The sequence below is a fragment of the Lonchura striata genome, chromosome 3 (genome assembly GCF_050655825.1).
Source record: "Lonchura striata isolate lonStrDom1 chromosome 3, ASM5065582v1, whole genome shotgun sequence".
Lineage (NCBI taxonomy): Eukaryota > Metazoa > Chordata > Aves > Passeriformes > Estrildidae > Lonchura > Lonchura striata.
In genome coordinates this window covers 63,915,007-64,146,478 of record NC_140705.1, presented here as the reverse complement: position 1 = coordinate 64,146,478, position 231,472 = coordinate 63,915,007, and the positions used below count along the sequence as shown (strand labels likewise).

At 38.6% G+C, this 231,472-nt stretch overlaps 3 protein-coding genes across 60 annotated transcripts; 1 reads left to right on the top strand and 2 right to left on the bottom strand.

The window, feature by feature from the left end:
- The first annotated feature begins 10,444 nt into the window (after window positions 1–10,444).
- Window positions 10,445–178,199, top strand: PDE7B (phosphodiesterase 7B). Of its 8 annotated transcripts, none has more exons than XM_077782134.2 (14): window positions 10,496–10,657; window positions 10,792–10,906; window positions 63,412–63,472; window positions 140,870–140,953; window positions 153,490–153,641; window positions 154,667–154,730; window positions 156,371–156,466; window positions 158,147–158,247; window positions 159,689–159,820; window positions 165,981–166,072; window positions 167,098–167,242; window positions 169,201–169,297; window positions 173,171–173,251; window positions 173,781–178,199. In XM_077782134.2, exons 2-14 carry the CDS (start codon window positions 10,886–10,888, stop codon window positions 173,996–173,998), a joined length of 1,344 nt encoding a protein of 447 aa, XP_077638260.1. In that variant the 5' UTR covers window positions 10,496–10,657; window positions 10,792–10,885; the 3' UTR covers window positions 173,999–178,199. The 8 variants fall into 8 exon arrangements, with proteins under 8 accessions (XP_085432858.1, XP_085432857.1, XP_085432859.1 ...); XM_077782133.2 differs by having other exon boundaries at window positions 10,515–10,657; window positions 63,412–63,478; XM_085576732.1 differs by lacking the exon at window positions 10,792–10,906 and having other exon boundaries at window positions 10,445–10,657.
- A 1,129-nt stretch (window positions 178,200–179,328) lies between these two features.
- MTFR2 (mitochondrial fission regulator 2) lies at window positions 179,329–201,912 on the bottom strand. Of its 2 annotated transcripts, none has more exons than XM_021553068.3 (8): window positions 201,804–201,912; window positions 201,172–201,303; window positions 200,721–200,825; window positions 200,356–200,480; window positions 198,237–198,451; window positions 196,974–197,274; window positions 194,796–194,982; window positions 179,329–193,277 (listed from the first exon to the last, which is right to left on the bottom strand). In XM_021553068.3, the coding sequence occupies exons 1-8, from the start codon at window positions 201,867–201,869 to the stop codon at window positions 193,179–193,181; spliced, it is 1,230 nt and encodes a 409-aa protein (XP_021408743.2). In that variant the 5' UTR covers window positions 201,870–201,912; the 3' UTR covers window positions 179,329–193,178. The 2 variants fall into 2 exon arrangements, with proteins under 2 accessions (XP_021408743.2, XP_077638261.1); XM_077782135.2 differs by having other exon boundaries at window positions 194,805–194,982.
- Window positions 201,913–205,508: 3,596 nt separating this feature from the next.
- BCLAF1 (BCL2 associated transcription factor 1) lies at window positions 205,509–230,855 on the bottom strand. 50 transcript variants are annotated; one of them, XR_014954276.1, is made up of 16 exons: window positions 229,764–230,181; window positions 224,859–224,997; window positions 223,753–223,826; window positions 222,674–222,766; window positions 221,675–221,798; window positions 219,918–220,823; window positions 217,821–218,483; window positions 217,541–217,710; window positions 214,831–214,936; window positions 213,850–213,934; window positions 213,009–213,184; window positions 212,710–212,875; window positions 211,688–211,868; window positions 207,812–207,958; window positions 206,016–206,225; window positions 205,509–205,876 (listed from the first exon to the last, which is right to left on the bottom strand). XR_014954276.1 is itself a non-coding variant. In XM_085576712.1 (16 exons), the coding sequence occupies exons 5-16, from the start codon at window positions 221,776–221,778 to the stop codon at window positions 205,871–205,873; spliced, it is 2,139 nt and encodes a 712-aa protein (XP_085432838.1). In that variant the 5' UTR covers window positions 221,779–221,798; window positions 222,674–222,766; window positions 223,753–223,826; window positions 224,859–224,997; window positions 229,764–230,181; the 3' UTR covers window positions 205,509–205,870. The 50 variants fall into 50 exon arrangements, 46 of the variants coding, with proteins under 46 accessions (XP_085432838.1, XP_085432840.1, XP_021408802.1 ...); XR_014954277.1 differs by having other exon boundaries at window positions 212,749–212,875; XM_085576712.1 differs by lacking the exon at window positions 212,710–212,875 and having other exon boundaries at window positions 217,821–217,967; window positions 219,918–220,475; window positions 220,575–220,823.
- Between the last annotated feature and the right edge of the window lie 617 nt (window positions 230,856–231,472).

Genomic DNA, 231,472 nt, shown 5'->3' with positions numbered 1-231,472 from the left:
AGAAATATTTTCTCACACAAGTGTAACAGCATCTTGTGTTAAAGAATTGTTCCTTCATTTGATTTCCAATGTTTTTAAAGATAGATTAATTTCGAACAACTCCTCTATAAACCTTTAATAACATTGCAAGAAATTATCCTTCAAGATCCTCTGATCTTGAAATCCCAGGGATGGGAAGTGTAGCTGACTGAAAGAAAATCACAAAGTTCACAAAACTCTCCTTGCAAAAGGAGATTTTCAGAAAACAATGTTTCCACAGAGTGACTAACCAATGTAAAAAGGAGTAGGTACTTTCATCAACATTTAAAATATTGACTTTTAAATATTATACAGATCATTTGAGCTTTATAATGGTAAATAATGACTTTGTGTTGAAGAGTAAGAAATACTTGGTTGTATGTCTTTGTGTGTCTGTGAGAATACAGAGCTGCAGTCCAATGAGGAGTTTGTATAGGCAGGGAAGTCTAAATTGGAATTTCAGAAATAAAAATAATTTTTTGTGTTAAGAGATCAAACAGGCTGATCAGAGCAATGTATGTTTCATAGTCCTGATCAGACAGCTGGGATCTCAGTTTGTGAGAGTGGTCTGCAGGGCTGCTGTTTTAACAAGGCATTGGCTGTCAAATCTCTCCTATCCTCAATGTGTAGCTGAATTAATCTCTAAACATCACTGAGCTCATCTTCTGTGTCAGTGCAGGCCCATGTTTGCTTTTGTCCTTAAGCTGGTCATGTTCAGGCTGTTTACGTATCTCATCGGTGTGACGGGTGTGACATTTTGCTTTTAGGATTAAAAGCTAAGCACATTGGAAAAATTTAGGACCAGGTATAATTACGTTTTCCTCCTCAGAAGCCTTGTTGTTGATAATATTTTCTCTCTTTTTTGCTCATTTTTGTTCTTTAATAATTTCAATTTGTCATGTTTACCCTTATTAGAGATTGGTTTGTCTCATGATACATGGTGGGTTTAGTTATCACAATAAAATATCTTAGATAGAGGGCAATTGAACTTCAGTGTGAATGGCTGGGCTTCTTTGAGTATTACAGCTACAATTCCTAGTATTTTGATTCTGTGCTATCTCTTTACTACACAATAACCTGGAGCTTCAGGTATGAACTAAACTGTAAAAGAATGCAATACGTTGCCATACCTGACAACTGCATAGAAAATAAAGTAATTTTGGTAGTCCTTACCTAGCTATTATTTTAATATTTATTGTGTATTGGAAGATAGTTTGGCTTGACCTTGATTCCTAATAGTTACTGCTGGGTAATAATTATAAAAACATATTTCCATGAGTTTAGCAAAACTTGTGACTCTGAAGGTGACGTTCAGACAGAAGGACCATGAAAGACATTTACACTTTATGTACCTTGGCATTGCAAGTATCTGGGAATGGGATTGCATATTTTAAGAGTGCAAAGCAGGGACAGCAAGTGCCTGGTTTACAGGCTAAGTCTAAAGAGCTTACAAGGAAAGAGTCTCGCTCATAAAACAAGTGTGTGTGCAGGAAGAGGGTGGGTCAGATACAGCAACAGGGGCCATTAATTGATGCCATTAAAAAGTAATCTTAAATTGCTCTAAAGGAGAAACCTGGACTCCAAAATCTAGGAGACCTTGGTAGCTATGTCCTATCTTTAATGTAGTCAAATGGCTGAATGCCAGAACAACTTTGTAATTAGTGTTGTGTAAATGCAGACCTCTGATGCAAGTAAACAAATATTCATATTGTCAGCTGCATGTGTTACTGCTGTAATTGTTATTCTCCCCATCTGGACCACATTTTTGTCCTCAAAAGTTTTTTCTGAATACATAATGAGTCCTCAAAAACATATATTTGTAATTTCTTACATTTAATGTCACTGCAGGTTACTTTTCCAGTATCCTACAAGAACTACCAACTGAAAACATTTCTAGATTAAAAAAAATTTGAAAGATCATAAGATTTACAGCAGTTCATAGGAAAGGAGTCATCTTTTCAAAATATCATTTACATTTTTTTGCAAGTCTGGAGTATATGTATAAATAGAATAACATAAAACAAAATTAAAATCTAAGATTAAGGTAAAATAATCTGTCCCTTCAAAGGACACATTGAAACAAGTAACCTAGGTTGACACATTTTCAGTAACCTAGGTCTTTACACACCCTGAATTTTAAACCAATACAACATATTGGTGGGTGAAGTAGGCAAAGTCAGATTGACAGAGGAGATGTTCCTCCTGGAAGCCACTGTCCTCAAAAGAGATGCTGAATTGTACATGAAGAAGCTCCAGAAAGCACAACAGTGCAGAGAAGGCATTTTTCAAGTGATACATAGGCTGAGGAATGTAGGGAATACTGATTCCATTACCCAGGTTCATCTATTTACTAGAAACCCAGTGGAAAGCCATGGTCTTGGTTAAGGTCTGTGAAGATGTGGATTGGAGATGTTTGGAATTAGAGAACTTAAAAAGTAGGAAGTAAGCAGCTGACAGAAAATCAATGGTTTGTTGTCCGTCAATGTCGCTGCCAAGGCAAGTTGTCTCAAAATGTTACTGCATTCTGTAATTTAAAAAATTACAGATGTTTGGCAGGACATCAAAGCAACCGGTATTTGTCCTTAATGAGTCTGCCTTCACAACAGGAGCTGAGCATTTACATGCTTTGTGTCTTACTTAACTATTTAGCCCATTCATCCAGATTCTGAATATACATGAAGATGTGAAGATTAGACGATTAGCATCTTGAGGCATCACTACACTGCTAATACTGAATATATTCTTAGTATATAATTTTAAAGTATAGCAGGTGTAATCCATTGAAGTAAATGGTGAAATCCTACTGACTTCAAAGATTTTATCCATTATGTAACTTCAATAGATTTCCACTATTTTCCTGACTCACTTACCTTATCTAGAGTTTACATCTTTAGTATTTGAGGGGATTCATACTAATTTTAACTTCCTCTTTTAAAAAGTTTACAATTATTCATTTCAAGTCTCAAACTGCATGGAAAAACATTGCAAATCTTCACTGTTCTTTGAAAGCAATGGCTCTATTGCTGCATAAATGGCACTGATTGTACGCTGCCACATATGCTTTAACTTTGTGGACTGTTTGACATGTATGTGATGATAATTAGGGGTATTTTTGTATGAAATGCTAAGAAAATTAACTTTTGACCCCAGAAATGTCCTTCTTCTGGGGCACTTATACTTTGGCTTGAATTTCAGACAACAAAGCACTGAGGATATTTTAATAAGAGATTACAAAAGATGCAAAAAATTAAGACTCAAACCTTGCAGTCTGGAGGAGATCAGCATTGAGGTCTACTGAGAATTTGACTCTTGTTTATAAGAGAACTTGACCCTTTTGTTTGGCTTGGGAATGTTTTTCTCTCCCTTCTGATTATACTGGTTTTATCACTAGTTTTATCATTGACCAACATCATGTAATGAAATAAAATTATTAAATTCTTCAGGGACTTACAGTTACTGCTCAATCTGTGCAGTTACCATTACTCAGTGCCAGGGAGGGCACCAGCCAGGGCACTGTACACTTACACTTCTTTCCTTCTTTCTGATAAGGACATAAACCAGAACACTAATTTGGGCTCAGTTCTGTCTATTAAAGACAAAACTCAGCATGAATTAAGTACAAGTTTGTGGACTACACAGAATGTTTTAAGATATCTCATTTAATGCCTGTAGACTCTATGGGACTCTCAAAACACAGGAGTGTTGCACACTGTGGAATGAGGAGGTAAGGGAGGAAAGAAATACATGGACTGGCCAAAGCATCATTCATGTGCAAATGATGGGCAAAATCAAATTATTTTCACTTGTATATCTCAATATGCTTTTCACCCTCAAGGCCTGTACTTGCTGGATCACACTACCATGTTTCAATTCAATAGGATAAGAAAGCTACTCATTATTAGCTTTCTGTGAAAGCTAAAATTGTCTTTGATAGTCTAAACAATCCATTTTAAATTATGTTGGCCTAAGCTTCCTTTCATGTAATGCCTATTTCACAGAAAACACAATGGAAATAAGAAAAAGATCTTAAAGTTCTGAAAACTTAGTAAAATGCCTAAGTAGTGAAACTAATTGAAAGTTGTAAAAATAGGTCTCCTTCACCTAAAATTTTATAGGTGTCAGAAAAAAAACCAAAACAGAAAAAGCAAGAATGAAGCTTTTTGTTGTTCATATATGTTGAAATGAAAACCTAGGAGTTGTGTATTATATTCCTCAGTATTTTTAAAGAAATCATCTACCTGTGTGTTTATCGGTCTAAAATATTGACCCAGTACAAATTCTTAAATAATATAATGAGGCTTTGAATTGGAAACTACCTTATGATTATTTTTCTTTTTTTTTCTTATTTATTGATTATAGAATTTAAGATATTCAACTGAACAAAAAAGGTTTTTTTCTTGCAGTACCTTTTTATTTTTGGTCACAGTGGTTGATATACTAACCTTTCTGACACTGCTTGTAACCCTTTGATGCAGAATTGCATCTGGTTTGGTTTCTCTATTGTTTCAACTACCTCTGTGTTATGTAAAAACATTAGTTTATTTCTTCTTTTTCAACTGTTTTAAACACCAAGATCCTCATAAAAACAACCCACTGACTAAAAAGGAGATACACAAAAAATTACTTGCACAGATTAGAGCTGGATGAACTTGGAGAATTAACAGTAACAGTGGTATTAAAAACATAAAGTTTTGGATTTACTGATCTTGCTGCTCTTTACGACTTCAATTTTTTTCTGAGCATGTTTGTTTTTTAGGCGGAAGTTTTGCCACCCACCTATGAGTGATACAGCAAAGACAAAAGTACTCAGCATTGGCCAAAATAAAAGCTTGCTCTCTTTTAGGCAAGGAAAAATATTTGAAATTTTCATCTGTGTGTTCTCAGTTTTCCTGGATTTGAAATCAAATGTCAAATATTATTGCATTGGGTCTGACAAAACAAAATGGTTTTGCATATGGTCTGATCACTAAAACAAATACAAGTCATTGACAGCAATGTTTTCTCAATGCTTGGGAACTGTGTGTCAGCTCCTTTGTCCCATGTGATGAAGTCCTTTGTGCCTGTGCACAGCATTTGTGGGAGCTGTGTGACCTGCACCTTTGCTGGGATGGCTTAGGCTGACTCTGGGACTTTGCACTGCTCTGAGGCCAGGAGATCTCACTCCGAGGGCAGGCTGTGCTGTGGTCCTCTTCACCAGTAAGCCAACTGACACCCTTTGGAAATCATTTAAATGCTGCAAAACAGAAACCAGACTATGACTGGACCTAAAATAAGTTCATAATATTCATGTATCCACTTATTTTTTTTATTAATTCAAGGGGCCCATCTGCTGAATATAGAGGTCCACACAATATTCTAGATCACTGCCTCAAGGTAATGGGCATTTGAAATTCTCTTCCTGATGTGTTCATCAGCCTGGTTGTTGGTTGAGCTCATCCAGTGCTATTTGCATGACGAATCTAGGCCATAGATGAGAAATTATTTGTATTCTCTTTTGATAAAAAAGTGTCCATTTTATTTGGGATATTTCCAATCACTTAAATCTATGAACAAGTGTATAGAAGTAAAAAGGAAAAGTAAAAAGAAAACTAAAAGGAACAGAATTACATAAAGACAGACTCTTTTTTTTCTAAATTCAGCAGTTCATGGGCAGAAGATTGGGAACTCTGATAGGACATAGAGTACAGTTGGATGGAAATTTTTGCCAGAAAAAGCTGAATTTCTAGCTCATATTTGAAAAGATTTCTAACAAGAGGTAGGTGGCATCAAGGCTGGAAAGCCAGAAAAAATATTGCATGGATAGATTTGAGAAAGCTGGAGAGAATTCCCTTTTGGAGACACCTTTCTTGGGAGCAGTGTAATCTTATGACAGCACTTGGAAGCCCAGAAGTACCATGTAGCAACATAGCAGCTTTTAGGTCAAATAAATGAGGACAAAAGTCATGTCAGCAATCTGTGTCCTCCTGTGGGGACCAGCTCACTCTGAACAACACCGTGAACTTACCAACCTCCATTCTTGTCTGACCCACATGGCCCCAGGTAATTTCAAACAGCCCTGAACCTCAGCTGTATCAGCCAACAGCAGCTTCTGACAGGCTCTCTGTAAACACACCAAAAACATCACACAGATCCCAGGAGAAGAAAAGGGAGTCTGCTCTGCACGCTGTGCACCAAGGGTCATTCCAGCCATTCATTGCAACTGTAACAAGATTAATCTGAGGGCATAGATTTGTAAATAAACAGGCACAGAACCTTCACATCTAGTCACTATGGGCAATTTCACATAATTCAGCCTGGAGAAATTTGCCTGTAGAAGTTTCCCAACAGCAATTAAAGTGTAAGATATGAACTCATCTCCAACAGTAGTGTGTCTGCATTTATGGGGTGGGATGAGCATAAACTTCCTTGAAACTATACTTTGACTGGGATTTTTACCTTTTCCTTCCTTTGTTTTCATGAATGCAGGCCACTGTCACTCTGCACTTGTCCACCTTTATTGTGTCCTGACAAAGAAAGCTGCAGCTGGCTTGGCAAAGAGCTACTTTGGTCACAGAGTTTTCAGCATCTTCAGATTTACATGTTTATGCCCTAAGGAACAGCAGAAATACTTTGGGGAATCACTGTAACAAGTACAACTTGGCAATTCAGAGCACTTTTGGGGGGAGAGGTGGAAAGTGGAAAGGAAGAGTCAGGCATGAAGTCATTCATCTATGGTAGCAGCTTGAACAAGATGCCTCATTTTCCATTCCATTGTCCCAGCTCTCATTCAGAGGTCTTTGAGAACAATAAGAAGAGCAATATTTGGTCCAGTTCTGCAGCTCATCCTAAAGATGGTCATGGTAGAAATAAAGCAGTGGAAAGAAAGTGGAAGGTATCCTATGAAGGAGCCATGTTTTTTCCTCTCCATGCACGGTGCCTGCCATTCTATCATGTGCAAACAAATTTTACTGGCACTGAGATGAATTTATCTTTAAGTTTCAGGGATTATATCTGGTTATAAGGAGTGTTGTTTGGATGAGGCCAATTAAGCAGCCTCTCTAATATCCAGCTTCCTTTTCAAAGACCACAATGGAAGATTGCAGATTTGCAAAGAGGAGTACCATTCCATGGTAAGAGAAAACATTTCTTGGTGTGCCACCTGTATCAAGAAAGGAGAATAACTAAAAATAATTAAATAAATTAGAGCACCTCCAGTGCTGAACCAGGACTGTTAAAAGAAGTCAAATAAATTATTTAATCAAGTAGGATTGCTCAAAAAGACAGGCTCATAAATTTGAGGGGTTCCCATATCTACTCTGTTGCTTATTCTGGAGATAAGGAACCATGGTGTCTGAGGCAAGTTTAGCTCATTTTTCAAGAGCTACATGGCTAAAATCTCCCCTTTTGACCAAGTTCTATGCTTTGGACATTCCTGCTAATTGCTAACAAAAAGAGTTATCTACTCCATCTGCCTGGATCTGCAGCAGATTCCCCAACAATGCCTATATTCTTGTCCTTTGTACTATTGCTAAAACTTTCAATATATGTTTCCTGCTGCATTCTGAACTTCTCAGTGAGATTTGAGGCATAATCTCCTTTACCTTTTTTTCCTCTTCTGTTTCTTCCTCTTGCTCCTGAACAAGCTTTGGCATTAGTATTCCAGGCACATACTCACATGACTCTACCCTACCAAGTTTCTGTTATGTCAATTAAGTTGTAATTTTGATCTTGCTTTAAGTGTTTTGGCTCCATTGTATTTATTTGGATACAGTTTGTATCAGTCTAGGCTGAGCATCAGTCATTTTGTTTTCTTTTTTCCTCCTTCAGTGACTTTTTTTCAAAAATCACTTTTCTTTTTTTCAGCTTTTTTTGTTAGCCCAGTGTTGGTCACATTTATCTGGACATGCATGTCACCAGCCTGACAGGATATTTTAGCATATATCAAATCACATTAGCAAATCTATGCTGAAGTTTTTTCTTTGCTAGGTGAAGCCCATTTTTTCTCATCAGTCCCTCCCACCCCATCATGGAAATGCACAGCTATGCAAAGGTAACAAAGATATTCCCTCTCATTCCCACCCTTGCTTGCATCTCCTCATGCAGGCATTAAGATTCTTTGTCCAAGTAGAAACTGCAATCAAAAGTGCTTCCAGACCTCTCTTCACCAAAGAAACCTCTACCTCACAAAACCCACAGTGACCACTCACTGTCAAAGGGCCACTTGGCTGCAGGAGGCTGATGTAACCTCTAGTTTATTTAGGAGAGAGACAAGACCTAAGACTTTGTGCAAAACTGGAATGTACCTGGACCCTAATTAATGAAATGCAATGTAATGTTGTTAATGAGATTGATCCTAAAATGCAAAACCAAGAAAATAATTGGACTGAAATAGACATTTGAAAATCTCCTATTCTTACATCTATACTCCACAGTAGGATCACCTGTATCAAAACGTCTCATGAATTATAGTTGACTAACCATACTTATAAAAATAGCCAGTAACAAGACACTTCAGACTATCACAGCCCACCTGTTTCAATACTTCATTCTCCTACCTTTAGTTTTACCTAAATCAAACAACTTTCCTCTGCTGCAATTTAGTTGTCCTAACCACAATTCATATGGAGAAAAATTTCATCCCTCCTTCTTTGCAAATTGTCTGGTGCTATTATAGTTAAGTATACAGAGCCAGAACTCATCTCAAAACAGTGGACCTTGATTACCTACTATGTCTTGTTTCTAGAACAGACTTTCACACATTTTGGACACTGCCCTGATTGCTTTCCAAACACACTCAGACCTATCATCAGCTTAGGTGAAGCTATGTTGCCATAAAGGGTGAAGAAGTTTAAAGGCCAGATAACGTCTCCAGGACAAAGAATAAACTCTAGTATTGTTTATTTTCTTTCAGAGAAATATACCCTTTGTACACTTAAGAATATTTATCAACTCTCCTTTCTTTGACTAAATAATGTCAATCTCAGTCTTTCTTCATAGACTCCAGATCACTCCCACTGAAATCCATTTAATTTTCAGCTGACATTCCCAGGACTGGTTCCTGAAGTGCAATTCCCAAAGTGCACTATTCGGTTGCCTGCTCCCCAAAGCTGAGTAAAGATAAACACAATGATTTTCTGTGCACCACAATAATATTTCTCTTTGTGCATTTCAAATTTCTTCATACAGCTCTCTAAGTACAGTCATTGAACTTAACCTGCTCTAATTGATTTTGTAAATCTCTAAATTATTTAATACTTTTTAATATGTTATTCTAGCATTTACATCCCCATAACCATTACATTTGTTTGTGAAGATGACTGCATTAGCAGCAATAGCACAGACAGACTTTTTGGTAAGCAAAAATCACTAAATATTTTGACAACTCTGGAGCTCCATTTTGGTAGAATCAATTGGTGGTCCTGGGGAAGTTCCTATGACTTCTAATGTATTTGTACATGTTCCATGAAATACTGAGAAATTTTGTTCTCAGGAGCTTTCTGCCTACCCATTTATAAAAGCACTTCTCTGTGTTTTAAAATTAAATGCAAGACTGTTAAGACTTTTTAGAAATTAATTGTGCCTCAGAGACTAAGATTTTTGAAAGGATTCCCTAGAAGAACAAATTGGTAAAATTAGAATGATGCAAGTAACACAACACTTTACTGTTGTCAACTGACCTCCTATCAATTATCTTGTGGTCTTTTGGCCTTTTTTGCCCCTGCTAATTGATCTTGATGAATGTTATTTGTTTCTTGAAGCTTCAGCAACGTGGTTTCTCCACTGCCAATGGTGTGGTTATACTGAAAGCCAAAGTCTACCTGCCTCTTGCCTTTTGATGTGGACTTTGGTACTAAATAAAACACTGTATGGTGGCCCACAGCAGAGCTCACAGGCAAGCACAGCTGGACTGCGATCTGCTGGTGGAAGGAGCAATTGTTTGCCCAGATCTGCCCTCAAGGGTGACTGTATCTGAGACTCCAATGGGGTAGAAAAGCAGTTTGCTAATCTGCAGTGTAGCTCCTGCTGACTGATAAAAGGATGTGTACAGTAGTCTCAGTCTTATCTCTTTAGCCAGGTTTACACTGGTGTGACACTGCTGAACTTAGACAAGCAGTTCCTGATTTACTCTAGGGCGAGGGCAGAATCAGGTCTGATTTTGCACCACAACCCATAGAGATTACCCAGCTCACCCTGGAAAACATTTTGTGTATATTTAAGAATACTTCAATATATGTAAGCATATTTATAGCCTTTCCCCATGTCGTGAGGGCATTTTGGATCTTTCTAGTACCTCTGGATATAAAATCTTTTTGAGCTGAATCCAGGGCAGATAAATCATGACTCCGGCTTCTTTCGCCTAGGGTAGCCCGCCTCAATCACTGCCACATTCCTCCCATAGTAGTCGTTTAAAATTAATAGCACATGCAGAGGAAAAACTAAACCCTTTGACGTCACTCCCGAAATGAGGAAACATAAACAGAAAAGGCTTCTCGGCGGCGCTGGCAGCAGGGCTGGGATTGGTCTGCGCTCCGCGCCCGGCGCTGCCAGCGCCTCCCAGCCCGGCCGGCCGCGCTGCCTGGCAGGGCAGCCACACTGCCGCAGCCCCAGCCCGCACCCCGCGCTCGCCGCGCTCTCTTCCCGAGCCTTTTCGCTTCTTAAGGTGGTTTTACTGGCTGGGTTGGGGGACTTGGGGAGGTTTTCCTTTCCTTTTTCTTTCCTTTTCTTTTTTTTTTTTAATTATTATTATTTTTGTTTGCTGTCGTTACTTCTTTCCGTTCCCAATCCTGGATGCAGTTACTGGATTCTGCAGTACAAGTCTTCATGAACAAGCTGCACCGCTTAGAGATTTCACGGCATTCAAAGGTCACAGAACTGCCACTATGGTTAAATGTCTTGTTTAATGGTTGAGGTACGTACGGCAAATCTAAAAGAGGCAGCATGATTATTTTTTGAAGGGGAACTAAAATTGTGAGGGGGAGAGGCAGATAAAACTATTATTTAGTGGAAAAGATTTTTACTGGTGATTGTTACTACAGCAACCGTTTTTTGAATTTCCTACCTTTTTCTCTTTATTCAAACTAGATGAAAATGTTAACTTATGTTGATTTAACCATTTGATGGTTACAGAAGATTGCTAAAAGAATCTCTTGTAATAGTCCTTTCTGACTCTGCTGGGAAAAGTGTGGTTGATTTTTCTATGTGTTTTCCTATTGCTCTGCGGCAGGAGAGGAGATCTGAGACTTGTCTGGCTTAGATGAAGGATGGAGAAAACAGAAACTTGTTCCTATCCTGAGGGGGCTGTGAGTTTTTCTGAGAGTCAGAGCAGAGAGAGGAAGAGTTGGAAATAAACAGGTCAAGCAGAAAAGAATATCGTCTTCATTTTTAGGAGTACATGTACTGCTCTTTTTTTTTTTTTTTTTTTTTTTTTTTTTTAATACATTTAGATTACTTTACTTGGTTTGGGTTCAGAAGTTCAAAATTAAGAAGGAGCCTGAGCTCTGACTAAGAAACAGATCCCCACTGGGAGGGGAGAGAGCTGGTTGTCTTATATCAACACCAGTTTTCATACAGCTTTTGCTACCTAACCAGAGAAAAGTGGGAATTTGTTCAGGAGTTGAAGTGATGTAACTTGGCATCTGTTTGGTAGCAGATAGCTTCAATTCATATTTGAGCCAGCAATCTGCCTTGAATGAGTATTGCAGCATCACAGTGGGCAGTGTGTGCTGCAGTAAATGAAAGCAACTGCTACCATCAAACTAACATTGTTTCCAAGAGTGTGATTCTAAATTATAAGAGTAAGAGTCACTTGTCAGAGCTTGTGTGTGTGTGTACAAGTGGTCTTAAAAATAACTCCAGCCAAGACAGAAGATTTCTGTTGTTAATTGAATTAATATATAGATACGGTCAAGGACCAGCAGTCTTCATATTTTTCTGATTTGTGGAAAGAGAATTTTCATAGGTCTGTTTGAAATGTTGCTGTAGATATAAATCCTCTTCAATTTGAAAATATTTTGGTTTAACTTTAAAAATTATACCTAAAAAAACAATTCCTCTAACAAGAAACAGAACAGGAGCACACCTATCTCCTGCAGTGTACTCCATAGGGTTAAAAACATTAACTACACTAGGCTAAAGCATGCTAGCTTAAGGACTGCAAAAATATTAGCTCTGAAATGCAGAGGATGTGCTATGTGCTGTGAATGGACAATTGCTATTCTGCAGTGCCTAGTGGGAAAACAAGGACTTTGTGTATTGCAAATGCATAACTGCAGCTCCTCCATTTCCTTTGCTGTATCTTCACTGATGACTGCAGAAACAAAGAGGTTTGCCATAGATAAGCTCTGTAGTGCCCCATCTCTTTGAAGATGCAAGAAAATATTTTCTCATATCCAACAACCCAAAGTCAAGCTTAGTTGGGTGAACTGTAATTCTGTAATCTCTGTCATTCTCTCTAACTCAGCCCTCCCCAAATTCTTACTATGTGAACTGCCGGCTGTTTTCAAAAACTAAAGTAATACTTCTCTAGGCTCAAATTCAGAAAGGCTAGCTAACAGAGTGTTGGTTAGATGATTAATTTGTAAATTTAACTGAGTGTGTCTCAGCCTATAGAGACTATAACCTGTTTTGTAAGGAAAACCCCTGTAACTACATGAATATATTCAAGTTTCCAAAAGACAACCTGTAAGATATGTATTTCTAATAATTTCAGAGAATTATTCAATTATTTTGATAAACAATTTTTAGAGAAGCTTTGGTTTTAAGCTCTCTGTCTACATGTTGGTGCATCCGTGTTCCATAGCAACTACTAGTGGTGGTACTGATAGAAAATATGGTAAGTGGACTTCAGCTGAGGAAATGAGTTATACTGATTTAGTAAGAAAAGTTTATTTGCAGTGTTTCCTCTGAACAATCTCAGTTCAGCATCTAGAAAAAATACAATTTAAGGTTGCCCTCTCTGCAGTGGACAAAACACTTATTAACATTTGCACTCATATTGTCTCCAAAAATTGTGTATTGCAGAAGTTTCATGGGCTATGAATGGCTGCTTCTTCTGAGTTAATTTCCATAGGGTGGACACCAGTGTCACCAGTGAAGTTCCCGTGATTCCATCAGACCAAGGCACAGTCTGCTGAGCCTAATCCAATATACTACAGATCACTTTTTAAAATTCTAATATGTTTAATTAGTATATAAATATATCATTATATCATTATAACAGCAGCTCCCCTTTCTCCCTGTTTATGTCCTTTTCCCTTCTGAAAATGAGCTCTCTGCTTGCCCTTACCAGACTTCTAGGTAAGTCATGGTAGCAGACTGATTTTCCAGTGTCTTCTTTGCAAGTATGATGTATGTTTGAGACATTTGATCATATGTAATTCCTTTTCACTCATCATGTGGTTCTTCTACCAATAGCTAAAGCATATTCTAAAGAGAAATGGTCTGAAAATTGGTCTTCTATGACAGATATATGATTTTCTTGTAATTTTTCAATCTTAGGCAAAAAACTGCTCTTGTACTGCTAGTTTCATTTATAGGAGCTGTATGAAGCAAAAATGCCAGCTACTAACCAAGCCATTACTGTAAATAGAGCAAAATGTGACACATCTCTATTTAATAATAAGAAATATTTGAGACTTAATCTCTCCTCAAATTAAGGTAGATATATGCTCTTGATGAGATTGGCTCTGGTTTCTGAGTTAACAGAAAAACAAGAAATTTGCTGCAGCCCAGAAGATATCCCATGTAAGTAGGAATTCTTAGCTACTCCGTGTTGTTCATCATCACATTGTTACTTCATTTTCATGCTTGAAATTATTACAACATTCCATGTGCTTGTCACAGGGTGAAAGTGAAAGGGACGGCTGCGATCCTACTAGCTGCCAGAATAAAATTAAGTCTTTTGTAATCAAATGATGGTTCAGTGTTCCTCCTCTCTCATCCATATAGGGTAGAAGGTGTCGGAAGTATGAAATTCATCTTTCTTGTTCCTCAGCCAGCAATCTGGCTTACCCTTGCAGGGACATCAGTTCTTACATTTCCAATTAAACACTAGCTTTACTTCTAGTGTGAAATTTGCACTTTTCAGTCACAAGCTTCAGGGTGTAGAATTGATGCTATTTGGAGTTTATACCCTAACGACACTGGGACACAGATAAAGCCTAAGTGTACAAAAGTAGTTCAGAAGTTCTGATGTTTTTTTCTTTCTCTGGCCACCACAAGGTGCATCAATTTTGACATCTAAAGATGAATAATTCTCAGAAGATGGCTCACAGTGCCAGGTACCACATATGCAATCAGATAAGGATTGCTAGCAACGTTTTGTGCTTCACAGTAAATGAGTGGAATAAAATGCCTTTTGACAGTAGTAGCAGTTTTTCAGATCTGAAGTATTAGTTTTGTATAAATACTAGAGAGATAGAATGCATTTGTTCTATTTAAGACAATTTGCTTAAATAATTAATAGAATTTGAAAATGAAAAGACAACTTCTGCAAGGATTTTTCTACAAAAAGAATTCTGTATCATCCTAGAAACTGTGGAGAACTCTGAAATTTAATTTTTACTATTATTCTTACTACAGTGACATTCCAAAAAAATTGCATTGGAAAACAGTATTTGAAGCTTTGAACCCTGTCATTTCTGTTATCCTGGAATAGAGTGTGGGATTCAGAAGATGTATTGCAAGGGTTCACAGTGCTCAGGTAGTGATAGCTATCTGTTTTAAAGTAGAAAATTAACAAATCAGAGCCAGATCAGATAGAAGAGTGTATTTCCAGAGGCCAGGCTTCAGCAGCAAAACTGTGAGTGAAAAGTTTGTGACAGAGACAATTCTCAAAAACCACCAGTCGAGTGAATTAAGCATTTCTTTTGCATGCATTGAATGGTATGATATCATCAGTCCATTGATGCAGTAATTTTGATATGCATTTGGCCCTTGTTCTGTTCTTTAAAAAGTGAAAAGTCTAGGGCTATCATTTAAGCATGTAAACAGTGTCAAATTAGAGAAACTAAACTTATGAAAGGGTTCTATTGAGTTTCATTTTTTTTATTCTGTTCTTTCTCCCAGTAGGAGCTATGAGTGAGAATGGATAAGAACTCCGATCAGCTACTTATTTAAGTCACATAGGCTTGTGGTGGCATATGATATTCTTCTGACAGCTTGCTGTCCAGCCAAATAAGACACTCGGGTTGCCTGGATGGATAAACATAGCAGATGACCTCTTCCTCTTAATAGGTGGGCATGAACAGTCAGGATTCTTCCAGTCACACAGAGATAAATTTGTTACATTTTAGCTAAAGAAGAATTGCCCTCAGACACAAGCAGCAAGATTTACTTCCCTTGGAGTAGGTTATATTTTAAAAAGTAGAAAAAAAGTAGAAAAAATATTTTAAAGCAAACAGTAGCAGAGGCTTTTTTTTCTGCTTTTTTTTTTTTTCTTTTTTCTTTTTTTTTTTTTTTTGTGGCTGGTAGGTTTATACTAGTTACCCACAAAAATTTCTGGTATGAGAAACCTCACCAACTAATATCTCACTATGGTGTGTGTGTGTTAATGCTGGCAGTGTAAAGTTTTGAACACAAGAGTAGTGAATCTGCTGTCAAATAAAGTTTAGGTAATTGTTGCAGTGGCATAAAAACACACTTGCAGGGCAACTGCTGTCAGGACCTGTATACAATTTTCTTCATGGCTGTTCACAGCAGAGTCTACGATACTAACCCCTCTGAATGTAGGCAAGGTGTTTTGAAAAGGATGGTCATTAGGTTTCAAAGAATAAAGCAGGAGGTAGACATGTTTTGACTAAATATGCAGCAACTCAGAGAAATATACATCTGTATAAATGAAATTAAGAAACATCAGCTTAACTAGAGAGCTCCCAGAGGATGGTATTGATCTACTGTGTGATCAATTCTGCTCCCATTGCAAATTGCCCTTTATTACTTCTGAAAGAAAGGATACGTATGCTCTTGTTCTTATTCCTTCTCTTTTCCCCTGCACAACTTAATACACTTCCTACAGGGCATGTAAAGACTGGCTAGGTTCTGGGGCTTGTCTTAACACGAGCTGGCAGAGTTAACATCAAGTGTGCAAGGATTCATCCCTTGGTAAAAGAGGTGTGAATCCCCATGTGGTTGCTGTGCAAACAAACACGTATTGACATGAAACACCTCAGTATTTTCTCAAAAATTCCGCTGTCATCCAAAGGGTGCAGCTATTTTCCCCCTTTATGTACAGTGATTTGGGTAGAGAGTGACAACTGGGACCTCTGCTTGCACAGTCCCAGAGGACATAATCTGCTTCGTATTTCTGTAGAGGAACATGTATTCAGCTGCACAAAAGACGGGCAACACCTGATATTTGGTTTTGCCTTTTCCTTAACTTACCACTTGGCTTTGAACTTCGGAGAAGGTTAGACAGAATGAGGGCTTGGTGCATGCCATGCTGCTGGGATGGAGGAGAAGACCTCACATTGACACCCAGAGAGATGAAAACAGATTCATGGAGAAGGAACACTTCTGGCTTTGTGTTGATTGAAAACCATGTTGAAACACACTATTTTCTGGAGCTCTTTCTGTTTCAAATGTTGGAATATGACTTAGCTCTGTCTGATGTATGCAGAGTCATTCTTGTTTTACACACTGCCACAGCATCTGAGTATCTATTAATAACAATGTTCAAGTAGTATCAGAATGGCCATCATAAGTGCAGTTAGGCAGTGTATCTCCATTTAATCATTATGGTCCTTAGAACAGCCAGGAAAATAATAATTATTCCTTATTAATAAAGAACTTGCACAGATCAGTGAAGGTAAGAGAGGAACTCTCCATGTTCAGGACTTGGGAGGAGAGCAAGTTGCTTTCTGCTTCAGCAGATCTGAGAATACTTATTAAAATTGTTTGAAAATGCTCTTACAATACTAAATAAAATTCTCTCATTAAAAAATAATTTTCTTGAGCAAAGTGTAAGTATCAGCTAGACAGATATAACTGGAATGTATTTCTTCACAAGCAAATTCCTCCAGCTCAAGTTGGTTTGATTTACCAGGACTGCTTTGAAAAGCAGAACAACTAAAGGACAAAAACAAGACTTGAACTGGAGTGCTGTGGAGTGCATGTAAAATGTCATGATTCCACCACGTTTAGTAGGACTCCTTCAATTTATACCTGTGAAAGATCAGACTACACTGAGCTTTCAGGCCTAAAATGCATTCCTTCTCTGCAATGGTTAGATCAAATTTTAGGCTCATTAACCTTGCATCATACCTGCTTCATACCAGTTTTCCACAACCTCCTCAGCACTATGGTACCACAGGGCTGCTTTTTTGGTTCCACAGAAGCTGTGATGCACTCTTTTCCTTCCATGGCACTCTAACCCCATGCTTCTCTCCTTTCCTTTCTCACAGAAAATAAATGTTTACCAGATTTTATTTGAAATCAGATACCTACATTTAATGTTTAGCTTATGTTCTAGCATCTGCAAAATTTTAGATATTTGTAATACAGAAGGGGCTGATGTTGCTCATTTTCAGAACAGACCATGATCTGTTTTAAGGACATAGCTATGTAAGTAATATTTTTAAAAGCTGAGGAATAACAGGAAAACAGTAATTTTGTTTAGGAACCAATATGCACTGTGCTGTATCACAAGAAAATTTTATGCAGTAGGATTTTAACATCCTGTCTCTTTGAACCATGAAACTATAACTATAGCAATCCTATCCACTATGAAAGTGTAACCTCTGTAATAGTATGGTAACAAATACTAGTGCAACATGAGAACATTGAATAAAGTTCATCCTATATATCATCATCAAAGCTGTTAGAAATGGCCAGGCTTTCTAAAAAGCTAAAATTCATTTTAGTCTCTAAATGAAATGGCTGGATCTGAAAAATTGCTATGTGTTAGAGGCTACCTGGGAAATGTTTTCCCTTTCTACCTTAGACAGACAGAAGTAGCCAGTAGCCTGCTGCTAGTGCTTTCAAGAAGGCATGGAAGAAAAGATACAAGTTCCTTCTCTACTTCCGTCAGGCTTTCCTGAGGTGGATTTCCACTGTAGTGTCCCCTAAGGATTGAGCTGGGTCTTCATGGGGCCTTGTAGAGGCAACCACAGTCCACTGCCCCAGCTTTAGCCCCAGCATGGAACTGGAGCTTTTACACTGCTGAAGGGGCACATTAAGGTGGTTTCAGACATTTACCTGCAGCTCCAGTGTTGTCCTGAACCCAAGAAACTTTTCTGATGGTTGTTTTCTCCAACTGAGCACCTCCTTCTGAACAACTTTTGTACCAATGAATAGTTGTTTTTAAGAAGAAAGCTCAGATGTATTTTACAGAGTGGGGAAAAAAACATCTCACCACTTCTGAAGAATGTCGATCTTGCTTGTGAGGACTGAAGAGTACAGGGACATTGTTTGGTTTGGGTGCCTGCTCACAGGCAGAGGTGAGTGATAGATGGTTGGACTACATGACTGACAAGGTCTCTTCCCCTCTGAAGATTCTGTGAAATTCTGGTGATGATCCAGTGACCACTCTGAAGTGTCTGCTTAGTTTTTATTTTATAGACCTGAATTGAAAGTCTAGAGATCACTGAAACCTTTAATTTTTAAATGTTTCAGCAATCCTCTTACTCTCCTACCAACAGACTTAGTTATACTTCTGCTTCTTATATTCAAAATAAGTGGGGGGGAAATGATCAATCCACACTTTATTTGTAGCTTCCCTATAGTGCTGAATAGATTATTTCTGCATGAAGACCTGCATGTAGAGTGCTCTTTTTTTTTTAACTGTGAAACACGTTTGCTTTAAAAAGAGGTTTTCATATGCACTACAGGTATATTATTGTTCTCATACATCACAGTTATCTGGACCACCTAATATGCCACTACAGCTTGGTCTTGCTACCTTAGAATTTTTAAATTGTTGTTCATGGTTTCAAAGCATCACTTGGATAATAATTTAAAAAAAAATTAATCATGTTTACTACTAATGTGAATAAACTGGTGCTGACTTCTGCTATTTTCTAATTATTATTGAAGACTCTTTCACATTTCACAAAAAAATAAGGCTAAAATCATTCAGTGCCAATTTGTGCTTGGCATTGCACCTTTTTATAACAGCTGATGAAAATTAGTTTGCCAATAAGCAAACCAACTTCTAAAATGTCTCAAAAGGTCCTGATGTTTATGATGTAGAAAATAATTAGCAGACAAGTCTCAGTGCTTTCTAGACACACTTTAATTGTCATCTGTTGACAATACTTTGACAGTTGAACTTCTTCAGTTCTGACTTCAGGAGAATTTTACAAGTCTCTGAGCTATTTCCTTCATTTATAGAGACATTTTCTGAAATATTATATTAAAAGGGCACTTCTCCTTTTTGAATCTGCAACCCTTATTTTCTCCTGAGAACACTTCTCTTAAAAGGATATTTTCACCACACTGATTTATAGGTTCTGGCATGGAAAATAATGCTTTTTCTCCTAGCAGCAGAAAGAAAATTAGTCACAATCTGATGTTAAGATAATCTTCATTACCTAAAGAGTTTTACACTTTTTAAAGTTCTACACAGGAAAATCTATTTCCTTTGAACCAGGGAGTTCTTGCCCATGTTGCAAGTATGCAAGACATTAATTAATTTATAACGTAACAATAGGAAGTCAGTCTCTGTAGCAAACTGGGATCCAAACTGTGATACTACTGAGTTCTGCAGAGAAGTACCACTTGAGTGCAGCAGAGAGAAAAAAAATTGGTTTAGCTAATTTACATTAAAATATCAAATATGAATAATGCTGTCAATCTAATTGCTTTTGTGGTTCTTCTTGGGACATGAGATTCAACATATTTTACCCTGATATTTGACACATTACATATTTGTCTGCACTGGCAACAAATAAAGCACAATGTAGAGAATGATAGGGTGTTTCTGAAATACAGGATACTGTAGATTTCAGTGACAAGCAGAACAGAAAAGCTTTTATGAAGAGTCAGCCCACCATCAGATGTTTCTACTAAGTCACCAGTGGTGCTATAATTTTGGTCCCTTAAATTGCCCTCACTGCTTTTCAGATTCAAGTACTTACTGAGCACACAGGTTTTTTACTAATTAATGTCCCTCTGCATCTTGCCTGTGAACCTCAGGCAGCTCCTGCAGTTCTTTGCAGCTGGAAGAGGAGCTCATGGAGTCACAGAATGGGTCAGGTTGGAAGGGACCCCAGTGGGTCATCTGGTCCAGCCTCCTGGCTCAAGCAGGATCATTCTAGAGCGCGTGGCAGAGGATTGCATCCGGACAGTTCTGGAATATCTCTGGTGTGGGTGACTCCACAATCTCTTTGGGCAGTATGCTCTGGTGTGCATTGGAAAGCCAGTTATGTGAAGGAAATGGCCTTAGTTTTAGCCCAGGCATATATGAAATGGTATCAGCATAAGTTCTGATATTACCATATAGGGTATAAGAAATTATAAGGCATTTTTCATGTTTCATGCATGCAATGGCATTCACTCTTCTCAGTCTAGTGTAAAAAGCTGTGTTAATGAAAACCCTCATATAGAGAGAAGATGTTTCTGAACACACTGATGAATAAAGCAAAAATTGTTTTGTTTTGTTTTTTTTTTTAAGAGAGGTTTTGCCTCTATTAGTTTTCCAAATAGAGGCATAGAAAGAGTTTTAGCTTGTCTTGGTCACCTCAACACTTTTACTTTAAATGAAGATTCTTTTAAGGGCAAGAGTCAGAATTTTCAAACTTACCCTCTTCTTTAAAATGTTTTGGGGAGTTAATTTTGAAAAGTGTAACCTTTCCATCCGTATTTTATATTACATTCATAGCAGCTGCTTACTACTTCTAAAAATTATCTTCTTACTTCATTTAGGGATAAAGAATCTTTTATCTAACTGATTTTTAAAAAGTGAAATATCAAAGGAAAAATAATTTTTTTTTCCTCTGATTGCGAACCATTGCAAGTACAGTCTTTCTGATCTGTGAACAGAGTTATAGGCAACTGCCTGTAACTCTGTTCACAGATCAGAAAGACTGTACTGCACTGCACTGCAGGCAGGCTTCAGAAAAAGGTCTGGCCTCATCTATCAGAAGATGTCAGAAGCATTTCTGATTGTGACTGATAAGAGAGTGAAAGAGAGAAAGGCAAGCAGATATGGTCTTAGAGACTCTGTATCCCAAATGGGAACACGATATCATGTTCAGACTCATACCAAATGAAATGCTAGCCTAGGAAAAATTGTATTGAGCTAAGAGATTATTTAAGGCTCTTGCTCTATGTTGCAAAGTGTGTTGCAGTAGCAGCAGAGTATGAAAATACTGTATGTAAAATGTAAATCAGATCAGTAACAGTCGTTTAAGTAAGACATGTGTATTCCCCACAGGTAGAAATGCAGATATATTAAAGGCTGTTTTCTGGAAATGGCTTCCCTCTCTGTGCATAAATCTTTTAAAAGTTTGGAGGTTCAAGTTTTGTCATTCCATATTTTCAAACTCAGGAATTAATTTTCTTTATTAACTAAGAGATCATTTAGTTTTTAAATACAATACTTATGCTTTCTATTCTTTGTGAATCTAGTTATTTGACTGCAGAACAATCAAACATTTGTTTAAGCAGTTTATGTTGACACAGTTTTCTACTATGGAAATTTGCCATTTCATAAAAGAAATAATTTGTTACAGCAAATTGCTCTGTGTAGTAGGGATTTGGAACCCTTGAACTGACGGTAGAATGAATTAATGTATCTATTTGATTTTTACTTTTTAAAAAAATAAAAATGAGGTGTTTAGTTCACCTACCATATGCACCCTGAGTACAAACTGTACCCATCTCCCTCTGAACCCAGAGCACAGACTTGTTCCAGCAGGCAAGTGGAAACCTCACATACCCTGGAGCTTTGTTTCCTCTAGGCACCCCTGCAGCAGAGGATGAGTGATCCCATAGCTCTGCTAAGAGTGCAGCTTTCCTCAGCATCACTGGGCACAGCTCAGGCTGCGAGCAGAATCTCCCACAGAGAATTTGTCATTGCTAACCCAAAAGCCCTGGCTCTGCTTCCCATTGTGCAAGCAGGGTGGGCGCAGATAGGGAGTGAAAGAGTAGAGGAGGAAGAAATGGGAAAGGATGGATGCAGAGAATGGGGGGGGGGGAATTGCACTGTATCTTGCTATCTTAAACATCTCTAATAATGCACCTTTCTCTATCTGATATTGATACTAAAATTGCCAGTATTAAGTCTGTATCAGCACTCTTTCTCCTTGTTTCCATCAAGTCTTGATCTTTTGACTCTCCAGTATTTTTACACAAGTTGTTCATAAAAAATCTTGCTCTGTTAAACATTAGCGTTCTCAGGGGCTTGGGTCCAGCTTTACACAGATTTCTTTACCATGGTGGGCTGCATGTCTGTGGTGACATAAAGGCTGTCTCCAGCATCAGGATAAAGATTTTATAGGAGACATCTCTGAAATTTCAAAATGAGCTGCTAAGAAACTGAGGATTATCATATTCCTCAACACTTCCCTTTCCAAGTACAATAAATATTTCTCCCAATTTTTCTAAGAAATTATCACATGTTTAAAAGAGAGTAATTGAGACTACAAATGAAATGTAACAGATACCACAGTCGTAGTTTATTGAGTACTGGAAAGTACTCACCCTTGAGGATGAGGGACAAAACAGAACAAAACCTAAGAAGACTGTTGGAAATGTAAAAATTTGTCCTTTAGGAAAAAGCAACAATGAAAATCAGTATTTTTTTTACTCCAGAATGCTTTTTTACTGCAGTGGTTCACCCTGTGAGATCCCATTGCATGCAATTATCTGGACTGTTCACACAGTCTTTGAGAATTTGTTGTGGCAATTTTATTTGATGTGTGAAATAAAAGTAATTGTGGCATTACCTGCAAATAATGTTTCACAACAGCACGTATATGCTCATTCTTTTTTTTTTTTTTTTCATATGGAGAACTGTGATTTTAAATACTTTGAATGTTTTAGGTCTTTAACAATGTATTTAATTAGGTGAATAGCTTTGCATCTAGGAGTGTTTAAATACTGAGGAAGTGCCAGGGTCTCTGCAAGATAATACCACTGCACAGTACCAACAATTGACTTCTCAATTACTAAATACTTTTTAGAAAGTCTGTATGATATTTAGGCAATTGTTGCTTAGGAAAATTGGCGAACTAGATCTATGGATTTTAAGTGTTTCTAGATCCTTCTATATTTTATATCACTATGAAAGATTTCACCTATTAATTGTTAATAAATACAGATATGAACAAGAAATTAGGATCTAACACAAACTCCTAAGGTGACTGTATACTTAAAATGTCAGGATATCCTGAAAAACTGCATGTACAGAAAACTTGGTAGACATAAATAAAATTCTCTTTATATACATGAAAGGAGAAGACTGCTTGGCTTCATGGTAATCTTCCATGTATGGAAGAGGGTTATGTTAATAAAGAAATTAATATTGTTTCCAATTTTAGGATTCAGCATATATATGAGTCTAATAATAAGAAAAATCCTGCTCTCCTGATTTATCAACCATGCCTTGCTGGTTTACATGCTTTAAGTAAGTTCTGTGTTAATGTGCTGCCAAATAATCTCTATTGCATTTTACTTTGAAGAGCCAAATATCAAACAGTTTATGTGATTAAAATGTCTTTGCCATATCTCCAAACAAGTATTTGTGCATAAATAAATGAATTTGGCAGAACTGTGAATTTGGCAGACATCTTCTTGTCACTAGCACATCAGCAAATCAGGCTATGCCTTTGTCTAAATTCCAGATTCCTAATCATTCTGAAGAAATCAGTACAAATTTAAAATAAGCTTGCCTACAGGCACCTGAAATTATTGTAACTAATGAAATAAGCCCTAGGAACTGTAGTAGTTGTTCTGAAATTGTCATTTGTTTCTTACTTTAAAGACATATATTCTGTTCTCTGTTCTGTATATTCCTCTCTCTCTGCTGTAGTCGTTTTGTGCTTAATCCCCTGATGGCATCTTTCCCTTTAAGCGATTACCCTTTGCATCTTCTTGGCACCAGGTTTATTTTCAGCAAGCTGTACTCAGAGTGCTGGCAGCCATCCCAGGGAAGCTGCTCTGCCTCAGTGGCATTTGGTACATGGGAATTCCAGAGTGAGGAATGGGCAAAGGTTACCACGTGTTTTACATCACTCTGAGAAACATCAAACTAGACTATTAGTGTTTGACAACAAACAATGCGCGAGGCCTTTAGGCATTGCGGTCTGTCTAATTCTTTATTTTCCCTTTCCTTGTAGCTCCACTCATACCAGCCACACTGGAATATTACCTCTGCATTTTTCTTGTAATATAACCCCATGATGTAGGAAGTCCTAATAAAATATGCAGTTTGACACAGAATAATTTAAATGCTAGGAAATAGTTTAACTCCTATGAAACAAACCAGTTGCTTAATAAGATTTGGATAGTTGTACTCTCAGACTTTTCCTGGACTTTGCTGTTTTAATATTTTAAGAGTCTGATTTCATCCTGGAAGTTACTTTCACTGTATGTTCCAAATGCAGACAAGCAGCAGCTTTCTTTGCACAGCAAAGCTTGTTGTTCGTCATAATCAGAAATATCCTATCAAGAAGCAAAAAATGCACAGATTTAATAGATATATACATATATATATATCTGTTGCTGAAAAGAAATGGCAGATCACTTTCCACAGCTCTGTTTCGTAGTGAAATTCTAGCGTAGTTCTGCCTGATGGAAGTTTAGCCCACAGATCTGTTTAGCTGTCTTCTACATGCTCCTGCAAGCTGATGGTGTATCAGGTGTGCTGCCTGGTTTGCCTGCCTCCAGACCATTTCTTCTGCATGGTCTGCCTGGCTGTGCCTCAGGGTGTGGGTGGCAAGTCACCAAGATCACCAAATGGTGCCATTGGCGACCTTTGCCCGTGCTGGCAGCTCCTGGGAACTGCTCTGCCCGTCACACGGGTGCCAGGGTATGTCACTGCTCTTTATCAGCTGTGTCTGCCTAGTGTGTCTGAGAGGTTTTTTGGGCTTTTCCTGATATGACAGGTCCTGTACTAGTGAGTTACAGTGGTCAGGTGAAGAACGTTGTTTGCTGAGTAATGTCAGAGATTAACATTCACTAAAATAAGGATGGAAAAATGAATAAATAAATTAAATGGTGTGGATGAACACAGAAAAAACTGAAGTGGGCTATTAATTCTGACTGTACTGGTGATTGATCTTAGATCAAACTCACTAGAAGTTGATTCATACTTGATCCTTCGGTACTGATCCTTAATGTAGAAAATCACAGACCACAATCTTATTTTTCTTTTTTTTTAAATAAGGAAAAAAATTATATGCTCCTTTCATTTCATTATTTCACTTTGAAACCATTTTCTTCCCTAAAATAAAAAGGTTTTCTTAAAATGTTATGAAGCTCTCTGTAGGAAGATTTATAGTAATATAAAACCACCATAAATTAAAATGTATATTTATTCAAGTCAATGTTATGAATAATTAGGCTAGCCTTCCAGACCTACTTAGGGATCTCCTTATTAAATCTTCATAAATAGATTTGTTACTAACAGTAGAAGATAATTTAGAATGCAAATGGGAATTTTTACATTAATGAACTGAGAATAACTCTTGTAAAAACAAACATAACTAGGCACAGGTTCAATACTACGAAATAAAAAGTTACAAATCCATAATATCTTTTTCTAGTACAACATGTAGGAAGTCTAAAGTGCTGATTTTCAAGAACAGACTATAAACAACTTTTAAAAATCACATGTAATAATAACATAACTTCTTGCTACTTCTGATTTTCTGTATGCACCATAGCCATGTCAAATTGGCATTTCTGTAGCTATTTAGGAACACTCTCTCAATTTGAATTTAAGTGTCAAATGACCACATGACAGTTTGTTAAAAGACCAACCCACAGGAGCCATCTTTGCAAAGCCACAGGGCTTCCCTGTGCTATTCAGGTTCTGCATAGAGTATTTTCTTGCTTCATTTGATTCATTATTTTAAAGCTGTGGAAGTTGTTCTTACCGTGAGAAAATTTTTGAGTTTTTGTTTGGTTTTGTTTTTGGTTTTTTTTAATAAAAGTGAAGGGTGGACTTGAGAACTAGAAGAAGAGAGTATAAATTCCAAGTAATTAGTATCTGAAGGCATGTTTGCTACTGGAAAGGAGTGAGAAGGAAATTGTAATACATATGTGATGTTTGGAGAAGTCAAGGGTAGTACATCCATATTTGAGGGTATGAATTTGTATTCTGTGAGATCAGAAAGAAGTTTTGACCACCAACACCAAGATGTATGGTATCAAGGTGTAAATAGACATTTTCTATCTTCATGTGAATAAATCAATATTGCTCATTCCTAGAAATCTGTTATCTGATTAAACACTGGACTGCTTAATTCTGATATACAGAATGATTTGACAGCTAAACTGACTCTATTCCTATTTCAATATGTGAAATAAAATAACAGATCAATGCCTTTTTAGACCAGTGAATTTTTCTATTGTGACAAGGCAGATTTTTTTTACACTAAATTTTGTCAAAGATTTCTAAATTACTTCATGATATCACAACAAAGTTTAACTTTCATTTAAAATGCAAAGCCAAAGATAGACCTGAATGAAAAGAAGGGAATATTGGTTTTCACTTTTCCTATATTTTTGTTCCTGACGTATTTACTTGCATTGCAGCTATCCTCTCTCCCTCTGCCATCTCCATTGCTCTAGATGCTGTGCAACCAAGGTGGCACAGGGAGAAAGGCACTACTTTGGTCATATAATTGGAAGCAAAAGCCAAGTGTTGCAAATGAAAGGGAAGAAGCAATACAAGCATATAAAAGTAAGATTTGATATTTGCATAGTTGAATTGTTGCATAAACTGGTATCTAAGTTTTTGTATGTTAAAATGACCTAATGAAGTACAGAACATTTTTTTTCAGTGACGTAGATGTTATCCTTTATATTTACTTCAGAGCAAAAGCATTTTTTTTCTTTTTGGGGAATTCAAACGATAGTTTCACTAGAAGTTATTATTTTTGCTGCATGCTGGCTAAGTTAAATGGTTGGCCCACCTTTAAGTCAGTCTTGATTTAATCTAAAAAAACTTTGTAAGCCTTCTTAATTCGTAGTCCTTAATGACAAGTTTTATTGCTGTGAACACATATCAGCATCCAGTTCTGGGCTCCCCAGTGTAAGAAAGACGTGAAGTTACTGGAGTGAGGTCAGTGAAGCACCAAAAAGATGGATAAGGACTGGGAGGATCTGTCATGCATGCAGAGGATGAGAGAGCTAGGAGACTGTTCAGCCTGGAGAAGAGAAGAGAAGGCTTGGAACAGACCTTGTCACTGTGTATAGATAGCTGTGTCACTGTGCATGATGGGGTGTGTTAGAGAGAGACAGGCTGCGGGCCAGACAATCGCCAAAGGTCCCTTCCAACCCAGCTGTTTGGGGACTCCAAGAGTGACACACATAAGGCCAGCAGAGTACCAAGCCCCACTGCTGTGGCACTGCCAGCAGGCATCAGCTGGAAGAGTAAATGCCAGTAATATCATTTAGGGAGAAGATAGAAGGAACATCCCTCTATTTACAAGTTTTCTGTGACAGGGAGGTCCAAGCCAACGAATGATTTCAAGTGTTGAAATTAGTACCTTTGCTTCTTTACCAAAACAATGCAGATAATTTATGTTTCTGTTATCTTTCAGAATATTTTGAGGATATTCTGGATTATATTTGTTCCTGGTTTTATTAATCACATCAAATTATCTTTCAGAACATTTTATCCATTAATTCACATTCAAAACATAGCCTTTTGCCACTGGGCATTCTAGGTCATCTATGCTTTGATATTTTTCTGGCACATCCATTAGTATACTATTAGAGTTCAAAAGGAACACGATAGTAAATGTTTCAAATGTAACATATGCTTTCAGTCAGTATTTATGCTCTCAGAAGATGATTAAGAGTCCCATTTCTTATGATGTTCCAAATAATTGCTACTACAGGTAATTTGAAGGCTTGATTTTGTTTATGTGTATGTATGTGTGTGTACATGCCCAGGCATTGGTACTTGTATCTCTTCCAAAAACTGTGAAATCCACAGGGAAGCCACATTGTAATTTGCACATAATTTACCTTTACAACTTCTAATTTTTTGAGCATATCTGCTGCCTGTGTTTTCTAGATTTATTCAGAAGGGAAAATATTTCTGATCCCACTGATTAATAGCTTGTATTAGAGGGACAAGGTTATGTAAAAGCATCAGCTGCATGCTCTCTGCTCTAAAAGCCTACTACCGCAAAGGTTTTTAATTTATAATTCAGATATTTACATCCCTGAAAATTCCTGGGACTCTCAATCAAAACAAATGGAAATTTACTACAAGCAAAGCATAAATCCCAAACAGCTCTCAGTTTAAGAATGACCTTGAAAAACCTAGTATGTTGTCCCTATCATCAGCAGGTAAACTAGGAAGCCTGCTTCTGTGTGGCAGCCCTGCTTAAGAGTCTACATTTGAAGATGAGAAGCAACATGTCATTCCATGAATCTGATCTCACACAATATATCCCAGGTCCCTTGTTACGGTTATCTTTAATTAATATTTTAATTAAAGTGTATCAAATGAATGTAATGAGCTCTGTAATAAATCTCTTGTGAACTACAGCAGAGCCAGAATATCAAAATAACCATGAGGAACTAGCGCAACAGTAGGAAGCAAAACTCTGCAGAACTTATTAAAGCTCCTGACATGTCCCAGTCTGCCCTCTTTGATTAATACAATCATCCATGTGGTACATCTTGATCAAGAAATGGCAAAGAATCTTTCAACAAAATTATTTTTCACTCCATTAATGTGGGGCTCTGTATCTATTATCTCAATGTAACTGAGCTGGGTTTGTTCTATTCTCAAGTAAGAATTATTTCTCTTTTAAAACGGTCTCTTTCTAAAGCTGATTGCTACACTGTGCTTATTCCATTGTTAGGAATGTCTTTAACTTCAACTAGTTAACTAGTTGTAACTAGTAACTAGTGTTACTAGCTACAAGAAACTAGTAACTAGTCAGCCAAGAAACTTCTTACCAGCTAAGGAATTGAGGATCTGAATGCAGAACAAATAGGCCTGTGGAATTTTTCAGAAGGTGGCATTTCAACACTGTGGTCATTAGTCATTTTGGCAACAATAGAAATATACCTACCTGAAACCTCTGAAAGAAATCACACCTAGGGGATGGGTTGACTGCTTAACTTACTTCTTAAACTTCATTGCAAGGTATGGATAAATTGCATTTCCCAATTCTTGGCCACCAGCTGGCAATAATGATCTTGATTTTTGTGTTGAATTTCAGGAGTATCTTCTTTGTAATGCTGTTAGAGGACACAGCCAATTGGAATGTGTAAACATGGCTCTTCCTTGCTTAGCAATTAAAATTGCATTCAATACAGTAGAATTGAATGTGTTTCGATTTGTACGGTGTCTGTATGCAGAGTTTGCTGAAATTTTAATTTCACATGGGCATAGATTGCAACCTCATACATTGAAACCTGATGATGTAATTATCAGCATCAATCGAGATTTTATTAAAACGTTACATGGCTTGCTTACATTTCAAGTTGTTACAGTGTGTTTTTAGCAATAGACTACTTGAACCTTCCAAGTGCAACCACATATTCTAGTTACAGAATAATTAATAAATCAAAAAGCCATGTTGTTTGTACATAGTTCTATGTAAAGAGGGTTTTCTGAAACAGTCAGCATATTAGCTGGATACTAGTTTTGTGAAGACTTTGTTTGACAAACATAATATTCTAAATGTGTTTTTTGATCAGTGCTCTTCACATGTATATATGACAGAATTTGCTTTTCTTCATTTTTCTACTGCAAATATAAGTTGTAATAGCTAGGTAGCAGCAGGCCTGGAGTTACAATAGGTTGGGAAAGGTGAATTCAGTGAATATTTGGTGTAATACTTGACAAAAAGAGTAAGAGGCTTACTAGTTCTTAATGAGCCAGACTTTTAACACTAGAGCTGTAAAAAGCTTTTAAGTCCTACATACCATATTTGTGGTCCTTGCATAGCTGTGTTTGTCATATTGAAGAATTTTTAATTATAATACATTTGTAAACTCCTGCTTGTCTCCTGGTTAGTTATTGACATGTGAATTCTCTTTCTGTATGACACATACTTATACAAAGTAATCAGTACATGTTAGCTGCTCATGCCTCCATCTCCTTGGTGTCTTTAGTAGTTATACATTCAATAATTTATCCTCTTTTTGCACTGTATGAAAGCATTCTCCAACATTTAAAAGTCAAATTTATTGTTCAGTATTTTTATCTTCATGTTTTGTTTGTTTGGCAAAATTCCTTTTTTATTGTGAAATTTTCATTCTTCTACCTCCTCTTCCATTTAGTAACTATGTAAGTAGTCAATTTTTACCTGCCTAACCTGGCTTGTTGCTACATGAGACATGTTATGTTCAAGGGTTCTATCACTAGTATAAATTCGCAAAATATGAATCAAAGCTGAATACTTCTAAAGTTATAGGGGCATAATCTTCACAGATGACAAATAACCCTGTTCCCCAAATCTGAGCACACTCTTGTCTGATTTTCCCAATTTTTAATGCCTGAAATTTGTATTTCCAAATTACACGTATTATTTTGATATTTATATGTTAAAACACAATTCCCATTGAGTTCATACTTGGACCCTGAGAAAGTAACAAGTAGAAATTCATAACTTGCTTTAAAAAATATGCTTGAGCTATTTGTAAAGCTGATGTTTCTCATCTTGAAATCCCTATTGGCACATATTTGAGTCTTTATGAAGCAAAGTAACAATCTATCCCTTAATTAGGAGGCATAACCCAGGAACTCCATGTGAGCAGCAGGAACCAAATGATGGTTAATCCTCAGCACTGTCACTGACAAGGCAGACGTTCAGTGGGAGAAAATCAGCAGGTTGTGAAGTTAGATTTTTTTCCTCAAATACAGACTCAGAAGAGAGTGTGGGGATTTTTTGTTTTAACTGAAGTAAATTGACGATTGGGGTTCTTTCCTTTTAAATGCTCTGTAGAGTCTTAGTTGTTTTAAGCAGATAAAGGAGGAGAGGTTCCTGAATTTTTAAAGGAAATAACCAAAACTTAAGAGAAGTGTTTCTATCTGTTATGGATGTGATACAGCAAGGTAACAGGATCAAGGTTTCCACTGTAGCCAACAGAGTAACTCCTCACCTTCCACAGAAATGACCTTCAGACAAAGCCAAAAGTAATTTTCAGAAGGCTGCAAAGATATTTGTTAATAGCAGGATCAAAAATGTACAGGGGCCTCATAATGCCACAAGGGGAACCTGAAAGTGGACACCTTCAGCTCATAATTCTAGTTTTACTAGCTGCAGCTCACAAAGAAACAGCTGCATCTACATTGCAAAATACCTCCCACACATACATACACACACAGTGTTTGCACACAATACTTATTTTTTTTCCTTTAATGTGTGGGAATAAATTAGAATCTAAGGTCTTACTGAAAGAAAGTGTATGCTGTTTAGTTTAGAGGGCTAAAGATAATACAGCTCCCATACTTTGATCATGCATGCTGCAAATGGAAGAGGGGGTCCTGCAAAAAGAGCTATTCCAGCAAATCCAGGTAGAGTTTACTGAAATCTTCCATCTTCATGATTCTTTTTGTAAAATTATCTTTTTCCTATATTGCCTAGTTGTATGCATTAATTAGGAAAAAGACTGCATAATCAGAATTGTGTGCTTTGAATGAGTACTAATGTTTGCATATTATCTTTTAAAAATTTTACCAAGAAAAAAATCTGAAAATTCTTGCACCCAAGCTTTGTTCTGAACTTGAAAGTCACAACAATGGGGGTCTTGTTTGCTGTCTTTGCCCTGTGAAGATCTGGTCTAGAAATTTCTCAAGGGAATAGGATTTTATATTACTACCTTATTGTATAATCTGGCAACACTTTGAAAATGAATGTTGACATTTTCTTTTCAAAGTCATTAGCCAAGTATTTTTCCAAGAAGGGCTCCAGTCTAATTCACTTTTATTTAATTAGTTCATCCATTGCTGCAGCCTAAGCACCTAATGACTCTAGGGAATGGTTGGACTTTTCACCCTTTCTAGCTATTATACTCAGTGTGTACTGTACTTATAAGTCAAGTGCAGAATCACATCTCACAGGCTACTGTGCTTTTATTGCAACTGAAGAAATTGGTCTTTTCCTCAAATCTGACAGGTTTATTTATTAAAGAAATGTAGCAAGAGGACAAAGTACATGTGGTTTGTAATAATTGGTAATATTAATACATTATTAAAATGTTTTCAATGCTAGTAGGATGTTCCGTCAAGTTCTTCCAGTTTGATATTTCTGAAGAAGTAAAGAAATCCTTTAGAAAGAGTGGCAAGCAATGTTTCTTCAGATGCCAAGGAAAATGTCTTCTTCTTGATTTTATTAATGGTGTGTGGCTGGTTAAAGTAACCTCCAAACAGTATCTATTGTGGATTTGGACTGAGTACAGCTTTATGAACTCACCCAGCTCAAAGCAGCAGATAACAGAAGGTTACCATTGATTTGCAAGGTCCTGACAAGCATAAAGCACTCATGTTCTGTGGTACTTACTCCACTAAAGATTAAACAAACAGAATAAATGTACACCTTTTGACGTGTAAGTTAATGCTTCTGGCAGCCCACTGTGTCAATCAATGCAACTGGCAACCTTAAATATACATTAAAGGTACTTTGCTCTTCTCAATTGAAGGAAATGTCAACTTCATTGTTTGTGGCAGAGAAAAGAGACTCAGGAACAGAAAGTCAGCTACTGCACATCTCTAAGTGACACAGAGACTTAGTAATGAGGTAGACATAGCTCTGTGGAAACAAGAAAAGTTCTTGCACTTTTACACAAGGGAAAGAAATAACACAGAAAAAGGTGCAATAATATGGAAATGTGTTTGGTTCACAAAGACATCTTTTCTGCTAAAAATCAAGCAGAGAGTTGGAAACAAATTCCGCTGAAAAGGATTTTTGTTATATATCACCACATTCTTGATTGGAAGGTAAATTTAATTGGAAGAGTTGTTGCAGAATTTGTTTCTTTCTGGGTATCTCAGGATATAACACATACTGTAGCCAAGGGCAACTCTTTCCTGCCAGCCCATCCTTAGCCATGCTGTTTGCCATTAACTGTGCAGGAGTGTCTGCTGAACTACAGAGCATCTGTACTGCCCTTCATGGTGTCCTCAGCAGCCTGTGCCAACTCAACATATTTTGGCCAAAAGCTTGGAGCTGTTCACAACTTCAAAGAATCATTTAAGTTGGTAAAGACCTTTAGGATTGAGTCCAGCCATTTACCCAGCACTGCCAAGTCCACTACTAAACCATGTCCCTAAGCATCACATTAGAAAGGATTAGTAGCAATAACAAATTATTTCATTGCCCTGCTCTTCTCCAATTATCCACTGAGATCCTAATGCACTATTTCAGAACAGTCAATCAATCTATAACTAAGAGGAAACAGTGTCTTACAAGCCATTCAGTCAATTCAAAATAGAATTATAATATGGCATTATCCTTACTTTAAGACTTAAATAACATGGTGGGAAATAGAGTAGCATGAAGGTTTTGAAGAGCCCATTTGTTCAATTTAATTTTCCATCTCCATCATTTAGAAATGATCTGTCATTGAATGAGGCAGAAAAGATGATAGCAAGTAAATAAGTAGCTGAAACATTAACTTCTTGCAGCATACAGAGGTTTTGCGCTCATATTTGGAACTGTAACAGCATTGCTCACATTGGCAGGTAAGCTTCTCCTAGAAATAATGAAAACTGAGTCCCATTTCCTAAACTGAATTTGCTGAAATTTTAATTGTCTTTTGTCATGACCAGTTTCTCTGTCAGAGATGGAATGTTTTCTCCTGCTGACATACCTTCTGCAGAGGGATGAGGTCCATCTTGTCATCCTTTCTGTTCAGCAGACGCTGGGATCTTTAAGGGACCTGTTTGAAAGTAGTGTAAAGTGTGAGTGATACCCAGCACTGCAGCCCCGTTTGCACCTTGATTGCCCAGCCTAGTGCTCAAGGTCTCCTTGAGAAGCAGCTGATGGAACAACAGCTGAGTGAAGTGCTGGAAGGGATGTTGGTGCATTACACAGGGAACAATGCAGGTGATAGGATGAAGCATTTTATGACTCAGGCAGTGCATTTAGTTCTTACATGTTCAAAAAGCAGGGGTCCCAAGTCCTCATTTACTGATGTGGGTTGAAAGAAATCTTTTTGCCATCTGTGTATGACCATATATTTCTGACTTCACTCTTGATGTGTTGATCTGATTCCTATGAATGCTATTTTGGCCACAATCCAAGGCAAATTTAAGTGGAGAAAGTAGCATAGAAGGGTGTGAATTTATGCTTTGCCATATATGTTTGTTTTGAAGTTGATGAAACTTCAAATTATTTTAACATATTGAATTCCTAGTCTTTGTTTTTTATATTTTTTCATATAAAGATTGTCTCCACTGTCTACAGAATTTAAATGTGAAAACAACACTAATTTACACTAAGGAAATATTTTTATTCTGCATAGGTAGGTATTTCTATGGCTGCACTGAAGATTGCCTTTGGTTTGTTGTGCTTCTTCCATGATTCATCATGATCTTGTACTTTCAGCTACAGTGACTGCCAATCAGATTTTCAGAGAAATGCAGGATGTTCCTCTTTTCTGATTTCTCTTTTCCAATTCCTTTCTAAGAACTACCTCCCCTTTTACTTCCATTCTTGTAGAATTTATGATGATTCTGCAGCACCCTCAAACTTACCCACATCCCTGTTTCCCATTTTCTGTGTCAAATATCAACCTCATCCTTTATTATAGTCAGTACATATTCTTGCTACAGCATTGGGTTTTTCCTCTTTGTTATATTGGTATTCTCAAATTCATTCAGCCAGTTTCCACAGATACTTTTCCTAAGCTTCTGGTACAGCAGCATTTTCCATTCACACTTGTTCACATTCCATATCTCTGCTTCTTGTGCTAAATTGTTTTCATGATCTCCGTATCTCCTCCTTTCTCTTCTTTTTCTGCATTCTGCATCAGTGAGATGTCATATCCATGTATTTAGCAGTGAAATAAGCTGCTGCTGCTGCTGTTCCAGGTTTCTCCATTTTTAGTATCACAGTAGAAAGTTCCTAAAACTTGGTTTATGACAGCCTGTCTCTGAGTAGTGCTACAATTAGTTCCAGGAGCACAGTTAGTTTCTGCATCCATACTTAAGTGCAGCTTTCTTTAAAGCTGATGATAGACACAGTTGATAATTACTCAGCCCAGGCTTTTTTGCAACCAGAAAGAAATTGCTTCAAGATTTGTACTTGTTGACAATTTCACCCTTTTTCCCAAGAGCACATTTCAGAGGCGTCAGTAGTATAAGTGAAAGATGGTTGGTAGTAGAGAAAGTGGTTAAGAAGTCAGTTTTACCTTTTCTCATCGGGCTAAGTGATTAATGCATTTCTCTCAAAAGCCCACAAACAGTCTGTATTTGTCTGCCTTGTGTTCCATTCCAGCTGTGTGTTGACAGGGAGGTTGAAAGTTCTGGAAATAAATGAGTTTTATGGTGCAATTGTGAAACTGATGCCAGAAATGTCATGTAAATTCAGAGACAAATACTTCTTATAGAAAATTGTTTCGAGCCTAAATAAATGAACTGTGATGATAATTCCAAACAGTCAAAGCTAAAATAGTGATTTACCAGGAACACTTACCCAGAATAAAAAGAGAAGAATCTCCCTCTCCCCCAGACACTAAATTAGGCACTGACTGGGAGTTTGTAATTTTGTACACATCAAAAAGATATTATTTAAGTACAACTGAGAATGGAATTTTCCCCTGTTTTTTTAGAGGTTGTCTTCCTTATATTAGAATTTGGTAACACATTAAAGAAATGAGGTAAATGTTATGCTCAGTTTTCCCCCAAACTGTAGCATGAAGTCAAAGGTGAAGCCATTTCCACAGACCGAAGTGCACTCTATTACTGAAATGTAAAATACCACCTAAATGAACCCTCCTTTCATGGAGAGAAATTGTGATAGACCATGGCATTTTAGATTCTCAGAGAAAAGCTCACTAAATAATGCATCCATTCTAGCCATGTTCCGTATTGCCATGACAAGGTCAGGCTGCCAGTTCAGCCAGAATGCCACTGTCTTGCCCTGGTTGAAGCAGGGTTTGTTGAGCATTACTACCTAAATGGATTTGGCTTCCAGGTGGAAGGAAAGTGATGGAGTGAAAGAAGTGTGATCACCAAAAAAGGGAAGGATTTAACAGAGGTCTAGAAGTTTTGCAAGGCTTGGAATTTCACTATTTTTTGTATGGCAGGAATAAGGAAACACTTAATGAGAATGTGGGAGAGCAGAGTTGGTGAAAAGGAAGTACTTTTTCACACAATGCATAATTAAATCATGGAACACCTTTCCACAGGATGTTGAAGAGGCCAAAAATACAAATAAATTCAAAGATGAAAGATGCCAATCTATGGAATAGATCCATTAAATGCAGCTAAACAAAATGGCCCAGTTGCAACCTGCTCAGGAAATCATAGTCTTGCCAAATTCTAGACAGAGGACAGCTACTGTCCTGGTTCCTGCCAGGACAGGGTTAATTCTTTTCAGTATCCAGGAGGCAGCATGGCCAGGACACTGAGGTTATCCTATAACACTTGTGTACTCTCTTCTGAGGAGAAGGGGTTCTGGTCTGGCTGAGCAGAGGCACCAGAGAGAACCAGCTGGTATTGCCTGGGGGAGTGGGGGGAGTTTGTATTTCTTTCTTCTACCCTCTGTCATTAGTATTGTTGCTATTGCTGTTCATTTTCTTATCTCATTGCTGTTTCCAGTAAGTTGTTCTTATCTCAGCCTGTGATATTTGCCTTTTTTGCCTCCAATTCCCCCACTAGAGTGCTGCAGGGGGTGGGGAAGTGGGGAGTGGGCAGCACACGGTTTTATTGGGAGTGCTAATTTGGAGAACACCATCCCCAGACCATGACAACTACTTACCAGGGGAGCTTTAAAAACCCAGTTCTATTTCTTATGGTCTTTGCCTCAATATCTCTTCCTTGTCTTTAATAAAATACATATACATTATTTACAAAGCAGAAGGATCTCTAACATGACCCAATTTTTTTTTTTTTTTTTTTTTTTTTTTTTTTTTTTTTTTTTTTTGCTAATTGTGAACAGAATCAGAACAATTGTAAACTTCAGGGACCCCAACCACAGCAGCCCTGAACAGCTGTCCGCAGCAGTCCTTGGTAGTGTCATGTTCTGCCCTAAGCTAAGCACTCCCTGGCTGAGGGAATATGTCAGAAAAAACTCAATTTTCTTTCTTAAAGCTTTTTCTGGCTTTAATTTTTTAGAGCCAACCCAGAAGTATATGATCCTATGACTATTTACATATCTGCTTGGGTTGATGTTTTACCTATGTCATTATTTCAAGAATTTTCCATTTTTTTCTTTTAAGAAAAGCCAAAGTCTTTAAAAAAATCACCTTCTTGTTATTTTTTTTGTGTGGTTTATATGAGGAGGGTGGACAGAAGTAAAAAAAGTCAATGGATCCTATCTGAGATATCTTCATAGGATGGAAATCAATCAGAGAAATATACAATTTTCACACAGAACAACTACTCAGTGCTATATTTTGGTAAAAGCTTTTACTGGAAAGGGTCTGTTTTCTTTGAACATACTTTTTTCTTAATCAGAAAACTGAAAAAAAAACATTTTCTGTCACAGGTGGGGACCAGACTAGTTTTGGCTCTTCTCAAGGAGAGCTCGGAGGAATTCTGTAATTAAACTTTCCAAATACAAAAATCATTACAAGCCCCTACCTTTGTTTGAAGTAGGATTATTTTAGTTAATAGAAACTCTTCAGATGCAGATATATTTAGATCTGGCGTAAGTGGTTGCAATTCCTTGGAACTCCATGAAGCCCCAGCTGCTGGGGCAGTTTGAGCTGGTCAGTGCCCTTCATCACCGCTCACCACCATGCCTTCCCAAAATCTGTAAACTCTTTTGTCACCAGATTTACAAAGAAAAGATCAGCTAAATTATACATCTGCAATAAATTATGTATAGTCATTATTTCAAAATAAGAAATTGAGAGATTTTTACTAAGAGTGGATGATGTTTTGTAAAATATTCCTTTCAAAATCACATTTTAGCCAATGATTTTTTTACCCAATTATTGCTCTTGGAAAAAAAAAAAAAATCTTCATTTTGTAAAAATCTCCTACATTTCTCGTAAAGGTGTTTTTAAATCTTCAGTTTTGTGGGCTTTTTTTCTTAATATCTCTCATTAATCAATTTGTCATCTGTAAAGGACAGGAGAGTAAAAAAGCAAATAGGACAAACCAAGGAATTCATCTAATAATGGTCTCACATGCATTGTTCTGTTTCAAATATGTAAAAAATTAGTTTTTCTGCTTGTTTAAATTTGTGAAAGAAATACCAATATTGCTTCTTGAAAAAAAATAATTATTAATAAAAAACCATGAAACAAATTAGGTCATAGATTAAAAAAAATATTTTCCTCAAGAAAATAATTTCAAAACTTTTGCCTGAGATATTTTGTTTGGCAAGAATTGCATGTTAAGTTGCTAAGACAGCTTGTTTTCCCATTCCTAACTTAACTTGGAAATACTACATTTTATTTAATCATTTTGTGTTTTAATAATTCTACAGGTTTGTACAGTAATGAAACCAGGCAAAACACTTTGTGCTTCAGGAGCAGAACCAGAAATTCAAAGATGCAATATAGAATTCAGTATCATTTTATTATACTTGTTTAACTATAAAAACTCATTGTGGCACTTTCTGATAATATTTCTGTGAATGTCACAAAAAAAACCCCTGGAGGTTGAAGTAATTCCAGTTATTTACATATTAAACTGAAGAGCAATGTTGATTGGGTTTTTATTCAGTTATATCACTTAAATATATACTTTTTTTGTAAGGATTTGCCATGTATTATTACACTCAAACTCACAATGGTGCATCTGTCTATCTGTGATGCTGTCTATCTCTACAAAAAACTCAGTGTTTATGTGTAATATGGACATAGGCAAACAGATGGCTGTATAACATAGCAAATGTGACCATAACAACTAGATTCCTTTGTTTAGAGGCCTGACTAGATAGGTGTCAGCTCAATGGTGTTTCCACCCTTTTCTGGAGTGAAGTTAAGTGGGGTCACTTTGCTATTTTCCTGATTAACAAAGGAATAGCGACACCAAAGAATACTGCTGTGTCGCACAAGGGCTCCAATTGTTTCTTTTTGTTTGTTTGTTTTTTCCCTATATTGTATTTTATAGATTTTATTTTGCATTGGTTTTTCTGCCACTGGCCTGGAGCCTATAAACTCCAATGTTTTTAATTAGAAAGTTCTCCATGTATAGATAAATGCGGCAGAATTATTTTCACACAGACTTATAAACAACTAGTTATATGAAAGCTCTTGGGTCACTTGGCCTTTTACAATCTGGATGATTTTATTTTCTTGCATTCCTACTTAACCTGTCCTTGCATGTCTGGTAACAGGACCTACAGCTCCCTTCCTGGAAATTCTGCATGACAGACAGGACTTCTACTCAGAGCACTTCTGCTTTTACCCTGCTTTTCTCAGTTGCTGTGAACAGTGGGTTTCTCCTGGGATCCAGTTTCCCCTGCCTTCAGGGATTCAGCAGAGATATGGTGCTGTGAAGTGTTTCTCCTGTTGTACATTATCATTTCTTTACTCCTTTATCCATCACACCAAGTAAATGTCAGAAAAACAGGACAAGGACTACTTTGTGCCTCTGATAAATACCTATACTCTGGAGCATTATTTCGGTACACCCAAAAAAATATTTTACTGAAATTTTCATGTTGGGGAGGCACACAGTTTTGGATACTTCACTTCCAAGAAATATTTCACACAGATCTACTTCCATCCAACATGTCTGTTTTGGAATAGTGAGAAAAACAGGCAGTCATACTTGGCTAAAAAATACTAACATCAGAAATATCTAAAATATATATTATTTTGTTGACACCAATTCGTTGTCAGAACACTCTTCACTAAGAAGGATAGTCTATTGCATCAGACATTTTAAATGGGAAATGAGCATATCTTGTAGAAAACAATGTAAAGTGGAAAATAAACAGGTTTTCACTATTTCTCAATTAATATATTTCAAAACGAGCCACATAGGTCACTTTTTTTTTTTTCCCACCACACCAGTTATACTAAAGGATTAGAGGACTTCTGCTATATGTTGACATTTGTTTATTAAGGTTCCATAAAGAAATGCTTAATAACTCTTTACCAAAGTTTAATACTTAGTGGTTGTCTTCTGCATGGACAGTGCTCTTTTTGCTTGAAGTTTTACAAGTTTTCATTTAATCTGTCTTTGTACAAGTTAAGAAGATTCTTCATCAACATTCTATTTTTCTATTAAGACTGCTTCATGGTAACAATCAGTTTCCATGTGTAAAATGTATGTATTACACTCTTATCGAGTGGTCCCAGTTTTCTCTATAACATGGAAACACTGGCTCTCTAGCATCCTGTTTCTGCTATTAGAAGGAGAAAATCATAAAATAAAATAATTTAGGTTGGAAAATATTTTTAAATCTATGTCAAGGTTCACAGTCAAGAAAAAATGACAAATCAGATTTGAAATTGTATGCTATGATTGCTTCTTCCCAAAACTAGATGGAGTATGTCCAGGCTGTACTATACTCAGGTGGGAAGTGGATATGTTGAAATGTTGAATAATTTTTCTGGCAGACTTTATACTTTTTTCTCCAAATATTTACTATAGAAATTTCTTAGAGCTGAAAAATCAGCACCAGCCAATTAATAAAAAAATGGAAGTGTTCCTCTGAAAGCAGGGCAAAACTAGAATTAGAAATCATTAGGGATGGGCTTCTGTGGAGGCAGTCCTTGTAAGGCCAGACTGGGAAGAGTACTTTCTGTAAAGTTCTTGGAAACTACTTTGTAGGAAAAGTCTTCTAAAAAGGTTGGGGTGGAGGGCTTTAGATCACCCTTCAGTCCATGTCATATTTTAGCTATCCCATATCTTCATTTTAAGGAGCAGAAGAATTATGTGTTCTTTTACCAAAAATGAAACTGTGGCAGATAATGGGGTAACCTCATACTCATAATATCCCACTTACAAGTTGGCCCTATTTGTTTTACTGTTAGGCTCTAGAAACTTTTGAGATTATCTAAATTTAGAAAAAAAAAATTGTACTAGATATGTCTATTCACATTAAAAATGTATACAAGTCATGCAGGTTGTTTCTGTTAAGGCACAGTGTTGCAGACTGGATTAGTTTGCGAATGCCATGTGAACAAAATCTTGACATTTTTATGTACTGAATATTCAGGTTCTCAGGTATCAATGTTGTTTGTAATTTGATGATGAGGACTTTCTTTGTATTTGATTGACAGTTTTCAATACCTCCTTCTACACAAAGCAAAGAGAGCTTTATTAAGGACCATGAGGAAGGTATAATTATAGCACCACAAGTCAAGATTAGAACTGCTATTTTAAAGAGAAGGTGTGCCAGATAAGGCATGCTGTGGTAATTAAGTCCACAACCACATGCTGTGCAATATCCTGATGATTCTTTTACACAGCATCACTCTGGCATCTTGGCCAGCCAGATAAGGAAATCACTGGTTCTCCCAGAGGAGTGATCTCTAGCAAGAAGGAATCTGGAGGCTCTGCTCGAGATAGAACACAAGTATCAGATGTACAGGGCATATTACTTTATCTGGTACAGCTTGTTTAAAGATAACACCTGCTTTTTTACCTTCACTGTGATAAAGTAAATTAGTTGTTTATCTTATAGCTTTGACTAATAATCAGTGTGGTCATGATATGAAGCTGTTACACCACAGTACAATTTGTTCTGACAAGTTATAAACAAGGCAGAGAAATATACAGCCTAGACATATTTCGAAGTGGTGTCGTGGGCCTCATACTGCAGTATAAAACCCAATTTGGAGAATGGTGATGACACTATCACAGCTGAGGAGATCAGTTAATTTTAGAAGATGATAACAAGTACCTCACTGAGGTGCATTTTGGAGGACAGGGGTGAATAGTTTGTGACTTACCATAATCATGCCTTCTTGGTGTCTGCACTGTCTAGTCTCAAGGAAAAATTCTTTCTGATTAAGTTGTTTTAGCAGATCAATAGCAAAGTAAAACACAAGCCAAAAATGTTTTCAGAAATCCAGGTGTGATTTCAAGGAATTGCCACACTTTTTTTTCTTCCTAGATTTCCATTTTGATTTTGGATCTTCAATTCCATTTTTGCTACCCTTTAGACAGAAAAAAAAAAGGTAGAAGACCTGATGTCTTCTATCTGGTTTTGGATTTTTCTTCTTTTTTTTTTTTTTTTTTTTTTTTTTTCATCTATAAGTAAAAGACAGATATGTGCTAGCAGGTGTAATCCCACATGCAGATGATTCTTTGATTCTACGAAGCACTGGTCCTATCTAGGTCTTTTTTTTGTGAAAGCTCAGTGGTGACCAAATGCAGCTGCTTTTTTTCCCTACATCCTTCTTGGAACTCCACAGCTTTAATGTGGACTTTACTTACTCGTTCTTATTTCTTTTATTGATAAATCAGGTCAACTATTTTGGTAAGAATGAGCAAACACCACTACTGTGGAAACTAAATTGTTAACTAGAATTGCAGAAAAATTGCATAGCAGAAGCTTACAAAGTCTTTTTGGTGTATCTCAACAACATAACTGCCTCATGATTATTGGCATATCTCCCAGCTTCCAAGATGTTGTTAGTGGCAAACAAAAGTACAGCACAGCTTTATTTTGTGGATCATCTGCCATGCAAACATACTCTCACAGGCTTTACACAGTAACACATATGCAGTATTGGAATGCAAGTAAAACAAGGTTTTAGCAGTAACATTTTAGTTTTGGTGAAGAGAGCTTTTTACAGCAACTTTTCAGACAACTACAGCTTTGATTTGAACAGTCAGCTGCTGAATACTTCAGAATATCAGTATTCACCTTTACTTCTCAGTGGGTTTTACAAAATCTATTTTCATGGGGATTTTGTTGCTTATATTAACTGAATGCCTGTGTACTGTGTAACCTTTCTTTCCCATTATCAGTAAACAAACATTCAGGGATTTTATATTCTAGTGAGCCCTAATTTTTTTTTTAAATTATGTATCTCTGCCTGACCAAACTCAAACCATTTCCATAAATGCAGCTCTTAAAAGTTGCTAAGGATCTGTTCAAATGGCTCTGTTGCCTACAGCTCCAAGGATACTTTTGCCTTCCTTTTATGCTGTACTATTGTTTTGCATCTGAATCTTCCCGAAGCATGGATTTCTAGCAGAAAAATATCTGAAAGCATTACAATATACTGGTAAAAAGGGCTGATTTTCTTCAAATCGTTTTCTTTTTGAGACTTACCAAATCAAGCCAATTATAAACTGAGCCAACTGTGACAACAGCATTTTCAGATAGCAAAAAGGATAAGTAACAATAAAAGCATCTCTTGAACAGCATTGTTTCCACAGGCTTGTGTTCATACCTCTGTCCAAGGCACATAGAGAAACTCCTTTCACTTCTTAGTTCATCCTGCCTCTGCTGAGACACAGAAAAAGTGTATGTTTCTATAAGCAGGCCACTGACAATAAAACATAGCATCACTGCTATATTGAAGCCAGTTCTATATGATCCTGTGCTAAGAGCAGTGATTTGGTCTGTGACAGACTGACATCTCCTACCTTCCCAACCACCAGACCACGAGCAGTCTGGGGTATGGATATGCTCCATATGACCGTGAATGTGCTCTTCTTTGCCTGGTGCCTTTAAAGACTGACTGGACCAGGGCCAGGAGTGAGAGCAAGCACAGATCTCATTCTTTATGATTTGGACAATGGTGTTAGGAGGCAAAGGGATCTGTAGTCTTTGTTTTCTGGATTGCTTATACTTATTGGTCAATATCTATCTAATGCAAAATGCAGAGCAGAGTCAGGAATCTGAGTCCCAGCCTTTCCTTTGGACAGTACCCTTAGTGACAAATGCAGTAAATATCTTCTTTCTCCATTGCAAACCAGTCCTTGACTTGTTACTTCAAAATCAGTACACTCCAGTTGATTAACAGTGTTTGATGTCCTAAGCTGGCCACTAGCTGCAGTAAAAGGGGGGCACTTGCTATTTTCATACCTTTTGTGGCACATTAGGCAGCCACATTGCTTTTGGATGATATATTTATGCATATTATTAAACTATCTTTATTATGTCAGTGCCTTAAGCACAGACCTTTAGGGCATGTCAGCCCCAAGGCACATTTCAGTTCTCAAATCAGATATTCCCACATGAGACAGGCAGGGATTTTCTGGAGATAATCCATATGTAATCAATATAGTCCAGTAAGACCAGCTGTTAAAATCACAGTAATGAACAAAGCTCTAAAAAGTCAATTTCATCAAGTTTTGTATCTTATTGCCACTGTCATCTCTCAGGAATACCTCTGTTCAAAGCTGGCCCAGCAGATAACTCCCCTTTGCCTTCCCTTCCATGTTCAGACCTAGAAATTTCTTATTCTTTGAGGATGATCCAAGTTCATATCAGGTTGATGTGCACTTGTCAGCACACCCTTGAAGACAGGCACCAAACTGCTTAGTGATGATAAATATACCCCCAGAAGTGTATCTTTAAGGAGAGGGGAAAAGGTGCTGTCAAAAACTTATGCAGCAGGGATTTTGATGATGGCATATTCAAATATCTGAATTTCAGATGTCCTACCTTAGAACCTTCTTTACATCTGTGGTCTGCTGCAATTTCATTAAACTGTAAACTAGAAGACATAAGTTTCTGGAGCAATTTGTGTTAGTTTATGTCCATGTTCATAAAAGATAAATATGAGAATCAGGTAGAGGAGATAGAATTAAACATTTAGGAATGGATAGAGGATGACAGTATTGGAAGAAAGTATAGCAGTCTATAGAAAAGGGAAACTAAAGGGAAATAATTCAACAGAAAGAGCTGGGAAAAAGAGAAAGAGCTGCAAAGCTGTGGAAGAAGAAATACGGCCTATCCAAGATTGAATGTATAACATTATACCAAATAGCAGCAATATTTTGGAAAACTCCAACCAAACCATTAAATTCCTAGATAAATATTTTAAAAATGAAGGACCTGATTGGCCTCTTTTGGATATTAAATTTAATGGGCCTTTAAAATCAAAGGCAAATGGCAAATTTGGTCTAAGGAAGAAAATAATAACAGAAGAGAAATACTAAAAATTAAAATGTTTGGGGAGAACAGTCTGGACATTTTTCTCTTATACATTTATATGTGTTTTTAAATACATTTATATGTATTAAAATAACTTATATGTATTTTAAAATACATATGCACTTATATGTAATAAAATACACTTGTATGTATTTTCATTTTTAAGAGTTTATGTTTCCTAGGTACAAGATAGTCTTTCATGATTTCAAACTTTCCACAAGTATTTTGTCTTTATTTATATTCTTTTTGCCTTCCTTTCACATCATGTTCATTTGATCATGTCAATAGCTTCACCTTCATTACTGGACAGATCATTCCAACTGTAAATATGAAATAGCAACAGATGTCTTTAGAGATTTCAGTAACTGCATTAAAACAAAGCTTTTCTGAGTATTTCACCATCTTAACTTTAGAAACTGTGATGCCCATGACTAGTAAAAATAATGTTAATTTTAGCAGCACTGATGTTTCTTCAGGGTAGAAGGATAATGTAAATGCCAAGAGTAATAGTTAACACTATAAGAACAGATATGGAGAAAGCAAGTTGGGTAAATTAAATTATTTCATTTTTTAGACTATGGATCAAATTTTACAGGCTCTGTTCAGAGCAAGTCAAACTAAATTCATATTTCTGCAATTCTGTTAATTCTGCAGTGTTAAATCCAGTGTAAATTAACCTCTCTTATGTGCCATATTAGCTACTATCAATAGCTGGCATTGTCCTAAACTCTCAGAGGAGTAATAAATACTTCTCCCAAGCACTTGGCCATCTTGTTCCTTGCTTGTCTATGAGGTACCAATGTCCCACCAGCTGAAATCACTTGGGTTCTCATGAGTCCCTACCCCATGGGAATGGTACATTGGATTTAAATGCCAAGATTTCATCTCCTGGAGAGTAACCTGGCTGTGCTTACTGGTTTTAAAGCACAGGAGTTGTACATAACGACATCTGTAACAAGAAATAACAGAGAAGGCTGCCTAGTGTGAGTAGTAATGAAACCAGCTCACACCTTCTGCACTGCATACTTTCAAATTGGGTTTGGAGCAGTCTTTGCTTCTGTGCTGAGAGCATTTTGCAAGTGCATGGACCCCAGCAACAGGTGATCTTATTCTGAGAATGATTGAGCCAAATGGCCTGAACAGGAGATACATGGAGATTACAGCTACGTGTCTGCCTACTTAGACTCTGAGGATTCAAAAACCACAGGCTAGCTTTCTGCAATTTCAGCCCTTTTAATGCATTTGAGCCAATATAGGCAAGGTAAAACGGAACTTTAAATTGTAGGATATTTTTGTTTTCTGGAGAGAATGGTTAAGGCAACTGAATTTTTGTCTCCTGGCTCTCATGATTCCCCAGGGAGGAGCAGGGTATGCCACTGTTTAATAGGCAGAGATTTTTCTTGCTGGTCTCTGAAAGCTGTCAGACAGAAGTGTGCAGTCAGTGGGCTATGATGCCTCTCTAGGACTTCCTCCCAGCTGTCTGCAACAGTGGCAATATTGTGTCCTGCTTGAACAGCCACCATTCACACTAGATGGGTCTGGCTTTCCCCGATTGCTGGGAGCCTGCAGCGAATTCCCCCGAAAACGAGCATAAATATCACTGTAGTAATCACTGGCAAGGACTGTTACAATTCAGTAACAATATTTCCCTTAACAATGCTGCTTTCACATATATTTCCTAAGCAGTTTCCTTAGGAGCTAAAACTGTCCAAGGTCAGGTAACTACATGGAAAATCCATGCCACTCCGTGTATAAGGGCAGTAGCCATCCCAGGATGTAACATGAAGCAGAAAACAGCAGCCACTTGTAAGCTGTCTGTAAATTGTAGTCTTAAACAGGGGTCCTTAATACACTTTATACCAAGGAAATAATTAATTAATTGTGAGGCTGTGCTACCTAAACATCTGCAGTGCAAAAGCTCCCAGCAGAGTGAACAGAAGCACAGGGACCCAGAGCTCTATCTCCTGTTCCATCTCCACCTCAGTGCCTGGCTCGCTTCCCTACTTTTCATGTGCCATACACTGCTCTGCAAACATTACTTTGCAAACATTATGTAGGTGGGCCTCACAACATCTCTGTGTGGTAATTAAACAGAGAAACCTCACACTGCAAACAGGGAAAGGGAGGCTCTGAGCTTGCCTTTCTTACCAGGTCGAATGGGATAAGAAGTTTCACAGTAATACAGTTTCAAGGCATTGCTATATTCTAGCAATTGTGAGGACTGTGCTAATCTATGGGGTTTGATTTGATTCACAGAAATTTCATCCTCCCAGGGTGGACTTGGTCTCACTCCATTTGTCACTGTGGGCTGCTTTGGACACTACACCAAATTTAATATGATTGAAGTCAACTTCTTTGTGCCAGTAGGCAATAAAGAGCTGCCCCTGGTTTCATAGTTTGCTAATGTCCAAACTGTGAAGTTCAGAAAACTGTGAAGTTCATAAAACTTCACAGTTTTATTGTCCAAATTCCAAACTATGAAGTTCAGAAAACAATTATGTTTTACTAAATCTGTAAAGATAACTATTTTCCAGACAATATTTTGTCTTAAATGGAAGCACTGATCAGATCCAAAAAATGGATGTAAAAGGACTATATAGCAAAGTATTAATTTGTGATTATATTTGAAAGTACTTTTCACAAAAACATGAATTTAAATTCTTTATTCAGGTCCTTATTCTAAATTCTGTCCCAAGACTGGTCTGATCTGCTGGTCTCCACCTCTTCTGCAATCTGGAGCTGTTGCTTTCAGTCACTTCGTTTACTCTTCAGACAGCTAGGTAAACACTGTGAACTGAAGAGCTGTGGCTGTAGCTTGTTCATGTTTTCGCATGTAAATTCACATTTGTTCATGTACATACTCTGTTCTTGGCAAAACATTTTCCTCTCCTTTTTAATAAGCTGTAAAGAGGTTTAAAAATATGTTAACATCTTCTAGTTTAGAAGGAGGTCAAGATATCTGGTAATTTTAGTGTTCTGGAAGCAGAGATAACTGATGTCACTGGCCAACAACATGTGTTTCTTCAAAGGCTTGATGATGCTCTCTCTTTGGGAGTAAAGCTACTTTATTGTGATGATGCATGGAATAAAGAGTGTTTCTGGCAGTCTTTGAATGTATCAGTGTTTTGGTATAAAGGCTATTGGTGTTTTTTGTTAGTAATCTCTGCAGGAGACAAGGTAAGATAGTTTGTTCCTTTTTGCTGAGTGATAGATATCAGGTCTCCCAGAGGTAAGATGAGTTGCCAGGATTTGAAACAATGGTTGGACAAAATTTTCAAACACGGTTAGAAAAAGCCGTGGAGATATACTTTTGTGGTTACTGTGCTGTGCTTGATCTAGCTATGGAGAGCTGAGCACTTTTTAAAAGAAGCCTTGAGTTTTCACTGTGCCTTGTGGTTTTGGCAAAGATTGGTGAAGAACCCTCTAACAGCATACTTTCCCTATTATCTCTTCTCAAGCAGTCCCTGCATGGTCCAAATTTTCCCTTTTAAAATACCATATTAATCCTTTATGTAGCTGACTGGTGGGTGGAGATACTCATGTCCTGGACACTTGTGGTGAAGGCCAACAGAGGAGAAAAGGTTGCCCTGTCTTGTGTTTATTTTGTGAAAATGTTCAGGAACAAAATCATAAAATATTTATTTTATGTATTGTTTCAAGTATTATGCAAAACCAATAAAAGTAAGTTTAAAGAAAACATCAGCATTTCTGATTTTAAATATCAAAGGACAGGAAATTCTCCATCCTTGATTTTCCATTGGGATTATAGCAATTTACTGTTTTGAAATTCCCTGCTTTAGTATGATATAATGTGTAAAGGATAAGCAGGATCAGGATGACATTGAATTTCATCTTTGTTTAGTTTCAGGCAGACTACATCATGGCTATCACACCATTGTAAGGTGACATCCGTAAGCTTCCAAAGATATCACAACCTAAACACTTTTTGATATTGGATTAACATCCTTTCCATGAGAATGACATATTTTTAATCTTATTCCAGGCTTCTGTGTTATTACAATAGGCTTTTTTAATCCCTTCTATACAGTCAACAGATAAAAATAAATATGTGTTTAAACAAGGTCGAATCTCCATGTCGAGAAGGGAGGTGAACTTAGGACAGAGCTTTCTCTCATAAAGCAATATAACAGTGGGAAAACCACCATACTTCAAAATGCTAACCACACTGGCCTATGTCATATTTGGAGATGTTGCTGTTAGTGAGCACCAACAAAAGAGCTCAGCAGCAGCTAAGCATAGACAGTTTAAACAGAGGTGAGCAGTCAGCCTTGAATGAGGGGCTACGTTATCACAGTAATGTCCAGAAAGCCACGGATGTGTTATGGCTTTGATTTTTGGTGGACATTCGGTGATGAACAGGATCTGTTATTTAACTCATATGTGCTTAAAACAATAGAAGACAGTAGTTTTGTTTAATGATGGTGGTTTAAGAGTTAGGCTTAGAGAGGAAAGCTGCCTTTCTGCTCATCAGAAAAGTAGGGTTGAGTCTTGCTTGGGATCTGAGTTGATGGCTGCTGTCTCTTTTGGCAGCTGTCTCTTCTGTCTGCACAATGGGGGATTGCTGAGTGTTTTCTGCATCAGTCCCTCTGTGTGAGAACTGGAATTTCTAAGCAGCATTAGTCCAGGTGTCAGTAGACCTTTTAATTTGGCCGGAGCATGATTTCCAATGGCCAAAGAGGGCTGACTGTCATCTGTAGATCAATTTGTCAATGGCTGAAAACTGAGCTACTCAAGTAGCCAACTTCCTCTGTTAGAGAAATCTAACATTTCTGGCAAACAACCTCTTTTTTTTTTTCATTTACAGAATCTAATATTGCAATGGATGTTTCCCAATGCACTGAGGAAGGAGGCCCCGGACAGTTGTGAAATATCACACTAAATACAAGAAAAACATTGAAAAACCCACACAATAACTTTCTTATTCTCCTCTTGGATTACTGTGCATCCAGATGGGAAGATTATTTTGACTTAGAGGTTTTTTTCAACTTAAGGAGTTTCTGCTTGATGATTGTTTTCAAAATTAGAATCTCTTTGGTTTCAGTTTTAGATCTTGTTACAAAATCTGATTTTTCTGGAAACAGAAATTTCATCAGGATAAACCCCTCTGTGTTTCCCCTTGAAGGAAAATCCTCATACACATTTTTGTCCAAATCAAAATAGTTTCATGCAAAACGAATGTGTCAATACAAAATACAACACAGACCACCTGATCTGCAGTGCTGGAAGTTCTCACCCCCTCCCCACAGTTCCTTTTGCTGTCAATATGTGATTCTGGCTGATACTCCAGGGACTTATCCAGTGGCTTTCAGATGGGGAGGGAGGAGTGTGGGGGTTGGTGTGTGTGGTCATCTTTAGATAAACAAGCACTGTTGTACCAGCCAGGGTCTTTACTCCCTCTGCAGATCAGAGTCAAACAGAGCCTCTCATGCTGACCGAGATGGTACCTGTATGTGCTGGATTTACTTGCTACAGGTTCATAAGGAAGAAAATGCCCGACAAGCACAGGACTATTTTAATAACCGTGCTCTTAAGTCACCCAGGTGCCTTTCAAGAATAAAATCTTCAGAGTTTCTGATCTGATGTGATATTTGTTTTCAAAATATCTCCCCTCAAATCTGATTTTTCTGGCCTAAGTTGCTTAGTTGTCTTTATGGGGTGAGAGTGCTCATCACTATTAATTCCTGTATTTAGTCATCCATTACTCAACAAGATAAATGTAATCATACTGTTCATGTAAGAAATAGCACACAGAATCACAGGCAACAGGAATGTTACTCCCTGCTCTCTGAGTGGGCTGGTGACCTTTAGCAAGTTTGTGTAAGCAGTGCTTTCCTCCTTTTCCCATCTGTACAGTACCTAACTGTAAAGTCTTGCCTGCCTCAAGGATAATGTTAAATAATATTGTAAAGAAAAAATGAACAAAAAATTGAAAGAACAACAAGAAAACAATTACAAAAATCACAAGAGTTACCAAATGTTTTTCAATAGCAGAGACATGTTAAAAACTCATTATATTGTTTCTGTCAGGCTCAGCATGACAACTGCTGCAGTCACTTTAGTCAGTAGGTCAGCATTTCATTGCCAGCATTCAAATAGGAGAAGTGTCTCAGCATCCATAACAAAGATTTACCTGAGCAACAAGAGTTTGCATCCAAATGCAAATTTCATATATTTAAATATCAATAGGGACCTCCTTTAATTGGAATCTGGCTCATTTCCACTCAAAAAGTTTTTTGAACTGGGCAGAATTTTCACCCGAGTTATTAATTAAGATCATGTAGAATAAAATGAACAGCACCTTAAGATTTCAAAATAAAGTCAGCAAAGATAATTAGATAAACTTTATTACTTATGTATTATGTAAAATCTATTTTGAAATAATTTTTTTAAATGCTAGGAAAGTAAGGTTAAACAAAGTTTCTAAAAGCTGTAAAGAAAAGTCATTGCTCCTCGTAAAAATTATGTGGATGTACCACTTGTAATATGTGCGATTTTATCAGTCACGTGGCTCAGGAATATTGCAATATATGGGGAACCATGACTCATTTGTAAATAATGACAAAGGCCTGCCATATGTAAATACTAAAGATACCATAATAACGTATAAATGTTTTCAAAAGAGAATTCTTAAAAAGAAGTGCTTGCCAATTCTGGCAAGCAAAGTGCTTCTTCTCCTTGCTCTCAATCACTGCACTGCACAACTTCTAAATGTACCACTGCTTCCCACAAAGTACAATTTACTCAGCAAACCTTACCTCCATGAAATTATAACTGTATTTTTATGCTTCATTATAAGAGTTGTATTTTATATATAAAGGTATATAACAACATAATATAGGAAAATGGGAAACATTATTTTACTTACTGCTTTAGCATTTTTTAAACCTGAGAGGAAATAACAGGATTTACCCCTAGCTTCAGAAAAGGTTTTCTTCTTACTGTGAAGAAAATGGCATATTTTCCTTCGGCTGTTAGTGAGCCTTGCAGTTGTATTCTGCTATTCACCTCATACTCTTCCCAAGTGATTAATTAGTCCTAATAATGGTGGCCATAGCAGTATTAAAAACATCTTTTTAATTCCTTTACAAAAGCACAATGAATTTAGAGCTATTAAACAGTCCATGCTGCCCTCCCTTTATGACCAAATATGTGGATATCCCACATCCCAGTGAGACCATTAGCAACTCCCTTAGCTCTGCTTCCCTGACAGCCACCTTACTGGAAAATATTTTTCCAGCTGTGCAGATCCAACTTCTAACATTCAGGATTAAAGCTGATTTTAGGGTCCAAATGTGCAGCCAGCGTTTACACTGAGAGTCAGCTAAATCTTTCTAACTGCATTTGATGACGAGTTAGGCATCCAGGCTTTTCTCTGTAATCAGGTGGGCTAAATAAGTCTCTAGAAATTTCTCTCTCTCTTTCTTTATGCACATCTAGAAAACATCTAGAGCTCAGTTCCCTCAAGTGAGAGTCAAAAAAGCCCAGCATAGTTTTAAATATTATGTTCATCCTGCGAATTTTATAAAACAGACTTCTACAAATAGACTTCATTTAAAGAAATAGCTTAGTAAGACATTCAGTATCTTAGCAATTGTTTGAAAATATATAGAGAGAATTATTTTTCCTGAAGCCTATCATATAAAAATTGGGAATTAAATGAAAAAAAATCAAAACCAATTGGTTTTAAATCCCATCTTTAACATAAATACATAATAGCAGTAACACTTAAATAGCACAAGACAAAACCTAACAGATCTGAGAATAAAATCTTCTGAGAACAAAATTATAGATAATGAAGCCAGTTTTCCCTTTGGAGGACCAGTTAAAGAATAAACTATGTATGCAGGTATTAGTCACATTGTTTGATATGCCCACTGCAAGAAACTCAGCTGTGTGGTGATAAGAGTGGTAACAGACACTGAAGAGAGATGATGCCATGTGTATTAGTCAGAATCAAATTGATTAATACTAAAAATGAAATGGATTGTCTGGTTTTGTACAAACAGGTAGGAGATATGTGATAGAAACTCCACCAGTGAAATGTTCACCATGTTGACTTTGGCAGGTAAGAGTGGAAGGTATGAGCAAGGGCAGGCCAAAAGGCAATCTAAGATTATTCCCATGACAACAGAGGTTAACAGGTTAACATTTCTCGATTCTACAGATGAAGTGCAGTTCTCAGTTTTCCCCCCAAAAAGCAGTATCCAGTTAGATAGGGAGTTACACCAGACGTCTTTGCCTTTTTTGCAAAATTCTTGAGGTTTACTAGTTATAGCAGGAAGACATCTCTTCAAGAGAACAAATCCAGATGAAAGGAGGGAACCACACTCAACTGAGTCCTTCTTTAACCTTTATTTAGATCACATAAATAGTAGGTGGTGTTGCCTATTAGCAAAGTCTGAAAGAATAGTAACGACTTCCTTTTTCCTGTTTCTGTTGCAAAGAAAGCCAGTTTAATAAAGAGGTATTCTATGAAATTAATTTGTATCCTGCCTATTTTAATAAATATTACCTTTCTTATATAATGTACTTTACTGTATGTTGTAGTTAAAATGTGAGGTACATTTTTCTACTTTTCTACTTCTTATTTCTACTGGAAAATGCAGTTGTTCATAATCAAGTGTAAAATATTTTAGTGTTTTTTATTTATGAAAACTTACTAAGAAAACAAAGACTGGCAGGTAAAACACTTGCAGTAGAGTGTCTGCAGAGGTCTCTTACCCTCCAATATGATCAGGATATTGTTTGAATTACATATGGAAATGAATTCTGTAATAAAATTTCTGACGTGTTTTAATATCTGCTCTCAAAACAGGATTATGGCAGCAATTGCAGATAGCTATGAAGCCATGATGGCTTTATTTGCTCTAGATTAGAGATTGATGGCTCAAAAATACCTTGAGTGCACACCAGGGAACATTTTGTTCCCATTAAGTGTTTTTGCTGGTTTTTATTCCAGTTGTTTCTGCAGTCTAAAATAAGACTCTTTAGAATGAAAAGCTTGTACAATTTTTGTAAAGAGACTCAACAGGCAAATCACTTGGGAAGGCCTTGGGACTGCCAGAGAAGAAGGAAGATACCTGGGCAATTAATTCCTTGTATAAACTCCTGGGTATTTGATTCCTTGTGTGAACTCCTATGATGAGTTTTACCACAGTAAAAGAAACATATGTAGGTACTTTGTCCTTTTCTTTTACCTTCTCAAGGGTAAGCATGGATGTAGTCTTGGCGAAGAGATTATAATCAGAATATATTCAGAAGTGAAAGAAAAGAGCAGTTTTGTGTAATACTTGCCATCAATAGACCTATTTAATGCTGATGGTTCCACACATAAAACAAAACACTCTGCTTCTGGGAATTATTTTCAGGGAGAAAATTAGTCTTCTTAGTATTACTCCAAAAGACTGCAACCTTGGAAACAGTAGCTAATGTGTCAAAATAATGTGGATATTTTGTATCTGAAATATGTTCATAAGGATTACTGCAGTAGTATCTAAGTATATAATGGCATTTGTATGGCTCCAGATGTTATGAATCCCACTTTGAAAGTTGAAAAAGAGACATTAGTACCAATAACACTTTAATGCAGAAGATGTTCTTCCACAATGTCTAATATGACAATTTTTGAAATGCAAATTTTTCCTGTCAAAACAACACTTGCTGTTTTTTAGCTCCATATGTTCTGCACATAGAAACATGATGTATGCTGGCTGTACTTGAGTTTATAAAAGCCGTGTTTTCGGTGTTGAGGTCACTCAGTTTTTTGGTTTGATTTCCTCTTCTAAGCTGCAGTGGTATAAGAGTATCACTGAACCACAGAATGGCTCAGGTTGGAAGGGACCACAGTGGGTCATCTGGTCCAACCTCCCTGCTCGAGCATATCCTAAAGCACATGGCACAGGATTGAATCAAAAAAGTTCTTGAATCTCCCAGTGAGGGAGATACTCAATGAGTATTACATATAAGTTCAGTAAGTACTTCTAATGAATAGCTATGACTGTAGAAGCATGTGTTAACAAGCTAAATAGATGCCCATTTTTACAATATGTGTTTGGTAACATGGCTGGGCATGTGCCCACAAAATTTTGTTACTGGGTCCATTTTGCAGAACTATGGAAGGTAGCACTTATATATTAATACTGCTTGTAGTGGCAAAAGAGCTTTAAAATAAGTACAGTGCAGGAGAACTCAAAATGTAATGTTTGAAAAGTATAACCAGGATCAAATTTGGGTAAGTGGCTGGCAATAAACCCAGGAGATACTGTGTGACACGAGCTATTCGTGTCGTGACGCATTGAAATCATCTAAGCAGCTAATCAAAGGAGGGCCTGTGGCCATCCTTTGGTAGTGTCCTCTTTTCACAGAAATTGGGCCTGGAACTCCTTAGGGCATCGCAGAGCCTCAAAGTGTTGCAGAACGGACTTTGTTCATGCAAAGATTTCTTGCCCAGTTCCGTATGGATTTTACAAGATGGCAAATTCTGCACTCCTTTAGCAGCTGTCCTTGAGACCCTACTGCCTTCAGACCTAGGCACTGTGTGGTGCACAAGCAAAGAACTAGGGAAAAGCATTTTCCTGCCTTCTGCCTCTAAGTGCTCTGTTTTCACTTCTGCTGAAGCTGTCAACTTGACAAGATCTTCCACATGTGTTTTCAGGTTTGTTTGATGATTTCTAACTCTCTCCTATGTGGTTTGTTTGGTCCAGTGCCAGTTCTGTTACCTAAGTATGCCAGAAAGTGAGTGAAAATGGTGGGCTCATGGGCACATTACTTAATTGTTGGTATGCTTTTGGCATGGGTTGTTCTCACCAACTTCTATTCCTTAAAAATTAAGCTCTAGAAAGGATGAAACAAGACTGCCCCAGTACATTCTAATGTTTTAGGGAACCAGGAGTGCCCAGCTCTTGAGAAGCAGGTGGCCACTGGTTCTTGGTACTGCTCAGGAAGTGGTCAGGGAGACGGTCTTGTTAGACAGATGCCTGTGTCAACTCACTGGCACTCAGTCTTCCTGTCCTTCCTGACACTGCACTTTTGTTTGCAATCCATATGGTATGTAGTGGGCACACACAAACAAGCAGGTGCCAAAATTCATCCCACATTGCTCTGAACAGCCTGAGGAGACTTTTCAGGAGGTTTATTCTCCCACAGACCTTTGATTTGCTTATTGGAGAGAGTGGTGAGTCAGCTGGTGCTTCCAAGGCTTCGATCCAGTAGATAGGTGGGAATTATGTGACAAAAACCTGTGGTTGAAGTTGAGACCTAAATTTTCACAAATTAATCCCATATTTTCCTCCCATTACATATTCCAATAGAAAGTGAAAGTTAAAATGGCTGTGACCATGGAAAGCAACCAGGAGAACAGCCCAGCTCTACAATTCAGAGGAGGAAAGATAATTATGTGGTTCAGGAAATGTTTTAAATACAAAGAACTTTGATGTTTCACATCAGAGCAACAATAAATAGAGAGAACATATTTGCCTTTTCCCTAATACTGATATTTCCCTCCCATCTTCCCTCCTACTTAGAACTGTTTCTGTGGTGGGAGGACCTATTAGGTAATCTACAGATGTTTTACATTCTTAAATGTAAACTAGAAAATTAATTGTAATACAGGTTCATCCCATGAGGGTTACAAACTAGTCTGCTCTTTAATGTTTCTTGGATGTTGGCACCCCTTCAGAACATGCCTGAAAGTTGTGCCTCACCCGTTAATGCACACTTGACTGTAACTTACTGCTTAATAAAACCCAACATTTTTATTGCTTAGTAATTCTGTATTTGGCTCCCAGTGTCCCTGTTATAAACACTTAAAAGTAAGGATGCCATATTGAAACACTGACAGATTCTCATGGGGGTCAGGGCTGCTGGCGCCTCCCTAATGAACTCACACGCTGTTAAATTTTTTTTTTCCTTGACTCAAGAAGAAAACAAAGCAGTTAAACTGCTATATCCATTTTCCAGCAACATTAATCCATTTAAAACCACTCTTAACCATATTAAATCACAGGTTTGTGATAAAATGAACTGCCTAAAGGTTCACCTCAGGCTATTTAGCCCACAAACAAGATGCTGACTACTGGCAGCAATGGGCAGTTGGCAATTATTGCTCAATTTAGTTGCAATTACTTAGTTTGCTGTGTCTTCTGTTCAGACTAGCTGAGGGTCTACAGCATGGTAGATTCCAGAGTGAAATGCAGTGCCAGGGTTCTGCTGGAGATTGACAGTGACAGTGTTGAAATGTTACTTGAGCAACATTTTAATTTCTTGGAGGGAAGAGAAACCTTCCCTTTCAGTGGGAAAACTTGGAAAGGGATGAACTCTCTGAACAAGTCTGCCCAGATATAGCTATTCTACTCTACAGAAAATCATCCAGGTGTTAATAGAACCTGAATTTTCAGTTTAAGTATGCCTCAATGCTGATACTAAATAGGGAAGTTGGAAACTTTACCCATGAAATGCAGTACAACTGCAACATAATAGTTGCAATGAAATAGCAGTAATTTTAATAGTAAAAAATGTAGCATTCTAGCTTCTAATAGTATTTTAAAGGCAGTCATCAGCATGCTGCGATTACAGCATAGTTGTAAGTGGATGGACATAGACGTAATACATGCCAGTTCAAAAGAAGTGTAGTGATTTTCAGCCCAGTTTAGTGAAACCCTTAACTTGCCTAAAGTAGGTCTAAATTTTCATGTAAGTATTACATTTTATCTATAATTATTATGGGAACTGTTACTAAGTCCTTGGGAAATAGTACATAAAACCAATCACAATTTTTTATAGATCTTGGACAATTTATTAGCTGAAAGATTCTGGTAATGTTTGCTACCAATGGGAAAATTTATACATGTAATTCTCAAGCTGTATTCATTATACACATGCTTTTATGTAAGAAAGGCTAAGTAAAATTCTTGAAGAATGCAGAGTCATCAATTCAAGATCACATGAATAGGGCAAGCTTTTGCAATTACCATCTTCAGAGAAAATTAATCAAATAGGACCTGTTAAAATATAGTGTGATATAGAGAAAAGGAACTTTTGTCTCTAAACAAATAAAAACAATGGTTTTATTTCCTTTGCTAAGGCCAACAAAGACCATGGATAGGGATTCAGCAAAACTGAGAAGTATCTGACATTTAAGTGCATCTCAAAATTACAGAGTATCAGTAGGGAACTTCCTTGTTTTGCATAAAATTGATTTAATAACTACTCAGCTTTTATTTTTGGGGAGGTGATAGCAGAAAGGCTTCAGGTAAGAGACATTAGACATCTGTCTGCTTTTGTAGTGTCTGTACTTCCTTTTGTCCCTGTCAGAGAGGAGAGGCAGAAAGGGAAGCACAATATCTTGGATACCCTACAGTTCCTACACTCTGATAGTTTATCAAGTGAATTAACCTTAAAAGTACTCCCATGCAACCTGAAGATGAAAGGCATGTGGCCTGACTCTGAAATACTGCCTCTAGATTTCAGCTATTTATGAGTGGCCTGTTGTTTTATGGAAGCTTGCTAAGACTTACAAAGCAGCATTGTTTTCCACACTAGCAGATTTTACATCAATAATCCTTAGGCAAAAAGAATGATATTTTTACATGCTAGAGAAAATTATTCATGTAATTTTTACAGGTAATGGGGAAAGGAATGTAACAGGAAAACAGAAATAGGAATAACACTAGCTTTTTTTTGCCTCTGAGATTATCCATTTATTCATAAAAGCATAGAAGCTTTTTGCTCTGCCTTGAATTCTTTTAATCAGTTGTTTATGAGTACATCTCTTAACTTTTCTAAAGGAATAACAAATTATATGTAGTATTCTAGTAAAAAAGAAAGAAAGAAAGAGCTCTTTCACCCCACTATATTGTTATGTGGAATCTACGTCCATCTACTATTGATAAGAGCAAAGCATACTAACTGAAGGTTACTTTTAAAACAGAAATCAATAGATCCTTAAAAAATATTTGGCATGCAATCAATATGCAGTTAACACATCTCCTCTGTTTGGCGGTACAATAATCCCTGTCACCTCCTGCAAAAAGAAAGTGATGCAATATTCATTGCCATGTTTGGCTGATAATGTACATCAAGTACCTCCCTGATTTTCGCCATGTTGGAAGAGACATGTGTTGAACACCATACTCAGGACATGCAGAACAAAACAAATTAGAGTGAAGAAGTGTAAAAATATGGTTCCTATTCCAATAACCTTTTAAACTGGCTTTAAAAACTTGATTATCTGCAGCTTAAAAAGGTCAAATTTCATACCAGAAAAATTCCTACTGTATTTTTAAAACACTATACAATCTAACAAGATTAAAATAGTTAAATGCTAGATCAGTGTTAATTATATGCCTTTAATAAGTAGAAAATTAACATGCCACTTATTGCAATTTTCATGAAAAACACTTTCAGACATTTAATTGCTGAATTTTGTCATAGAAAAGAGTTTAGACCCACGTATTTCAATTACTTGATTTGCATCTTCCTCCTTAAAATGAGTAATGCATTACTTTATCATACAGATAGGAGTTGAATAGGATGACTTCAAAGCCAGTTTTTCCATTTGTAAAATTTTCTCCACAACATTAAAAAAGAAAACAACCCCCCCCCAACAAACTAAGAGCATATTCTGGCTGGGGTATGTACACCCTGTTTATTGCTACATATCTCAAATCCCCAAATGCAGCTGGTGTGAGTCCAGGCATGCTGAAAATGGAAATCTAACCTATGAATGATCACGTAATACCAGAGGAGTAACATGAGACACATTACTGCATTAGTACACAGAGAAGATTTTCCATCCATTCTCTGCATGAACCTTTTTCCTGCTAGTTATGCCCTGCTGTGTTGCAGTTTTACTTACACTGTTTCTGTACAGGGCTTCTTGTAGATGGCTGCCCATTTTCCCGTGTACTCCTCATAGTATCTCGCTAAATGGTCATCTTGCCTGAGAGCACCCTTCTCCAACAGAGCCTCTCTCTGTGGAAGATGATGCCTGTGCCTTTCGGTGTTTCCCTCTTCTGACAAGTGGTACTGGGCCATCAGAGTCATCCAGGCTGGTTTCAAGCTCTCCAATTCACTTACCTTACTGAGTTTGTGACATATTTCTTCTGAATTCCATGTCCTTTTGTTCCTATTCTCATTTTTCACTTTGTTTTATTTTAAGCTCCACTTTCAGCTGCTCCATGATTCAGTCTCTTTTCCATGGGGACGTGTAAGTTCCATTCCAGTTAGTGTTTCCATTGCAGCTTTTGTAAAAGGCTTAATATCATGTCATGCATCTGATCTCAAAAAAGGGAGTAGAGAGTAGGTAATGTATTAATTCATTTTCTTATATAAATATAAAAAATTTTCACATATGTGAAAATTGCAGGCTGCAATTCTATGTGAAAAAGCATCTCTATTACTGAAAATATTATTAACTGAAAGCACCTATGCTTCCCTTTTCTCCAGAAAGAAAAAAAACCCCAGTCTAGTCCAGAGTCCAGTTATTCAAAATATATGAATGTACAATGACAACTTGGAGGGTTGAATTTTACTTGTATTTACCCATTTCTTTGTTAAGTCTGACCAATTCAAAACACAACAGTTCTTTTAAGATTTTCAACAACAAAGGCTCTCACAATTCAGGGACATGGAACACTGGTGGTATTATTTTCAGCAGCGCTGTCTCTGTGAACTCACCAGCCTGACACTGCATATGGCAGAGCCAGTCCAACCAATACTATACTAGGCCCAGCCATGAAGCCCAAACTGAGATTTAAAGTATCCCATACTCAGGTATGTCCCAGGTCATTCCTCCTTCTCTCTCTGTAGAGAATAAGTAGAATAACCAGCATCTAATGCCAAATTCCTATTTCTTCTCCCTGACTGTTTCTTTACTGACTCTATAACCAACTTAGATGTTTTCAGGAGGGAATAAGCAGCTGCTGTAAGATTAGTTTGGAAATTGATTGGGTCTGGAGAGACTTTTGGCCACATCTCATAGTACCAACCACGATGTACAAGCAGGCAGAACAAACCTAAATGGGAAAAAGAAGTAAGCCAGGAAAAGGGCAGAGGAAACTTATCCAGTCCTGGAAGGAATTCATAGCACTTGTGGTAAAGTCCCAGATTAATCCTAAAGATTAAATCTTAAAATCATTCCTCGCTTCTTGTTAATGGAAAACATTTGCTAACAGCAAAAGTGCTCAAACAGCCCTATTCTGTGGATGAGAAAAAGTGAGTTCCTGCTGTATTTCTGTGCCATTTTACTCATCCAGGATTCAACTAAGTCCTTTTCAATGCTCTGAGCACTTTGTTAACAGTTTATTTTTCACCCTACTGATATGTACCTATGAACATTTACCAACGACAGAAGTTAAATTGCTGCAGAAAATCTTTTTCCTGGTATTTCCAGCTGCAGTGGTAGTGGTGAAAAATCTCCTAGGCTGACTGATGTAAAATGATTTTCAACCACTTCTGTGGACTGTAGGCATAAAAGGAATTCAGATAAGGCTATGAACTTGTATACAGTTATCTGAATCTTACTTGCAAAGTTTTCGAAGTTCATCCATCATCACAATGCATCCCATGGGATGTTAGCTGGCCCTGGGCAACGTTAGCCATTTTCCCAATTTCATAATGCTAGGACTGGTGAGTATTGCTAGATATTGTAAGATACCATTTGCCAGCCTGAAATGTGAAGTTTGTGTAAATATGTCTGGAACATACAGTACCTTTGAGGGACTGAATCAAAAACAACCAAAGGTTTTTAGAGAGCACCATAATTCCAGGGGTAAGGTGGGCAGTGAATTTTGACATGCTTTTTACCATCTGTGTTTGTCTAAGTAGGCTTGCTTGAGAAGAAGCAGCTGGGAGACTTCTGTGAAAAGAAGCCCACATTTTAGCATTCTTCTCAGAAGAATAAATATCAAGTTTCTGTTTCTCCTGACAAGGAGCTGGTATAAGAGCATTCATAAAATTAACTTTGAAATGCAAGGTGTTGTTTTTCTTTTTCATTGTTTCTGTAGTACGTGCTCCCACCTAGGAAGGTTAATACAGGCATCTGTTTGCTCTTTTTAGATGTAATGATGTATAAAAAGACTGTGTGGGACTTTTGTTTGTTTATTTGTGTTTATTTCAGTGTGAGGGAGGTGAAAAGTTTTTAACAATAGTGAGTTCCAAATGTGTTGTTCATTTATGAAACTGCTGCTGTGTTTCATCTTCTTTGATGCTCTGAGGATTTTTACTTACCTGGTTTGTAGGTTTTAATATTTGCTGCAATGTCATCTTTATTAATTAAAAGAAAGCAAAACAAACCCCCAATTCTAATAATTTCACCATAGGTGCTGAAAAGAAAAAAGTACATAAGAGAGAGAAAGAAAGAGGAAGGGAAATGGACAGCTCTCAGTTATTCTTTCAAACTTTACTCACTCTGCTTTTATTCCCATTTGGTCATGGATACCAAAACCATAAGTATGTAGATAAGGAAGTATAAACCACTTTTACCTAGAAAATATGAGGCTGTCCTTAAGACCCTCTCATGAGCTTTGAGTGTAGTGATACAAAACTGTATCTTTTATGTAGCACCTGAAAAAACCACCACTGAAGTTAGTGGATCTGCCCACTGATTGTCTTTAATTGAAGCTGGATCAGACCCATAAACCACACCAATTATGTTTCTCCTGGCAGCTAAACTGACAGGTCTGTCTGCATAAACTCAAAAATGATATCTTTATTTCAAAAACAAGGTAACACTTCTGTATTCTCATCATAACTCTAATGATGTTCCTTTACTGGGAATATACAGGGAGAAAATCATCCTCAATAACAGGGGCAGACATCAGTCTTAGCTTAAGACAGATCCAAAGGCACCAAGACATTACCTAGTTTTCCTCAGTAAACACCCTGGAGTACAGTGTTGCAACAACTATTTATTTTTCTCGAACTTTGGCTACTTGCAAAAGCTTTTATTTTGACATTTTTACAATGTGTCTTGAACATCTCTGGTTCCAAAATGTAAAGAGAGGTATCAGAGGATGAGGACAGGGGTGCTATCACAGAGACTTTAATGAAATATATCTTTTTTTTCCCCCAGAGGTGCGGAGAAATCTCATTTGATAGTCCTGACCAGAATGCCAAATGTGTTCGCATGCTAGGTAAGGGTAAGAATCTCTTCCATTTTTTATTCAAGTGTATGGATATGAAAATATGTTTAATTGGGAATTTCTTTTTAAAAGTACATTGTAATGACCATGATGGCCCACAATGGCATTTACATAGCTCATCCACATGTGATTCTCATGAAAATATTCTTTGCAATGAACTTTCAATTATTTAAACAAAGTACATATATTCCAGTAGTGTCCATGTGCATAGATGAAAACATAGCAGTACCAACACTGTAATTGGAAGCTCTGATGAGCTGAAGTCCCTAACTCATATTCAAAAGCTGAAAATATGTACTTCCAAAGACAGTATTAATTCAACAGGCATGTATAAAAAGTCTCTAAAGCAGACTTTCAGCTGCATCAGTCAGGGAAATATTAGTCAATGTGGTTTTACATATTTGCACTGGTGTAGCTTTGTAGAAATTCATATTAAGTAGAAGTGCCTATTCTTTAGAAACAATGCAAAAATATTCTACTATTCAATAATTTCTGTGACCAATTTCATTGTGGTTGTTTGTTTTGCCTGTAATGCTGGTATTGAAACATTAATAGCATGGCTAGTTCACAGTGAAAGGCGGGAAGTATGTGTCTAAAAACCTAAGAGATAATGTTTACTCAGAAAAGAAAATGAAATCACAGAACACTTGCAGGACTAAGCCTTAAATTCTGACCTGCCAGGGAAGAGATAAATATATGCTGTAAATTAGAGCATTGCATCTAATAACATGAAGACTGAAATAGACACAATTTTTAAAACTTCAACTGGCAGTGTCTAGGAAATGTATTCCCATCTGGGTGCATATCTGTGCTCTGTAATAACAGATTATGTGTTTGTTGTTTAGATTCATTAAATCCTATTGTCACAACAGACTATAATTGCTGCAGAGGAAATCTGTCATGCCTGTAGTGCACAGATCCTAACTGATGAACTGGCACAATGGGCCATAATGATCTGTTACATCAATGATCCATGGTTAGAAATGGAACAAGATGACAAAAAAGGATCCTTTATCATGCCAATTATAATCTACAATGTAAATACAATTGAGTTGCTAATACTCTAATTCTAAGGAAGTTATATCCATGAAAATTTTATTATGCATTAGGGGGAAGAATGGAGGGTGGAAGAGAGGAGAACAAAAAAAAACTCCTTCTGCACAACTTGGTTCATAATTTCATTTGGCATTTTTAGAACAAGTGAGTCCAAAACTGGGAGCTTGACATCCCTCTTAGTGCAAACAATTCTTTAGGAGAAGTGAGAAGAACAAGATCTTGTTTCCATTACATATGTTCTTATCTATGTCTTCTAGTATATACATGCACAAGAATGAGAACATATGCTGTGCTGTGTAAAGAAGATGCTAGGAATGTAGAAATGACTCCAAGAGCACATGCCAAAGCTGTAACTGATTCTCAGAGCTTGTTTTAATTTTTCTGTATATATTTTGCTTGCTATTGTTATTTTTCAATGCTGCTAACAAATTAAGGACTGTAGTGTCATATATAACACAGAATTTTTATTTCACCCCAAGGTATTCCAAAGTACAAACACAGCAGAAGCTATGGTTTCTCTGAGAGTGACAGCTGGAGACAAGCTCCATTGTCTCAATTTATCACAGAAATCTCTGCGGTTCTGGTAGTGCTGTGAAGCCAGAGGGTGTCTATTCTGGACACCTCTCCTCTGATACTGAACTATTAGGGAAGAGCAGAAACTTCTGGGAAGCCAGAAAGGCCCAAGACTTTGTGTTGAATGTGTCATGCAGTGCCCAGTCTCATATTTTACAAGGAAATTGAATTTCCAAGAGAATGTAACACAGTTTGCCACTGATCAATGCAAAGCTGACATTATTAATGTCTGTGGGTGTAGCCAGCGAACAAAGCACAGTGTGCCCTCAGAGAGGGACGTCTTTCTTGGCTGCTCTGTCTTTGAAATAGGCTGAAACTGTCATGCTGTCATTTAATGTAACAGTGACACAGTGGTGACAGAAATCTAGAGGGCAAGTCCCAGCAACTTCAAGAGGATAATTACCCTACTAAGAGAAGAAACACAGGAGCCTGGAATACTGTCTGTATTTCTTCATGGATTTTTGATGCAAGATCAGTCCATATTTGAAACTGTACATTATCAAGCTGTACTCTAAAATGGCAGTAGCTGGTTTTGTTCAGAAAATGTCTATATCTGCTTTATTCTACTGGTTCTGGGCTAGCTTCAAATTTAGTTTTTTAGAAGTAATACCAGGCTTGCCACTGAGTCCACATTTCTTGAGGTAACATGGACTATGTGTATGAAATTCTGTAATGGCTGAGGAAGAGGGGTTTGCAGTAAAAATCCTGTCTTCTGCTGGAAAACAGTAAATAATAGATTTAAAAATGATAAAATGTTTATATGCCTAGAGTGAAGTTAGATAACTTTTCAAGGCACTGACTAGATACTACTCAACCTGAGATTAAGGGCATAGTATCAGCTTAATGCCTCATCTTTCTGCATCAGTGATGGATATTTATAATTCAAGTGTAAAAAAATAACAAAATTAAATGGTCACTTAGCAGTGTTTCCTGAGGATATAAAAGATAATAGCTATGTGCTCTGACCAGAATATGTTTAGTGTTAGTGTAATTATCTGCACTATAGTCATTACAGAAAATTCTGTTCTTCCTCTTATTTTTTATATTATGCTTGTCTCTTTACACTTTTATCTGTGTCATGATTTAATCCCAGCTGGCAACTAAGCAACATGCAGCCACTCACTCACTTTCCCCCCTGCAGTGGGAGCTGAATTAGAAAAAAGTAAAAACTTGTGGGTTGAGACAGGAACAGCTGAATAATAGAAACAAAATAAAATATAATAATAACAATAATAATGGTGGTAATGAAAAAGACAGAGAGGAATAAAACCCAAAAGAAACAAGTGATGCACAATACAACTGCTCACCACCTGCTGACCAAAGTGATCAGCAGCTCCCAGCCAACACCCTCCCACACACACACACACACAGAAACACAAGTTTATTTTCTGATCACGATGCTGTATGATATGGAATATCCCTTTGGCAAGTTCAGTGCACCTGCTCACAGTCAGAGTTTAGAAAACCAAAAAGTCATTCACTTAGACCAAGCTCTATTGAAAAAAAACTATAACATCAGTGTGTTATCAACAACTTTCTCATAGTAAATTAAAAACACAGCACTGTATCAGTTACAAAGAATAAAATTAACTCCATCCCAGTCAAACCAGGACAATGAGTTATACCAGTTAAAGCAACACAACTTTGATAACTGTCACAGAAGAATGTTGGTCAGTGGCCTACCTTAGCCCATTGAAAACCTGAAGTGTTCAGATCCTAAATATATCACAGCTTTCTCAAGTATTGCATTGGATAATATTTCAAACCCTGAACATCCATTGTCCTTCAAAAAATGGGAAGATAAGTGCTTCTTCACTTAGGAAAAAGAAGAATAAATTTATAAGTACAATGGGGCTGAAGTTCTGCAGTAACACAAGTAATGAAAATATTACACTGTCAATGGAAGTGTGTTATCAGAGGTTTCCCTTGAGTCTCCAAGTCTGTCAGGAGACAATGGCAGATCATCAGCAAGATCTTCCAGGGCAAGGAAGAAAATCTGAACTGTTCTACTTAAATTGGAACTGTTATCAAGTTAGTGAGGGCACTTGGCCATGAAAACTTGTCTGATAATGCTGAACAGGGTGTCAAAAAACATTTGCTTTATGCTGCATTCTGCAAGTTAGAGACCTGGGCTCCTCATGCTCTTTACCTTTAATGACTTTGACTTAAAAAATTATAGCTAGCACAAAAATTGATATTCTAGAAATGTATTCACTACATAGTTATCAGTCTAGAGATTGGTATTATGAAAGGCAGAAGGGAACTTTCCCTCTCCCTAGAGCACCCATTGCTATTTTCAATGGCACAACCTGAGGTTAATTTTTCCCATATGCAGAGACATATTCTGGGCTCAGACATAGCACAGTATCATATCATGCAGAGATAATTGGGTTAGTTTGCTGTGAAAATTGCTGGTTGGATGCCTAAGCTAATTAACTCTGCTGGGAAGGACTGTATACAAGCTAGTAAGAGTCCAAAGTTAAGGCAACTTAACTGGTTCTCACTTCCTTAACTAGCTTAGTTAACAAAGTTGACTCAGTAACCTCTACATGGCAGAGCACTGAATTTTAAGAATCTGTCTGGGAAAAAATTAGTTCCCATAGCTGGCTCTAGGACTAGCACAGAAGCAAAGAGGTCTGCCAACTATAAGAGAAACTTCAATTTTATATATATATATATATATATATATATATATATATATATATATGTATGTATGTATGCAATTTTGTTTATATAAATAATTACCTGTTTATACAGAATAGATATGGTTATAAGATGTATAGAAAGTAGGCAGTAGAACCTACAACAACACATAGAAAATTAAATAATCCCTTCAGTTTTAATCTGTTCAACCTGATTGATGATAGTGTAGTAGGGAGAAATGGATGATAAGTGCAAATTATTTAGTTTGTTACTCCAGCAAGCAGTTTTTCACCACCAGATTTAGTCTTTATTCCTTAATGAAATGCTGGGCAGATTTTGAAGAGATCACATCTCTTGTTGGCCAACTCTGCTGTCTGCAGAAATTCTTCCAGGGGAAATGTGAATGGCCCTCCTCAAGGAGCTGGTTAGTATGATTAAAACACAAGCCTTCCAGACGCCCCATGGCAAAAGGCTCAGGTGCTTTCTTTTCATTACTGTAAATTCCATGCAGACAGGAATGATGTGGCTGAGTTTTGCTTCCCATTTGGTGCAGACTTAATCCTCGCAAAAGCAGACAGATGAATCTTGCTTGGAATAAAAGTAGTTTCCTCACAAGTAGCTGTTTGAAATTAATTAAAAACAACAACAACAAAAAAAGCAATTATTAAAAAAATTGACATAGTGCCACTTTTTTTTAATTCTCCAGTTTGTTGCTTTGAGGCAACAAACTTTTTCATATTCCAGCACAGAGAGGTGTCTAGCTCCCTCATCTCCCCAAAAAAGTTTTTTGTTTTTTTTGCATACTTCCACCATTTATTGTCTATGAAGAGTTATGGGTAAATGAATCATCATTTAGCCATGAAATTAGTTCCGTGGATCCAGCTTCAGTCTTGGTGGCTCTTTGCCCACAGCAGGAAACCACCACACATTTGAACAGAGTTGGCAGCCACAGCTTGAGAGAGAGAGACATTACTGGAATAACAACTGTGTTGAAAGCCAGGAGAGAGGGGTACTGGCAAGGCTCTGGCTGGCTGGTCCCTGCCTTATATAACCATTGAAGGCACCTTCACTTGTGGCAGAAAAAAAATCTATTACAACTTTGCAAAACTTGATCAGGTAAATAACCAAATAACTTAATGGGTAAAAAATCCTGAAGAGTAATTAAATGTGTCAACTTGCCCTGCATCAAAGGGAGAAAAAGAAATGAGGCATCAAGTCCAATGGTTCTGCACTGCTGAAGAACCTGTGAGCTATTCCCGGAGTTCTCTCTGACATCATTTGAAATGTGACCTTATACCTCTTGCACATGCAAAACTTCTGCTGTAACTGATAGTCATGCATGAGCAATAGTGTTCTAAATAGCCAAATATATGGACTATTTATATCCCAGTCACTTGAAGACTTACACCTGTACTTGATCTTATGCAGACATAGTATTCTATCTGTGCAAATGAGACACAAATAAATACGTTAATTATTTTTTGTAAAATTAAGCAACATATATATATTGGGAAAAGGCCTAAAATCTACAGTGACTAGGAAGAAATCCATGCTTGTTGCTACACTGCCCATCAGGTTTACTCAGAAATTCATAGCTGTCGGAAGGGAGAGGCTTAGGATGTCTGCTACAAAAAGATAGACTTCTATTCATGAACGGCTTGCAACACAGGATGAAGAGAAGCAGGTTTTTTCCATTTAGAAAGAAATGGTGTGAATGCATACAGAAAGATAAACACCATGTGTCCTTTTGCTATCCTGTTAATGTAGCTAAATTCAAATTTTAACATATAAGTCAATGCTTCAGGTATTTCACTTACATTTCATATTTCAACTACCACTCTCTACAAACAATTTGTTCTGATGAGAATATTTATTTTGATGAAAACAGGATTGTGTAGACAGCATCTATGGAACTGTAGTTCTTCTACCCAACTGAGTAGAGATTTTCAAATAACTTCTAACATCTTTTCCCTTTTTCCTCTGAAATAGCATTCCAGTATATTAACACTATTTAAAAATAAGATTTAACTCCTGTCACAGCAACTATGCTTGTAAATTAATTTTAAAAAGTGGGTTCTCTGTGTCCTTACCACTACTGAAACAGGGGATTATTGCTCCTTCATGTCAGTTAAGACCTCGCTGAGTTGACTGTATCTTCCTGAAAAACATTTTCTGAATCTCACATGTTTTCTCCAAGAACTCTCGTGACTTGTTGGCCATAGTGTCTCAGAGCAGGCTCCAGACTTGGGGTACCACCTATGCTTGATGTGGAAGGCCAAGATGCCAGGCTGCCACTCCAATGGGAGTGGGCATGAGGCCACAACAGCAACCCCTTTGTCAAGGACTTTACGGTGTACACATACCATCATCGTGCCACTTCATCACCATGTTACGGTCTCAGGCTAAACAAGTAGAAACTCTTTGTCTTTTCTATGACAAGATTTTTGTCTAAAACCACAAAGAATGTAAATATCAAATCCAACTTTTACTTCCATGACTGATTACTTTGGGTAAGAAATAATAAAAAAAAATTAAAAATCTGATGCCCTAAGAATATTTTTAAGAGCAGTTTTCTAATAACATCTTATTATTCAAGTAATTTTGATCTAATTACTATTTTAGGTAATTATATAGGCTGGTAGTTGAATGACAGTGACCACTTATTTATCCTGTTCTGTCCTGTAAATCAGGTCAGACTGAAACTACTTCTCTTGCAGTATTCTACCTTTTAGAAGGGTGCTGAAGAAGACAAAAACTGGCCTTGTCCATGCTTGTCAGAGCATGAGTATAAAAAACTTTTCTAAATTTAATTTAGGATTCTTGGTTTTCTATCATATAAACATTAACTTGAATCATATATAGTTTTATCCTATGTCTGACCCTGGTACAGAAAGAGATGGGAGTGTCAGGGCACTTGTAGAGAATGCAGTAATCAAGATTTGGCAGTATTTTTATAAGGTATGCACAGCACATGCTTTCTGGAGAAGAGAGTGTTACTCTGTTGCCCATGTCTGCAAAAGCCATTAATTTGGATCAGGAGATCCAGCTGAGATTCAAAACCTCAAGAGATGATTAAAAAAAAAACCTTCCAGTCACCCACCTAGAGACCCCAAACCCCTGACTCTATCAAAAAGATATTTTTGACTTGTCTGAGAATTTAGGAAAAAGCTACACGTTTCCAAGTCCTATCCAGAAACTGCACTCAAAGCATGTCTACAAATACTTACAAATTCTACCAGACTGCAAAACCAAGTGTCTCTCTTTTTGTCCAAAGCATGTTGCAAACAGAAGGGTTGCATTCTGCTGCCCATTTATGTAATAATCTAGTGAGAGATTAACCTTTTAATTCTGAACTTTCATCATCCTAAAATAGTTAAACCTCAGAGCACTCACTTTTTTCTTACCTATCAAAATAAAGGTAACCTAGGTTGGGATTAAGTGTACGCTGTTCCATCTACTGACCCTGCACAAGGACAAATGCTGACTATGGCTGCAAGAGGATAAGAAATAGCCCCTGCATCTGGGGGGCATACACACATAAGACAAGAAGAATCTGGAATTTTGTTCCACAGACATTTCCTTTTTCTTTTTTTTTTTTTTTAACTAAGCACTTCTTAGAAAAGCAGAGGAACAGTGGCTTGATTGATTTACTTAGGATGATCTCATATGTTGTTTCATGGTATTTGTCACATGAGTTATTGCTGATCCCCTGTTGGAAAATAGACTTCAAGTGCCTATTCACTCTGCTTCCTCACAGTTTGATTTTTCCTCATGCCTAACCTCGTGCCCAAACACGGACTGCATTCATGTAGTTTCCCATCTTCTGTGTCCAAAGTGTTATGAGTGGGTCGCGTTCACCCAAAGTACTTACTGTACAGAAAATTGCTGTGACTAACCATGCTGCTATAATAACGTTCTCTTAAAAGATGGGGAGGGGGAAAGGTTCTTCAAATTTGGAACCAAATTGAAGAAGAAAACACTTACTCATAGTTTTACATCAGCCATCCCTTCATGATATCATACATATAATGAAGTCTCCAGAGCTAAACTTTTCAAAATTATATTTAAAAGGTTCAGATTTATAATTTGTCATTTGAGCTCATCTCCAGCAATTAAACTTTGCTTCTTTAATTATTACTTGGTGATACCTTGGAATTTCACAGTCTCTGCAAGACAGAGTCCTACAGATTATTGTCCTACAGATTATTGTGTATCTACCCTTAGTAAGAGTGATTTATGCCTGAGAAAGCTATGGATTCCTGTGCTTTCAAGCACTCACTTTCTGACTGTATATGCTCATAAAATTCTCAGGTTAAGAAGGCATTTTCCTATATTCTTCTCTGCTCTGTGTTATAAGGATTCTCATCTTCTGGAGCTAAAAATTTTTGCTGCTCTGAAATAATTAATAATTTTAATAATTTTCTCATTCTTACTGAGAACTGGCAGTGTAATATTTGTAGGAATTTTTTTCACCTCTAGTATAAAAAAGGAAAGCTACCAAATCAAAATCCTGATGTTCTTTTTCCTGGTTATTTGGGTAACTGTTTTTCCTCGATGGCTTCAGATTCCTTTTCCTTTTAAATTTTTTAATATTAAAATATAATTTCTATTATAATCTGTTGTCTTCTTGTACATCTCATACTTCTTAAAGTATAAAGTTGTTCTCTTAGATCATCTGTTGATCATCAAACTATTTAAGCATGTATTTGCATACTCTCACTGGAGCCAAAACATGAGTAGATTGAAATAAGTTTGCATGCCAGGGTCAGTCACAGTGTCTAGCACTGATCTGATCCAAACACTTGAGGCTCTGGGCTTATAAAATCATTGAGTGTAACTGTGAATATTGGTAGTAAATGATGGAAATTCTATTTAGCAACAAGAAATGGAACTTCTGAATCGCAGCTGGCTATGCCAAGAAATTAATGTATTTCTTACAGAAAAGTTCTGAGAGTTTTCTCCTAGTGGAATTCCCTCACAGGGCATTCTTCTCACTCTGCAGAGGAAGTAATGCTGAAGACAGCTGGGATACAATTAATCTAGCAGAATGTCTGTAAACATCTGTAAAAAAACCTTCAATTTTAAAGTCTACAGCCATCATATAATAATCCTTTCGTAACAGAAAAGAACAAGAAAGAGGTGTTTTCTTCAGACTTAGGTGTCTAAAACTGGTCTGAGGAATCTGACTCTCCCCATTGACTCCTCAAGAAACTGAAGTGTAGATGAGAGTAGTTGGAGGAGAATAGTCTTACTCCTGGATTACACTGCTTTTCATGGTGTTCAAAGCTCTCAGGTTTAAAGTGGAGGGAATAATAGAAAAATAGGCTAATCAACTTCATCTGCAAGATCATTTTTTTTAACATAAAATCAAGTCTCAAGTTTTCAGGACATTTGTAGAAAAGTATTTGTGGGAAATTGTTTTTATTAACTGAATTCTTTTCCTCATTGCTTTTGGGAAGTCTTAATTTCTCTCTCTCTCCCTTTGACATAGCTGCAGGACCTTTTCTGACATCTGAATAGCTCCTGAATTTGAGTTGAATAAAGTAAATTGAAAACATGACAAAGAATTGTTTAAATGCTTAAGGGATTCAGCACACTGTCCCATGGGAAGAAACTTTGACTGTATGGTGAAATCTTTAGATATGAAGACTAAATTCTGCCATTACTGTGTCAAATATGGTTTTGATTTTCACAACATTGTGAATATCAATCCACAGTAAAATTTTTATGGAGGGTACTCTAGAGCTGATTTTTGTAAGGAAAGAGTACACATTAGTGTTTTAGATCATCTCAGCAGTGTGTTCTTGAAATCCTATCCCAACGTCTGCAAATTCTGGTCTGCCTTATGAAGCAGTCCCGTAATAGATAAACTGGACAACTTTCACATGTAATAGAGCAAGCCCTGTGCTCTGGGAGCACTTCTAGTGTATTCTAGCTGCTCCTGGACATCTAATCCATGGACATAGATTAGAAGTAATCCAAACAAAATCCTCCAAAGCATACACAGTGCAGACCTGGAGGCCTCCACTGCAGCTGTGTAACTTGGCCAATTTGCTCTTCTTGTGCTTCTGCTTCTCTGAACCTTGACAGAGAGGCAACACCCATTGGGGCTTCAACCCAACATGCTCTAACATGCAGATTTCTGTAGCCACAAATTACCTTCAGGACCATTCAGCACAGTTAAGATTCAGCCAAGAATGTTTATGATGTATATAATTCATAATTTATGATGAGTTGTAAGCGTGTGTTTATTGTTTGCCTACTTCGAGTACACAATCCATCAATTAGTGCATGCAACCTAAAACTTTATCAGGTTTATCTTTATCTTTATCTTATACACTCATATGAGGAGAGGTTTATGGGGAATGGTAAATGTAATTCAGCCCAATGAGAAAATTGTCCTTTTTGATACATAAGGTGAAATGATTTTTAAGTCTAGATCAGGATTTCACACTGAGCTTATAGATTAATACAGAGCAAATTTAATTTAACACTTAATTCAAAGGAATTATTCATATTGCAGAGCTTTGTTTATTAACATACAATAATAAGATCCTTGATTTTATTCATGCATATCTAGGACAAATTATAATTGAGGTATCTTTTCATTTTATAACAGAAAGTGCTAATGAAAGGACTCAGAAATACAGGGATCATACACTTTATTAGTAGACTAGAAGAAAGCAAGGATTAGTGGACTAGAATTGATTTCTCCATCTGAAAACAGTGCAATAAACTAACAGCAGAAATGTGTAACGTTCATATCAAGAAGCATATCATCCTGCAGACAGAAGAAGGGACAGTTACTTCCAGTGTCTTTTCAGACAGTTAGATAACCATATGTAAAGATAGCCCATACATATATATAGATATGTATATACGTTTGTCCTGTTATAGCTTTTGTTAATAAATAATGTATGAACATACTCTTAAAAAGAAGCCTGTGCATTTCCACTCCACAAGTTAAATTTCAGGTTTCTCCAAAAGTAGGAAGACAAATTTATAGTTAAGATACATGACTGTTAAGTCCCAGAATGCTCTGGAACCTTGATGGTTGAGACAGGCATTTGTCAAGAGAAGGGTCATTGTCTAAGAAAGAGACAGAAATTTTACTTTCCTCAGCTCTAACTGCCCTGTGAAGATTTTCTTATGGAACTTAATTTCTTTAAATATTGAAATCCACAGTTTTTATGCTTACAAACTTGGTGCAGTATCTGCAATAAAGAAAAAAAAAAATTGTTAAGCTGGTATTATTTGGCTTTGCTTTGTAAACCTCAAACAGAGTTGCCAAAACACTCAGCCACTCTGAAAACATTCAATGAAAATCACCATGGAACTTCTCCTATGGAAGGAGTTGTGAAGATGTGAATGAAGGTTAAGGGGCAGCATAAATTATTTGAGTCCCCAACTAGCAGCTACATGAAGTAACAACAATGGCAGTCACTGAGAGTTCTGCTGGAAAGGGAAGATGAACGGCAGATGCCTCATTGTAATTTCTTGTTATCAGCAGGTAGTGTAACAACGGACATTAATCCACTGGTTTATCACAGGTAATAATATGACCAGGAAGCTACCAGATTAAAGGCAAAAGTGCAATTGCTGCCATTGTACATTTGTCCTGGAGATCTCTTGAGGCAATTTCATGTCATAATACTTAAGAAGCCAGAATAATCAAAATTTGCATTACTTTAATTATTAACATACTACATTTTTCATTAAAAAAAAAAAGGAATAGAAGCATCATAAATCATGATATCAAGTCTGATTTATTTTCTGTTGTTTGAGAGCAAGATTCAGGGCTTTTGATGTCTGTGTATTATTTGTTTCATGGGGGAAAATGACATTATAATAGCCCTAAGAAGAGATTACAGAGAAAATGCTGTTGGTTTTGGATATTTTTATTTTAATCCAAACCAGTTTCTCTGTGCCATGAAGGAATCTGTGTTTTGTTTAGGCAGAACCATCTTAGATACCACAGTTGCTTCAAATTGTGCAGCTCTTTGAGACAAAACAAAGTCTCTTGATAATTGATGACTGAATAAACAAAGAGGAAACTGGAGGCAGATGTTTGCTGGAAAGCTTTCTGAAATCCTAGAATGGGATGGGGGAGAGTTTGATTTTGATTTTAATCATAAGCACCACAATTCTCTCTTCACCCTGAACATTTCCTACTTGGCATTTTTTGTTCCTAATCTTTGTTGTGGGAGGGTGTTGCTGATGTTTAAGAGAATTTCCAGTAGTAGATCTAGAAAGGTTTTAGGCTGGCAGCTGTGCAGCCTCAAGCCCTCCCTCTGCAAAACAGCATAAATCCCTCTAACACTGTCCTGCCAGAAATCATCTTCCTTGCAATGGAAAGATCATCTGCAGGAATTTTAAGCTACCAGCACATTTATTTTGTATTCTTGCTGAAGCTACCTCGAGAGTAACAATATGTGATGCAGGATCTCGTACTACGGACATATTTAACTCCCTTGATGTGAGCTACACCAGAAGTTTAGGTTCACATAGGCAGGGCCCATCATTCAGTTCCTGTCCTTATTTTTGCTGTCGCTATGCCTGCTTCTTTTCCACTAAAAAACTTGCCTGCTTTTGATAGCAAGTGTACACCTAAGCTGGCTGGAAGGAGAATTTCTTCAGAAATGTTTGACAAAAATCATCTTTCTGAAATTAGATTTTATAATTACATTTCAGATGAAAACTTGTGACCCAAATCCAATAGCTTTTAGTGAAGTCCTTTGGCTAGTAACAAGCTTTAGATTCAGAAAAGCTGATGTGGTGTTTAAAAGGCAGGTTGTTAAAGGTCTGTGTGCTTCAATCTTTTATGTGGGAGGTGCATCACTGTGTGTCTCACTGAGTTACTCCAGCATATGACTGGAGTCCCTGGTAAAAGCTCACAGCAGGTTCAGCTTGCCTGAGTAACCTCAGTCACAGAAGAAAGTGGGATAAAGAGACTAAGGTTCACCTGCTAAGGTGAACCTGAGGAATTCTTATAGCACCTGTGAATCCAGAATTTACAGATGAAAACTGAAATTTCATTTGTGGAAGAAAATGAGCAATAGACCACTCTAACAAACAGGAAAAATTCCCTCTGGAATTCAGGATTTTTTTTGATAAAAATAATTTATAGCCAACATTTCAGTTTCTACCACGTTTCCTAATTGAGTTCACTTAGAGCTAACAAGTAAGATCTCTAGTGAGCCAGCTTTGTGGTAGCAAACTTATCTGACTGGTAGTAAATCTTTGTGGTAGTAAACTTAAGGAAGATGAGTTGGATTAACACAGTGACATGGGTGATGTAACAGGAGAGATGGAGCTGCTCTAGTGCCTGTGTCAGCTGTAGATCAGTGCTGTTTGTGAGTGTCCTGCTCATGGAGGAGCTATCTGCTTGAAAAGATATAAAATTCTGCTCCTAATGCCCTTTGCTCACTGATCCTGTGGCATCTCTTTTGTAAGACCAGTTGTTATGGTACTATAAAACAGGACTTCTTCAGTTTTAAAATAAATAAGTCAGGAGTTTTATCCTCTTTAATTGTTGGTGCAATATATAGCAACACATTGCTCTAAATTGGATTTAATTTGGCAAGAGATGAGAATGAAGGAGGGTTTTAGTCATCTTCTCTCTGTTTCAAGTTGGCCAATGCAACACCTGCTCCCACGTTCCAGGCTGTTTTCTCCCATGAGTGCTGGTGCTCAAACATTTGCCAGTTACCCTTTGACTAAAACAAAAACAAACAAACAAAGGAGCTGTTTTCAATCAAGTTTCTGAAGCCAGACCACCAGAATGAATGCATCTTTCTTGGTAAAACAGCTCTTTGTCTATATTTTCCTTGTCATTATAAAGCTACCCTAAAGTGCTGGCTGGTGTGTAATGCAAGACTTTGTGGCAAGTTATTTGTAATTTTTCCGAGGCAAAACATGACAGCAATTGGAGTCTGAGTCTGCCTCAGAAGTGCAAATGTTGATTCAAATGGGGAACTCAAACCTGTATCCACGAAAGAAAGCAGCAACACTGGAACAGGAAAACTGCAGGTTCAGTCTTTTAAAGTTATTAAGTATTGAAATAGTCACTCCTGTCCCAGAGGGACTTTGAAAGCATCTGTGTATAGCTTATCAGCCAGTTAGAAAAAGAATATGAACAAACTCATTGCAAACAGTCCCTGTTCACTTGAGGACTCTCAGTCATTTCATTTGGCTCACAAGCACCTGACCAATTTTTTAACCATAAAGAGCTATTGTAAAGCTACTTTAAATCTAAAATTTAAAAGATCTTAAATAAAAAAGGCTGACTTTAAAAGCCAAAAATAAATTAAATTTTAAAATTACAGCTTAATCTGCTCCAGTTAAAAATCACACACTACTGAAGAAGCACTCCTAAAGTGTGGTCTCTGGAGTAGATGTTCCCCATAGAAATCATGTAATAAAGTCCAAGAAGACTGTAAGTTCAGACAAGACTTCCATTCTCACTCATCCTAGGTGCATGGCATAGCCATTACACTACATACCCATTTCACTCTTGCACACACATACACAACTAACCTTTAATTCTTTATTGCATAGATAGGCTGCTCCTGCTCAATACACCTAATGCTGCAGGCAAGGTGTTTTGTTAGGAGCTACAAGTTGTGGAAGAAGCCTTCCCCTGGCAGACAGTGAAATTTAACCTTCTCTTCCAAGCTATGGATTACCCTTATAAATGATAAAATGATATATAAATCCATGCTCAGATTTTTTTTTTTTTATATATAAAGAAAAGGCATCTCTTTTCTTCTTGGTCTTATTCTGTAGTGGTCACACTACAGAATAAGAGCTAGAGCTTGTGATGAGGTGTACCTGGCAGGTACTGAGAACATCAACTGGAGTGAACCCAAGGGAACTCCAGAAGAAGTGTTCTTTTCTGGAGGAAAAAAAAAAAAAAAAGAAATCTGGATGCAAATAAGATGGAAACATGAAAGTAGCAGTGGCTTCTGAGCTCTATCTCAATCTGAGGTTATTTTGAGTATGCTCTCACTCAAATGCTTCAGAAACCAACTGGGTTTTAAAGTTAGAAAGCAAGAAAGCAAAGCAAAGCAAGAAATTTGCACCAGGCAGAGTGTTGAAGCATTTTCAATGTCAAACAAAAGTGAAATGGGTGTTTTCAGGGTCTTATCCTTGGATGTAAGCACAAAATCCTATTTGAAATTCCAAAATCGCAGCTCAAGAACATTTTTTGGATCTAGTCCGTAACATCTTGATGACCTATGCTATGTTTTCAGAATCACTAAGAAACACAGACTGATAGATCTTATCTGTTTAGCATGTACATGCTATACATGTATAGCAGCTTTAGGCTGCTTCTAATCATCAACAGTCTTTAATTATTAACAGAAGTTTTATTAGCTATGAATCAAAAGCTTATTTTTTTTTTTCTGGCAAAGGGCTGGGAAGAGAATTTTTCTTCAGGACAATAGATGCTTCTAAAACATTAACACAAAATTCATATATAATAAGTCCAAATCATAGGTTAATTAGAGCATGATATAGCTAAATTGGTAAATAAATAATATATATCAAATAGCCATTGTTATTAATGAATATCCCAAACAATTCTGTAATTAAGTTCTTGCCTTCATTTTCCAATTTATAGTGACTCTTCTTATTCTAAGATAGTAAAAAATGTTACTGTACAAACTACATCACCTTCTAATCTTTTCTTAGGAAGCATTTTATTGGTAACACTTGTTCTAATAATGCTTTTGAGTCTTTGTTGCTTGTGGGATCTAAAGCTAGTCAGAAACGGAATGATTCTCTCTTTGTGGAGTGATTCTGGAGTGATCCTTGTACATAAAGGTCTTTTTTTCCACTGTGTAAGATATTTCTCTCCTTTTAATTTACAACCACTGGACAAACAAGAACCGGGAGTAAAATAAGTGCAATGCAGAAATATGACTTGAATATTTCCCATATGTACTTGCTGCTTTGTCTCTCACAGAAGAGACTTCCCCTGGATTCCCCAGCTACGTTACCATACACTACAAAGGAGGAAGTGCAATGAATGCAGTTGGCTTATACCCCCCAGGAGTTCCCTCTGGCAGAGTATGTCAAAGCACTCTCAGCCATCAGTCTGTCAGGTCTCCTCGGATGTTTTGGAAGACAGCATGCTCTGAATGGGAATGTAACAATAGCAGGCTGATTTTTCAGCAGCCAGCACTGATAACTCTGATAAACAGTCTTCTTGAGGTAAGAAGTGACGCATATCAGAGGTTCCTGCCTTAGATGCCAAGGTTATTCGTCATGTAATTGGATATTGTTGGAAAAAAACATAATTAACCTAGACTTAAAGGCATAAGGCCATCTAGTTGATAATATGTGGTCAAAGATAATAGTTTGCTGCTGAACCCACTTTCATCTTTCCTTCTCATCTACTTTTAAGAGATGTGACCTAACCAGGTCTTACTTAAACAAAGCTACACTTACTGGCTTCATGATTATTGTTAAATTACAGACCTGATGCTCTTGGCATTTCATTTCATGGTGAGGTAAAAACTTAAGACTCTTCCAATTCAGAAGTCCAGGAAGTTATCAGTTGACAAAAGCAAGGGACACATGCATCTCCCCACACCTGTGGGCGTCTAGTTCTAGTTCCAGCCAGCAGGGAGCAGCTGTAGTGAACACCTTCCATCACCATCAAGTTCTCTCTACGGATTGGCCTACTTCATCCTGCAAGGCAGCAAAAATTCTGACTGATGTGCTTGTGGGGCTCATTTTTAATTGTGCCTGAATTTGCCACTTTCAGCTCACCCTGGGCTGTCATGAGACCAAGGCTGTCTAGTACTTCTGGCCTCACCAAACTCTTAACCCTGCTTCTGCTCTACTGCTGCTCAACCCTCCATCCATCTCCAAAAATTGTGTTAGTGCTGTGTCCCAGCAGTCCCAATGGTTCCCCTAGCATTGTAGTGGAAGTTTTTATCACACCACCCATTGACTGGCAGGAGATTGTAGGAGGTGGGTGGTTTGGCCACCCCAGTGTGCTGAGGCTATTACTCACGTGGTGGGCTATCTGCTGCTTCCAGGAAGTCAAGGACTATCACATCACAACAGGTTTTAGCTCCTGCCCCCAGGGAATCAAACACATTGAAGCTCGAAAGGTTGTAACAAACAAAGTAATTCCTCTAGCGCAGGGCAGCTGCAGATCCCAGCAGCCTTTTCCTTCTCATCTCCTACCACCAGAAAATTGATATAACCCTTCTCCTTCAATACTTTGCTCAATTATGTGACAGGAAGTCAGATTCCCTACCGTGCTCTCTCTCTTTCATATGCTAAAACCCACTTTTGTGTGTCTCTTTATAAACATCCTCAAACCATCCGCATAAGTATTACAAAAGCCTCATCAGGTACAAATCCTATAAATCATATATGCTACCTTTTAAGGTAGATTTCTGTTTGAACAGCCTCTCAGTTACTAATTTCCTTTTTCATATTCCTAATGTGGCAACCATACATTATACTTTCTTCCCTAAATGCTGCACAAATAAATGAGACTTTGGCTTTTCTCCAGATATTTTTCCATTGTTAACAGGAATATCTGTTTTTAGACCCTTTCCCGTTTGTCCGTAAAGGTAGTCTTATCTTCTTGATTCATCAGTAACAGTTTGTTACTGATGTGGAACTCGGGCTCTTTGAGGTAGCCTTTCCTGTCATTACTGTTTCTGTCATTAACTGTCCCCTAAAACTTGGCCTATCTAAATGGGATTTGTTTTATTTCCTCAGGCTTATATAGGGGAAAAAATAATTAAAATCTACTGGAGTTATTTGGAGGTATTTCATTTCATTGTCTCATCATTATAGAATAGCTGTTAATATTTGTAACCTCTTTTTCCATTATAGAATGAATATAGAAATAGATAACCCTAGCTGAAGTTCTAGGTTGCTTTGCATGAGTGAAGTGAGAAAATGTTTGTAAGCCAAAATATCAAGATTAATTTGTTTCCTAGGCTTGTTTAGTCATGATTTATGCATAGATCAAACATACAAAATAAATGTACAAAAAAAATTATGGAACTTTATAATAAAGAAACTCCTGGTTCTGAAGTCTTTAACTATATTCTCACTCTATTCAATTACTGCTTAAGAAGAAGTTTTATCCTGGAAAAGGAAAGAAGGCAGGAGACAACAAGGCACAAAAAGGTCTTGGTTGAAGAGTACAAATGGGCAATCTGAGCTCTAAAGAAGGAATTGCTATTGCACAATGCTGAGGGCAGTAAATTCTCTTCACAGAGAAGAGCCAGGGGAGTAGTGTGCTTTATCCTTACCTCTTTTTTACTTTTATATTCCGCAGTAAGAATGTTTATATCTGAGGCTTCCTGTTGGTCAGCAGAAAGACACAGGCATTTTGACAGCTCTTTTAATCTCTCAAAATAAAAAGTGTGGCAATGTAAATACCTCCTATGAATCAAAAAAGTTGTTTCTGTTGGTTGGTTAACTAGAAGGGACCCAAGGATGACTAGTTCAAGAGTGTCCTCCTCTCTGGAGGAATAGTAATGAGAGAGGCCAGTAAGACTTTGAGAGGGCTTATATGTATGGTGAATCAGACATCCAGTTCGTGTCGTGTTTAAAAGCAGCCAGTTCTGATTACAGAATAATTAAGGGAATTACAAAACACTTGGTCCAACCTCAGTTTTTCAACAATGATCATAGGTAATGCAGCTACAGGTGTAGAGAGAGAGTCTCACATTGCCTGATATTTATGCTTTTAATTCTAAATGTCCCAGAAGTGCACTCCCATGAGTATTGGCTTGCCTTCTAGGGCTGCACACATGCCTAGTCCACATATATGGGCATTAGAGGGAATATACGTTTTCTAGAAAATGTACAATTCTTATTGTGCAGTACTAAGCAAATGTAATACAATGTGTATGTAAAAGGCATTTTACACGGTATAAAAGAGAAAAATCACTAAATTGGACATGCTCTGAAAATGCAGATAATATTCCATGACATGGGAGGAAGGAGTCCAGCCAAGAAACATGATACCACATATTTTAAAAGGCAACTTGGCTCTTTAAGGAATGGTGATACCTTTTCCTCAGCTATTATATCTTTTCCATCATAACTTAAAACCTCAGGCTATGATTTTATGATACCAACATGCAATATGTTAAAGAAATACCCTTTCAGTGAAATGATACTTATTAATTAGCTAATGAAAAGCAGTTAATTTTAGATGCTTCTAACTGGATTGTCCAGAATCTGGACATCCAAATCAGCAGTCTCTTTGGAAACGAGCTTCTAAGTTTTATAATCCATGGATTCATAATGAAAAGAGATTTCATACATTTAAATGCTTTTTAGTGTAGTACAATTGGAGGAGTTTAATGTAAGTTCTTAGCAAAACTGAACAGAAAAATAAGTGTCTGCAGTAATGTAGAAAATGGCACATGTGAAAGAAATGCACGAAAACTGATTACAGATATTCAGAATAACAATTTTCCAAAGTCTGTGCTCTTCTCCTAAACAAGACACTGTTACTTTCAAATAGGATGGGAAGATTTTCTTTCCACCCAAGGCCACATGTTCCACATCTGGAACAGAAAAATCACACACAGGAATTTGTGCCTCCCTTTCTTACTGCTTCCCAGCTTTTCATCCAGTGTAGCTCATGTTGAAACACATTTAAGTGCCAGCTCCTCTCAGAGAGGCACATCCCTTCACTTACTGTGTAGAGCAAATTGGCTCATCTCAACAGCAGCAGCACTTTTTTGTTATTTAGGTGAGAAGGCAAGCATTTGTTGCAGCTGCAGCACGCAGTGCTGGTGATAGGCCAGACAGAGAAATTTCTGAGCACATTTTACCTCCAAAACCTCTCAGTCTCCAGCCAGGCCCACAGCTTTGCCCAGCTTGGGCCAGGCTGCAGGTGTGGGCTGTGCCTGCCAGCCTCAACCCTTCTGCTGAGCTGCCAGTCACTACAGGACTGAAACAAAAGATAAATTAGGTAAGCAGTCTTCCCTGTGTTAAATTAAGGGAAATGACTCCTCACAAACCATAAAGGGGATAAAGTAACTGTGGCCTTTGTTACTTGTGACAATGATGGCATTGGTGTTTATCTCACTGTTCTGCCAAAAATTGGTCTTTATCCCACTTCTCTGATCAAAGTATTGGTTTGGACACAATATTATTTTAAATTTTTGCTCATAATCTATTCAAGTTTCATAGATAGAAACTGCATTTATATCCAACCCTCTTCAGTCACACCTCAGTCATGGGTGAACAGCAGAGCTTACAGCTATTCCCATAGTTTGCAACTATACCCTCACCTGATAGCTGAGGAGCTATTGGCAAGACAACACAAATAATCAAACACAAATAATCAAACTATTTTGAGCAAACCCCCCCCCCCCCCTTTTAAAATATTGTTCATAACAAAAGCAACTAAACATGCAAGACACTTCTTGTCAGCTATAATTGCCCAGCCAGAACTGGGCTGGACAAAAAGACAACAATAACAGCACTTGAACATTGTGCATGCTGAGGGCTTTAGAGGTAGTCACAAGTGCTCCCTCCCTGCACACAGCTGGCCCAGGGAAAGGCTTCTCACGTGTCCTTCCCACCGAGACGCCCAGGTTAGCTGGGGACACAGCACGTGGCAAGGTCATGCAGGGCTGCCAGTGCTACCTGGCATGACTCACAGGCATTGCAAAGTGATGAACTCCTACTCCGCTCCCTGGCAAAAACACCACCATATCTGAACCTGGCTAACAGGGTTACATTTCAACTTGCATTTGTTATTTGTACTGTCTTGCCAATTGCACTTGTGCCCTGAGGGTGACTAGATAGCAATAAATCTTGATAGTCCAGGTTCACAGAACCACAGAATAATTTAGTTTGCAAAAGACCTTTTAGATGACCAAGTCCAACTGTTAAACTATATGTATACAACTATGTTTGAGACAGATTCTTCAAAATATACGTGTTTAGAAAGAGGTGTAAGGCCTCTGTATTTACAGAATACTAGAGGTTCATTATTCCTAACCTTACTTTATTCCTTTGATGAAAGTTAACACTATACCCATATTACCCAAAGACAATAATTACATGTATACAGTGTGATAGATGCTACAAAGAACTCAATTCTGGTTTCCTTATCAACCACCATTATCCAGTGCAGCATTGTGCTTTTTCAACTTACATCCCTGGACTTCTTCACAAAGAAACCAAGAGGCAAAAGAAAAAACAAGAAATAGGCTTAAGATCTCATCCCAGATATCAGTTGTCTCCCATTGCCAACCACAGAAAGAGGAGCTTCAGAGTTTAGGCAATTTAGTATAGCCAAAGTGATTACAACTGATTTCTTAGTATCACACAGGAATTGTGACAGACCAGAGAGCTGAATTTGTACCTGCTCTTAAAACAAGTAAATTATTTTTCAAGAATATGTATAATTTGTGACAGATCTTTTGCATACTCTTCAGGTGACATCTGTAGAGATGGAAGTCCATTACAAAAGCACAGCTTATTTTCCTTTATTTTCCCATAAGGACAGTATATAGGAGAGGGGAAGTAACAAAAAACGAAAACAAACAAACAAACAAACAAAGAAACCAAAAAAAAAAGGAAAAAATACACAGGGACTTCTTAAATAAGTATAGATATTGTAAGAACTGGTGAAAACAAAACTGTTTTGGTTATTGTGCTAGTTTGCAGATATTCACACAACCATTACCATTACTGCTTCCTCATGCTTCAGAGACTGAATTTACAAAATCAACACTTCTCAAGCAACACTGCTGATATACTTAGTAGATAACAGGCAAACCTCAAAAGCTTTGGTGAGTTCATTTTATTTTAAAAAGTCAAATTCTGAATGTTTCAATTTGTCTTAGTATTTTGTAATTTAGTCAGAAAACCTAGTATCAGAATTTTCTCATGAGATTCTCTTCCCTGGAAGTGCCTTCTGCACCATTTTTATCCTAGTTCTGATCTCAGCAGAAACTGTGGTGCACAGATGACTTTAATATTTATTTATTTCTAAAGCAATGGAACATTTTGAACATCAAAACAGAAAGAAGGAAAGTTTGTTTGGATGTATGCCAAATTCTACTACACAATGTTTAAACAGCAAATGTTGCAACTTAGGACAGTTGGTCTGTCTCAAATGCTACTCCACTGTCCATTACTATAATTTGGAGTACAATTAACTTACCCAAATATCAGCAAAAAATTTGGCTGGTTAAATTGTCTAGCTGTTTTCCCATGGTTCCTCTTTGAGTCAAAGGGAAGACACAGATTCTCTGGTGCAGTGATTCAGAGTAGAAGGCTAAGTAAACTAGTTGCTGTTGTGAAAGCCTCCCTGTTTCTTACGCTGACCTTTAAATGATAATTACAACCTGTCTGTATGACATCTAGCAAAATAAGGCTCAAATAACACAGACATCTGTTACCACATTATCTAATTTGAATGATTTGTACTCCCACATGCACACTAAAATATATTGGTTCTTGGTATTAAAGAAAGAAAAGCTATTAGAAAAGTTATATTTGGCTCTATGCTGCAGTGAAATAACAAAAATAACATAAAATTGATGTACATGTTAAATGAAACTAATATTTACCTTTAATATTTAAATATATACACTATGAGCTTAATATTTTCCATCTTATCTAGAAAAACCAACACCTGTTTAATAAAAGTTTGCTTCTTTTTTTTTTTTTTTTTTCTTTTTTTAAGATAAAATACAAGTAATTAGCCATACTAAATAGCTACCAGTCACTGAAGGCATATATAGTTACAGGTGCATATGACCAGAGAGATGGTGGATGCCCCACCCCAGGAACCATTCAAGGCTGGCCTGGAGATCCTTTGAACAACCTGATCTAGTTGAAGATGTCCCTTCATCTCAGGAGCTTTGGACTAGATGACCTTTAGAGGTCCCTTCCAATCCAAATTATTCTATGATTCTCTTTTACTATGATTTTTTTTCTGTATATCTCTTCACTGTTTAACCTTGCTTCAACAGGAAAATTTCTGCCAGTTCCTCTATCACAGTACATTGGTCCCAGCCACAGGAAAGGACGTCAGCTGCAGAGCCACCAAGGTTGGGGTTTTACCACTACTGGTTCAAAGATATTTGAGAGCTACAGGGATGCTATCAGGTCTTCCTCTGCAAGCCACTGAGCTCTTTACTCAAACCCATCCTCACTCCTCATTCACATTGTCCAGTGCTTGCTGTGGCTCCCACATACTCATAAACAAAATGTTCAGTAAGATAGCTCCAGCAAGCTGGTTTTTGTTTTTTTTCTTTTCCAGTGGAATCATACTGCCTTAGAAAAGACAGTATTTTCTTTTTTTTTTTTTTCCTAAAAAATAAATTATTAGCAATTTTTTCTATATGGGAAAAGTTGCTTCTTGTTTCTCATTTTGTTAAGAAAATAACTAGCATTACATTCCAGCCTTTTCTGGCAATCTTCCTTCACTATTGTTTTGTTAATTTATTTAGGCTTTAATATTCTAACTTGTTTATTCAAATGTTATTCAAATATCAGGTTAAATGTTATTCAAATACCAGGTATAGAATCTCTTATTGTATTGCAATTTTTTGAGGTTATCTCAACAGAATACTTACTACATCAAAAGAAAAAAAATATTTTCTCAGAAGTAATTTCCTGCAAAAATTTAAATTCTGCTTGATAGACATTTGGTTTTAACTTCTAACTTGTAATAAAAAAAAATCTGACATTTTTGTGAAACAAATTCTTACCAACTTGCTACTACTAACATTAGTACTATTATCTTAGGAATTGTATTCTGAACTAAGGAACCAGGATTCTTAAAATAATACCTTGATGAACCAATAGACAGTCCTAGATCAGCACTCACTTTTGTTTCTGATATGACTAGAAAGGGAAGTTTATGTTCAGGCCAAAATTAGACTTAAATAAGTATTTCCTATTGGACTTGCTCAAGCACATGTTATGGCATAGTTGGAACTCTGATATTTAACCATTAAGAAACCAGCTGATGTAGACTGTAAATATCAGAAAAGGAGATGTGCTTCATTTTACAATTCATTGGGACAAGAAACTAAGGTTTAACAGGGTAGTAGGCAAACTGAGGCTTGATTTTTTTTTCCACACAGTCAGAAAATTTGGTAGAAGTTACATCACTTCCTTGCACACTAGCCCTGCTAAATTGATTCTGGTGCCAGTGTTCCAAATGAAGTTGGAAATACTGTAGGATTCCTTTCCCTTTCTGCAAAGTCAGAGTTAGTGGTGGCTGAAATAAATTTCATCTGGTATTACTTGAACATCTTTATTATACTTTAAAAAAAAGCCAGCAACAACTATGTAATGGGTTTCATTGAAGCACATAAGAAGTTCCTGATAAAAATAACATAAACCATTTTACTTATTTAGTATATTCACAGTATTTAATTAAAAACAAGAGGAAACATAGACTAGGCCATTGCTTGGACTTTTTTTTTAAACTCTGATTCTGGGACACAGTAACGAACACTCTGTAACATCTCCACTACTCAAAGTGCTCAAGAGCTGTATAGACAGTGAATACAGATAGCACAGGGGAGCAAAATTATCCCTGGAAGTTGTCTTTCCTTGGCTGAGGGAAACCCATAGCAATTTCCTTCAGTCAGCTTCTCTGAGTGTGATCAGAACTCTACAGACTCCAATAAAAGGGCGGCTGTTTGACAAGCCCATGCTTGTACAGAGAAAATGGCAACTGTCATTCTAGGGATCTACGCTTGGTTTCTGAATTAAGCATCTTCAGGTTGCAACTGGCAGACACTGACTGTGGAAGCATTCACTCTTACATTTAGCTTTCATCCCAACTCAAGGTGGCTGAAAATGGTCTTGCTGTTCCTAGAGGATCTCTGTCAGCAGAAGGCAAGCTAAAGAGTATAACCCAAAAGTCTTAAAATTTTAACATTAAGTAGCCAGTGATGCATTTTAGTTGATTTGGCATATGATACTGCAAACCTCAGAAAAATAGACTGAAAATATTGCAAACCTCAGAAAAAAAGCACAAGCAAATGTAGTTCCTAGTACCACAGGTGATGAAAGGGAGACAAAACTTTTGACTGGCAGTTCCACCTGAAAACTTCTGTAATTGCACTGTTACTCATGGAAAGAGATATTTATGGATGTCACTACTATGACTAAAGCTCACATTTCAATATATGGCTAATGTCTGGGGAAAAATCTGCATACAGTACAGTATTTGCATGACCATCGTTTCAAAATAACCTGAATACTTTCTTCTTTTACTAAGCATTTGTGGTTTTTAAATCTTACTATTGCTGTGTATCTAAACTATTATTGCTATCATAAAAGCTGTGCAGAGTCTGGAAAAATGATGTGTGATTGTCTGGATTGGAAAAAAAAAATGTAACAGATATCCTAGAAAACATTTATGGCTTCACACATTGTCAGGATATCTTGGAAAGCACAGTGCAGCTGGAACTACATTACTGAGAGCAACATGACCAAATACATCTGAGACAAACAGGTTTTCCAGAAAGCCTTCACTCCATCTGCAGATCTACTGGAGAGAGCTTTTCCTCCTAGGCTATCTACTCAGAGTTTTTCCTTCGCAGCTTCATCAGTATGAATATATTTCAAGAAAAATCTGTAGTGAAGAAAAGAACCAACATGTGTTTGCATGATTATCAGTGGGTTTTGAGTGCATGGCAAAAAAATGTCAGGACAGGGGTGACAGCATATTTCCAAAGCTTCTCATCCCAGTGGAGCTACATTTACACAAATGTATTTGTAAGAAATGCAAAGAGCTTGATTACAGTAAATATGGCCTGATTTTGCAGTCATGAGAAACTAGGTCAGAGGGAGATTAGTTTATCACTAGGATATTTGTGCATCACTGTTAGGGCTTTCCCACGACTTCCCAGCTGTATCTCCTATCCATCCCCACAGCAAACTGCACCCACTGCTGTCATGCAAGATGCAAAGAGGGAAATGAAGCCGTAGGACTTCTGTAAGAGGGTAAATGATGTCAGCTTTGGGATATGCACATAATTGGAATGCTGTTGTGCAGGCAGCATAAAGAAGCACAAAGTGTGAATAAAATCTGAGCAGAAGTGTAGGTATGGTACTCAAGTATCCGAGACATTTAATCTGAAATACTTAGTGGCCTAGCTATCCAACATGACAAAAGTATCAAGCTTATTTAGTCAGAGATAACAATAAGTCTGCAACCAGACTTCATCAGACAAAATGCAATTCAGTTTATTAACTCTTGCATTGCAAATAGGAATAAATCTGGGAAAAGTCTGCACCTATGCAATCCTAATGCTTGTTATAAGGTCTAAATGGGATTATACAAAGAGCTAAATTCACCATTAATTATTAAAGTCAGAAAGATGAAGACTGAAGAATAATGAGCATATACTCTGCAATATTAATATGTGCAGCCATTAAATACCTAACAAGGTAACAAAGTTAAGAAACATGTATTAATTTTATTTAAAATAGTGCTTCTTTTCCTAGTCAAATATTAAATCTCCATTTTAAAAGTGAAAAGGAAAAACAAAGTTATCAGATCTTGTGAGATCTGATTTATAAAAGAGGGAGCAAGCACTATTATTAATATGTATTTATCCTTATATTTCCATTCCATTTATTCTTTCAGGGTTAGGCTTTATCTGAAAAAAAAATTAAACTAGATATCAATTAATGCAGATTTCTCAGCTGCTCGCTTTTATAGCTTCAAAAGACAGAAAAAGACAAAATCATAGCCACAAGTCTTTACTGAATACCATAAGGGGCATGGATACCACAGCCCATGCAGACACCTATGCCACCTCATTAAGGTAAAAGGTGACAGAAGAAACATTTAAAATGTGGCACATCTCTCATCTTTCAAACTGCTGCAATAATTTTTAGATATGTAGGTCCCAGCTGAGAAAATACCTATGCACATGCTCAGCTTTAAAGACAGCAGCAGTCCCTTTGAATTCATTGAGACCATACAGTTACTTACTGCTAGTTATGTATTTAAGGGATAGGTTTCTCTCACATGGTTAGCTCCTTTTTCTACTCAGCCTTTTTTCAAGTATTCCCTAAAGGGAATCCTGTGGGATGCAGAGGTTATTCTTTTCATAGGGTTGTTTCATAAAGATGATTACTAGCATGTCCACCATCCCAAATAACAGGTTATTATTTTCCACCTACCTGATTTCTACCAACATTTTCAAGCTGATGCAGTGTTCTTAACCTCCCACTCCATTAGCCAAGTCCATCATTAAACATCTGTTACAATGATCACTCTGTAAACTCAGGCAATGAGTTTTTTAAAAATCCCTTAACTTTGCCTTGGATCAGGTAAATTTTCTTTGTGTGTAAGAATTAAGGGAGGGAATAAACTAACAGAGTCCATCAGATACATTGTGCAACACAATTAAATATCATGCTGGCAAGTCCCTTTTCAATTCCCTTTCAGCTTATCATTATTATTTTCTTATTATGGTTTATTAAGGTGAGATGAGACTATTTTCTGTTATTTTCTATTTCCTTTAAAGCCACATAGAATTTTGCTGTTTACTGTGGGAGATTTGAATAATCAGATTCAGTATGCTGAAGTTTTAATTTTCCTGAGCAAGCAAAGGAAATATTACACCACCTCGCTGTTTCCAATTAGTTATGGACTTCTGTTTATTCCTTTACTGCAAGCATTTTTGCTTAGTTAGTGGTACAAATTGTTAACCCTAAAAATTTATTCTCTCACTTGCACTAAGAATGAAAAAGGCATTTTCTCCTTGCCCTGCAGAACTCAAGCAATCCTTATTCCTCCATTTCCTGAACCTTTTTCCAAGGAATCTGATTAACTGATGAAAACAACCAACAGTTGATGAACCCACAGAACACTACTTCTTGTCTTCTACATTTCCCAGTAGGTGAGGCTCTCAAGGTGTGGTGCTGTGCAAAGCTCAGGCAATATTAACTAATTAATTAATTAATTGTACCATTCTCTTAGCAGTTCAGCTCACTGCTCTTGACAGTGAATTGGTAGCAGACAAAAATAATCTTCTACTGTGTACCTTAAGTATGCATCAAAGAAAAGTTAGTGAATTATTGAGAATTCATAGTAAAAATGTTAAAATAATTTTGGGGTTGGGAAAATATTCTGAGAGGAAATTTAGAGAATTTGATATGTCCACCTTAGAGAAAGACACAGCAACTGTCCTTAAATAAATATAAAATTTTTCCTATTTAATGAAGTAATTGCAATGATAGCAATAAATGAGAGTAATTGTTCTTCCTAGTAAGAATGACATAAAAAAATAATAGACATCTGGAATGAGACAAATGTGGGGCAAAGAATAAGAAAATTATACTATGATTTTTAAAGTGATGAAAGAAACCTTCCAGGCGGTTATTAGAAAAAATTCTGCATAACTGCGCCTACTTATGTTTCTTCTGTAATATTCTCCAACTTTCTTAGGCACTCTGTTCCCTTGTCCCTTTTAAAAATTACTCACTTACATTCTTGTTCTCTCTGTTCCTCTGATTACGCTGCCCTGCATATGTGCACTTTTTTTTACCTTTTTTTTTTTTTTTTTTTTTTTTCTTCTGTGTAGGGACTGTGCCCCAGGTCTTGCAATATTCTACATTAAACTCACCCTCAAACCTCCTAAAACTTCATTCTGATGATGGTGTCATCTCCATGGTTCTGACTCTAGGCAAGGGCCTCACCTATTGTCTCTGCATGACTCCATGATCCCTGGCACAGACAAAGGCATACTTTTCATAAGTAATCACTGATTTAAGATGATTGCATGAATAAGTGCCATTAAAAGACACATGCTTTACACTTTCTAAAAATCAGTATCTGATATTCTTTGAAACTGGTCTCTACATTTGGACTTCTTTATGTTGGTAAATAACTTAAAAATTAGGAGTATTTTTCCAAATTTTTAAATAATATACTGTAAAAACAGACTATATAAAATCTGTTTAGATATCTGTTTGAAAATGCAAGTTCTGACACAATGCAGTGGTGTGGGCTAGCTGAAAGAATAGGAAAAGTTTCCAAAAGTAATGACTCTGTCAAGCTAATAATTTATGAGCTATTTTTTCAAACATCAGCTATCAGATGGAAGTGGGAGGAATAATAGAATATAACTTCTGCTTTACAATGGCCTGTTAATACAGAAAGGCAAAGGCGCCTGTACTCCAAGGAAGCTGTCAGCAAAGCTGCAGGCTGGAGGTCCCAGTATCACTTACAGCACTGGCAAGGAGGAGACCACTTCTCGGGAATGAAGCTTGAGGAGGGAAGCAGAAGGAAAAGGCTGTGGGGGGCTAGAAGAGGAGAATCAAGGATCTTTCATCAGCTTTTTTGTGTCTGGACTGATTTGTTGTGGGAGAGCTGCTGGAGACAGTATATTTGGCACAAGACAGGGTAGCTCAAAGCCAAAAGGATGGTGCTATTGCCAGCTTAAACTATGACTTTTCTTTTTTTTCCTTTTTTTTCTCCCCCCTCCCTCCTTTTTCTTTGAAGAAAGGAAAAGAAAAAAGGGGAAGAAAGGGATTTGCAATGAAAACCAGAGCAGTGGGTTTACAAGAACCCTGCAGACTTCAGTAGACTGGAAAGATACATGAGGCACTTCCTCTACCATCTGGCATGCAATTCTGCTGCTGCTGCTCTTAGTACATAACTTTGGAGTGAATAAGCAAGCAAGCAAAACTTTTTTTAAGAGACACCAACTATGAAACACCAGCTATTAATCTGTCAGCTTACTCCCTTCCCTTTTCTCCCACCACAGTATTCCTTTCCTCAAGTCTTTTCCAGTTCTCATGTCTACCTGTGAAAATAAGCACTGCCTTGTGATGTTTTCAGAGGACTCTATTTGCCTTTTATTTGGCATTGCTTCTCAGAATGAATGAGGGACAGAGATAATGCGTTTATATTTCTCTTGTAATCACTTAAGCTTCTTTAACTTGGAGTGAGAGAAAAATTCAGCTGATAGAAACAAAGCCATCTATCTCTGCTGAATTATTTCCTTCAAATATGGCTGGAAGTGTGAATGCAAAAGAGAAATTTTAGGTGAGCCAAACTTGCTGAAGGACTGTTTAAAATACAGTTATAAATGGCTGGGTACATTGCTGTGTAGGAGTATGCATGATGTTGAGGTCACATCTTCAAGTTGGGTAAATCATCACAGCACAGCTGAAGTCAGAGAAACAGAGAACTTGCAAAATCTGAGCATTTTGTCAATTAGAAATCTCTGAAACTGATGCTACAGCTGATTTTTGGTGCTAGAACTCCTCATATTCAAATATAGATCTTCCAGGCTTTCTTGTGAGCAGCTCTGATGTGGCTCCATTCTTATAATGAAAAAGACAAAAAGAAAGTCAGTTACAGCAAAATCTTGGATGAATTAAGGATAAGTAATCACTGAATTGGAGTACAACTGTGAAGCATAAGTTTATTAAGAATAAGATGAATTAATTTACAGACATGCCCATTACTGCCAAGCAACAATTTTAAGGTATTCTTTTTCATTCACAACTGCTGATCCTTAAACTTGCCAGAAATCAGAAATAAAAGCAAAAACAAAAACTCCAGGCTATCTCAAACAGTTGTTTTCACTTGACAGTACTTTTACAAGAGAAAAGGTACATACATTTTGTTAGGTTTATTACACAGCTTCTTGAAATACTGATACTATAACAACAGATTTCAGTTTATTTTTTGACTGGCCTCCTCCTTTGCACCTGTAGAACTGTAAGTGAAAACAAATGCAACGATTAATCCTGATCCTATCCATAATACAGGTACCTAGCCAAATGACCCAACTGCAAATGATACAAAACCTTTCGCAATTTTAAGGACACAAGAAGGTAGTGTAGATTTTGAAATCTGAGAAGATTTTCATTGCTGCTATCAAGAGGACTGGTGACTAAGTTCTGTTAACCACTTAAATATTCAGATACTCATCTAAAAATGAGTCTGTACATCTGTGAATACATTATCTTCCTCAGTGTCTGCTATCATTTATCATAGAATCATTATGGTTAGGAAGGCTCTCCATGACCACGGAGTCCAACCTTTGGAAGTACATCACCTTGCAGCTAAACCACAGCGCTAAGCGCCACTTTCAGTTATTTCTTGATCACTTTTTGCCTTCAGTGAAACTGGAAATGGCACAAGGATAGCCTTTCTTTCAGAGTTCTCTGGCACTTCTGCTCTTTGTCTCAAAGAGACACAGAACACAGAGGTAAACAGAGGAAAACCAACAGCTGAAAAAAAGTTACTGCAACTCCTTGTTGCACAAAACTTAAATCGGTGGGGTGTAAGGTTTAAACTACTCGGTAGGCAAAGAGTCTTCAGAGTCTTCTGCATTTCAGTTGCCTAGTTTATCTCTTTGGAACAGTGCTTTAAAGAGTAGTTGCATGACACACACCAATATAAAACACCTAAAATATCACTATAAGCCATATGAAAATAAAACAAATAAAATTTGCCTTTCTAGAAAATGATAATCACAGATTGTATGAATGTTGTCAGTGCTTGTGCTACTGTACTGCACATCGTCTATTTCTTTGTTCTTAACTCCTTTGTTCAATGAGTCAGGATATCCTGACACAAAAGACTGAAAAATATCAGCACAACAACAATACTACACTGCTTTGGAAGTGCTACATAATTTTCAAGGCAAAGCTACCAAGTGTAGAGGGCTAATACTATGGCACTACAGTCTGCAATCAAAACTTCAGCAGACCATTACAGATGTCAGTTTGAGGTTGGAACATCAAGATAGGCAAAGCAGAGATCCTGTAACAGGGGAAAAACAGTATGATGTTAATCTGAGGAGGAGAGAAATGCACCCTGTTTTCTACATGTAAGGGTGTTAAGTTTCAATCCTTTCTCTTGGCCTCTCTTTCTGTGTGAAGGAAGATCCTGCTTGTTTGATGGTTTTCTTCTCCATCTGGAGAGAAGGCAGAACGTTGAATGTAACCCAGAGAAGACAAACGTACTAATTATGCACGCGAGGAAATGCTATAATGCCCACTAAAAGCCCATTAAATAAGCCTTCTGCAATTTTTACTGAAAACTACGTGCTGGTGCAAGAACTCAACCTCCACACCTCCGCTGTACACTCTGCAAACTACGGAACAGACCAGTGCCACGAGCAGGCTAAAAGGGACACCTTGTAAAAAGGCAATATAAATGTTGTGAAAATCGCATGGCCCCCCCGGGTCCGGGATCCCCGGGAAGGGCCGGGTGCTGCTACAGGGTCTGGCCAAAGGCAGCCCACAAGCCCGGGGAAGCCCTCGCTGACAGCTGCGCAGCCCCAGCACGCCACCTCTGCTGCTGCCTGAGCCAGAGCACTCCCCCGGGCGGCTTTGCCTTGTTTTTAAAGATTAGTGAAGAATAATTGCCTCCTCGTCGTAGTCTGGGAGCGACCGCTGCCACTAGGCACCGTCCTAACGTGAACCCGTTCAGGTGGAGCTTTACAGCCGAAGTGCTTGCGGGCGCGGGGCAGACCTCCGCTAAACCCGTCCTTTCGGCAACTCGTTCCTCTGCGAGCCCTTCAGCGCGGGCCCCTCCGTGCGCCCGCCCGGGCTGGCGGCCGGGAGCGGGGCGGCCGGGGGCACCGCACGCCGCCAGCGCACTCGCGCTCCGCTCCCTGCCCTCGCAGCGTCCCGTGAATCACCGCCCGTCCTGCCGCCGAAGGGCAGCCGAGGAGACGGCGAGGTTTGACTAAAAGGCCAAAACCCCCACCAGCTCCGCAGCCGGCGGGGCGAGGAGGAAGGCGGGGCGGTGGGGGCTCCCCCACGGCATCACGGCAGGGATAAAGTCAAAGTGTTTCCGCCGTGGCGCTTAGCGGGCTGCGAGCTGCGGCTGTGCCGGCGCGGCCCCGCTGCCCCGAGTGCCGCCCGCAGCAGCGGCCCGAGCCCCCGCCCCCCGGTCCCGGCGCCGCGCCGGCATGAGCGGCGGCCCCGCGCCTGCCCGGCAGCCGCTTCGCCCCGGCGGCAGGCGCCAGGCGGCGGGCTGAGGGCGCGCAGCGGCGGGAGCCGAGCGCGGCCGCCGGAGCCCGGCGCTCCTTCCTTCCGCGGGGTCGGGGCCGGGCGCGCCCCTGGCGAGGGGCGGCGGCGGTGGGCAGCCGGGCGCCCTCGCCCCGCTCTGGATGCCCATCGCGGCTGCTCGGGCCGGGGGGTGGCTGCCGCTCCCCGGCGGGGGGCGCGGGCCAGGATGCCGGTGCTGGAGCGCTTCTTCCCCGCGGCAGAGCCGGGCAGGCGGAGGAGGACGGGGGACGAGCCGATGCCCTTTCCCATGGGCAGCCTGCCCGGTTATCAGCAGGGGACCCTGGCCTGGGACTTGCCCGAGATGATCAAGATGGTAAAGCTCGTTTGGAAATCCAAGGGGGAGCTCCGCGGGACGAAGCACAGAGGCGTTTTGGAGAGCGAGGATGCCCTGGGCGGTTCGGCAGGTAGGTTTCCCCCGCGCTGCTGCTCGGGGAAGGTGCGGGACTAACGCGGCTGGCGGGGAGCCGCGGCCGGAGCCGGACCGAGCCGCGGTGCGGCAGAGCCGCCGGGGCCGCGGAGCTGGCGGAGCGAGCGCGGCCGGGCTGAGGAGCAGCCCGTGCTTTGGGCAGCTCCGCGCCGCCGCCGGGACGCGCGCACCGGAGTTTGTGCCGCGATGCAGCCACGTCAGTTCGCCCATGGCGCTCCCCCGGTCCGGTCTGTTGCGTGGTTTTTGTACGCGGGGTGATAAAAGCTCGGCTGAAAACAAGACTCGGCCGGCCGAAAAGCGCCGGGGCAGCCGGGCTCGGTGCCGGCGCGGAGAGCTCTCCCTGCCCGCGTGGAGCTCCGCAGCGGCGGCCCCGCGGTCAAGGTGACGGAGAAACGGCGCCCCGGGGCTTTCCTGGCTGTGCTCGCCGTGCCCTTCCGAGCGCATGGCCTCTCCTCTTTCACCGCCAGACCTCTCCCCGATCTTTGCGTGCGCTGGGCTCCCTTCCCAGGAGCTGCCCGCGCTTCCCTTGTGCAAAGCTGAGCGACTCCCTTATGGCTTGGGTTTTGATAGCCACCACTATTAAAAACTTGAGAAACGCTGCCCTATCCCACTACTTTTTCTTGAAACGTGGTATATCGCTGGGTAAAGAGCACGTGCTTTTTCCTTAACTGTATAAATCTTGTCTGTAAGTTTTTTCCCGATGTCACTAAGGTATAGCATGTAATCACGTGCCTTACTGAAGTCCAGGTTGGACCTGCAGCATTTTCATTAGGTAGAGATGAGTTGTCAGGTTAGCAGGGTACTTCTGATCCGTTGATTCTGCATCTTAAACTGTACGCAGCACTCCTTATGGTTCAAAACCTCTTCTGTTAAAGTCAAGGTCATAGGCCTATGCTTGTCTCAGTACCAGCTGGTAATTTTTTATTCTCCTGTAATTGCACTACTGTGACTTAATAGACTTTATGAAACTGTGTGGCTTGCTTCTTCAGAACTCTGGGTTATCTCATCTCTGCTTCTTGGTCACTAAATTCTTCTGATGCATTCAGTCTTCAAACATTGTGCCTTCAGCTTCCTTTGGTGTACCTCTTATTAAGACCTATAATTTACAGTACTTTGTACCAGAATAATTTAATTTCTTAGATAGAATCATGTTTTTGTAGGTATTTCTAAGTGCTTGTTCTGTGTATGTACGTATATATTCTCTGTAATTTATATATAAACTTGAATATTAAATAGATATCAGTCACTTTTCAATGCCCGCTCAGGTTGGCTGGTTGGTTATTGTATGTCTTTTATTTGAAATGTATGCAGTTTAATCAAAGAATGCCTGGTCCATTTCTATTTTGAAAACAGGGAGATAGGTCTTGGGCTCTGAGGAAGATGTACAATCTGTCACCCTACTCTTGGGGAATCACTTCAGTTTAAAGGAATAATAAGTAAGAGTGATGTGGATAATGAAAGAGGAGGTCATATTGCTCTTTACGACTTGGAGCAAATCAGCTGGGAATGTGCTGTAGCCAATCAGGGAAATTGAGGCTTGTGTGGTGAATGCTGAGTGTTCAGAGATGGACCCTAATTAAGCAACTCAAGAAATGCTGCATTGCTTACACCGTATGTATGAGTAATGGTGGTTTTTTAGTGTGCTTGTGTTGTATCTGGTGAAATTACTTTCATTAAGTAACAAATGAGATTCACCTTCAGATTCCTGGAGGCAACTAAAAATGAGCGTGAATGTACAGATTAGTCCACTAGCAGGATGTGAGTAACTTGCATTTACTCAAATGGCCATTACTCGTATCCTGTGTAGGGGACAGTCCTCTTCAGGGTGCCAGATCTGTTTCATAAGCTCAGCTGACTTGCAGCTGTACAAATCAGGGCAGAAGATGACTCCTAACTCTCAACACTTTAAATACGAATCATCAGAGGGTTTGAGGGAACCAGACCTGGGTTGCTGGTTTTTCCTCCTCAGCAACAGTCATCCTAGTAGTTTTCCCTCTTGTGGTTTCATTTTAGTCACTTTAAGTACATTGGAGTATGTGGGAAAACCAGTAAATGCTGAAATCAGTATACTTAAATAAGTGCAGAGTCAAAGAATGCAGAAATGGGAAGAAGAGATAATCGTTTGGAAGGCTCAGTAGTTTGAGGTACTCAGCTTCATGTTTGGGTGATGTTTTTTACATGTTTGATTCCTGGAAAAAAAAAACAAAAAAACAACAGAACAAAACTTCATTACTTGTATCTTACACAAAAAGTCAGTACTTAGTCAGGAATCAGATTTTCTTCTGGTGGAATTAAAACAACTTCTGCTTGAGGTACTGCTAGCTAGGCAAATAAAGGTTGATTGTTCAGTAGTAGAATTCACAGCACTTTCCACATCAAGGGCTTTTTCATTTGAATTTGTAAGTATTCATGTGATAACTCATGTTCTGTTATCACATCCTCATGAAACTACTTTGTTTACAGTAGAAGAGGAAATAGATATGAATTCTGGAAGGAAACAGTCAGGATTTCTGGCTTGCTTGATCATATTAATACAGATTTAGCTAAGCAAATTTCTTTGCTTTGTCCGAGTGATCAGACTGGGCTTTGGGCTGTCTTGCTAGAAAAGTCACAACCCTCTTAGGCACAGACAGTGTGAAGGAGGAGAGCTGTATCTGCACATGCTGTCAGTTCTGTGGATGGCAATGTCTTGGGGACCCATTTAGCCATAATTTATACCACATTCCCCTTTCATGAGGTAGGAGTAGAGAGCAAAATTATCTATGTGTCCTGGACTCTCATATGTAAGAACTATATCTGGGTCTTTCAGCTTGTTCAGTACCGAGAATAAGCTACTTAATCTCCCTGCAGAAAAAGGGTTTGCAATACATCATGCAGCATGTAGCTGGGATGAATGAAGAACTCAGATTTCAGTGACTGCCTGCCTGGGGTTTCTAATGATGATTTATTTTCACTTCCAAAGCAGTAAAACTCACATCTTAAGCCTTCTCTTCCTGTTGCCCCGCTTTTTAATGTTAGTATCAGTTAAGACTACAGACCCTTTTTCTCCTGCTCCTGGCCTGCTGTTGCTTAGTTACTCTTCCCCCCACCCCACCCCATTTCAATCCCTGACCAAATCAGCACAAAACTGAGATTTGTTGAAGACTCCCTCTTGCTGTGCCAAGAGCCATTTCTGTGGGAAATGGGTATAATTTCATGTCATTCCATACTGTGTTTCAAACAGATTATTTGCAAGCCAATGCCTTTTACTTGAATGAAATAACAGCATGTGTTTATATTATTACAACAGAATTGTTCAAATAATTCTGATCTACAACAGTGTTGATCTCTAGGAGGAAACTGTGTTCTGTTTACGACCCTAACTTTCTTATCACCCTCTCCTGGAGTTTAGCAGTAGCTTTGCATATCAAACAAATCTGATCAGGGAACAGGTACAGGTTTGCCTCTGAGAGTCAGGAGCATTTGTAACCTCTTAAGCTTACAGTGATCATCCCAGATAACTCCAGAGAGACTTTCTTGCACATGTGCAGACATGCATGACTGTGAGAGAAGGTGCAGTGCTACTAAGAATGATCGAGGTCTGTTGAGACACTGTGGGTTTTTTGAAATAACTCTGAATGTTTTTTTCCACTTACCTCTTTCTGTTGGTGGATGTTTTCTCAGAAATGTAGGTTCTGATTCATGTGTGTATCATGCTTGTTGTTAACTGGCAAGTCCCTTTGCCATGAGTAGGAAAAACAAGCAAGTACCACTCCTATTCGTATTTCCAGTTGGGAAAATCTTCACCAGTTATTGGTGTGTCTGTTTACTTCTCTTCAGTCCACTGTCTCCTTTATGCTTCAATAGTCTATTCAAACTTCTTGCTTGCTCTTTCAAACCTTAGAGCTGTCTCCTGAACCATCTTGTGATACACCTGTTGGAGAGGTCGTAAAATCGTGTGTTTCCTCAGTGGTTGCTTGAAGGTCTTCCTTAAAGTTACGCATGAGACTCCCAAAGACTTTGTTTTTCCATAGTATCCCAGGAAACATGCCTTCTACTTAATTTTTCTTTTGTATTTAACATTTTTTATCATGCTGTGCAATAGCTTTGCTGTGCATGTTAAAATAAACTTCATACTTCCGCTTCCTTTCAATGCTTATAGAATAACAAAATTATTTGGGTTGGAAGAGGCTTTTAAAGACCATCTATTTTCAACCCCCCTAGACCTGGTTGTTCAAAGTTCCATCCAACCTGGCCTTGAAGACTTCCAGGAATTGGCATCCTCAACTTCTCTGAACAACCTATTTGGGTGTATGTTTAGCTGTGACACCTTGAAACTCATGCTTGTATTTGTAGTTCCACTGCAAAAACTAATAATCATAAAATCTTTAAATCTGTGCATTACTAAGAACTAAATGAGGATTTGACTAACAGCTCAAAAGCTCATAGTTTTGAATATTTGGTGCTGAGCATGTAGGTGCCACAAATGTAGACCCTAGTAATAAATAAAATGTGGGACATATCAAATGGCATTGTCTTAGCATCTGACTTGTCTTCTGTGTTATTGTTTCGATTGAAATCAGCTTTGTTTATGTCCTGCTGACAAATGCACAGCAGGAAGGAGGGCAGCTTGCTATATATTTCTGAGGTTAAGTTTTCTTTTCTTCTTTTTTTCCCCCTGAGTTTTATGTTGAGACTTGTTAAATCCATTACACTTAGAAGGACAAAGAATGTGAATTTGATTGCTCACTGACTGTTGTCTTGAAAATCCTGCCCCTGGAAGCAAGAAATTTGCTATTCTCTATTTTGTGCAGAACTGGTTAAAGCAGTGAACTGTGTGTGATGGTCTCATTAAGAACAGTGAAATTAAACAGTCTACAGTACCACTTCTGTAGAGTGTGTATGTAGACCAAGAGAGAAAATTCAGACCACATCTATGGGTAATGCTGTTCAAACACAACTCTTCAGTTTATTGGCTGAACATAAGTTACTAATACATAAGATTTGGGACTATTTTTTTTTTTCAAAAAGACAATACTAATTAGAGAATTGGCTTCAAAGATTGTAAGAAATTATTTTGAGATGCTAAATCATGGTTAGCATTTAAATTCTGGTGCTTGTTTGATACCTCCTCCTTACTTTGAAGTATTTTTAAAATGTAGTGTAGAATGAGAAGCTGAACTGATAGTAGAAGTCTTTAATTTTGAACATGTCAAAATGAGCTTATGTGAGTGTCAGTTGAAGTTGTGTTTATTTTGGGAGTGAATTTTTTTTACTTAGCTGCTGTGCTTAACTGCTCTCTTCTGTTTCATTCTCATGTACATTTTCTGGTGGGGATTTGTTGGGGTTTTGGGATAGTCACAGTTAAGTTGGAAGTGACCTTTAAGATTAAGAAGTTCAATCACTGCCATGTCCACCAAAATAGGAGCTAGACCAGGGGGAAACAGTAGAGAAGAAATAATGTGAAAATCTCAGAGATTTCTAAATGGTCTTTCAGTTCAGCCTGGCTGGCACATTTTTTGTTTGCATTATTGTGGATGTTGGAAAACAAAATTTATTTGCAGAAATATTTGGAGAAGCTCTTTGAGCAGCTGTTCAGCTATGTACAACCACAGAAGAGAGAAAAAGATTACAATATTATAGAGCTAAGACTTCAGGATAAAGTTAGGAGATAAACCAGAATTACCCAGGTTGGATGTTGGACAGCATGAAGAAGGGAATGGGGCTGATGTGCTAGAAAATTGACAGAGGTTTATTGGTCTGTCAGCTCAGAGACAAATGAGCAGTCTGCTGAAAACTGTAAATACAAATAGAGCAAATTCCAGTGAGCTGTGTAATGGTGGCCAGATCTGTTGCTTTCAGTGAAGCTATTCTAAATATTAGGAGCCAAAGATGTGGCTTTATATATAAAAATATTGTTTCTAAAGGAAAAGCTGAAAAAGCTACTACACTGTAATTCAGAGCTGGGTTTGGGCGGTGTTGAATGCTTGTTTGCTTCATTAGGGATAAAGCTGATAGTTTTCTTTTATCTTTGGTAACTTGACTCTGAAGTTCTATGTACTCTGAAGAATGAGACTGATAAGCGGCTACTGATAGAAAGCAGTGGTGGTATTAGCCATGCCTACCTAGTGCTGGTGGTTTTCTGTATTGCTTAAATGTTGTGAGAGAAATGTTTAAAATGCATTGTGGGAGGCTCGGTACTGCATTCCAACTCCCAAAGTAGGAAGTGCATTGTATGCAACGTGTTTGCTGTTTCAGTGCTTCTTCATAACAAACTTTGTGATCTGTCATACTTAACAGAGTTCATTTGGAGACATGCATCCCAGACACCTTTCTATAGTCCTGACTTAGGAAGTGTGAATTTGGCTTTCTGTCCAGACAACAAAGAGAAAGGGTATCCATGTCACCATTTTTTCCACTATGACCTATTCACACCCTCTTCTCAGAGCTCTGTTTTCAGAATATGCTAAACCATGTTACTTAAGATAATAGCTCACATGTTGCCCCACCACTGCCACGTTTCCAGGGGGCATCTTTACAAATGGGCAGACTTGTCTGAATTGGAGTTGTCTTGCAGGAACTCCCTGGTGAAGTCAATTGACCTCAAGCTGATTCTTCACAGCAAGTATACATCTGGTTCTGGCCATAATTCTATAAAACTTTCTAGTTCTCATGTCTTCCTTTTATCTGGACTAAAAAGTGAAGCACTCTTGAGATAACCAGCTTAAAATATGCTTTGACATTTGTTAATAACTTTTTGTAAGTCATCCTAACTTTTTTCAGAAAGAGGATTCAGCCTACTAAATTATGAGATAAATTACATTAGGTTAAATATTTAACTGACCCATGGTGTGGACTTGCAAGACAAAAATGTATTCACTCTTCATTTTTTTCCTCAGCTTGCATCATACAATTTCTTCTGTCAATGTTATGGCTAACAAACAAACAAATTCTGCATGAGAGAAGGAATAAATCCTTCTTGCTCACCTCCGTATAAAGCATTCTTTTGGCTCTCTGTGGACTGCCAGCTGTGGTTTTCCCTAAAAAAGTTGAACATAATATGGTCTAAGGTGTGTGCTAAGAGAGAGGGCCAACACAACAAGGATTTAGTAGGCTCAAGAGTATTGCTGTCAGTGATACCGTCACCCTTATGACAGTAGCAATAGAGAGGCAAACCCCTTCCATTGCTCTTTGAACAGAGTATCCTGAAATTCAGTTATCCTTCAAATTTCCCTCAGAAAATAAAACTTTGCCATTGACCTTTGCCAGTTGATTTATAATCTCTGGGGATGGAGCATGATGGGAGTGCTCCCCAGTCCCAGGAACTGAGGACCTGTTTGAAATTGCAGTGAAGCTAGGGGACAGTCTTAACATAGACATAGATGGGCTTTGTTCTAAACCAGGATGTTCAGTGTTACTTTTAGGTAAAATCCTGTGGAAGGTGTACTCTTGAGTGTCTCTTTATATACAGGAGACCATTTGGAGAAATTGCTGTAAACTTCCCCAGCTCTGATCCTTTCTGAAGGGGAAGTGTGCAAAACTCTGCTTCCTGTGGGAGCGTATGAAATCCTTTCATCTGTAGCCAGCTCTGGCTTATGTGGAGGTAATGCCCTTCAAATATTGCTATCTCAGTGTTCTCCTGATATCCCTGACCTAAGGTAAAGACAAAGTATTAACTCAAAGGCTTACTTAAAAGATGCTCTGTGCAGGTGCAGTTGGAAATGAAGTGTTATCCTGGAGGGTTTTGGGAACGCGTTGTGCTGTGGCAGGCATTGCTTCTTTCCTGCTGCTTAAGCACTGCCTTGAGATTGAATGCTTTGTTTTCAGTTGCTGGAATTACAGATCAGACAGAATACTACTTTTAAACTAAGTACTGCAAAATAGTGTTTGAACACTGCTTTTGAAAGTTAAATCATAAAGTAGGTTCATCAAGTAGAAGGAATTTGTTTTAAGCTTGCTGAAACGATGTTCCACAATAGTCAAAAACTAGTGTCTACACAGATGTGCCAGGTGAATATTCAATTAAAAATCATACAGAATAACTGGAAAATGCAGGTGCAGAACATTACTTAAGCCTTAAAATTTTTGACAGGTGCTGAAAACACCTTCAATACACAGTCCATTATCCTGTTTTTAATATCTGTTGGCTAAGTTCTTCCTTGTCCAATAAGAAGTGCTTCTGTGAGCAAGCTTTCCGTTAGTTAAGGTTATCAGCAGCAAGTCCTTGGGGATTTATCTCTGCATGTTATCCGGGTTGTCAAGAGACTGTGTTCACTGAAACACCCAGGTGCTTATCCAAATAGCTGTGTTCCAAACTTCACTTATCCAAACATCTTCCAAACAGTTCATGTGTGCAAAACTTAAACTGGAAATCTTGTAATTACAGGCTTTCATAGAAGATTTCTTATTTCCTACTTCCAGCCTGAGTGGATATATTGCAGGAACAGCTGCCTTCGCAGTAATTGGGCAATTGCATTTCTAAATCCAAGTGGACCTGAGAGAATAAAGGGACTGGACTTCTGTGGAATGCCAGAAAAAATTACTTGATCCTGCTTGGGCTCTGCATGAAGGTTTGTCTCATTAGAAGAAGTGGGGAGAGGAAAAGAGTTCTGTACTCCTTGCTTGCAGATTATTTTAGTGATACAGATTATGTTCAGGAGCACTAACAGCAAGAAACAGAAAACCGCATGCGAGAACTTCTGAAATTTATAGGTGCTGCACAGCTATTGCACTTGCTTTCTTTCTTCCTGGAAGCACTAGTGAATGTGCATTTCATGTTCTCATCTGGGAACTAAAGCTAGCTGAATAAATTAGTACTGGGAATATCTCAGAACTGAACTCAGTTCTGCGTGTAAGTCTGTGTGTTGCTTTCCATGACCACTGGAAAAGAGGCTAAGGATAGAAGAATTTATTGCCCAGCTAAGAACTACCATGCTAAAATGGCAGAGGTGCAAGGCTTTTAGGTGAGACACTGTCAGCATACACTTCCAAGCCAGGTCAGTTTGAACATCCTGTTTAGAGCCAGCAAGATGAGAGCTCTCAAGGAAGCAGAGCAGTGAGGAACAGAGCACACTTAGAGGAGACAAGCAATGGGTAGGAGTTGGAGGGAGAGGTGGTAGTTTCCTCAGTGCTGTTTAGTCCACTAGCATGTCCCAAGTTGAATCCCAAATTCCCTCCTTGTCAGTCATGAATAAGGCAACAATCACAGCTTTGTGTAAGTGCTGGCACAGCTTTTTACCCATCTTCTTTCTGTCAAGTTGTCCTGCCCTCTCATTGGAAACCATAATTGCAGATGTGGATAAGGGCATGGTGACACAGATGAGATGGGCTTGGTGCAGTCCTGCATTCACTCAGAAACTTTTTTTTAAGGGACATGTTATGAAGTATGGTTTATCTGTTTTTCTAGCTTCGTGCATCTCAGCCAAAGTGATGAAAATATCAAGGATAGCAACTCAAGTTACGGCAGCGTAGGGGTTCATGCTGAAGACATGAGCTGCAGGCAAGAGCATAAAGGAGCCATTACAGGACTACAGTAGTTCAGCTTAATGAATAATCAGAAAGTTTCATTATGGTATCTTCTCTTTTTTCCTGAGTACCAGTTAACTTACCCACTGTAAAAGTAAAAGGGATAGTAGGACTTGTGAGGTGAGTGTAGATGACATACTGCAGGCAAGGTGAAGTGCAATAAGTAATAAGTAACTTGAGATGTAATTTAAGTAATTTAAGGTGTAATAAGTAGCTTAAAACAGAAGTGTGTCCAAAGATCCTATTTTGCTGGGGGACAATCAATAAGAGTCAGAAGTATGGGATTTTCCTGTCAGAACTGGACTGAGATGTGTTCACTGAGTGGTCCGTGTGGTTTACCTGTTAGAAATGTGTGATCCTTGACAGGATTTCACAGATCATCAGTAGAACCTGAATGGTCAGATCTTCACTTATAACTAGGTCTGAAGTTCTGCTTCAAGATAGAAGCCTAACTTAATTGTCAAGGAAGCTACCTGATTTGTGCCAAATAAATGCTTAAGCTACCTACAGAATGCTGTTCTGGTTTTTGGAGTTAAAAGATGCAATCTGTAAAATATGATCATCTACTGAAATCACATAGCTGTTAAATCATAATTACATTAAAGAGATAATTATGTAACCAGCAAGCCTATTTAATTTCCCTGTGGAACAGTAATAGAATAGATCTTCACTTCCCCCGTTTCTAGCCGTGCACATCATTAAGTATCTACTAAGTAGCTGGCAAAACAGAGTAAAAGTTAAACTAACTTTGCTAATAGTGAGCTGGAATTCTCATAACGAAAATGCAAGGTACCTTATTTAAATATTGGCCCCTTGACAGAATCTGCACCACAAGCCTCACAAGACTGTCACTAATCTTTCTGTAAGTGCCCTGTAGCCAAAAATGTGCTGATGTCTGGCTTTGCACAGACTGGAGACCTGGGAGATTATATGTTTTGAATAGGATCAAATGACTAGAAGGGGAAAGCACTCTATACTTAGCTGTCTTGTCATACAGACAGAAAAACGTTTTGCATGTGACCTTGTTAACAGCATGAATTAAGAGCAACACTATGAATTAGAGGCAGAACTTCTGAGGCTTAGATCACCATTGAGAATCTGTGTTTTTCTGGTCATCTGCTGAATTTTTTCCCCTGTTCTCCTTTTTAGACTTAAATTTTTGTGCTGACTGTAGGTCACATGGAGAGATGAGGGTGAGAAATTCGTCAAGCCAGTTCTCCTCCATTTTAGAAAAGCAGAGCAACAGTTCAATACAGAAGTTTTTTCACCATTACTGTCAAGTCCTTGATTTCTCTTAATAGCCATTTGTTCTCCCTCATACTGCAAAGTCTGTCCTAGTGTACTCCTCAGCCACTATGCCTTTGAGCAGCTTTCCAAATTATTACGACCAGACTGACTACCTCACTGCAAATTAATTCTCTTCTGTTGCAATCGCATCTCTGTCTTCAACTTACCTGGTTCCCACACCCTCAGTATTAATTGCCTCTTCTCTATTTTAGATAGTCTTTGAAGCCTTCCCCTCCTGTAGCCTCCACCTCTGTGCACAGTACTTTTTCACTGATGCTTCTTTCAACAGAAAATTGGCATTTCCTGTCCCTCACACTCCCTCTTCCTCCTTGTTATAGGCAGAATTTTATTTACTGCTCCTTTCCTGTAACAAAGGATAGCACATGGCAGATAAGGCTGTGTCCTGTTGGAGTCTGAAGACAGTTGATGTCCTATACAAATACAGCTTGCTATGTCACTGTATGAATGGCTTGTGAAATGCCTCATAAATATCTGTTCCCTGGCTCAAGTCAACAGAACTCTGAACTCCTCTTTCTTCCCAGATAGCACCCCATACCTTATTTTATTTAGGGTAGATGAAGCTACTGGGACGACTGTCACGGTGCAAAGGCAGGCATGCTACTAACCAGCAACTGTTTAAATTATGTGTCTCAACCAGGAGGTGTATATTCAGTTCTCTGGAGGAGCTTCTCTTTTACCTTTGTCCAGAAGGAGAGAGTAGATACTGAAACATAATTTTCTATGAAAACCTCATTGCGCACTGGGTCACGAGCATTGCAATAACCAAAACCCTATGGCTTGTAGGAGTCAGCAGCTTTCCCAAGTGAACTGGTAAAATGCTGCAAGTAGAAACTTGTTTGGCTTTAGTACTGCTGGTCAAAATTCTGCTCCTGTTCCCAAACCCATCTTTTTATCAAGAGAAGAGCATCAGCCTCTTCTGAGTGAGCACAAACAGGGCACACAGCAGCAAAACTTTGTATCTGTCCCAAGTTTTTCTTACAGTTAAGAGCTGGATAAAGTAACACAGAACCATCAGAGCCACAGACAGGGAAGGAGAAGAGATTAAATAAAATAAAGCAGTGTGATAGTAAAAGAAAAGCATGTAAAATATGAATGCCAGACAGATGGCTTGAGTGGGGAGCACAACTAATCCATGGGATATCAGCACAGTTGGATGACTGTTTTAAAATCTCTATAAAGAGGGAAACTGGTAATTGAAATGGATTGGACAAGGATAGAGCAAAAATAAGCTGTACTGAAATGAGGAAAGAACAACTTCTTAGACATCCCTTATGTAGTGCGTTATAAATCATAAAATGGTTTGGGTTGGAAGTGACCTCAGAGTTCATGTAGTTCCAACCACACCACTATGGGCAGGGACACCTTCCACTAGACCAGGTTTCTCAAAGCCCCATCCAGCTGGGCCTTGAACATTTCCAGGAATGGGGCATGCACAGCTTCTCCAAGCAACCAGTTCCAATGTCTCACCACCCTCACAGTTAAGAATTTCATTCTTATATCTAATCTAAACCTGCCCTCTTTCAGTTTGAAACCATTTCCCCTTGTTCTGTCACTTCATGCCCTTGTAAAAAGTCCCTTTCCAGGTCTCCTGTAGGTCCCCTTTAGGTAGCAGAAGGTGCTGTAAGGTCCCTGTGCAGCCTTTGCGTCTCCAAGACCCCTCCAACTCTCTCAGCCTGTGTTCATAGGAGAGGTGTTTTAGCCCTGTGAACATCTCTGTGTCCTTCCTCTGGACTTGCTTCAACAGATCCACCTCCTTCTGTTGTGTGCTGCAAAGCTGGATGCAGCACTGCAGATGAAGTCTCATGAGAGCAGACTGAGGTGGCAGAAGCACCTCCCTTGCCCTGCTGGCCAGGCTGCCTTTGACACAGCCCAGGACATGGCTGACCACTTTAGCTGTGAGCTTACACATGTCAAGTTCGTTCATGTCAATGTTTCTCAACCACCAGCACATCCAAGTCCTTCTCACAAGGGCTGCTCTCAATCCATTCTCCACTCAACATGTACTTGTGCTTGGGATTGCCCCTATCCAGGTGCAGGACCTTGCCCTTGATCTTGTTGAACTTCAGGAGATTTGCACAAGGCCCACTTCTCAAGCCTGGTAAGGTCCCTCTGGATGACCAGCATACAGAACATACATAGGGCTTGGTGTTGTTGGCAAACTTGCTGAGGGTACCAGTGGCAGTTGCTGTGGTAAAGAAGGATAGCCAAGCTTAGAGGGGCCCTTCCTCTAGCCAGGTAGAGGCTAGGGAAAACCGTATTTTTTGGACTGTGTGGATTCGTTGGCCTGGCACACCAGAACCACATCAGAACCACTGCCAGTCCCACTGTCCATGTTGCTGCAAAAATGTGGAGTAGTGCTGGTTGCTAAGCCAACCCCTGGGGAATGCCACTTGTCACTTGGACATTAAGCTATTGACTTCAGCTCTTGAGTTTGACCATCTGCCACTGTCCATCTGTCAAATCCATGTCTCTCCAGTTTAGAGACAGGGGTATCGTGTGTGACAGCATCAACTGCTGTGTACAAGTCCAGGTAGATGATGTCAGTAGCTCTTCCCATATCCACTAACATATTAATTACATTGTAGAAGGCCACCAATGTGTTAGGCATGATTTGTCCTTACTGAAGCTGTTATTTGCTGTTACAAATCACCTCCTTATTTTCCCTGTGAGCATTTGGTGTAGTTTCCAGGAGGATCTGCTCCATGATCTTGCTGGTCACAGAGGTGAGATTGAGCAGCCTGAGCCTTACCAACCTACTGACATGTAGTTCTTAATATCTTCCTTGCATCCCTTTTCTAAAAATGGGGACTTTGCTTCCCCTTTTCCAGCTGGTGGGAACTTTACTGAAATGCCACAGCTACTCAAATAGGAAGGAGAGTGGCTTAGCTGCTTCATCTGCCAGTTCCCAAAACAGCCCATGAGTGCTGTATAGATCAAAAACTTCCTTGAAAGTAAGGGTGTGTATCACCTGCACTTCAGGCTGTCATCCTTGAGGATGAAATAAGAAAATATTTCTTTAAGGCTTGATACATGTGCTAGTGGAAGGTGGCCTGTGAACAGAAGGCACCAATTCACAAAATAGGTGGCATTCAGTTCCCTGTGGGGACAGGAATATTCACTCTTGAAAGGAAGATGAAACAATTAAAACTGTTTTCTCTGTTACTCTTCTCCCTTTGTTATCAAATGTAAAATCTGCAAACAGATGTTTCAATGGAGCCATGGAAAATCTGGGCAAATATTTAATATTTCCATCCTTGTTTAGTAAACAAAGATGTTTTTACAAATAAAGAAACATGGGGGAAATAATGAAAAAGACCCAAAACCAAAAAGAGCTGTCTACTAGCTCCCATTGCCTCGAGTAGTGTATCTTCCTACTTGCTGTGTGTGGAAAACCACACCTGAACGCTTGACCAGCTGAGAGAGGCAGTAAGTTGCTGGTGGAGCCACACATTGTGATTTTCCCAAATCACCAGTGACGGGCTCTGAAAGTGCGCCCTGCAGACTGTTACCAAAGGAGATGGCCTTCAAAGAGGTCAAAGTCTTCACTGCTTGAAAACGAGAGGTGGGAGGAGGATGGGTGGATGGGTGACCACTGTGTTGGCTTTCTGTGTGAGTCTGTTGAAAGGTGCAGAGTGGAGGAAGGAACTGACTTTCTTCTATTTCCTTTTTAGCTACTGAAGGCCTGAACGAATTTACAGGAAAGCTGCCAGCCTCTTTTATTTTTATTTTTTTTTTTGGCGGTGGGGAGTTGTGGAGAGCAAAGACTGTGTGTAACTTACTGCTTTTTGGGGAAGTCAGCTAGCATTTAGAGCTCTTCGCAACAGATCAGAAATGAGCTTGGGGTGTCCGCCGTGAAAATACACATAGAAACTACTTTAGGAAGTGTGAATTATGCATGAGCCAAGCTGCTCAGGGCTGTGTTGAGTGTCACAGGTGACCTGTGCATTGGATCAGTGGTGGTCTGGTGGTGCCTTCTTGCTGTGTGGCACTGGGCTGTGTTTCCTGGGCTGCAGGGGGACGTGGAGATGGGGAGCAGAGCTGCACCTCTGGCTCAGGCAGCTCGGCACATCGAGAGTATGGGTGCACGGAGCTAAGCAGGGCCACAGGTGGGGAATCCAAAGGAATTGATCTTCTTCCTTGCAGATGCAGCAGTTACGCAGCTTCAGGCAGGAGAGCTTTTGAGCTGCTGTGGCACCTTTCCAGGAGCTAATAAGAACTTGAAATAAAGCCCAGGCCCTACATGCACTTTATTTAGGCTCAGTGGCAGTTTTTTTTACTGCTGTAATTAAACAGGAACAATAATTTAAATTTATCTTTGAGCTTCTAGCTTTGAAATTGCATGGGCTTAGAGAGCTTTCATGTGAGTTGACAGGTAAGATGAGCACCAAACCCTTGGCCTTCTGGATCTGCTTTGCCATCAATGCTGACTTCTGGCAGAGAGACTTAATGGTGGCTAGTGAGGTGAAAACAGTTTGTATCATAGGTTCCTATACAGTTCACCTTTAAAAACAGCCCACAGCATGTGGGTACAGAGGGAAGATAACTCTGGAAACCACCCACAAGTTCCTTAGTAAGGTTATTTAACTTATTGAATGCATCCTGCACTGGAGGAAAGCTAGGGTTGTTTGCATGCTCCTCTAAGATAACAGAGCTAGAGGGATGATTCCTTCAGCAGAAGGGCAGTTGCTTTAATAAACCTAATATTTTGAGCATACTTTGAGCACCATCACATAATTTGCCTTACGCTTGAAGGCTGGTGACTGCCTGGAAGACTTTAGGTTATTGAAAGTAATGGCGTGTTAGCATGACCAGCTACCAAAGTCTCTGTTCTAACAGAAAGATTCAGCCCCATGTTTTGTGACTGACTCAGCCCTTCCCAATTTGCCACACTGAACCAAAAAGGGAAAATTTTGTCTGTCTGACCCCATTTTGTCAGCTTGAGGCCCAGTAAAGCATAGACTAAAATCAGGGTTGTAAGAATCACTCAGCTGAAGCTCAGATTCTTCCTCTCCTTTTCAATTTACTGATTTATGGCTTTCATATTTTTTAAATACGTATTTTCCTTTTGTGGATTTTAAAACAAGGAAAAGTAAAACAGCAGTTGGTCAGCAAAACTGACTTCTCAGGAAAATTAAAACAAAAATCGATTTTGTTGTGCTATTAAATGATTTCAATGGTACTCAGCCCCAGAGGTTCAGAAACATGTCTAATTCAACCACTGAATATTTATTTACACAATGTATTGACAGCTGATCTGTAATTTATGATGTTTCTAGATATGCATGTTATTTTATGCCTTCAGGAAAAACTATCACAGTTTAAGATACTCGTCTTCTGATGATAATGAAAATCTTTCACGAGTACCTTTAATAAAGCCTTGCCTTTTCTGTCCTTTCGTCCAGTAAAGCCCACTCTGTCCCACTTCATGCTAGCAAAGAATTATTGAGAGAAGCTGCTGAGCCTGCCAGGGCATCTTGGAGTTTCGTGAGGAGTTGAGGCATGATTAGAAACTGGGAAAAGGAGACCAGGAACTTTTATGTGTCAGTGAGAAAGGATGAGAGTTTTAGAAACAGTTTGTGTAGAATGTGAGCCAAGAAGAAAAAAGGTTTAAGCTTTTCAAGATCTTGCTTCTGTTCCCAGGCATGATAGAAATAAAGAACTAATTGAGCAATAAAACATGCTTATTTGAGTTGGCATGGGTAGGGTCACTTGTAAAAGATTGTTAACAATAGGATGAGAGCTTTTTCCTCTGCAGGGAAGAGAAATTAAGGGGTATTAAATACTTGCCATAATACAGTCATGAGTGTTTGAAATGCACATATATGCACATATGTCCTTACCTTCTTTCTGACTTCGATGTTCATAAAATCTTTCCACAGTTCTGGTGAGGAATAAAACCTCGGCCCTGTGAATGAGCAGCAACTTGTCTGTCACTTGTGTCTGTCAATGCTGCTTTGTGTGTTTTAAATGTGTGGGATCTTGTTTCCAAAGTGCAGGTAAGCTGTGTCACACAGCACATTCTGCTCAGTGGTAGTCTTGGTGTAGCCCAGAAGCACGCCCAGAATAAACAGTGTGCCCCATCCTTCACTGCTTTCACTGTTGTAAAACCCAATCCTGAAGGTTACCCTATCAAGCAGCCTATGTATCTGTGGCCTGTCATGCTGGGCAGTGTAGGTGAAAAAACATCCACAGTTATTAGGCCCCATAACAAATCTAAATAAACAAATGTAATCAGTGAATGTCTTTGGAACTGCTCTCAAATAATGAATACTATTTATAGGACTAACCACTTTGCTCAGCAGTGAGTAGGTGTAGAAATGGATTTTAAGGAAAGACTGAAGGAAACCAAACTGCTGAGGTACCAGAAATATCCTGCTCTGTTCCTGTAAGAGAACATAAAGCAAAACAACTAATAAAAAGAAGTTTTATTAACTGTTGGAAGAATTATTTCTATTAGCATTTCCCAGTAAAATTGAGGTGACTTATTTCCCAAACTTTCTTTCAAAAAAGGCAATTTTTTTAGGCTGTTGGAGGTTGTCCACTAAATGTGTCTGTAACACATTAGGCACTGTTTCTCAAAACACCTTGTGGACTGCTAATTGGAGTTTGCATAATGCCACAAAATTGCAGACATTCCTTTGAAATAAGTAGGAATGAAAACTGCTTTTCTGGGGTAAAAGAGAAAGGAATTTCTTATTTTTAACAAAAAGGCTTAACAAAAATCCTTTATTGGAATATGTTATTGTTATTATTATTATTGTTATTATTATTGTTGTTTGCTTTTTTCCCCCTGAATAAATTAGGTTGAGGAAAAGTTTCTGAACAGTTTTGAATTACACAAGTTCACGGAGGGCCTTGTACATACAGTACTACTGTTCAAGCCAAAAGGTAAACAATTATGAAATGCCTTTGAAATGCAAGGCTGGTAATGCCAAGGTTATGTATTTTGTCATTGAACAAAACAGTAAATTGTTAGGAGTAGGAGTGAGTGATATTTATTACTTGCACACAGATGTGCAAAAGAAAACTTATGAAATTTAATATCTCAGGGTTCAAATTCTTAGTGGTAACACTCATGCTTAAAATCTGATACAGCCTATAGGAACCAGGATCAGAAAGGAAAAAAAAAATGTCATTAGAGAAATATATTTGCTTGGTCAAAATTTGGACTTATTCTGCACTTTGGCTGATAGGTGCATGTGCATTTCAGGCCCATGCACCCTCCAGATTTGGAGCTGTCCTGGGTTTGGATCTGAAGATGGTTTTAGGGTAGAACAGGATCAAAACAGGGCTGACACTGAAAATTATTAGTTAGCATTCTATATTTCTCTAACTGTCGTATCACTCTGAGCTGTGAATCCTTTTCACAGCTTTGAATTTTCAGATTAACAGTCCAGGCAAGCTGATTTTGTTTCATAAGTGTCCAGCAATTAATTTTGACTGAACGTAGGTAGCAATTCTATGAAGGGAAAGCTGGAAAAAGCCAGTTTCAGAGCATTGTGAAAGTGTGACTGTGTGCATGAGAGAGACGAATCCCATCCAATTAACTCTTATTTCTGCCTGAAATTCTGAAAGGGTAGATACAACATCTCATCATGCTCTGCATGACATACACAGCATGAAAGCATGAACATTTTATATCCAAATCTGTTTCACTGCGCTGCATGATTCTTGTGTTTAATGAAATAACAGCAAAACGGAAGCTTTTAGGCAAGCAGATGGATGTTGATTGAGTTGGAAACTTAAACTGTATTTATCAACAAGGATAGTATGTTATGGTCAGAATCTGAGCATGGCAAATAACACAGTAGTTTGGAGAACAGAGAGATGTTGGGTTAAGGAGAATTTTTTTTGTTTCAAGTGCCAGGTTTGACAGTACATTTGTTTATATCTAATAAATTCCTAATGCTTGGGTCTAAGATGTGGTATTTTAGTCTTGTATAAAGAAGGTTTTTAATGAAAAGAACACGTCCTTCACTTAAATCAATTACACAAAAAAGGAAAGAAAATCACCTTTTGTTATATTTGAAGCACAGGAGGAGGCGGCAAGGGCAGATTAGCAGGGCTTTGTGCGGCAGTGCTTGTGTATGAAACAAACAGCTTTTGACAGGAAGATTACAAAAACTGGAATTATGAAGAGAGAAGAGCTGTTGCTAAATGGTGAGCATGTATTTGCTTTATTTACCCACCATTTTCCTTCTGCTTTAGCAGAGGTATCTGCCAGGCTCTTGAAAACTTTAATGACCCTTGAGCTGTCACAAACTTAGTCATCTGTGCAGTAAAGATGCATTTGCACAACCTGTTGGGTGGGCGAACCCCCCTGCCCTCCCATGGGCTCCACTGTGCTGCTAATGCCAGGGCACAGAGTTCATGCAGAAATTGTGGCAAATTGCAGAAAGACGGCTGTCGGGTGCTGTACATTTTGAACTTTATACATCTCTCTTGAAAAGACAGGCGGATGAACAAAGGAAATGCAGGAGGCCAGAGGCTGAAAAACATCCTTGTGAGAGAATGAATTCCTTCTTCTAATGAGAGGCTTTGTCACCGAGCCACGAACTTCAGAAAATAATGATGAGTGGTCATAGGTATCTACGAAGAGTAGAATTCACTTTAGACTGATAACAAGAGCAGTTAGAGTGAAAAAAAGAACCCTCTCTAGAAGAGCACAGCATGCACCCATCTCTCTTTGCAGCAGGAATGAGAATATCATCATCCTCTTCATAGAGTTACAGAGTTCTTGTAAATGTAAGGTGAGAATCAGAGAAAATAGTCACATAACAACTCAAAATTCCCTTCCTTAACAGTCCTTATTTTCTTTCATCCTGATAGAGGGCTTTAAAGAACAAAATGTGTAATAAAAATGCTCGTGGGTTAAGGTACTTCGATTAATTCGCTTACTAGTTCTATAGAAATGGATTTATTAGAATAACAAATAGCAGAGATGTTAGGAATTGTAATTAACTAGAGACAACATGCCAGTGTGTCAGCACTTACCAGAAGCTGACATTCCTGTCACAAAGTTGCAGAAAAATTTTAAAAAGTTAGCAATTGTTTGCTGCCACAAAAGGTGCTTTTGCAAAGTGTGTTTTAAAATACAGCTTCCTGTTGTAGGCAAGCCTATTGTTCAAATATATTCTGTTCTGGTTCTTATTTTAGAGTCACTTCTACGAAACTGCCGAGGGGTACCCCAAAACCCAGATAAACCACACACTGAGAAGAGTGTTGTCTGAGACCATGAAAAGACAGTTCTCTTTGCTTTTTTTGGTTTTTCTAGCATTTAATTTTTCCCCTACAGTTTCAGGGTTTGGCCCACAGTAGTTGAAATGTATCCTTACACAAAAACCTGCAAAGAAGCCTTATCTCAATATTCTTTTGAGGACAGACATGAGGACTGTCTGTATGGATTTGTCTGTCTGTCTACTGGATTTGTAAGGAAATAAGTGTTCTGCCTTAGCAGTCTACCTTATGTATGTAGACTTGTCAAAACCACGGTTGTTAATTTGTGTGCTGGTAGAGAAATGTCTTAAAGTAATTTCATCTGAAGATGGTAGGCTTGTTAAAGTACAAAGCTCGTCAAAGTTCTACACTCAAAATCTCATGGAAATTGAACAAAAATACTGTGAGATGTATTACAGTATTCTCTTAGTATTTCCAATCCAGCCAAAATATAATGTAACTTTTTTTGGGACTCTTTGTTAAGACCAAAAATATTACTTTCCCATTAGCCTACTCCTCTTAAAGGCAAGAAATTACAGCAAAACTCTGTATCTCCAGCAATGAAAACTGTTCACTTTTGTACCAATTTAATTAAACAAGCAGAGCTTCATCTCTGTATGAAAATGCACTGAACATCAGCTAGGCAATCATAGCATTCCTCAAGTAGCTGGGGAAACTGGACTATTGACTCAAACTGCATTTATTGACACAAACTGCACACACACACACATTTCAAATGTCTTTTTTTTTTACTGCCCTGGTGAAAATCCTCATTTTCTCCTATTGCATATAACTGCTGTGCAGGTACAGTGAAGTAGAAGCATTAGATACTTCACAAGAGTGGTGGGTGTTGCATTTATGCTGTGGGACTGACTTTGGAAAGGAGCCTTTAAATTAGTATTCATTAGTTTCAGATAGCAAAAATTATGCAGATTTAGGCAAGCCGACAGAGGATATTTCCACATCTTTCAATGGGTTTGTACAGGCTGAAAGCATCTCATATAGTGCTGCTCAAGAATGTATAAATGGTAGTTAATGAACTGTGGTAAACTAGAAGTAAATATTCAGATATGGGCACCATAGTATGTAGCTCAATGAATTTGACCACAATTATTATATAATTATTGTGGTAATGAGTGGTTTCTGAGTTTTGACTTTACAAAGCATACGAATGTACTGTTAGTAGTTTCTTGCTAAGGATTTAGTTTAGGATTCAAAGCTTGCTGTGAAAAGCAAATGTTTTAGCATGTTATTGTCTTTCTGAGTTAAGACTGGGAAAGTATGAATTTACAATCAGAAAACATACTGAAAGCTAGAATGTTCTTGAGTAATATCCATAAAATAGATTTCTGCTTAAAACCTTTATAGATGGGTTTTTTCCTCTTGATACTCTCGAACTAATAGTTATTAAATCCATTTCGTTTTATGTCAGATAACTGTTGAAAATACTTATTTGAAACCCCTCCACAAAAAAAAAAACAAAAAAAACCAAAAAGCCAAAAAACGCAAAAACAAACAACGAGCCCCCAAAACAACAAACAAAAAAAACCCAAAAAATCCAAACAAACAAAACCAACAACAACAAAAAAATTAAGGTTATTCTAATGGGATTTTACATATTATTCTAAATTACTCCCAGCATTTAAATAGGCATCTCCTTTCTATACAGCTTGTCCTAAAATTGTAATCCTTCTAGAGAATTTTGTTCTTGGTCACTAGGGGTCAGTGATTCGGCTCCAAGTTAAGATGCGTCAAATTTGGTAAATGAGTTCCTGCTGTAGCTTCTTTAAGCTCCACTGGCTTACAGCTTTGACTGGAATGAGAGCTGAGACATGTAGCTCACATGCAAATGCTTACATTTAAGTATTAGATAATAGGGAATTTTCTCTCAACCTTTAGGTTTTGTTAGACTCTGGTGATGTTAGTTTGTGATGGGCCTGATCTAGATCCAGCTCAAGGTTTCTCAATGGCCAAGGCAAAATTTAGCCTCTTCAAGAACAACAGAATACATATTCTGTCCTTAGCTTTGGTTGCAGCATAACTCAGTATTTTAGTGCCACTAAAAGAAATTGAGGACAAGGAAGGCTGAGGAAGGCTGGTGGGACTTGCCAGGCAGAGGAGTGGAAGTTCTAGGAGAGGCAGATGGGCTGCAGGAGCTCAGAGGGGTATAGAGGCTTCTTCCCCAGGCTGACCTCCCAAGGTATGTTTTGTAGGGCTGGGATGGGTCCATGGGGGGCCCTCACCTCATTGACAGTACAAGAGAAACCCACATCTTAGTCTGTAAGTCCACTCCCTTCACCAAGCTGCCTTTATTTCTTAAGTTCCCCAAACAAGAGCAGCCAGGAGGTGTGCTCGTAGGTCCAGCCCTAACATGCACGGCCAGCCTGGCTGCACTGCCAGCACCCAGCAGCTCTGGCAGCATAAACAAGCCAAGGAGGGGGCAGGCAAATGCAGCTCATGCTGCTTAACCCAATCCCTTCCCATTGTGGTGGCAGGAACAGGGAACAGTCTTTCCTTTGTCCATCTTACACCTGACTCCCAGAGGGGAAGTCAATACAGTAGGACCAAACACTGAGACCCAACACAATACACAGCTTCTTGGCTCCACCTTACAAAGTTGGGGGTTTTTTTTAATATTTTGGCCAAAAAGTGTATTAGTAAAACTCAGGTGATCTGAACATTTGCTGTGTTGCTGTTTGCTGTGATGGTAAAAAACAAGAATAGGAAAAAAAGGAAGAAACTTGAAAACCCACTGGAGTTATGTCTGTCTGCCATTTATGTCTCATGAAGTTAGAAATTCAAGCATGTTTTTGATATCTCTCCTAATACTTAATATGTATAACTGTTGATCATGATTTTGGACAGTTTCCTGATTCTGCATAAATAGTATTCTCTTTCCTAAAGTATTAAGGAAACTTCCCTGCCATGTTGGAGGGTTATCGTTTTTGTATTATGTGGGCTGCTGGGTAGGTGGGTGGGGGGTGATTTGCTTTTTTTAATCGGTAATGAATTACATCTTAAAACAGCCTTCTGCTTTTCTTTTGGTCTCCCTCAGTGCAAAAGAATACTGCAATGTTTTCTGCACTTTGGTTTTAAGGGACAAACAATGTTTGATGTAGTCTGAAGCTTCCAAGAACCACTTCTATAATTTTATTTAAAAGATTACTACTTGACAGATAAATATTTTTTCCAAGTAGAATGTGCTACCCTTGATAGGCTGTCATGGACAGCATGGAGCTGTTAGCAGTGAATTGCTTTGTTCAGTCAGAGCGTGGTCATTTGTGGCTGCAGCTGTTCCCATTTAGCTCTCTCTGAGTTGTTCTGTCCTGATTTTCCGTGGGATCCTCAGGAATAACTGAGCATCATCCACTGGGACAGCAGAGCCCTCAAAACTGCCTATTAATCTCCCTGAGAATTAACCCCATAGTGTAAATGGCAATGCTTGTTTTATGACATGAGGACTTGACAACAGAGAAGCAAACACAAACCAACTTACTCTTAATTACTTTTTAAAGGAAAGCAGATTTTCTCTATAGTGATAATCAATGGGTTTGTGTTTGGAAGAAAGACAGATTATTCAAAATGAAACCAAATCTGCCTAGGGCAGATTTTCAGTGGAGCTTACTCCTTTTCAAGTTCACTTATGCTTTCCTAAGTAGTTCCTGAATTATCTTTAGTAACTGTGAATTAAAGAGTGACCTGTACTAAAAAGAAAAAAAACTAAAGAAAAAAAAGAAAACAAAAAAATCAACCAAGGTCTAAATTACTGTTAGGAACAATTTTCAAGGCAGCAGTCCAATTGTATCAGCCAATACATTCCTCCTATCTTTTATTTTCCATGTCTAAATGGCATTATGAAGCACCATCATATGTATTTCTTTCTGAATCTTAACCTTCCTGGTAAAAGGTCAGTGACTAAAGAGTGACTTTGACTACATTTGTCAAATGTGGAAATGCAGGACATAGCTTGGGTCTGTAGGTTTTGAGAAGACACTCTTAACAAGTCTGTTGTCAACACCAGCATGAGGAACTGCCTGAGTCACACCCACGGAGAAGCTGTACTGGTAGTCTGTGTTCCTGTAGCTGCCAAGTTCAGATCCATCTCAGTCTAGAACAGCTCCTTTGAAGAGAGGATGCTTATACTGCACCTCTTTTGGGTCCAGTGCCTCACAGTGTACAGCCAGGACGTTTCATCTCTGTGCTGCCCTGCCAGCTTTCCAGTGCCACGCTCCTCCATCCAGCACACGGCTGGTGTGGGAGGCAGCCTCATTTCCAGCATCAGCTTCTCCTCCAGCCTTACAGCTGGAAATGGAGGCAACTAAAGGCCTGTCCTCTTTCTGGAAGTTTCAGGCCTTCAGGTCCTAAGCCCAGTTTTGGCATGTAATCCTAAGAAATGGCTTTTGTAAAGATTAACTTTGGATTTCTTAGCAACCGCTGAAGCTGCATGAATTGAAAACATCACGTTATCAAGTTTCCAAGTGGAGTGACAGATTGTTCCACCCTGTCCTATGCCATTGTCAGATGAGAAAATTGAATTCTTCACTCCTCACCATGGGTGCAAAAATAAATACAAATTCTTCATAGCTAGAAATGAATAATGTCAATTTTGTAATGACAAGATATTTCAAAATCACAGTCTCACGTCCTTTAGAATTTGTTTTTCTTTAGCAGTTTCCTCTGTTAGAACATGTTTACAGTAGGTACTCTTTTAAACTAAAATTCATAAAAGGATTCAAAGAAAGAAAACAAGAAAATTACCTTGACATTCAGTGAAAGCTGTAATATCATGTAAATCATTACTAATGGAGACCAATTATGGAGGCTCAGAGTCGACTGTAATAGATTTTTCACACAAAGGAGGAAGGATGTTGGACCTACTGCAGAGTTGTGAAGAAGTAATTACATACCATCTTTCGTACCTAACGAATGAGATATTTTTAAAGATGTCACACTAGCCATCACATGCTCAAGAACATCATGTTCTAGGCAGTGGGGTGTTTTATTGCATTTACATCTTTTAGAGCAGCCATCTGTACGGCAGCATCTGTGTGCCTACCACATATTTTGGGTGTGCATGTGCATTACCATTTCATTTTGTGCAGTTGTTTGGTAACCTACTGAGTACCTTGCAGCCATTTAGTATCCATGCTCTATATGCTGACTGCTGTCTTTTCTCAACCTATGTCCAAGTTCTTTTTCGAAGTGATTTCTTTTCTACTTCTCAGTGGGACCTCCTCAGGACTAATGCCTCCCATATAGGAAAGACATCCTTTTTTGCAGTGGTATTTATGCTGCTATCTGAGAGGATTTAATGAAATCTATTAATTTGAGGTTCAAAAGTCTTGTAAGAAATAATTATTTATTGGTGGCGAAGATGGAATAGATTGCATATGAATGCTCCGTCACTTCAAGGACCTAATGCCATGTGCCCCTGGCTCTTCTGTTAATCTTCATCTGATTTTTCAGTTCTCTGTATCAGCATTTCCCTAAGTTATGAGTAGGTTTTAGTTAATGCCTCTTGTCTCCTGCCTCTGCCTTACAGCTGGTGAAACATTTCTGTAAGGCAGTGCGCATTGACCTGATAGATGGAAGGCTCCAGTTGCACTTAAAACTAGATTCACTTTTAGCTGGGACCAAGTGGAGAAATAAAGTGGCACTAGGACATGTCCTATTTGTGAAATGGAGCCCAGACTGAGGAGCTGCCTCTCTATTAGACTGCATTGAGAGAGTCCCAAGAGTCAGATCCAGCCCTACACCTTAATCTGTATGTTGTTGTGATGTTTTCTGTCATGGAAATACAGCTATGTTGTAGGATCATTTAGTGATCTGAGTATAAATAGCGAAACTTTTTCAGCTTCAACACTACTTTACTTTAAAACAAGTCACTTTTGGGTTTCATGACTCTTCTCGTTTGTCTGTTGCAATCATCTGGACACAGCACTTACCTGCTTGTTGCAGAAACTTCAGGTACTGAAAACCTGAGGTGTCATCCTGTTCTCCACCTTCCTTCGGAAGTGCAGAAGTCTCCTGGAGACCAAAACACCTTTGTGTAAACAAAATGTTCTACTTAATAATAGGGTGACAAATGAACAGTGTTTGATGTGAAGGAGTTTGGACTTAATGGATTCTCAGAAGTCAGTTTCAGTTTCCAGCATTAGTTTCTCATGTGTGAAATGGACTTTAGCATCTATGTAAGAATGAAGTGAGCTTACTTTACTATCACTTTACTATCGTACCTTGCGTGCATTAGCTGGAAAAGTCTGGTGTTCTACCTGCATTTTGAACTGGTCGGGTTCGGTGTGACCTCTTGTAGAAGGCTTTGTGAAGGAAAAGCAACCCCTAACAATAGCAGTTAAACCCTGCATATTTTGTGACCTTTACCACTAGTTACATACAAATTCCTCAGTGTTTCTTGGAGACATAACAAGGGCAGGACATATATGTTTTCTTTCAGTTAATCTCCAAATACCTGTTTTCCCAGCCAGAATAAAAGTGTAAACAAGAGAATGAAAGGAGTTTATTTTCCCAACTTGAATCTTTTTGTCAAAATCTTTCATCTTAGAATCTTACTGGTAAATAAGTTTTAGGAAAGGATCATGTTTCTGAAATACTTACAGTGTTTAAACCTTTGTTTCCCTTGATAAAATAATTTACACAGAAACCATTTTGACTATCTTACCAATCCACTGCTGTGGGAGACATCACACCTCAAAAATAATTGAAATATGTTTAAAATTATTTTTATGCACATAAACTGTATTTTACATGTGTGCAAATATATATTTCTCTTTCCTCTTTCTTTGCGCTTTGGTTTTTTTCCATTGGAGATTTTTTCAGGAGCTTGGCTACTCAAATCCTGCACCAGTCTGATTTAATTCATGGCCACCTCTGCCACTTGTTGTTTTGTCAGTATAACCTTCATAGAAATCGTGGATCATTTCCATGTATTAATAGGCTACTTTAATGAAATTAGTCTCTGGCAAATATAAAATTGTGCTGGTCTCTCAGAGTAGTTGCCCAAAGCCATCTGAAAAGGACTGCTTGGGTGAGGAGAGGTTAGAGATACTAAAGATACCAAGCTAGGCTGAATTTCTATGGAGCATCTAGCAGAGACTACAGAGAAAATTACGTTTAGGAAAAAAAATGTAGGTACGGTGAGACCTTGCATTTTTACTGTGTTTCTAGGTTTTTCAGTTTGTAAAAGGAATGTCTTTAAGCTGGTTAATTAACATGGCAGGAGCCTCCACAGTGTCTACAGCTACAGCAGGACAACATCTGTCTGCAGTAATTAGGCAGGAGCTTCCATACTGAAGGGCTGCTCACAGATGGAGCGGATGGCTTGCCAGGCAGATGATGCAGAACTGTTTATACAAACCCACTTCTACTCTTAAAAACAATAGCAAGCACATATCGCTGGCAGTCTTTGGGTGTGAAACTAATTATGATAAATCTGAAATGTTAAGTGCCTGGTGTTTTGAAAAAAATTATATTGGGAAGGGAAACCCACCTCAAATTCATTCATATTGATGTGTCAGAAAAATACAAGGTCTTATTGATAGTTTATTGTACAATGTAAAATAATAAAGGCCTTTGAAGAATGGGTAGAGATGAAGCTTTCTTGGATGTGCAGAATAGCTTTCAATAAAATAAATATATTTCACACCTGTCTATTTATTGATGTTGATAAGATTAAAGAATTAAGATTGTTAAAGAATTTCTTCTCAGACTCTATCAAACATTTGAGGCCGTTTTGTTCAGGGAATGTGTTGTCCTTCAAGGACTAGGATGTGAAATTATCTGAAGATATTTGAAGATGCCCTGTGGTGTAGGAGGGTTTTTCCAGTACTTTTTCTTTTCCTGTATATAATGTTCATAGAAAAATTCTCATAGTACTGCCTGCGCCAGTATTGATTAGGTGACACAGGATTTCATGTGAGCTAGAATTTACTTGATTTCAGCTGAAAATATGATAAGACCACATAAAATCTCAGAGCAAATAAATGAAGGAGAGACACTTGGACTAAACACTGAGGAAAATTGTACAATTGTTGGCTTTGATCTCCCCAGGCTCCCTCCACCCTCTCATAAATGTAGTGAAAACATTTGTACTCTATGACTACTGATCTTTTTATGATTATGCACTTTTTCTGAGGATTGCAAGTAATGCTACAAAGGTTGTTGGCAAAGGTGCTTCTTCTTCCACTACGTTGTAGTTGTGAAAGAAACTAAAATAACAATTTGGTTTACTACTACTCTGGTTTAGCTACTTATGCTCTTCTTTGAGAAGCTCATTTTAGAAGATCTCATAGCCTGCCTTTTATATCTGCTAGACAAGGTATTGTTGAAGGCAACTTAGTGATTTGCTAAAACCCAGTTCAGTTTCTCCATTCTTCACTGACATCTCTGGATATTAGTGTGTAATGTAGTATTTTTGCTTTTTATGTGTTAGCATGTCGAGGATGGATTACAGGGCTTACTTCTTACTAACAGTTACATTTATTTCATTTTAGAAAGTGTATATTAACTTCAATTTCTTGCACTTTCAGTTTGTTCCACTTCAGGTATTTACCTGACTATGGGAAAAAAATATTACAAGTGAATTTTTGGGTCTAGTTTTTAGAAGTGTATTGGTCTCTGCTGAATTTTCTCACAGCCTGACATGAGTGTCCTAGAAGTGCTGGTTGTCGCTGCTTGTTCTGAGGCTGTTGGGTCAAGGTCTTGAATACATGTGATTTTTATAAGTTGTAACTTCCAACTCTATTTCTGATCTGAAATTTCAAGACTCCTCAGTAATATGCAAACAGAATAGCATATCCTTTTAGTTGTGTTAGGATCCTGTTTGCCTGAGTTTGTTTTCACCCTTCACCAGTACCAGCACTTTGATTTTTCACTGACCACAGTGGTTCCTACGCTATCTGCAGACTTTGCAGTATCTGAACACAGATGCAGTCATTCAGTTTCTGAAAATGAAAGATTTGGGAACAGAGAATGCCGCCTCTGCCCCAGGGGCCTGAGGGTGTGCTGCATCTGCTGTTCCTTCTGTGGAAGGCTCAGGACAACCTGTTCTTTTCTTCCCAACACCTCCCCAGACCAACACATTTCCTTTTCTGGGATCCCCAGTGATGATGCCAGTTACAGAGATTGGGAAATAGGGTCACAGAGGTGATCGAGGAATGGGAAAGCCACCAGGTTCACCCCCAGAACCCCACTGCCATTTGCATAGAGTGGAAATTATTTTCCCCTTTTATTATACAAATGGAAAGTCAGTTCAGAAAAATCAGATTAGTCTTTTCAAGCAGAAAAGCAGAGCAGGCTGTTCATCTCCTTTGTGGGAAGTGACCACGTGTAGCCACTACCTCCACTGCCTTTGTGCATGAGATCTCTCAGTGTCCAGGGCTGGTGGAACACCTGGAGATGGGCCAGCAAATCTCAGAGCAACTGCAGGAGCCAACACAGGTACTGAAGACACCCAGTACTTTATATCTGAGATCTAGGAAAAACTATTCTTCCTATATCTAGGGGAAAGAAAAAACAGTAAACATTTGCAGAGCTTTATCTCTTAAAGACAGAGAGAATAGGAACATCTCATACTGAAACAACTGATCTAAAGTATGAGCTCACAGCTGCAGTGTACTAAACAAATAAGATAGTGCTGGAAGAATTGATTTTTCTCTATACCAGTCCCTTCCTGCTTCAATGGATTATGCTGCATTCTGGAGAGAGAATTACTCAGCTGCTTGGTATTGGGGAGGAATAAAACAGGCGGCTCACTTTAAGCTGAATTGGAATATATGTCCTTTGTTAAGACACCAGGTACACTTCTGTCAGCTGGTAGAATTTTAGTCAATGTTTTTCATCATATAGTTGATACAGGATCAGTGCTTGAATAGCTGTGAATACAGTATACATTAATTACCTTGCTACACTTGTGTGGGAACTGAGTACAGCATTTCTCCCATTAATATACATCTGGTATTAGAGCCTGCTCCAGAACATTAGTCAGTTCTACAACTATAGACAGAATTTTATTACATTCTTCAGTAATGTGATAATGATGAGCTGATTCTTGCAAATCTTCATGGATTTTCTCATCATTATAGACTCAAATTAAAATTTTACTTTTTTAAAATATCCAAGTGTTTAGGTAAGTGTTTCGCTGGTTCAGTCAGTCAGCCAAATATTTGAGAAAAGAAGGGTAGTGGAAGTTTTCTAGCATTCTAGCAGAGTTTCAGAATTGCTTTGCTGTAATAATTTAAAACCCAATTTGCAGAACCTTTATATTAGATATTATCTGGAAGTAGAGTCTTAACTAGTTAACATTTATTTTCATTCAGGTATTGATTTTTCTTTGCTAATCCTTAGCTTCTGAATATACTGTTAAGGTAGATTCTAGGGAAAAAAAAATCCCTTTTCTGAATATTGCTTCAAGTTACACTCAGTGTTTATTCAAGCTGATCTGTTTTGAAGAAAATACAGTATTCTGTATACTATTTTTACTGTTACATCTTTCAGCTCCCGGAACAACAACGAAATCCTCCCCACCGAATGCAAAATAAAAATTAAAAACAACAACAACAACAACAAAAAAACAAAAACACACAAACAAACAAACAAAAAAAACCAAAAAAACCAAAACAAAACAAAAAAAAACAAACAAAAAAAAAAAAACAAACAAACAAAAAAAAAAAACAAACAAAAAAAAAACCAAAAAAAAAAACCAAAAAAACAACTTTGCTTGGTATGAATTGCACAAGAGTATGAGCCGAGAAATACTTCTTATGTGTCTTCACATGCACATGCCAAAAGGTCTCTGCCAGAGCTGTTCTCTATTGGAATTTACTGGGGCTTGTGAAGAGCAAATACTGAAGCACTGTCTTGTTCTTTCTCCATTAAAATACTATTTGAGGAGGAGCCTGAGGAGCTGGGTTGCTCAGAAAAAGATCTGTTTAATATCTAAGACAGAACCCCTGGGTTGCTAAGCTGTAATTGAAAGGTAAATTTTGAGGCAGTGCAAAATTAAATTACTATTTGCATAGTTTATTGTTCCTTTGGGATTTATAAAAACATCCCCAGTATTCTTTGCCTCCACCCAAAAAAACTGTCTTTGCTTGTTGAATTACAAGTTTTAGAGTGCAGTTTTCTTTCTGAAAGACTTGAGCAACTATTTGAATTCCCTAAGAGTATGTTAAAACATGGGAGACTAAAGCCTCAGCTTCTGTTCTCAGTCCTGGTTGTGGAGAAAGGCAGTATTGCAGTGTATGCTGTCCATTGGAGGACCAGGCATTTCTCATGTAAAAACATCTGCAATGTTGTTAATATTTTTTGATGCTGTTTTGGTTTTATTGTTTTTCTGTAATCACTAATAACAGGGATGAAATGCATGGGGCTTTTAGTGGAAACTTCAAATATAAAGTTTACCTTACAGTTAAAAAAATAAATATATTTACTAATGACCCTTCTTAAAGGATGAAGTAATTGAAAGACATTAAATAGGAGATAGTACTGTGTGTCTTGGCTTCCAGAAAGGGTATGATGCCAGCCTTCTCTGGACTGCCAGCATCCCAAAAAGCTTCCCTGCTGGCTCTCTTCACAGTGGGTTGCCTGCATATGCCTCCTGGTTCTTGATGCTGACACAGTAAATAAACTTTGCCAAGGTTTATGCCACAGTGAGCCTCAGTTTTAGATAGTCTCTAGGTGTAGTTCCAGTGTAGTTGTTCATAAATGAAGACTGCTGGCTTGGGCCACTTAGCAGGTGAATCATTTGTACACTTTTTACAATGTTAATTCATGGATTTGTCCATTCATGATGGTTTTGGAAGATTATTAATCAAATATGTATTGATGCAGATGTTGAACAGTGAGTCTGAAAAACAGGTTTTTTCCTGACTTCTTGTGGCAGTAGGTACAGAGTAGGAGGAAGGAGGAAAATGCTTTATCTCCCCTGCTCTGTCTGTCCTCCTCAGCAAGGGGCCCAGGAGAATCTATTTATTTCCAGGGCAAGACAGGATTTCTCTCTCTTCAGGTATGCTTGACCTTTCTTTACAGAGGGTAATGTTCAGTGCAGATCCCCTATGGGACATTGTTTGTTAATGTGAAATCAGCACTCACTGTACATAACTATGGGATGAGAGAAGAAGATGGTGATGTAAAATGTCCTTGAGAGTGGGTCTGTTATGGTGAGCCATGCTTAAACCTCTCTGCATACCTTGCTAGTTGCTCTTCCTTTCAGATGATAAGGTTCTGCAGTTTCTGGAATAAAGAGCTGGAGTGGACCCCTATATTTGTCTAAAGAAGTTGTGTAGAGGCTACCTGGCAGCAGCTTGCACATTTGCTGGGCTCAGTGGAGCTCTGGTGAAGAAGCCCAGATGCCACTTGCTCCTGCCGCTGCTTGGTCATGGTCAGGGCTCAGCCATCCCAAGAAACACAAAACCAGGTTCTGGGGAAATAACCAGACTTTGCCCATGGGAATCACCTAATTAGATGGTTTTATCAGGTGTTTTGTAATTACAGAAATACGTAGATAATTATTTTTCTTTGAGCCAGATTGTGCTTACTTCTCTTAAGAATGTGCCATGAAGAAAAATGGTAAACTGCTATTTAATTGTACTTTAGATTATAGATATTTAAGGCAGCTGAACCACAACAGTATAACAGGGCACAGAGACTATTTAAAAGTTTGAGTAACATGAGATTGATCCAGAGCTTTCTTTTTGCCACACTTTTCTGAAGTTTTAAAATCTACATGCATAGTATCAAGCAAGAATGATCCAGATGAGTGATCTGTTTAAGTGTAAGAGGTAGCATATTTGATAAATTATAGCCAGATTAGGATTCTGCATTTGATGATTTGGGTGTGGTGTTTTTTATTGGCTTTTTTTTGTTTCTTTTTTTTTTTTTTTGAACCAATGAATTATTTGAAAAATACAGTGTGCAAAACAGGAAAAGAAAATTATTTTCCAAACAGTAGATCAGTTAAGCTCAGCTTCCACTTGCTGCAGCTTTGTTCTTGTGTTTAGCAACAGGTTCCATCCTGAATAGTTATGTTACATACATATGCTATATTTTTATTTAAAAAATAATTTATGATTGAGAAATATTGCATGATAAGATGTAGACTAGCCCAGTACTAGCTCAGGAAATACTCATCTTGAACAAAAAAAAATTATGCTAAGGTTACCTTATCACTAGAAACCAGTACTTATTTTGGACAAAGTTCTCTTGCCTTATTGATCAATAATTCACTGAGTTATGGAGGCATTTTTATGTTCCACAGAGATACTAGACCAAATTTAAAAATAAGAAAGAAGATTTACAGTTATTTACTGTAGATACTTCTTTTGAATTCAAAAGATAGAGAAGAATTTATTGTAATATATAATGTACAAAAAGAATTCAAATCATTAACCTCAAGATATCTGTTCCTGCAGTCTCTCATGTAGATAAAGCTTTTAATCAGAGTAGAGCTTCAGGTTGTGTGCAGAGTTTTCTCCTGCAAGAGGTAACAGGCACCTTCCTGTGCTGCCAAGCCAGTGCTCAGCACTTCCTTCTCCTCCTTCTTTCTCCTTGTCATTGCTCTCCCCAGCCATGAAGACCCTTGGGGTAGCCCCATGGTGAAGAATAAGTGGCCAGTGCTGCTGGGCTGGTGGTTACTGGAGCACTGCACAGTACTCCAGCCTCGGGAGAGGGCAGTGAGCACAGGGGAGGCTGAATTACTGCTGAGTCGGAGGCGAGGAGGAAGGGTCACTTAAGAGTTAGGGACACATGCATATATCTATCTATCTATCTATCTATCTATCTATCTATCTATCTATCTATCTATCTATATCTATATCTATCTATATCTATCTATATCTATCTATATCTATCTATATCTATCTATCTATCTATCTATATATATATAAATATATATATTGATATATAGATATATAAATATATAGATATACAGATATGTGTGTGTGTATGTATGTATGTATATGTGTGTAAATAGATATATATGTATAATGCAGAGCAGAGTCAGAAAAGAGGAGATGAAGAACATATAGAGTCTGACAAGGAAGGATCATCCTGTGGTCAATACACAAGATTCAGACAACTTAAGTTTATTGTGTCACACTCATCTCCAGCGTTGGCTTTGTACTGATGCACCTTAAAGGGTTGTGCAGGCACCACACGTTAGATACGGTGAGACAGACAGAATCAGCAGAGATTCAGCCTCCTTGTGTGAGGGAGATGGCAGCTGTACAATTTCAGCCCAAAAATCAGAGGGGGGCAAATTCAGAGGGTCCTGTGCTTTTCCTGCTTGGCTCCACAGGCTGCTGTTCTGTGAAAAGTGTTGGATAGACTTGAGGTTTTGGCTAATGTTAGGTGTTTCAAAAGTAGTCAGTGGCAATTGCTGTGTTACTACTTAAGGTTTAAACATGTGTCTTTTGTAGTTCAATGGGAAAAAGAGGGTGGAGAAATCTTGTGGGCAAAGCTGTGGAAATAGAGGGAAATTTTCTTAAGTGTCACATTAAAGAGTTGAAAGCATATTTTGATTTAATGGCACCAGTAAACCCCTCGGCATTCATTTTCTATTGTGTTGTCTAACTTAACTGTTGGTTGTAAAAAAAAAAACAGAGATAATTAATGTTAGAACTGTGGTAATGTAGAAACCAGGACCAGAACTACAGGTAGAAAATGCTGTGGAACCACTGAGACCTTGCATTAGAGAACTCACTGTCTACTCAGAACAAACAAAACACAGAAGTGGAAAACTGAGGCATGGAAAGAAAAGTTTGTTCCATAAGAAACCAGGAAATGAGCTCAGGGCTTATGATTATCATCCTGCATGTTATTTCCAAGCATGCCCTCTCTTTCTCAGAAACCAAAAATACTAATACCAAATTACTGAACATTAAAAAAAAAAATTGATCTGTTTCCCTTTAGAATGAGCAGCATTTTTTCATTAACATTTATGTCATTATATCAATTGTTATTTTACATAAATTAAGTATATGTAAAATTTTAAGCAATGACTATGCTAGATTTACATGCATTGTAATATCAACTGTTTCTTGCTTGCCAACATAGTAGTGCCTTAGCAGAAAATGAGAATCATACCCTGTGTCTTAGTCAGTGCAACCCATTATGTGTGTATACTTACAAATAAGTTCTTGAAGAACTTGCAGAACAAAAAAAAAAGTTATTTTAAAAGATCCCTTAACAAATATTATTGGTGGATGAGAAATGAGAATGCAGAACAGTAGGGCAGATTTGGTTGAATAAATGTTGACAATTAGCTCATCTTCCTGCAGAAAAAGAATCTGTTTTTCAACTGCAAAACCCTCACTGGTGGATTCAAGGAGTCCAATTGTCTTCTCACAGTAGAAGCATTTAAAGCATTGACAATGTTCAGAAAGTCAGAAATCCATACGATAAAATAAGATGCAGATATTTGAAAGAATTCAGTTTGAAGTCACAATACATAGGCAAATACAAAAGGGTCTCTGAAACAGAGTGTCTGTATCTAGAATGCTATTACAGTTAAGAAAATGTAATTTATATTCAGGATAACAGGGTTTTGATGTGTTCATGAGAGAAGAAAATCCTCATCTTTGGGGAATGACAACAGAAATAGCTTCACCTATTGCACTCTGCATAAAGATCTAAATTCTATACCTCTTTTTGTCATTGGTCTTACAAAAAGCAGATTTTTTTTTTCTACAAAATGAAAGCCTAATGACTTGGAATTGGCAGTGTAGATGTGTTAGAAGTTTGTTATTAAATACATGTTTATTTCAGTAGTTGAGAACCTTGCTGAAGACTAGAATCACAAAATTTCAAATTGAATAAGTAATAATGTTCTTTTATTTATGCTGTAATTTATTTGGGAGAGGGATGGGAGTAGCATGACAGTAGGATTTTATGTTCAAAGTTGCCATGGTAATGCAACCTACTACCTGTTGCGAAGACTATGCTGTAGATGTTATTACTTTTATTACAGCTCTTTATCCTTTAGTTTTTAAGGTGTTTGTTACAATTCAATTTCATTTTTAGGAAAACCAGTAAGTTTTGCCGCTTGCCAGGAGGACTCTACAGTAATAGCAGTGATAGCAATGCGAGAACCTGATTCTGCTGACTCCTGGCTCCTGTCCTCTAAATGCAGAGATATTTACAAACTATCAAACCATATAGGAAGACAAGATTATCAAGAGAGTTCAGTGCCCTGTCTATATTAATAACCACTTTTTCTGTAAAGTCAGTGATCAGTATTTGGAGACAGAAATGCCCCACCAATAACACCATACAAAACATACAAACAGGTGGTTTTCTAGCATTAGAACCTGGAGGATCCTGTCTGCTTCAGAGTGTCCCAGGATCTCTGTTACTGTGCCAACCCTGCTGAGCAGCAGCACTATGATAAGCCTGAAGTCAGCCAGAGTGCTTCCATTTGGGATCCTAGCTGTGAGACTCTCAAGATACCATCAGCCCCTCTACATAGTAGATGGCTGGCTCAGCATTACAGTGCACAGAAAATATTTATCAAAGTCAAGATGGTTGTCTGAACCATGCTTTTTAAGTATGGAGATGGTGATAGAATGACTTCTGTCTTCGGCATTTAAAATGCTGTATTTATACAACATTCTCTCTTGTTGGATTCTTTTTTCAAGACCTGTCTCCTGGTTTTAGTTCAATAACTCCCTATCCTTTCCTGCTGGATAACAATTATCTATCTTTTTATCTGCATGTGAAAGCCATTGGTTGAATTTTGCAAAATTTGTACTGACAAGCTCCTTCCTATATCTGAATCTCTCATGTCTTCAAAAAGAAAAGTTCCTAATTAAGCAGTCTGTGCAAATTGCCCATTCTTATGCTCTGCTCTGTCTTCGTGTCCAGTCGTTTAGGACTTTATGTAAGCTTTCATATAAACTTTTAAATTTTGTCTAGAAAATACCAAAAGTTAAGTAGATATCATGAAGTAGGATCAAAGAGATAAGTTACTGTTTTATCCAGAGCAGTACTCTGATGGCTGTTGCGTCACAAGTGCTGTTTTTTGTTTAACTGAGCTGTGGGCTAATATTACACTGTATGAGTGTACACTGTGCGTACATATGTGTTTTGATGTGTTCATTAATGTGAACGAAAGGCGCATGTATGTGTTTTGTTTGTTAACAAATAGTCACAGGGATAATCACAGTGGAAGGCATACTCACAGCTAAGGGGTTTGGTGTGGTCTCAGTTTTCTCAACACAATCCTCAAGGATGAGGTCTTGGATTCTTCCCTCCCATGCACTGCTTGTATTTGTGGCACCTAATTTAGGAAAAGAAGGGTCTTAGACTCCATCTGCATCAGTCGGAAACATTTTGGGTCTTTGAACATCTCTTTAATCATTAGTCACTGGGCGGAGGCGCCTACTTCTCTCCACTCATTTAGTCCTTTGAGTGTGTGAAATACGTTTGACCTTAAGGCAATAATTCGTAGCCCATTATCAAGTTCAAAAACAAGTGAAAGAATTGCCAGTGCAATATAATACATTGATGTTTTGGAAACCTACCTTTGTTAGCTCATGCAGTGGAGGGCCACTGTCTGTCCAGTCGACTCTAGCCACTTTTTCAGTCAGATGTTAGTGTTGCAGGCTCTACATCTGCTGCTGCAAGAACAGACAGGTCTGTGAAGGGGGAAATGTGGGTTCTGCTTCAATATCTGAGTTTCTGATAACTGCTTTTATCTGGTTCTCGATGGCAGTTTTCTCATCCTCTTGGTTTTCACTTGTCTGCAAGAATTTTTTCCAAAGTCTGCATGTTGTTAAGAGCTGTGCCTCAAGATGTGTCAGTTCAGTCTTCTCACCAGTCAGTGGTGTCATATGGTATGGTTAAAGAGAGGATTTCTAGAGTGTCAAAGACTCATTTATCTCGTTCATTTGTCTGAATGGACAGCTGTTAAAGGTATGCCTGTGGATCCTCGGGTCTTCCTCTGTATCCAGGTAAGACATACCAGGAGAATTCCAGCACTGAGAAGGGTTTTATGAACAGATAGTCAGCTGCTCTTTCTTGCATTTTACTGATTTGCACAGGCAGAGGTGGTAGTACTGTTTGGGAGGTTAAGATACAGCTGTGGTGTGGATTTTGGTGAGTAAAAGAAGGGCAGAAATTAGAGCTGGCAGGTACAGTAAAGCAGTCCCAGTAGTTCTTGTTGAACATAAGAGCCACCATGCATTTCAAAATACTAAGAAAACAGAACATGGGTGAAATGTCTCATCTGCAGCTGGAAAAGGAATCTTCAATAGCTGAATGTCAAGTAAATCACTGGGAATAAATTAATAAAAATAATTCATTCACACAGTAGGACCACTACTAGGGAAATTAAGTAATTTTCTGTGTAAAAAAAAATTTACAAAACTGAATTACAATTTCTATATCATTATTTTATCCTCCTTTTTAAAAAGGGAGTACCACCAATTACTTTCCTTTGAAACAAAACTACAGAATGCATTCAATCAAATCAATACATATGAGCTCATCAGGACTACTAGCAGAAATAGTAGAACCATGCAGCATACAGCATTGAAAAACATACATTTTGGAATGTTTTCATGCTTAAAAATTCAGTGCTTACAAATGAATGAAGTGAGGTGGCTGCTCCAGTTTCTCCTGCTCCAAAGGGGAGTCGTCCTGAGTCTGTAAGCCTTAAATCAGTCTCTTTTTATCTGTTCAGAGGAAATGGTTTTGTTCAGAAGATCTGATGCACATGAGAAATCTTTATAAAATGCCTTTGACAAACAAGAATTTACAGTAACACTTTTAGCACTAATACAACAGAATGAAAAGAATCCAAACCAGCATGAATCACCACAAACAAGCATTAGATCTCTTCAAATAAAAATATAATTCCAGTAATTCTGGTACTCACTTCTAATGTAGCTTTTCATTTGAGTTTGCTGCTTTTACAGAGCAACACTTCTCTCTTTTAGAAACCTTCCCAGTAAAACCAGATTGATGCTTAAAACATCATCAAGCCCTCTACCTTCAGGTCAAAAATCCCAAGCCTGTTCATAACTGAAATAGTGGAGGAGCCATGGGCTCCATGGAGTCCACAAGAGGCCTTACTACTGCTGCTTGGTTTTCCATGAAAAGTCGTCAGCCACTGCAGTATGTACCCTGAACAGTCAACTTAAGAAATACTGGAATGTAGATTGTAAGAAAGCTTGACTGGAATAAATACTTGTAACCTCTTGTGAATTTGCTGTGGTATTCCCAATTTACCACATGGAGCTATGTACTAAATAGAATCAATAATACAGTGGTTGGCCCTAACTTCTGCTGGATGAAGCTACTCTGTTGTTTTGTCACAGCTATGGCCCTGTTTTCTCTCCCAATTTGTTGTGCTTGCTCAGTGAAATTGAATCACACGCTGTTTCAGGCAAGTCTTGGAGAAGTTGTTTTCCTCGGTGCAGATGGTTCTTTCCTCCAGATGTGAAAGGCAGTTAAGAGCTGCCTCATTTTTTTCTTAACCCTTCTGAACCATTTTGAAGTGTCCTTGATGCTATGGCTGCAGTAGTGCCGTGGTTCTTGCCCTATAGCTGTTTTTCTTATGCATATCAGTCACAGTTTATATAGGTTGCTTCGGTTTATTTAGTTTGTGCTCTTGCCTGTTTTAACAAGGACAAAGTAATATTCAAGAGCACAGCAGCTCCTGGGAGATGTCCCTGCTGGAAGCTCTTGTAGCAGTTTGGCACCAGTGAGGGTGCAGCCCCTGGTGTTGGCAGCTGCAGATGTTCCAGTTTTGCATCTTCAGCCCAAAGCAGTCGAGGAGAACCTGTACCCTGACCATTTCCCTTCACCCTGCTTGTTTCATTTGGGAACACAATTTCCTGCCTTGCTTCCATAGAATTCCTTCCTTTCACTCTAAAAAGGATTATTTATTTAAAACTCCTAATTGCATAAATTGTCAGAATGACTGCTTAGCTTGATTTTTAAGATGGAGACAGAGAGATGTAAAGGTCTGGTGGACTGATGAAAGTCAGCATCAAATTCATCTGCCAAAACAAAAAAATAACATTGAATGTGTTGCTATGAATGTTCCTTGCCTCTTGGAAATTAATGTGATAAGTTGCATATCTGGTGTAATCCCTGTTCTTAGTCTCTCTGTTGAGTGTAGTTAGATGTAATTAAAATTAATAGGGAAGAATATAAATATTTTCCAAATATGTGAGCCAAGAAAAAATGGAGGAAGGGGAGGTGTGGTAGTTTTAGCCCACCACCACTTCCTAACTAATCTTTCTCTAATGATGTAGAGAGAGACTAGGTGGCACCTGATGAAGTATTTTGAAATAACAGATTCATGAGGTAGAGCAACTCGATAACATCTTTGACTCATCAGAAACTTGCCTTCCCTCAGGATAAAGTTAATAATCATATAAGAATATAAAGATTTTAGTGGCTTTTCCTAAGTCAGCAGGGATACAGATTTATTCTGCGTACAGGATCCTGTAGTGCTAGAGACACCCAAAATTACATCAGCTGTAAAAAAATGTAAAGTTATACAAATAACCAATTGGAATCATCACTAATTTTTCATGACTTCCATTCCTGGGGTTTGCTAGTTCAGTAAAACTCATTCACATTTCTTACTAATTGCATCGATAACTCCATTGTTTTTCCTCTGTTTGCTGAAATTACTTGGAATAGTGTTCATAAGCATCTTATTTGGCTAGTCTGTAGTTCTATATGAGACAGCAGTACTGTGGGAGGAAGCTGGGCTACTGGGAACATCCAGGCATCTGGGCCACAGAGCAGTTGGGACAGAAGAGGTGACAGCAGCAGTGAACTGGATTTAAAATAGCTGTTGCTGTTAATACCTGGTATCTCCCATCATTGTGTTATCCTCAAGTATCAGTAGTGCTCTCCTGTGTCAAGATCATCAAGAAAAATTGTTTAGGACCATTCCCAGCATGAGTTTTCTAAATATCATGGAGATTATTGAGTAACTGTTCCCAAGCAAAAGTTTCCTTTCAGTCCACTGTGTTATCTTCTTATGTTTAGTCTTCAGTTCTTGTACTCATCTCTTGCCTTCTCTTGTATGTTTAACAAGATCCATATTGTTGAATTGCTCTACAGTATTGTTTTCTTTTCCTTTTGTCTAACAGTTAGTTATTTTATTTGAGGTAATTAAGTATCTTGTATGGTCTACTTTTGGTAAGCCCACCTTTTGTTTTCTTCCGTGTTACAGTTGCCTACCTTCCTTTAGTGGTCTCTTCCTCAAAATTTGGGTTCACACTATTGTAAGCAATCCTTTTGATACATGACTATATTATTTTCTTTTTCTCTAGTACTGTGGTACCTCCTCTGATTTGTTGGATGTATTATTTCATGCCTAGAAAAAAATATCAGTCTTGCTGGTTTTATAGTATCATATGCTTTGGGTGTTTTTTCAGATTTTTGGAGTCTGGATTTCTCCTTTTTTTGTTTTTAATGTCTCTTCTGATACAGTCACAAGTGACATGTTTATCAGTGTGTAATGCAGGGGATAACTTGCAGATTCCTGTTAATTCATTGGTGCCTGCAGAAAAACATAAGCGTTGGTCAAGGCATGCTCTGAATTCACACCCGTTCTTAATTTGCTGATGCCTGGATTAGTAGCAGGCTCAAGCCTGCCTGATTTTTTTGAGTTTATATAATGTGTACCATGTGCTTGCCATTCTTACTCTTTCTGCACACGTGAGCCAATCTGATGGGGTTACCTGTGGCAGAGAGCAATGCTTTTAAGTCTGGATGCTGCTCCATGGGCTCTGGCTTGTGAGTGCTGATGAATTTTGTGTCGGTGTTTTACAAACTCTCCAGCTATTTGCTCCACCCTTCTACTCTTTAATGCAAGGATCGCGGGGGATGGGTTCTTGTGCCTTCATTGCCACAATTACATTGCGTGTAATTTTAAGCTGCTGATGAAGGTAGACCCACGGCATTATTACCATACCTTTGAAGTGGAACAGCTGAAGAGCAGGTAGAGGTTTGCACCTCCTGCCCCTGCTATCAGAAGGGGTAAGTGGGGCAACAGCAGCTTGAGTTGTTTTGGACTGGTTCCTTACAGAGGTTGGCAAGCCGGAGCCGAGAACAGGGAACATGTGTTCTGTCTCTGGGAACAAAAAAGCAAAGTGAAAGTAAGGGTGAGAGAACCTAGATTTATATTTATAATTAAAAGTGACTGTGTTTGAAATATTCTTAATTTGCATGCACTCTCTTGTGTCTTTCGTATCTCTAAGGACCCCTAGAGGGCACGGAAGTTTTTCTCCACCTCAGATATTTAACTTAATAATTCTATTTGGCTTTATTCCCTTAAACATAATTGTAAGCACATTTTAAGTGAACATAGATAGAAAAAAAAATAACAGCATTTAACTAGGTCCTTCTTTATTCTACAAGGTGTTTTCTTGTTTTTAAACACAAACAGTAGAAACTAATATTAGCAGCCAAATTCTTAAATTATTGTTTAGGTTAGTCGGATGCTATATTTGTATCCCAGAGGAAATGCAATTCAAACTAACTAGAAATTCATACTTCATTACAAACTTTATTAGGGCTACAGTGTGAGCTGTGTAGGGATGGGCAGTGGGTATGCTTTCAACACTGTGGTCTCTGTTTCTGTAGAAGAGGAATTAGTATGGTGAAGAACTAGAGTACTCTAACTAGAACCTCAAGGTCTCCAAAATTCATCTTATGTAAGAATTTTTAATATTTAGGTCTTGTTGATTGCCAGTAAAGGAACAATTACATTTCACTACAAGATACTTAAAATTAGGGAAACATAAAAATGACTTATGCTTCCCCACTAGTTCCTGTCTACTTGGAGAGAGGTTTTGTAACTCTTATATATCCTGGGGAGCATTTTTCTCCTTAAATTAGTTTTGCCTATTTCATCAATATCACATGGTAAGTCGGGAACTAGTATTTGTGAATTGCACAGCAATACACAATATTAATTCTGAGTATAGTGTTGGCACTTCATCACCTTTAAATATACATACTAACACTCCAGAGTAATGCTTATCTGAGAACATCAGGTTTTCACTGACATGAAACAGCTGCAGTGTTTGAGGAGAAGGCTTGAATTTTCCAGAGTGCTCAAAGAGCAGAAAGTAAAACAAAAACAAACAAACATACAAACCAACCACCTAAGTGCAAAAACATCTTTGTACTTTTTGAGGGGGATTTTTTCATCAGCTGATGGTTTTGAGACCAGTCACACAACTGTGGAGGTCCATTGGATTGTGAGCCTAGTGCAGATTGGGACCTTTGTATGTGAAACCATGACAGTCAGAGTCCTACCTGTTCTTGCTTGAGAAAAAAAAAGGTAGATGTGTGCACTTTTTGTGAAGCAATGTCTCCTTGCATAGCAAGAAGTTGTTCAATAGGATATTGTTGTTTAATCTCAGCCAGCAATGAAGCGTTTTTGTGTCTTTGTTCTGATAAGAGGATCAGCTGTACTGCTTTTCCCAATTACCGAGGGATGTCGTGGGAGATGATTTTTTGGACCTTAGTTTTCCCACTGGAGGAGTGTAATGTCGTCACTTTGTATTAAAAAATAGACTTAGATCAAAACAGCAGAGAAAGGCAGCTGCCCCTTCTAATGTCTCGGGGGATTTTGTGTTTTGCAGGAGATGCACGGGTGAGAGGTCAGACAGGGGTTGTCTCCGAGCGCCGCGGCTCCTACCCATTTATAGACTTCCGTCTTCTTAACAGTAAGTGCAACTCTTCCTTCAGGTCTGTATTTAAATGGAAACAAATAAAAATCTCTATTGAAAGTGTATGAACCAAACTATCTCATCCCATATGTATCTGCAGCTCAGCTGTCTTCACACAGTCAGCATTAATTCCATTATTTCCACTCAGTGTCTGGCTGTGAAATGCTGTGATTGTGTGAGTAGCCCATAATGCTCAGTCTGTCAAATGTAAATACAGTAGGGCCATGGGGTGTGCTAAGGAAGGAGCAGGGGCAGTTCAGAATTAAAGAGATAAACCTCTGTGTCCTTTAGCCTCTTAGACAACAGTTGGAACAGATTTATGTGAAGCTGTTATCCGGTCATATAGAATTGGCACAGAAGGAGAGCATGTGACAGCACTGACCAGTGGTTTACAATAACATTAATTTTTCCAACAGTTAGAAAAGCCCCATGGAGTCTTCTCATTGACGTCAATGGATTTTGGGTCAGGCCAGCAGTGAACATCTGTTAAAAATAATCTTAACCTCATTTTGATTGAAGTTATTTTGCCACTGTTGTAAATAAAGGACAGCAAATCTAAAGAGAAAAAAACAAATTGAGACCATGTTGTTTTTTTTTTTTTTTCACCTGATGGACTCTCTATACTGATGCAAACTCATTAGTGGGTGTGTAGAAAATAAAATAAGAAGAGCCACTTAGTTTTGGGCCCTGTAGCACTCAGCCTGGGTGCTGTGTAAACTTCAGTGTTCAAACACAGGCAGATCTCAATGTGTCCTTGTGTACTGCGCAAACAACCTTTGAAAAAAGTGTTATTCACTGTCTTCATCGAAACAGACTGGAACTCCAACATTTGCAGTGCTGACTCTGTTATGCTTCTAGTGATTGTTCTTTTCATCAAAGAGCAGTTCAAACCAAAGTTTGAATTCTCCTTTTTGTACCTCCTTGTCTGGGTGCCTGGGGAAGGGAGGAGGAAGCGGGGAGGGAAGAGAGCGGGGAGGAAGCAAAGCAAAGCAGAAGGGCTGGCTGGGAGTCAGCAATGAAGAGGAGCTGGGGAGGGGAGGGCATGGGCTCTGATGGGCTGCATTCACCCACTCTGGCAGAGTTACTGCCACCCAGCAACGTGCTGCTATCACTCTTGCTATTAAAGATATTTTCTGGGTTGAAAGTCCATCAGAGAGCTTGCTATGGCTAAGGTGGAAAGACAAAGGGTAAGATGGGTCCATCAGTTTTCCCAGGACAAAGGGAATAACTTACTGGTTGAGCAGAGTTTGGAGGACAGTTTAGTTCTGACTTGCCAATGAAAAGCATGAAGAAAAATCAGGTGTAGGGTAGCTAGAAATAGTATTGGTGATGCATGCCTTTATAAAGACCGAGAGAAAATAAAGCACTTTTCATTCATGAAGTAGAAGTGGATATATATTCATATTCAAATATGACTGATGACTAATAAATTAATTATTTCTTTTTTGTTTTGAATACATACACATTATATAAAATTCAGTTTCTTTTAAACTTTTCAGTTTTCAGTTCCTTTACCCATGGAGAAGGAAGAACACAAGAATGGTTTCAGGATCTTTTTCTGGTGTAATAATTTTTTCCTGGTGATAGGGCTTTCACTTCTAACCCCTGTAGATGAGTCCTGCCATCCTCCAGATCCTGCCACTTTCTGGGAAATGCTGGTGCTGTCCGTGGGCTGTGCAGCAAGACATCCATGGCGAGGGATGCTCTGGTGAATACTCAGCCTTTAATCAGGCCTGGAGCAGGGCACTCCACATAGCTCTTCTAAATACCAATGCTGAACCTAAAAAGTGGTACCTCCTTGTGTTGTGTGCACCTTTAGTCCAACAGGGTGGGGCACCTGGGGGTTCTGTGCTCCCATGCTCTCTCTCACAGAGACCTCCAGCTTGCACTTTTTACCACTTTTCCATAAGCTGAAATAAGTCAGTATGGCTGGCTGATCATGATCTCTGTAAGGGAAAGCAGTGATCCTGATTTTAGATTCCCCATGGTTTTCAGGTTTTTATATATTTACCGTTTTCTCTCTAAAGAGTAATGTTGCCTTAATTTTTCGGTGCAAAATGAAGTGGGATTTCTAGGTACTTGACTACTGATTTTGTAGCTGGCAAGTGCACGCTGGGCCTGACTCACTTGGTGACCTACAAATAAATGTGTCAGAGCATGCAGATGTGTTTTGCCAGGAAATAAACAGGCTTTTGTAATACTTGTTTGTCTACATCTTTCTATTAAATCCATTTCTGCTGTGCAGAAGTAGCAGAAAACATGAGCACATAAGCAGCAAAAAACATGGTGCTGCACATCCTCGCAAAAAGAAGTATATATAAATGCCACTACTGCATACTTTATTGAAAAGTACCCAACTATTACTTGCAGTAATATTTTGTCACCATGTTGCATTTGTTTGGGGGCAGTAACTGGCAGGCAGCAACTGTATACTGAAGGATGTTAGAGTGAGGGAAGAGGCAGAGGAAATTTTATGGTAAATATCCTCAGAGGTCATAAACAAAAGCAGCATAAACATTACTCCCACTTCTCACTAACAAACTGGGCTTAAATAGCGACTGTTCCATCTCACATCTGAAATACTGTTCCAAATATCAGTACCAGCTTTGTTTTAAAGTAAGGGAAAACACTGAAGCTCATTCTGAAACAGTTGACATTTATTATGTAAAAAAAATACAGGACATTGATATTTAATGTCAGATTAAAGGTTACTTACATATAACTTTTTTTGCAGATTCAAATTAGTGGAGTTTTCCCTGCTTTGACTGTTATGGGTTAACACTGACTAGACCATATCTTTTGTTTTTTCAGGAGTCCTACAGTAAAAGTCGCTGTGTAACTTAAGACACCATGAAGTCTTGTTGGATAGGAAAACTTTGGATAGAAAATGGGATCTTCTGTAGCCCTAATCAAAGGCAACTGTTGGCTTCTTGCTTTTTGAGTCTGTGATGCCATCTACACATTCCTACAGTGTCTCTCTGCAGTATATAGAAAGTTAGTGTTCACCTTGTCTTTGCCAGGCTGTCAGGACCATGAGCATTTCTCAGAATCCTGTCTGGGAGAGATGGAGGGCCTTAGTGTCTTTCTCTGCCTAGTTGCAAGATTTTCTAGGCATAGTTGCACTGGTGGGTTTGAGGACTCTTAAGATAACTCTGGGATCCCAAACTGAGTGTAAAATACCGCTTTGTCACCAAGAAATCCTTGGTTCTGTTCTCTGAGGACTGAATGTTTGCCCCAGCCCCTAGAGTTAGTCCCACAGCTTTTGGAGACCCATGTGATCTACCAGGTTCTGTTCTGTGTGGATGGCAGCCAGTCAGAAGCTTGAGGAGATGCCATGTAGCAGCTCCTCCCCTGCAGAGGGAGGACTCCTAAAATAAGAGATACAAATTTTGCTGTAGGTTTATAGGAAGATAGGGTGACAGTTTTCTTGTATTAATTCCAAACAAAACCTAACAAATTTTAGGAAATTTTGAATCTGCACTGGTTGGCTCAAGCTTGAGACTGAACCTGGTGCAGGTCAAAATTGATGTTGGCAGCTAATTGACACTTCCGAATTTCAGTGAATTAAATGTATTTCAGTGTATTCACAGGAGAGAAAAGGAGTTAAACTGAGTATTTGCAGAGTAGTAATTTAGAATTCAAAACACTTCTGCAGTGAAAATTAATCCAATTTTCCTTCTAACAGAGTATATTTTGGATTTGAGGAATAAAGGAGCATAGCTATGGTAAGCAATAATTTAGTTCTCTGATTCACAAAGTTGCTCAGTGAGTCATTGAAGCAGATCCCACCAGTGACTAATACGCATTGATTTAAATGGATTTCATTATCTCATTATGAGGTTTTTTGGTGACTGTGACAGTACACTTCTTCATTGCCTTAACACAGAGTTTGAGGGAATTCCTTGTGATAAATCTGGATTTGTAGGTAAACATGCAGCAGTTAGCAAGAAGACCTCACCCTACTGCCATTATAATAAAACAAACATTTTGTTTTATTGCTAGGTTCAATCAAGTAGACTAACAAAATAACAGTTCACAGCTGTGATAAGTAACTTACTATTTACAAGTAAGCTTGTCAAGCAAGTCAGAAGATGAGGTTCTTAGTTCCCATCTTGTTTATGCTAAGCTTTTATCTGGATTAAACTTTGGCTTGCAAATGACAAAATTATTAGCCTTTAAGTGACTATATTTAATTCACTTCTTCAGTATGCACTTCAGTATTTATATATGTGACCTGCAAGTTGGAGTCTCTGTACCCAAATGTTGTTACCCAGAGAGATACCTGTTTTCTTACACCTTGCACAGCAGGAACACAGAGTGGGATCTGAGAATATGTAAAATGTCAAAACATGTCTATAGACATTCCTAAGGTATGTTTCTGTATTACTTAGGATCCTAAGAGATCTTAGGATCTCTTATCATCTTAGGATGCAGGCAGAAACTGAGTCCAAAAGAACCCCACCTGCTTTAAGCTTAGCCTGGCAAATTAATTTATTATAGATTATATGCTTCTAACTACAAATGGTGATAAATGGCAATATTAGGTAACATTCCATCTCTGTCCTTGATTTGTTGTCTGATCTGAGTCAAGCAAAATGCTCTAGTTTTCAGTTTGCTTGCAAATAAAGTGAATTCACATACTTTGCAGGCATGTGATGAATTAGGTATTGGTAGAAATAAAACATGTTGTCAGGATTAGTAAGGGAAGATACAAAGTCATGAAAATGTCTCCATCTCAAAGAACCAAAGTCTGCGGACATTTGAATCTGTGGTTTCTGCCTGTCTACAGAAGGGTCTATTGCAAAATTTACATTCATTTTTGGGTTTGAATTTTGAATACTCCAGGGCTTTCAGGTAGGGCCCATCTCCAGGGAAAATAAAATTTAACCACAGCCACCAACCCAAACCTGAACTATCAAGTAACCTGAACCCAATTGAGTGAGGTGAAAAAGAGTTTGGTTAAGCGCCTTGTTTTGTTGCCTTTGGCTAGAAAAAGAAGTGGGAGTGAGAGATGGCTTTTTAGATATTTCTGACCTAGGTTAAATTAGGACACTAAAAGTCTTGTGAGGAAGTTTCAAGGGCTGATTGGATTACTCAGAACCCAGCCCAGCCTGTGGAGATGAGTCCAAAGTTCCAGATGGTTTTTGAATTAGAAAGGGAGAGATGAGATCTGCATTATTTCCACATAATACCTCCCCTAGTTCCTCATGGATAAGCCCATCCAAAAGATACTCATCAACATCATTAAGGCTTCTTAATCCGGTTAGCTTGTTTGAATGGGATGAACATTTCCAGAACTGGTCAGCCTGTGGCCTTGCTATCAGCTACCTATTCAAGGAAGAGAATTTGGAATCCTCTTAATACTTCAGCACAGAGATTGTTGTCTTTTCCAGTAACCCCTCACTATATTAAAAAAAAAATCTTTCTATCATTGGAAATCTATCCAGTTCAGCCTTTTCATCAAATAATAGGAAGGGTTTTTTTTTTTGGAGGAAGAGTTTGCATTTTTGTATTTTTCTAAGTGATGCTATATGCAAAATTTAATAAGAGTTTGTTTGAAAAGTATAATCTACTTCCTGCCATTCATGCTTCTGGTTTAGCTTTAATGCCACATTTGCAGAAAAATGAAAGCCAGTATGTAAAACTGATAGATGCCCATGCCCTCATATGCTAACAAAATCTATCACTTTGGTTATGAATGCTTCAGGAGAACTCAAAGCAAACAAAAGCAAGCAAAACAAACAAAAAAATCTGCATGCACTTCACACACAAAGTCTTAGGGAACACTGGCCTGATTACACACATTTGTAACTTACTTTTTTAGTACAGACTTGGGATTCAGTTAACTGAAGATGTCCCTTTAAAAGCTGCCAAATTATGCGTGACCCATTCTGCCACCCCATATTCTTTTCCTTGATTAGAAAAGGGAAAGGATGTACTGAAGATAACACTGAGGATACATTCCAAATGATCAGAGGAAAAGAAAGAACAAGGAGAAGGAATCATTAAAATGATAAATGAAGGTTGGGTTTGCTGTTATTACAGGTTATGTTGGTTTTTTCTCAAAGGGAATGAAGGAGGTGGGGATGCTCTATTTCCTGTTGGAGAAACTGTAATCAGCTATAGAACATTCACAGTTTTAGGAAGAAAAAGGTCCTGACTTGCTGTACAAATATTGAAGTGTCAAAGCAAAAGTTCATAATGAAATTATAATGAGATTGTGACAAACCAGAAAATAGCATGCCACTTCCTAAGAACTTGGAGGGGTCTTAATAAAATGTCCAAAATGTTTGTTTGCATAAAGATGAGTGATAGCCCAAATAAAGGCTTCAAATTATGATAAGAAACACATCTAAATTAATCTTAAATTTGGATTTAATCTATTCCTCTTCCTGTTATTATGGCTAATATTCTGTTACTTAAGTGGTCTTTGAAACCCTCATTTCTCCAGAACTTGTAATAGGATTGTTTAGTATATAAATGGAATTATCAGCATAATTCTTAAATTCTCTATTCTCTTTCAAACAGTATCAAAAACAATGTATTTTGGGATGGGGAGGAAACTGCATGACTAATCTTCTTCAAGATGCCAATAATTGTGCAGGAACTTCATGAGTTGGAAACTCAGATGTTACAAGGCACCATCACTTCAAGTGATGTTCAAAGAAGAGGAAACTCCAAAGCCAGGTCACCTAGAAAGGTGATTTCTGAGGGCCTCTCACACTAGCCAGAGAAGCACAAGTGCCTCCTCTGTAAACAGGGCTTTTCATTGGTTTTGTGCATCTGTGGATGTGGATGGAGAACAAAATTTTTACTCCAAAGCAGAAAATTTTGAACTTCTCTTGCTATACTTCTAATTTTGTGCTTTTCTCTCATGTGTTCAGGTCCCTCTCTCTTATTTACCCCTCTAAAGAGAAATAATGCAGTTGCAACCTATATGAACAATGGCAGCTAACAGAGAGCATTTGATCTCTAAAAGCAATTTTTTTCTGAAGTCAAGGAACAAAGAATATTTTAGATGTTAGAGAAACAAGTAAAAACAACGTGTTTATAACACAACATTTTTTGATTCCATATAGTCTGAAAAAGTCTCATGAGGATTTCTGCATTTAGAAGATACCAGAACAGCACTTTTTTATCTGTAGAGGAGATACAGTGCTAGGTCTTAATCTCAGTCTGCTTAGTTGCAGCGACCAGTGTATAGTCAGAAAATCTTACTATTTTTGAATCTGTTTGTTACTTTCTTAAACAGATGATTGAGACATAGAACTGTGATATTCATCTGAACTCCTTGGTCCTTCTGTACTAGACTGAAAGCTTTTAAGTGACAGTCCTGCCACATGGGCTTCTGGTGGTTTTTGCATTTTCTCAGGCCTTTCCTCAAAACTTCAGTGTTTTCTTTCTGCAGGCTAGTTGGACTACAAGATGAATGTATCCAGAAGGCTTAGACAGTGCAGGGAGAAGAGGTTTTCTGTTCTTCTAGTTGTTCTTCAAGTGCTTGCTCCAAAACTCAAATTTAAAACATTAAGTTTATCATTAATTTTTAGACCACCCATGTTACTTCAGTTACCCCTACTAATGCTGCTGTTGTCTTTTGGACATTATGATAAATCTGTAATGTGAGAAGATACTAGGAAGGCACAGCAGTTTGGTTTTTTTTTTCTATTATCAGTGCTGTGCACTCTCCTGTGTAAGAAAAATTCAGTGACCAAGCATGCAATGAATATGCCAAACAGGACTTCAGTAAGGTGATGTTTTGGCATGGCATGGCATAGTTTTACATGCAAATAAAAGGACAAAAACCAGTTATTCCTCCTAAGTCAATTACATACTTCTCAGGCTCACTAAGAGAAGTTTTCTAACCAGCTGTCAAGCCAGGAACCAGTGCGGAAGATTGTAGGACCAAAGACAGATTGTTTCCCAGAGTCCTCACTGTTTGCAGACTGTCCAGACCTTAAATTGCAGGACTCACCATCCCACCTTATCTTCCAGATATCCCAGCACTTTCCCACCAGTCCTGCCTGGGTCTTCAGGCATACAGTGGCTGTGTATGAAATACCTTTGCATCCTTGGAAGAGGGGAAAGGGTATTATAAATTATATGATTCAAAGGCAGCTGCTTGAGGACCTGATTTATTCTGTGTCCTTTCAGAAATAAGAGGGAAAAAAACATTTCCCTTTTCTGAATCAGTTCACTTTTGAAAATTAATAAACTCTCTTTTATCCACTCAGCTGCTGGGTGACATGTTTTTATTGTATGCCGAAGTGCAATAATATGACAAAAGGCAGTACTGTGAAGAAAAACTTAGAGGCTTTATTTGAATGCATGACAAAGGTTGTTTACTTTGAAAGAACAGTAACAATGTAATGAATGTCTGGTGCAGAGTTAACTACGTCCTTGTCCAAATTTGATTTATGTGATGATTTCTGGATGTTAACTCAACCATTGTTAGCATAACCTCCATCATTTTTATATTCATGCTGCCTTTGAGCACGTGCTAGCGCAGCAGTGTGAAAGAAATGTGAAATAAAACTGGTAGCAGTTGCCAGTGCAGGAAAACTCTCTTCCTGAAATAACAGAGTGTGTAGTGAGCCATAGATCAATTTAAGGCGAGATCTGTGTAACTGGAGGAGCTGTGTTGGGAGAAAGAAAGCAGCCATTGATTTCTGCAGCTCATTAACCTCTTGAGGGCCATATGCAGTAACGCAGACATCATCCGTGGTCTGCTGGGGTGTGTGTGTGTGTGTGTGTGTGTGTGCAGGCGTGATGTGGCTATCAAATTACCTGAAGAAAAATGCAGCCACTTTGGTTGCCTTCTAAAGCACAGGAGAAATGCTGCGAGCTCAGGGCACCTGAAGGCAGAAGTTGAGCTTTGTGAGGAATGCTTGTATGAACACTTCTGTAAACACGTGTGTAATTCATACAAGATGTCTGTCTAATTCATACAGTAGCTTTGTTCAGTGTACAAAGGAGGGTTTCTGCAACCCCTCTGCTAGGCAGTCACTCCATAGCATGAGAATGGGCATCTTTTAAGAAATGGAGTTTTTTTAGGTAAGCAAAACATTCAGAACTTGCCATAATGGCTGAAGTTGAACACAGTTCTCAAGGGAAGTTTTATGGGTATAAACAAAAGACATTCCTGTTTGTCTTTCACATTCATTTCAAAATTGCCCATAATTACTAAATCCTTCCCATGTGAGCTTTGCAAATCATGGTCTTCAACCAGATGCAATGGCATATGTTCTAGTATCCATAGTTCCACAGCTGAAGTTCAGGGATATCTGTAGTAATATTTTTGATTAATTTACTTTGTAATACAATTTCACCTGAAGGCACTGTATGACTTTTATCATGTGTCATCATCAAAATTTTATATTTACAATTTAAATTGAAATTTACAGTTGTCAATAAAATAGTATGTTCAGCATTTTACTGTAAGTCATTTGCATAAATCCTTAATTTCATCTTAAAACTTCATCTTGATTTTATGTGAGCTGGTAGATCCCATCTGGGAGATACAGATGCTACTGCTAAGCTGAGAGCAGAATTTAAGTGTTCACTTTTGGATGCATTGCTTTTTGCTCTTCTGTTCTAACTAACCTTTTTCTCTCAACTTCATATAGTTGTGCTTTTCCTTTGTCTGACACTGATCTTGGAAAGGGAAAAAGAAAATGCTAGTGAGATTATACTTGTTTGGGGTGCGTTGTAGTCAGAGAAGGGCAGCATCAAATCAAATTTTATGCAAGAAACCATCATAAAAAAGTACATTATTATGAATGTCAGAGTAATCTTAGATGGGTCATAGCAATCAGCTGATACGTCCTGTGATTCAAAAGCAAATCAGTTATTACTGAAATGATCCAAAGGATGTGATTTTAACATGATAGCTTTTAAGTCGACATCCAGAGTTTGCACGTGGATAGCCTGCAGTGCTGGATTTGGGCAGAGCCCAGTTTTGTAAATGCATTTGCTACAATTCTTTATCAGTATTATAAGCTTCTTCCCTTATGCTTGCAAATAAAGAACAACAGATTATTGTGGGTAATCTTTTTTGTATCATATGTTAGAGTACAGCACGCACCTGAAATATCAAGTCAGGTTTCAGGGGCACTGTCTGCTGATGACTTAAGTTTGAATGGAGAACCAGGACAACCATACAGAGCAATGGGCTGCAAGTTTGATGGTTCAATTCAGAAAATATATTTCATAATAAGAAGTTACTTGTTTCCATCTGACCTGTTCGTGCTTTGGCAAGTAATATTTATACTACTGAAATGATCTGGTAATCCAAAGGATAAAATAAACACTTCTTCATGATCCAATGTACAGCTGCTTGTTGGGATTCAAGCCAAACCTTCACCTTAAAATCGTCTACAGCAATTCTACGTGTGAATTTTAAAGATAGTTTAAGAGAGTGTAGGTGGTGATTTTGGTCATCTGTCTTTAAATCAAAAAACAGATATTAACTTAGATAAAAATTAGTGGGAGCAATTTCTAATTTTTCATGTAAAAAAGTGAAGTTTGCTGTACTTTAAAATTTAAACTTGTTACCTGAAAGTAGTGACAGCTTGTGGGCTAAGATGGAAATAGGAAAGTTGGAAAGCCAAGAAACAGCTAGCACAAGTTTAAAAAGTTACTTTATTTTAAGAGTGTTTTGTTATCCAGGAATTAAACTGAATGCCAGCTATTTCTTAGCAGCCCTATATAAATGAAAAGAAATAAGAAAGCAAGTCTACTGGTTCCTCCACTTGTCGCTGCCACTGGGTAACTGTTCACACCTACATTCGTCACTCCTTCAACAGGCCATGAAATTGTTCCAGCTTTTAGAATGTGTGAGAAAATCAAGGCAGGTGCTGGCACATCCTTAATGAAAACCTGACCCTCAGGCTGATACAGTAGTGCTGTTGTTACTGTTTTCATTCTGGAAACCACATGGCTTGTCAAGATGCAATGAAGTTATTTTGTGCTTTTATACTCAGTGAGGTCTGTGGACTGTGCATGATAACCATGAGGCTTACTGCTGTTGGAATTGGAAATTATATTGATCCTCAGTACATAAGGATGGCTTTTTGGGATGTTATTACTGACTTTGTGCCACTCAGTAGCTGTTGGATTACTTAATAAGGAAGAAACTTACTACAGAGGGTGCTTGCACATCTGCTGTTAGAGAAATCAAATCCTGAACCATCCATGATCCAAAAAAACCTTAGCGATTTCTCTGGAAATCCTCTCAGAATAATACCACTCACAGAAACAGCAGACAGAGTGTTATTTTAATTTCACAGTAGAACAAAAATTCAGTGTTGTCTCATAAAAAGAGGTGGAAAAATAAGAACAGAGAGTTAGCTTCAGTGCGTAGATATTTTTCGCAAGCTCTTATTTAAACCTGAAATCCAGTGAATTGCTGTGGAGCTTCTTATCTCAAGAAATCATTACTGTTCTCTGAAAGGACTGTTCAATATTCAGTTTCTTACAAGGTTTGTCTTACAAATAAAACTGTATTGTGTTTTGCTACCTTCAACCAACCAGTTTCTGTCCTCTCTTTTTTTCCAAAACTTATACCAGACTGCAAAATGAAAACAACACAACTGAGTGTGAGGTTCTGTTAAAAGTTCAGATGAAATTACCTAAACCATTATGAGTTTTAGAAAGCCTCCATATTTTTCTTACTAAAATTAAAGTAATTTAATTACTCTAATTAGTGATTTAATCACTGTATAAAAATTGCCCTGGTTTTTGTGTCACATTTAGCCCCATATGAAAATCTCCTAATACAGCATTAGGGAATTAGAATTATCCTGGTACTGAGTGAAAAGAACATATTCAGTTGTGTAACCAGAAATGCCTGTACTGTCTGAATATACTTGCTTTCCTTATTGCACAGCTGAAATATTTTCTTAATTTATAATTTGCTTTAATATGTAGAAATGACAGCAGAAAATTCAATAGGATTATTAACCTATTCTTCTTTTTCTCTTTTTATTTCATTTTCCAAAAGTGGGTCACACATTTGTGTTTTCAAACTGTATTTCGAGTTCTCTTTTGGTGTCACTTTTTTTATTTTATACCCAAGATCACATTGTACTTGCAGTGCTGTGCAATTTTTAATACATTCCAGTGACACCTCCTGTGAGGTATTAATGTTATTTTCTGGTGTATATAGTTAGGGAACAGAGGCAGAGAGGGTAAGAGCAGCTTTCCTGTACTTAACTCTGCCTAGTAATTTAGGATCCCCCTAAGACCTAAGACTGAGCCGGGTCACATTAAAGGCTGTGGCAGGCCATGTACTGAACTCAGATCTTCCAAAACCTACAATAGTATTCTCTTTCCTGGAACGTACTTCCTTTCTAAAATAAACAGATATATTATGCTGAAGTGATTTGAATACTGCTCCTTCATGTGGCTTGGCAAGAAGCGTGAACTTCATGATTTTTGTATTGCTGTTTTAAAGTGTTTGATATTTCTCTTATTAAACTGATAATGTCATCCATCATCTCGGGTTTCATGGTTTCTGTACTGATTGCTTTTCACAGATACTACACTCTCAGGGGAAATCGGCACCAAGAAAAAAGTGAAAAGACTGTTAAGTTTCCAGCGATATTTCCATGCATCCCGGTTACTGCGTGGAATTGTACCACAAGCCTCTCTGTACCTACTGGATGAGGACTACCTTGGGCAAGCAAGGGTAAGACAGGTTTCCAGATCTCCATTTCTTTTAATAATACTACTTAGAGTGTCAGTTTTGTTTTAGTCTTCTGATAACCAAATTCCTGGCTGATCTTTCTTAAATGATCCACATTATATGCCTATCTCACAACAGATTGTCCATTCCTCATTTGTGGTTACAGCCGTAAAGGCTTAGGTGTCAAAGCAACAGAAAATATTGTAAAATCTATTCATCATTTTCAGATTGCAGCAATGAATTTATTAAAGAATGAAGGATTTCAGGTTAAATTACTGATTTAAGTGCAGCCCCGACACAGCATTTAGTTCATCCACTTGAAAAAAGACAGTGTCTCATCTGGTATGGAACAGCTATTAGGCAACCCACAATAGCTCTCCATAGTGGCAAAGGCAAGAAAATGTGGAACATTGACTGCAAACTTTGCAGTGATCAAAATTATATTATATTATTTTGCAGATCTTACTTTGAATGGCATTTTCTAGCAAAACTTGCACAATTGAATGGCATTGGGATTATATGCTTAGGCAATTTTTATTCTTTGCTGGAGGAGATTATATACCAGGTGTTAGAAAGTAATTAAGATTCCAGAATTGCTTGAATGTAGACTAGAGAAGGGAGTGAATGTGTATTTCATTCACACATATGTGTCACTGTAATCCTAGAGGTAGTCCAGAATCAGTCTCCTGACTCAACTGATGTAGCTGTAAAAACACTGCAGTTGTAGGTAATGATGGATTCTTCTGCATGTCTGAATGGGCTTAACAGTAGCATTGTATCTGAATTTATAAAAGCTATTCCTGTGTACTTCTTTGTTTAGCACATCAAAAGTGCAAGTGATATTTTTTGCAGTACAGACACATGAGCCTGATTTCTGATATTTCAAATATGACCACTACAGGTTTCTAGAAAAAAACTTTAAAGCTGTAGTTACCAATCCTGTGACTGATTAATGTGGAATAATAATATAAATCTGCTTTACAGTGTGACATACCAGTCACTGGCCTTTTCACATTTGTTTTTTCCAGCATATGCTATCCAAAGTGGGAATGTGGGATTTTGACATTTTCTTGTTTGATCGCTTGACAAATGGTAAGTAAATTTTTAAGTCTTTATTTTACTATCTCTTGTATATGACTATTCAAAAAAAATCCATAATTAATTGTTTGCTAAATGTTTCCAGCTCATATTACTGAAGAGAAATTTGCCACATTTTAACCTCCATTAAAGTCACATCCTGGAGCTTTTTCAGGCTTTTCCTGAACTATAGGGTTGTGTTTCAAGTGTGCTTTTGTACTACTCTAATCCCCTACATTTGTTGTTGTCACCTTTTCAAGAGATGTTTCTGTTTCCTTTGCCTGGGAAACTCCCAAGCCACTTTAAATATACCTGTTAGATACATTGGTCAATAAATCTAGATCTCCATAATCAGTCAATTTCTATCAATACTAAAGACATTTGAGCGAAGATACCCTTGCTTCTGTTTAGCAGCCAAAATCAGGAAATATATTAAGAGAGTAAAAATCTGCGAAATGTTTTCTCTAAATACATGTCTGTAAAACCATCTCCCTTCCCCACAAATGTCCAGATAAAACCCCTTGATTATGTAACTGCTAGAGAGGGTAACGATCACACCTTTCCCCTTTCTGTACTGCTCAGAGAACTGAGATCCCTCATTCCTCAACCCAGACTAATTAGGTTTGGTTGGGACAGAAAATGTAGAAAAAATTTGGTTTAGAGGGTCATTCAGCTGAGTGGCTGGCAGTGAAGAGGGAAAAGGATTGCAAATTGCCTGGGAAGCAAAAGCATAGTTCTTCTAAATTATCTTTCTGTGCCCCTGCTCAGTAGTCAAGACCAAGTAATTTTCCATGTGTTCTTCATACAGATATTTATTTTCCTTTCTGAGTTACATTAAATAAGAAAAGACTCCCTTCAAACTTTGTTTATGTGTAGTATGGGTTGGTTGGTTTGGGGTTTTTTCTAAGTTTTATGGAAACAGTAACACTGAATTAAGCAGTGCAAACTTTTTAAAATACTGTGTTTATGTATAGCTGTTCATGTAATACTAGTAAGCCTCATTTTTGCCAGTGTTCCCAGTATTGGATTTACAGTAAGGCCCTTGCAGCATTACGGTGGGACTTGAGAATGTAAATGCTGCAACTCATATTTCCTGTCTGTGTCATTGCTACGAGATGTAGTTGTAGCTGAGCTAGGATACATGGGTCAATTACACTTTCATGCAGCCATATGCAAAATAAAAAAAATTCATTCCAAACTCTTGATTTTTAATAATTAATTAATTAGTACAATATGGCAAACCAAAATGGCAGAAAAGCCACGCTTGGTTCTGTTGTTTCTGAAGATAAACCTGAATTATGACAGTGATGTTGCTCTCAGACAAGCCTGTCAAAAGATTTTGTTAAAAACATGTCAGTTTGCTTTCTTCCAGTTAAAACCACAGTTTGACTGTCATGTTGAAACAGCAAATGTAACTTCATGGCATCTAGACACAAGAGCGGCACTCCATTGGTACAACCTTTCCATCAAGTCTTGATTACATATAGGAGTAATTTGTATAAGTGACTTCTGAGTACACAAAAGTCATGTAAGCTCACTTCACTGGAGATGAGGTGATAGGAGTTGACTAATCGGAAATTACCCAGATTGTTAGCCTTGCTTGGTTTGTAACTACATGTAAAGGGAATCTAAGAGTTGTTCCTTTCTGCTTTTAGGAAACAGTCTTGTAACACTTCTTTGTCACCTCTTCAACGTGCATGGACTTATTCACCATTTCCAGTTAGACATGGTTACATTACACAGGTTTTTTGGTAAGTGCACACCTCAGTGCCATCTTTGAATAAAGTTTATAGATTAAGTAGAGCATCAGAGAAGATACTGGCTTGGTCCGTCTTTGTAAAAATGATGATGCCATTGGAAATATTTCAGTAAAAGATGTCTGTGATATACATTAGAATACAGTTTGCAGGCACTCAAGTACTTGTTTTAGTTCCTAATCAGTGGAGGAATTCAAAAGGCTTTGCATTGGGCTGAAGCATCCCAGCACCACAGTCACACTGGTGAATTAAAATAAGATATGCCATGCAGAGATGTGGCTAGCTTAGGCTCACACAGACAGACAGACACTGCAGAACCTACGCCTGCACAGTACAATTGTGGTGCAGTGTAATTATTTTAGTGACTAAAAGACCACTGAGACCCAGGGCAGTTAAAAGCTTATGTGCAAAATTTAACAAATTATATCAAGCTGTCCTGTCTACACTGAACACTGTTGATGAAAGCCCCTGCTGCTGCTACTGCCAACAGAAATATTAGCCCCATGCTGTCAGTGAACCAAAAGAAGAAATTGGCCAAATCAATTACTTTTTGCATCACTTTTTGAAAGCAGCTAAATGCCAGTTTTTCAGGCTGTTAGGCAGAGTTTCCAAAGCAGGGTCTCTTCTTTAAGGCTGCCTAATTGTTGCTTCTGGAAAGTGTTCCTCTGGTGTGGAGACAGACAAAATCTCCTGCTGTTTCTAACTCCTGTGGGCAGACATGAAGCGGACAGTCAGGCAATTAGAACTAGCGGTCTAAACTCACAGTTCAAGGGATTACCCACTGTACCTCCAGATGTGGCTGGAAACAAACAGAAGCCTTGGACTTTCTTTGGCGCTGCTCGTGCTGGCAGCAAGCGCCATGGGAAATGTGCCCATTGGCTTTCCATTTGATTAATTCGATCGTGTCTAGGAGAGCTCTTTAAGCAAGATCACATGCAGCTTCCAGCACTCACGTGGTTGTGTCCCACGACCACATAATGGTGCACACGCTGCTGCAAGGAACAGAGGGATGTGAAGCACACATCTCAATGATTTTTCTGTCTGAGAGAAAGCTGAGAGTTAAGAGGTTGGTGCTCCTGGTCCAACTGGACCGGTTCCAGCAAACTGAAGCAAGAGGGACTGGCATTTTAAAATGAACACACAGATGTGACTAAAATTGTCACAGGAAATTTTGCTGTGAATACCCCAGCACTGGGTTTTTTTGATTCTTCCCCTGGGGGGCATAGGAATGCCTTTGCCTGTCGTTCATGACTCAAATAACAAATCATGGCAGGATATCAGGGTCTCACTCCCTGCTGCCGTAAAATAGGTGATACTTCCTTAATGGCACACTACTACCCTACAACAGCAGCCTAAATAATTACACTCTGTTGTGGATAAATTTGCCTCTCTTCCTTGTTTATTTTACTCCTCAATGAGAGCCTTCACTAAGGCAAGAAAGAGGTGATTTATGCACTAGACCCAGTATATCCCCTTGGGCCTCACAAATCCTTTCATGCCTTTTTTCTCTAAAGGTACCCTGATAAAAGCAGCAATTTAAATAAGCTACAGCTATTTGAAGAAACTCCTCAGGCAGCTGACTGCAAAACCTCAGATTGTATTTTAAGTCCAGTTCCCATTTGTGGCCATGGCATTCAGAGACTAAAGGATCTTTATTTTCTGTTTTATTTGCAGTTATGGTTCAAGAAGATTACCATAGCCAGAACCCCTACCACAATGCTGTCCATGCTGCTGATGTCACACAAGCTATGCACTGCTATCTGAGGGAGCCCAAGGTAATCACAACCTTTCACACTGATGTGGCTTTCAGATGGTTCTCAGATTTTTTTCCCAGAGTTGCAATAAAACCCCGAAGAAATACTTCTAGACAGCAGAAAGTGATGGCGTGCTGGAAGTCAGCAACAAATCAGGAGCAGTCTGGGCTACAGATTACAGATGTTTCAGTCAAGCTGTGAGAGTCACTTCTCATCATGCAGGCATCCTGTCTAAATGCTGCCAATATGAGCTGCAGCCACCACGGCGCTGTGACCCAGCCGTGGTGAACTGCTTGCAGTTCTTCTCCCACCAAACTCAGAAGGAGGCAATGCATGTCTGTGCCTCAGCCACCTCAGACCATAAGCTCTCCACATCACTATTTCAAAATACCAAATAAGGCACAATTTCATCAGCAAAGGTGAAAACAGTCCCTCCAGATGGGTCTGTTGCACGAGTATTTGACTGCTGTTGCAAGGCTTTACAGCATCAGAGTGGTGTAGCCTTGTGTGTTACTGGAAGGCGTTGTGATAGTGCTGTGCTGAGACACAGTATAAGAACATAACTGATCTGGCTTGTCTCAAATGAAAGGATGTTCTGCTAGAACTAGCAGTTTGTTACACAAGAATATAGCAATGGCGAGGACAGGAGCAGACCCCACCTTTCCTGTATTTTCATCTTCTGCAAGATCTGCAAGTCCTTTCTTGCCAGGAAGTGCAGAGGACAAACAACATCCTGAACCTGGACCATGCTGCTCACCAGCTCTGATATCAGGATGTTTCTTTCATTCTCATAGACCTGTACTCTGTACAGACTCATTGGGCTGGTAATAATTGCCTCACTCTCACAAACAGAAAATGCTAAGACTATCTTTTTTTGCTTCTAAATGAGACCTGTAGCAGAAAAAAATCTGGATAGGTTTTCCAACTTGAATGTTTGAAGTTAGAAAGGTAAATTATGTTCCCTAATAAAATACATGAACTGAGATAGATATTTAACAGCCAAGGCTGACATTTCAGAAGTTGATAAACTCTGCATTTTATAACACAGTACTATGCTATAAAATTGAAGCCTGATCTTTTGTTGGCATTACTAAATACTTGGAGAGGCAGAGCTCTTACAATGGATGGTAACATACACCAACCTGCCAGCCTACCTGTTTGCTTTTTAAACCAAATGAGACTATGCTAAAGTCCTTCTATTACAACAATGCTTATATTGCCATGAGTAATAAAGAGATAAGAAATACAAACTGTAATAAAATATGATTATGTAGAATAATATCTTTATAGATGTATTTTCAACATTTAGCTTAAAAACATTGTTCACAAAATTTATACTTGACATTTGTGTACAAATGCCAACACACCCAATCTATGCCATGATGTCAGCTGGTTTGTTTATTTACCAAAAAGGTGTTTACTATTCATGTTCTTGTGGTGATTAATGTGTGTGATGATTCAGCTTGCCAACTTCCTCACCCCATCGGACATCATGCTCGGACTGCTCGCTGCTGCAGCTCATGACGTGGATCACCCAGGGGTCAACCAACCCTTCCTGATTAAAACTAAGCACCACCTTGCCAGCTTGTACCAGGTAAAATTGCTCATCAAGTTGCTAAAGTAAAAAATGCAGTCAAAGAGAGTTTAAGCAATTTGTGGTGAACTTCTAATGCCAAAATCTGGCAGCAGGAGGATGCGGGTAGAGTAATCCTGCACTTTGGAGTCTGGGCAATTTCAGTCAAGCACCTCACTGGGTGTCACTTCTTAGAGCAAAGCTGATACAGGAAAATAGGTGGAAATGTCACATTTAAGCCAGATCAGTTGTCTGGGCTGTTTCTGCTGTAGATCATGTGGGGTGAGCAACTGTGGGTAGGACAGTTAAAATCATGACAGGAAGATCTCATCTTCTCACTGAAAGAGTGAGCAGATAAGCAGCAGGCATGCTCTAAATTGGTGTTGCATTAAAGGAAACCTTTGCTTCATGTGGCTGTAGTAAAATTAAACACTTAATGAGCACTGCATAAAAAAAGAGAAGAGAGATGAAACCAAAGGAAAAGTCACAGACATTTACAGTAACATTCCTCGAGATACAAAGAAAGAACTTCAAGGAAGCCACTAGGTCACACCACAGGCTGTCTAGACCAGTATCCTGTTTCTAAGAGCAGCCATTAAAAGATCTCAGAGAGAAACATAAGTCTGGGATAAGTACAGAGTTGTCCTTCACCTAGTATACATCCTTTCAGCTCTGGCAAGCAGTAATAGAAAACTTCCTGAAACAAAGACACAGACTCTCTTGTTCAATAACCAGCAGTGAACCCATGCTGCCTGATTTTTGTGGTCCTTTTTGAATATATTTGAGATTTTGGCCTATGGCAATCATTGTAGTTTTGTATTTTATATAAAACTGCCCTATGAGTATAATCTCCACACACATGTATATGTTGTTATTATATATGCACATCTCTCTATTCTTTGCATTGTACTTATAGATACAATGTTCCAGAGCAATTTGCTGCCAGAGCAAATCTTAATTTTGATTGCACTAACCATAATTCACAGGTAGTAAATGGAGTTAGCAGTGATTTTTAGCTTTTAGAATCACAGACTCATAAAGACCTCTAATATCATCATATCCAACCCAACTGTTCACCCAGCGCCAGATCCAGACACCTCTTAAACATCTCCAGAAATGGTGACTCCACCACCTCCCTGGGCAACCTATTTCAATGCCTGACCACCCTAACAGTGACAATTTTTTGCTACTATCTAAACTGAATCTCTCCTGTCTTAGTCCCGTGTCTTAGTTTAAGGCCATTCCCTCTGGTCATCTCACTGCAGGCACAGCAGGAGGGACTCTACAGCCTCATTTCAGGTGGGTGCAGGGAGCAATCAGGTCCCCCCTGAGCCACCTTATCTCTGGCAAGCACCCCCAGCTCCCTCAGCCACTCCTTGTAAGACAAGTTCTCTGCACCTTTCATGAGTCTTGTTGCCCTTCTCTGGACATGTTCTAGCACCTCGGTGTCCTTTTTAAAGTGAGAGGCCACGAACTGGACACAGCATTCGAGGTGTGGCCTCACCCAGTGCCGAGTACAGAGGGACAGTCACTGCCCTGGCCCTGCTGGCCACACTATTCCTGATTCAGGCCAGGATGCCATTGGTCTGCTTGGCCACCTGGGCACACACAGAATCATGTTCAGTCAGCTGTCAGCCAGCACTCCCACTGGGCTGCTTTGGAAGAGTCAATTTCAGCCTTCTTGGAGGTTGTCAGAAACAGAATATCCTGCATTAAAAATTAACCTACCCGAAGAAGAATCACGAATAGCTACATACATGTACTTAGCAAATTGAGAGATTGCTGTGATGTGCTTACCACTTGATAAGAGAGTCTCTCTTTTTCTACCCTACACAAGTGATGTTTGGGTTTTCCCATAAGAAGTGGATTGTGTAATGGTGCAACTGCCCTGCCCTCAGACATGGGAATGGGCTGGACTGTGGGAGCCCCAGCCAAGGCACAGTTATGCTCAAACATTGAAAATGTGACTGGCCTCATCATAAGCTGATCGAGCTGATTATGTCATACCCATATGTTTCTAGTCCAGTCTTTTCTAAACGTCAGGCCAGCTGAGTGAGGAGGGAAAAAAGCCAGGGGCCTAAGCTGCAGTACTTTGGGAATGGTTAAGGATGTTTTGAAGAGGAGTGAGTAGAGCCATTCCACAAAATCCCTTGTCTTTTGAAAAGGTACAAACAATTCCTTCGCAAATTAATAGTGGCAAACAGTACTTTATAATTAGGTTGAAAAATCAGGCTAATCTGAAAGACATACAGCTAAAAAAATCTTATCTTAGAGAAGTGGTTTCTGCTGAGGTACTTGGGTTTGAATATACTTACAAATGTTGGTTAGAAAAGGCAGTGACAAAGCAGAAAAGTGCAATCTTTCAACAGCAAATGAGATCTGAAGTACCCTACTTAAGGACATTCACTGGCAAGTTTGAGTTATTTTAACTGAAAATGATCCCACATTGTTTCCAAAGATCTTAGTAGTATACAGTAAATGGATGCCAGTAAAAATAACTCCTGGAAAAAAGTTTTGCTGAAAACATTTATAGTCAAAAATTTAGATTTAGTGAATAGTTTTTAAAACATGTACTTTAACATGTGCTTGAAACTGAAACAAAGTTCTTAGGTTTTTGTTTTTTAAGTACCACAGCCACAGAACTGCTGGGATTAATCAGCAAAAGGATCAAATGAAAGTAAGTTTTAACAGAGCTGGCAATCATCTGTCATTAAGACACTGGACTTATCCATGTATGGCATTTCTATGCTTTTAAATGTCTCTTTGACATTTAAATTAAAACTTTACATTTACATTTAGAAGAAAAAGGTTTGTAAAATTAGGTAGGTCAGTTCTTGACAAAGATGTAAAGCGTTTGACAGCTTCTGAAGTGTGTATGTAAGAAGAGTAATATTTCAGGAAGACATCACCAAGGACTTCAGAGCTTTCAGTATTTATTTTCAAACTAAATTCTATATTTTATGATGCAAGACACTTTGCTTTGTAATCTGTAGGGTAATTTTCTAAGGTCTGTTGCACATGATTGCATGCACCATAATTTTCTACAAAGATAAAAGCAATTCATTGAAATCTTCAGCATTACAAGGACAGTTGAGAGCATAGAAGATAACTCTAGTGGTCTGGAGGTCACTTAGTTTTATGTGAGGAGCACAACAGCATTCCTTGTAATGTGATGCAGACTTTGCTTCTGATTTGTATTGTCTGGCTTTTAAATGAAGGGTAGAAGTTTAGAAGTGTGGATAGATCACGTACAACATCTGTAGTACAAAACAAATTGCAGAAAACCATGAAAGGATGCTTTACAACTTTAATGTAGGTAAGCTGGAAATAGGAAAGTACATTTGGGGCATCAGTAAAAACAGTTCTCTTATGCAGTCTTCCTTAAAAGCAACACTTACAAGTGTAATTTTTGACTATTTAACATCATGCAGTTAAACCAACTGCTCAATGATTATGGATAGAAGAGATTGAAAGAAATTCTGATCCCATTTGAATTAAAACTGAAGTTTGCTCTGCACATAGTTAGTAGCAAGTCTCCCTCTCTTCAAGTTACTGTTCTTTTTTCAATGTGTATGTTGAATGCAGTGGTTTGAATAGCTCAGACTAAGTAATGGATTGGAAATATTGTGGTAGCTTAAGAAAACAAACTGTCATAGTCCTGAAGTCTTTGTTATAGCAATCTAGTGGGATTGGGCTGTAAATGTGACAGAAGCTTCCTATAGTGCAGCCTTTAACTCAAAGCTGCACTACTCAGTTTTTTTAAAAAGCCAAAACAACACGTGAAGCAGAGCTGAGAGCCCCAGTCTGCAAGCCAGCACAGAGATTTTCCTGCATGGGTTGTCTCCCACCAGCCTAGGTGATCAGATGGCTCATGGCAATTAGTCTTAATAAAGCAGTAGTGTGTTCCTAGGGGGAATAGCTGACTCTACTAATTGCTGGCAGCCGCTTCAGGGATTCTGGCTCCTTACATTTAAGAGGAGAGTCATATGACTTCATGCTCAGTTGTTGCTTGTTAATGTGACCTTTCCTTTTCCCTCCCTGTAGTTTCAGCGTGGGAGACTAAACAGTGCAGTGGTGTCAATTTGAGGTTCCCCTTATAGCAGCAGGCAAAGAGCAGAAACTTTGAGAAGTGGAAATACTCTGAGATGACTACTTGAGTGTGCTTTTTCCTATGAGTAACTACTAATTGGATGCATCTCAGATGCCTCAGCCCTATTCTGGCTGGCCTTCAGTATGGCCAAGGAGCAGCTGTATCCATGGAGTGTAATTCCCTCTTTGAGGCAGGTGCTGCTGAAGCAGCTCCTCACAGCAAGTAAGGCTGCCAAGGTGGAAGGGATGTGGGGACACAGGGTGCTCCAAGGAGGATCTTCCTGGTTGCAGTGTTTCAAGGATGCAGTCAGGCCAGGGTCACAGGAAACTGTGCACACAGGCACTGTCATAAACAAGTGTAAGCCAAATAGGAATTGTCCAATTTAGTAGGAAAATGGCAGCCTGCGGCCTTAGGGTGACTCTTGGGACCCAGTATTCAGCTCTGCGACTTGGTAGGTGAAAAAAAAAAAACCAAAAATTTGTTATTATGGCCTATTACATTATCTTATTTTTCTTGGTCAGAGTGTAGGGTTGCAAAAGTCCATCCTGATGTATTTAGGCAAAAGGAGAAAAGGGATATTTAAGTTGGCAAATTAACAGAATTCCTGTCAAAAGTAATTTCTGTATTGCATAACTGATGTTGTGATCTGAGTCCATCATCTCTTCCTAAGAAAAGGAATTGGTTTTTACATGGTTTGAAAGTTTTGGATTTGGTTCTCCTTTGGTTTTTTCCCCCAGAATCTGTGATTTCTGTAAGGTAAACAAACAGACAAACCCAGAGAAATGCCAAAGCAACATTGTTTCTTTGAATTCGGAAGCAGCAAAAAGCACTGCGTGAAGTACTGTGATAGGAAGTCAATCCAATTTTTACTCTCACCTTTGTACTAGGCAAGATGATCAAAATACAAATTAGATCTTGGTTATGCAGTGTTTAGTTTTTTAGTAGTCATTAGATAAGACAGGACTACAGAGGAAGAGGGGGAAGACTTAGGCAGAAAATACTGCTCAGTCCCTCTTGGAAGAGTGGAAGCTGCACATCATGTCCCACGGGAAAGGCACTACCATGGCAAAACCTCTGAGCTGTGGGAGGGACTGTGTGTGAGGGAGCTAGAGGTGGACAGTGGCTGGAGAGAGGGATTCTGACTCTACTTTCCCAGCTGGCAGTGACAAGGTGGAGTTCTTGTTCTGCTGCCTGCTTAAAAGGTTTGCTTGTGTTTTGTTTCGTTTTTCTTATCCAGTGCTCATCTACTGCAAAAGCTGTGAACTGCCCAAAACAGGGAACAGATGATTTCTGAACAAGTGACCTTTCTGAGGCATTTTGTGGTAGAAAGTACTCTGTGAACTAAACAAGTGATGATGGAAAAATGCCCTGTGTCAGGATAGCAATTTCAAGTCGTCAGATATAAGATACCAAATTTGTTGTAATTTACTGACAACCTAGAAAGTTCGTTTTTGTCTTCCCAGCAGTTTTTTTCTGACCTAACTTTAGTTCCACTTAGTTGAAAACAAGGAAACAAAGAGTCAAAATTTGTTGCAGACTAAGTTGCTGAAGCCTGCGAATGCTCAGCAGTACTGCTATTCCTCTTGCTTCCACTGAACAGCTGCAGGCAGCTTCCAGTTCCCTGACTAAAAGAGAAATTTGGCAGTTTAGTTTTCTTTTTATTGTCTGCTCTGCATTCCAACTGTAGATGTTGAAAAGTCAGCCTAGAATCAGTAGGAGGTAAAAATACACTTTTGCACTCCTGCTTGAATTTAGTTGTTAATAAATCTGCTAGAAAGCAAATTACCTCCTACTCAGATGAGATTAGCTCCTCTGTTCACAGCAGGAGTCAAAAATTGCAGAACAACAGGCCTCTAGGGCTGACCTTAGCTAAGAAACCCAAAAGCACAAGGTCCTTAACTGGAAATCCTTAACTTAGAAATCTAGACCAATTACTCTAAATCAACTGTGGCGGAAAAGCACACATTTTAGGCTCATGTTGCAGCATGTCCAACCAGCTCTGGGTATCATGTGACATGGCAAATCCCTGTGTGTACCTGTACCATGGATACCATCCTAATCCTTGCGTTTGCTGGTGTTATTGCTCCCCAGAACGTGTCGGTGCTGGAGAACCACCACTGGCGCTCTACCATAGGCATGCTTCGAGAGTCACGGCTGCTCGCCCACCTGCCCAAGGAGGTCACGTAAGTGTCCACCAGACTCACTGAAACTAGGCCATGGCCTCCTTCTCCCTTCCTAAAAGCACACTGGCAAAGAGGCCCAGGCCTCAGAATAGGCTTAACTTCCTGCCCCTTCTCGGTGCCACTGTGAAATCATGAGACAAAGTTACGCAGCAGAAGTATTTTTTAAGACCTACCCACTTCTGCAGCACAGGAATGGCCACTCTCCACACCAGGAACACAGGGAGTCCCAGAAAGAGTGGGCTTGTTCAGATGGATTGTTGGCATTTTTCATCTTCCATAGCCCCAACCAAATATGGAACGAATTAGTGATTAAAAACAGGACATTGAAGGAGTTGGTCAAGGAGCTTCAAGACTGCTCTGGACTTCCACATGTCACTGAGGGAATGTGGTTCAGGCTTTATGGATAAAGCAAAAAATGAGCAGCCACATGAGCACCTTGGCCAAGTTGCTGCTAGCTTTTTACTTGTGTTAGTCCCACCAATGATGGGAGATTGAGACAGTGAACAGACTGCAGTAATACATTTTAAGTCACAGGGGACCCTACCAAGAATATAAACAAGTTACCTGGAAGTGGTAAGCTCTATATCCCTCCAGAAATTCTTTGCATCAGACCAACAACTTTAAAGGACTTCAGTCTAGACCTTCACAACTTTGACTGCAACTTCAAAGTTGCAGTATTTGCTGTTCAGCTCTGAACAGCTGAACATGAGCATTTTTCTTGATGCAACATGCTGTTGTTTCAGGGTGGGTTTTTTTGTACTTTCCTAGCACTTTTCAGAAATTTTCAGAACAGCCTGTGCCAACAAGCATCTTTCTTCAACATTATCTATTCTTCTTGAACCCATTTGGGCAGGTAGAACAGTTGTACCCCACAAAACCTAGCAGAGACTGACCAAACATACCAGACTGGGTCCGTAAAGAAGGAGGAAGCTTTATGCCAGCTCCAGTGATCCAAAGTAGGTTGTTTTGAGCTCTTAATGTTGAATGAGTCCATGATTAAAGGGGCTTATTTACCTTCATTGCAGACAGGACATTGAGCAGCAGTTGGGCTCCCTGATCTTGGCAACAGACATCAATAGGCAGAATGAATTTTTGATCCGTCTGAAATCTCATCTTGACAATCAGGATTTGAGGCTGGAGGATGCACAAGACAGACATTTCATGCTTCAGGTAACTTTTTGTTTGTTTGTTTGTTTTTATTAATTTTTCAGGTCACAGTATTTCCTAGTATATGTTAAGAGTAGTATATTATAGCATGTGTGGATATCAGCCTCTCCTTACCTATTACCATAAACACTTCCCTTCTGCCACCTTCTGGCACATCAGGCAAGCATAAGGTACTCCTAGTATTTCCTTATGTAATTTCCTTGAGTTAAAAAGCTGTGAATGCAATAGGTACAGGAGAGTGTCAAATGCTAAGGAATGGAGATAAGCTAGATTATTTTATTTCCAAAACACTGCTTCTCTTGCCAGATAATGCTTCAGTTATAGTGTGTCTCTCTCTTCTGGCAAATGTCATTCCACTGGTGTTATTTTCTAGCACTGTGCAGGAGAGCTCCCTTGTTGGTGTTCTTTCCAGGACACCCTGACATCAAGTCCTGTTCCTGTGATGGATGCTCAGAAACTGCCTCTGCAAAGACAGTTGTTGCTATGGCAGCAGATGCTTCTCTAGTGCATCTGCCAGCTAATGAAAAACCCCATGCTTTATTCAAAAATCAAATAGGTTCATACTGGTTCTTCAGCTAAACAGCAGTCATTACCAGACTCTTCAGAATAAACCTCTATCTATTAATGCATTATTGTGATTAACATAGCTACATATACTTCCTTCTTTGGAGAAATTACATTAATTTCATTCCTAAATACATAAAGAAGTTGAAGTAATCGTTTTCATTTATAAAACAAACATCTACATATTTTCCTTCCATCAGTGTCATGGAAAAGGTGACAGCTGCCAGGAAAGAAGTACTGATCTGTTCATTCTTCCACCTCCAGCAGTATGGGAAATGTAGTAGCTTCTCACCTGTTCTGGCTGAAACACAGTCTTCTGTCAGATTCCTGCATAGACTGTGCAGGACAGGGTGATAGGTTGACCATATTTCTGGACAGATAAGGCAATAAGGTTGTGCAAATACCAAAAGCAGCTCTCAGCTATGGGAAAAAAAAAAAGGTTTCTTATGCACTAGGCAGTAAGATTTACTTTTCTGGTGGATTAGTTATGGAAGAAGAAAAGAAAAAGATCAAGAACTCTTGATTGATTGGAGTAAGCTAAAGAATGTTTGAAAGGTTCTTGCAGTAGACAATAACATTAAGGCTAATCAGCTTAATCCAAAGAGAAAAGTGAGTTGGAGATTCCCTCTGCTGATTGACAGGTCTGAACTCTTAGAGGAAATACTTACGTTTTCTTCCCGGGTGCCAGAATGACTTCTGACTCCTGTCAGACAGAATGACTGTGTTCAGTCTGTGAAGAAACAAGGCACGTGATATTTTGTTCCAAGGCAGTAAGACAGGCAGACTATTACATGGTTTACTTTTCTGAAGTAGTTACTCGGTTTTAAAAACCTTTTCCCCTGTACTCATTCTCCTACAAAGCACTTAAAAGTACTAGTTAACTAAGTGAAACCAGGCCAGGGGCAGTGTGGAGAGCCCTGTGCTTAGCTTTGTAAACAAAAATATGCAGACATTAAGATGAAGTGTAATTGAAGTGAAATGCAAGGTCACTCACTGAGACCGCAGAGAAATCATGCCCAAATACACCAGCTTGGCTCTTCCCTTCCTTGTCATCAGCCATGGATGCTGAGCCAGGCAGTCAGCAGGAGCCAGCCTGAGGCTTTTGTTGGCTTATTTCTTCCAAGGAATATCCAAAACACTTAGCAGCCTTGGAATTTGGTCCTGCTCTTTTTCTCACTATGGTAAAGTGGAGGCTGAATGAAAGTTTTGTTTGCAGCTTAAATAAATTTTCTTTCCTCAAAGGGCACATTTGGGTGAGGCTGAGTCCCTGAAAGGTAATCTTAACCCTTCCTGGCATTGCTGGTGGGGCCTGGGAGTTCCCTGACTGCAGATTTACTACTGAAGCTCTGCTAAAGAGTAACTTCCTGTCTCAATACTACTTTTCTTCTTGCTTTCAGATTGCACTCAAGTGTGCTGACATTTGCAACCCTTGCCGGGTCTGGGATCTGAGCAAGCAGTGGAGTGAACGGGTCTGCGAAGAGTTTTACCGGCAAGGTCAGCCCCTTCCACTCACTTCAGCCCCCTTTCACCCCAGCTTTCCATGGTTTCTGAGGTAGCACTGAAATGCCCCTTGAAGAATGAACTCTTTAGAGATGTGCTGCCTCACTGGAAAAGTGGGAAGGGGTAGAAGAGTAGCGTTTCTCTGCTCCGGTACCAGCATCAGGCAGGAGGGAGGGTTTTGCCGTGCCTCAGCACTTGAGTTCAGCTGAAAAGCCCGTGGCTGGGTTCTTCTCTGAGACCCTCCAGTCACCACGAGCATTTCTGAGCTGGAATGGTGCTGGCGCCACACTGCCGCAGAATCCTAGCATTGTGTTTTGTCTCGCTTTTCAGGCTCTCACTACAACTCTGATGGAAGCCTTACCCTCACTGTTTCCCAAATATGACACATTCTTCTGCCTGCAAGTGCAGAGAAAGGGTTCAAACACACTTCCCAGCATGCTGTTGAAAAGGCCAAAGCAGGCAAGCCAAACCTCAGCTAGAACCTACTGCAAATGTTTTCAGACCCCTGCAGAGAGCACAGTCACGCAGGGGTTTTTTTTTGAAACACGGTAATTACACCATTTGGCTCTATCTGCATAGGCAAGGTCATGCTGTGCTACAGCACAGGGTGCAGCAGAGTTTAATCACTGCTAAATTCTTTGTTCAGAGCATCCTGCGAGTTGAAGGCAAGTGGAAGAGCACGCAATGAAGTTCTTAGCTCATTTAACATTCTGCACTACAAAATAAAGCCACATCTGAGCTGGTACCTAGTACAGTTGGTCTTTAACAAGGACAAACCAGTCAGCAAATTAATTTTCAGCCTGTGTTGGTTTAAGCTGGTGAAATCTCTTTGATGCCTTTGAAGCAGCATAAGCGTCTTGCCCAATGCAGGTTTAGTTAATCAGATGTGTATGAGGTATAATCAGCAGACAGCTCAGGAGGTGCAGTACGTCACCTTTAGTGTATTGGGGCACCATGCTGAGAAAGACAGCTCAACTCTTACAAATGTAAGCTCTTCCCACTGCTCTCAAGATTTGTTCATCTACCATCTAAACCATATGTCTGAAAGGAGATACCTGAATACATGAGACTAGTTAGAAGCATCACACGGAGAAAAGGAGAATTTTATGTGAAACAATTATACAAAAGCTGATTATCACTAGTGGCTGTATAATCCTGTTAAGGGGTACAATACCCCCAGTATTAAATAGCATGCGTTTAGATACCATTATCACTTTAAAGTGTTTTTGTAGACCTCTCTGCCCCTTTACACACAATGATGGAGCTTGAAGGTACTTTTCAGCACTAAGTGTAACATTTGGAAACCATAAGGTCTCATGTTTTGATTTTTAACTATAGATGAGACAGATAATATGACAGTTAGTGCTTTGATTAATCTACCTTCTGGAACAAAGTTTTAACATTTTTTAAATAGAACATTTCTAAGGCCATTTTAATAGAGACTCAGATCCTGATCTTCCAGTGATCTGGTGCATCTATACTAAATGTTAATAAATAAAATATACAATCCAGGTACATTTCAGGGAGCATTTGACACCTACAGCAGCTCCTAACAAAACTCTACTAGAAAAATACTCTAATTTATTTTCAGATCTTTTAAAAGTCAGCACAGCTAGGAACACAGAGTAAGTAATAAAACTTGATTTGTATACATGAAACTGGAAGTAGTAAGAGAAAGCTTTCAAGAAAATGGCCAATGTTGAAGAAGCATTAATTATCAGTTTCTCTGATAAGGTTTTAAAATTTCTTGGAAAGTTTTCCCTAGCATAAAAGTTCTCAGGAACTAATTCATGCAGCTCCTTTTACAGTAACTTGAAACAAAAAAAAATTGACCATCATTTTAAGTATTTATCGCGCAAAAGCAAATCTTATAAATCTTTGTCAATTACTTAATTGACTTCTAAAAGACAAGAAGATGTGGATATACTTTGAGCCCGACAGGTCAACCATTTTCTACCCAGAACACCTACAGAGGGGATATTACTGGAGTTAGAAACTTTCTTTTAGTCAAACATTTTTGGAGGGGTAGATGAGAAGAAGACAGATTGCACATTTGGAAACATAAGAAACTGTTATTGTGTTTCAGTTTTGCTAAATTGTTCCTTTTCGTTGTTCATGAAGCTAAAAATGTTTTCCTCATACTTTTTAAGTACTCAATTAGAACAGAAGATACTCTGTTCACATTTAAGAAGTGATTCCATGCTGCAAAGGGAAGAAAGGCAAGGCTTAGAAATGCGCAGTGTTTTATATGGGGCTATAGAACCTGAGTAGCACAACAGCAAAAACTGTTCATGGGGAGAAGAGAGCTTTTAAACAAAAACAGTGGATATAAAGCAAAGTGTTTCTTTATGGGTTGAATACAGCATTTTGTCTAAACTAGCATGTCTTCTTATAGGAAAGAATTTCCTAACCAGCCCTCACTATATCCTTATTAATAAATCAGATGGACAAAATATTATTGTGTGAGGGGAAGTGGCACATCTTAGCTTGCACACAGTTAACTCTCTCTTCCCTTCCATACTGTAGGCAGGAAAGGTCCTGTACCTCTTGCAGTAACCAGGATTGTACACTGGCAGAGAAGGCTAATAATCACAAAGGATGAACATGTTGCACTCACAGAGAGTGTTTGTTTTAAGAAAACCCCTACACCCAAAACTTAACTCAGAGCAATCTTTGCATAAAGTAATTGCAGGCATAGGGAAGACAGTCTCTCCAGCAGAAAAAGTGACTGTTGTCTTACATGGCAGTGAGCAAATTACACACTCTGAGATGTTTTTTCTGCTGAATTCTTAAATCCAGCATAATCATTGTTATTACCTTCAACTCCATAAAAAACATCTCCTGCCATTACTATGTACAGAAGCCTGTCCTGTGTGACTATTTCCGCAGGAATAATTTCTGCTGACTGTTTATTTGACACTGAGCGTCTTCTCAGTGTCAAATCTGGTCAATTCTGCATCAGGAGCAATCTGAGGTGACATCTGGAGTGAGCAGATCCCCCAGCCAGGTTTTTCTTCCAACAATTTGAAACAGTCCCCAGGGCTGGTCACAGGAGCTGCCTGCAGGAACCTTGAGGGCAGTCCTGGATTTGGAACTAGAGACCTCCTGGTCCAGTTAGTCAAATACTCTGCTATGAAGGTGGCTAGGAGTTCAGCCAACTACTTTGCTGTCTCAAATCAGTCCTGTGCAGCTGCCTCTTTGAGAACATCCTGGATGACCCAGGAAATAAATACGCTCAGTGCAGGAGCAAAGACATAGCTTGATACCCAGCTATTGCACAGTAATAAGACAGACTTTCATCTTTTTTCCACATTTATAATTTGACCTCCATAACTCTTGATACTTGAAACATTGCTGGAGTCCATGCTTTGGTCCTTACTAGTTTGTCAGTGCAGCCACAGCTGTGGGCTGCCAGGCTCCAACACTCTTCCCTTTATCAGCCACTTCCACAAGAACACACTAGCAATTTCCACTACAGTACTACTGTAAAGCTAAAATTGATACGCTGCAATTTTCTGGTAGGAAGTGATCTGAAAAATGAGTAAATGAACTAGAATATCTTAAAACCTTTCACATAAGAGAATCTATTTGAAAAATTAAGGTCCTCAGAACACTTACATGCTCAGATTTAATGTTCATCTAAAAGTCATCTTTTCTTAGATTTTTCTTTGTATGGAAAATGGGTTTCTCTGGTACCTAGAAGGAAGTCCAGAAAACGAAGGTATTCAGACATTTACCATGGTCATCATTGGTAGAAGATTTTCTACCAATTCCTCACACAGTTGCAGACAACTGTAAGAGTGTGGCATAGGTATGGAGAAGAGATAAAAGTGACAGAAAAATAATTTTTTTCCCTTTTTTTGGTAGGTGATCTGGAACAAAAATTTGATCTGGAAATAAGCCCCCTTTGTAATCAGCAAAAGGATACAGTACCAAGCATCCAGATTGGTAAGTATTAGTTTCATTCTCTTCATGTTTATCTCACTATGGCAGAAGCTCTAAGAGAAACTTTTATTCAGGACATGCCCCACTCCAATCCAGTTGTTTTAACAATAAGAGCTGTATATCCTGTAAGAGTTAAAAAATATGTTTTATATTAAAATGCTTGAAAAGAAATCTATTTAAGCCAAATGTTCAACAGAAAGACAAAGGAGTCTTTGCATAGGGGGAAAATACCCACAGGAAAAAATTGCAGCCAGTGTTGAACACTGGTGACTTTGTCTGAAATCTCCTTAAAGGGTTGCTGACAGTCACAGAGTTTACTGTGACACACACAGCTAAAGCCATATCTTGTCATGTATGCTGGTCAAAAGCTCTGCATTTCAAAAGGAATTGATGTCTGTTTGAGAGTTTGTTGTTATTTCTCATCAGGGCTTTTGCCACTTACCTTGCTCTTTGCTTTTGAGGCACTCAGTGGGGCAGTGCACTTGTGGAATTAACTTGTTGCTCACCAGCTGTCCCTTGTGTATTTCTCCAGGGTTCATGACGTACATCGTTGAGCCACTCTTTGAGAGGTGGGCCCAGTTTACAGGCAACACTCCCCTATCTGAAAACATGCTAAACCATCTCAGGAGGAACAAGGCCAAGTGGAGAAGTTTGCTGCACAAGCAACACAGCAGTAGTAGGAGCAATGACCACTCAGGCCAAGTGACTGGCAGCCAGGAACAGACTTTAAATGAAGAAGAGACTCCTTAGTGGCAGCTTTGCACTTTTCCTTCTAGCACTGCTATCTCCGTCTTGGTCACAGCAGCAAAAAAGGTCCCAGGGAGCAGGAGCCTGTTGTCAACACCGTGCAAAGGCAAGAAATGGCAAAGCTCTAAGGGTCCTCATGAACATGCCCATGGTTCTGCTGGGTTTCTTTTTGATCTTCACGCTCCTCTCCCCTCTCTCCATTCTGCGCATGCCTGATGCCATTAGTCGCTCCTGATCCCAAACTGCCCCATTGCGGAGTCCCAGTCAGCAGCCACGAAGCCAGGCCAGTTCCAGCTGCCGTGAAGCAGGGAGGATTGCTGAGAGAACAGGGGCACAGAGAGGCACTCTTGGTGATCTCTTCATTTACCACAGGTCATATTGTGACACGTGTATATAGGCCCACAGTGCCACACCCTTTCTAGGCTGGCAGCTGGGCTGCACATTAAACCACCAGCATCTCCAGCATCCAGAGGACATGGACCGAGTGGGACGGTGCTCGCAGAGGGCAGAGAGTTGGGTTGTTTTAGTAGTTAAAAACCTTTTTAACTTTTGTATTCTGTGCACTAAACAAAAGATCTATAAACCTTGGACTGAAGTTACTCTCCATATACACACCTCCAGTGTAACAACGCTTGTTTTGGTAATCATTTTTATGCCACTTTGGATAAAAGGCATCTTTCATTGCAAGGAGCAGTATTCCCTCGCAGCCGAAAGGGATGGTGTAGTACAGTCTAAACCTTTGAAACACAAACAGATCTATCTTTTGAGTACTGTTTCAAGTTACCTGTTTATATTCATATGTGTACATTTTCTGTAAATAGAAAGCGCTACTGATTCCCATGCCAAAATACTGGAGTACTGTGGGATGATTGCTACCTGTAAAAACATTGGCACTGTGAACAGAATACTGTTAGTTTTAATACAAGAGAAAGCATTTGTAAATATGGTATAGAGTTTATTAATATACACCATTGTGGATAAAAGCCTTAACTTCTAGCATCCTTCATCTTCTGATAGCTGCCAAAATCATACAATTACAAGATATGATTCTGAACTGCCTTTCCACTACCCGAGATGTATCAAAGGTCATTAAGGAATGAAGTCTGCAGGATAACTTCTTGAAAACTTCAAACACATTCCATATGGGTCCGTGTTGTTAATCCATGGCACCTTGCACACTCGGTCTAGGCAAATGTTTCACCGAGCCTCAAGTTTTAAGTTCAAAAAAAAAACCCCAGGCCCCACAGCAACGCCACATGATTTGACAGTTCAGCACGATTACCATTTATTCAAATGTGTGAATTTTTACTAAATAGCTTAGTCATCTACAAAGCACGGCATTAGTTCTGGAGTTCAGTTTTCTTGAGAGATGTTGCAGTGTAGCTGATTTTTTCCCCACATTCCCTTCTTAGATAGTCAGCATCAAAATGCATTTGTATTTTTCTTTAATTAAAATAATTCTTCAACTTACTTTTAGATTAGTCTCAGTCAATGAAGGAAAAAAATGTGTTGTAGTCAGACTACTAAAAAGCTTATCATAATGGCTGAAGAAGTTTCTATGATCTCATGTTTGTGAAAGATACTTGGCCTTAACTATGCCGTAAACAACCTCAGTTCAGAAAGTCTTTATTAAACTTTACTTAAGCTTCCACCATTTCAGTGAGATTGTATTCTCAGACACTACTGCATTGCACCAAAGGGATTGTCCCCTGCTCCTCTGCCCCCAGAAAGAATAACTCCATTCAGGTGAAGTACAGCGTTGTTGTGAACTCCCTGTACATCAGATCTGTATGGCTGCTTTCCAAAACAATGAGGTATGGCCACATAGTCGCATTTGGATAGTCACATTGAGATGTGAAGACATTGAAGAGGCCAACAAAGAAAGAGCTTTTTAAGTTGGTTTTTGAGAAACATGAGAAAGATGTTTACTCACAGAAGTGCAAGGGAAAATATAAAACATTTTTCTCAGTTATGGGGGATATTGACTTGATGAGAAAAAGTTCATGCTCATAAGGTGATTAATGTGTTTAGAGGAAAATAAAAAGCATGAGTTTAGTGAAGGATTATTTACTTCTAATTATTTGTATGTATCTTCAGAGAAAAGAGGCTGAATCCCAGTGAAGTAAAAAGGGCAAAAAACGCAGTGAGCACACAAAGCACTCCACAGTGTTCTTCTGCCTCTCCACTGTTATGTAAGGTACAACCAGTAGAAAACCTCCTTCCTCCCACTAATTTAAACAAGATTCATATAATAGAAGGACCACAGCAAGCAAAGGGCACTCAGGAGAGTTTTAGAATTAAATTGTTTCTAACTACGGGACATCAATGTCTTCTTAAGCACATGAGGGTGGTGCAGGTGGAAGCACCACCACTTTGCAGCTTTTTAGGTGTACCTTTCCTCTGACAGATGTAGGACAATTATTAGGACATTACATGAGCAATGTAATGCGCTGCTTAGAAGCACTTAAGTCCATTCAAAAGAATGTAATTTTCCATGTTTTATCTCTTTACTAAGAAATTGAAGCCCTTTACCATTTAGTTCAAAGAATTTTTTAAAATGTTCTGAAATTTAGTTAAACCCAGTGTCTAGCAACATAAAAAGGGCTTGACAGAAACATTGTCGAGCTGTTTCTGAAGAGCTTCCAGAAAATCGGTCCAATAGGAAAGCTTAGGTACAAATCAGATTCTGTTACAGCCACATTAAACCCAAGCCCCCTTTTCTACAAGTGGAACCTACAGGTTCCATTACAAGTTTGCTCTTACCATGTTAGAACTTTCCAACTTTAAAAAGCTTTTCTGAAAATTTTCAGGCTGTGGGGGATTTTGGTGCACTGAACATACCAGTTAGATTTCAAACACCTTGTCTAATGAAGCAGTGCTTGAAAGAGGTTCAGGGTGGCCCCAGCAACATTTCTGTACTTGTGAGCCAAGCCCATTACGCAGGTTTGGGCCTGGGCCAGTTTGCCTCAGGTGTTCCAGACAGAAGTGCTCAGAAAGGTTAGGCTCTGGCAGCAGATGCCCAGCAGCCAGGTTCCCTGGGGTCTGTAATGCAAAATGCAACCATCTGATTTCCCGTAGAAACCCCAGCTGGTACCAGCCAATCCAACAGCACAGCCAGTGTTTAGCACATGCACTTGTGACATGTGTGGTGTTCTCTGGTTTGGAGGGCATTTCTGCACTGGGGTTTCTCCCCATTCTGCCAACAGGCTGCTGATGCACAGAATAGAAAAGCTATGCAGATAACACAGATTTTGCTGGTGTCAGCCCTATCAACCACTTTACAGAAGGCCCTTGTAAATTATTTTTCCTTCCCACTTTTCATTGGGCCAGTGCAGCTGAAAGATTTTGAAGTTTTCAAACAGAGTTAAGGTTTTCATCTATAGAAAGAGGAAAAAAGCTGTTGAAAGCGGGATGTTGAAATGTTTTTATGCCCCAAAAACGAGATTAAAATCTAGCTCCTCTAAAGGAAGATTTCATACCTTTTAAGAGGCAAAATTCTGTATAACTAACAATGGTAAGTGATAATAAGTGAAAATCTTAGGCTGGCTAAAATAATGCATACATATGCATTGCCATTACGTAAAGATTTTACCTACCTTTGTGTTTGTAAGTGTCAGTGGTTCAGCCACCAGTCAAATGGGGAATAAAAGGACAATTGACAACATGTACCTTTGAAATACAAGGAACAAATACAGGAGCAGCTGAGATTAAATAGAGTTGAGGGAGGAAAAAGGAAGAAAAACCAAACACATGATCTGCAGTCGAGTCTAACCTAATCTACAACACAGGTCAATTAGTTTTGTATAAACTTGCTTTTCATGAAGAAAACCAAAACCTCCCCAATCATTAATGAGAAAGCTGTAAATGAGATAAGGCTGTTGTTACACTGCATAGTGATCTCACCAGCTTTTGCAATCCAGGGTTTAAATTTCTGCTAGAAATTTCCATCAAATTAGACAGAGAAGGCACACTCAGCCCTTCCAAATGAATTCTCCTCACAAAGGAAAAACTCAAGTAGTCATCTTTTTATTTTCAGGTACCAGCCAGGGTACCAGCCATAATTTATTGCCTTATATTTTAAGTCACTCATCTGAGTTGTCCATAAGGTATACCCATTCCCCTCCTGATGTCAACATGACCCCCATGGCCCACAAAAATCAATAATTAAATTGGTATTAAAACCCTGCAAATCCAAAAAAAAAAACCACCCAAAAATACGACACAAGCTACATGCCATGAATATGTATTCAAATTACTTTGATTGGTGCAAACTGATGCTCTTTGTTTCTATAATCCATCCTATATTTTAGGTACATAAACTTTTAAGTGCAGACCATAAGCTTGACTTGGATGTAAAATATATTCTGCTTATCTTTGAATTCAAGATTGTATATGTCATGTTTATTGTAAAGCATTTTATATATACATAGTCACATATCTTATACAACTCTATGGGCCAAACACTGGTCCCCCCAACTTCACTGGGACCAAGAATCAGCCCCCATATGTGCGTATATATGCCATATGCATCATTCTGAAAGGAAGCACTAGATTGTGTGAAAATGCTGTGACTGCTATGCAGTGATGCCAAGAGAATTAACTGTATCTTTTTTAACATACTGCTGTAAGTATTCATCATGTCAAAGAATGACAGCTAATAAAAAAAAAACAAAACATGAAGTGTTCCAAGTTCTTTGGTAAAGCCAGTTGATTGAAGGATCTCCTTTGTTTGCAGAAGACATTCTGGTTTGACAAGGCAGCAAAAATCCCACTGCATCCAATCTCTCTCTGCCTCTCTTTTCTACCAACAGAATAATCACTTTCCTAGTGTGCTGTTTCTAAGAACTTTTCTCTAAATTTCCCCCTAGACTTGCTGTATGCATATAAATGGAGTTCCCAGCAAGGAAAGCATTTCCATGTAATTTTCCTAAGCATGCAGTAGAAGGATTTTCAAACCCAAGGAAGATGTTTCCCTGGTTAAGTATTTAAAGGAGAGTTAGTTTTCCTTAAACTATTGTTTCAGTTCCAGTAATGAGTTCTCCTTAGAATCATTGGTCAGTTTTAATCTCCATTTTCTCATTTCTGTTTCAGACTGTGTTCTTTATATGTGCAACATGACATAAGCTTTTGAAGTTTAATTGAAAATATAAGTATTGATGTTCTACACTGACAAGTATTTCTAAGTGAGAAATACTTGTCATCACTGATGGGTATCACTGCAGGGACTCCTTGACTCTGACACATTTCTAAAACCAGAATTCATCTGTACCTCAAAGTGTTCAGCAAAAATACATAGTTCGTGCCATGCAAATACTACAATTGAACAAAATACAGCAGCTGGAAATTCATTTTATTTCAGTGTTGTTTAGCCAACATTTTAAATTTAAACTTTTCTTTAAAAATTAAAGTTTTCTAAAAAAACTCCTAAATTTAAACTTTTCTTAAAAAAAAACAAACCACCCTTCAGAATCACAGTGTTTTCTTGTGTCCCCCAGACGCAAGCAGAACTGCAAAATTGATTTTAGAATGAAGCCCCTTAGAGATCTGTCCTATATAGGGTTGGAGTTGTGATGGTTTCTCCAGGAGTCTTCTACATAGTCACCATTGGAAAACCACTGTTTTCAGTAACAGATTTAACAGAGTTATTTTCAGATACAGCCAAATCAATACATCTTCCCACTCTGCACAGTCACTCTCTGGATGGATGCTGATGTTTAATGGTTCAAAACAAAAAATGCAGACCAGCAAGTTGAAATGCATCAATAAACAGCAAAAGAAAAATTAATTATAAGGCAATATTTTTTCATGGCCAAATACTTAATTATGGTTTAAAATTCAAGTGGAAAATCTTGGAAATATATCTATTCTAAGAGAAGAAACAATGCAATATGTATATGACAAACAATACAGACACTTCTTTTAGCTAAAGGTGAGGAAGGCGGGGTTTCTCCAATGTCCAATCCTCTTCAAGATAAAATGAGTACTATTACAAAATACTCTGGTTTTATCAACAAAGCAGGTTTGTGGTTTCTCCAGTTTGACACCTCTCAATTTTTTAGTGATGTTGTGTGGAATAGAGTCTCAAACAGCTGTTTAGGGACTGACAGCAAAGGAATTACAGGTTAGAGAAGAGTTTAAAGTGGCTCTGCTAGTAAAACCAGTACATCATCTCACTGTATCCTGGGCTAGTTTGGCTCTTAGGTAGAGTTCAACATCGTGCAACACTTTAATCCATGACAATTGAATTTTGTTACCAGCAGTAGCACTTTGTAAAAGCTACCGTGCAGACCTAAACACACAAGGAAGTATGGCAGCAGCAAATGAATTTTATGTCAGATTTTATAGTAATACAATTTAGAGAGAAGATTTGAATCCTGTACCCTACAGAGCTCTAAATATATTGTACTACTAGATTAGGAAGGGATCTAGGTGTCTTAAGAAGTTGTAACTAAAATGGAGTATTAGAATTCATACAAACAGAGGAGTTGTCCTATTATTTCCAGCACTCCTACCACCTAAAGATAAATTCAATTTGTATACCAATCATCCCTCGCTAAAAAGTGCAAGTACAAGAGTGGGAAGTGCAAAGAGTGTCAAAAAGCAATTTGAATCACGAAAAATCTCCAGGAGGGAGAGAGAGGGAAAAAACCACTATAGCTTCATTAGTGTCACCTATAAAAAAATCAGAACATTTGGGCAGACTGAGAGCTTGTACTTTCCCCAGATCAAAACATAAGTAAACAAAGTGCAGCTGTGCATATGGAAGTTGCTGCCATAAGAATATATTAACCTTTAATCATATAGAAAGCTTAAAAGATTGAACATTCAGATGAAACAAAAAGGGAATTCCTGGTTACAAATAAATATTACTAAAACTGTAATCCTGAAGAAAATACATTTTAATACTTAAATCCAACATTAGTTTAAAGTGATGCTTTCCTGACCTACTCATGCTGCTCAGCAGCTGTTACATTCCAAATCCAGATTTTCCATTTTGTATGTCTAGAGGATTCCTATGAGCTTAGTTCATATATAAGCATATTTATGAAAGAAATACAGCTACCAAAAAGAAAAATCATATGCTACACTTACACATGTATTTGATGCCCAGCCCCATTTCTATAACCACACCTACCAACACCTGCAGATATTCTGAGGGGCTAGTCCACACTAGGCAACCAAAATGCAAAGAAAATAGGAAGTACTGGAACATATGATGGATTCAAGGGCAGATTGAGGAAACTATTGTCCCCAAGACCACTTGTTTGCATCTGCCATGCTTTGTGTTGGGTAAATATATTTCAAGTCAGCTTCTAGAAGGAGGAGAAAAAATCAATACATTGTTATCTTCAGCTGAGAGACCAAACCATGAGTGGAATTACTTTGTTTAAAAAAATGTACTGTTTTGCTGGGATGAGGTTCCATGTAGATGACAAGTAGCTTGGGGCATTGCCACTGCCCTCTGTGGTACCTTTGCACAGCACATTTATTCCCCTCAATGCATCGGGAAAGTTACTGCCACCAGCTCCACCATTTCTGCATGGACCATTACGGAGTGGCCCCTTGCACTTTGGTGCTTTGAAGTCTCTTTTATCAGTGCTGCGGCTGAATTAATACGCACAGAGATGTGCATGGTAACTGCCCCAGCTCCTACATGAAAAGGAAATCTTCCCCAACAATGCCACTGCCTGAAGACTGCCTATATAAAGGCAGATACTAGACAAATCAAGAAACATAATTAAGATTTAGGATGGGTACATCAGCCACTCAAAATGCCTAAGTGACATTGGCACATTGGCTTTAGGTACATAAAGGTATGTACTGAAGTTTTAACACAGCAAATACACTTCCTTCATTTAACTCCATTATAGCCACAAAGATAATACAGAAACTACCTGATGGGGTTAGTGAATTAAAGTGAAGGATCTTGGATAAGAAGCTGTGTAGTTGATTTCATTTTGCACTTGATCCTTACAAATCCTCTTGCTTGGTCTATCAGGAGTCCTGTCTGGAGGCAACTAAAACTGGTTATCAAGCCTCATTCTTACCTTCTTAGAAGTCTTGCCCTCATCCCCTCCCCTCCATACCTAATTATGGTCAGCTTCTTGAAAATACCAACTAATCACAAGCAACACAAAAAATAATTTTATTTGGGAAATAATGGTATTTTTTATGATTCAAATCATATTTTATATTCTTTTAAAGAGCAATGTGATTTCCCCCTCCCTCTCAAGAGAAGCAGGGAATTCTTTCTTCTCTGAGATGTTCTGGATTTAGCTGGAAGCCATAAAGCTCAGAAACTGCAGGATATCTCATTCAAGAGAGCCATAGCAAGAAGCTCACTGCTCACTCAGAGAATGCAGCAAGTAAATAAAATTCTTGTGAGCCTTTGCTATCAGCCAGACATGAGAGGGGCCTAAGAGACGTCACTGCAACTCAGAAAGGTATTAAGTGGAAGCAAACACTTGCCTGCAAGGTCACAACTCCTTTTTTTATTTTCTGTTGTCCTTGATAATTCCTGTGTTCTTGCTAGGTAAAATTGTAGAGGTTTGCTTGTAATAAAGACTAGCTCTTTGATTTCAAGAGAAAGAGCTTCCTGAAGCTCAGATCCACTTCAACTCCCATCCCACTTTTTATTAAGCATATTTTACAACAGCACGAAAGACTTCCTTCTTTTTAAAGAGTATTTCAGTTTTCCAGTTTTAAGAAAGAACAGTCAATAATATTACTATTAATGTTTGCTTAGGATGAAGCCTAAGAAAAGTCTGGACTTCAGCTGCCTTTTGCAAATCCTAAACATGTCACAATATAATCCTGCGTAACCAATAGCCTCCATTTTCTTCTGACCAGTTCCACTACTTAGGCCTTTATGTTGACAGATTTTGAAATACAAACCACCAACAAAATTACCTGGCATTTTGATTATGGCAACTCACACTGTATGAGAAATGCGAAATAGAGGTGTAGCTTATTTATTTGCCCTGTGGTCACTTTGGAGCACTCTAGTTATAGATCAGGAACTGCACAAGGGACACCAATGCTGCTCCCATGGCAAGTTGTTAGAATAGAAATAATTTAATAACAGATTCATGTTAGAGGTCAAGAAGCAAATCATCATAGGTCCTGAAGAGAGCTAGATGTCAAAGGACAGCTTCTATGAGCACAACTTCTATGGTTCTGCGGAAAAAGTAAATTGATGACCTCCAGGTACCTTAAAAAAATCTGTATGTGTTACTAGGGGTTTGGGGTCCTGTTTTGGTTTTTGGGGTTGTTTTTTTTTTTGAGTTTATTCCTTCACCAATCCAACTGCAGTTCTTTCTTTCAGATACTTCAGTGTCATTAATTTAAAGGGAGAGCTTACATCATCACTCTTGAGTTACTTGACAGCTTGAAGTTTTGCCTGTGGGTGTTACATTGCTCTCAGGGACATCTTGTATAATAATGCAGATGTCATTTTTCAGCTGGCACAGCACTTCTACAAGCTTAAAATTTACTGAGATTCATGATGGAATTAAGTCTTCTTAAATATCTGAATATCGGCAAAGAGTTTGCACCTTCAAGAGTAGCACCAGTTACTCTGTGAATCTAAAAGTACTTTTTAGATGTAAAACAAGTATAGTAAGAGCTGTTCTCTTTCTGAGACAACCTATGATAAATAGACTAGAAAATAAACATATAAAGAAGGAAGGCACCATTGTCAAAATGGACAATTGTTTCACTCTATAGTTGGGCCTCTGTCAAACCAGCATTGGGTTCTACTACAGAGAAGAAATTAAGAAGAGTCTCTACTTCCCACTGGGGATGTCATGCTCATTATTGAAATGCACTCTCATTTAAATTATTTTAGTTTTCACTTCCTACAACTGGCTAGTATAACAATTTCTCTCTGTCACAGAAAGAAGCTTTTAGCACTTTTTTTGATCTTCATGCATTCACAAATCAAGTCACACCAAACAGATTTTCTGTTTCTGAAATAATACAGTCTGAATGAAACAGTTTTATAGTTTTTCAACTGACTGTACTAGAATGTGCTTTCCTTCTGAAGAGCTAACCTGCTATGGCATTATCATTGTGGCTTTTTGGCATCATCAACATCTTCATTGTTTCTCTCTATGTAAATTCTGGTTTTAATTATCCACAAATTTTGTCCCTTATTTCATTACTAAAAATATGAAACTGCATTAGCCCAGTACCATTCTCTGTAATCTTTAGTAGAAATCCTTCCTTTCAGTCATTTACTATTATCTGCCAGCTAATCGGTTCTACATCTATTTAAATAACATCTACTTTTGTAGGTAATAAAAATGTATTTTTATTTACACTGTTCTACTGCAGCTATTTTTGTTAAAGATGGTTTAAAACATCTATTTTACAATACAGTCACAAGAGATCAATCCTGTTACCTAAGTATTTCCAACTGTGCAAAAGGATACCATTGTACAGGTTTTTATGCCTACAACTGATACATGCCAATTGACCTATAGTAATGTGTCCTATAGCAAAGGGCCCTATATGTCCAACAGCCAGCTTCTTCAGAATTTGCAGATTTAAATTGCTTAGCCAGGTCTAAATTTTTTGTTCTAGTATGTAGAGTTTAACTTATTCCTCCATCAAATAAGTACTTCAGTGGTACTTAGTGATCCTGTTTTTTTTTCTTACATATATACATTCCACTTTTCCTAAAATCTATGCAATTCCTAAATGAAATTTTTACCCATATTAAAGCAATGGAACAGCAACAACTTCCAAATAAAAGTGCCAGGGCCAATTACCAGGTGTGATGTTGACCATTCTCAGCCAGTATTGGGTCAGCTATTCACCACTATCATGCTTAGCCAAGAACCATTTTCTTCAAAGCTTCTAAGTCTTGACTGTATATTCAGTATATTATATATATATTATATATATATCTTGACTGTATATTCAGGTCTACTAAAGGATGACAAAGGACTTGGTCCTGTGGTCAAGATCCTTCTCACATTTTATTATGCTACGGAAGAGGAAAAAGGGGATACATGGAAGAAAATACTGTGATTTGGTACAGATGTGTAGAAATAGCACAAGTATCTCTGGGTTCCCCAGGCAACTACCAGCTTAGAGCACTGTTACCATGCTCTTCTCCTAGCAACAGCTCCAAGAGCTCACAAGGCACAAAGCAGGATCTCACAAATTCTGTTTATTTTGCTCACCTTATGTCAATGTTTCTTCAATATATTCTTTTATTTGTGAACTCAAAGACTTAATTTAACATCAAAAATTAGTTCAGTGACAAGCTAGGTTATACAGCAGATTATTTGGTATAAGACTCACTAGGAGCTGTGTTGTTCTGATATACTAAATACAAAGTATACTCTTCAAATCTGAAAGAAAAGGCTATACCACTAGAGAAATAATAAATGGGCTGGGGACTTGCTAGAAGTCTTGAAAAAGCAGACTCCTCAGAAATCTAACTAGTAAAGCCTTAATATAATTCTTATACATGCAGACAGTGCATATGAGAGTAACAGACAGAAGAAGCAAACACAAATGGATGGAAAATATTGGAGCGGTCAAATAAGCAGATAGGAACAGGAGGTGTTGATAAAGCTCACATCTCACTTGAGTCAAACCAAAGTACATCTTCAAAATACCTGTTTTTACTATCACAAAATACTGAGTTAGACATTATTTTCCCACTGTACACGCTATAAGGAACTCCCTACTTAATAACTTAAAACCAAGAACATTGTGCTTAACCTCTCTTCAGAAATACTTCCTTATAAGCAAAGAGTTTAAAAGCAGCCTGGCTTATCAAGCCTGCCCCAGTAGATGACAGTCAAACATGGTATGCAAGTCAAGCAAAAACACCTGCTAGAAAATAGATAATGGAAAAAGATGAGTAAAATACCAGACAGACAAAATCAAATACGAAACAACAGAATACACACAAAAAAACTCCCAATATTCCAAATGACAGAAACCCCTCACTTCAGCAGTAGAACACACAACCTCTGCTATTTCAGTTATTCCTACAGTTCTCATTATAGAAAAAATAGGACAAATATTTACAGCTGTAAGCTGTAAGGTAACAATGCATCAAACAACCATAAGGCAAAATAACACAGGAAAAACTAAAACTAAGCTTACTTTAAATTTCTTTCTACTGCTCCTTTATGCCAGCAACTGTTGCTCAGTGGCAACTGCCTCCCAGCAAACACAGGTGCTGTGTTATGGCACAAGAACTATAAGGTGAAACAGAGAAGTGGGAACAATCAATCTGGTTTCACTTTTCCTACTAAATAAAATGCCAATTGCCAAAGAGAAAGCACAGATGGCAAGAACAAAGTAGCCACTTTGAAGATTGACAAGACTGAAGGTTAAAATTTTCCCAGCTCTGCAAACATCCCCATACCCAGCTTTATGGATACACCTAAACTGGTTCAAGTCACTGTATACATGTGAGGAGCAAAGAATGCATATGTTTACAGAAGAGCAGTATAGTGTTTCATCTGAAATGAAAAAAATTGGAATTTCTATATCCCCACAGTCACTTTGACTTTCAATCAGTGAAAAGCAGCATATTTTCACTTGTATAAGCTAGAAGTTATGTGTGTACTGGACCACAAAGAGAACTCTCCAATGACCATTTTACATGGGATAAAGAGGATATTTTTTCAGAAAAAAAATAGTGCCAGGTCAAGCTTTTCCTCTAACTCACCACATAAAATTTTCAGCCTGTTTGCCCAGAAAATGAAGTAGCACTTTTGTTTTGTGAAGAGAATATAAACAAGCCAGGTGCTGACTTTTTAGTAATCCAAGTGCACATAAATACAGTTCATCATAATGCTAATAAGATAGAATCATCTACCTCTACAATTTTGTGCTATAAAAATAAAAATATAAATGCATTAAAATTTTGTTGTGAGAATTTATGCTGATAAAGCAGAATTTCTTTTTAGTTTAAGACTTGCAACACAGACCCGGTGTGATACTGCTCTCTTGTGGTTAAACTCATGCAATTAATCTACAAAATGTAACAACTATTGGTATTGATTATTTTAAAAGATATTCAAATGTATTTGAATCTAAGACATTTTTAGCTGATCAGCAATTTGAAGCAATCAGTGCCAGCTCCACTCCTGCAGACTGTACTGCCATGTCTCTGTTACCTAAAGAGAGAATTTATAATGCTGCTTTGGCTTCTGTGTCCCATTGAAATCAAATGCCTAAAATTAGCCTTAAACAAAAGGTAAGAATACATCCATCCCAATAACAATTACAGTCTAAACACTCTTCCTAAAATACATAAATAATTTACTTTTAAGGCCTACTTTAGCTTTCCAGACTGGATGAAAATGTAAGCAGAAATTAAAATGTAAGGAGGTCTAGAAACACAGCTGGAACAAAAGCACTATGCTGTTGGTTCTTTCAATGTGCAAAAAAAATTATTCAAATTCCCACTGCAGAAGGAGAGGTCCTGCTGACAGGATTATTGGGGAAAATCATGAATATGAAAAGAAGGGCCTTTTGATTATTATAATAATAATTTGTAAATAATCCAGCCAAATAATACTGACATCTGAAGTAGGACAGCTGTCATCTTTAGCCTTTATTCACAATACAGTTTTAGATATTGTGAAAACTAGCACCACAATTCAAGACTGAATTCCTAAACGAAGTGTTTCAAGGCATAACTATGGAGAATTATGTACATTGCTCTAAACCACTGAAACATCTACAAATAGCAAGGCTGTCAAAGACCCTTCCAGATTGCGCCTTTCACATTTGGCTAACTTGCAAGAAATAAAAGCAGAATCATTTACACAGATACAAGCATTGATTCATGCCATGTTTCCTTTTACATAATTCAAATTACTCTTTCTAATGCATCCATTATTTATGACTTTATAATATTCTTCCTTTTTCTAAAAAAACTTTTCTATACAACTACAAGATACCTGTTCTTTTTGCTATACTGTTCATATAGAGTGACTTCAGCTTCATAATTTAAAGTATTTTGAAAAATAATGAAAAATCCCCCTCTTTATATATTGGTAATTTACAACAGCATCCAATTCCTGCTAGTTAAGCTACATATCTTCAGACCTTTGAAATTAAATAGCCCTTCTCTGGACATGCTCAAACACCTTGATGTCTTTTCTTGCAATGAGGGGCTCAAAACCGGACACAGAAATCAAAGTGTGCCAAGTACAGGGGGTCAATCTCTGCCCTGGTCCTGCTTAGCCACACCATTCCTGATACAGGACACGATGCCACTGGCCTTCTTGGCCACCACGCTGGCTCATGTTCAGACACTGCCAACCAGTACCCCCCCAGGTCTTTTTTTGCCAGGTGGCTTTCCAGCTGCTCTGCCCCTAGCCTGTAGCACTGCATGGGGTTATTGTGACCCAAGGGCAGGACCTGGCACTGGGCCTTGTTGAACTCATACAGTTGTCTTTGGCCCATTGATCCAGCCTGTCCAGATCCCTTTGTAGAGCCTTCCTACCCTCCAGCAGATCAATACTCCCAGACAACTTAGTGTTGTGTGTGAACCAATGAGAGTATACTCAATCCCCGCATTGAGTTAAAGACAGAACTAATTCCTGGGAAATCCCACGAGTGACCAGCTGCCAGCTGGATGTAGCTCCATGCAACAACACTCTCTGGGCCCAGCCATCCAGCCAGGTTTTCATACTGCATCTGTACAAGCCATGAGTAGCCAGTTTCTCCAGGAGAATACTGTGGGAAATCATCAAAGACTTTACTGAAGTCCCCAGTTAGTTAGGATTGATGATAGATGATGGAAAGTGGCTCGGTGAGCATTTCCACCAGTTCCCTCAGTACCCTTGAGTGGATCCCATCTGGCCCCATAAACTTGTGAGTGTCCAAGTGTGGCAGGAAGTCATTGGCCATTTCCCCTTGGATTATGGGGGCTACATTCCACTCCCTGCCCCTGTCTTCCAGCTCAGAGGGCTGGGTACCTGGGGAACAAGTGGTCTAGCTATTAAAGGATGACAGAAAGAAGGCATTAAGTGCCTCAGCCTCATCATCGTTCTTTGTCACTATGCTTCTCCACACACCCAAAAAAGGATGGAGCGTCTTCTTGGACCTACTATCGTTACTGAAGTATTTAGAGAAACATTTTTACTTCAGTAGTCAAACTAAGTTTTAGCTGGGCTTTGACTATTATAATTTTCTCCCCAAGTTACCTCACAAAATACTTGTGGTCCTCCTGAATTGCCTGCCCCTTCTTCCAAAGGTCATAGGCCAAAGATCTCTGTCCAGCCAGACAAGTCTTCCCCATCAGCTCATCTTTCAGTTCATGGAAATCACTTCATCCTCTGCCACTAAGCATTTTCTTCTTGAAGAATATCCATCTTTTTTGGACTCCTTTGCCTTCTGGGACTGCCCCGCAAGAGATTCACTCAGTTTCCTAGACAGGCCTGACCTGCAGAAGTCCAGGATAGCAGTTCTGTTAACTCCCCTCCTTACTTCTCTGAGAACTGAAGACACTAATGGTCTGTGATTACAGTGCCCAAGATGTCTTCAGCTGTCACATCACCCACCAGGACTTTTTTGTTTGCACACAACCGGCACAGCAGGGTACCTTCCTCACTGCAAACTATTTAATCTCACACAGACATGCAACAATGCTCTAAAATATTATACACAATTAATTAATAGATTATTCAGATAAATCTGGAAGGTAATACAAATGTAGCTGAAGTCAGTGTCATTATGAAAAATGTATTGGTAAATAACATAGAGGGTCTGAGAACCTAGTAGAGGAACAAGGATGATAAATATCTCCCAGGTAGCCACAATCACTGGCAAACACATTTCAGATAAAGTGGAAGTGAAATTTGGCTGCAGCCCTTGCTTAACACTGAGACATCAGTCTTGCTTGTAGAACTTTCTTTCCCCAAAGTATCTGATCAGTAACTCAAGGTTAACTTGCTTAGCAGGTTCCCTTTGTCAGTTTGGCTTTTGCAAGAACCCTATATATAATTTTACTATTTAGGTGGGACTAAAGAACAGTGTAATAAATTCCTAACAAGAAGAAATGACTGAGGGCAGTGAATACTGTTGCATACTCTCTGCTCTATCTTTATCCAAAAACTCTGTACCTACACATACAGAGAATATATAAATTAAATATATATTAATATAAGGATTAATACATGTGAAATTATATATTAATGGTCCCTCACAAAGTAGTGAGTATCTGGACAGGTCTGGTATATTATAGGAATATGTCAGCAGTGCTATTCTGACAATAATTGCCAGGTAATTGTATTAATTACTCTCCTTGTAATGGGAAGCTCACTGATAGAGAACTCAAATGTTTTAGGATCTCCTAGAAGAAAATCTAAAAGGATGTTTTTAAAGGACTGCATTTAAAGGACTACTTTTCCTTCTAGCCCTTTTACTCAAAACATTTGAAACATTTACTTGTTTCAATTTTATCAGCTGGAAAATTGGACATCATACACATATTTTTTTTAAGTCTTTCTAGTAGAAAAACAAAACCAACTTCCATTCAGCAACCACCTTAGCACCTCCTGAAGGAAGACATCCTGCCCAAAAATTCACTGGGAGTGGTAGAAGAGTATGTTTTTCAGACTTCTTCAGTGACAAGAAGGCACAACCTTTCACAAGATCATGCCAGCAGACCAATAGAGCCCTCGTGCTCCTGAGTCTCCTTCTCCTCTCCTAGATCAATAGCACAGCTCTTGAGTTGCATTGTGACTGAGCAATTCGGTCAGAAGCCTTATGTAAACAAGGGCATTTGTAGGAAAAACATGGAATGGATTCTAGGTGGGCACAGGAAGCTTCAGAGAAGCTAACACTGCTTCCCAGTTGTTGATACAGAACTTTTAGTCAAAGACAGTAAGATGACAAAGCCATATTTCCATCAGTTCTGAAAAGGGAGAAAAATCTCTGCAACAAGTGATAGAACTTTTCATTACTAACTTCTGCTAAGCTTTCCGACTTCCTGGTATTAAAAACTGTCAGATGTTACCAGATACCACCCACAGACTTCTTTACATCTGGAAGTACATAAAATAAAAAGCCTGTCCTTCTAACATGTGTAGGTGGGGGAAAAAATCACATAGTCCACTACTTATTCTTTTCTATAAGGAAGAGGATCAGCTATAAACTGTATCACTGCACAATTCACATCAGAATAAAAATCAAACAGTATCCAACAACCAGAAGGGTCACACAGCTCACTAAAATTTGCAGATGTTTCTTACACTAGATCATTGTGTTAAGAGGTACTGAGAAATTTCTCAGAAGTCTCCCTAAAATGAAGGGACACTGGAAAGTCAAAATTCTCACCACAAACTGCTCCTGTTGGCCTAATTTGTAGTTAAATGATGAACTCTGGGGAAAACAGAAAAATTGCAAAAGGAGTCCGAATTAATTGTTCTTCATAAAGAGAAGAAACTATTGGTCACACACATACAACTGATGAAACTACTGTATAGCTCTGCACACAGTTCAGTCTCTCAAACAAGGAATTCCATCCTGCTTGTCAGTCACAACAGCAGGGCCACAACCTCCAAAACCCCCTGGATCTAGGAATGCTGATACAAACCAGGAAATGGCTTGCAGTCACTGCAGTGCAGATACTGAGCAAGAGGGAGCCAATTCACAGCCTTTATGCTCACTGGGACTCACCTGCCTGCATGTCCTCTTCAGTGGACACCACTTCCTTCACTGGCACTGCCTGCTGCTCTTGTACAGCAGAGACCAGAGCAGCAGACAAAAGACCATGAGGAGCTTTGATGGAAGAGGGTAAAATTATCCAGTACAGGGCTCAGCTAGATATTCTGTACAGATTTCATAACAATTATCAAGTTTAGGTAGAGAAAGCAGCAAATGCTTATTTTGGAAGAAGCATTGGAAGAAAGCGAAGGCCAAACTATTACAGACCAATCAAGGAATGGGAGAATATGATAAAGTTCAATAATTACTAAATTCAGAAGAAATAAATGCCTAGAGAATTTAATTTTAGAAGTGTAATATATCAAATCAATTAAGCTCCAGTTTTAGTCAAAAGATAATTTTTAAAACCAAAATGTATGGTATTTGCACACTAATTTCTTACAACTGTGCAAATAAGACTCAGCAGTAAGAGAGGATGCAGTTGTAAGTCTTCTCCATGTATGTGAGCAGGGAAATAGAAGACACATGGGATATAAGGGATAACAATCTGACAGGATTTGGTTTTATACATCAGGATTGTTAGACAAAAGATTAGGTGAAAACAGCTCCTGTAAGCAGTAGATCATAACAAATTTGTAAATAAGTGGCTTCATTAAATCATTCCTACTCTGGTAGGAAAAAATACAAGTTGTTCTTTAATTAGTTTTAGATAATGCAATTTAAGAACCTGGCTAATACGATCAGTTCTTAAGATACAAAAGAGTCTGCAACACAAAAGGCCACTACCACACACATCTACAATATAAAGAGATTTTTATTTTATAAGCTCTTTTGAACAAAACTGAGTTCATATGCACACGCCAAGACAGAAATTAATATTTAATTACATATGGAATTTAGACTGTGTGCAAGCAGATCTCTCTGCATGGTTTTTACCTCGGAATGCAACTCCCTTATATTACAGGCATTTAATAGATGACCTGCCGTTTACTCACAGCACAAATTTCCACAAACATGAAAATTCATCTCTTAACCCAAAATAAATTAGAAAACTGTTTGCACCTGGAATAAGGAGTTACATCAGTAAACTGCACAGAAAACCAAGGCAACTATGCCCTTTCATGAAAAAGTATTACCATTATATACAGTAGTTATAACACACTTAAAAAAAGTTTACACTTCCTTGTTATTTACACTGGAGTGCAAACAGAGCATATACCTCATCTCCCACAGTAATAAATCTTTGTTTTCCCCACACACACTCTGCTTTCTTGAATTCCCCAGGTTCCAAAGGCACTGCTCCATAGCAATAGAAACCTTCTCTCAGTTCTGTGCTTCTTGTAAAACCATCACATTCACAAGTCTGGCTACTGAGAAACCAAAGAGAAGGAAGAGGTAATTCTACAAACCCTGCAACACCCAAACTCCAACAGCATAGGAAAGGCATGTTCTGGAAACGTTACAGCACCTTACAGCAGTTTCAAAGTAGACCCACCACTTATACACACTGAACCTTCTTTGGAAGTCTCCATTATATCTGAGCTCTCACTTTCCATGCTGGTACATGCTTAACTCCATCAGTTCTTGTAAGGCTGGGTTTTGCATTTGCCTTCAGACTGCAGTGCCCTACCTGAAGAACAGAGATGAAGTTAAAATTATATCCAAGAAACTCTTAGAACCCAGAATTAGGAGATGTTTACAAGAAAAACATTTTAGAAGAGTTGTTGCACTTCTCTCAACATAGAAAGAATAAAATAGTAAGTCTGTGCAATTGGTTTAAGTACATTTATTCTTCAAAATACTCAACAGTTAACAGTTAACAGTTAGAGGCTTGGTTACAAACTCATAGCATTATTCTGCTTTTTTGTATCTACTCCTGAACATGCTGGCCTTAAGCAGTCTCTCTTCCAGGACTTTATAATCCAGCTGTCAGATCCTGGAACAAAAGCTATTCCATATACAAGCTGTTCCAGGAGCTAGTTTTGATCTTTGTATCTAGAATCAGGTATGTCAGCTATGCAGTGCAATAGTCTGCAGCATCAAAAATACCAGCATGATTATTTTTAGGACATTAAAAAAAAAAAAAAGTCAAATTTCTAAGACTGCACCAGGTACTGTTGACACACTGTAAAACATATGCTACATTTAGCTCAGGAAATCCTTGAGGCAGCTGAAATAAAAAAAAAATCAAATCAAATCACTACAGCTAGAAAGAAAGAGGAGCACACACATTAGTTTTCCTCAAGTTTTCAGCCACACAGCTAGACACACATAAGAGCAGCTTCCAAAGAATATCTAAGAATATCTGGATTTCCATTGTATGTTCTGCATTACTATTTCCCTCCATAAGGGTAACAAATGCCACAAATTGAATCTTTTCTATCACTCTTACAATAAAAAGATAAATAGCTAAGCAGAGAGACATGGTTTAAATTAGTGACACCTATTTCTATCCATCTCATCTGAGCAGTTCTGAGGTTTGTCGAAATGCCTAAAAAACAACAAAGACAGCACTGCTGAACTGTATAAGATGAGGTAGATGGCACAGGCTGATATATGGCACAGGCTGATATGCAGCAATCCGTGCTCAGAACCACCTTAGTCCAATGGCTCTGTCTACCACTTCTTTGCTCCTAGGAAAAACTGTATTCTTCATGGGCTTTACAACAGAATCACAACTCAGATTAAGATTCAAACTGTGTGGAAACTACACTCAAAGGAAAATATTACAGACTCTGCATTTATTTTCATTTCTGAGCAGTTAGGGTATATTAGTCAGACCTTTCTGTACCTTCCAGATAGTCTTATTTGAAAAATTAGTCAACAACTATTTAAACACACAGTTTTCATGCATGGATACCTGCCAGGTTATCATCAAGCTAAGGTCCATAGTTCAATCTACTATGAGCTGAATTTTTAAAATCAATCTTCCAAGTTTTTTTTCTTTGCACATCTAGAAGTACATTTACCAGTCTAAACCCACCCTAATTAAGTTGCAATGTTCTGCTTTGATTATGCTTTAAAGAATAACTATCTAGGCTGAGGGCTAAAAAAAATTGTAGAGAAGTTCTAGACTTGTGAAAACTCTGCAACTGTCCATGAAAACAGGAGTAAGTTCAAGAATACAAACACACGTGTAAAAACATACCACTGGTACCTCAGGACTAGAAAATGGAGAGCTATCAAAAGAATTATTCTCTTTGTCCAGGGAATCATCTTCATCATCATTTTTATGTGCAAATTTCTGCTTTAGAGCGTGAGTTAGTACAGCAACCGGATCCCAGTCTGAATTCTGCATCTTTTTGGGTCTAGAAAGAGGGGTACCTCCAGGAGACCTATGAATGACAACAAAAAAGTTATTGTCTCCTGACCCTAATCCTGTACTAATTCAAAAGCTATAGGCACAACTTCTGTAAATGCCCTATTCTATACATCCCTGATTACACAAGTAATGCTGCTGTAACGTCAAAAACAACTGATACAGTTACACCCAACAACTTGTCAGCCACATTCTTAGCCTCTTAGCCTGAAAACACAACTTGATGCTGTTCCATGAAGAAAGCTGTCAAAAAATCAACACAAAGTGTTAAAGTACTGCAAATAACAAGAAAAAAAGGGCAAAATTGCAGTTTTTATACCAAGTCATTTACAAGTTATATTGAAGTATGTTAATGGGAATGTCCCACTAAGGTATTTTATAATCCCTGTGAACATAATTTAAATTTTATTCATTTTAAGTTCATTTAAATTCAGAAATCAAAATGGCACCTACACCCCAAAATTTACCATAAATGTGGAAGCTAATGACTAGTCCAAGACAACAAATTATAAGATTTTCTAACCATTGAGGAATCTTGGGGGTGTGGTGGAGTAGAAAAATCTAGAGGTGTTCAGAGTTCTGCTGTCTCCGGGCAGATGATTTGTACCTAATAATGCACAATGACAACACCAAGTTCTAAGTCTGGCACTTACAGTCATTGTTGCTTAAGACAAAACCTGAGAGGACTGAGTTCATGGTCCCTACAAAAACAAGCCCTCAGAGCACTTGCACAATGTCTAAGACAATGTTTGGATGGTAGAAACTGGGATCTTCAGGCTCTCCATTTCTGAGAACAGAGGACTTGCCTTTGCAGTACACATTAAATTTGTATACACTTTGTATACACATTAAATTACTGTCAGAAAGATTGTAACAATTTTGATCATCATTACTTCCCCCCAAAATAGAAATTATTCATTACTCAGTTAAGCTTTATTTCAGAATACATGTAGATGCCTAAGTCCAGAAGGCATTTGGATGTACAAGCTATCACTTCCTGCTAATTATGCCCCTGCTCAATGTGTTAAAACTGTCAAACTGAATATCTCACTTTCTTCATTCATCATACATGAAATTATAGAGAAAAAAACATATATAAAGGAAACACACAGGTTTACCCAAGTGCATTTTATATTTGCTTTATTTATTTACTGTGACAATGCAATCAAAAGCATAAAGACATGCTTTTGATTTGCATGTAAATTATTTGCCCAAGTTTTGTGCTAGTCATTTTCAGGTATAAAGCTCACAGTTAAGAAAATGTTGACATGAGAATGCAATAAGTTTTGCCAAGTGACATTCTTCCCACATTGAGAGCTTCAAATATTCATTACAGGTTCAGTTTTTCTTACTTTTTCAGTCCAAGAAGTTCAGAAAAGAATCCTGAAGGTGTAATCTCTATTATACCTAGTATAGCAGACACCAGAAGAGGTATTGAAGTCTTTAGTAAAACAGTTTTTTTACAAGTCAACTGCACTTACCATCAAAACAGCTTACCACAAAAAATATTTATAATCCTATTGAATACTGCACTATTCAACTGCACTACTGAAATACAAATTTATGAAATGTTTTCAATAAATGATACAGTATATGTTTTCATAAACACTTCAAAGCTTGAACCAGGATATTCTGAGTATGTTAACAGTAGTTTTCTAAAGTTTCCCTGAGGATCTCGCCTTTCACAGTGAATCCAGGATTATTTTTTCAGATTAGTTTCCTGTACCTGTGCATGCAGTCCTGTAAGCAACCTCTCACCTCCCCACACCAACCTGAGATTTGCATGCTGAAGCAGCACAATAGTTTAAAATGCTGCATTAGTCAGCATGTTTTAAATGCATCTAAAAGCCATGTCACAAGCAGCTTATGTTTCCCACTGTAAACTAGGAAGCTGCCAACTTCAGTTTGTCAGCAGTAGATGCTCTTTAAATGAATGGTGTTCTCTGGTGCTACTGAACTGCTGTTGATGCTTAGATAGCCTTGGCTTGCACATCCAATCCAACCTACCTCTCAACAGCTCGCAACTGAACTTTGTTTAGGTCTTTCAAAACATCCATCATACTGGGAAAGTTCTTTGTCCTCTGGTGATCAGTACTGTTAGCTGCAGTTGAATCGCTGTTTCTTGCAGCTCGGCGTTGTTTGATAAGTTCCAATGCAGAATTACTAGCATCAACACCAGATGGTGCACCAGAAGGAAGTGGAGGAGGCGAGGGAATTACAAAGTGATTGTGAGAGACGGACAATGGCGTAGAAGTCATGGCTGGCAGTGGGTAAAATCCATCTGGAGTGTCAAGTGCTTTAAAGGCTCCTGCATACAGTTAGAGAAGAAAAACAACAACATATATTAACGTCTAGGATTAATCAGTTTTAAGTCAATATAAGACTTCCCTCTAAAAGCAGGGCAGTCTTTTTTTGGACACCTTGCACATTACAACACAGACGAACTAAACTTAAAGAACCTTATTTCAAACCCTCAAATTCAGAATACATGAAGTAATGAATCTGAGGTGTCTTGTGCTGCTCTGATTTTCACTTCTTGTGTCTTCAATCTAGGCACTAGATAAATCAGCAAAACACCCTGGTGATCAATGGTCTAGAGGTTACAATAACCTACATGAAGCAAATGATAACCATAAAACATGTAAAACAGGTTACAATACTGAGTGCAATGGAGAAGAAACAGAGAAGACCCAACAGAACAGCTGAAGCACAGAAGTGCCTCACAATGCCACAGAAAAGTATCTATCTCGCACCAGTCCAAGTATTTCAGCAACTACAGAGGGGTTGGTCTGCAAGTAAGACAACTGAGACCCAAAACTTAACAGGAAAAAAAAAGAGGTCACAAGATAGACGTGCATATTGGAGACCAACTACCTAGGACACATCTGTCTGTAGCATTTGTTTTTATTAAAGCCCCAACCAGACTGACTTAGAAACAGTGCAAAACCCCAAAGGGACAAACTCTGTCACTTTTTTAAACAGTTATTAGTAGCCTATAGATTGTGATGTTACTAAACTCTTTCAACATCATGGAAATTAGTATGAAGAGTACTTAGGATCAATTGCATTTGAACTTGGCAAATAGACCACAAAATAGAAAAGACAAAGCGCACCAAATAGCAAAAAGAAAAACTAAATATTATATTCAGTAGATGTAGTTGGTGTATCTTCAGTTAAAGCAGTTAAAGTTGTTCTCTACCAATATCAGACACGGCAAGCTCTAAAGCAAAAAAAAGGAACACTGGTTTGCTTTGAATCAGAAGGGCTTACGTGAGGGAACGCTTCCCAAGGTCTGCACTGAAACAATTGCAGCAATCTGAGCACGAAGAAAGGTCAGCTCATCTTCAAGTGCAGAAATTTTCTGGAGCGCTGCCTGATCAACACTGACGTTTTGTGCACTGTTTTTAGGAATGTGCTGTATTGAATCTAGACGTGCATATGGATCAGAAGGAGCTGTACTTTTCTCTTTTCTTCTCAATTCAGTCCTACAAAGCAAAAAAAAAAGGCAGTTTCAAAAGCCTCAGCCAACAATGGAAACCTCAAAACTACTTGGGCTGTTCAACCTAACTTTTCCAACTGTTTAAGGACACTACACTTTTAACCAGTCATCTTCTGAACAAGCACAGTGAAGATCCTTGCAAAATCATCATAAGAATTAGTCAGAAAATTCACTCAGGGATAATTAAACATCATAGTCATACAGTAGGACTGTCATTATTCAATAATTATTAGACTGACACCATAAGGTATCTCTCCCTTCTTGCCACATACAAGGCAAGAGAGGCAAAGAATAATGATCTCTTAATTAGGCTTCAGAAATTTTAGATGAACACTGCAAGCAGCAAAGTAGTTACAATCTTTCAGAAAATGTACTTGAAAATAGTAAGGTTTAATACAGACTTACAGAAAAAGAATCTCACCTTCTGTAAGCTACTATAACCAAAGACAGCCATTAGAAAATTGCGCTGTAAGTCTCAGGTTTTAATTTTAAAAATTGCTTCAAATCTGTGCCTGCAGAAATAAACTTAAAATGTAAGTATAAAATCAAATTACCAGAATTTCATTATGAAACACAAAAATTAAATTTACCCGATTAATTTAAGATGCACTAAGCTTTTATGGAAAAAAAGCCCAGACCTTTTCCCTTATTTTAAACATCCTTTTACTTCAAATCAGACCTGAAGCACTGCTTTCTGATTTGCCAAACCCTCTTGCTATAAACACTGCTTGAAAAGGAAAATGTATCAGTCAGAATAATTCTTGAAAAACATCCCACAGAGCCAGAGGAGGAGGAGAAACAAAGAATGGAAACAACAAAAGAATGAACTGTCATAGTTCTGTGAATCTGGCCAGCTAAATAACAGCACAAGCAGGACAAAACAGGCCAGGATTTTTTTTTTTTTGTCGTTGTTCTTTCAACAATGTTCTTGTTCTTCTGCTATTTTACAGCTGCTACAAACCAACTTTAATAATTTAACAATTATGCCTCAGGAAATATAAGATAAAACACATTGTATCCAACTTCTCCAAGGAAAAGCGTGTCATTTGAATTCATCAATTTCTTGTATTTTCATTTCTGCTAAGTACAACAAAGGTCACAGACAAACAAATGCCAATATGCAGCAGAATTACATTGTCCTATACAGATGCAGTACAAGACAACATGTGTGTACGTTTTATTCTTGCTTCTGGCTCTAACTCATCCTTGGATTTTTAACAGATCTTTATAGAGGAACAGCAAGACAACTTTCTATTTCTTCTCCAGCTGGGAAAAAAAAAAAAAAAGATAAACTTGTATACTATTCATGTCCACAAATTCTTGGACAATTTGTCATTTCACACTATCTGAAAAATTTTGTAATTTGTAAAAATATTTTCCTTCAGCCCTCTATAAAAGCTAGAAACATTTAAATAAAATATATTCAAAATTCTTTTAAAATTTTGAAATTATATTTGTTTTTCCATCAAAGCAACCATTAAGGCTTACATATGACACTGTAAAAATCAAAGCCAAAACAAGACATTATTTTTTTTTGTTTCCTCATTTATAAAGTTTATCAAACAGGGTGTAAACTAGAAGGATAAAAATAGGAATAGTCTTACAGTATACTGCAACAACGCACAAAATACCCTCTGAGTGAATATCATTTTAAGTACAGTAATGCACCTGACATACTACTATAAAAAAAAGAGACTCAATTTCAGAAATCTTTCAGAAAACAATGCTTTACATAGTCATAATCTTCAGGTAAGGAGGAAGTGCCTTTCCTCCCTCCTAAACCCAAAAGCCCAAGATGTTTCCAGAAAAGGCTAGGAATAAAGGACAAAAGCACGCACCATAGAAAAGGCAAAAGTTATTCCTATTATTACTTTTTACGCTTTTACTTACCTAAGTCTAGTACATGCTTGTCCTTCATCATTTGCCACCCACAGGACATCAGCAAGTGATGGAGCCACAGGAGCTGGAGCTGTACTTTGTTCATCATAACCCAATGAACTTGGGTTTTGAACAAACTAAAAACAATGCAAAAAAAATGGTATGAAGGGAAACTGGATTCAGCATATATTGAAGGTTCTGGCTCAGAAAAAAGGAATTTTTAAACAGTGCTATAATGTTTAAGGATGCACCACAGGGGTCCCTAAGGGATGCACCACAAAATTACAAAAGTTAAAAAGAAGAGGAAAGCTATCATCAAATTAAGAAACAAGAAAATACAAACAGGTGAAGTATACATATGACAATAAATTGCTTACTTGAAAATAAGGTCTGGGGTAGGGCTCCAAGGAAAGAATTGTTCCAAGTCTACGGACAACACTTCGAGTAGATCCATATTCCTTTTTTTTGCAAACAGATATGACCTAAAAAACAGAAAACTTTTGAACCTGAGAAGAAAAATCAAAGCCCCCAGTTCTTAATCTCATTTTAATTGAAGTTACTTAATTATTCCATGTTACAGGTAATTAAATATAGTGCAGTTTGGTTAACCTAACTTTTCAATGCTCTTCTCAAAATGAAAGTCTAAAGAGGCCTACAGTGGTCTGACAGACAATGTCTAAAACAATGCCAAAATGCAGAATATTTTCAAGAAGCCCAAAGGCCAACATCTTGAGATACTGGCAAAAGTGCCCGTTTAATTAACTACATGCAGCTGTGTAAGTCTTGGGAAAGAACAATTAGCAAAGCAGTGAAATAAATTTAACATACCTTGGCCTGATAGTTTCTTATGACAGCATATAACTGCTGGAGATGCCCTCCTGGTGAGACTGCTGAAGGTAGGCATGTTCCGAGAGTACGGCTGATACTGCTGCCAAACACGCGAGTTTCAAAAAACACGGCCTGTCAAAAAGACCAGCGGCTTCCAACAACGGAACCAGAAAGTATTCAGGGCAGCTCAGCCAAATCAGCACTCCTGGACATACTCGTTGTTTCCCCACACACAACGCTAGGGTTATCTCGGAACCACAAGCTGCAGCAGCGCCTCGCTGCTGACAGCCCCCACTGGGGAGCTGCCCCCGCTCCAACATCAGCGCCTCTTTCAGCTTCCCCGCCGCGCCTCTCCAGGTCTCTGAGCACTCGGCATTATCTGCTGCCGGGGAACGGGTACGCGGCCTTTTACTTGCAACAGCGCAGCACGAGCAGCCAACGCCGCTGACTTTCGTACCGTCGGTTCGGGCAGTGTCGGGGCAGTGACCCCACGCACGGGCAGCGCGCTCCGACAAACCCGGCTGCGGGCAAGGAAGGCGCTGAAGCCGCCCCAGCTCCCGCGGTGCCGACCTTCCCTCCCTCCGCCCAGCCGAGCGGCTCTCCGGGCCGAGGCCGCCGCCGCGGGGTCTCACCTGGTGCTGCGGCCAGCCGAGGTAGCGCAGCAGCCGCCGGAGGAGCCGCAGCAGCAGCAGCGCCATGGCGGGCACAGCCCGCGCCCGCAGCGCCGCCCGCGCGGGGGGCGGGGCGCCGCGGCAGCCCCGCCAATAGAAAGCCGGCGGTGCCGCGGCAGAGCCAATGAGCGGCGGGGCGGGCCGTCGCGAGGGGTGTCGGGAGGCAGCGGTTTGAACGCCGCGCTGCCCCAACCGGCCCCTCTTCCTTCCCAGGGAGCGCTCCCGGGAATGCGGGCGCACCGCGGCCACCTCGCGCGCCTGGCTGGCCAAGGGATCGTACTCACAACAAAGGTAACGCATGCCTCTGCGAAGGCAGAACACAGTACGCACCAAGAGAACTAACGCGCCAGAGGCTGTTAACTCACTGAATTAATGGCAAGGAGCTACACTGAGATGGTTTAGGCCTTCAATGTAGCAAACTCCTAACTACTTCATTCCGACACCCAAAACAAATGCAGAAAGTATCCTCATTGCAACAACTGCCCAGTAACACCTCACTACAAGTCAAAACCAGGCTTTGAAATTCTGCACTTGCTCTTTTATCTTGCATTTCCCTCCACCTTTTATAAGGAAGACTTCTACTCTTTTCCTAAAGAAAATTTGAAAACTTCAAGAAACTTATTCCTCCAGCTACACAGTCAGTGTTTGGAGGTCACCTTCCCTCATCTGTGCAGTCGGTGTTTTTATTGTTAGTACCGGAGTTCCTACAGCAGCATTGCTGACTGCTGTTATCCATGTCAGCTGATGTAGCAGTACTGGTAACACAGGCTGTAGCAACAGCTTCAAGGGACTAGGAAGATTTAAGCTTGAGGAGAGAAAGGGTAGAAGATTTTAATGGATATTTAGAAAAAAAATGTACTATAATCCTTGCCTTAAAGGAAAAAAGTACTTCTCACCTACTCCTCCAACACCTTACTAAACAAGGGAAAGTGTCAACAGAATGGGAGCAACACACAGCTCTACTGGAAAGCCAGGAAGAGACAGGGTCTCTCAAGCAGCAGCAAAACCAAGGCAAGTTAGTTTTACTGCAACACTGCACTGAGAGGTGCAGTTGGTACTTGTACAGAAATGCTTCAAGTCAGCAGGTACAGCTCTCAGTATAGAAGGGATCTGCAGGATCTTCTGAACAAAAGCATCATATGACAGGCCAGCTTTAAAAGACAAGCAGAAGTGACACAGGGCTCAAGGCTTAATGCTGCTTCCCCAAAGCTCAGGGAGAGCTCCTTTAGAAAAGCATTAGCAAAACAATTGCAGGAAACCTTTACTCTTATGTAGCTGCCCACTGTTACAGTAATGCTGATTGTTCCTGGGAGAGAAGAGGATGTGAGATTTAATTCCAAACCAAGAAACTAAATGGGACACTGTACTAACAGTACGGCTACTGGATTCCATGTTGGCTGGTGGCTCTTTTTTTTCTGCCTAGTAAAACGTATGCCTGATTTTATCTGAACTGCAGGGATAACTTCAAACTCTGTGAATCCACTTCATCTCTGCATGGTGTCCTTAAAATGTGCTTCATTGCTGGAGAGCAGTGAGTCAGAATGAGTAGCTGAATTCAAAAGACAGTTAAACATTTTAAACCAGCATAATGTCTACACAATGATTTTCCCCTGTACCACCAGTGTTGGTCTTTACCTTTTAACAAGAGAAATGCAAAATGCACTGAGATTCCATTCACAAGTCATGCAACTACCCTAGTAGCACCAAGTGGAAGCCTCAGAAACGGTTTTTCTTAGCACAGTGAAAATTGACTGCTCATGTTAAAAGACGAGTACTGAAGCACTTGACTTGGATTGAAAAAGTGAACTCCACTCCCACTTTGTTTCTTGCAGACCTCTCAGACAGACTGCAACTTGCATCTCTGACTACATTATCTCTTAATTTGAATTAACTTATTTAAATAAATGTTACTGGCTGTGATTGTGTGTTCTGTAATCAAATTACATTCCTGAAAAACTACAATTAAATTAGGGATTGCAAAAAAATGGATTTTTATGATCTAACCTCCAGACAGGTTTGTAGTATCAAATGCCACTACTAAAGCAATCTCTACCAGATCTCCTTAGATATTCAGCTGAAGTACATTTAAATATGCCAGATCTTGCAGGAATTGTACTGCTTTGTGATACACAGACCCTAACAATCCACTTTCTACTTGACATAAATGATGCAAATTACCGATTCTAAGGCCATGACAGCTCAAGCATATCTTGATCCTGTTCAGTTTCAGAATATCTAATTTTACTTCATTAGGACAGGCTTTGACTCTGATGTCAAGTTTGCTTTGTTCTCTTTTCTGCTTATTCCAATTTAATGTACACAAAGTCTGACTTTTGCTGAGAAGTCCAAAGAATACTCAGTTTATCATTCCAAAGAGCTATTAAAAGATGCACTGTACATGTAAAAGCAAATATTTTAACAACAGTTTAGTTGGCCTCAAGTCATTCCTTCTTTAATACATAAAGAAGGAATGACTCCCTATTAACTAACTACTACTGGGAGACAAGTATTATTCCTTTCCCATTCTACACAGCTGCTGGCAAACTAATACAACCTAAAATATAGTTTCTTCAGCTGCAATGAGGATTATTTTGTTTTCCTGACTTCTAGTGTTTAATTTATATGGAGGAGTTAACTACTCCCTAAGAGTAAAGCAAATAAGAGAGCATACATTATATAGGTATTTAATACAAACACCACTATTCAAAGCTTTTTTCTTTTTTTTTTTCCTACTTTTAAAGATATTATGCCATGCGACAGGGTGAAATAAGAACAGCTACACTTTTAACTCCATATAACATTAAGATTTAGTTTATCTACAGCATTTTGAGAAAGAGAAACAAAGTAATCTTCTTGTATTAGAATGTCCTTGTTCTGGTAATTCAAGTATATTACTGTCATTCTTAACATTCTAGAGGTTAAGTGTGTACCTACCACTAAAACTAAACTTCAAGGTTTGTTATTTTTGTTCAAACGAAACAAACCACCAACCAAACAACAAAAAAAGAACAATAAAAAACCCCTTAATAGCTGCACTTCGGCTACAAAAATTCTTGCAGCACAATTATTAGAAATCAGTGTTGAAGAAAGTAAGATTAATTTCTCACTCTTCTGGTATACATGAATTCTCTTTACCAATTTAATTTTTCAGGGATTCTGTGCTGTTTTGTTTCTCTCCTCCCACCTGCTCCTGCCCTGTTCTCTCATTTTAACTTAAATGCTGTACATGTGATTGGCTCACTCTTGCCAGATTACATACCCAGAGAGGCACAGACATAGAGAAATTAAAGAGGCAACTCTAACACATTGTAAAAAGAAACTAGATTGATACTGCCACCAAATTAACTTAAGTGTTCTGCTGATGACTATCAAAAAATGCACTTGAAACTCACTGTAGTTTGTATATGCATATGTATTTCTTCAGCTACCAATGAAGAGTGATGATTTCACTGCTTAAGTAGAATTCTCGCTGCACCCTTGCAGGGTGATATAAGAATCCAGGCTTATCCCTATGTAAATGTGATTCTCATGAACTAACATACAATCAGTATTTTGCACAACTGTTTGTACTTATAATGTGACTGGATAACTACCCTTGAATACAATACTTATAAAAAGGCAACAGAGAAGTAGGGATCAGTTTATAAAAAATGCTGCTCCAAGATCTCAGGTGTGCAGAGCTGTAAGTTTACTTCAGAATAAAACACAGACATAGGGGAGAATCAAAACTTTTAGAGTTGTACTTGACCATATATTTGGACAAAGCAGAATTACACTGCATATAACAAACAGTAAAATTTCTTAAAAGTTGTTACAAATATTTTACTTTCTACCTGTACGATCATTAACATAGTTTACTATATCATGATTTTTTCTAAAGGCTTATAACGAAAACAATCTTGCTAAACTACTTTCCAACAGTAAAATTTAAGTAAAATGCTTACATTCATTTGACAACAAAAAAACATATTAAAAATGTTGTGTGGGTGGTGCAAGAGCTGCTCTTTCAGCTACAACTTTCTTCCGGGTTATTCCTGTGGAGAGAAAGAAGAGTCTTGTTGTAAACTGTTAATAATCAAACTCCAAAACCTTTAAAGTGATTCCTACATACAGCCAATTACTTGGCAAAGTGCAAGACGAACTGTCTGATCTGCAATTCACTGAATGATTTACCTTTTCCTCTTTGCGTCTGTCCTTTTCTTCATTATTCTCAATTGTTTCTTCCTCATCTTCCACAATCCCATCCCCTTGATATTTGTCATGTGTCCACTTCGGACTGCTACCTGACTTTTTGAAATTAAAACGCCCTCTGCCACGCTGGAAAGTACCACGGCCTCTTCCTCTTTTGGCCCAATAATCCACACCATCGTCTCTGTCATCATGCTACAACAACACCAGAAAAAGAGTAAGGTTAGACACCTCTTAAATGTACCCTATAATGTTAGTACACTATAGCAAATGTATAAAACAAAGTAACTGTTAAAAAGTTCTCTTCAGATTGTAATTATTCTAAAAAGGCATAATGCTGTAACTAAAAGCATTAAAACCACAACACAATTGTTTGAAGAGCCCTTATTCACTGTGAGTCTACTCAAATGTTAGTAAGAAATCACTTGTCTGTAACTTACACTCAGAATCAAGAATTACTAGTTTTGAGGGGAAAAAATTGTTACTTTAAAAGAAGCTCTAGGAAAGGGCTAGGTTACTTTAGCACAAAGGGAGTTCTTTATACTTCATAAGAGGTAGCCAAAGGCAGTTTTCAGAAAATATGCCCCACCAGCACAACATAGGGCAACTTAAGTTCAAACTGTTTAAAAGTCTAATGTTACCAAACAATAGTTGAGTTTCTCTACTTAATAAGCCTAAAGTTTGCTGTCTAGCTACCAAATACAACCTTATATAGTTTGGTATGATCTCACAATCATTTCATACACTGCATGAAATCTACAAACCATTATTTAATATAAAAAAAGTTTCTATTTAGAATGGCAAGGTACACTTGCTTCAACATACAGTTTTTTTAACTTGTGATTTGGAAAGAAGTCTGAACTATTAAACATGTATCACACCCATATAATGCACTTTAATTACTCAGAAGCAGTTGAAGGGCAGCTTATTTAATTTAAAATATTTTTAGAAATTCAAGTTTAACAGCTAAAATTGATTGTTCTAATATCATGAATAGATTATCACATCTCTGTTTACAGATCAGAGAAGTTTAGACATGTCTAGGAAGCCAGAACTCCTGAAATACCTGAATTGTGACTGCATTATTTCTTAGTTACCTGTTAACATATCTGTAACAAGCTATAATGCTACAGGAGAAGGTTGTATCTTCATTACTTATAATTTTTCATTGATGAAACAATATCCTTCAAAGTTTGCATTGTTACAGAAATAACTGGAGCAGAGGCCACACTTCAGGTATACTGCACTACTTAGTGTGGTTATATCAAGTGTCCTCCTTTCATAATCCAGATGGGAAAAGGCATCAAAACCATGGTGATTTTCTTATGACTATCACAGTACTCAGAGCAAAGAACTGCTCATAACATAGTCTGCCTAAGAAAATCCAAAAATACTGTAAGCTTTTCCTGATCTTTCACTTCTCTAGACTTCCAAACCAATCTAAGACAAATCTCAAATGTTATACAGACGTAAATCCAGGAAAACATAGCACAAGCTCTTCTGGTTTGAAGTTGGGTTTTAATAAATTTTTTCTGAACCCACCTTCTTGCCCACTCCCTGATGAAAATTTTGGAGATAAATTCTGCGTCAGGCCTGTTACTGGCAGCCTGCTGCAGAAAGATGAAAGATAAGCAGAACCAACCACTACAGCCACCCTGATACTCTCAAAGTTACTCTCAACCTTGTCCATACATGCATGCTACTTCTACGCTTGTAGAAAGTTTGAAAAAAAAAAAAAAAAAAAAAAAGCATGCATAAGACATCGAGTTCTCCACACCCACCAAGAAGTATTTCTTGCTTTTTGGGGTATATTCAGGATCCCATTCCTCTTCCTTCGGTCTCTTCTGAAAAGTAGTATTTGAGTTGCTGGGACCAGTATTTGTTCCAGCAAAGACTCCTCTGGCTCTTCCTCTGCCCCTAATTCGAAACTGATTAACCAAGATGTCATTTAATCCATTTATGTAACACCACAAAGTAGAGTTCAAGTTCTCTATTACTGAAAATACTTTCTGTGCTTAATTACATTATTTGCAAGTGGAAAAACCATTTTCAAATTTACATACTACCTTGATATATTCAAGCATTTATTTTGAAATAATGATTGTATTAAACTTAATTGAAACACATTGGAGTTCTTGGCATAAGATCACCCACAGCCACTGAAAAGATACTTGACTGCTAGTAAACCAGTGTGTTGGAACAAAAGGTCACAAGAAGCTTCTGAAGCTGTTCACAGACAAAAGACCAGGAGGAAAGCTAGACTGAAACAGGGACAAAACTATCAGGGGGAAAAGAAAGGTATTAATAGAGTCAGTTGAATAATTTATGAAAAGTGATTCTGGAATACATATTAACAGTGCAGTTTTCACAGTATATCCCCCATGTGTTACTCAATCACTTTTAGCTGAGATTCAAGAATGTACCTCAGGCCAAATTACATTTCAAGTGAGTAAATTCTTTAGTCATAAAAAAGTCAATAGTATGTACTGTGCACAGCAGCAATGCTTAAAGTGAAAAGGAGTGTTTTAAATATGCTTTATAATGAATTACTGGGGTTTGAAAATGGCTAGTGTCCTGGGTTAGCTATATGATCCTTGTATCCCCAATTGTCTGTTCTGTTTATGCTGGATAAAAAGTTTTGCACCTTTAAAACTTGTTCCAAGAGCGAAGCAGGGAGAGAAGAAGCGAGGAGCTCATTTTCAGAAACTGCACTCACTCCTCCACATTCCTGCTCATGGACTGTGCTGTCTGCAGATGGACAGACAGCAGGACAGAGCTCTCCTTTGCTTTTAGTTAGCTGTAGCTAGCTGAGGCAAAGAAGTTCCCTGGACTGTGTTTTTTTCTCCTTTTCTTTGGGCCTGTTTAAATCTGCTCTGGACTGAACAGCAAAGCACCAGCAGCTCACACCTGTGGCCCACTGGGCCGCAGCACTTCCAGAGCCAGAGGGACTGATAAGAGATAGAGTGAGCTGCAACCCAGGGAGGGGACTTTTCTGACCCAGTCATCTCTTGTGGAGCAGCAAGTAGTTTCATTGTTTAATACTGTTCAGGTTTTATTATTTAATAAAGTTTTTTCCACTTTTCTCCAATGAGGTATTTTTTTCGCCCAACAAGCTGGGGGAGGGACCAATTGAATTTTTGCCCTGAACCAGGATAGCTAGAAAGTCTCACACCAAAAACCACCCTTAACTCAGAATACACTAAGTAGTAATGTATACAGTTATGTCAGCATGTTTGGGAAGATAACACTGCTAAAAGCTGCAGTTACTATAGAACATGATTTCCAAAATAACCTACTTAAAAACATAGAACTGCATCTTCAGAATAATAATACAAAAACAGGACTGCAAGCTGATTTGTTAAAAGTAAGCATGCTTCATAAACAATATAATTAATGAACTATTACGCATACTTAGTTCCACAAAGCTCTGAAACGTCTAATGCTGAATTTATGCTGGACTTATTTAAAATTACTCTGAAAGGAAATGGACTGTAAAACAATCTGTAGAAGGCTCGTAAGACCTATCCAATACTCTGGAGAAAAAAATTGTTTGGAGAATCACTTGGAAAGCAATAGACTAACTGTACAAGGGAGGAAATAAGACATGTTTTCTTTATTTCCAACAGCTTTACAAAATCAGGGCATTTCCTGTTATCTTTATGGGCTTTCTATATAGAACTCACTTTAAACAGAGCTGCTACACAGAATTCTTTCAGATATAGATACTAATGACATTGCCATTGAAAAATTCTAATTATCCTTATTTTTGTGTCCATATTTGAAAACTATTCAGGATGCTTATGTATCGGAAGCCCAGAATCCAAGAGAATTGTGTACCAGCCGAAGTTAGTTGCTGGATAGGGATGATGTTACATTCTCCAAAGCTTCCTGTTAGGAGAAAGATTAATTTATTTATTCCAAAAGCAAAGGAGTATTCACTGGAATGCAGCCACTATTAGCCTATATTTACAAACACATTCCTACACTACCTGGTCTGTGTTTTTTGATACCATCTAAGATGTATCCCTAAAGAGGAGATCAGCAGTTGGCCTATTTAGATCCACCTGCTCAGATGCTTAGCTCCAAAAGCCTGTGTGTGACCATGTATCTTGTTAGGGAACATTAACCTATTATCACTGCATACCCAAATTGGCAGTCACTAGCAATTAAATGAGTAGAAATCTATTAACTTTCCAGTTCCCATCTACCTCAATGGCATGTAAAGTAGCACCTCTCTCACAATACATACAATCTGGTTTTATAAAGCAGGAAGTCTTCAAAAAATAACAAGTTTTCTCCCAATAAACCTCCTTGATAGGAGATGAAGTTTTAAGCTCTCTTTTGTTTAACTTCTCTTTTGTTTGTTCCATGATTTTACATAACTAGAAACTGTGCTGATAGTCATATTTGATGCCTACACCATCCAGGGATTTATATACTTATGCCACATAGTTCCACAGCATAACTATATAAAAAATAATAAGAAAGGAAGAAATTATGTGCTTCTAGTGTTAGAAATTTAGAACCTTGAATTCTCCCTCTAGGTAGCTACAGTTTTTTAGATGGAGGATTCAAGCTTCAAGTGTTGGCACATGCATTTCAGACACCCTTATGTGTAGTTCAAAACTTATTTTTTGTATGACTAAAGGTTTATAGTAAACACCACACTTTAGCATTATTTGGTCCTAATTACAGGGTACATTAAGGAATTATTGTTGAAGTATGAAATTACTCCTACTTATTATGTACAACAGTTTTTCCCATCTAACATGGAACTTGAACATTTTTGTGTTTAGCTGTGGTCTGGAGGTCTATTTTGCTGCATTGTTTGGGGGGGGGGGGTGTGGTGTCTATTTGTGGGTTGTTTTGGGCTTTTTTTTTTTTGTTTGGGCTGTATGGTGTTTTTAAGTGCTCTCTATCATTTTCAAGGGCTTCTTTATTGATTCCTATTTTTTCTAAATGCATCTACATTTCCCAATTATACATCAATAATTATATTAACATGGCATCTGAAAGTTTAAGGTTTTTCTGAAAATTATAGTGGTCAATATGCCACTTTCCAAATCACAATGCTTAAATACATTCCAGAGCTAGATCAATGAACTTTCATGCTCAGTGACTAGTCCAAGCCAAAGAAACACAAAAATAACAAGTATTCCACTTCCTTAAAACAGGTGTTTCAAGGTTGATATTTATTTTTAATAATGTGCCATTCTCTATTTAAAAAGTTGCAGGCATTACACACAAAAGAGTGTAAAACCAAACCCAACATGAGAGGAAAAAACAGAACCTGCAGGGAGCTAAGAGGTATCAGGACCCAAGACTTAAAATTTACAGAAGAGTGAATTTTCAGATCCTGCTAGGAAATAGCACTATTACAGAAGAGCAAGAAATAATCAAGAAATCTTGTTCCCCAGACCCTTATGCTAGGATCTCTAATGTCATGCTAATATATATTTACAGATCATTCAACTACTCAGCTACTGGAGAGTGCTGAGGAAAAAAAGAGACTCAGTATTTCAGGTTTGGTATATCACATAAAGACCTCAAGTCTAGCCTAACATGAACCACTACAACACTCCCTCATTTACTTTTTTACACTATTGCCATTGGTCAAGTGTTCACAATCTGGGGGAAGAATAGGAAAAAAAACTTACAAAGGTGCCTCTTGGCCTGTTGACTCCTGCAAAACCAGAGTATTCTTTCTGTTCATGGTGTGTTTTGTACTCTTCATCTCTTTCTTTCTTGCAATCCTTTTCTTCTCGAGAACTGGATGAGGAAGAAGATGGGGAGGAAGATGGGGAGGACCGAGCACGGTCTTGGTCTCTTTTTTGTTTACTGAAAAATAAAAAAATATACTATGTGCTATTTTAAACGTACTAGATAGTCTGTTAACATGCTATACTAAACCAGTTCTCTATATTTTATGAAAAACTAACCCCCTTCTGGTTATAAAGTCGCACATTACATATTTGAGATATTAAGGCAAAGTATATTTCCACTTTCCAGCCTCCTCTGACACATTTAAGTGCACTAAATGCATATTATTGCTGGTGAGTTGGAAAGCAGCAGTCTGCAAACTGTAAGATGGAACTTTTCTAGATTTTGATGCCATGAAGAGATGCTGTTACTTTTAAGATCTGCCTTTCTTCTGAGGCAGAAAAACACAAGTTAAAGGGAAAAACCCCTCAAGGTACAGTTTTACAGTAACTGGACACAATTCAGTTTGCACACTGTTGAGAGGTATGGTATGGGCTTCCCTACATAGATGGCTGTAGAGAAATTAGCCAGTGGAAGAAAATGTGGATACCAAAGTCAAAGTAAATGGGGAAACAGGAAGTGTAAGTAAAAATTCACTTTATACAGTACAAAGCAGGGAAAAAAATCCTACAGAAAAACTTTTAGTAACCCCATAGTCGTATTAACTTGACCCAATTTACAAGATTTTAGCATTTTATTCAAAGAAAGGTCATACCTGGAGTAACTCTTACCACTTCTACACAGTATCCACTGAAATATGCTAACGTTTTTTTCTTAAAAGAGCCCACTGGCTTTAGACAAAAATTTAGAATTCCCCTTCTCACCCATGTTAAAACCTAAGTATCAGTAAAATTCTCATACTCTGGGTGTTATGAGTTGAAAAAGTGCGGAATCAAGCATAACGAACCAAAGTTCTTACACAAACTGTTTATAGAAATGTACTGCATTGAAGTCCAACCTCCTGATGTAGCCTGGATAATAGGACAGATTAATTTGTCATTTTTTTTTTCAGTGTTAGCTTGCTATTCCAAAGTTTTTGTCCTCATCCACCATAAGCCGTGTAAAAGACAGATAATACATATTTGCTGTAAAACAAATAATTTTAATTGTTTAAAATTAAATGATCCATTATACATTGAAAATTGAAAGCAATTAAGCTTACAATTACAAAAGGCTAATTTGAAGCTATAATCCTCTACAGGGACTTCAAATATTTACCTGTCATCTTTGTAAGATTTGTAATCCTTGTAATCTTTTGGAGTTTTCTCTTGCTTTCTTGACCCACTGGATTCCCTGGAACCCTTTGAGTCTCCTCGCTCTTTACTTCGTTCTTTTCTACGTCGGTCAATGTCATGCCGAAGATCAGCAGAATCACACCTTAATTTTTTATCTCCCTGGAAACAAATATATATTTTGCAACAAAATATTGAAAAAAACATCAAGAGAATCTCAGTGAAATGGCAAACTGTGCATCAATTAAAATGTAAAAAGATAGAATTTACCTATTTTTCAACAAACTTCAGCACACAAATTGACTTTGCCTATTACATGCAATGGCTACATCTAAAAAAAGAACAGCTAAGAATTTCAGTTTTAAACAAGCATTGCCATCAAGCCAATTGGTGTCCAGTTTTTGATGATACAGACCACAATGATACATGGTTTGAAGAGATAAATAAGTATTCATTTCTTCTGGTGAATTGTTTTTAAACAGAGCACAACAATCTTTATAGCTCAACCACAATGCTCACTGACGATGTCGGTACTTCCCTCTGCCCCAAACCTATTTTTGTCCTTGGGCAGCTTACTGGTCAAAAAACATCCAAGAAGAAAGGAGGCATGGCAAAAGACTTCACCTTATGTACCAGGTTATTAATACAGCAAAATCACACTACATAAACCAGCTTCTTGGTAACATGTTTAACTCAACGGAAAAAAAATTCTAAATGCAAGTACTCTAAGTACAAAAAATATAATTTTGTATTTTTATACAGAAAACCAGAGATTAAGTTGAGATTTTAAGTTAGAAGCACAGGTAAGATATTTACTTAGAACCTACTTTTTGACTTTCTTCCTTAAAGACTCTCTCTTCACCTGTTAAACGGGTATGCTTCCTCAGGGTACTTGGAGAGATGTCAATCCTCCTAAATGTAAAATAAAAGCAGTGTCTTGCCATACATGTACATGACTGTTAACAGCCTCAGACATTTCATTTCAATAGAAAACTGACAAACCAGTCATTTTTGCAGTAGAATAAACTTTTTGCATTATTAAACCTCACCATCAGAATACAGAAGCAGACTAAAAATGAAAAACCATAGCTCTGTTCTGTGTGAAGAATGCTAAAAACATAAATACAGAAAACACGCAGACTGATGTTTCGTATTAAATATAGCTTGGAAGACAGAAAAAATGTTTAATGATTTATTTCAAAAGGACCAATATATGTAGGCAGTTGAAAGCCCACCCCCTCCAAGAAACCATCAGTACTATGATAGTTTGCTGTAAAGTCAAAAATTCTTAACAAGAAAATTGTGAAGTTAGATACTATATCCTCACATGCAACACAAATATAGTACACTGCATCATAAAACTAGAGCACATGATCAGACACTACATCTGCATGCCTACCTTCTTACCTTTTAGATTCTCAGATTTTTCAAAAAATTGCTGTAAATTAACACACACAAAAACTAAAGTAGTATGAGATGGAACATTTCACACTGAAGAAGAAAGATGCATGTACAGGGCTTCTTTTCATCTTCAGGACATATGCCCCTCAATATTTGAGCACTGCATGTGAGAAAAGTAAATATATCCCAAAATGAGATACAGAGGTAGAGAAGACATCTGTCACAAAACCACTGATGAAGCCAGACCTGACTCAGATGAGTTCTCTTTTATAGAAGGTGTTTTTTTTATATTTTGTATTATATAAATTACCTCATCCAGGTTAGCAACAGTATTTTGGGTTCTCAAAATAAATATTAGAAGACATTATTTGAAACACTAAGTATCTGCATATACAGTTAACATATACCTATGTATTTCTGGGCTCTTTTGTCGGGTGCAGTGCTCTTCAGTTGCTTTTTGATACGCAGTGAACCTCTCATTTAGGGTCATTCCAGCCGACTTGAAGTATTGCTCTGTTGGTTACAATAGAAAAAACACTGTTTCATTAGTTTTATTCAACTGACACTTATTTTACTCCTGACAGAAAGGCAAGTATCAGGCAAAACCCACAGTACTTTCAATAAATTTATCAGTACAAGCAAATGTGGCGTTTTCCCTATTTTTACACACACTGTAACCCAAACAAAATAACAGCGCACAGCATCACTGCAAGTCTACTATGCCATGACTATATCACATTTAATTCAAGCATCATTTACTGACTAGACTTGCTCATTTTCAGTGACAAGAGAACGTGAAATTACTTTTGAGTCCTGAATATTTGCAATAAATACACTTTACCATTCATCTCATCTCTAACTTACAGTAAGAATTAGTGAAAACATTTAAGTAATGTATGCTTCAATAACTACATGAATGACCTAACAACTCTTTTCTTAAAGGAATACAATTTCTTGACTAGGTGATGATAAACGATACAATTAACACACCTATGCATAAATAAATTCATTTAAGCATCTGGCATCTTGGCAAACTTGACAACTTCTCTGACAAATTTTCTCCTTCCTTCAGAGACAGTTAAATTAGCCACAGCAAAACTCAGTTTTTAAACCAGCTCAACAAATGTGTTTAAATGTAATATAGAAATACATAAAAGTCATGAGCTATGAAATGTTACATATGAAGCAAGCTATCTGCTTAACAGGTCAACATACATCTGTATCAACTTACCGCCCGGCATCCAGCATTTGTCTCATAACCAACCATTAAAACTTGAAACGGCCACTACAAGGGTAGTGCCTCAATCATAATTCCATCAAACACAGGAATTTGAGCTAGTAATTCTGTTTTTATGCCATTTTTGCCAGGAAGACAGAAGGTTCAACTTTGCCTGTTTGGCATCTGTATCTTTCAACAGCTATTTTACTTTTGTAACATGGATTTTGCCATTTCAAAACACATTCCAGGACCTAGTTACAATGAAAAAGAAAACATCACTGGGCATTTTCAGCTCTACATTAATAAAGAGCTGTTCAGACTGGTCGCATCACACCAATAACGAACATAACTTCAGCTTGTCAAGAAAGTTACAAAAATTCTGATCACAGACCACAGTAAATCTGAAACTTAGAGATGTTCTGCTTTCAAAAACAAGTGTAACAGTACATATTCTAGTAACTGACCAGACAGGCTGTCAAATTTATGAGATATTCAATGTACAAAAATTTACAGAAAAAGTCTATTCTGTGATCAACATATGAGAGTTCTGCAAGTATTATTTCACCTACAGCTACATGTGTACCACACGAGCAAAAATTTACAGAAGCTCTCACTGGATTGAGTCTTATATTTCTTTACATATGAATAAATAGATACATTCGCAACAAATCATTATACACTAAACATCCCAATATTTTTTTAGCTAATACATTATCACAGTCCGTTATCGTTGACTATTACTTTGCAAGTAATTCAATATGAAGGAAATAACTTATCTGAATTATGTCAACAAAATTGAGATTTTAAACTGAACTCAGCACACATATCTAGCACAAAAAGCTCAGCAATTTTAGAAGCTAATGCATCTTAAAAACAATGCTTACAGACAGGTTCATTGAAACGGGTACCTAATTAAGCATTTCCACTTCTCCCTTTACTGTGATGATACGACAAAATTACTTCCACCATCTTTGTAGTATCTCAGTTAAATTTAACACAACAGCAAGACAACAGTCTAGTGAAATAGAGCAAATGCTAGAGAAAAAAAAGCATTTAAATACAGTCCAAACAGCCCCAGGAGATTTTAGGAATTATCTATTTTCCCATTAAAAAACTTCAGAGGATATGACCTAAGTGAAAAGATACCTACTTTGATATGTTTCCATATCAAAGTATTACATGGCCCAGGTTTGGATTTCAGTCATTTTGGGGGAGGACTTTTGTTGTGCTTGGTTTGTTGAGGGTTCTTCTTGGTGTTTATAGAAAAGAGCCACAACTGTTATATCAGAAGAAAAATAGTATATAACTCATTTAATGGAGGCTTATTTAACCACTGCTAAGTCTGCGTAAGTGAAATTCCTGAAAATACTGTCATATAGGAATAAAGCACACTAAAACCATGAACTTTACTACCATTTAGAATACAGTTTTTCTTAAATCTTACTTGAGGAAAAGAAAAATCTTTCTAAGAATCTGGAAATTACCTCTAAGTTGCTCCAAAAGGAATGCCATTGTTATTTACAGTCCAAAAACATCTATCAACCCACACCACAACATTTAACATAAAATTGTATGGTAAACTCATTAAAATAATATTAGAAAAACTGACCAGAATATGTTTAAACTACACTGTAGAAATTCAAACTTTCTATGCTACCTAGCATCAAAAACTTATCCAGAAACACAGAATACCTGCTATTATACTCTACACTGCTTGTGGGTTTTTTGTCCTAGTTTCTGTGGCTATTATTTTTCTAATTATTTTCATGTATACCTCAAGAAAGTCTGGCTAAATCACAACATTAGAAGAGGTCTGAAATCTTCCTGTACGAGAAAGAGCAAGCAGGCTTAAATGAACTTGTCAGACACATATCCAGTACAATAAACTAAACACATACCTTTGACATGGTGAACCAAAGACACAATGTGCTGAATAAATGACTCTGATGTGGTTTTGCTGGCCTGTGGCAACTTAATGTGGTCAAAGATGGATCGGAACTCTTGCTCCTTCTTGACGGAATGGACAAGTGTGCTAGCAAGCAGCCTGTCTTTAGTCAAGGAAGCAGGTCTAAAATGCATCAACAACAAAGAGACACACAAAAGAAACCACTAGTTTAAATAAATACGAACAACACTGCTAGCAGGTGGAGAACCACATTGTAAAGTGGAATAATTTACCTATTGGAATCATCAAGGGGTACTGGTGCCATTTTGAGTTTAACTTCAGGACGATGGGAGTCACTGGCTATCATTTTGATCCTAAGTGGGCTCTCCTCTCTGAAGGTGGATTTTTCTCTCGCATCCAGATTCTTGTGTAGAGGAGGACTGTAATCAAAGAGTTCTTTGAGCTTTTCAGACTTTACCTGCTCAGGTGACTGAGTTTCTTTCTTCATCATTAGTCTCTCAGAACTCTTGTCTTCGTCCTTGTGCTTATCTTTTGTTGCACTAGGCCTTTCCACTACATAGCCAGTCTCTTTAAGCTTAAAACTTTTCTCATCTCTAAATCCATCGCTCTCTCTATTGCCCTTGATTGATATTTTAGATTTGTATTTGGTTCCTTCCTCCTCAGCATTCCGGTGAGATGCAGTAGGAAAATTTTTACCCTGATCTGCTAGGACAGATTTTCTGAACTGTCTGTAATCCTCTGTCTCCTCCCCTTCAGAGTCATTAAACTTTTCCTTCCCAGTCTCTTTATCAACGAAAAAATCTAAAGTTTCCTGTTCCTCCCATTCCCTTTCTCCCTCTGTCCTCCCTTTTTCTGATCCTCTCTCCTTCTGGGCCTCCTTCTCCCTGGTATTACCCCTATCAAGCAGGTATACTCTAGACTCTTCATCTGTGTACCTGTGGATAGCAAAGAAGAGACTGGTAACTCTGGATTGCATTAATTCCAGTTCACTTGCATTCCCCTTTTGTGTCAATTCCACACCAAGAAGAAGATGAAAATACATTCCTTCGAGCAATTAACTTTAGCATGCAATGTTTGGCACACCTTTAACACTGTATACACTGTAATTTATGCACTAATGGAGGCATCTGAAGAATATAATGCCTTTCTGTAGAATGCCAAGGAATTTACTTGCTTGTTTTCTCAATCAGTACCCAGTTTCACATTCTCTCTCATTACACTAGAAATTTTTTCCATCAAATTCACACGGTTTGAAAACTCAGGCCACAATTCATTTTTGCACTTCTTTTACTGAAAGAGTAGAAGCAGTAGCATAAAAAAGTAAATTATTTTCAAGATCCTGCACATTACTAAGATAATTCCACAATCTAGCTCAGGTTTAGTGCATTCACTATATTGTGTTCAAGCAGGGAGCCATTAGAAGGCAGTTCTCCTAAACACAGAAACACACCAATTAATGATTTCAGCCGCTGCCTTATTAGAACCTGTGTGAGCATAGTATACAGATATGTTCACCAACTCCAACACATCTAATGCAAGAGAAGTTGTATTTTTTATTTCCTAAGCTGTAATTTTTTTACGTGATAAAGCACTGACTAGAGAAATTAATTTTAAAGCCTACAATCAAGCCTACATAACAGTCACAACTTCTCTTTTTGTAAGAAATCCACTGAAATATGGGTCACATTCAAAAGGGACAGTCTAATGCCAATAAGACTTTAACAACTTTTAAAAATAACTACTATGTCAAACTTTTTAAAAACAAATTGAACAATTTTACATTCATTGGAATATATACACTGAACTACCTTCACATTAACAGCAATATATTCCTAGAATACCAACACCTACCCTCTTTGATAAGTGATGCAATTCAAGGTTATAAAGTTTTTATACTGCACCACACCATTAGCCAACTGATGCTGTTTATGTCAACATAAAGAAATTATTGCACAACATCGATATTTTTAGACTTTCAGAATACTTGCATTTCAGACAACATGAAACATTAAAATTCTGAAATACCTGAACAGAGGTATCAACACTATCAAGCCAGCAAGTGTGATGCACTATTCCAATTAAGATTTTTCTTAATAGTAAAAATTAAGTACAAGATAATAAACCATAGAGGAAAAGCACAAACCAAGGATATCCTCCTCAAGGATACATGTCCCTATCTCTACCTCCCAACATTCAAGGCTTTGAAGCATCCTAGCAGGAAAATACACATGTATCTTTCAAGCTCAATTCCAACCAGATTATTATCATTAGCATTCCATAATGCATTTTCCAAGGTTATGGTGATAATCTTGATGAAACTTTCACAGTATTTTTAAGAGGCAACAGTAGGTTTATAACCTGGTTCTTACCTTTTCATAAACTTTCCACCTTTTGCAGTTTCCTGTTCACCACCCTCAGGATAAAACGACCGCACTCGAGCCTCCTCACGGGGGGCACTCTGTGATGGGACTGTCTTTGCAGGGCTTCTCCTTGAAGGGATATGATGCAGTGGGCTATTCTGAGAAGGACTATAGCGGCTAGAACCATTTCCAAGAGAACCAGAGCCAGATCTCTCAGGACTATGCTGAATGGAATGGGAATGCTGAGGTGTGTCCTTTACTGAGTGGGCTGTGCTAAGCAGAGGGGCATCAGAGCAAGATGAACTCTGACTAGGTGGGGTGGCAATGGAAGGACTATGGGGTGACCTTGGACTGTTATCATAGGCTGAAAGGCCAGGCCAAATGTCGCCAGAAGCTGCTGATGATTTGTTGAAATCGTCGAGAGACTCTGATGGGTCGTGTTCAAACGTATCTTTCTGTTCATCTTGTGATTTATTTTTCAACGGACTGTCTTGCAAAGGAGCCCCTTCAGTCTTCTTTGCCTGCTTTTCCAGAGATGCGCGTCTTTTGGAAGAGACAGGTGATTTGCTGTATGGGGATGAAGAACGAGATGAAGAGGACCTTGGGGACCTGGAAGATCTGTAAGATCGACGAGACCTGCTCCGGGACCTCTGGGAAGACACCGACCTTCGTTTTGGACTTCTGGAACGGGAGCGGCCACGCCTAGGGCTTCTGGAGTGTCTTCGGTTCCAGACAGGCCTATAACCTCCACGATGGTATCTACCACCTCCTCCTTGATAATACCCTCTACCTCTTCCTCTGTAACCATAGGGACGCCTCATTCCTCTATTATTTCTGTAATCTCTGCGATAATCTCTAGAATAAACACGATCTCTGCTCCGAGATCGGGAATATGTCCTTGACCGAGACCTGGAACTAAAATTAAAAAGTAACATTAAATTTTACAACCAGAAAATTTGAGGGGGAAAAAAAAAAAAAAAGAAAGAAGTGCCCTGATGCAAAATGCTAGATTTCTCAAAATGCAGTCAGAAGGTAAAGGATGCAGACTCCCAGTCTTTAAGTAACTTCTACAATCTCTATTTATTTATTATTTCTGAGATAAATTAATTATAATAAATATGCCTATACTGCTAAGGACTGTGAAACTTGGCATCACATGATTAAGACACTACCAGCCTCACTGGCCTCCCCAGACTTTCATTAGACATCACCACCACTCTGGAATACAGCATTCAGTTTCTCAGCCACCACAGTTCACAGCCTGGAACAGGGAATGAGTGACATGACCCCACAGCATATTATGCCAGCCTGTGCATGGCAGCAGCTGAGGCAGCCAACATTCATTTGACTCACTTCTTATGGGAGATGGTAGTAAGTAAGATGAAGAAAACACTGGAGTCAACTGAGAAGACAACATACAGCAAACCTTATCTACTGAAGCCTTAAGTTACTTCAGATATGAAAAGTTTAATGAGAAATACAAATTACAGGAAAAGAGATGAGACAAAGAAAACATCAAGTAAAGTGAAAGGGAAGAATCAAATGGGCCAGAAATCACAAAGAACCATTACCATTCTGGAGTTATCTTGAGATACAGGAAAAGAGGGAGAAAAAATTAAACAGAAATTATACTCAAAGCATAGTTAACTACTACCTAAAATGAACAGGATTCTAGGCTCACTTCTGCCATAGCGTCATGCAAGTGAAAAACATTTTACGGACAAGAACCAATATACCAAATCATCTTTTCATACAGTAAGACTTACCTGTATCTCTTTTTTCTTGAATGTGATCTGGATCTTGACCTAGAGCTGGACTGAGATCTGGACTTTGATCTTGACGAATGTGATCTAGAATTAGATCGACCCATTTCTGCCAGTAGATCTACTCCTTCCCAAAAGGAAAAGCAATGAGAGGAGGGAAAAAAATAGAAGCAACCATTTAGCATCCATGTAAAGGATATAAATGAACAAAATTTGCATTTACTAAAATGACACTGTTAGAAAGTAGTATAGCATTTGCTAAACAAAAGAGCTTTGGAGACAATGTAAGTACATTTAATAGTAAATTAAAAATTTAACCACACTTTAAAAGAATTTAACACTGCTGCAGTGCACAATTTCTCCGAAAACATGAAGTGTAACAGTAAAAGGTTTTTTTAGAATCAACTGCACACAGAGACTCTAGGAAAAAGGAAGAAGCAGAAAATGAAACATTTCTGCACATTAAGGCAAGAATAATATAACTCCGGACATCTTAATATATTGTAACAAAATTCTAGCTATTGTGTGGTTTAGCTATTGTTTAGTTCTCACGCATTTCCAATGCACTGTTCCTTCTCCAGGAGGAGTTCACAGTCCTCTACAATGCACCATTCACATAAGGAAAGAAAAAGCCCTGAAATATTTGGTCCAGCAGTTGTTAACTTGACCCACAGGCATTAATTCTCTTAACCATATGTACTAAAGCTCATCACTGATCCGAATTTCCACTGCTCAAGATGCCCATCCTGCATCTTTTTAGATTAACATAGCTTTCTAACCTATATGCAAAATGCACAGCCAACTTAAAGATTTTAACAATTAGTTAAACAATAGAGCTTGTAAGATTCAACATACTTCAGCAGAAATTAATCAATGAAAACTACAACTGATTATAAATCAATAACAACTAAAAGAAAGTAATTAATATTAAACTATCATTTCATCTTATGTAAAGTCCTAATAGATATTTAGAATTAGTGCTAACCATAAAAGAATACACACCTTTTCCTTTTCTTTTTGGATCAGTGGCTAAAAATCCCCAATTTAATTAATAGATACTTTGACCCATTACCATTTTCTTTTGAAATTGCCCAGCTTCAAAAAACAAAAAGAAGCATCACATTAGATAACCTGAATAAAAGGTATGAACAAGTAACTAGATATTTTCAGGCCTTTGAATGCTCAATTATCATTTAATAATAATCAAAATAGAAACAATCAAACATTTACCACTTGTATTGCAAACAGGCTTTAAAGCCTAACATTACTGTACCAAAAATACTACCTCAACACAACAAGCACTTTCTCTCTCATATAATCTTTCTCATTACCTGGGTGGCATTTCAATTATGTAAAGACAAAAACAACATTAGAGTTTAAGCTAAAGTTACCAAAATTACAGAGATTTTAGACACATCTAAGAGAACCCAAAAGAGAAAAGCAGATGAACTTTTCTCCTATCAACTGGTTCCTTCTGCCCCACATGACTGTCCCCATGAGAGTTTGCATGGTATAAGAGGTGTAACTTCATCTGAAACTAGCCCAGCAAAAACCGAACTTAAACCAGACTTCCATGTAACTCAGAAAAAACTATTTACCTTGGCAAAGAAGAGTGTGTTGAATGCTCTTTTTTATTGGCTCCTTCCACTAAAAAGCAAATTTGCAGAACCTATACTCTGAAGATATTTTCTAATTCATTGAGTTCAATTAAACTTACAGAAAATGGCTTGTAATCTCTTAGGATCAATACCCACAGGCAACATAAATTTAGACCTTTTAAACTGTTTAAGACACGCCAATTTTCCAAGAGTGACAGAAAACAAAACCTGGTGGGTTTTTTTTTTCTGTTACAAGTAATTATCAAACCAAACATCAGATACACAATGTTTATAATAAAATTCAATCTCAGCTTTAAATTATTTGCATTCTATGTATGACAAGAACAGCTGATCTGTACAAGACTGTTTTATATACGGTAGCTTTTGACTGCAAGCATAAAATATAGGAGAGCAAAAGGAAGATTTAATTTTCGATAGCTGAGTTCAATCAGAACATTTAAAAAGGACTTAAGCTAAACTCACCTCAGCCTGTTAGTTGGTGTCAATGAAGAAATTATTTCAAAACTCTGTATTTGTGCTTTCAGCAATACTGATTCCTACAGAACAAAAAGTGAGACTGTCAAAGACATGAACATTTGCTAAGAGGAAGCACCTTTTTGCTTAAATGGGTTCAAACATTAATCTCATGAGAAGACAATACGTAAGAAATAGCAACTTTACTCTTGGACTTAGTGATGCTGCACACTAAGACCAGAGCAGCTCAAGAGGCAGACACTGCCATGTGGCAAATCCCTTTCCATACATGACCACTCCTTCCTCAGCCCTAGTAATAGGGCTGTGTAACACATTATCCTCACCTTCACAGCAGCCCTGACAGCCTTCCGGTCTTCCAGTGACCAGCTCTTGATACCTAGAAACCACTTTCATTTAACTAGGTTATCCAAGTGGCTTAATGAAGGGCCAAATTGAGCTGGATTAGGGAGCAAATAACAGCATGCAGCCAAAAAAAGGGAGGCAAAAAGGACAGTGGCAAACTGTTAGACCAGTCTGAGTTCTAGCACACAACTCTGCACTTCACTAGAGTTATCTTATTGGAAAAAAAAAAAAGGGGATGAGAACTCAGGCCAACGGTGAAAGCTTTATCTTCAGGTTTCTCCTGTAATATTTACAGAAGCACTACTCTAGTATAACTTCTTGTTTAAAATGCATATATATATATAATTTTACCTAAAGAGTGAACATCTTAAAGAACTAGCTTTCACAGTTATGCAGAAAAGAAGCATAACTGTAATAACAAAATCAGTCTCAAATGTATGAATTATTCACTGGCCTCAGCTTTAATTACCTCCAAGCCTTAAGATTATGTACATTTGTAGTCTAACTCAACATTAAGCACACTTTTCAATTCCACTCAAGCAACAAAACAGGGATTTTATCCTAGTTCTCTACAGACAGGCTGGATCTTCAGAAATTCTGCAGCTAAACAATTCAATTCATTAAATCCAAAGGTACAAGACATTGACTGTTCCTAAAGAACACTTCCACACTTGTTCATAGGTGTTTTCTTCATCTAAAAGAAGAAATGTAGCATTTGTGTTCATAAACACTGCTTTCAAAAGTCCACTTACCATTCACTAGTAGTGACCAAGATATTTCCAATTTCTACAAAATATATGGTTTATTAAGATTAAGTTTTTACTTCTCATCATCAGCAAGCATGAGTCTCCGAAGGAGCACAGTAGTGTATCGGACCATTTCAGATTTTGTCTAGACAAAAGGCGAGATGATATTAGCCAGTAAAGGGTAACGAAGGCATTCAGAAGTCCAGTACAAAAACAGCAATAGAAACTTCAAGTTCAGGCTGAGATTTTAAATGAATACTTATATAATCTGTATTTCTGATTTAAACTGGTGTTAGCTGAAATCCCAAATCCTAATTTAGACAAGTCTTTAGATCCTGGGGATTATGGAACAAGATAGCTGCTTCACTTTTAAAACCTCTGAGTAGAAGACAGAATCTTAAATTACTATAACTCAAACTCTGGTAGTCAGTTCTGCAGTCTTAGAACTCTTTTCTAGCAACCAGCCAAAGTGAAAATAGGCACACTTCTCTGTTTTTAAATAACACATTAGCTATACCATATCCAACCCTGGCAGCTAAAACATATCTGCCACCCTTTTCCCATGTAAGTAGAAGAATATGGATATAATGCTTTAAAAAAAAAAAAAGAACCTTAATAAAAACCCTTAACTTCTTAAAAAACATGTAAATATTTGCAGCTTTTATTTCCATTTAGTTGTAATAGGTAAAATCTTGACACACAAGACCCACTTATCCAAACAATACTTAGGAACAGAAGCGAAAAGACTACATAGCTGAGGTGGTTTTGGTCTGTGTAAATATTCTCACAACATGCAAGAATCTAAAATTTTATTAACCTTTATTAAAGCTCATTTAGAAAAGAACTGTGGTAGTACCAGAAGTATGTAGGAAAAGAGCTCCCTATGACAGCCAGCTCCTACACGCTGCACACCTTCACAGAAAAAGTACCCATCCCCAGAGCACCACAGCTACAACATCCTGGTTCACAGCAGCAAATGAAATCACCCACAGCCTCTTTCCTGCTCATGGCCAGGCTGGGGTGGGTGGCTACACCACATCAAATAAGGGCAAAGGAAAGGGCAATGAAACACAGGTCCTAAACATCATCTGTTGCTCTCTCAGAAGAGACCCACACTCAGCCAAAGGTGTGCATTAACAATGTGAAAAGGTGTCACTATCACCCAGCATTTTTAAGAGAGGATCAGAACTGCTAGGAACATGGCCTGTGCCTGAAACACCTGGGCTCTAGTCCACACACTTCTTTTTCCCTCACTTTCCACCCTAAATAATCAAAAGGAGATGCCTGGCTCTCAACCATTTCACCACCAGGTTAAAAAAAAAAATCTGGATTTGACAAAGGAAGCTGCTGCAGCTCCACAGAATAAGGTTTAGAGTTTACCCATGCTAGTTTAAAGAAACAGTTCTGTCTCTCCTATCCTGTGTTTCCTCACATTCCTGATGATGTCTCCTATGCCAGTCTAAGTATTTCTGCACCCACACACTGGATCACTTTCAATACAATTTTTTTTTTTTTAATATGGTTCATTACACAGCCCACAGACACTTGGGCCAACAAAGAGAAATTGAAATAGCAGCTGGGCAGGACTGCTTCTTTTGGCAGCACCACAAACTTAAAGTTTCCCTGAAAACAGCTTGGCATAGCCTCAAGAAGCAGCAAACTTGGTGGCATTTAAGAGTTTTAACAATACTTGCAAGCAGCTTTAAAAATAAAAACAAAAACACCAAAAAAAACTCTACAAACAAACAAAAAAACCTCACCAAAATAAACACACACATAAAGTCAAAATAACCAAAACCAAACACACTCAAACAACCAAGACTTAACACAGAAACCAACTACGTTTTCCAAAAACTGGTAGTCCACCATCTGTCAATTATTGAATCACATCCAGATAAGTTTTTTAATGAAAAAAACAACAGCATCTTGGGGTGTCTTCAAACAATCCTGGCCAGCAAGTGCAACCATCAAGCAAAAACAAGATATACAACACAATCAGGCTTATCCCTCACAAGCAATACAATAAGAAGGATATAAGTATCACTGTCAGCATTTGCTATGTTTAATAAAAAATTTAAAAGACGAGGAAAATGGTAACCAATTCCTTTTATATAGTATTTTTAGGAGTCTTCACTACACCACTGATTAGGGTTTTGTCAGAGTACACAGACTGTAGATACAACACATCTCTTAATCCGTTTAACAAGTTATACATCACATGTAAGTTTAAGACATTTTAGGACAGTTATGCCCACTCACACTAGCAAAACACTGCTTCCTCTTAGGTCCCTTAATTTCGCTACCCTTCCTTTATAGCTAATTAGTAGTCAGTATTTCTCTTGCTTAAACATTACTTGAGAGCTGTCAGGTAGATTTAAATAAAAATCTTGTTTAAGTAATTTACAAGCTGTTGCCAAAATGTGTTTTCATTCAGAGATTCAAGCTTCAGAAGACAGGACGATTATACAACCATGACAACACAAAAGGGGATAGGACAGCCTTCATAAAATTTCACAGAATTTGTAAGTTTCTCATAATACAACCACAGAAATAAAGAAAGCCAGTCTTAATGAGACAGCACTGTAAGTCATCTATTCAGTGCTTGCACATCTGCTGTGCTTTCTTATCCACTCTCTACCTCTCCCCTCCTTTTTTTTTTATGTCCACAACTCTAGCAGTGGCACATCACACATAAGAATAGAACGCATTCTATAGTCACTTAAACCCATCCTACTTAGATCGTCAGTGACTTGGATTCCTTCAAATACTAAAATTTCATGGCAAATCTGCCTGAACTATCTTGTTATATACAAACAAGAGGTGGGAAGCACTACTTCACCCATTTCATATGCTGGAAATATAATAGAAACAGTAAAACATACAAAGGCTTTCCCCCCCCCCTCCAACGCATTAATTTCTATACAGAAAATAACACAAAGTATTTGCAAATTAAGTCAAAAACCAGCATCCTAGTAAAAGTAAAATCACCTCTGCAAAACCCTCATATGATTGTTAGCTGTCTTTTATGTAATACTAATGGCAAACAAAACCGTGCTTCTCTAACTAAAAAAAAACAAAGAAACCAAAGTGACTGAGAAATGCATCCATACACAAAAAGGAATTAGCATGCTTTTGGACACATACTGTTTTGGAAAGCCTTTGTCATTTTTGTGTGTGTGTTTTACACACTGTGCTTTCATACGCCCTTACACCATGGTCTCCCCAGTCTCTGCTATGAACTACACGAATTGCTGCTGCAGAAAAGGCAATCTTCCCACCCTCATTTGTTCAAAGACTGACACCCTCAGAGGGGCTTGGTGGGCTGCAGCAGTGCTCCATAGAAAACTACTCTGGACAAAAGCTGCCTTTTCAGGCTCATCACCTCCCAGTTCCCATTTACCACAAAGCTGTACGAGGCCAGTGCCAGCACAATGAACAAGCAAGCAAGGCGCTTCTTTAGAATATCTTTGGGAGAAACTCACACAGACAGAGTACTTCCTTCAGTAGCTTTCTTCACCTACCTTCACTACCTGTAAACAAACTGCAAATGTTCTCTGGCATTCTACAAACCCCTACAACACTACCTCTCCTTGACAACCAGACTGAATATAATCCACCCGAATATCTGCACTCTAGCTCCAAACAGCTCCCTGCTGATTTTTTTCTAGGTTCCTATGACCACTTTTAAGATTTCTGCATTCTCAATGTGAACAGGCTCTTCTTCATGGTATGTTCTCCCAGGATTTTGCCTCCTGCCCCCAGGATTTTGCCAGCCACAGCCCTCACCTAAGAAGTTGCTCCACACAGTTGCCTCACTCAGGAGAGGCACTCCAGCTCCATGCACCGATATAAGTAATACACTGAACCTCGTCTGGCCATTCAGCACAGCCTGTCACTCAATATCAAAAGCGACAAGTGGGAGGATGCAATTCTTACTTTCCCTGACACAAAATAGATGCCTGGAGCACACCTCAGTGCCAAAGCCATTACCTCGGCCTCATTTTCCCCACTTTTGTCCAAAACAACATGATTATCAGAGAGAAGGACGAGGAAGAGGGAGGAGAAAAGCAGCTAGACAGCATTTTCCTGCAACTCCACGCTGTTTAACTAATCCCTCCCACACCAAGAACAACTATTCTAAGTGATATGTTTATACATTTGCATTGCTTAAGTAGTGACTACTCGCAGAGTCAAGAGCACCTTTGTTTTGCATGCCCTCACGTCTTTCTGTAGTAAAATTTAACTGATCCTCTGAGGACAAAACTTTCATCTCCGAGATAAACAATTGATGGGTTTTACTGACTTCGTAAAGGACCAACACGACACACAAAACAAGAACTTGATTTTCATAGAATTGCAGGAGGTTTACAAAGCAAAGGGGAAATAACGGGAATGATCCTGCAATGGTTGCAGAGTACAGCATAATCAAGACTGGCAACACAATAGCCCCTTTCACCGAGGGGCATAAAACCCACTGCGGTCCCTTACGGGCTTCTGCGGGCATCTGCAATCAGGGCAGGCAAGGCGCAGGGAGGCGTGGGGCACCTCAGGCACAAGCGCCTGAACCACAGCCATGCCCGAAGGGAAGTTCCTCCAACGACCGTAAAAGGCCGATCCAATACCGGGAACCATCCTTTCTCTCCGGCACCGTTTCCCTCGTCAGTATCACACCCACAATGATAACGAGGAAATTTAACATTCCCGTAACCAGCGTTATACAGCCACATCCCCTGAGGCCTTCCTGCCTCCTCCGGGGAGGCCCAAAGCCAAAGGCCGCGTACCCGGGGCGTAAGCCCAACGGGGCCGGCCAGCCGCCCATTCCCCACGTACCCCCACACCCCCATCCCGCCAGGCTTCCAGGAGCTACAAGGCAGCTCCGCTGCCGCCTCCCACCGCCGCCTCCCCTTCTACCTTCGCTTCCCGGGGCGCAGGGAGGAACTGCACCGGCTCGGTCCGGCTCCCGCGGGAAGCGGTGGCCCGCGTCAGGGCGGTGACGGCGACCGCCCGTTCCCGTCCCGTCCCGTCGGCTGGCGCGGGATAATCGGGATAATCGGGATAATGGCTGCGGAGCGCCGAGGTCACGCGGCGCGGGAAGGCGGGACGGCGCGGCGCGCGAGCCGCGCGCGCTGGGGGGCGGGGCGGGGCCGGGCCGGGCTGCGCCCCCTCAGGCTCCCCCCGCCATCTTCCCCTCAGCCAGGGGCCACCGCCCCGCCAAGCCTCCAGGCAGCCCCTTTACCTCCGCCCTTCTCTCACCTAGCGGGCGGGAATCCCGACGGCCCCGCTCCCTTATGGCAACCGGGCGGCCATTTTCTGTCTCGCCGGCGGAAGAAACGTGAAGCCCGCGGGGAAAAGCAAAATCCACCGGGGGGCGGGGACGGGGGGCTGTTGCTGCCGCCGCCGCCGCCGAGGCGTCACTTCCGCTCTGGGCGAGGAAGCGCCAGCCCCGCGCTCAACGCCCGAGCGCCATCTTGGTTTCGGGTACCCATCCGCGAGCAAGATGGCGGCTGGCGGCCGCCCGCCCCCGCCGGGCTGTGTCCCTGCCCCGCGCCCGGGGCTCCGTGTCCCGCCCGCCGTGCGCCCCGCCTCCCCCCGCGCCGCCGCGGCTAAAAGCCGTCGCCTCGTAGCCTCTCGTTCCCCGAAGGGCGGCAAAAGCGCAGGGTGCCCCCGGCTGTTGCCTGGTTACCTGTGGCGCGGGGTGTGCATGTGTGCACAGCCGGCGATGGGAAGGGGCTGCGTGCGGAGCGCGGCGCGGCGCGGGCAGCGGCTCGGCACCCGGCGGCGGCGCGGCACCCGGCGGCTCGGTACTCCGCGGCATTGGCGGCCGGTGCTCCGCGCACCGGCAAGGAGATGGCGGTGCCGCGGCGCTTTACTGCAGCGCCTTTTGCAGCGGGCGGGCGGCGCCGCTTGGTTGCGCTACAGCAGCGCCACGTTCGGGGAAAGCGCGCCCCAGAGGCGTCTGTACCGCCACAAAGGTGCGGCCGAGGGCTGCGAGTGAGCAGCCCTTGACTGATGTGTGACGTGTGTACGTTACCAAGTGCTACAATTCACAGAATCACTGAGTATTCTGAGTTGGAAGGGACCCATTTCGAGTCTAATTCTTAGCCGTGCACAAGGACAGCCCCAAGAATCACACAATGTACTTGAGAGCGTTGATGAGCAATTCACACTTCTTGAATCTTGCACAACAGATTTATTTTTTAGAAGGCTATTGTCTATTCTTTTTTGAGGCAAGAAACAAAACAACCCGCTACCAAAAAAAAAAAAAAAAAAAAAAAGAAAAAAGGGAGGGACATGCATATGCCATTTTAACGTGAGTTTTGTGAATTCTAGGGACAATGACTAGGAGGCAGCCAAAAGCAACTGATGGAAGAAAAAGGCATGGAAGATGAGAAGCAGACATAATCCCCAAATGCTGGTTTGCTGTTCCATGTGTAGGCTATGTAATACACTGGTTAGGTCTATTTAGTGTGGCTATTAAGTTATTTGAAATGCAGCTTTCTATGGAGGCAGCAACCAGTGAGTAGTTAGAACTGAAATAAAAACTGTGGTTAACTGATGAACAGACTGGTCTAGAGAGGAAGAAATACCTCTCTCTTTTTAAGGGTTTTCCTTTCTTCAGG

Bases quoted from the DNA above. Each gene is read 5' to 3' on its own strand.
- PDE7B (XM_085576731.1), top strand. From the start codon at position 10,460: ATGAGGAAACATAAACAGAAAAGGCTTCTCGGCGGCGCTGGCAGCAGG. The intron at 156,467-158,146 runs GTAAGTGCACAC...TTTTATTTGCAG, and splicing joins TACATTACACAGGTTTTTTG to TTATGGTTCAAGAAGATTAC. The intron at 169,298-173,170 runs GTCAGCCCCTTC...TTTTTTTGGTAG, and splicing joins CGAAGAGTTTTACCGGCAAG to GTGATCTGGAACAAAAATTT.
- MTFR2 (XM_021553068.3), bottom strand. From the start codon at position 201,869: ATGGCGCTGCTGCTGCTGCGGCTCCTCCGGCGGCTGCTGCGCTACCTC. The intron at 201,304-201,803 runs GTGAGACCCCGC...TCTTTTTGACAG, and splicing joins TCGGCTGGCCGCAGCACCAG to GCCGTGTTTTTTGAAACTCG. The intron at 193,278-194,795 runs GTATGTTTTTAC...TCTGTTCTTCAG, and splicing joins CTAGTCCTGAGGTACCAGTG to GTAGGGCACTGCAGTCTGAA.
- BCLAF1 (XM_021553129.4), bottom strand. From the start codon at position 221,778: ATGGGTCGATCTAATTCTAGATCACATTCGTCAAGATCAAAGTCCAGA. The intron at 218,484-219,917 runs GTAAGAACCAGG...TGCTATCCACAG, and splicing joins GGTGGAAAGTTTATGAAAAG to GTACACAGATGAAGAGTCTA. The intron at 211,869-213,008 runs GTAAATATTTGA...TTTATTTTTCAG, and splicing joins AAATCTTACAAAGATGACAG to TAAACAAAAAAGAGACCAAG.